General features: G+C 38.9%; 14 protein-coding genes and 2 long non-coding RNA genes across 22 annotated transcripts; 6 read left to right on the forward strand and 10 right to left on the reverse strand.

Moving 5' to 3' along the window:
* Window positions 1–4,922: 4,922 nt before the first annotated feature.
* LOC118814279 lies at window positions 4,923–19,941 on the reverse strand. Of its 3 annotated transcripts, none has more exons than XR_005007711.1 (4): window positions 17,363–19,185; window positions 14,872–15,051; window positions 14,084–14,139; window positions 4,923–4,956 (listed from the first exon to the last, which is right to left on the reverse strand). It is a non-coding gene; the product is annotated as an uncharacterized LOC118814279 (long non-coding RNA). The 3 variants fall into 3 exon arrangements; XR_005007713.1 differs by lacking the exon at window positions 4,923–4,956 and adding an exon at window positions 19,756–19,941 and having other exon boundaries at window positions 11,320–14,139; window positions 17,363–18,412; XR_005007712.1 differs by lacking the exon at window positions 4,923–4,956 and having other exon boundaries at window positions 11,320–14,139; window positions 17,363–17,434; window positions 18,256–19,185.
* LOC118814278 lies at window positions 4,949–9,960 on the forward strand. The gene is made up of 5 exons (XR_005007710.1): window positions 4,949–5,061; window positions 7,711–7,819; window positions 7,901–8,033; window positions 8,886–8,970; window positions 9,089–9,960. It is a non-coding gene; the product is annotated as an uncharacterized LOC118814278 (long non-coding RNA).
* A 27,492-nt stretch (window positions 19,942–47,433) lies between the features above and the next one.
* On the reverse strand, window positions 47,434–52,003 carry LOC118814280 (frizzled-9-like). Its single transcript, XM_036579802.1, has one exon. The coding sequence runs from the start codon at window positions 51,429–51,431 to the stop codon at window positions 49,683–49,685; it is 1,749 nt and encodes a 582-aa protein (XP_036435695.1). The 5' UTR covers window positions 51,432–52,003; the 3' UTR covers window positions 47,434–49,682.
* Window positions 52,004–79,326: 27,323 nt separating this feature from the next.
* On the reverse strand, window positions 79,327–85,142 carry fkbp6 (FKBP prolyl isomerase 6). The gene is made up of 8 exons (XM_036580885.1): window positions 85,068–85,142; window positions 83,110–83,227; window positions 82,909–82,998; window positions 82,570–82,772; window positions 80,593–80,712; window positions 80,209–80,406; window positions 79,496–79,605; window positions 79,327–79,402 (listed from the first exon to the last, which is right to left on the reverse strand). The coding sequence occupies exons 1-8, from the start codon at window positions 85,140–85,142 to the stop codon at window positions 79,327–79,329; spliced, it is 990 nt and encodes a 329-aa protein (XP_036436778.1).
* Window positions 85,143–86,920: 1,778 nt separating this feature from the next.
* Window positions 86,921–93,968, reverse strand: zgc:193711 (uncharacterized protein LOC569781 homolog). Its single transcript, XM_036579803.1, has 4 exons — window positions 93,842–93,968; window positions 89,322–89,371; window positions 88,998–89,026; window positions 86,921–87,791 (listed from the first exon to the last, which is right to left on the reverse strand). The coding sequence occupies exons 1-4, from the start codon at window positions 93,871–93,873 to the stop codon at window positions 87,453–87,455; spliced, it is 450 nt and encodes a 149-aa protein (XP_036435696.1). The 5' UTR covers window positions 93,874–93,968; the 3' UTR covers window positions 86,921–87,452.
* Window positions 93,969–96,183: 2,215 nt separating this feature from the next.
* Window positions 96,184–99,148, reverse strand: hspb2 (heat shock protein, alpha-crystallin-related, b2). The gene is made up of 2 exons (XM_036580886.1): window positions 98,915–99,148; window positions 96,184–97,111 (listed from the first exon to the last, which is right to left on the reverse strand). The coding sequence occupies exons 1-2, from the start codon at window positions 99,006–99,008 to the stop codon at window positions 96,696–96,698; spliced, it is 510 nt and encodes a 169-aa protein (XP_036436779.1). The 5' UTR covers window positions 99,009–99,148; the 3' UTR covers window positions 96,184–96,695.
* A 1,412-nt stretch (window positions 99,149–100,560) lies between these two features.
* On the forward strand, window positions 100,561–104,008 carry cryabb (crystallin, alpha B, b). The gene is made up of 3 exons (XM_036579804.1): window positions 100,561–100,894; window positions 101,662–101,784; window positions 102,284–104,008. The coding sequence occupies exons 1-3, from the start codon at window positions 100,703–100,705 to the stop codon at window positions 102,485–102,487; spliced, it is 519 nt and encodes a 172-aa protein (XP_036435697.1). The 5' UTR covers window positions 100,561–100,702; the 3' UTR covers window positions 102,488–104,008.
* Window positions 104,009–109,453: 5,445 nt separating this feature from the next.
* cunh11orf1 (chromosome unknown C11orf1 homolog) lies at window positions 109,454–111,667 on the reverse strand. Its single transcript, XM_036580888.1, has 3 exons — window positions 111,235–111,667; window positions 109,811–109,880; window positions 109,454–109,687 (listed from the first exon to the last, which is right to left on the reverse strand). The coding sequence occupies exons 1-3, from the start codon at window positions 111,463–111,465 to the stop codon at window positions 109,509–109,511; spliced, it is 480 nt and encodes a 159-aa protein (XP_036436781.1). The 5' UTR covers window positions 111,466–111,667; the 3' UTR covers window positions 109,454–109,508.
* Window positions 111,668–113,035: 1,368 nt separating this feature from the next.
* On the reverse strand, window positions 113,036–116,772 carry mia (MIA SH3 domain containing). The gene is made up of 5 exons (XM_036580889.1): window positions 116,732–116,772; window positions 115,216–115,354; window positions 114,466–114,599; window positions 113,370–113,480; window positions 113,036–113,264 (listed from the first exon to the last, which is right to left on the reverse strand). Exons 2-5 carry the CDS (start codon window positions 115,349–115,351, stop codon window positions 113,241–113,243), a joined length of 405 nt encoding a protein of 134 aa, XP_036436782.1. The 5' UTR covers window positions 115,352–115,354; window positions 116,732–116,772; the 3' UTR covers window positions 113,036–113,240.
* Window positions 116,773–118,096: 1,324 nt separating this feature from the next.
* On the forward strand, window positions 118,097–129,698 carry bicdl2 (BICD family like cargo adaptor 2). 2 transcript variants are annotated; one of them, XM_036579809.1, is made up of 10 exons: window positions 118,097–118,207; window positions 120,144–120,560; window positions 123,200–123,415; window positions 124,445–124,561; window positions 125,558–125,704; window positions 126,510–126,656; window positions 127,133–127,207; window positions 127,713–127,795; window positions 128,014–128,128; window positions 129,252–129,698. In XM_036579809.1, exons 2-10 carry the CDS (start codon window positions 120,300–120,302, stop codon window positions 129,432–129,434), a joined length of 1,344 nt encoding a protein of 447 aa, XP_036435702.1. In that variant the 5' UTR covers window positions 118,097–118,207; window positions 120,144–120,299; the 3' UTR covers window positions 129,435–129,698. The 2 variants fall into 2 exon arrangements, with proteins under 2 accessions (XP_036435702.1, XP_036435703.1); XM_036579810.1 differs by lacking the exon at window positions 126,510–126,656.
* Window positions 129,699–129,710: 12 nt separating this feature from the next.
* Window positions 129,711–139,144, reverse strand: crfb12 (cytokine receptor family member B12). Of its 3 annotated transcripts, none has more exons than XM_036579808.1 (9): window positions 139,081–139,144; window positions 138,727–138,944; window positions 136,925–137,069; window positions 135,669–135,798; window positions 134,351–134,523; window positions 133,671–133,816; window positions 132,118–132,277; window positions 130,914–131,047; window positions 129,711–130,699 (listed from the first exon to the last, which is right to left on the reverse strand). In XM_036579808.1, exons 3-9 carry the CDS (start codon window positions 136,983–136,985, stop codon window positions 130,124–130,126), a joined length of 1,380 nt encoding a protein of 459 aa, XP_036435701.1. In that variant the 5' UTR covers window positions 136,986–137,069; window positions 138,727–138,944; window positions 139,081–139,144; the 3' UTR covers window positions 129,711–130,123. The 3 variants fall into 3 exon arrangements, with proteins under 3 accessions (XP_036435701.1, XP_036435698.1, XP_036435700.1); XM_036579805.1 differs by having other exon boundaries at window positions 130,914–131,050; XM_036579807.1 differs by lacking the exon at window positions 139,081–139,144 and having other exon boundaries at window positions 130,914–131,050; window positions 138,727–138,958.
* Window positions 139,145–142,324: 3,180 nt separating this feature from the next.
* si:dkey-71l1.1 (uncharacterized protein LOC569883 homolog) lies at window positions 142,325–153,534 on the reverse strand. 2 transcript variants are annotated; one of them, XM_036580890.1, is made up of 10 exons: window positions 153,379–153,534; window positions 151,615–151,814; window positions 151,207–151,274; window positions 149,084–149,176; window positions 148,309–148,410; window positions 148,110–148,215; window positions 146,253–146,375; window positions 144,047–144,123; window positions 143,840–143,942; window positions 142,792–142,931 (listed from the first exon to the last, which is right to left on the reverse strand). In XM_036580890.1, the coding sequence occupies exons 2-10, from the start codon at window positions 151,757–151,759 to the stop codon at window positions 142,792–142,794; spliced, it is 957 nt and encodes a 318-aa protein (XP_036436783.1). In that variant the 5' UTR covers window positions 151,760–151,814; window positions 153,379–153,534. The 2 variants fall into 2 exon arrangements, with proteins under 2 accessions (XP_036436784.1, XP_036436783.1); XM_036580891.1 differs by lacking the exon at window positions 153,379–153,534 and having other exon boundaries at window positions 142,325–142,931; window positions 151,615–151,759.
* A 278-nt stretch (window positions 153,535–153,812) lies between these two features.
* ufc1 (ubiquitin-fold modifier conjugating enzyme 1) lies at window positions 153,813–156,317 on the forward strand. Its single transcript, XM_036579811.1, has 6 exons — window positions 153,813–154,156; window positions 154,436–154,503; window positions 154,591–154,654; window positions 154,737–154,813; window positions 154,905–154,995; window positions 155,872–156,317. The coding sequence occupies exons 1-6, from the start codon at window positions 154,034–154,036 to the stop codon at window positions 155,950–155,952; spliced, it is 504 nt and encodes a 167-aa protein (XP_036435704.1). The 5' UTR covers window positions 153,813–154,033; the 3' UTR covers window positions 155,953–156,317.
* A 3,037-nt stretch (window positions 156,318–159,354) lies between these two features.
* On the reverse strand, window positions 159,355–162,353 carry LOC118814287 (grass carp reovirus (GCRV)-induced gene 2p). Its single transcript, XM_036579812.1, has 2 exons — window positions 162,051–162,353; window positions 159,355–161,909 (listed from the first exon to the last, which is right to left on the reverse strand). Exon 2 carries the CDS (start codon window positions 161,885–161,887, stop codon window positions 161,240–161,242), a length of 648 nt encoding a protein of 215 aa, XP_036435705.1. The 5' UTR covers window positions 161,888–161,909; window positions 162,051–162,353; the 3' UTR covers window positions 159,355–161,239.
* Window positions 162,354–163,022: 669 nt separating this feature from the next.
* On the forward strand, window positions 163,023–169,430 carry fdxacb1 (ferredoxin-fold anticodon binding domain containing 1). Its single transcript, XM_036579813.1, has 5 exons — window positions 163,023–163,684; window positions 166,361–166,517; window positions 166,704–166,907; window positions 167,763–167,921; window positions 168,377–169,430. The coding sequence occupies exons 1-5, from the start codon at window positions 163,510–163,512 to the stop codon at window positions 169,428–169,430; spliced, it is 1,749 nt and encodes a 582-aa protein (XP_036435706.1). The 5' UTR covers window positions 163,023–163,509.
* Window positions 169,431–176,676: 7,246 nt separating this feature from the next.
* Window positions 176,677–200,316, forward strand: alg9 (ALG9 alpha-1,2-mannosyltransferase). Its single transcript, XM_036579815.1, is given in 16 exon segments — window positions 176,677–176,845; window positions 179,292–179,427; window positions 181,156–181,290; window positions 182,377–182,447; window positions 182,665–182,753; window positions 184,502–184,637; window positions 185,747–185,834; window positions 187,183–187,288; window positions 188,583–188,705; window positions 189,812–189,966; window positions 191,886–192,015; window positions 192,268–192,415; window positions 193,191–193,248; window positions 193,250–193,321; window positions 195,479–195,609; window positions 198,638–200,316. Coding segments are annotated over 16 exon segments (1,851 nt in total). The 5' UTR covers window positions 176,677–176,696; the 3' UTR covers window positions 198,762–200,316.
* Window positions 200,317–209,421: the final 9,105 nt, after the last annotated feature.

Consider the following 209,421-nt stretch of genomic DNA (forward strand, 5'->3'; position numbering starts at 1 on the left):
CTCGTTCAACATTTATGGCTTTATAACTGGAGAATTGAAACAGCTGGAATGTTTATTTTAACGGCACAAACTAGCACAAACGAATGAGACCCTTGTGGTGCGATTTGGACGTTGATAGGGGGCTGAGTGACATCACTTGTCCAACCTTTATGGCTTTATAACTGGAGAATTGAAACAGCTGGAATGTTTCTTTTAACGGCACAAACCAGCACAAACGTAGCAAAAACGAATGAGACCCTTTTGGTGCGATTTGGACATTGATGGGGGGCTGAGTGATGTCACAGGCAATAAAATGTAATGTTTAATTTCTTAAAAACGCTGCCCGCACAAACAATGATTTCTACGGCACAAACCAGCACAAACACAGTGCAAACAAATAGTAGCATTTTTATTCCATTTCTGACCACATGGGGGGCCAGCTTCACAGAGGTCCATGTCCATGGAGACTGGCCGCACCAGCGAAACAACAAATGTCCCGGGCCACTTTTAGGTAAATTTTCTGCTCATAAACGTGGGTCTGCCATTCTAATAGCACTATAATTTGCTGTTCCAGAGACTCCAGTTTCTTGCTCAGCTGCTGGAGTTGCCAGTCCTCCTTGGTTTCACACAGAAAAACATATTTTAAAAAAGCTAAAACAAGCTAAGGATAAGCTAAAAAGCTTAAAACAAAGCTGCAATGGAAGCGGACATGACATCAGATTACAGCCCAGTGGGCCAGTCTCATATCAACCCCTGATCTTTTGCCCTATGCACATTGTATCAATAATGAAAATCACTACTCTTCTACAGCACCCTGGTGCTTTGCAAGTGGAGTTACTCGTGTGACCGAAACTGAAATCTGGACCAGGAGCCGGATCAAATCCAAAGTCAGGAGCAGGAGATGAGACCAGGCTGGAACCAGGAGCTAAAGCTGTCTCTGTTTCCTTTGTAACAAAGCAGAGGTTTCAGGCCTGGGGAGCTTGTTCTCAGAAGCCAGACTTCAGACTATTTGCAGAGAGTCTAGTAGCCGTTCTTTTTTATGTGACATATAGGTGCAGGCAATTTTCAAAAGTGGGGCTAACATAAAAAACACACAAACAGGTCACAAAGTGGTATTCCTGCCAGGAATATGCAGTTAGGTAATGTGTCAGACGATCTGAATAGCTTTTAAAGACATAATGTAGTGAATTCAACACTTTTTTAAATCTAGCAACTTCTTCGAACGGCTAATTATTGTCACCCCGAAGAAAAGACAACTGCTTGCTGCTTGTGCAAGCCAGCATTTAGCTTATTAAACAAAAAATTGCTTCCTATTGGATGGAAAAAACAAGGCACACAGAAGTAAGTACACACAGATCTGCAGAAAGCCAATCAGAATGCAACCAACAAAGCCCCAATTTAAAAGATCTAGATGCCTCCTAGTCCTCCTTTACTCCCCGCGTACACATATGTACTTGGAGCATCTGAAGCTGTGTCAAGGGGACCTTGTTAGAGATCTCTAGCTTGGGAAGCTTAGTATAGCCCTCTGGTTGACGGAGGCTTAAAGCTTGTGGAGCTTGATGGAGGACTCCGGCTTGGGCAGCTTAGCTCCACCATGGGTTGAGTGATACAAGGAACAACAGACTGCAGAGCTTTTTGCCTGTTGGCTGAGTGGTGTCTTTGGGCATGAGGGAAACAGTGTCTATAGGCAGGGAATGAGCATGAGAGCAGACTAGGAAAAAACAAAACAATCAACGCAGACAAGGAAAACAGATTTAGAAGTAGAGCCAGGATGTATAAACAAAAAAAACAGGAGTACACAGAAACTAGGATAACATACTAGAATATTTTTCACAAAAACATGATACATGTTCTGGAAAGAACATGTGAAAAACACAGGCTATAAATACAAGCAGACTAACAAGACACAGATAAAGAAAATGAATGATTTCTTTTTGACAAAAGAGCAAGTATATTGTCTATAACTATTGTGTATTGCCTAAATGTCTGGAAAAACAAATCAAAATTTAATTTTTGCCCATATCGCCCAGTACCACTTGCAGTGTTTTCAGAGGATCTATTATAGAAGTTAGAAGAAAAGGCATGACTTTTCAAGTTTGACAAGAATAAGGGGTGAAGAGTTGAGTAGAGAAGTCTAATGCTGGCAGAGGGCAGTTAAGCTGATTGCATGCTACATGATTCTAGCTCCGATTTTCGAGTCACAGATAGATTTTTGGGATCTGTAAACCACCTAGCTCAGTGACAAATTGCTGCGTGCATGCACTCGTTTCAAGTGAAGCAATGTGATTTTCCCAGTCTGTAAGCTGTGAGAGTAACCTACAAGTGAATATTCACAGCAGTTTTGTCCTCCATGATGTATGGCTCCAGGGAATGGAAAGAGCACCATTTCCTGTTTAAAAAAACTTAAAAATAGATTTTTCGTTCTCATTTCTTTTTTCTAAAAATTCTCAAGCTACAGCTTGGCACATGATAAAGGCTGTTTATTAATGAAGTTTATTTCCGTGAGACAGTGTGATTTTGTCATCAGACACGCTTTGTCACGCATCACTTAAGGTGTAAGATCATGTAGTTTGTCAGTCTTGTCTGTAATCACTCTTGTAGTGTGCACACAACAGGTCCCAAGTGATCCACTTGTGTCCACTAGGCATTACTGGCAGTGCCTCCCACCCTGGAAAAGGGGAGGTTGGGCAAATTAGCGCCAACATTAACATAAGGAATTTCTGGAAGGGTAGATGTGTGCTTGAACTAAAATCTACCTTACTACAACCTGCCTTTCCCGTGCATCTTTCTCCAGTACTGCTTTATCTCCAGAGCCTTCACATGTAGGGCCCAGTCAAAAGGCTCCAACAGAGAAGAACAGAAGATCAAATGTTTGTGGGTGCAATCAAGATCTTATAGCACTGGAAAAAGAGAGGCTTCAGCTAGAAAAAGAACAGATCCAGCTTAAACGAGAGGAGCTCCAGCAGCAGGAGAGGCATCATCTGGAGCTGGTTCAGCTAAAGAAGGCTAAACTTAACATTCTGTCTAAACAGCTCACATTGGCAGAGACACAATTCAACAGGCCCATTTCAGTGCCAATTATATAGCCTTTAGAAAAAGGTGAGTTACATAATCAAGTAGAAACCATGCATAAATGTCTGTATAACACAACTATTAAACAATAATATAAATTGTAGCTGTGTAAATTATTTGTGGATTCTCTTTCCAGACAGACGCACAACTGATAAAAAGGAGCCTGCTTTGTGAAATATGGAACCTTTATATTCAGTAAATACTGCAGGCTACTTACTGGCAATAACTTCAAGCAATAACTTCAAGCAAACATCTTCTGTAGCTCCTGACCACTACAGTGGTCAGGAGGTATTTTGGCCAATTTCTCTTTTGTTTTGTTTACGTCTGTTCATGTTCTGTTCATCTTGCTTAAATAGCCCACTTTCTTTCATGTCATGTTTTAGTGTTGGTATGCAGTGTTATTTTTTCCAAACATAACTCTTTGCACATTTACTAAAAAGTCCACAGAATATTGTTCCACTAGTGCTATAAACGTGCTATTGAGGTGGCCTGGTAAACATGTTTTTTGTGGTAGAGAGCACTTTTTTCCTCTGCTGTAACTTCCAACGAAGTCATAAATATTTGTCATTCCTGGAGACTGTTGATGATCTTACTTCTTTAAGCCATTTGTTTAATAAAGATACTGTAAGATTTTGATTAAAGAAAACTTTGTTTATTGTTTTGAATTAAATCAGGCATGCCAAACTGGGGGCCTTCTAGGCCGAAGTGCTGTGGAGACTAGCATTTACTCTCATCTTACGCACTGAATTCAGTTCATGTAGGCCTTGCTAATTAACTCATGAGCTGAATCAGGTGTATTTAATAAGGTGGTGTGCTGAAGTCTGCAGTGTTTTGGCCTGCGAGGACTGGAACCTGACACATGAGACTTAGATGAAGATCAAATTACATTTTATATTTTGGGAACTTTCAGAAATACAATAACCAAAAAATAAAAAGTTTGTCCTTCTCAAAAATACATCATAAATACAACAAAAAAATTGTGTATGAATTGCTCAAGTGTGAGTACATGGGGATAATATTTTGTGCACCCCTATTTTATAGACATCATGTTAACATTTGAAAATGAACTGTCAATTTTAAGTTGATCCTTTGAATTAATAATTTAGTGACCATTAGCTGTACAATGTAATGAAGCAACCTACACATAACAGGAAGTGGAAGTATTTAAAAAAAAATTAAAAGCTAAACAACAATTGCCTTATTTTAAAATTTAAAAATGAGGTGTGGAAAAGCATGAATCACTGTTCTTCAGGCTGCAGTACAGAGCAGACAAACTGAAGTTCTTTCAAAGTGCATTTCTCCACTATGGTGAAAAGCCCCTAAAGCAGTAAGACCTTAATGTACAAACATGCTTAAATATGCTTAGATCTAAGTTAAAAATGATAGGGTGTATGTGTATGTGTGTGTGTGTGTGTGTGTGTGTATAATTAAGAAAAACTAAGGTGAAGTTAGCACACTATGCAAAGCACGTTAGTATGATGCACACACTCTATGAGCAACTGAGTAGCTAAGCAGTCAAAAACATGCAGTGTAGTCCATAAGTAAACAGAGGTATATATATGAAACAGTTGGTTTTAAAATGAATTAAATGCCATGAATGTTTTTCAGAGAAATTTAATTGTGTTAAATGTATTTTTTGTTACAATTTCTGTATAATAACACATATGTTTTTGAAATGAAACTTATATGTAACACCCCCTCAGAACTGATAACACTGAGTGCGGTTATCTTGTAAAACGGAGGGTTTGTAAAGCACTATACAGTGTACCATTTACACCATGCTGTGTACCTCACTGAGGTACTGAATTAGACTTCTCTCACATTTAATGGATTAAGTATTTTACCCAGAGTTAATTTTCAATTTCATTTTGTTTCAGAGTCCAGGGGAAAGCAACTGAGAAATCACTGCAAGCAAAATTGGATAAGTTCACCATTGTCAATGAGGAGGTGATCACAAAATATGAAAATTCTCCAATGCTCAGTCACATGCTGCAATTCCTTAAAATTGAGGTGAATAACATCTTACAGTCTTATATTATCTATTAATGTTAATGTCTATTCTTGCTGCCTATCTATGTGGGATGCTGCATCAAAGCTACTCCTTTTATTATCGGTCAGTTGTTTGTATCTCCTATTACTTCACCCATTTAGCCACCACACCAGAGGGTAGTGTAAAGAGAAAGCCATAGAATTATTTTTATAATATTTTGTCTAGTATTCATCAAAGTGATGGGGCTTTATCACACTTGGGCCATTTCGGTGTCTGACATGGTCTCAGACCGCTGAGTCACGGTTTTCTGTGCATATGTGAGCACGCCAAACAAACTCAGACCCCTCTAAACGGCCCCAAAAACAAACCAAACTGAGACCACCTCGAGTTCAGTTCATTTGTAGTTCATTTTGTGGTTCGACTGATTTGTGCACTGTGAAATCAAAACAGCCCCATTCCGCTTTTGCTTTGCTTTATGAAGACCTGAAGTCCATACATAAAGCCACAGTCTTCCAGCACTTCAGCAGGTAAAAACAGACCACCAAGCATCATTTAAAAGGTTCTACTCAGGATAAAAAGCCTGTCGGTGATCTGCAACAAGACAACAGAGCTGACATATTAAAGCGATGAGATTTTACAGTGTTAAAGGCTGATGCTGGGCACACACGCAACATGAGTTTTAAGCTGCTTTCACACTGAACACTGAATGAATAAAAATTCACCGCTGCTCTTTCAAATACACTATTTCATTGCAGATGTGGATTTTCGTCAGGTGGAGCACAGCCAAAAACAGAACCCTCCGCCGCAGACACACAGGCTCATTTTTCCAATTTTGCGCAATGCATGTTGGCCAATCGTTTCAGCGTGGCCAACAGGCGAGCAGCTGGTGGGTGTGTCCTCTCGCCACCTGAAATGTTAGATTTATCACAGAATGCTGCCCACTTTGCAAGCGCTGCGCACACCGTGAGTGGTGTGAAAGGGGTCTGAGTTTTAATGGAGTTGTGGTCTGAACAAGAAGTGATCTGAGATCTCATCAGTGCTAAAAAGGACCAGAAAGAAACCTGAGCCCTCTTCATAGTTCACATTGCGAACACAAAAAGAACTGAGATCATTTGCAGTTGGTTCCCTTTCAGGTTCACTTTAACAGAACTTTGGTTTATTTGAAAAGAACTATATGTGAAAACACACAGTCAATTATACATAGTCCATTATTTAAGAACAATTCTCAATATTTAGTGTGTGCAATATCAAACAACATTTGCTAACTGCCCAAGCCATGTACTCATGTTAAGTTCTGCATCGCTGGTTAAGTTCTATTGTTTAGGATAGTTGTAGTCCATCAGGTACTTCTAACACCACAGAAGCGCTTGTAAACACAGAGTCTTGAAAAAGTACAAAATGGCCAAAAGTTGTTTAGTTTAGGATTGTACTGTCATATGCAAAGACAGCAACGATTTGGGATTTCACTGTTTGCCAGCTGAAAAGTCAGCCCAAAGGAGTCGGGGAATTCAGAGGGGTTACCCACTACTGTGCCAACTGCATTTGCTATCTCTAGCCTATATTCTTTTTTAGAATTAACTGATTAAAATAAAAATCATATTAAGTAATACTGAGCCTTGCCTTCTGGCGATAACTGATTTCACTTCAATTTCGCGTTTTAAAATTTGAGACTGTAATGCATACATGCATTTGTGAGATCCTGTTGGCACACACTTTAGTTCTTATAGTGCACTCTTATGGGAAATTTGTAGGAAAATTGCTCTAGAGAAAATGAATGATCTATACATTTGTAAAATTAACATTAAAGGGGATTCCCTTTTATTTCTGCATAATTCATTCGTTGAGATGTAAACAAAGTCATTCAGAGTGTTTTGATGTGAAAGCGTACTGAAGAAAAACTTAACAACTTGGATTTCTTTACAATGGTGGTGATAGGAAACACGAGGTGTGATGTCTACAAAACAAGCATAGCCATTGTATTGACCAGTGAACCTACATTTGTCTTCTGAGCTTTTATATGTAATGCTCATGGTAAAATAGCAGCAAATCAGAAAACGTACATTTACCTTTATGTACCTCTCTGCCATGAATGAATTTTTAAATATATATCTTAGGCCAAAGCTATCGTAAAACAATGTCTCAGGCATTAGCCGTTTAATGAAATACATTTCTGTGAGGGAGATTTTGAAAGAATTATACTCTTTAGACATCTGGTTCCCGTCACCACCTTTGTGAACATTTTTGACACAGTAAGTTTCTCTAGAATGGAGCATTTCACATGAAACCACTCTAAATGACTTTGTTTACATATTGCTCATTAAATTATGCAGACATTTTGAAAATCTGTGGGATTCTCCTATAACATTCCTTTTAACCATATTGAGATTAATACTTTTTAGAAGTATTATTATGTCATTGTATATCAGCACTACAATATATTAATTTGTGCCACAACACTTTTCTAGCACCCAAGCTACTTGCTCAGAAACTTCATATACAGCCCTTGTTTTGTGATGGTATTTTCCTAGTTATCGCATATAACTCATAAATAATCTAGTGTCCTCGTACAGCCTTTTTTGTTCTAAAGTTACCAAAGAGATTTTGTAATGTTCTTTGTCACCTGTCCTACCTTGAAATGCATTTCAGCTAACTTTCTCTAATTTAAACAGGAAATGAAGTTGAAGACAATGCTTAAACAAAAAATTGTTGAGCTAAAAAAAACATTTTACGCATCTCTTCCTGAATCCATTAAAAGCACAATGCTGCAAGTCTATATGAGTAAGTTGCTCCTTATGATATTTCTTAAATGTATCAATTTAATTCTAACACAGAAAAATGAATAACACTGTATTGTATTAGGTGCTGCTGCCATGACTGGAACCGGCTCTATGAAGAAGAAGCAGGTTGAGCTGTTGGAATATATAGAATCATCAAAGAGTTAAATGTTCCAGAGGCAAAGAGAGAAATGATTGAACTGATGGATAGGACAATGGTTTGTATTTGTTTGATGAGGAAATAATCAGCTATGAATTAGAAATCAAATGAATTGAATCAATTTGTCTTTCACTGTCACGATTTGGTCTGATTTTTGATTTCCTAGAAAAAAAATTTCTGCCATTGTCTACAGACAAACCCCAATCATATCCAACTCACTTTCATGTACTCTAAACAACACTGGACAATATGCTTCCCACAGAAATCTAGCCTACTGTACATCCATTTTGAATTTTACATGGCATTTATTGCTACATTTACTACCTATTTTCAAATCTGAAAGTTTGCTAGTTTTAAATTTTTGATCCAAAATTTTAGACCCTTGCCATTAGTACCTACAGTGGCCCCAAATAGTATTTGGACACCTTAACCATTTAACCATTTGTAAACGTCAATGAATGTATTTAGGTTACTTTATAAAACATTTGACGAAATGATATTTGTTTCAGAGAAAAACATAAAACTGATGTTAGACTCTTTGTGTGGAGAGACTGCACTAAGAATTCTGTAAAGCACAGAGGTGTTTGTCTTGCAGTAGTGTCGCTGAGTTTAATGGGATCATGAATTCAGAAGTGTATATCTTGGATGCAGAGGTCTGCAAAAAAAAATGCCCAAGTGATCAGCCATCTTTTGAAATAAGATTTCAAAAGGAAATGTCAAAAAGAAAATGACAGTCTTGGAATGGTCTGTTCAAAATAAATGCTTCTGGGTTTGACTGGGTTTTGTTTCCTGCCACAAACTTTTTAAGTGTGGAACAAATGTCCAAATACCTCATGGGGCAATTGTATATACAATGAAATTTACAAGCAAATGTATTACCATCATCATACTAACGTGTTTCTTTCAAAAGCATTCCACTGTGGAGGAAATAAAAATTGGACTAATGGAGTCAATGGAGTATTCACTTCTTAATGCCAACACCTTGTCCTTCATGGGTAAATTATATTCAAGTGCACATTTATTTCTTACCATAAAATCAGCAAAATACATTTTACTATTTTTAGAATTTACTCATTAAATTCTACATTAAATATATATTTTTTTATGTTACAGATGTCTCCAAAGAGACAGAAGAACTGAAGAAGTTATCCACTTATGTCTGTGATTAATTATCTACTAAAGAAAAGAGTTTTTTGAAACTCCACTCGTCTTCAATTCAGTATGTTATCAGTCAGCAGATATTCGCCTGCTTTGTAGGTCTAAATCTCACTATTTAGAATGTCTTTTTAGTTGCTTTGGGGTCTCACTTCATTGTACAATTTTTAATTCTGAATCTGCGTATACCTCTCTATTAGCTATGATTTTTTTTTAATCTATGTGCTAAAAATGGCATCCACAATAACTGGAACATGTGATGAGGTGAAGTCTGATCTCAGAGCTGTCACTGTTGAGCACCAGCTGGCCTAAATCTGAATACCTTTTCAACGGCACCACAGCATTTTTGTGGATTCCTGACCATTTTCAAGTCAGAGGTTTATTTATTACGGTTTTAAACAAAACATTTTATCATAAAAATCAGAAAATGTGGCCATTACTCAGCAATGGATGTGATATCTGCCTAAAAAAACATACCCAGGTAACATTAGCTAAAAGTTAAACACACTTCCCTGTACGATTTTGCAAGTCACTCCTTTTCTTCGAAAGGCTCAAGCATGATAAGTTAGTGAAATATATTACATTCAAGGACATTTACAAGAATTAGCCAATACACTGTTATATATTTACTCACTTTCCATTTAACATTAGTCACCAATGCCAAATGTCTTTTTTGTAAGCTTGTTTGAAAACTGCAGCAGCCAGATTTGGATTCATCTGTGTGTCTTTTGTTATTTTATGTTTTGCCTTAACTGCTAATTCTTACTCTTACCAACATAATTGTACTTCTGCCAAATATGACCATCAAATCTAAGTGTAAATTTAAGTCATTTTTTGCCACTTGTTAGTTTTTGTTGCTGTATTTTGTCTATGTGTGCTCTTTCCTTGCACAATGAAAATAAGTATCTTCTAGTTATTGATAACTGCAGGATATAACTGGGTTGAAAAAAATTAAACATTTCTTCACTTTGCAACCATATGCATCGTGTTGACATTACTATGTTGTGGCTTTTAATTGCTATTTCTAACTTATCTTTTATGTTTTTTTAACTTGTTTTATTTTGGTAAACAGGGATTTATTCATGAGTGAAATGTAAATTCATTTTAAATTCAATCAATTCCAAGAAATCAAGTCCAGAATGTTAATTGTGATTTGAATGATGGAAATAAATCGAAATCATTTAATAGACTAATACATTTTCTGTGTCTGTGTCTCACTATAACCATAGCTAGACTACCACTTGAAAGTGAGGGAATTCTGCCAACTCACACACAGAACTTAAGCTGAGCGTTGAATACTTTCCTCCAAGCATGCACAGCTGAACTACTACACTGCACAAGCTGAATATGTCTCTGAAGACACACACTTGTCTATAGGAGTGGCCAGTAAAAGTGGGTGATGACTAACATAAGAAATCATTGGTAAAAACAACTTTTGAAACAATGTTTTTAGGTATATAAACCAATTTTGTTGCAGATACATATAAAAGATTCTGTACTACTTAACTGGAATAAGACATAACACTTCTTTGCAGACAGTACACAAGCATGCAGACAAGCATGCATGTGCCTATGCTCAGTGTTAACTCTAAAAATAAAGTCATAGAGGTCAGTAAAACACGTAATTTTATTTATGCATAAATGTACTTTGTATAAAGACATCATTTTTATTCCTATTTCCATGTTTATAATTATGTTCATGTTTATTAGTTCACATACTAAATTTTTTCACTCCCCCTTTGCAAGCATCTCAACTTTACGGAAGAAGACAGTTTCTTGAAGCTACTGTTTCTTTAATTAGCTGGCTTAACCAGCCAGCTAGTGATAACAGCTATTTAAACTCTTTTCCCTTTTTCAGTAGCCAGTCTTTCATTTACATGCCACTGAACAGACACTCTTATCCAAAGCAACTTACAATTTACACTGACATCAGTAAGGTGATGGTAGTGTTAGCAGTCTTGCCAAAGGACAATTGGTATAGCACAGGGTGCTTGCCCAGGCAATGGTCAAACCCCAGTCTAGAGTGAAGAGGGGTGTTACTCCCTGCACTATACCAACCACCAACTTTCATCCACAATATTGAGTTCTTTTGCTTTGTCAAGCATATTTACAAGTAGCACTGCTCTCTTCTTGCAGCCATTTTAAACAAGTTGGAAAAACAATGCAAAGACAATAAAAATGCTACTTAATATTAACATGTAAATAGATAACACATTGCGGATGAGTTTATATTATGAGAACGACAAGGTAGATCAAACAATACAAGCTGTTTTATTTGGCTAACTAGCGGAGTAACTGAATATGTTGTATGCCAGTTTTTAAACTGATCCGTGTAGTTGTCATATTGCACAGAAATTAGGTTGCAGGCAGCTTATGGCATGCTACACGCAACTAGCTGCATTAAAGTTTCACCATATAAAGTCAGCCTGAGAAATGTATGTCTGGTTTCCTTGGTCTGATAACTCGCTAAGGCAAAAAAATCAAAAAGATACAGACACACATACAGAGACAAGGCATCAGGCATCAGTTGTAAATTGTGCAATGGGCAGCAGAGAGCGCCATTTGTCCTAAAATCATAAGTATGCCATCCTGGGTTACCTGAGCAAATGACACTGACATATGGCTATTAAATTATTTTCACTATGCTGGCAAATGCAGAATAATACAACTCTTCACTGAATGTCAACAGGACTTAATCCTTTGAGCTAAACATAAAAGATTCTATGAGAATCAATTATTAATGATGGGCATACACTATGTGATATTTGCCCGATTTTAACTCCAATTTGCCCTTCATCCTTCAAACAATTTTTCAGATTTTGCAAGCCAGGAGCTCTGTCGGATGTGCCCCTTATTCACCCCCGGTTTGCATTTTTGGTGTGCTACTTGTGTGTGGGTAAGCACAGCAGAAACAGCTCTGTTTGTATCATGTGACAACAGCAATATCTAAGATTTTAGTGCTCTTCCTTATGTGTGGGATAACTTCTTTTTGCTTTATCGTCTAGTGTGCGCACCCTAACAATAAAAGACAAGAAATTCTTTAAAAGACTGTGAAATCTGTTAAAATTTTAAAAGTTGTCATGTATATTCAGTTTAGGAAGGAAAATATGTCACTTCTCTTTCTTAAGATATTCAAAGAGTCCACACATGATGGCCTTTGCTCACTACCTGGAATCTCACAGGAAATCTTTTTAAAGCAAAGCCACACATCTTCTGAGACAAGTATGACTGAATGCCAATGAACTGACATGGTAAGATCAGCTCTCAGTAATGTGTGCACAATATGCATTTGGCATATCCAAGCCAGGCCCTTCTGTGTATCTGTGGCAAAGAGGAAGCATAGCAGAGAGACTATATGACTGACACATTCCCATACAAAGTGCTCTCTTATTTCCCTGCTGCATGTGCATATGCACATTACTAAGCACCAGGAAAGTGTCAAGATATTTACCCAAAAGTGTCTACAGAGTCTCTATATACATCAATATGAAAGACATACTCAAGTATTTTTAATATAATCACTCCTATATAATATAATACCACGAATTGTCTCTTAACAAGCAGTTGCACCCAGTAACCTTAAATGATAACAGAGAAGTTAAGGCCTATTTTCAACAATATGAAACCATATGGATACTATACATTATAAGTCTGAACCTCACCCTAAATCTAGTGTACCATACACACACGTTTGTGCCCTGTTTAGCGCTGCCATGTCTCAAAGGAGTCAGAAGGATAGCCTCTAAGATGGCCTCTTCAGGAGGACTGAAAAGGATGTCATCCTAGATCATCTCTGCTTGCTAATGTGTTACTGGTGTTCAGTAACACATAATGAAACAGTAGCAACCAGTACTCTCCTGTACAAGACTAACAGCATCCTGATGATAGGCAGTTTATAGCCCTTAGACACAGACTCTGCCATCTAACACCAGCCTTAGCAAACCTGTCTCACTATCCCTCTATTCTGACATACACTCCCCACAACACTATCTACTTATATTTTATTTTTAATTACTGTACTAACCATTCAGAAATTTGTCTGTATATGCACCTCTTCTACTCAAAAACTGACAAAGTGTAAAAGCTCTCCAGTGTCTCTCATAGATTTTTATAACAAGGATGACGTTACACACCACCAAAGGTTTTGTCATTTGCTGATGTACCTCTCTTTTTCCTTCATCTAATAAGTTTGGTCAGAGAGTAGAACACTGGTTGATGCACATTATCTTATTCTGGTTACAGCCTTTAATTTATCAGCTAGAGAAGAGTCACATAAAAAATACATAGCAGTGTTGGCCAAAATTTTTTTTCAGGCCAGGTATAGACACTTCAAAGCTACCTGTGTTGTTAGGTGGGTCCAGAATTATTTTTTAAAATATAGTGTTTTATGTTTTACACTTTCTACAAATTTAATTTCAATACGTTCAACTGTAACTGATTCATAGGACAGCTAATACAGTGATTAAAGCAGTTTGCAATTCATACTGGGCCAAGTAGTAATTCACACATATTTCTGTTAGTGTAATCAAAATAATTACCCTACAAAGTTAATGTGTTACGTATTAAAAAGATTAATTTTTAAAAAGCCGTTAACCCTGTTTTCTAGTTTGACTCTTCAAAGCTTCCGTAGTCCCAGGCTGAATGCCAGCTGTATGTAAGCTCAACAACTGCAGCCCTCTCATTCAAATACAGATTTAAATGTCAAGTTCCATAGATCACCCCTTTCATGAAACCTGTTTACAGCTATGGCCATGGTGGTATCTATGGATAAATCAACAACCAGCAAATTAATAAAAACAATAGTAAAGTGGAAAGCTCCAGGGCTCCTCATAACGCTCCAATGAACCAAGAATCCACAAGCCGTATGTACTAGAACAAGAGCCAGAGGGCTACAACCGCAGAGGCATTGGAACCATTGACTGAATATATGATATATACGATATGTATACTCACTGGTTGACGCATGCGACCATTGTTGCTCTCACTGGACACACTCAGTTGAGTTCACCCTGGATTCATGTGATTTCCAAGTTCAGTTCATGTGATGAAAATAATGAAAATAAAGGTTAATATAATAATGAACAATTCTAATCATATAGAAATGTATAAGAATACAGTTAATAATTCCTTAAACAAATCCAAAATACTGTCTGGATTGCCACATCTTAAATATAGCCAGAATAGATCTACTTTTGATTAGGGCCTGAAGAATGCTACATCTGCAAACATTCAAAAGGGGCAGCTCTGAAAATAGAGTGAGAATTTGAATTTGGATTGAATATCACAAAAATACAGAATGCTAGGAAGCAAACGTTAGCCTGACAATTACAGTCTAAAATTTAATAAAAAGCCAGGAAGTACATGAATTATATTTTAATGATAGGTGAATAAAAACTATGAGGTCAAAAAACTCAAGTCCTGGGCTCCCAAAAGAACCACAGAAAAACTTATTCAAACACCCACCATCAATCAGTATAGGACCTGAAGTGTTTCAGGCAATATTCTTCCCTTTTTGGGATTTTTTTTCTTTTAAAATAAAATGCTACAGCACCAAAGTGAGATGTCTGAGTAACAGCAAAGCAGTCCGAGTGCAGTCACCAACAGAACAGAATTTATTTAACGCCCCTCACAAAAGGAACTGTTTATGCAAAAAAAAAATCTCATTTGAAAGTCTTAGAAAAGTATTTCAAAATGTTACTGAATTGCATGTGACTGAGTAAATAAAACAAGTCGCTACCCACCTGTGCAATCAGCATGCGATCTTTCATTCTCTCACTCCCTTTCTGTCCCGGCCCGTCACTCATATCAGGCATCTTCATTAGAGAGCCTTCACTGGCTGACCTCCAGGCTCCCATTTCCACTGGTCACTCAACAGAATGCCAGTTATGGCATGACACTGATCCAGCCAGCCATGCAGTGCTCTGCCAGAGGATTTGAGTAAGAGAAAGGACATGAACTTTTGCCCTTGAACGTGAAAATGCTTTGCAAGCTTGCAGATCGCCTCCCTCTGCAGTCTGTGAAATGGTGGAATGTTCCAGAATGATACTTCTCTGGCTAATTTTGCAGAACGAGTGCTAGTGTGTTTATTAGATCGGAATAAGCCCACTTCTCATCTGTGGGGAGCAATTTGTTACTTTTTCTCCATTTAAATTACAGGTGGATATATTTATCTTTTCCTGAGAACTATGAAAAGACAAAACTTATAATCAAGTCTATTTGCAAAGAAAAAGATCTGATTGACTGTCGGCATTAGGGAGGGTCTCTGTGCACACTGAGCATTTTTTGCTTGATGACAGGTGAGGGTGGCAGGAGGAAGAAGTAAAACATGATATTACTGGTTAATATTATTTTTCTGGTGCATTACTTTTTCTGGTTAATACCATAAATAAATTAATACCAATCAAATTTGGAAGATGTTTTAACAAAAATATAGCTAAAGTCATTTCATTTTCATGGAATATTACAGAAAACAAGAATCTTGTCATTTGAACACGTGATGAATCAGGCTTAAATTACCCAGAGACACCAACAAAGTACAATCATATAGGTTACGTTAATCATATTTTTTGTAGCTAACAACAGCAACGACTACACAGTAAAACATTAAAAGTTATCACTGTAAGTTAGCTGTCCCAGATCTCCTAGAAGTGACCCAGCCTACTAGCTACATGCTGCTATCTCACTTACAGCGCTGTGGATACAAGCTAACGCTAAGTTAACTTAGCTAGCTAGGTTAAATTAGCTGTTACCAAGCAAAGATAAAGAACTGAGCTAGCCTACCTAACTTACCAGGCATTACTTGAGATCCGAGCGCTTTCTCAACTCTGTCTCGTCTCAAACACCTAAAAATAACAGCGATTACCGTCGATTTTACCGCAATACAGATTAATGCTAAAACAGCGGGCTAGCCTTAGCTATCCCGACTGACCTGACTGAAAGGTTAATCTGAAGTAACGCCAAGAAAGACACGATAATTAACGCCACTGACAGCGTTAGAATATGTCATTATAAGTCTGTTAATAACACTAATATTCCTCAGAATATGAATTATAAGAATAACAATATAAAAACTGCACTATTTTGCTCACCTGTAACTGTTAATGACTCTGTAGACCGACTGTGTCGGCTCGCGCTGATTCGTTGACTTTCCGTTAAATTTTGAATTTTAAATGACAGATTGTGCACGCGGGCTGCAGCCTGGCGGCGGAATACAGCTACAATCAGGAAAAAATAGGGTTCTTTGGTAAAGATAGTAGTTCTACATAGAACCATGAACATTTGCATGCTTGAATGGTTCTTTGCGTGGTGAAATGGTTCTGGTTGATGCAGAATGTGTTGTAGATGCTTCTACACAGAACCTTTTTGAAAATGGTTCTATTTAACATCAAAAACAGCTCTTCTATTGTTGGAAGCTTGACAACGTTTTGGTGCTAAATGGAACCATCTTCTAAAAGGTTTTAAATAGAACCACACAGCACATTCTCTATTAACCTGAAGAACCATTTCACCATGCAAAGAACCATTTAAGCATGCAAATGGTCCTATTTCATAATTACAAATCAAATGTGGGAGTGACTTACGCAGAAATTTGTGTGAGTTGCAGCAATTATATTTAATGACAGTAATGGAGCATTTCACATCAAAACACTCTGAATGACATACATAATGAAATTCTAAAAAAAACTGAGTGGATTTCTCGTTTAATAACATGCATTCAGGCAGCCAATATCCAGCCTAGATTCCAGGACAAGCGTGCCTTCCAGCCCACAGATGCTGACAAGAACTGAAATTTGGCACTGAAAGACAGAATCTTTTTGTCACTCGGTAGTGTTTAAATAATACCGTCAGTACCATAAAGATTTTAAATTTCAATATCCAGCTCTAGTCCCTAATAAAACTAGCCTGACTCAGTTAGGACCAGAGTGGTGTAAACCCTCACTAATTCTGTACTAGTACTAAAACTCCATAAAATGAAAAGTCTGCATCGGTTTTACTGTATACTTTTATAAACTCTGCACTGCATACTGTAATTTTACTGTATAGACGCCTCCAGTCACTTCCGGCCTATGCGGGCAAAGTGTTGGTGGCTGGCTCTGGTGTGTGTTGGTATGTTTAGGGTGGTGAGAGAGAGAAAAGGAGAGTGTTTGGGGGGGCAGGAACAGCTGTGCAGGGGGGAGTAGATCTCACAGCTGTGGAGGAGCGTTGTGTTCTATTTGAACTAGACACTCTTACCCTGATACAGCTGGACCTCTTCTCTAGGGACCACACGACAAGACAAAGGCATTTCACAGTAAACTTATGATTCTGTGGATTCATAATAAGAAGATATCTTTTGGGAAGAGATATTGACAAAGGCACCAAAAAGCATGTTAATTCATTCATTAATTTTTATTCACATTATTCACTAATATTCATATTATTCACTAATTATGGTGAGCATAATCTCTGGGCCCTAGGCAAAATGTGTTTCATTTTACCATTTGTAATAGTTAAGCTATGTCATGTCATTAGCATTATGTCACTCTGACATTTACAAAGCTACAAAGTCAGTTGTCATAACCTGTCATTGCACCCAAAAAAGTATCATGACAACACAATATTAGAGACAAAAATCAATTTCATTTCACATGGTGTGATTTGTGTGATTTCAACGTGATTTCAGAGTTGACAAAAGCAGATGTCATCTTTGAAATAAGCCAGAATAAATGTTTGCATTGATTTGTGTCACTTGTCATGATGTACCAATGTAGGTGTCATGTAGACTTATGAAAACTACTGTACAGTAAAGTGTTACCAAAAACCTCTTAAAGACTTCTAAACAGTGCATATTTAGAAAATTTCTAAACAAAATCTGTGCATTCCACTTGTGTGCAACTATTATGTGCCATAGTCATCCCACATCAGCAGTTTGCATTCTATTATTATTCATTGAGTTTCCAATTACCTTTATAGTAACCAGCAGGTGTCACTCTTATTTAAAAATGTATGTTTTAAAAGGGGGGATTGATTTTATGCAAACAATCTGGACAGACAGGCCTACTCAGCACAGGCAACAAAAAGCCTTAGACAGCAACACAACAAATATAACAATCTAAACTTGACCATGGTGTGGGGAAAAAGCCCACCTGAAAATAACTTGCCTGACCTCTCATGAGGCTGGACCACCTGTGCTTTGTTTTCCAAGCAGGAAAGGTCAAGGCCTTGGGTATTGACCCTGTAAGCTCAACAGCAGCTGCCTTAGTCCCCACAACTTCATCCGAGATATTCCACCAATCAAGCACCCTTTTTGTCCCACCATACATTTTCAAAGAGTACATGCACAGAATATGAAATAAATCTATAAATAGAATGAGTTATTAGCTTAATATACAGAATAATTATGATATGTTTAATGGAATGAAAAAAAAAAACAAATTTACACAATTCTCCACTCACCCCAGAGGTAGTCAAGCAGCCAAGACATGTTTGGTGTCCAAAATTTGCTTAAGTTTAGCATTGGAGCTAAAAAGGTAGCATTGCTAACAAACACTAGAAGTCAATAGTCACCCAAACCTTTTCCATAAATACATCCCTAAAACTCCTCTCAACCCACTTAAAAACCACATCCAAGTCTTCATTAATGTCACGCAGTCTTGTGGATGCGGTTTCAGACACAGTATTCACATACGTCACATATCCAAACACGTCACACAGGCATATGGATGCTACAGATTATGTACACTATTTCTGTTGTTTGTATTAATAAATAACTGTTAATTTTGATTTTTCAAACTGAAAACACATATTTATAAATAAAGCAACAACAGAAATCACAGCTGAAATCTAGCATCTATATGTTTATGTGACGTGCGTGAACATAAAGGGGAGTCAGATTCCGAGCCGACTCCCCTTCACAATACTTTACAATACAGCTTTCAGATACATGGTGAAGTTTTGTTCATTTTTATAGCTCACAGTAAGTTATTTTGTGTTCTAAACCACACTAAGTCTGCACAACCTTGAGAGGGGGAGTTTTGGGGATGTATTTACAGAAAACATTTGGGTGACTATTGACTTGTAGTGTTTGTTAGCAACGTTAACCTTTTAGCTCTAGCACTAAAGTAAAGAAGCAAAATTTAACTTTATCTCGTCTACTTCTGGGGTAAGTTAAGTTGTATAAATTAGTTTTTTTTTTCCACCAATCAATAAATTAAGTTTTTTCTCCACCGATCAAGCACCTTTTTTGTCCCACCATACATTTTCAAAGAGTACATGAATATGAGCACGGAATATGAAAAGATTGTATAAATAGAAGGTGTTATTAGCTTAATATACAGAATAATTATTATACGTTTTATGGAATGAAAAAAAAAAAATTACACAATTTTCCACTCACCCCAGAGGTAGTCAAGCAGCCAAGACATGTTTGGTGTCCAAAAAGAGTTATTAGCTTAATATACAGAATAATTATTATACTTTTAATGGAATGAAAAAAATAATAGTAATATAGTCCCACACACATTCATTCAATGTGTATGCGATTATATTATTAAAAGTTGGGAAAATTACTTTTCTCTTGGTCATACTGCTTGCAAGTGTCTTGATGATTTCTTGTTTTGTCATATGAATAGGTTTCTAGACCTTACCTGTAAAGCACAGGGCTCCATCACCTACAGTTGTTACCTCTGCTGCTGCAGACGAGTGTTCGTTTCACACTTGTCTTAGAAGGCTGCCTTAACCCATGGCCCGAATAAAAACAAGGATAATCAAAAAGCAAATATTGATGTCTGGAGAGCGTGCATTCCTGCTTCGACAAATCAGCTTTTGCAAATAAGCGTCGTCGGCTCGGTCTCAGAGATCCGTTCGGCAAGGTAAACAAGTGGATCAAATCTCCGCCTTGGGCCGCATAGTTTAGATTAACGCTAGGTCTGGTTCAGGTTGGGTTCAAATGCCTCAGTACAATGTTTTTGGCCCTAACAGTTCTCTAATCAGGTGCGTCTGATAGAGACTGTGTTCTTTAGAATCACTTTTTCATCTATGGTCTTAAGCAGAACACACAAATTTCACGTCCTAGCGTGTGAGTATTTAGCATACAGTGACAGTCAGTCCTGACTGAATGTATGTTTATATTATTGTAAAGACATTCTGACCTCAAGGCTTACACTAAAAGGGCAAAAGTGTCCAGACACCCCTTCTAAATAATGTATTCAGCTACTTTACGTTGCACCTATTGCTGACACAGATGTAGACACAGCTTGTATAATCTCTGTAGAAAAGCACTCTCAGTAGAATGGGAGACTTTGGAACAGCTGCACATAAGCCTAAGGTCAGCATTATGCCCAAGGCCAAGCACTGAAACTGTTCTCTGGCGTAATGGAGCTCCATCCACTGCCTTTGTGATTAGTTGGAGAAGGTGTTTGTGATCCAGAACCAATCATCCAAGATCAGTACCTGACCTCACTAATGATCCTGTGGCTGAATGCGACCAAATCCTCACAGCAATGTTCCAGCATCTACTGTAAAGCCTTCCCAGAACTCCCTATTGCTCCATATTACTCCCTGTTAATACCCTTGATTTGAGAACAAGCGTTGGATGACATTACTGTGTTGAGAATGGTCCACCACCAAAATAATATCTGGTCAGCAGGGGTCCTATGGTTTATCTTTCCATTGATGGTGGGACTGATATTTCATACAGTAATAGACAGGCTACAGTAATTGTAAACCTTCAAGGTGCACCTAGATGGTAGGTGAACATGATAAAATGGCCCAAAAAAAACAGATAAAATGTACCTGGCAACTGCATGTATGTATAAGATTTTTTCCAATGCAAATATTTTAAATGGAAAAAAATAAAATATGAAATGAAATATTACCACAGCAAGCATCAAGTTCTTAGCCTGTGGCGTAACTATTGGGGGACAGGGAGGCAATTGCACTGGGAGCTATGGCACAGGGGGTCCTACGGTGACCGGGCCCCCTAAAATCTTTATTGGGCCCCTTATATAGACACTGACACAATTGTACACTAGTGACTCAGAAAGATCCAATTTCTTAACAACTTACATCACCAGTTAGCTTCCATCTACAACATCCAACCAGACTTAACTCCTCTTATTCATGTTACATCACATCTATGGTAATTATTTTTAAACAGATCCTTAATCTGCACCATGATATATTTATTATTGATCCTCATCTCATCATCTTACATAGGTAGGCTAATGTAAACATTTAGGTGAACGTTAGATGCTAGTAGGTTGAGTGGCATGCCTTGAGAGCATCAACTTGTAAGAGACATAACAATAGCAAGTAAACAAGCAAATTACATTGTCCTTTTTAATTCCTTGAAAGTAATTTTTGAATGTGGGGATTTTTGATGCACTGTGGCCCTTAAGATCCTAGTTATGCCACTACTCTCAGTATATGTGTACCTTCTTCCGTCCTGCTGAAGAAGCATAGCGTGTGGATGCTTGAGATAATGCATAGTATGTAAAGCGTATGGTATCACCATTTTTGTTGTTTCTTATTTTTTTAAAGAATGCAGTTTAAACTATGTTGAAATGTCATGATGAATGGAGCAATAGAAATGCTCCAAAATTACTTGGGAAAAATCTTGCTACATTAACTTCCATTCAAAGTTAAGAGTTTTTTCCTTCTGTGGTGAAGTTACCATTGTGGAGATACAATGTTTTGTTCTAACAGTGACAATATGTTCTACCTTGCTTGTAGCAGTGTAACAGGGATTTTTTCAGTAACAAGCCCTGGCAAAGTGCTCCTGCTGTTTTCCATTTCTAACATCTGAATGAAACACATTGGTCAAGCTACTACTTGTACTTGCAGTCAGTGACATATGTAGGACTTCTAGAAGGCCTAGCGTGATGCTTTCTCAAATGAAATGGGTTCCTCCTTTTGTAAATTAAAACATGATTGGTTGATTCCACTGTCAGCTCCTAATTTTATAAGTAGTTAATCTAACATGTTAGGCCTTCAGTTTAGCTCCTAAAGTCCTAACTAATGGGAGAGCTCACTTGGCTATCTACCTAGATACAATAGAGAAACAAATCCCGATTGGATCATTTTTACATTGGACTTTTTACATTTTTAACCTTTTAACCTTAATTTTAACATTTTGGCCTCCAACCGAAACTTAACAATGAAAATGTAAGTGTTGCTACAATATTGCAGTGTTAAAACATAATAAGCATGATGATTCTATTCAACAAAAATGAGCTAAAAATAGAGAAATAATTAGGCCCCCACTGCTGACCCCTACCGCAGACATGGTCCCAAAAAATTATTATGATCTTAGAAGAAAGAAAGGCAAAGAAGGTTGATTGATACACCAATGATGGTGATTTATGTCAAGCCATAATAGCCCCAAACATGAATACATACTGTGCATTTGCCTGCCAAGTTAATTGTGACACTTATGGTGCAGGGTGAGCACAAAATTGCAGTGAAGTCAACCTCTTTGTGGCAGGCTCACAAGGCATGGCAGCCTGGCCTCTATATGAGCTTCCAAGGCCGAGCGTAATCCCTGTCTTGTAAAACACCGCTTTACTCTGAATGCCATGTGACCCTCAGAGTGACTTAATCCTATTTCTGACAACACACACACACTCTGTCCCTCTCGCACATACACACTCACTGTGCGGCTTGTTATACAATACTAGAAGACCATGCTCCTCTCATGCTGGGCTGAAAGAGCATGTGAGGGAGGTGGCAGCATGTGTGTGTGTGTGTGTGTGTGTGTGTGTGTGTGTGTGTGTGCACGGGGGGCGTCTGGTAATGTGTTGTCAAAGAGAGGATTAAAACGCCACGTAGGCTGACTGCCAAGAAAAGAACCCGCTCTCTGGCCTTTTCTCTCAAGCTCTTGAGTAATGCTGGTCTACTTTGTTACTTTAAAAAAATAGTTTGGCAAAACATCAAATTTACACGTTATTCCCCTTCCCCCAAATGTAGTCCATCAGCCCAGACAGGTTTGAAGCCCCAAGTTTGCTACTTTAGTTTTTAGCACTGGAGCTACTTAAGGCTAATGAAGCCAACAGGTAATAGAACTGTGATAAGTTGATCATTTGCAAAATAATGATTGATATTCCTTTTAGCCAAATAGAATCTTCTCTTAATGCTACTTCCTCCAACAAAACTCGGAGGTGAACAAACCTGCAGTGAGAACGGCAGTGGCAGTAATTAGTCTGAATTATTAGGCTAACAGAAATGGTGAAAAAGTGTTACTGATAATTAAAATACACAATATCTTTATCATCTGAAGGATGGTGTTTTTATTTCATTCCAGACAGAATTATGCTGGCTCTAAGATAAACCGAACTTCATCTGAGTTAATGTATTTGCTATTACAGGTTTGCAGTTTGATTGAGTGCTATTAGCTTTCATTATTTGTTAGCTACATTAGCCTTGTAGCCCTAGTGCAAAACTAAAGAAGCAAACTTTAGACACTATTTCCTTAAACTGAGCACTCAAATACTGAGCATTCAAACACTGTTAATCTCCACTGCTAAACAACAATGAAAGTTTTTTTTTTCAAAAATTACTGCATACATTTCCAGAGTTGAACAACTGCAGTCAACAACATTAATTCGAGACGTTTGCAAAGCCAAGTTAACTGAAATGAAACCTACATTCTCCAGCACATTCAGCATACTTTCAGATCACTGCCATGTGATTTAGCAATTGACGGATGGCTAAAGCATTGACGTAATGGCAGAAGAATTCAAGGAGTGTAAAAAGCAGTGAAGTATGGAACTTCGGTGGTGACCTTGGACTCCCACGTCCTCCCTTCTGATAAATTTGTCTTAGAATTGTTGGATTTTTTTTTTTCAGTCCAGCAGCTGTCTGGCAACATGTGGTATGAAGAGAGAGGATCGAGCAGGGAACTCCATTTTTAGTGACAACTGCACATGCTGAGAGGACCAGCTTATGGACCGTGCCAAGAAACGCAAAATCACGTCCCTCTCTTACACCTTCCAAACGCTTTTGAGCACGTCTAGTCCCCCTCGCAGGCCTGCCAAAGCTTCTTCTCTGGCATGTATTGCTTTTGTTGAGACACAGAGCTGGACGTAGAAGAAAATATCACCTCTGTGAAATATGGATTTTTCGGCTGGTTCAGATTTCTCAAACCTGGAGCGCTTCCAAAGGGCTCCTCTTGTCCTGTGCCGGATGAGGTCAGCAGGCAGCAGGCGACACATGTGCTCCCACAAACCCCCCACCCCCCCAGCTACACGGGTTTCAAAAGCAGCTAACCAACATGGCCATGGACTGAAGTCCTTTAGTGCAGAAAGGTCTGATGGCCAGTGGAGAGATACTAATACTAACCTAATATTTTCTAACCTAGAAAAAATAAAATATGATGTTTGTGTGGGTTAATGAAGCAAAAACAATCATAACAGACATAACATTCATAATTCAACCTCTGTTTACGTGTTAAAATTAAACAGGCTGTTTTAGTGCCTTTAAGACATGTATATGTAAATGAACTTCTGATTGGCTGCCTCATTCAAGAATCAGTCTGGCTTTGAAAGACTCAGTGTGAATGGGTGGGGCTAAATTGCTTTGGGCTGAAGGGGTGATAAATGAAAATGTAATGGTTTGTATGACATCATAATTCAAAACAGGCTGTTTTTGTAGCTTAATTCCTATATATAAATGGCCTGTTCAGAAACTTGAACAAAGTTTACATACTACATTCATCTCTTTTATTTAAAACAAGTGTGAAAAATTCAGTTGTATGTGATACTGGCCTGTATTATGATTATTAGTATTAATTACTAGTATTAATTATCAATATTGTTAACCACAATAACAATAACCATTATAAGAGACTGTGTTCAGCATTTCCATCATATCAGTATGCTTTGTCTGTTTTTTTACATGTCTAACTGGTTTTCAATTCAATTAATATTTTATTTTTTTCTTTTTCTTCTAACTGGTCAGTTGGCTTAGTTGTTGCCACAATTGTTACTGAAAATAAAAAAAATGAACATAAATTGTACATAGAAATTTACAGTACTGTGCAAAAGTCATAGAACACCCTCATTTATTTAATTTACAGTCAAAAACAGCCATTAAATAGACGTTATATTTGCCCCTCACCTGATTTCTTCTATTTTTGCTAATTTGTCACATTTAAGTGTTTCAGATAATCCAACTAATTTTAATATAAGATAAAAACAACATGAGTAAACATAAAGTGCGGCTTTTAAGTGATCATGCCATTTACCGAAGATAAATATTTATTCAAAACCTATATTAACCCATGTGAAAAAGTAATTGCCCCCTAAACCTAATAACTGGTTGTGACACTTTTGACAGGAACTGCAATGAAACGATAACTTGTGATGAGTCTTTTAAATTGCTGTGCAGGAATTTTGTCCCACGCTTCTTTGCAGAATTGTGCTCATTTGGAGAGTTTTTGAGCATGAACTGCCCGTTTAAGGTCTTACCACAGCATCTCAATGGGATTCGAGTCAGGACTTTGACTCGGCCACTACAAAACCTTAATTTAGTTTTTTTGAGCCATTCAGAGCTGGACTTGCTTTTGTGCTTCAGGAGAAATTTAATGAAAGAGAACAGTATCTATGATTTTGCATCTTCTAAGTCCAAAATTCTCAGAAATTTCTTTAATTTGATTAAGTTGAGTGTAAAACCAAACAAATAGTGGACAATATCAAGTTCTATTAAAAAATAATTGGCTTTGTTTATACTTCATAATTTTAATGAATAAAACAGAACGCATTCAAATTGAGATTAATTTAAAAAAACTAACAACTGCTCAGCTAACATGGCTCTTCAGTTTCCCTGTGATATCATATGGCTAAAGGAACACAGCTCCTGCGCAGGGTCATTTTCCCCTCCAGACAGTCTAAACTAAACGTCTGATTAAATATGTGAATCTGGTGAGATGCACAAACACACTCTCCGTCCCCCCATAACAGGTCTCTCGGTTGTATTAGCCAGCTGGCCAGACAGATTGCTGAGAATACCCATGTGTCTCCTGGAATGCCGTGCTGTGGTTAGCTGTGTCTGCTTTAGCTTACTCAGCAAAGTGTGTGTATGTGTGTGTGTGTCTGTCTGTCTGTTTGTGTGTCCCTCTATCAAATCATTCCATCTGACTACCAGCAGACCCCACTTCCCCTGGCAAGAGACAACAATCACGTAGACTGGCTATAGATTCCAAGCTTATCTCTCAGGCGAAGATAGGGGCAATCAAAACTCCCCTCACATTACAGGACAGGTTTCTGATGGGATCTGCTGGTGACCCCCAGTGATATTACACAATGGACTGAAACTCAGAGCATGTATCAGAAGACAAGAGCCAGCCTTCCTGAACATAAAGAGAACAAAAACAATAGGGTTACAGTACATTCTGTCTTGGTGCTTGGCCCCCTAAAAATAGGATACATTTATATATATGTATACATCCTAATTACCTCCTTGATTCTACACTCATTGTCAATTTTATCAGGTCCTCTCGCCATATAGGCTCACTTTGTACTTCTACAACTACAGACTGTAGTCCTTCTGCTTGTCTGCATACCTTTGTTAACCCCCTTTTATCCTATTCTTCAATAGTCAGAACCTCCACAGGACCACCACAGAGCAGGTATTATTTGTGTAGTGCATCGTTTTCAGCAGTTCAGTCACTCTGACATAGTGGTGGCATGTTAGTGTGTGTTGCGCTGGTACGAGTGGATCAGACACAGCAGTGCTGCTGGAGTTTTTAAACACCTCAGTGTCACTGCTGGACTGAGAATAGTCCACCAACCAAAAAGATCCAGCCAACAGCTTCCGTGGGCAGCGTCCTGTGACCACTGATGAAAGACTAGATGAGCAACACAAACTGTGCAGCAACAGATGAGCAACTGACTTTCTTTGACCTTACATCTACAAGGTGGACCAACATGGTAGATGTGTTTAATAGAGTGGACAGTGAGTGGACACAGTACTAAAACCTCCAATAGCACTGCTGTGTCTGATCCACTCGTACCAGCACAGCACTCAATAACACACCACCACCACGTCAGTGCCAAAGCAGTGCTGAGAATGATCCACCACCCAAATACATCCCCAAACCTGCTCAAACATATCCAGCCCTTTATTAATTTCACGCAGACCTGTCGCTGTTGTTCAGGGCATTGTTTGACTTACCTTGAACTACAAAGTTGAACTATAGCAGCTACACATCATACTGTGCTCTACACTGCATCAACAAGTCTGTGAAAAGCTGGATGCAGTTTGAGTAGGTTGGGAGATATTTTGGGGATGTAATTATTAAAAAGATTTGGGTGTCTATTGACTTCTAGTGTTTGTTAGCAACATTAGCCTTGTAGCTCTAGCTCTAAACTAGAGAAGCAAAATTTGGACACCAAACTTGGTTGATCATCTACATTTGGGGTAGTCAGTGCATAAGGTCAGTGCACCTGTGCCATTTGTACCAATTTATAAACAGACTTTTACCAATTTCTATCAGTCTATACTAAGATTTTAATCAGGGGACTGTGTTAGGTTGTCACCACTTCTCAAAGAGACTCTTTTCAGAAAGATTATCTTTGCAGCTCATGACTTTTCAAAATGCCTCCCCTCCCTCAGTGCCTTTTATAGAGAAGAGTAAAGCAGTAGTCTCCTGTTTGTCTGAAGCAAGATTCAGCTCACAGAACCTATTCAAAGACTTGCTTGTCTCACAGTGCATGCTTTTCTCACTCATCTGCCCTCAGTAGGGTGCAGTCTGCAGACCACTTCCCACAAAATATCCCACCCACACACACACACAAACAAGTCACAAGCCAGAGCCCAAGCTATGAATATTGGGACGTCCTGTACTTCCCAGGACAGTGCTGTATTTCAGCTTCGTTTTAGGTACCCAGACTTTGAAAAATGGTTCGTCTGTCCCATTTTTTAGACAATTCCACATGAACATGTAATCACCTATCAGATCAATTCTTTGTAATAAAGGTAATTGGAGATAACTGGCTAGACAAAATCTAGTCAATCATGTGTCCTATCAGGACTCAGAGCAATACCAGCTTAGCTTTGCTAAACTAGCTTTTGTTTAGCAATGTAGGAGGAAGTCATATCTTGATGTTTAAAAAGGTGTATATGTTAATTTAATGTGGTCTTTTGACCTGGCAATCGAAAATTGAATTCAGGTGTTTCATTCAGTTCCATGGCAACAGGTGTATAAAATCAAGTACCTAGCCATGTAAGCTGCATTTACAAATATTTGTGAAATAATGGGTCATCCTAAAGAGCTCACTGAATTTTAGTGTGGTACTTTTATAGGATGCCACTGTTGCAAGAAATCAGCTCACAAAAGTTCTTCCTTCCTAGATATTCCACAATAAACTGTGAGTGAAGTGTCAGACCACGTAAAGTTACAGAGTGGGTCGTCAAGTGCTGAGGCGCCTAGTGCTTAAAATTCGCCAACGCTCTCCTGACTCAATAACTGCAGAGTTAAACCCTCCTCTGGCATCAAGATCAGCACAAAAACTGTGTGCCAGGAGCTTCATGGCATGGGTTTCCATGGCTGAGCAGCTGCATGCAAGCATTACATCACCAAGCACAATGCCAAGTGTCAGATGGAGTGGTGTAAAGCCACCACCACTGGACTTTCGAGCAGTGGAAACATATTCTGTGGAGTGATGAATCACGCTTCTCTATCTGGCAGTCTGATGGACAAGTCTGGGTTTGGCGAATTCCAGGAGAACGTTACCTGCCTGCCTGCCTTGTGCCAACTGTAAAATTTGGTGGAGGAGGGATAATGCTATGGGGCTGTTTTTCAAGGTTTGACCTAGACCCCTTAGTTCCAGTGAAAGGAAATCTTAATGCTTCAGCATAACAAGACATTTTGGACAATTCTACGCTTCCAACTTTGTGGGAACAGTTTGGGAGAAGGCCCTTTCCGTTCCAGCATGACTGTGCCCCATGCACAAAGCAGGGTCCATAAAGGCATGGTTGGGTGAGTTTGGTGTGGAAGAAATTGGCTGATCCGCACAGAGCCCTGACCTCAACCCCGTCAAACACCTTTCGGATAAACTAGAACAGAGATTGCGAGCCAGGCATTCTCGTCCAACATCAGTGTCTGACCTCACAAATGCTCTTCTGGATGAATGGGCAAAAATTCCCACAGACACACCCCCATTGGCAGCTATTACAGCTTCTTGAAGTGGAAGTTGTTATAGCTGCCAATGGGGGACTAACTCCATATTAATGCCTATGGATTTAGAATAGGCTGTTATAAAAAGCTCCTGTAGGTGTAATGTGTAGATGTCCCAATACTTTTGTCCATATAGTGTATATAAGGGCAGTTGCTTTCTGTTGCAGTCAACATGTGACTATAGGCTGGTTGCGACAACACAACTTTGAGTTAAGCTGATTGTAATATTCTGAGTATAAATTTAACTGCAGCATCAACTGGAAATTAACTCAATTATCAATAAGACCGAGTGGCCTGGCAAGGAGTAGTCCTATTCTAGTCGTATTCTTCTTTGTTTTGGAGGGGGACCCTGTTGAATGGGTTTTAGAAGTTTTTTCCTGACATCTTCTACTGTTCACTGTCCTCCTGAATTTAGACATTCATTTATTTGTTATTACAATGTTTTTTTATTTGCTACAATGCTGGTAGCATTGGTTAATAAGCTTAATAATGTTAATAAACTTGCCAGTAGTAGGTACATGCATAGCGCCTAGTAATTTTGCATGGTTATGCAGGCTGATTACCAACTGCTTTTCACATTTTCGGCATGTCCTAGGCATCTAGGCACAACTTTGGTTGGTGCAAAGGGCAGGTGTGCAATTTTGGCCTGACAAGTGGAAGGGACCAACATCAAGAGGCTATAGCTTTCATGTAGCAATTCAAATGTAAAATGGGTAAACAGAGTACACCTACAATTACATTTATGATATTGATATTTCATGCTTTCTATCTCCATATTAAAACACAGCATGATATTTAAAAAAAAACCTGAAATATCATAGATGTTCAGCATAGAGTTTCAGTTTAGTTTTCGTTGCCGATTACAATGTTATTTTTTCTTTCTATTGTGTCACTTAAACACTAAAATACCTCAATCAAGGTAAATATGATGATAATTAAGAAGGAAAAATTATGACTATTAGGACTATTAATAGGTGTTATGGCATATGTCAAATAAAGGATTGTAGTGCAGCAAAGAAGTGTTGAAATTAATTAGAGTTTAAAATGTAACTGAGAGCTCTATGATAATTAATATCTGACATCCCCAAAATATCCTGCATAATTTCAACAAGTGGGAGAGACATAGACAACCCCCACACACCCAGTTTGCACCAGTGGCAATGGGTAGAAAACCTCCTCTAAAAATTGGTCTTAGCTATGAACTGTTCAGAATTTAAGATCATCTTAGTGAAACAGACCCATTTGTTTGAAAAGAATGCATGCGTCTACTGTTTTCCCTATATAAAAGTGTCAGATGACAAATATGTAGTTTAATAAACGAAAGCATATTTGTATGGAATATCAAGTCGCTCTAACCGTGAGGGACTAGGCCCGAGAACCTGGCATGGCTGAAGTCCTTACTGCTGTCTTAGATTGGCGATTTGGCTTTTTGAAAACAGTAACAGCTGACTGTCTGTGTGTGTGTGTGTGTGTGTGTGTGTGTGTGTGTGTGTGTGTGTGTGTGTGTATGGGGAGGGTAATGACAGGGAAACAAGCAAGACATGGCCTCCTGTGCTCTTAATCCAGCCCTGGGTTTCCCGCTGACAGATGGGTTAACAGGAAAATGCAGGCCCAGGGCTCTGGCGCCAACCCATTTTATGGCCCACTGGGTGCACTTGTAAGCCCCCCCTAGGTTGGGAGGGGGGCTTACGAGCAGAGCTATAGAAGTGTGGCTATCAGACCGAACCACTTGACCAGTCAGAATCTGGAGTGGTGAGTGCAGGCTCATAGGACCCTCACACATGTTCACTTCTCATAAACACTTAAACAAATGGAGCCTTGTAGCCTAGCATTGTGTTCAATAGTGAGTATGCTTCACAGGCAGAATGTAAAACTGACATGTATCTGTTTTTTCAAAGTGGTATAGTTTGGTAAATAAAGATTTAACTTACACTTTTCCCCTCTTAGCCCAAATGTTTACTTCTTCACTTTAGTACTGGAGCAACGAGGCTAATGTAGCTAGCTTGTAGATCACAGATTAGCACTGTGAAACTGCATGTCTTATGTGGTTCCACTTGCTTATGCGGTTTCTGAAACTATATATGTTTCACACATAAGCACATCTATGTAAGATTACTAAACCACTTGATGCAATTTGGTTTACACAGTGCTAATTTTTGGTAATTACCCTCCTGTACTTGTTAGCAACGTTGGCCTCATAACTCCAGTGCAAAACATGTCTTAGTTGATTATTTTTGGGCTAAGGGAGAAATATGTAACATAACTTTGATGTTTTTTCACCAAATCAGTTGAAGCTTGCCTATAAACATTAGAGGGTACGTAGAGGTTATCATAGTTCAACTGAAGCTGAATATAATATGCCCTTGCTTGCCAGTATTTGACCTCAAACCTGAATGCTTGCTTCCTGTCCAACCTCCACTGTCAATCACAACAACAGCCCTTAGTAATTCGGCTCTGGTGTTGACGTTCATTTGTGCAGCATGCCAGCACCAACACATTGCACGCACATGCAGACTTCACATCATCACATGTCTAATAATCACCTTGGGTAAAGAAAAGAGCCGACACTATTTCTGGATTGCAGGGATGGAACTATTGTTTGTGAAAGCTGGCACGCAGTAACAAAGACCTCACCGCTTTCCAGTACGGAGTGAAGAGTGACGTTTTGCGCAGATCTCACTGGTGATGAATGTCACCACACCTGTTGCTCAATCAACTCCATTAAAGAGAAAAAGCTATTGGATGATGCATTGGGCAACAGCAGGTGGGCTGCTGTTGAATGCTGCGCCCTGTTCTACTGTGTATCGTTGCTTCCACAAACATGATCTGCATGAAAGGAAGCCTTACCTGTGAAACATGCAAAGCAACATCTAGATAAGCCAGAGGCATTATGGAAACAAGTGATGTTGGCTGGTGAAGCAAAATTAAACTCTTTGGCTACAATCACCAACAGTATGTTTGGCAAATAAAAGGAGCAGCATTTGATGAAAAGAACACCTTGCCAACTGTTACACATGGAGGTGGATTTACTATGCTTTGGGGTTGTGCTACAGCCAGTAGCACAGGAAACACTGCATGGCAGAATGAAGAATGGATTCCACTAAAGAGCAGCCAATATAAAATATGAAAGCCAAAGCTAAAGCCAAAATAGCTAAGCCAAAGGTCATACAGATGTAATGCAGTGGTCTGCACAATTTTTTACAATGGAGAAAAGCTCAGCTGGTAAACATTTTTTGCCTAATTGCTATTGTTTTTACTGGCTTATATACAGATTTATTCAACATTAGATTTTAAATAATTGTATTGATCTGAACAAACATTGTCCAGGCATTTTCAGACATAATCAATGAACATAGTGTTTTCACGAGCCTACATTAATAATACTTATAAGCCTTTATTAACAATTTTGATCTGTACAGAAAAACAGTTTTCCATTGTGTCTGACCTAATGCTTGATTACTGTTGGTTTAATTGAATTAAATGCCCATGTGCATGCACTTGCAGACCAATGATGCAACATATTATTCAGAGCTACAAATGGGGTTTTAATTAATTTCTTCAATGGGTAGCATTCTATTTTACAAACAAAAACACGGTACATTCTCACCATAATCAAGACAGCAGCCAGAGAGCAGACAGTAGAGTAAGATGCAGTTTGCAGTAATAATGTTATTTCTAGGAGATATTTGCAAAGTGATGCACTCCTGCCTGTAGCACAGCTCCTAACCTTTAAAGGCATGCTGCAGTGTTTTTATTTTGGTCGACACCCACGGCTACTGCGCACATACAGAGCAGCACTCATGAATGGCTCTCTCAGAGTTTTTCAAATACCACACCACTTTTCCAAGCTGGCTCTTCTCAGAGTCCAAACCTGTATGGCTCATTTTGAAAGGCTTGGGTCAAAATCCAAAGGGCTGTTTTTACTTTAAAGAAATACTCGAATGTTTTTAAACCAGTCTCTGGGTGTATGGTCAATTACCATAGACAATAATTCCAATGTGTTTCTCTATAAAGAAAAAAACAACAAATCTGCTGACTAATGCCACATTTATAATATAAGCCAACGGGCAGTTGCTCATTCAGTCAATAAACATTGAAACATGGTTTTTTACAACACATATACACTCCCCGGCCACTTTATTACAAACACTTGCCTTGTGGCGCCAACTTACTAGTGTACAGTTAGAGAATCACCCAAATAATATCTGGTCAACAGTCTTGTGGTCAGAAACTGACCAATGATAAATGGGGTAGAGGGCAGCTGATAAGTTATGAAAAAACAGATATACCATAGTCCGTAATGGTAAAAATATACAGTTAGACATTTTCTCCTGTCGGTCTCATCCTAAGACCTGTATTGATGGAGTGTAATAGTTTCGAATTCACATGATGTAGTCATATATTAAAATAATCATAAAACATGTAATTCAACAACTGTCCAATAACTACTGTTATAAGTGAGTTTTGACCCCACAAGTTTGGCCTTGAAATTGCTGTCCATGGTAACTAACTGACATTATATATGTGGCAGATTCATTTAAAAGAGGTTGAAATGTTCCTTTAAAGTTTCACTATGTAACATTTGGGGATCTGGTGGAGATGTGTAATTGCATGCAACGTGCGCAAGAACATTTTGTAACGTTGGTTGTGCTTTGGACCCCTTCCTCAAGTGGATGAACCTGATTGTGAGTGTGTTGAAAGAGTATTCAAGGAGAACTTAGTCAAAACTTGAAGGTGAAGGACGTGTCTTCTGAGGATGTACGTGAATTACCTGCTATTGGCTTCCTCATCAGTATAATGTTGATTTTGCATTTGAGCCTGTGTGACATTGATGTGTAAAGACATATGGTTAAAAAAAACTCTCCCTTTTTATCTCAGTAAGGCCATCTTTTTGGAGAGCTACAAACACAGCAGGGGGTTCTCACCCCCTACCCCCCTTTCGCACCTGATCGCTTGCCAGCAGTTCTACATTTCCCACACAGAGACCCAACAGTTGCCTAGTGAATCTGAGTTACAAGTAAAAGTATTTTATTTTAAATATTAATTAAAAATATATGAGTCGACTTCCATTCTGCCAGTAGATTGGCCACTAGGGGGCCTGCAGAAAGAGGTTAAAAGACTAGTTACCAGGCTGCCTTAAATAATAAGTTACCAGACAAGAATCTGTGTGTTACATTCTGTTAACTTAATATTTGAAGTTTAAATTCAAGGCAGTCATTACAGGTACTTACTTTTTACATTAAAACACTGTTCCACAGAGTGGAGAGCAAATTTGAATGCATGCCAGACCCTGTATGCATTAAGAATGGATGACTAATCAAGAAATTCTATTCTATCAGGCAGGTTTATAAAGGAGACCATGTTTGTGAAGGCTTAGTAAAAAGTAGTGCAATATCTTCCAATTCACAAATAATATGCCAAAGATAATACAGTAAGAATGTATACTGTCCAATCACTACCATCTAGCACAAATATTGGTATTGTAAATTTCTAAAAGGCACAATAACAGCAGTGTTTTTATTAACTGTGGTGTTTTGACCTGGGTAGATATAATCATGTATATTTGTTTCACTGAAATATACGAGCCTGATTCTCTTTGATTTGCCCCAGTCACTTATCCAAGCATTCTGCTGCCTTTGCTGTTGAATCAGCGTGAGATCAGTAATGACCAGTTCAGCAACCGGCTCTGCTGGGAACTGGCTGTGATATAATAACAATAATCGCACGCTATAGCCGGAGATATGAGAGAGCGCTCGCTTCTGTTCAAATCGCTGATGCAGTGTGGTGAGATTACGTCCACATGGGCTTGATTTAGCTTAGCCAAACACAAATAGTGCTGCTCTCGCTGGTCGGGCCCAGCTTTCTTCCCCCTGGCTCCATTTTTCCCAATTAGTCAGCAGTGTTCCTGGAGTGGGGTGTGGTGGAACCCTGAGAAACCACATCCTGTTGGTGCCGGAGATGGTGAAAGCCTGAGTGCTATCACCATCATAATCGCCTTCCTCCTCCACTGTACTCCCACTCATCTGAGTAACACCTGCAACTGATCTACTTTAGATGCTTGTCCATTGTTCTGATACAGACTGGTACACCAACACTAGGATCTCATCAACACATTAACCCCTTCAGACCTACATTAAGGCCTTTCTACTTTTGGTGATGTCATTTTGGTGATGTTTTGTCAACGTGACATCAAAAGGAAGCCTTTATGACAGATGACACCAATTGGAATAAGGTTTTGTAAGTGTTTTTGTAGGTTTAAGCCAATTATTTGACAAGCTTATGCAGTTGTTATGTAGACTTATGAACTCTACAGTAAAGTGTATATTTCTCATATTCTAAAACCGCTGCCAAATACAGAATGGTTTATATTGTCTTACACTGAGTTTGTTGCAGAAAGGCACTAAAATCTACCAAAAATGTCTTTCCAGAGGTGCAAGCTAATAACGGGGCTGATTAAGCCTAAATCATTCAGGAAGAATTCAATCCATTAACCAGTCGATAATGATATCTATGAGTGAGCGGCAGCTCATCAGTCTGCTAATGTGCTACAGATGGGAAGGTAAGCAAATCTGTTGGTGTCAGCCATCCTCTCAGACAGCCAGCAGCTGTAGGGACACCACAGCACTTGGCAGCTTCCCCAGCCATGGATTCTTAGGTGTCGCTGGCGCCTTTCTCAGGCTATGGAACGTTTTCACAAATGTCTGGCTGGTCTAGACAGGTAAAGTCCCTGGACAAGAGGTGATCTACTGAAATTTCAAGGGCACATATTGCTACACTGTTCATCTTTCGCCCATAAGAAAGGTAAAGAGAAAATTTGACATGTAAACTGTAAAGTCAAAAATAAAGTGAAAAATGCTTAGCTTGTGTTTGGAGCCACTGTGTCAAGGAATAGTGTGACAAAAAACTAATTTACACAATTTTACCCCAAATGTAGTCCATCTGTCAAGACAGGTTTGGTGTCCTAAGTTTCCTTCTTTAGCTTTGGACTGGAGCTGTGAGAACAAAAGTATGCTACAGAGTTAGAACAGCAGCAGCAATCTCAAAACATTTTCATTTTTATATAGTATGTCACACAGTGTTAGAAACTTAAAAAGCAATATTCTTATAAACTTAACAACTCAACATGGATTTGGATGTTTAATGTTAGGCATGCTGGTTGTTGCTAACTGCTGGTGTATAAGCTCCCATTACTAGCTTCATCAGCCTCGCAGCTCCAGAGTGAAACTAAAAAAGCAAAGTTTGTTCAGCCAAAATGCCTCTGCTGATTGACATTTAGGATGGAAAACTGTAAAAATAATGTCTTTTTCCCTAAATTGTGTGTAATTCAATTGTAAAGATGTAAACAAAGTCATTCAGAGTGGTTTGATGTGAAATTCTGCATTCTAGAGAAACTTACAGGGTCAGAATTGTTCACAGTGATGGTGATAAGAACCAGACATCCAAAGAGAATAATGCCTCTAAAAGCTAGTATGTGACATGATCATGTATATGCTGCCTTATGCCTTAGACATTGTTTTAAGAGAAGGTTTTGGCCTTAAATACATTTGTAAAAATCTATTCATGCTGGAGAGATGTATGTAGGGTCTTGAAAAGTACAGTAGTCCTCAAACAAAATCAAAAATTCATTTGTGTCAGAGAGGTTCATGCAGGCAAAAAGGGATTTTTTTTTACCTTTATTTTACCATTATGACCATTACATATAACAACTCAGAAGGCCCATGTAGGTTCACTGGTTGTTTTGGATAGCAAATAAAATAGCTAGAAATGTCTAGACCTTGTGACCCCTGGTTTCTACCACCGCCACACAAAGAAATGAGTCGGCAAGTTTCTCTACAATGAACCATTTTATATCAAAACACTCTGCTTTTCCCCTTTTCTGTATTTTAATACATTATACTAATGTTAAAAACGTATTCTCTATTAATATTGCTCTTTTGTTATTGCTTGCTATCCAGTGTTGACCAGAGGAAGATGGGTTCCTCTTTTGAGTCTTGGTTCCTCTCAAGGTTTCTTCATCTTGCTCATAGGGAGTTTTCCTTGCCACTGTTGCCATTGGCGATGCTCGTGGGGGCTTGGACCTGGATTTTTCTGTAAGGCTGCTTTCCAACGACACCTACTGTAAAAAGCACTATATAAATGAACCTTGACTTGACTGACTTGACTTGAATGACTTTGTTTTGTAAATTGAATTATGTATATATATTCAAAAAAATCTGTGGAATTCCCACTGATTCCCAAGTCAAAACACAGTATGGCTGATTGTAACTCAATGGTGAGAGCACGGTAATAAAAGTACAGGAGCGCAGACTCACCAATCATTTACTGTACGTCATTTGTTAAACACGAGTGGGAGCCTGGTTCTCCTCTGGCTTGTTTTGCAGATGCATGAATCAGCAGCCGCAACTGCTAAGAGAGTTCAGGGTCTAAGTGAAGTTCCTGGGTTGTGTCCTCAGAGGGAGGGAAGCAGTGCTAGCTCCAGCACACTCCACTGAGCTGCGGGGGCAGGCAAAAGAGTGCACGAACAATGCACACTTCTTCTAAGTGGAGCTGTTCCAGATGGAAAAGGAAGAAAGGGAAAAGGTCACGGAGGGCATCTGTATCTCCAGCTTGGGCCGTTAGATCTGAGGCACTGACCTTCAGTTCATGATCGAGGCTTCGGGTCAAAGTTGCTTTTGTTTCCTGATCTCAGATCAGTTACACCTACCCAAACCTGATCACAATAGAGATAAGCAAGTGTGAAGCACATTTTTAAAGTTTAAAAAGAATTCTAGAGATTTTTCAAAACAGTATAATTCAGTCCTTGAAAAGTAAACAAAGTGATTCACGGTGGTTTGAAGTGAAATGGATCATGGTAGAGAAACCTTGCCAAATCAGATTTGTTTACAGTGGTGGTGATTGGAACCAGGGAACACAATGTCTACAACACAAATACAGCCATATTATTTACTATAAAAAATAACCAGTGAACCTACAGGAGGTTTGTTTATATGTACTGTTGATAAAATAAAAAGAATAGTTTTAGAAATAAATAAAATAGTTTCTCTGGAAACTATTTTTCCTTACAACACCCTGCATGTACCATAAATGTTTTTGCTAAATACATTTGAGGCCAAAACATCATCACAAAACTATTGTAAAACAATGTCTCAGGCATCAGGCAATGTAATCAAAACCATTTCACGCTATAACTTCACAAGATGTAGCTTTTAACGTCTGGTTCCTATCACCACCAGTGTGAATATTTTTAACTCAGCAAGTTTCTCTTGAACACTGCATTTCACATCAAATCATTCTGAATATTTTTTTTTTCACATATTTATAATTTAATTATGCACAACTCTATGTGATTGCCCTTTAAAGAACCTCCTCATAATGTAAAGGTTCTATACTAACTTTTCAAGAATCATTTAAGAATCTTTATTTTTAAGAATATTCCACAGTTAGCACCAGGAAGCAGCATGAATCCTCAGCCATAGTTCTGCCCAGCCAGAACAGCAGGCACAGACAATTTGCTACAGCTTTCATGAATGTTCAGCGTCCACTTCACATTTCATTAAAACCTGATAAGAATAACAGTTTGGACTTGGGGTGCTACTATCCCACCCTGAAACAGGAGGCTCAGAGCCATATGGCCTTCGGCATTAGATAAATATTCAGCAGTTGGCTCTCAGGAACAGCAATCCACCTTTTCCTTCCCTGCGCAATTAGAGCGTCTCTGCAAACACACGGATGGTATGCTTAGTTCAGGCTTTAGAGAAATTCCCACACTGCTTCTTTGCTCTGTAAAAAGTAAACAGCTAAGCTACCAAGGTAAAAATATTGGACAACAGATTTGTGCCCTACACTGCAAAAATTAAAGGTGCCTCAAATAACCAACAAAGTTCTCAAAGTACTAAAGAAGTACCTAAAAAAACCTTCTCATATAATGAAGTTTTTGGAGGAAGCCTTGATAGTCTACAAGCTCATGCAGGAACCTGCAATTACCTCACTGGGTACCTCACATGGAACAACCATGGCTCCTCTAAGCAGCTAACTCAGGATCTGAAAATGAAGCTGATGCCTACAAAGCAGGGGAAGGGTACAAAAAGATTTCAAAGTGCTTCCCACTCACACTTTCCACTAAAATGTCATTAAGAAATGCCAGTTAAGAAGGGGAACTTTGGAAGTCAGTCAACATATGGAAGTCCAAGAAAACTCTCAGATAGAACTGCACATATGCTGGCCAGAAAGGCAAAGTAAAACCCCCCTGTGACGGCTCACCATCACAAAAGACAATGTCTGAAGTATGAAAAACGACATGTAGATGAGCCAGAGACATTATAGAAACAAAAATGGCACAAAAAACATTCCATGGGTAGATGGACGAATGGATTCCACTAAATATCAGTAAATTCTGGAAGCAATATGTGGCACAACTAGCAAAACAATGAAGCTGAAAAACACGTATATATACACACACTATACAGACAAACGTTTCGGGCACCTACATATTATACCTACAGGAGCTTTTATGACATCCCATTCTAAATCCATCAGCATATATATATATATATATATATATATATATATATATATATATATATACTTTCCCTTTTTAGTAATGATTTGTTGATATATATATTAATTTGAAATGTGTATCTACCCTTTGACTTGTGTTAAAATTTAATGATGAACAGACTATTAGAAACAGTCCAAAATAACTAAATCTCATTATATTAACTCCCATTACAAGGTAGCTTTTTTCCTTTTCTTGTAGTTACCATTTTCAAGGTTTTTTCTCGATCAGAACTGTACAATGGAGACACTACACTTTAAACATATTGTTTGAATCCTTAGAACCGCATACTGTACATTACAAGCAAAATTCTCATTTTCACTTAAGACCAATTAGCAACACAACACACATTAAAGTTCCTCATTCGTTATTGTCCTACAAAATGACCATGGAAAATGTAATTACAGTTGACTGCCAAACGACGCCGGGAGACCAAACCTTCACAGGCCTCTTGGCTGGCATTAAACTGACCGGCCTGCTCGTTTTGAGACACCTTAATTACCTTTATGAGCTTCCTCATGCGAGTAAGCGAAGCCAGCAGTCTCGCCAAGTTGGGGAGGAAAGCTATTTGAGACACTGCTAGCATGTTTAGCTGACATGCGTGCCTCATAGGTCAGGCTAAGTGACGCCAGCCAGCACCAATTCTCTGGGGGGAGGGAAGGTGGGAGCCAGGGGAACTAGCCCGCTAGCATGGCTAGCGTGAGGGGGTCTAACTAGCAGCACATGGCTCAGCTGGGGGCCTTGTGCTTTACTAGATCTGAGTGTCTCATCTCGCTAATAACAGGAGCACTGACATGACTGCCGTGGGACGGCCGGTTTACGAGGCCAGTGTTTGGCTGTAAACAAATTTTGATATAAAAACTCAGTAGGCTATCGCTAATGCTACTAATGAGGCCCTTTTCCTTTCCCATGGGCCATTTCAGGAGGGGCATGCTACCCTTTTGTCAGACTTACCAGAGAATGGATAGCAGAGTGATATAGAGTTTATGTCCTAAACAATCCAGTCACCCTTTCTAATAAATGAACTCCTATTACTGACACAACTGTTCACATAACTTATATAATCTTTGTAGAAAAAGCAATGCTAATAGAATGGAGACTCTGGAGATGCACATGACCCTGAGGTCAACATGCCAATGCTAAGTGTCAGCTAGAGGGGTATAAAGCCCCCCCAGCATTGGGCTGTGGAACTGTGTTCTCTGGAGTGATGGAGCTCCATCCAATACCTTTGGGATGAGTTGGAGTGGAACTTGCGATCTAGAACTAACTATCCAACCTCAGTACCTGACCTCACTAATGCTCTTGTGGCTGAACACAATCAAAACCTCACAGCGATGCTCCAACATCTAGTGTAAAGTCTTCTCAGAAGAGTAAAAGCTGTTACTGCAGCAAAGGGGGACAAACTCCCTATGAAAACCCTTCATTTCATGAGAAACATTGATATCTATTATATCTGATTTTAGACTTTGCTGCAAGTTTTAAATTAAAGATTCTACCAATATTATTACATTTAGTTTTAATTGGGCAAGAACACATTTTTTAATACTGTGCAGCAGCACTATGACAGAACCTAAGTGTAGTTCTTCAGAAAGGTCTAAAAATCTAACAAGTGCACACAGTGCCATTGCTATGAAGTACCAAAATCTGTTTAAGTGCTAATACTGCCCCCTTGTGGAGAATTGTCAGCTTGCTAAATGTGAGCTGAATGTGAGTGAGTGACTGAGTGAGTGAGTGACGGATTGAGTGAGTGAGTGAGAGAGAGGGTGACAACCATGAGGTGCTTTGCATCTAGAAATGATTATTATTTAGCAGTTTGTTTTCAAATGAATAGATATCCTATCTTATGCGCAGAGAACATTTGTTGGAAAATCCACCCTGCTGATGTTTTTCGTTTGCATGGTCTACAGATACTCTGATGTCATGCTGTTTTTTGTTTTACATGATATTATTAAGTAAGCTTTAGGCCTTGATTGTTTTTTGTGTATCCCTGATAATTGTAATGTTTGTAATGTCTGCGGTACAACATTAAATCCATTTTAATCATCAAATAAATTCATGCATTCATTCGTTCATGTGTTTTTTCACAGGGTTCACAGGTTTTCTGTTGTGGCAGCACGATTCATATTCAATGTGACAGGCTTGAAAAACAACCTGATTAAAAAAGGTGGTGTGCGCAGGCCAGAGGGACCTGACAGTTTGGAGAGCAACCCTGTGCGGTGTGTCTCTGACGCGCAACCGCAGCACAAAGCCGCCTCTGTGCTGCCGATCCCCAAGCCAAGGCCCAGCAAAGGCCCTTTTGTCAGGTGGAACTGTCTGGAGGTTTGAGGATTGCCTGAATCAGACAGTGGGGCTGCTCTTAACTGTCAACCAAACAAGCAAGGCCAGAGTAGATGAGGCCACATTTCAAGAAAACACTATAAAAAATACGAAATGCTTTTCCTGGAACACGCACCCCAGAGACTAATCTGGACAGTTGGACAGTTCCCAGAGCTAGTATATTCATAGCATGAACTCATTTAAAATTGGTTTAGTTTCTGCATGGTGGAGCTTTGAATTCAGGCTGGCTGGTTACTCATTGACTGGACAACTTACTCACAAATCCAACTTGCTTTCTTTTGATTTGACAGCTGAAGAGGCCAATAAGAGCTCAAGTCCATGCTTTCATTCAAGAAATAAGTTAGCACAGTACGACTGAGCACCGCTGGAGTTTAACTGGTAATACTATCTGACCTAAAACACTACTCCCATCAACACCTGTGCATTATGGCTTCTGGTATTCTGAAGTTCATTCCCTTATGCCTTATTTCCAGAATTTCAACATCTAAATAGTTCTAACATACTGTATGTGACTGATCCCATACCACCTGAAAAGACCACTTAACCACAAAGGGTTTACATGCCATTTTGATGTGAAAACATATATATCACAACAAATAAATGGCATTGGTCCATTTATCATAAAATTAATGTAAAATGTGGAGGTGCCATGTTCAAATGATGTAGAACAATAAAAATTATATTTCACATATTTGGATAGGATGTATACATGTATTTAACTTTGTTTGGAATTTTGATGCTAAGACATCACATATATTGAAATACTGGCCAATTCAATTTATTAATATAGGTGCACTTTTATTTTTTTCCAGTTACAGATTGTAGTCCATCTATTTTTTTCTGCATATAACCACCACTGAGAAGGCATTATTCGGGTGGTGGATCATTCTCAGCTTTGCAGTGACACTGGCATGGTAGCGATATGTTAGGTTACCTAATAAAGTGGCCAGTGAGTGTGTGCTGCACATAAATGTACATGTATGTACATTTTTCCAAGTAAAGAAAAAAAAAAATAAATAAAAATATATATATATATATATATATATAAACAATTTTTAGGCACAGCTACATGGTATCTACACATCGTTCATTTTATCAGGTCCACTTACCATATAGGTGCACTTTGTAGCTTCCCTTCATTTGCAATTTCAGTGCTATGATGCTACATATACTGACCCCCCCTTATACAGTTGTGTGCAAAGTTTATATGCAAAAAAAAAAAATTGAATATTAAATATATGAATATTTGCATTAAAATTGGCAGCAAATTGTCATTTATAAGTGTGTTCCCTGTACAGGATGTATTACTTTGTTTACACGTAGAAAATCATCAAGACATGTAATTTGCCTGGGGGTGCCCAAACTTTTGTATATGACTGTAGATTTTGCCCCTATACAAGTACTTTTTTCTGAAAGTTGCCATGAAGTCCAATTTAAAAAGTGCTTCTCCCATGAATCTAAATGAATGTCGAAGTCTAAGCGTTTCCAACTCCACAAGATAGGCCTCGGCAAAAAAGAACTGGCCAGAAACTGTTTACCTGTATGTTGAGTGGCAGTCTCTGTCACACCAGCCAAACAGACCTGTTGCACAAGCTCCGCTACTCCCCCCTGACCTCGAATATTATGGGATGTTACACATTAGCAGGTCTGCAAATACAAACACCAACACAGCGACTCTCACCACGGGCTTTCAAGTCCAATGTCTACAATTTATCAAAAACAAATAGTCTCTGTGTATGCGTGACCCTAAGTGAAAGCGAGTGCATGCTGGCAGGTGGGAACGCGTGGATAACGCTCACAGCTCGGACTAAAGCTTTTTTGGTTTTTTAAAAAAAAACCCTTCTGGTGGCAACAGCTTCTCAATGGGCTTTCACCACGGCCTTCATTTCCACTTCAAACGGCCAGGGAAAGGGATCCTACCCGTGGGGTAGGGGGGTAATGAGCACCACTGCTTTCTTCTTTCAGTCTATTCCTCTGGCTTTCTTTAAAAGAGGAAGGAAAGTCCCTGGTGCTTTAATGATCCACCTTTAAACAGACACATGGCTTCTCCTCCGAGCTACCGGACAATTACAACACTATTCTATCTTGTCCCGTTCTCAAGCTCACTTACAAGGCCATTAACATTCACTTTATAATAGGCCTGAACGGTAGAAGAAGAGGCTGCTTTGAGTGATGCTTTGCCTAAAATAGGATTCAAAACCTTAAACATCAAGGTGTACAATGGGCCTTTATTCTCAGGGTTCCTGATGGGCAGAATAATGAAGGCTGTTTCTGTATAAACTAAGCGATCTCTCGGCACAAACGCAGCAGTGTCGGACAACCACTCCAACCTAGAACCGGTCGTGTCAACGGCACTGATCTTGGCAGAATCTGCATGACAAATATCTCTTTGTGTGGGTTTGGGAGGCAGCAACATTTGAGATGTGACTGGAAAAGAAGACTTTTGTTCAATTCCTGTCTTATTAGCAAAGCACAGTACATCAAAACAATCTGGCTTGAGTGCTCAGAAGGATGGATGATTCTTGAGAAGCCTCAGCCTCGGCATTTATGGTAACAGGTGTCACAGGAGTGGTTTCCATTTTCCAGTCCTGCAAATTTTTCCCTGCTTTCCAGACTCCAACACACTTGACCCAGTTCACAAAGGGCTTGATAATTAGCTGATGAGTTACTAGGCATGTTTGATTGAAAAAAACAGAAATGGGAAGCCAGAGCTTGAAATTGTGCCATTTTCAATTGTGCCAAGTGGTACATTTTCAGGGAGCTGTAAGGCTAAAGCCTTCAGACGTACCACTGTTTTACTACCACTATTTTACTATTCTTAACAATACATATGAAGTCAGAAGACACATGTAGATGGTTTGAATACAAGACATGGTTTTGAATAGCAGATAAATGGTTATATTTGCACTAAAGACCTAATGACCTCTGGTTCCTGTCACCGCCACTGTAAAGAAATCTCAGCAACTAACCAATTTAGCAAATAGCAAACCACTCTGAATGACTTTGTTGAATTTTGCAGCAATTCCTGTTTAACTGAGGAAAAAAACGTAGACCAATTCTGCATTCAACTTGGTTCGGAAGTAGGAAGTTGGAGCTCAAATGTGTAACTTTAACATTGATTTGACATTTGACATAATGTATTTACAATCTCAAAACAGTGACCAATTATGCTGACTGATCTACAGCAAGTATCATTTAAAAGGCTTTCCGAATAGGAATTCCAATCTGAGGGGGCGTTTTCCTTGATTTTTCCTAGTCGGATGTGGGAAATTTCAAGTTACGACCTTCAAGACTGGAGACAACTGTCTCAGAGGTTTACTAATTTAGAAATACTTAATCATTTGATTTATTGCTTACTTTAAAGCGTGACGTATATACACCTTTAAATTATGTAGAGGATAAATAACACTAACATTAACCAGCCTAATGATGACTAAATCTGTTAACCAATCTAAACAAGTGTGCTTGAACCCTCAGAAAAAAAACAATAACGTTAATCAGCCTAATATGGCCATAACTGTTAGCTTCTACATTTAATCATACACCAATCAGGCATAACATTATGACCACCTCCTTGTTTCTACGCCCATTGTCCATTTTATCAGCTCCACTTACTATATAGGTGCACTTTGTAGTTCTACAGTTACAGACTGTAGTCCATCTGTTTCTCTGCATACTTTCTTAGCCCCCTTTTACCCTGTTCTTCAGTGGTCAGGACCCCCATGGACCCTCACAGAGCAGGTACTATTTGGGTGGGGGATAATTCCCAGCGCTGCAGTAACACTGACATGGTGGTGGTGCGTTAGTATGTGTTGCTGGAGTTTTTAAACACTGTGTCCACTCACTGTCCACTCTATTAGACACTCCTACCTTGTCAGTCCACCTTGTAGATGTGAAGTCAGAGATGATAGCTCATCTGCTGCTGCACAGTTTGTGTTGGTCATCCTCTAGTCCTTCATCAGTGGTCACAGGACGCTGCCCACAGGATGCTGTTGGCTGGATACTTTTGGTTGGAGGACTATTCTCAGTCCAGCAGTGACACTGAGGTGTTTAAAAACTCCTGTGCACTGCTGTGTCTGATCCACTCAGACCAGCGCAACACACACTAACACACCACCACCACGTCAGTGTTACTGCAGTGCTGAGAATGATCCACCACTTTAAACAGCAAAACACTCTGAAAGACTGATTACCGATTGAATTATGCAGGAGTTTCAAAACCTCTTTAAAGGTAAAATATGCAGAATGCTCTGTTATGGTTTAATGAAATATTGTGAAACATTAAGAGCAATTACTCATAGTGTGTAGGGAAAAGGCCTCATTTCTATAGGAGTTGAATCAAGTGGTTGCCTTTGATGTGTCCACAAATCATTTGTCTAGCACTGAGACAGCAACACAGCCTACAGGAAAAAAATGACTTACTGCACCTTTAAATGAGGGAAGTTTTTTGGAGCTGATCTTTCAACAGTTACTAAATTAATTACACATCTTTCGAGCAGCATAAACAGGAGTTAGCATGCCCAGACTTCACATCATTTGTACCTCTCGGCTAAGTACACGACTTAGCATAGGTTGTTTTTGACACAGGCGCCAAATGTGTATGCACGCTGCTGGTGTGTAAACTTAAAAGCTGAAAACAGTCGAGAATTAATTGAGCTTTATAGCAACTGGTACATGTGGTTTATGCACCACATAATCCAGGCTACAGTCGCCAAGACAAACAAGGCTTTTTATGGCCAAATGTAACAGTGGTTTTGGATCCAGAGACTGAATGCTGCCAAGCCATGGACGAGGTCAGTACAATTAGACATACAGCGCACGAAAAGAAAACACAATAAAAATAGATAGAATAAATATTTACATTTCGGACAAAGACCTCATCAGGAAGGTATTTTTGACGACGGTTTACATAACAGACCCCTTTTTCTGGATGCATATTCATCCTAATTTTGGACTAAACTGCACTGACAGTAGAGATTCACAGCTGCAAATCCTTTTTAGTGTAGGATCAGACTTAATCTGTGTCTGGGAAACTAGCCTAGTATGGCTAAATCCATTAGCTTTAGAGTTGACTTTTAAAGGGCCTATATCATGGAAAAAGCACATTTTTCTTGCTTTTTTTTTAATAAAAGCATTTAAAAAGTCATGTTTTCAAAACTGAAATGGAAAGTAAACTACAAAAACAGCCTCTTTTGAATCGATTGGTTTTGTGATGTCAGGAAAACCAACACATATATCTGCCTATTCAGCCTACAGCAGTTTAGCCCCACCAACTCCAGCCCCACCCACTCCAACCCCCACTGAAGATATAAGCAGTGTTTCAGCAAGGACTGCTTTTTGAACAAGGTACTACACTGCACAGCCAATCAGAGCACATATTATGAATATATCAGTCTTAAAGGCACAGTAACAAAAACAATCTGTGAGACAACTATTTTTTCGTACATTAAACTGTACAAATGTTATAAGGGACCTCAGGAAAATAAACAAATTACAAAGAAAATGTAGAATATGGGCCCTTTAAAATGAACACACCTAAAAAGCTTTAAAAAATCTATTGAAAAAAGAAAAAAAGCAAACTGAAAACTCTGTGTCCTTTTCCTGCCCTCTGTGCATCGCCACAAAAATCTATCATTTCATCCAGTGCAAACAATCGTTCTTGAGGTTAATCGTAACTCGGCATTGAATCCAGAACTTCATAAACACCTCAAAAAGCCACAGAAGTCACAGCTGCCCTTGAGGACAACCAGTGGTTCTCAAAAAAAAAAAGTGACCTAGCACATCGGTGAACCTGACCAGAGGCCTGGACAGAATCGCACCGATCACATCATTCTCGAACCCAACCTAGCCAAGGCTGTGATCAGCTGACAGCAGTCTTGTGAAATACAGAAAGAATTAAAATAAAAAAAGTGGCCCTCGGAATAACAGCTGACGTCACTTAGGAAACTGTTACGACGCCTAATAGAGACGGATACAAAATCAGCAGCCCGTAGCAAAGACGTGGCTGAAATCTGCGACGTTATGAATATGCAGCTTCACAAGCCCTGTTTTTGGTAAGTGAACCATGAAGTATGAACTTATGATTGGTATTAAATGGAAAAAAATTATGTATAATGACCTAAAATTGATCAAATGGCCAAAGTCTAACATCTACTTGACTGTGTTCCAGTTGCATTATTAACATGTGCTGGCGGGTCATTCAGTCGGATTTCAGGATCTTTCTGGAGCAACTTTCCACCCAGACTTATGAGAAATACGAACTTTTGTTTAGATTCATTGTGGTTTTGTGCTACGAGCACTCTCATCTTCTCTCTCAATCCAGCCGTGCCAAAATCCATTTCCTCTAGAAGTGCTAACAAAACAAGAATTTTGAGAAAGCATTCAAAACCCAGTTCCGCTTGAGGTAACGGATCCTTTTTACACATAACTTTCGTGCTGCATGCCTTACTTTTTCATAAGAATGTGTGCCAGGGAATACAATTTAGCAAGGACATTGCAAAAAATATATAACATTTAATTGCTCTTCTGTCCAAAAAAATATCAATGTACCATAGTTTCATACTGAAAGAAGAATTCCACTGATGTTTCAAAAAATTCTGCATAATTAATTCATTGAGAAGTAAACAAAGTCATTCAGAGTGGTTTCATGTAAAATGCGTGATTATAGTGAAACTTACCAACTCAGATTTCTTTACAGTGGTCGTGATAGAAACCAGGGGTTGCAATGTTTGCAATTTATAATAAACCATTTTATTTGCTATACAAAATGACCTGTGAACCTCTTTGTGTCTTCTGAGTTTTTATTTGTAATGTTGAAAATGGCAAAACAGTGGTAAATCTGAAAAAAAGAGTTTTCTTTAGGGGCTATTTTAGCTTACAATGCCCTGGATGTATCTCTCCACCCTGAATGCATTATAAAATATACAATGTTGGACGCCAAAACCTCCTGAAAAAGTATCAGACAGCATATTCATAACCATTTTGTGTAATAATTCTCTGTGATGGAGCTTTTAGAGGCATTAAACTCTTCAGATGTCTGGCACATATCACCACTATTTCTCTAGAAAAGGGCACTTCACATCAAAAAAAACTCGGAATGACTTTGTTTACGTCTTAATTAATTAATTATGCACAAGTAATAATAATAATAAAAGGCAGAACCCCCTTTAAATCTCCATTCTTCTCAGTATCTGTTCTTTTGTACTATACAGTACATTCAGTGACAACCTCTAGGACCTGCAACATTTAAATAGCCATAATAAATAACCTATTCAGCTTGTTAGGGTAGAACGCACAAATGTCCGTATTTACATTCCAGCTGTAACTTCCACAACATTCCTACAGTCTTTCCCTTTATTGAAATGTGTGCATGTTTCTGTTCTGGAACAGAAGCTTATACATGATGCCACTGACAGGTGTAGCAACTTCATGACCTGTAGTCCACCCTGAGCATCCCATTGAGTCATAAAGTCTGTTTTATCTAAGAACTGAAGCAGGGCCCCCTCGTGTCAGACCCGCGTGGGGCTGTCCGTGTACAGGTCCATTTTGGCCGTGTGGAGCGCTGCTGCAGCTGCCTTGTAGTGGCAGTGGGAACTGCCGCAGTTGACACTAGGACAGGGCTTCCGAGCTGTCCGCACGGACAACTTCCGAGCGCACAAGCCCTGCCAAGTCTGAAGAGTCTTGGAGCTCCATACCCACACGCCACTGGTGATGCCCACCACTAGGGACATGAATATCTTTAGCATGAATACAGCTACTGTGGGCACAGAGGAGTCCAGGGTACAGTCTTCCGTCCTGCGCCCAGGAAATGAGACGCATTTGCTCTCCAAAGCTCGGAACTTCCAGTAGTCCATGTTGAGTCTCTCGTAAAAGTAGCAAATGATCACGCAGGTGGCAGGGACTGTGTAGAGGATGGAGAAGACCCCGATCTTCACCATGAGCTTCTCCAGCTTCTCTGTGTTGGTGCCTCCTGTTTTCATGATCTTGCGGATGTGGAAGAGCGCTACAAATCCAGTGAGGATGAAAGAGGTGCCTATGATCAGATAGCAAGACAGGGGAATTAGAACAAAGCCTGTTAGAGCATTGGTGTCCATGCTGCCCACATAGCACAGTCCGGTCAACTCATCCCCTGCCACTTTGCGCATGGTGAGGATGACTATGGTCTTCATAGCAGGGATGCCCCAAGCGACCATGTGGAAGTAGCTGCTGTGGGCCTCAATGGCTTCATGTCCCCATTTCCTACCTGCTGCAAGGAACCAGGTGAGCGTGAGGATGACCCACCAGATTGAACTGGCCATGCCAAAGTAATAAAGGATGAGGAAGACTATTGTGCATCCTGTGCTCTCCAAGCCCTCTTGAATAATGTAGAGCTGCCCATTTTCCCGGTCACACGCAATGTTCTCAGCACCAGCCACAGAGCGAATGACGAAGGCCACAGAGTACACATTGTAGCACATAGAGAGGAAGATGATGGGCCGCTCAGGATACTGGAAGCGCTGGGGGTCCAGCAGGAAGGTGAGGACCGTGAAGGCAGTGGAGATGAAGCAGAGGGTGGACCAAACGACCATCCAGATGAAGGCAAAGTCCTTGTCTTGCCTGGACCAGAACACGTCCACTGTGGGGGAGCACCGTGGGGCGCATGTTTCACTCTTCTCCACATACTGGAACTTCTCCTGGTTCTCACAGGACCCAGAGTTGCTGGGCTGTCGCCCGTTCCCTGTCCCGGGCTGTCTGGGCCGGGCAGGAACAGGCAGCATGCCCTCCCCTTTCTTGGTCTCAGGCACAGTGTCATTCTCCGGAGCCTCCATGCAGAGAGCATTAGGGTCATTGTTAGTCGGCAACTTTGAACAGTCCAAGGAGTCTGGCCAGCTAAAACTGAACTGTTCCATAACGGGAGAACACTTTTGCCGCGCCTGCTCACACATAGGACGGCACGCCGGGATAGTGGTGGACACCTGATCCGTACACATGGGGACATAAAGGGAGCACAAGAAAAAGCGGAGGTGTACATGACAGCCATACTCCACCAGAGGGGTGAACTCATTGAGCTTAATACTGGCCTCTTCCTGACTTTCATATTTCATGAAGTTGGGCATGCGTGTCATGTTGTAGCCGATTCCCTGGCACATGGGGATGGTGATGGGCTCGCATTTTGCCGGCCTGCCCCGCTCACTATCATAAGCGCCAATGTCCAGTGAGGACCCAACATTCACTAGCTGGCACCACAGTAAGATCACAATCTTCACGTGATACGCCATAGTAATGCTACTGACTCAAAACATCCTGCAAAGGTCATTAGTAGGTGAGGAAGTTTGTTATATCCAGACATATGAGGCAAAAAATCTTTCTGACAGTCTTTGGCTGAAAACAGAGATGCAGTGTGGGAAGAGAGGTGCTCAAACGTTCAGTGTTCATGGCCATACCTCTGCAATTGCACTCTCACGAATGACCGTTCAATCCACAAACGAATCTCTCTTCAAAACGTGGACGCACGGCGTTTCCACACGCGTGAAATCGAGACAAAACACTGTCTCGCGCTCCGGGCGCTGAGCGGACAAAACGACAACAAACAGTGAGCCGGTCAGCGCTGAAACTTCAACCGTCCATCACTTTAAAAGCTCCTTCAAAAGCGAAACCGTAGCGCGTCCTCCAGGCGTTCCCAGCTGAAGCACTTCTGAAAGTTCACGGACAAAGTGACGCTCGTTCCGCCGCGTTTCACGGGACATTATGCGTGCTGTCCAGACTCGGTCACGCTCTCTCGATCCAGCGCGTGGCAAGACTGAAGTTTGTCTGCTCCCCTCGCCGTAGCCTCCCAAACTGGGCGGAGGAAAGGTGTCCAAAAGCCCCTCCTCGCACAGCCCAGATACTGTATGCGTACAGACACTTGCTCAGATGCACTTTGAGACAGTACAGCAGGAGTAAATACAGCTGCGGTGCGATGCAGTGACGCGGAGATGAACCTATGTAGCCTACAAAATGCTTTTTATCATAGCACTGCCAGCTGCAATACATGGAGGATCTAATATTGCATAGCTGTCATGATAAACTGGACCAGATTACAGACCTGCTTATAACACAGCAGGGGATTTGTGAATATGATATGCGTTTGCATAAAATAATAGGATAACGAATAACCTATAATATAATATAATATAATATAATATAATATAATATAAGATTTTGGACAGCTATCATAATTGGCTGCACTGGAGAACTGAATTGCTTATAATATTTTATAATATAATATACTACAACATAATACAATGTAATATAATATTTAAAAAAAAGTTTATTTTGGTCTACATTCTTTTTAATAGCATTGCCAATTGCAATAAATGTAGGCTTTAATGTTACATAGCTGTCATGATAAACTGGACCAGATTACAGAATTGCTTATAATATAGTGTGGGATGTTTGTATATTGGTATGCATATGTATAAAATAAATAGGACTTAATTGAAAAAGAATTACAATGAATAACCTATCATATAAGGTAATATAGTATTGGACAGCTATCATAATTGGCTGAACAGGAGGACTAGGTTGCTTATGATGTCTTGCGTAGCCTATTAATTTTTATGTATTTGTATGATAAAAAAATAGGCAATGCAAGACTAAAAAGAGTTTCTGTGAAATTACCAGTATAATATGACATAATATACAGCATAAAGTTTAGTTTGGCCTGTATTCTTTTTAATAGCATTGCCAATTGCAATATATCTAGATTCTAATATTCCACAGCTGTCATGATAAACTGGACCAGATTACAAAACTGCTTATAATACAGTACAGAATTTTTGTCTATGATATGAACTTGTATAAAAATAATAGGACTCAAATGAAAAGATTGTCACTGAATAACCTATAACATAATATGACAGTTATCATGATTGTCTGAAGTTGAGAACTGCCTTGCTTATAATACAGTATGGAATTTACAACTTTCAAAAACATTTTGAGGCAACATAAATCACCCAAAGTGAATAATTTTGGTTTTGCATCATCATCATCATTTGCATGCTAAAATAATGGGCATTGAATACAGTTGATGTGATGGAATAAATAATCATGAATATCCAAAAATAAGTAGCATTGCAATAAAAATATGTAATAGGAATAAAAATAAAAAATAACGCTGGACTGCTGTCATGCTTGGCTGCACTGTTTGCTTTTAACAGAGTACAGAATTTACAGACTTAATAAAACTACTGAAGCAACCAAAGGTAATGACTTTGCATTTATATCATCACGCAGTTCAACTCTTCACATGAACCTGTGACAGAATACAGGAATTATGTGCATGTTAAAGACTTTCTTTACCTCCAAAGCAGGCCAGGAGCAAGATATCCAAGAGACAAGCTCCTCCTCAAACAGTCCTCATCCAAAATTATATAAGCATCCAGTCACTTGCTCTCTAAGACCAAGAACTGAGGTGGAATACATTTGTAAATAACAGGAGACTGAGTAAAGTTATGCGACATCAGTGGAATGAATAACAATGAATAACCATTTTATTTAATATCTAAAATTACCAGTGAGCCCATACAACTTTACAGGAGAAGGAAAAAACATACTTTACTTTTAATGTAAGTCAATGGAACCAGACCTCTTTTCACATAATTCTGGGCCATTTCTTTTCATCCATTCATCATAAAAATTATGCACAACATAAAGGGCAATAGGCATTTTCAAACTGTACCAAAAACTGAAAAACTGGATTTAAAATACATTTTAGGCCAAAATCGAATCTCAAAACTATCATAAAACAATGTTCCAGACATCATACTGTATATTCATAACTATTTCATGTAATAACTTTCTGTGCAGGAACTTTTAAAGGTATTCAACCTTTTAGATGTCTGGTTCCTATCACCACCACTGTGAACAATTCTGACTCAGTAAGTTTCTCTAGAATGGAACATTTCACATCAAACCACTATAAATGACTGTTTACATCTTAACCATCTAATCATGCAGAAAGTCATCCAGTTGAGATGATTTGATCCAGTTGTTGATTACTGATTCATCACAAGTCACAGGAAATGTGCTTGTAGTTTATCGTTTTATGCCCCATTAAATATCTCTGAAGCATTTCTGGGAGATAGAGTTGCTGCTAACAGACCCCCTTTTACTGGTTTATGCTTTATATTCTCCATACCTGGATATATTCTGCCTTCATTAGTGTAGACTGAGCAAGTTAGCAGAAAGCTAACAAGCTAACAGGCTAATGCTCTGATAGTAAAAGACAAACTGAGTTCAAGCCTCCATAGAAAGATTTGCTTACAACTGAGACATAAAAAGTAAAGAATGTTACTTATATGCCTGTTACAAGCTTAAAATGTCTTTATTTAATCTAGAGCTGATATTAAAATCCAACATAATGTTGAGCTCACCTTGCTAGGCGCTACCATAACCTACCATACAAAGAGCATTAGCTTAGCACTAGTAAAAAAAAAGCATTTAATTTTCCAATAATAATAATAATTTTTACTTATTCTCACATTTCTATCATGTTAGTTCTGGCCATGAGCCACTCAAAGCATCATGGGGTGTAAGAATAAAGTGAATAACACTGCAACAAATATAATGCAGTGCATTTAGTAATATAGTGTAACATAGGCTGGATAACTAGATTGCTTATAATACAGCATTGAATTTACAGCCTTCAAAGAACTACTGAAGCAAGTTAATCATTTTGGGTTCACTTGTTAAAAAGGTCCTGTAACAGTCTTGCTTGTAAAAGAAAGAAAAAAATCTGAGCAGGCAAAAGTTGTCCAAGAGACAAGTTCCTGCTCTGACAGCCCTCATCCAAAATATTGGACACGCTCAGTCACTTGCTCTCCAAATATAGAGGGAGAAAAAATAGTATGATCAAAAATAACAAGTAAGACTGAGTTATGTGATGCCAGTGAAACGAATAACAGAAAATAACCAATAGTAACCAATGGATGGCCAACTTCATTTGTACCACATCTACAAATGTAGTCTAAAGGGAATTTTAACAGTAATATCACAAATAATGCTGGTTATACAGCTCTAATTAATCTAGCACAGTGTCAGCAACAACAAAATTTTTCAACAAAATCATTTTATATTAGGCCTAGTTATTCATGTTATTTTCTCGGAATTGTTTGTAATAATTGTCTTAGTTTATTTCCTAAATAAAAGGCTGTGTGCATTTAAAATTAATAATCTGGGAGGTCCGAGGTTGGACCAGCAGTGGCATAGAATCAGCGGTTAGGCTTTTAAAGTCACTGGACCGATATATGCTTGATATCTGGGATCTGCTGTAAATATGAATACTCCCCTCCTACAGCAGCACCACAATAGTACAGACATTCCAGTTTAAAGATTAGAAAAAAATCCTTCAGATGATGTATGTTGGAGGTGCTAGGATATCTAGAACATTGCACAGCTATGGTGGTTGGCTGAACTGAATAACTGGAATGCTCATGTGTGTAATTTACAGCCTTCATACCTGAACCACTGAGGCAACCAAAGATTATCATTTTGGGTTCATATCAACATAGAGTCAGATTCTTAAAGTGATCCTGTGAAATTCCTGCTTGTAAAAGAAAAACTGAATCATGAGCTTTTTGTAAAGATCCATTTTTCTCCACCTGACAGAACTGTACTTGACAGAACTGAAGCCATTTGGGGCATCCACAAAACCAGTCCAGAAGACTGCTGTATCCATCTAGTGGTCATAAAATAAGCAGCATGTTTAATTCTCTCTGTTGTAGTCTACTGGAAAGACCACCAAATACTACTTACTTTTGGTGTACTAAACCGCGCTGTACAAGACAACTCTTTTCTAAATGGATGGGCTTCCTTAGAAACATCTACGGAATCAAGTGGGCTCAGATTTCGGGCTCCATTTGCCGTATCTTCTTTTGTGTGGTGGTACTTATGTCATTTCCATATCAATTCCTCTCCCTTGTCCCAAACACAAACCCAAAGGTTCAGCCCAGGGTCTGTTGGAGCTTCTTTTTCGCCCCCCATTAGTACCTGCTGGCACAGGCCCCAGTGCGGGTTGAAGGTGAGGGGAGCAGCACCTGCACTACATCGCCCACCTCCACCGTCCATTCTCATGCTAAAAGCAAGTGGAGATGAGTGCCTCTAGAGTGCTTGCGCTGGGGATTCATTAGCCCTTAAACCGAGCCTTTTGCCAGCTTGCGGGAAGGCGGCAGGCCACGTCGGTCACGTTCCTGCAAAAAATGTTGGAGGATCGATTCTCTCGTTTTTCCCCTGACGGGTCAATTTCCTGCTTGAATCAATGAAATGGGATTCCGTTTACCGTCTGTTTTTGTTTTGGCTGAGAACTGTTGGAGGAGGACTTTCCAAGTCCACTACCGCAAGCCTCCGCTGGTCGGCCGTGAAAGGCCCTATTCTTCGTGCTCGGTGAATGGGACGAAAATAAAGGCAGAGAAACCACATCTACAAGGGCAATCAGTCAAAGTTACAAATGTGGGCATTAAAAGCAGGAATACAACTTTTCCATGAAGCCAGGGTGTGTGTACTTCACTCTCTTAGTGAATCGCCTCAGTGGCCTCATTAAGGATGAATGACCAAGACAGCACAGCAAGAAGAACACGAGGAGCAAGAAGGAGCAAGAAGATGAGAAATGTTCTTGTGGAGCAAATAAAAGGCATTAAAAAAATAACACGTTTCAGCTCCAAAAATAGTTGATCTGCCAAGACATGTTCGGTGTCTAAAGTCTGCATCTTTAGTTTGGCACTGAAGTTATAAGGATAATGTAGCTAACAAGCAAAACCAGCTTATACTCCAGCAATTAGCAACTGCATTCCTAAATCATCCCATTCTTGCCTCTTAGGAACAACTCTTGAGTGTACAGACTACTTTTTGTGGTGTATTAAGACAAAATGTTTGGGCATCCCAGGTGTAAACATTGGCCTTATTGTTGGGAGATCGCAATTTCAGAATGAGAGTCCAACCCTTGGCTGGGAGTGTAAGAGAACATAACTGTCCTCACACTCTCTGGATGGGGAGGTTGGCCCTTCCTCTTCCCATATTAGTCAGCGCAATGCTAGCCAACATGTTCATAAGTTAACTGATGTCACAGAATTGGCAATTAGCATTCTCCTCCAAGCATGTTGAGCTGTCCAATGACATTGAGTGCATTAGAGGCAGTGTGAAAAGATGTGGTGGTGCTTCACATGACATGGAAGAAGCTTGTGCTACCCTCCCAGCTTGGCAGCATCATGTGACCTGGCTAGTGGGTGGACCAAACTGTAAAAATGTATATATATTATTGACTAAAAGTGTTAAAAACTATAAGTAAGTCTAATCAAAAATACTTGTTATGATTGAGGCAAGTTTGTAAAGATTTAGACAGTGTGCACAGAGCGCTCTAGAGTATAAACCTCTACTGTTAGCAACATTATCCTCGTACCTCCAGTGCAAAGCTAAAGAAGCAAGCTTTAAAAATGTGGTATATAATTTGCCTTGACTGGTCCAATCTAAGCCTCCAGACCGCTTTAGGCCTGTTTAGATCATAATCATGAGTTATATATGTAAAAAAGGTATATATTAGCTATAATGGCTAAAAAAAAATCAGAAGTAACATTTTTTGCCATCTGTATTAACAAATAAGACAGTAACTGGCCATAAAACTGTAGTACAGACAAATGCAGTCATAATGTTGACATTCAAAAGTAGGTAAATCATCAGAGAGTCATGAGAAGCACCGGTTTTTCCACAAAAGACACTCTCGGGGTCAGTAGAATTTCAGCAGACTGACACTGACAGCACTATTTGTGGATGGAGTTCTGATATATGAATATTCCCAGTATAACCATTAGCCAGGAGCATGAGAGGCCTAATGCACTTGGTTCTTGCACAGCCACTCTAGCACTGGACCGCAGCACCCCGTTAGCCTCATCCAAAACTATGAGTGTGGCGCCCGATGCCAAGGAAAGCAAATACTTTATGAAAATAAATGGCCGAGCCTGTTGAGCTCAATTTGCTCCATTTAAAGTCTCCTTCTTCAACTGGACACTCCATAAAAAGTCCATTTTTCAAAAAAGGGAATCTAGCATAATATTCAAACCACTATGGCTGCAGTCAGAGTCAATGGGTTTGCAGTTTTAGGGGAAATTCCGCCATAAAATCAATTTTACATATTTTCCTCGGTGGTTCTCTACTGATGCGCCTGTTTTCAGGGTCAGTACAAAATATGTTTTAAAAATATGGGAAAAAAAAATCAATGTTGGGATGGAATTCTACTTTGAGGTTTGATCTCCATCATTTGATCCCAACTCCCTGAACAGATATGTGCTTATTTTTGAGTCCAGCCATTAGAACATTGGGCAGAAGGGGTCAGAGGACTTTTGAAGTGCACTGTGAAGATGTCTTGCAGTCTTTCAAGACCTTGTATTCCCTTGTATACTCATCGCTAGATAATAACAGAGGAGTGACTGTACCTTTGGAACAGAGGATCCATGACCCCACACTGAATAAAACATTTAACTATATTTTATAATAAATATTTTATTATAATGTATAACTTTATTTATATAGCACATTTCATCCACAAAAATGTGTCTCAAAGTGCTTTATAGTATTGGTAAATAAGGCAGTAAAACAGCCTCAACTAAGTATTTTGTGCTGTTATTACAGCTTCCATTTTCCTGGGAGACTTTTTTATAAGAAGAATTTAAGAAGCATTTAAAAAGCTTCTTGAGAACACTTCCAAAGTTCAGTCTAACAAGTTGGTTGCACTTTCTTCTTCCCACAATCCAGGTAATCTCAAACACATTCAATGATGCTGAAATCTGGTGTGGTCAGTCCATTGTTCTGAGAACACCAGCAGCTTCTTTGTTGGATAAGCACTTCTTGATCTTCTCAGCAGTGCGCATGGGGTTGTTATCTTGTTGTGTTCATCAGCAAAAAATTTTCAAGAGGACACTGCACGATGTATTAATATTTGTCCATACTTATCAGCATTCATGACGCCTTCAATCAAAAGCAAATCACCAAATCCAGACGTTGTTACACATCCATACTTGCACTGATCCTCCACAATCCTTGAATGATGGTTGCTGACATGGTTCAAAAAGCCTTTCATTGCTTCTGTTACTTCCATAGATCTCAGACTTAGGCCCAATCCCATTTCACCCCTTGCCCCTACCACTTAGCCCTTAGCCCTCCGTTTTGCACATTCGAAACGAAGTGTTGTGAGAAAAAAAAAGAAAAACTGGCAAGATGGCTGAACAAGTGACCAAAGAAACCCACAGATGTGAGTATTTTCTCCGTTAAAAAATGATGATAACCAGTGTATTATGTTAATGTTGTTTCAATGTATTGTGGTTCTTTTCTTCATAACAAGCAAAAAAAGTCACTAATAGTATGCTAATGTCTTGGTAGCTAGCTAGCTAAATTTCCCGTTCCACCTTAAATAGTCAAGCGGTACTGACATCTGAAGCGCCAGAATGGAACTGCTGCTCTATTTAAGGTGGAACGAGAAAATTCAAATAAGAGACTGGTGAATAGCTGACTTCAGCTTCGTATCACCAAAGAATTAAGGGTGGGCGATAGTAAATAACTGTCACATCCCCCTCTTTGAAAGAATATGATGTAACAAAAATGTAACTAAAGCCCAGCAGCGAGGTTGCTGAACTTTACCTTCCTCTGCTATCGCTGCCAACTGGCAGGGTCGCCTACAGAGCACCACTAGTGGCCTGTTAATGAAGTAATGTTCTTATTATTTGAGGGTCCCATTTCGTAGGGGAAATTTTCAACCACTCAGTTCCAAGGGGCAAGGCGACACTCGAAAACAAGGGGCAGGGGTAAAAATAAGAAATGGGACTGGGCCTTAGACTTATCAGTCATGAAACCTTACTATAAAACCTTTTGGTTGTGTCTGTGTATGTATATATATATATACATATAACATATAAAAACAGCAATGCTAAACTAAATGCGACTCTTTCAGCTGTTTGACACAGTTGACTCTGTGGAGACATGTTTGTTGTCCTTTGATTGGGTTTCACCAGAGAGTAACAGACAAGGAGTTGTGAGAGTCATTCATGAGCAAGTGGCACACATACTTGATGGAAAATCATATGTATGCCAACTAGGGATCATTTTCAGCTTTATTTTAGAGATGAGGGCCACAGGCCACTGACATGAACGGCTTGCATGCAATGTGCGTTCTAGCCCAGGCTTTAAAGTGAACACAAATAGAAATGTAAATGCCAGCTAATTTAGTCAAAGGAAGGTAAAATCCTGAGGATATGTGCCCTGCTATAAGCTGTCAGCTGTTATTTCTGTGCATATTCTAAAGCAGCAGAAAACACCAACACCTTTGTCTTAAAATACAGTCTTCATTTAAAATAAAGGTGGATTATTCTTAAATGGCCTATATTATGGGATACCAATTTTTTACTGTTATAAAATGAAAGAGTTTGATGTAGTATGTTGGATGGAAGATGGTCACAAAAAAACAAATTATGGCTGTTTTTGGTAATGAAACCCACACAAATTTTATAAGTGGACCGTAGGACAAATAAAATAAAAAAAATGTAAACAACCTCAACATAATATAAAGGTTCCATTACAGTTACATATTCCTGTCTGAACCATACAACCAAGCCAAGAAACATTGTTCATTTGTAAGTATATAGTCCAACACTTTACAAGCTATGGCCCAAACCTATTAACAGGTAATGTGCGCTTGGAGAATAGAGGTGATATCTGCTAAAGGTTGGAGGCCATTCTTTATTGGCTGATTAAAATAAATTGCCAAGTCTTAACCCACGTCCCCCCCAACCCGGCTTAGGTTACCAGCAAGTCATGAGGATCTAACGAGTTCTATTAATATGGTGTGGATGGCTGGAGGAATCAGGTGGCATCTCGCTGGCTTGAGTTCAGATGGAGTCACGCAGTGACCAAGTGCCAGATATGTGTCACTGCCCGGCTGGGTCAGTGGTATTTATGACGGAGGGTTGGTGTACTGTGTTGTGTATCTTCTCCAGAGCCTTCCACTATATTCCATTATCCATTCTCTCCATCACGTCCTTAAAGGAATAATCCAGTATTTTTCAACCTAATCTCAACCAGCATCTGTATCACAGCCCTGATTAGCGTGAACAGTCATTTTAACACGTCTCTGTACTTTGAAAAGAACCAAAAACCAGTCGATTTAAAACTCCCTTATCATAGTAGCCAATGGGCAGTTGCTGAATTCAGCAAATAAATTCCTGAAATATGTGACTATAAATCAGGAATTTGAACTGCTACACTTGAACAGTAGAGGTGTTCGGATGAGAGACTTGAGAAAATGTTCTGAGAATGTATGAGAGAATGTTTAAAAAAAGGAGTTTCAAAAATGATTAACAGATATAGAGAAAATGGGACTCCTAACAACCATCCAAGACTGGGGAGACCACCAAAACTGTCCCCATCAGATAAGCAGCACTTAAAGTCTTTATCTTTGAGAGAGAGGAGAAAATCTCCACTCTTGCTTAAGATCTGAAAAAATCCACAGGTGTTTCTTTGCACTGTAAGAAGACAAACGTAATATTATGGGTCTGAAAGGATGTGTACAAAGCAGCTGCTGGTGTTTTCAGAACAACAGACTGACCACAGAACCAGACAGAGTCCAGACTTCAACATTACTGAACGTGCTTGGGATTACCTGGTTCGTGAAAAGCAGAAAATGCAACCAACTTCTAAGACTGAACTGGAAAAACATCCCAGCAGATTTCTTTGAAAACCTGAAAATGAGTCTCCTGAAAAGAATGGAAGCTGTATTAAAGGAAAAGAGAGGACACACTAAATACTAACATTTTTGATGTTATATTTAGTTATTGAGATGTGTTTTGTGTTAACTATACACCAATCAGCTGTAACATGACAAACCACTTCCTTGTTTCTACACCCATTATCCCTTTGATCAGCTCCACTTACCATATAGGTGCACTTTGTAGTTTGTCTATGTAGTTTGTAGCCACTCAAGGACTTCTGAAGAAGCTAATTAACTGGAGCAGGAGTGGGAGACTGCAGGTGGAACTAGACTTTGCAGGAAGGTAGATCTGCAAGAGCAGGGTTGGTGACCACTGGACTAGAAGATGTTATGATATTTACTGTTATGATATTTACGTTTTTTCTATATTTCCTATATTTCACTTGAACTACTGTACAACACTTTGTAAAGCATTCGTTGATATGAAATGTGTTGTATAAATGCATATTGCTTGACTTTACAGGAGTGGATGTAAATGAAGCCCCAGGTGCTGCACGCGTCAGAAGAGTGGAGGCAAGTCAAAGCGACAGACAGCAGCATATCTGGCAGCAAAAATAGATGAGAGGCAGTCAGTGGGGGCCTGCTGTGATATGAGGTTATTCTATAGCTACGGTCTGGAATGCATGTATAGTACTGAGTAAACTGACAATTATGTGGCCAAGAAAATGAAAAAAGGACAAACCAAAGACTTAACTGATGTGTCCAAAGACAGTTAGTGGCCAGATAGTTTTACATACACTGTCTGTCAAGGGCTTGAGGACATCTAGCATTTCAAAATGTTTTTGATATCAATGAGCATCCTCTCTTTGGAATTTTGCAGTAACTTAACACATTAAAGACTAAATAGGTTTATCAACTTGTGATGTGAGCACTCAAAACCCTCTAAAACCCTCTTACCTGTGGTAAAATCACTATAATGAATGGCCTCAAGTGGCCTAATTCTTTTATAAAATGATGACAACATAAATATGTTGTGATAAAATATGATAAATATGATAAAATGCACAAAAAAGCTTTTCATACTTTAGTAAATGTGGTTTGATTAGAAAATACTATTGATGCCAAGCAACTATTTACTGCTGAAAGACAGCCGCTGCTAATACAGAGAGATTCACTCGAAAGAGGCCCCAAATATTCTGTAATAACTCTCGCTAGGACAAAGCAATCTGAACGAAACAATGTGCAATGTGCTCCTCAGTATATGGAGCTTCGAACAAGCCAAGAAGCCCCTGCGTCGGAGTGATGAGCTAAGCGCCGGACAGCCGTTGTGACGTTTAACCTCCGTTCACAACTTCCAGGTGCATACCCCCGTACCCCTTCATGTGTCTGGCAGAAAACAGAGATCACTTCCAGCATCGCATGTAATGCAATCGATTACACATACGTCAAGGTATGTAGCGCATTTTTTGGTTCAGATTGCTTCATCCTAACAGGAGTTACAACAGAATATTTGGGACCTCTTTCGAGTGAATCTCCCTGTACAACATCATTAGACAGCCCAGCACACTAAAAGGAGAACACTGTCAATTTCCTTACATCAGTCAACAGAAGCCTGCGTTGACTAGCATCTCACTGAAGAGATGGAGAGAGAGGACCATCCTAACCACCCAGAGAGTGCAAGGACCCCGGTCACGGATGGCTGTGGCATCACAGAGGGTCGATACGGATGCCACTTATTCGGCTGCACCACTGAAAAAACATCATACAGTAGGCCTTTTGCTACCAAAGCTTGGAGCAGGAATGAAGGGTGGACCAGCCAATTATTAAAGGAATATTTCATCAGTTTTCTCCATCTGCTGCACCTGTGGGGTACGGTCGATTACCACGGAGAATAATTTCAACACATTTCCCTGTACTTAGAAAAGAAGTGAAAAACAGACTCAGCAAACCTATTTGCTTTCATTATAATTGTGTTTTAAAGAGCTGCCCATTGTTTTCTATTATAAGCATGTTTTAAGTCAACAGTTTTTCTGTTCTTTAAAAACTTCAGAGAAATTATTGTCCATGGTAATGGACCATACACCACAGAAGCACCAGACAGGCTGAAAAATGCTGGAGTATTCCTTTAAAGCACATTTCTAAAAGTGTCAGGCAATACAAAATTGTTTTTGCCTAAACTCCAGCACCACACGCACGGTAGTTCAGAACTGCTTCAGTACTCCATCATTCAAGCACTTCTCTCCCTATCATTCAATTCCCATCCTCTGTCTCTCCATTTCACTCTCTCTGTTCCCTAATTCCTCAAGTCCAGCACATAATTCCCATTCATTTCACCATCCCTCCTTCTCTCTCTGTTCTTGCTCTGTTCCCTTCACTGGTAGTCTAGCATAAACATGAGTCTTACACACACACACACACAGAGCTCTGATTCTTGTCTTCCGTGCAGGAGAGAGAGGGAAAAAAACGTGAAAAGAAAAACACAGAGTCATTTTTGGCAAAGTCTTTCGCAGCCACACAATATCAGGCCTTGTTCTTCAAAAGTGCAGAGTAGCTTTGCGAGGAATTATGAAGTGAAATTAAACAAACACTGGCAGCCTAAAATTGTCCACGCTGAAAGCAAATGAGACAAGAAAACTCAGAGTGACCTTTACATCCTCTTCTGAGAAGGATAAAGACATCCGAGGCAAGAAAACAGAAGTTATACAAAAAGCTGAGACATCAAGACGTCTGCAAAATAAATGGAGACAAGACTAACCACCCACGACGGAATACTAGTTACAGTGTTACATACTTACCTATTATCTATTATATTAACAGTGAAACCTTAAGCAATAAACAATAGTTTTTTTCAAATGTCTATATACAAATGTGCATATATATATATATATATATATATATATATATATATCTTCTTTTTTTTTTTTACTTTTTACGGTAATTTTACACATGTCCGTGTATTCATTTAACCATTTCCAATCCAATACCTGGTTTGACTAATCAATACTTTATTTTGTTAAACCAGGTGTGAGGCTGATGATATTAAATAAATGCCCCCAGCCGTTCAGGAGAAATCTGAAACCAAACTTTGTTCATCAAAGAAGAACAAGAAAAACATTTTTTCAGTACACCGTCTTGTCTCCACAATCTTTGTCCATTTTATCATATAGGTGCACTTTGTAGTTCTACAATTACAGACTGTAGTCCATCTGTTTCTCTGCATACTTTGTTAGCCCCCTTTCACCCTGTTCTTCAATGGTCAGGACCCCCATGGACCACCACAGAGCAGGTATTATTTGGGTGGTGGATCATTCTTAGCAGTGCAGTGACACTAATGTGGTGGTGGCGTGTTAGTTGTGTGTTGCGCTGGTATGAAAGGAGCAGACACAGCAGCAAATGTCAGGATGGTACATGAACCAGGAAATTAATATTTATCTTTGAACAGATTCTTTTTTTAAACACAAATGTGAGCAAACCTGTCCTACTGATCGGCTGCACACAGACGCTTGCTTACCAGACACCCTTTTAATTTGTTCCCTTGTGAAAAGTGACACATGGTGGAGCTTTTCCCCTTAAGTTGAACATTTTTCTTATGTGTGGTGTTTTAATGAAAAATATTATGATTTTAAAATTTTTCAACCAAGCTGTGCTTGCCAGTCATGTACAGTCTAGCGTTTTTGAGTCCTGCTCAACATTGTCACTACCGAAATGGTCACTACTGAAAAATTTGGTAAAGTTTTGCTAGTGACAAAATGGAATATTTGATCTTTTATTTTAATAAACATTATTCGGGTATATCATCAGTTAAAAGTCAGAAATGGGTTTTGAACTTTGAACTGTATGATCCATATATCGCTGCTGTCCTAACAAAAACTTGTATATTCAAAGTATTTCTGGAACCCTGAACAGCATGCGTTACAAAAACAGATTTAGACCAATCACAAGCCTGTAAACATACTAGTGTACAGCCACCGTTTGAACTACATAGTAACAAGTAGCTGACTGGATTTGCCATTAACTCAAAATTGATTAATGATTATTAATTTATTATTTGATTTTTTCCTCCATTTGTGCCTTGGATAATTTATTTTCACAAACAATAAACTAGAAAATTTCATACATTTTAATTTTGGCACTTTTGCTGGTCCATTTTATCCATTCTGACTTGTCACAAACCTCAAAAAAACTAAACATAGTGATAAATATTATGTATTGTGTGAAATATATATATATTATATGCTGATACAAAAAAAAACACTATTCCAGACCTGTCATATCCTGCCCAAACATGCTTGAGACAGAGCTGATGTCTGCCAACTATCTGATCTGGCTGCAGAGGAAAACACATTTCGTTCTAACAGAGTCTCCACTATGCAACAGTTTACTTACCAGCTTGAAGATTGGTTCAACCTATAGAAGTATTAAAGACATTTTAGGTATTTACAGCCAAGCCAGCTCTCCCATTGATTAGGCCTTCAGGAGCTGGACTGGAAGCCTTAGGTTTCAGATTAACTAGCAACATAATTAGGAAGGGACAGAGGAATCAGGATTTGATTTACAATGGGTGGGACCAATTTTGTGGGGGACAAAAATGTCACTCTAGTTCTAGGTAAGTCACTGACAGCAAAAACAAGCAATAGTCCAAATAGATTTCAGTCAGTTGTTAGAAATGGAAAACAGCGGCAGCATCTCTATACAAGGACTCTTTACTTAGAGTCACCATAAAACTGGTAAAATACATAATGCAAAAGGTTTCGATACCTGAGAAAATTAGATTTAAAAAGCTGTTCATCTGGGCATAAAGTGTTTTTTTTTGCTAAGACTAACAATGAGCATAAATACAAATAACATTAATATATAGTGATTAACTAGTGATTTTATGTATATCAGTGTATTATTTGTAGTTATTATCCAATATCAGTTTGATAATCAGTGCTTCATTATGTTAAATTGGGTGTGCTTGAACAGACTGCAGGGGGCCTCAAGGAGAAATCTGGAACCAAACTTTGTTCTTCAAACTAGCTCATAAGATTTCAATGCTTTTTTTGAAAATAAGAAATTCTTATTACATACTGTACTGCTTTTGTTGTTTATTTGAATTTATTCTAATTATATATGGTGCTTTTACAAGCACCAACATGCTTACTGTCAACAGTATTAAATGTGATTAGGTGACTTTTGCACAGTAAAAAGTCTTTTAGACTTTTGCACAATAGTGTATGCTGATGAAGGGTGCAAGCTTCAGTTGGAATGTCAGACTAAATATACTTGTTTAATCTAGAAGGCCAAAATGGTTCATATGCAGCAGTGTTAGCTTAGCGCTAACACACTATTCAAAATCCCATAAGGTTACCAGCAGAAAATATCATTAAGGTTGCTTTTTTGAACATCTATGGGCTAAACTGAGTCACAGTTCGCCATTAAATGTCATGATGGTCACATTTTATTACCATATATTTCTCAACTTATGAATATTTTGGCATATCACAGTAATCCTCATAGAGAATACAGAATAAAACAATGACCTCTGGATTTTATACACTGTATTTAATTATTTATTGCTATTAAATATTAATGTTTTGTGGAGGTTTAAGTGAAACACAAAGGTATACATTCAAAACAAGCCAGGAAGTAAAGGCTGTCTAGGCTGCTCTGGGCACATAAAGGCAGTATTAGCAGTTTGTTTTCTATTTGTCCCATCCACTGGAGACCAAAGAACAGCATTTGAAGGGCATAAAGAACACAAAACAATAGAAATCAACTGGAGGCAGAATTCAGCTTTAGGTAAGAGAGTGTTTTGCAGAGAGACTTGTCCACGCTGGTGCCAGGAGATGGTCTCCACAGGCCTGTTAAAACGCTGCTGGTTGCTAGTTGTGTTCCTGGCACAGCGGCCAGAGGCAGCCGTGAGGAGTGTTTTACGGAGCCATAGAAGCAAAAACTCTCAATCTTCTGGATATGTGTGCTATGAAAGACACATTAGAGATTTTAAAAGGGTCACATTCTACATTTTTCTTGTATTTTATATTTTTCCCCCGAAGTCCACTTATAACGTTTGTGTGGGTTTATGCACCAAAAGCAGTCATAATTCATTTTTATATGACTATTTTCCAACCTAAAATTAAACAGCCTATTTGTCTTATTATGCCTTTAAAGCTGATATATGTAAATAAGCTCTCTTCTGATTGCCTGCCCTGTATTGTGCTTTGTTCAACAAGTTTGTTTAGTACAGACTGAAATCTTCAGGGACGTCAGAAAAATAAGCTTCAGGAATTAATTTTGGATGTGTGGATCCTTCAGAAGTCTGCAGTGATAGATGTGCTTCCTGACAGCCAGGAACAGCACAACATTTCATCTTCCACTCCAATACCTCGGCTACACACTGTATTTTAGAAAAACTTCAAACTAGATGTCAGTAAACATGTCATGTTGGTGACTGACAAATTTTATTTAAAAAAAAAAAAAACACGTCAAAAACTGTTACTTGCTTCTGATTTCAGGAAGTATACACAATAACCAAGAACCACTGGCAGCCTTGGTTTGGAACCACCATAGAGCATCCTAGCACCTACCCTAGGCCAGGATAAACATCAGCCAGCGGAGCAGCTCTTAGCTACCACCAACAAAGAAGCACTGTACTCTGCTAGGTGCCTCTGTTGAACCCACAAAGCCCTCCGCCCTTTCAAACACTCCCCAAGATTTGAAAAATGGCTCCTTCTATACAAGACATACACTGAACATATTTCAAGCAAAGCATTAGGAAAATCGCTCCGAGACTTGTAAGTGATTATATAGCTGTTAAGGGCCTCACAAAAACAACGATCCTACTACTTAACATGCAAAAGGGGTTTGGCAAAAATAGCAATGTTTTTATTGCAGTCCCAATGACTCCCTCAGCCATTTTTTTCTCTCCACCCTCAAAACGAGTGGGGCCCACAGGGGAGCCTTGAGGCACCACGTCAACCCCAACAGAAACTCACTCTGGGAGATAAGATGAGAGGCAAGCTATTCACAAGAAACCGTCTAGTGCATCTCAGGGATGAAAAAAAAGTCCACCTTCTTCCCCTTTAGTCCCTCACTGCCTTCTCTAAATTTAGCCAGTGTTACTCTAGACTGCAGCAAGTGTGTTTAATCAGAGGTAAAGAGAACCCTCAGAGAGAGAGAGAGAGAGAGAGAGAGAGAGAGAGAGAGAGAGAGAGAGAGAGAGAGAGAGGCATACTGTTCATATAATGCCAAAAATCTAAGAAATAATTATTATAAAACTAATATATAGTATGACGCTAAAAAAAAGCTTATGAAAGAGAGAAATCCAGAGAATAAAGCTAACACACCACAACTAATAGTATAAAGGTAAAGAAAAAAAAGATAGAAAAGCCAGAAGACAGAAATAGAAATAAATACATAGAATACAGCTAATATATAGCTAACAAGAGGCAGAGACAAAAAATACATAGAATGATGCTAAAACACAGCTAATAGTATACATCTAATAGTATATAGATGAGGAAAGCTTGAGAGAGAGAGAGAGAGAGAGAGAAATACACAGACGACAATAGCTTAAGAGAAAACGGCACACAGACGCTAATAGTGCTAATATATATATCTCATAGTATAAGGCTAAAGAGAAAACACCTTTATTAAGGCTGAAGAAGAAGAAAAAATACCGGACTCCTGCCATGAGTGACGAGGTAATGAATAGGACATTGATCTGCCAGGCCAGAGATGAGGGAGTAAATGGAAAGCTGTGTTTGCCAAAGTTATTGGTGCATGAATCATAGTTGCTGCCACACCAAACTGATTTAAGGTCTACAATTTTAAGACCTTTTTCTCTTTCTGCTCTGTCCCCTCAATCTTCTCCCTTTCCCTCTTTGCAACAACTAAACCTCACTGGACCGACGCTGGCGGTCACCCTGCAGTCGCTGGCTGGAGGGCTTGGCTGTTAAAAGTCTTAAGGCTGGCCCTTTCTGGCACGCCAAGGCCTTGTCTGAGGGAGGCCAGACGCCTGCAGGGTCCGAAGGATCTGTCAGCACCACCGGGCAGACTGAACTATAGGCAACAGCCGCCCGAGAGCCGCTCCTCAGCTCCAGAACATTCCGCAATACGTGCTAATCTGCGCGATTTCTTGGATTTCAGCACAACCAGACATCATCACTCAAATGGTTGCAAACGAGCATCTACTTAACGCTCCAGGCAAAGGTTCATACTAAACACTGAGTTTACAGACTTGAAGATACAGTTCAGTAAAAAGACTGACTTTTCCACTAATCTTACAGATATGCCAAGATATGTCTGGAGCTTCATTAGTGTTGCACTGGAGCTATGAGGCTAATGTATCTTACAAGTAATGGAAGCTGTAAGCCTGAATAATCACATTCTTACCTCAAACAGCATGGAGCTCCTAAGTAATCTCAAATAGACGCGCTTAAGTCATTTCTGACACCGTTATGAACAAAAAGAACAAAGGTACATTGTGTAGTTAAAAACCTTAGCAGCTGCCATTGTTCAGCATGAATTTTGTCTGTATATAGGTGTCATACAGTGTCAGAAACCCATTTGAATCTAATTGAGATCACTTAAAGAGGAATTCCAAATTTCTGCATAATTAAATTATTAAGATGTAAACTAAGTCAGATTGGTTTGATGCGAAATGCTCTGATTTAGAGAAAATTACAGAGTCAGAGTTGTTCACATCGGTGGTGACAGGAAGCAGACATCTGTAGCGTTTAATGCTAACGCTCCATCTCAGAAAGTTATTACATAAAACATTCTGAAGATGTTGCCTGAGACATTGGTTTGCGTAAGATAAGGCTTTGGCCTAAAACATATCTTTTAAAAGCCATTCATGGCGGAGAGTTATGTGTAGTGTGTTGTACGGCAAAATAGTCCCCCCCTCAAAAAAACGTATATTTTCAGATTTACCACTATGATACCATCATCAACATTACATCAAAAAAACTTGACATATGTAGGTAGACTTGTTGTTTTGGACAGTAAATAAAATGGCTACACATTTATTTTGTAGACATTGCAATCTGTGGTTTCTGTCACCACCACTGTAAAGAAATCTGATTTGATAAGCTTCTCTCCATTCTGAATGGCTTTGTTTACATCTGAACAACTGAATTATGCAGAAATCTTGAAAATCCAGTGGAATTACCCTTTAATATCTCCATGCGGTACGAGGCAACTGCGTGCTGAGGTATGCAGTTTGCGCAGTGCTAACTGGTGAGGTCTAAACTTCTATCACTTGTTAGCTACATTAGCCTCGTATCTCCACTGCAAAACTAAAGAAGCCACCAAACATGCTTTGGCTGATCGACCATGTTTTGCCAAACTATTCAACAGACACAAATACACACGGAGGATAAGGTGAAAAATTTCATTTCTATACCAAGTCTCTCCACCAAAGCTGTAAAATTATGCGCATGCTTCAAGTGTTGACCTGCCTGAGGTAGCATCAAGACTTGGTTGGTGGAATTCTGCCTGTGATAGCATCTAAACTGATGGGTGGCCTCACCCTAATTTTGCTTGTGTCTTGCGGCATCGTCTTATCAGGTCAACCCTTCCTCCTCTTCCTCATCAGATCTAAAACACACATACACACACATAGGCCTACACACACTGTTTTCCTCTTTAGGAACATGCTAGGGCTAGCAAAGACAGCTATGCCCATTGTGTCCAGGGCTATCTCGTGTCTCCATTTTGAGATGATATCTGCCTTGAGCTTGCATGCAGACAAACAAGTGGTGTGTCTACCACTACACAGTCTGAACAGGGCAGGCTCCAAAACATACCCTGAACAGTGAAGCTTCTTCCACTATCCAGGGCATTTGGCACGCCAGCTCAGGAAGAATCTCTTGACTGTCCATCACATTTGGGGACCCACAGCTTTTCTAGTCTGTATGCAGTAATTTGTAATGCGTTAAAAGAAGAGTGATGCTGCTAACAGGATATTATTCAAATGGAACATGCAAACTTGATGTCTATTGGCTCCTTTTACTGCTAGCCACATTAACATGTTTCATCAAGCTATTCCTTTCAACAGAAAGCTGTTTAGATTTTCCTTTCCCTTAGTTTTACAGTTTTTGCACAGGAAATTGGCAATATCTAGATGTGTTGAAAGAATAGCTTAGCAAATCATGCTAATTGATGGCTATTGGCTCCCAAGTTAGCCATATTAGCGTGTCTGGTCAAGCTATGCCTTTCTACAGAAAACCGTTTAGATCTTGCCAATTTTCTTTGCAAAAACTATGTTGGGAATAATGCCAAATCACACATATTTTATCCTCTTGTTGTGCTGTCAGCACTCTGCAGATCTTTAAGCTGTTTAAACCACTGTGTAGAGACGGTACAATAACCCCTTTTATCCCAACTCCGATACTGAAACCTGGAGTATCAGCTCATACGACTCAATATACAGATTTTTTTTAAATACTAAGCTTTATAATGAGCTACTTTTAATTGAAGAACTTCACTTAAATGTGCAGCGAGTTAGATTTAGAAAGATCCTTTAGTGTCTAATCACCTGTAACTATGAATCACTGGCTGTGTTTACATGCAAAGATTTTTGCCAATCCGATTGAATACAATCCGATTACAGGCTCAGACTGAGGTGTTTATATGCACACTCTTTTTAACAATTTGATGGAAAATCTTCGTTTATATGCAAGTAATCCGATGCAAAATGACGCGCATGCGTGGAGTAGCGCTTAGAGTAAACGTTACCATGACAGCGACAGCACGTGAGGTCCAGTCCGCGTGAGATGAGTTTCCAGTTGGCGCGCTTGTGTTTTAATTGCTTTAAAATGTCAGACTCGGGAAAACGTGCTTCACAGGTGCTTATAAAGGAAGCGGCGAGAGGAGGACGTCGTGTTCTGAGACTCATAAGATGGACGTCCCACCGCCGTCTTTTAAAGATCAGAGCATAAACTTCGTCTCTTCTGCTGACCGGTTTCTGCTCCGCCATGCTGAACGGTATAAACTTTCGCCATGACGCGATGCACATGCGCAGAATATACTTACACGTTCCGATTGGAATGTAATCGGATTCAGGCGTTTACATGGCTATTATTCTTCTATTTAACGGACTATTTACAGGATTACCCACCTCGTTCAACTGGATAGAAATTGTATTCCGAATGGCCTCAATCGGATTAGACTATTCCGATTGAAGTGTTTACATGGACGTATTCTATTCCAATTGAGCTATTATTCGGATTATTAACGGATTGTCAGGCTGCATGTAAACGTGGTTACTGAGTGCGTATACATGCGCTCAATAATCCGATCATAATCAGATTTCTGCAGTTATCTGATTATTCAAATGGTCATGTAAACACTATACTCCAATCGAGAAATCTGATTAGGAAATCCGATAAAGAGAGCTGGATTTTAGCTCAGTAATCAGATTTCTCAGTGCATGTGTACTCGCACTCTGATTTCTATCGGATTTCTCAGTCTGCGTATGCGCGAGAACAGGCGGTGGATGTCGCCAGATGGCGGCAAAACACTTTTGGAGCGGCCCTGAAACCAAACACGAAATAAAGGATTTAAATATTCTTCATCTTCTAAATGATGTACGTTCATTTTTTTCAGGTAAAGAGGAGTGATTTTTAAAAAAAACACATTAAGTTTGCAATTTGTTATGTTTACGTCACGTCTTCTTCTGTGAGTTTATTGGCTGGTTGCAAAGCAGAAGTCTGATTACTGCCTGACTCATGTAGACCCGTAGTTTCCCCATTATCTGATTACTCAATTTGCTTGTAAACGTGTTGATCAGATTACTGACAAAATCTGATTTTCTGCAGTTATCAGATTATTAAGTGCATGTAAACACACTCATTGTGCTTTCATTAGCTTAGAATGAGACCTTCACATCTACATTGGGAACAGGTCCTCTTTCAGCAGAGGCCACCATGTTTCTACAGTGGCCCAGAACAGACAAACCGAACACTGGCTCTAGACAGCGCCTTTCACATTTTTACATTAAAGTGGCTGCGTGAATTTGGTGGCGCTATAGCATAAAATTGCTTTTAAATTACAGAGTGATTTCAATGTTTAGAAATGTGATTCCAAACTTTTCAACAGTAGTGTATTATCACACGTATGATCTTTTAACACTGACTAAATGTTTGTTTCTCTATAATCTTAAAGACATTTGGATCTAAAGGGTTGTTAAATTGTGTGGACGTGGATAAAGAGGAGAAGGGGAAGGAGGTGGGGTGTGCAAGTTTGTCACGAGAATGAGGAGTGAGGGACTGGTATTTACAGGAAACTGGAGTTGTGAGGGAGCTGTTTCAGGCGTGGACTTTCCTCAAACTTGTTATGCCACAACTTCACAAAAAAGATGAAAGTTGAGAAGGCGTATCCAAATTTTTGACTGTACCACAGATTACCTCCATCGGAGCAGGCATGGGCTATAGGGTAGTGTATGAACAAGAGAGATGACGCATCCTTCTGGCCTCTGACTAACTGCAGCCAGACTGCCCCCACTGAGCCACAGTGTGCATGCATGGGTCAAGAATAATAAACTTCATTTTGTACACACATAATTATGTCGACACGTCTGGCTCGTGTAACTGTCAAGTGGATGTGCATCAGTGGAAAGGAACAAAAACAGTGTTAGCACACAGAAGGATCAACTGACCCAGACTTAGGCTACATGGCCTTGAGAAGAATGAAAAAAGAACGAAAAAATTTCCAAGTATCTTCTACCATCCGAAGAATTACAATAAAACAGGAGCAGCCACAGTTACTTCACTAAACCTCTCAGTCAACCATCAGCATTTAGTCAGCATTGTCTGGGGGTGGGGAGTGGCATAACTGTCTAAGCACTGGCACCATCATTAGGAGATTATGAGTCGGACCCTCAGCAATGCCACAGCCATCCTCGGCCAAGAGTCCAAGAGAACATATTTGGTCTTGTTCTCTCTCCTTCATCACCCAGCGCCGTGCTAGCCAACCAAGGCGTCTGTTAGCTAATATAACAGAATTGGAAGCTCTCTTCCAAGTGTGTAGAGCTGCTGTCAGAACAAAACATCAGCTGCACTTTACAACGTGCAAGCGTTTCATGATGAACAGAGCTACAGAAAAGCTCCAAAATGACTTGGTAAAAAAATATTTCTATTGACTTCCATTCAGTGTTGTGATAGTATATATGCCTTGTTATTGTTCACTTAAGTCGATTTTTACCTCAAACTTAACCATCAAAATACTAGTCACATGCAAAACTTTGGCTGCCCCTTGTCAAATTACATGTTAATTTTAAGTGAAAATAAGTAGACATTCTCTACAGCACAGCTCTACAACACAATTCTTATTGGAATAAAAAATAAAACATAAATCGAGGCCTGGGCAGAAGTTACAGGACATTTCAAATGTAAAATTCAGGTCCAAACATCATTTGACTAGGGATATTTACATTTTTGCATTCAACTGTTAGTAATTCAACTGCAACCAATTCTTAATATATCCAATCGTGACAGCTCTAAATAAGGTAGATGCCTGTACATAAATTATTGTTTGACTTACCTTTCCTGAGATTTGACAAGTCTACTTGCGAAGAGGGTTCCAGAGTAATAAGCTCTACATCAACGACTGGGAAACCCCTTTGCAGATGGAGGTGTAAAACTCATAAGCCCACTCCCTTGCACACTCGAGCACGGGTGAGACATAATGCTGCTTTGTTTGTTGTCATTTTGGGATTAATCAAGAGAATACTCAGATTTACACAATGTCCCCTTTTACCCCAGTATAGTCAACTAGTCAAGACATGTTTGGTGTCTGCTTCTTTCATCTTGCTCTGGTGCTACAAGGCTAATGAAGCTAAGAAATAATGAAAGCTTATAGCCAACAACGAGCATCAGAGTTAATTAATCTTGTTCATGTGGTTTCTGACACCATATATCCTTCTGTTAGCTATAAACATAGACAGTACAGACAAAAGTCAAGTTTCAAGATGGCAGCTACTACTATTTTTTTGACATGACTTACTTTTGTCTATAGATCATAGTTTGTTGTACATTCTATATCTACACCGATCAGGCACAACATTATGACCACCAATTGTCCATTTTATCAGGTCCACTTACTATATAGGTGCACTTTGTAGTTCTACAATTACAGACTGTAGTCCATCTGTTTCTCTGCATACTTTGTTAGCCCCCTTTTACCCTGTTCAGCACTGCAGTAACACTGACGTGGTGGTGGTGTGTTAGTGTGTGTGTAATTGTAGAACTACAAAGTTCACCTATATAGTAAGTGGAGCTGATAAAATGGACAATGAGCGTAGAAACAAGGAGGTGGTCATATGTATGTGTCCACATTATAAAGAAAGCCTGTTTGAGATTACATAAAGCTACACTATGTAAGATTTGGGGATTTGGAGACCTCTCGGTGTAATGGTCATTTAACGTTGGTTGAATCTGATGAATCTGATGACTGCGAGCATGTTGAGTATTCAGAAGAGAACTCAGTCAAAACCTGGTGAAGGACGTGTTTTCCGAGGACGTGAGTGAATGATCTGGCACTGTCATCATATCTTCATCAGTATAATGTTGATTTTGCAGTTGAGGCCTATGTGGCGTTAATATGTAAAGACATATCACATGGTCTTGAAAATCTCCAGCGAAATCCACCTCAATGCTTCCGATTTCGAAATGATTATTTAAGGCTTCACAGGGCAACTCACAGCAACACATGCACCATATTTATGTTTTTTTCTCCTGACTCAGTAAGGCTACTGCTTTCAATTTGAACACAAACATCTTACACAGTGCAGCTTTGATATGGTTTAAGGCTAAGTGTCTCATTTTTGGCATACAGCTGCACAATGATTGGTGATAAATAAACTTCCTTTACTTGTTAGCAACATTTAACTTGCAGCTCCTGTGCAAACCTAAGAAGCAAACTAGACACCAAACATGTCTTGGTTGAAAAGAGTAAAGACAAAGGGTAAAGTGAAAGAGTAAGGTAAAAGTTGCAAAGGGTGAGTTGTTTAAATCAAAAGTTCAACATTTTCAACAAATCAAAATTAAACATTTCCTTCAAGATGTCTTTCACCCATCGTAAGGTCAGAGGAGGAACCAGACTTGCCAAGGCAAACACCCTGGCATGGAATAGTTCTAGCAATGATGTGGCTAGCAATAAATGAAAGCTAATGAGGTCCAGTTACTGTGATCTCATTCGCTAAAGCTAACTGCTTCCTACTACTTTTCTATCATTATTAGCTACATTAGCTTTTCTATGCAATGTATTCTGTTAAAAGCATCTGGATGTAGCATAGAATGAACTTTCTCCTTTAAAGCTGCAAACTGGCCTACCACCACTCAAGACCCTCCATGCTCTGTAGAACTAGTCATATCATTTGAAGAACACCAAGAAAGCCCTGGGTCAGCTTGAAGCAATTACTAATGCATTACCCTGCTTTACAGCCTCTGAAACAGTGATGGTAATTGGCTCTATGATGTGATAATGCATTGCCACAGTGAATGCCCAGAGCAGTGTGTTTTTCTTGTGCTCACAGATTATTTGCATCACTGGATGGTGACTAACGGTCTTAAACTGAGAAGCTTGCCAGGAAAGCATGCAGCAGTCCAGAGAGAATGGAGACAGAGGGAGACCACACTAAACTGAAAATGAGACTGTGAGTGTGTCTATGAAAAAGAAGGCAATTTTACAAACTTAGCCAGAATACAACATGTATTGATAGCTGACACAAAATGGTTGCAGTCATTCTTGTAACTCAAACTAATGTAACATTATTATAACTTGGATAAAAGTTATAAACTCCAAAAAGTTAATACAAGAACTCAAGGATACAATCACTTCTATACCTAATGAACAGTTTCTTTGCATTTTTGCATTATTCATATTAATGTTTAATAACATTTGCCAGCTGTATGAGGTCAGTATGAAATAAAACAAAAGTATAAACTAGAAAAAAAAAAACACAGCTGCAGTTATGTGTAGTTCCCTTATAAGTTGCATGAGGATTTTTGTATAAAGACAATTTCTGGTGGACTCTCTCAGATTATGTGTTCTTTGGATGGCATTCTCTGTTCAAGTCCTGTTGCTTGTTCATTGTTTGGCCAAGCTGAAAATAAAGTGTCAATTACAAACAGATGAGTAAAGACAACAGTGAATATTAGGGCTGAACGATTCTTTGGCTTTATATCAAAATCACAATTTGAAAGACTTTGAAATCGCAAGAGCTGCAATACTGTCTTAAGCTTTAAGTGGGAAATTTAACCTTATCATGCAGAGCTTGTGAGCTGACCACATGGTATACTACATTCAGTGTTCAAGCCACAAGTCTGAAATAAATGGACGTGCAGGCGTTCTTGATGAAAAGAAAAAAAAAACAGGACCTTAATTTATACAAATAATTGCATTCAAATTGCAATTAGCTACTTTCCCCTAGTATCCACTCTCCAGTCTCTCTCACGTTGGCTGCTTTTGTGGATAACATGAATTAACTGTATCTGTATTTTCATTTATAGAAAATGGTCACATTTAAATTGCGTTGGCTCGAAAAATCGCAATTAGATATTTTCTCCAAATCGTTCAGTCCTAGTAAATATTACTGCAGTGGATATTTATGGCTGAAACCTGCAAGTAATAATAACCCAATTACTGCAAAAGCACATACAATCATAAGTTAAAATCTCTGTAGAGGATGTGTTCACTCATTTTCATAACAAAACCTCCAATCTGACCATGGGTGCCAGAACGTTTGCATACAACTGTATGTCTAATTTACTTTTTACATTAATCTAATAAATTGTTTTATGTTTCAAATATAGAGTTCTAACAGTGATTACAAACTTTTTTGTTATTTACAGTTGTATGGAAAAGTTTGGGCCCTGGTCAAATGATTTTTTTCAAAATTTTGCTTCTATTTTTATTTAAATGTGAAAATAAGATTAACACATCCTCTACTTCTGCACATTTTGATACATAATTATTACTTATATGCTGAATGTAACATTTCGAAAAAATAAAACATGACATGTGGCATGTATGAAAGTTATGGCACATTTCATGTTGTTTTATGTTATATTTTTCCAGCATGTTAAACAAAAAATAGAAAATGTTCAGCAATATTGCAGAAAAATGCCATATTTAAGTGTGTTCCCTGTAGAGGATGTGTTAACTTTTTTTCTTTTAGAAAATCAACAAAACATGTAATTTGAAACCTTTCCATACACCTGTACATTTACAATTTTTATTATATCACTTCCAAACTTTTTAAGAGTAGTATGTAGACTATGTAAACAGCCTGTATACAAGATGCTCAAGTTTAGATTAAGTTTCAAAGGATATGCCTTACTTACTGTTGTCTGGTCAGTTCAGTATTTTGCATTGTGTTTTTAGTTGCTCTTGCACTGCCCTCTAGTGACAAATGATGAGTTATGGAAAGAGGGAACATGAATGTGAAACGTTGATACTTACCTTCAGTTCTCTGACTTAATACCAGGAAACATCTTGGAGCACATATCTTTTTCTTTGTCCAGGCAGTCCTTGTAACAACTGCAAGCACACAAAACCTTCAGGCTTTTCACCTACATGGGTAACGTCAATACAACAATCCACACACAACTGAAGCACTGCTGGAGAACTTACACTGCCAGCTTTCTTAGCAAGTTGTTAATATCAGCATCAAATGGCTTCTTGGCCTGAGCCATTGTGAGGTAGTCTTGTGCCTTCTCGTAGTCATACATTTCCAAAGAGGCCTGATAACGAGAGAGAGCAACAAGACAAATACAAATGAATGCAGCTGTAGTTCTTGTATCCCATTCCATGACAAGTCATTTAAAATACAAGGGGGTTTGACCTCACCAGTCTTGGATTTGGGAGTCACTGAATCAGAAAGTATTACCAAACAATATAGCTGTGAGTTGAATAAAAAAAATATAAACCTGTATGTACAGCATCATGTATGACAATCATACATCGTCACTCTATTATTGATATTCTGCTATAGTCGTTGCTCTTATATTGGCTTTACCTTATTTTATTCATTTTGAAATGCATTGAGGCTATACTAAAAAACAATCTAAATTCTAAAAGACATTTGGATCAGTTTATCATCATCATGAAAAATGCCTGTTTTTATAAATGATGCAAAAAATAGGACAGTGATATCTTGGTAAACACACAAATTAGGCCTGTGCTGGTTACAGAATTGTGAAAGCTTTAATCAAAACTCAATCAGCTGACCGAGAACAACCCTGCTACACTTGATCCAGTGAAAAATTCTGATTATCGACAGCAAGACTGCTCTGGTTTTTGGCACATGATAAACAGCTACACAGTCATGCAAGCAACTTCCCAACCTGGCCACAGCGGAAGAGAGCTTTGGTGTTGTCTGGGCTGATCTTCAGTGCTTTCTCGCCGTACTGCAGGGCTTTCTGAGGCCTCTCCAGGCGCAGGTAGGTGAGAGAAAGGTTGAGTAAGAAGGGCAACTTTACTTCATCGATGCGTCCCTTCTCCTCTTTATCCATCAGCTCACGGTTCTGCAAGAGTGTCATGGCCTGCAGCACAAGTTCATACAACAAATTCATACACAGACATAAGATACCATGTCAGGATCAGATTGTGCCGTTTGAAAAAAATGAGAATCAGATTTCGCCACTAATCTTATTTCGTTCCCCTGTGTGTTATCAAGAGACACGTAAAGAGATTAGTGATCTGAACAAAAATAAAACTAGCGCACGCACCTGCTTGTATCGGTCTTTTGCATCTTCAAAGCGGCCCTGGTTGAAGCAGCGGTTCCCAAATGTTCTCTCTGTGTCAACCACATTCAGCAGTGTGGACAGAGGAACTGAGTTTTGCTCTCCCTGTGGAACAGTTTTGAAGGCAAAGGCAAAGGCGAATGTAACACCATAAGGTGAGTGCTGCTGCTGCACCTATACCAAAATGTCGTAGCATAATTATGCAAGACTCAGTGCCAAAAAGCCTTTTCCCTTTACTTTACAAGTAGTATTTTACTGCATTTGTGTTACACAAATAAGCAACTGATTTTTCTTTTCTTTTGCTAATAGAATGTATTGTAAATGTGCTAGTATGTTTAAAGGGGCATTCTGCCCTAAAACTAGCATTTTATGTTATTTGTCATGATATGTGATAGTCTGTAGTCCAACACTGCATCCTTCAACCTTATTGGTTTGACACAACTCAGGATTTCGTGTCTTTGTTGTGTTTTCATCCATCGGTATTCTCTCACTACAATACCCAGCATGCATCACGCAAATATGTAATACATTCATTGAGAATCTTCTCACTACAATAAAGAAATCCTGATCATGTAGCCACTGATATAGAAGCTACTGAATACAGGTGTGATATTCGGCTGCCTAGTAGTGACATTAGCTATCTTTCTTCTGCCTTAGCCAGCCAAGGGGGGGGGGGTCAAAACTTTATAAAACTTGCCCTCATCTATCTGTCCCAAAGTGACCGCAATTCATCTCACCTTCAAGATCATCAGAACTTGGTTTTCCAGGTCTTTAAACTGGGAAATCTCACTGTACACTCTTAAAAAGATGGTATTTCAAGGGTTCTTTAGTAAAGAAGATGCTTCTATGCAGAACCATAAACACTCCAAGAACTCTTTGCATTTTAAAAGGGCTCTTCAGATTTATGGAAAATGTGCTGCAGATGGTTCAACATAGAAGCTGTTGGAAAAGGTTGATACTGTAACAATGGAAGAGCCCTTTTTGGTGCTATATAGGAACTTTTTCCAGAAGCTTCTATAAAGAACCATTTGCAGCACATTCTCCATCAATCCGAAGAACACTCTGCATGATTATGGGGTTCACTGCTTCTTGAAAGGGTTCTTCAGATTGATGTAGAATGTGCTGTAAATGTATCTATATAGAACCTTTTGAAAATGGTTCTCTATAGCAGCAAAAACGGTCCTTCTATTGTTATGATATCAACCGTATTACAATAGAAGAACCCTCCATGGTGCTATATAGAACCCTTTCTTTAAAAGGTTCTATATAGAACCATACACAACACATTCTCCATCAATCTGAATAACCATTTCATTATGCAAAGAACCCTTAAATCATGAAAAGGTTCTTATGAGTGTGCATGGTTCTATTCAGCACCGTTTTCTTTATTTATGAACCCTTGAAGAACCATGTTTTTTAAGAGTGTAGAGATTATTGTGGCACCACTGTTGGATGCAGGTAAGCATGTTTACAATATTTGTAACAATCACTACATGTTTCAGTCTGGCCTGATTGTCCTTTTAATGTGTTTATTGATCCACACAGTGTGAGCATCGGGTTAAAAAGCCAATCTGGCCGTAAAGAAATCAGAATCAACCATAAAATGCATGATGTGCGCATCCCCTTACAACACTCGTGTTCATCAATGGGTCTTCTTTGGAATAGAGCAGCTTTGGCCTAAATAATGACCAGACAGTTTACTTTTACAAACTCGTTTGTGCCGACATCACAACGAGAAGATAAAATGTGTGGGATTGGGGGTTATTCCCAAAATAGAGCTGTTTTTCCAGTTCGGCAGTTTTTGCAAAGAAACAAATCTAAACAGCTTTCTACTTAATATGTGAAGTTATCGCAAATGAACAAAGAAAACATGCATGTAAATGTAAAGACTTGGTTTGTATTTCAAATACAAAAACTCAAATCAAATAAACAAAAATACATAGACAAATGACAGATTCTCACCGGACTCATTGCAAAAAAATCGTCGACTTGAGCTGTGTCAAGGAATTCGAGGACCTGTACCTCATACAGCACAGTGGCCACCGGCGGGATGAGTGGGGGGCAACCCATCTCCCCGAATGCATAATCGGGCTGGAAGAGAAAACGAGAGAACTCTCCTTTCCTCATACTCAGCAGGCCCAGCTCAAGACCACACAAAGTCACATCTGAAAGAGAAGAAAAAAAATTTCATCTTTAAAGAGAACATAGCACTATGGGTTACAGTCATTTCGACAAGTCTAATTAGTAACAATTACACACATCAGGCATCATTCCCCCTTTGGAATTCCATTCCCATCATACCTTTACCTAGCTTCACCATTCTAGGAAATTTAAGGTGAGTTGTTGAGTCAAACGGCCGATCAGAGTATTCCAGGAATCCTGAATAATGAACTGTAGATGAACAGATTACGATAGTGCTGTACATGGTTCACTCGATAATTCCACAAAACAAATAAACTTTAGCACCGTTGTTAAATTACAATACAGTCTCAGGATACTTACCAGAGACTGAAGCATCCCTTGGCACAAGTGGGCCGTCTCCCACACGTATCACTTCTTTGAGAATCCCTCCATTTCCTAAAATGTCCTGCATTTGCTGAGCAAGACGCTGGAAAGGAGTCTACGTGGAAAGCCATCTTAATATTCTTAGCACATGAAATTCAACATGTAAAAAGTCCAAGTCTGATATATCAAAATTAAACACTTAGTAGAAGTATTTATTTTTAGCATGTAAAATCTCAGAAATCTCAGTTCTGATCAATAACGATTCATGTATTTTCCCAGCTCACTGTAATGGAAAGAGGAATTTTACTATGAATTAAATTAACATGTTATAATTCTGTTTTCACAAGTAAATATTATATTTGACATGTTTAACTTTCAAAATACAGGGCGATTCAAAAAGATTCATCTGATTTCAAAATGATTTCACTTGTTAATCATTACAGAACAATGCAGTAAACTGTAAATGGTTTAAGTGAGCGTAAAGTTTATTATGTAATTTTACAAGTGCTCAATATGAACCTCCTCCAGTTGTACAGACAACATTAACGCCATAGTCAAATTCATCCTGTACTCGATTGAGCATGTCGGGAGTCACTGCACTCATGGCTCTTTCAGTGTGACTTCGGAGATCATCCAATGTTGTGGAACCAACGACGAACACTCTGAGCTGTTGGAGGTTCACTCCCCACGAAAATCATGCTGCACAGTCATGATGGATTCACTCTTATTGAAGTGGAGAACGCAAAACACTTTCTGCTCAGGGGTCGCATCTCCTCGCAGACTGAAGGGAGCCATCTTCTGGTGACAGTCAGAAACTCTACGACCCCCTCTTTCAATTGGTATGTGATTGGTTCCTAGGCGCCTCATGGTTGTAAAAATATGGTGCTTTGAATGGATGAATCTTTTGAATCACCCTATAATTTCTGTAATTGACTTCTTACTACTGAAAACAGAAAAAAACTGTTCTACTACGTAAAATGTTCATTTTCTGCTCTTACATGTAATAACTAAATCAGAAAATACAATTTTCACTAGAAAGGAAATCAAGTTAAAATTTCAGCATTGCAAAATGTAATTTTCTCACATGATTGAATTTAATTTAAATTGAAATTTAATCCATACTACTAAGAATTGTTCCTCATGTTCAAATGAACTGGAAAAAGCCACATTTCATTTTTACAAGTTTACATTTTTACTCAGTGAAGTTGCATTTCTAGATAAAACATTATAAAGTTATGTTACATTAAAATATTACGATTCACGGTATCATACGTACAGAAACATGTCATCCAACTCATCCAAACAGTACTACGCAACATCTACAACTGCTTAAAAGAACCTCAGGCACAATAATGTAAAGTACCTTTCTCTAGTAAAAAATAAAGAAAGAATATTTGTACTTTTACTCAAGTACAGTACTTTTGTACTTCATCCAGCCCTGCTTGTTGTGACTTAAAGCTAAAAGGCTAACTGAGCCAGGAGTCTAGTATGACACACCAAGTGACTCAAGTTAGCTTCTTAATCGAATTCGCCGGTCTACCTTAAATGGTGCAGCAGTTAGGCGGCATTCTGGCGCACCATTTAAGGTAGCAGCGGAATATTTAAATAAGAACCCAACTTCAGCCTCGTACATCAAGTACGTTATCGTTACCTAGCTAGCTAGTAACTAAATAAGTAGCGAACTCTTACAAATTAGCTAACCTAGCTAGGTTAGTTCACAGTGGGCCAATATCGCTTAGACTCTGACTGATGAGGACCGACTCAGCCTGCTCAGCTTTAAACCAGCCAAACCAGTTTATACCCGAGGCTTAAGTTCGCTTCCCATCGGAAGTTTCCCGTTCCACCTTAAATGGTGCAGCAGTTACGTTCTAGAGCCTCATTTAAGGTGGACCGGCAAAATTCGAATAAGAACCCGACTTCAGCTCCGCAGTTTATACGGACTACAGACTGGCTACCTGAATTCCAGCTCGACGGCGCTCCTCTGGGTCGATAAACTGCATGATTCTCGAAGAAACCCCGTTTGTCTGCATGATTCTGGGCGAAATCCGGAAACAGTGACTAACTGAGAACGAACAGTTCACGAATCAACTTGGTAAATAACTTAGTTAGCTCAGTTAACATTAGTTAGCCAGCTAACTCAGAATCCATCCGGATAGCAGCGCCTTTGAGAGTGGTTAGCCACTCATCTACCAACAGCAACGATTCTTAAACATCTCAGGGCCAAAAACTCACAAATCAAACAAAGCAGAAATGAATAAACCCACGTGTTCATACTTCATATGCCTAGTAAAATATCGTACCAGACAATCAGAGGCGATAGTCAGAGGTTAAAGGGGAACTCCACCGATTTTTCAAAACATTCTGCGTAATTAAATGGTTAAGATGTCAGCAAAGACGTCCAGAGTGGTTTGCTGTGGTCAGGTGTTCACAGTGGTGGTCCTCATCTAAAAGGTCCCTCACAGAGAGCTATTACATGAATGGTTATGAATACTGCCTGATGTTTGAGGCATTGTTTTATGATAGTTTTGTGGCGTAAAATGTACTTTAATCTATTTATTTTAATCCGGTCATGGCGGAGGGATACATGTTGGGTGTTGTGAGGCAAAAAAAAAGTCCCCAAAGAATTTTTTTTTCAGATTTATCACTATTTTACGGAGCCCCACTAGTGACATCCTGTATAAAGAAAAATAATGCGTGGCCACGACTTAGTAAGGCGTGATCTCGTTCCCACGCCTTACTAAGTCATGGCCACGACTTAATCATCTCATTCCCATTTTGCTAAAATTATTGAACATTTCTTCAATTTGGACAAGTACCACGTGCTAAACTCCTATTATATCTGCAGTTTGCAATCAGCTGCTGTTATAAAAATCAGAAGGATACTGTGATAGAGTTCTGAATTTTAATTAATAATTCTGACATCCAGAAGAGGGCACTGTGGTTCTACCACTCGCCCTCAGGCCACCGTAGGCTGTAAAACATACACATTCCCTCACACTCAGGGGCAATTTAGCATGTCCAATTGGCCTGTGGGAGGAAACCCATACATACATACATACATTATATATATATATATATATATATAAATAAATATATTTATATATATATATATATATATATATATATTATATATATATATATATATATATATAAATAATTGATTTAAATAAGAAGGAATTATCAAAATGTTTTAATGAAGTGATTTAACTTTGATATAGATGCTTAAATTGGAAGAAAAAACACCATTGAACCCTAAAAATTGTAGTTACCATTTAATAAGAAAATGTAAAGCACAATTAAAGTCTTATACAAGACAGGAAGACAGACACTGAAATCTTTATAAAATGTTTTTATTGTGTGTAAACATTGCCCAAAGCAAGACATGGTGGGGATCTTACATGATTCAAATGCTACTGTTGTTTTTTACGAAATGAACTGACCACATGCAAATCCATTCCTCTACTCCTGTTCTATTTCCTTCTACACTCTTAACAATAAAAGTCCCCAAATGGCTCCTGGTTAGCATGAACAGTTCTAGGAAACACCTTTAAAGGGCCCATATCATGAAAAACTGAACCTCCTTGCTTTTTAGGAGATAAATGAGTTTAGTATGTAAACACTGTCAAAGTTTCTACTGTACAGTTCCCAGTCCATACAGTCTATATATGGTATTTAAAGTGCAAAAACTGCCTGTTTTGGGTTTACTGTTATTGTGATGTCAAAACGAAAACATATATATATATATATATATATATATAATATAAAATATATAAATTCAGCCTATAGCAGTTTAGCTCCACCCATTCCACTGAAGTTATAAGGAGTGTTAGATCACATATACATACATATATATATATATATTTAAAGCACAGTAATATACATACATATATTTATATATTTAAAGCACAGTAATAAAAGCAGCCAGTTTAAAGCTGATAAATGGTAAAATTAATTATGAATGCTTTTGGTACATAAGACCACGCAGCTCAGGGGGAAAAATAAAATGCAAGAAAAATGTAGGACATGGGCCCATTAATTGGTATAGAACAAACAATTTGTGGAGGCCTTAATATTTACAAACATATTTTGCTATTAAAGTGGTTCTTCTATGGTATGGTCCAGAGGACCCTTTTTGGCACCTCTACTTTAAAGAGTGTGAGCCTGTCGAATGCCATTTTTTGTCAAAAGAATGACAAATCATATCAGTTATGATTCATATGGATTAACATGGATAAACAGTTGGAATTTCTTACACAAAGCAATTTAAGATACACATTAAAAAAATATGTATATTGATTTTACAAGAACTTTTTAAAAACATATATACATGTATGTTCCATTCACACCATAACAGAGCGGTGTGAGGAAGTACTCTTCTTGTGGACAGATCTAGGCTTGGCCACTGGTCTCCTGAGCTCTCCAGGTGGAATCAGAATATCTGCAGGTTCAGGTGATGAATGTGTTTTAAAGCCGCTCTTTAGAAAGTCTATGGTTGCGTACTCTGTGCTGGAGTTATTGACTGGAGCCGCTCTCTGCCTTTCTCGCCCAGTCGTGTCTTCAGACTGTAGCACCTGGACGTCGGCATAGTGTAAGTCATCAGCGTCCGTCTTCTTCTTTTTATTGACTTGAGCGTACTCAGGCTCAGCTGCCACCTGGTCGTATATGTGTGCATCTGCAGGCTAATACAAAACAAACCAGACTAAGTACAACACTAAGCACTCACTGTTAATGCAAAATTACTGATTTTCAAAAGTTGACCCAATGACTCAACGGCCCTTATTAGTCTGTCTTAGACCCTGATTTGGGGTAAACTCCGCTTAGCCATTCACAGCTATATGTAAAATTTGAAATGTGAAATTAGATTCTGAAATAAGTTAACATATATTTTATATGGCATTTGCTTTTAAATGTCAGTGCATAGTTTCTGTTAACTTTCACATACTGGGGAAAAAACAAAATATAAATGAAAAATCTTATTTTGAGTCCAGTGCAGAAGTGCATTATTATAATCAATCACAAAATCAATATGGCACCAAGTTAATCCATTAATCTCCACATGTGAAATTTAAAATGTCTTTTGGTCCATATGTTCTCTGAGCTTTTCCAAGCACAAATCTGAAGAGAATTTTTAAACTGATCAATAAAAAATGACTTTTTAATCACTAAATATATCACATTAAAAACAGATATTATAAAGTCCAAATATTTATGGGCACCATTCTATGCTGATTCGAGATATAACTTTACAAAATCAGAACAAATTCTGTTGTATTATTTCTTATCATACTAAATTTAGTTTATTCCACCCAACAATTCACTGCTTGGCCTTATAACGTAATCACCTGATCACAGTTATTTGGGCTGATCGCAGTTATTTTCTACAGTTGTTTGCTTCCACAATCATATGTTTGCCTTGCATTTTCATCAGTTGTGTTGAGGTAAATAAAAAAAAAAAAACAACGCACCTCTCGAGACACATCATGGGCCTCGGAAAAAACGTACTAACTTCTCATTGCTGCCATGGCACCTTTAAGGGGCAGCAGTGAGTAATGTTTGTTTATTTGAGCTTGAGCTGTGCCTGTGGTCAGTTGGGAGCTACTTTAGACATCATGAAGTGATGAAGCGAGAAAGCTAGTCAGCCAATTTGGCCACCCAAGGCCTGTACTTTAATAACTGCATATAATGAACAAAAATTCCAAATTGTTAAACACGGTTATTTATATGGCAAATTTCATGATCGTACATTTCATGATTTAACAAAATTTAATTCACCGTTTACAAGCGGCAACACATTAACAAAACAACACAGGAAGCAGTCGCTGTAACTGTAAGTAAAGGAAGTATCCCAATGGAGTCACAGCAGCAGCTTTGAAAAACAGATATACCTGATGGGATGGAGCAGGTGCACGAGGAGCTGACAGAAGCAAAGACAAAAACATTGTTAATGTTAATTGGAGGTTTCATTATAGTTCAGTGCATCAAGATTTTAATATGCAGCCAAAGTGTACACAGATTAAGAGCGAACAAATTATATCTAAATTATATCTTGTTATATCTAAACACCCGACACACCTGATCCAGGTAATCAGCCTCAAATAACCTGAATGACGGAACTGACTATGAAGGCCTCCAAGAACTATTTTGAGAAACTGCACCTGAGTGTATTAGCAATGCACATCTGGATCACCATCAGACACAGCTGTTCTTACCTCTCTTTGATGACCGCTTTAGACTGAGCTTCCTTGGATTTATACCCCACCTAACAAAGAAAAATAACAGAGAATTAAAACATTATGTGGAGCACCACAAGAGTTGTTTGCTTGAGAGTTTATTAATTCTTATTTTATTTATATACACAATTTAGGAGCCCTTTTTGTCCCTGTTTATAGTTATTGTTTAATTGTATTTCACTTAGCATTTATTATTGTTTTAAATAAATGAAGTTTTAATTGTGATGGGTGAGATGTCACTTCAGAAACGCCTTGCCTGCCTTTGACTTTCCAGTACTCCACTCTAAAGGCCAAAAAAAGTTAGCCAATTTTCCTGTTTAAATACACCTGATTGAACGCATCAGTTATTTATCAGGTTTAGGTGTGTTAGAGTAGGAAAATCACCAAACTGTGCTCGACTCTGCTTCTCCAGGGCCAGAGCTGGGCAGCCATGCCCTGTAAAGACTAAACTATTGCTCCTCCAGCATTCAGTTCTAACTATTATGGAAAATACCTGTGTTTTAAAGGGCTTATATCACGTAAAAGTCTGATTTTCTTTCCTTTCTAAATAAAAGAGTTTAAGGGTGTTTCACACAAATAGAGTCACACCCAGAACCGATCATTTGGGCGAGGGGCTCATTATCGCTGGTTTGCTTTCACACACAGCAATTCCACATGAAACATGGAACGATTGCACAATTCCATACGTCAGTTTTTCTGAGCACAGGTTTGCCAAATGGTAGGCACTAGCTTCCTCCGTTTGCTGCTTTCGATTATTTTCCTTGGATGCAAAGACAGCAAAGAACAGCATTTTTTGTATATGTGGCATTTTACTGTGCAGGAGCAACCCCACATTCGCTGAGGGAGGACCAGAGATTGGTTCTCTGGACTGCTCCTGGGCTCGAAAACAGCTTCCACACCTGACTACACATACCAAACTCATAAAGTAACGGTCCTGGGTCAGGGAAAAAAAAACCCAGTGTGAAAACGCTGTAAGTAGTATGCAGTAAACATTATAAAACTTTCAAAATGTGCTGTTTACTCCCTGGTCCATACAGGAAAACTAAGCTGCAAAAAACTGTTTTGAATTCTCTGTTTTTGTGACATCACCAACCAACATATTTACATCTATCCACCTATTCCACCTACAGCAGTCTAGGTTCACCCATTTAACCTAAAACATTTACCACCCCCGCCCCCCCTCAGCTTACATCAGTTTAGCCTTGATCATTCAGACTATAGCACACAAACTACAGCGCCCTACCCATTCACACTGAGTGTTTCAGGCCATGCTGTTTTTTTTAACAAGATACAAATCAGAACAAAGCTCATAAAGAGAGGTTGTAAACAGACCTCAGGGGGAAAAATATGAAAAATGTAGAAGAGGACCTTTAATATTTGAGGGCTGTTCAGTAGACTAGTTAAAGAGGAATTACACCAATTTTATAAATATCTGCATAATTCAAACATTTTGATGTAAACAATGTCATTCAGAGTGGTTTGATGTGAAATGCTGAATTGTAAAGAAATTAAAGTGGAGATATTAAAGTTGTGGTAAAAGGAACCACACAATGTCATGATGTCTAAAACACAAATATAGTCATTTTATTTACTTTCTGAAATGACCTGAAAATCTACACATCTCCTCAGTTTTTATATAGAATTCTGATAATGATACAATACTGAAAAATCCCCAAAATAAATATTTTCTCTGGGTATATTTTGCCTTAGAATGCCCTGTATGTACCTGTTCGCCATGAATGGATTTGAAAATAATATATTTAACATAAACACTTCAGCTCAAAACTCTTAGAAAACAACGAATCCGGCACCAGGGAGCGTATTCATAATCGTTTCCCATAATAACTTCATATGAGGTAGCTTTCAGAGGTCTTAAAGTCTTCAGACGTTTGGTTCCTTTGGTTCACATGATCATCTAATATCATATCAGCATTTAACAAGCCAGTGAACACATTCTTTCCATAAATCTGCATTTACAGATCACCACTATGTACACTGACTTCTGGTAACACACATATGTTCCTCTTTATACTCTTGTTTAGTACCAATAACAGAAGTGCAAAGTCTGTGCAGACAATACACCCTGTTCCAATGTTTTGTTTTTCATTAATATAACATTTGAACAGTGTGTATTGTTCCAATGTTTTGTTTTTCATTAATATAACATTTTTCCAAAATTATTTAAATGATGCAAGTTAAGTGCAAAAATAATTTTGTGTCTACTTTATAATACTTTGTAAAATAATATTTACAGTGTAGCCTCTTAGGCTACTAATATGTAAACTACTGTGCAAAAGTCAGAGAACGCCCTTCATTTATTTGATTTTTAGGTCAATTAAGGACAAATTATCACATTTTTAGGAGATATTTCTGAGGAGATTAGATATAAGATAATTCACTTGCATAAGGAGGGAAAATCAAAGGAAAATACCTAAATAAAAACAGGTGTTTCCAAAAGTGAAGTTCAAAAAATTACTAAAAGATACAGAGAAAGTGGGACGCCTAACAACCACCCGCAAGACCTGGTAGACCACCAAAACTGTCCCCTTCAGATAAACAGCACTTAAATGTCATCAAAAGGAAACAGACAAAAAAGAAAAAAAAAATGCAAAATCAAACAAAGAAGCTGCTGGTCTTCTCAGAACAATGGACTGACCACCCCAGAGTCCAGACCTCAAGATCAGTGAATGTGTTTGGGATTACTTGGAATGAAAGTAGCACTCAATGCAACCAACTTCTAATTCTAATCTGATTGTGTCCTAAAGCAGTACGTAGTCTTCCAAAGATACCAGGATGATGTACTACTCTACAGCCAGATCTTCATGGCATCCAGCATTAAAACAAAGCAGCTAGCAATGACTACTAAAAAGTGATCAGAGGGAACGAAAATGAGGCGTTTCTTAGGATCTGTTCGATCGTGCTCAGAACCTGATGTCACACCCTTGCTATGTAGTATGAAACATAGTATGGAACAATAATTCTGGCTCACTGGATACTATATAGTATACTAATGAGGAGTAACATGCTCTATATACTGGTGCAATATACTGTACACAGTATGCTCTAGGAGTTAAAAGCCAGTCCCATGAAGTGCTTCACATTTGCACAGAAGCAGAAAAAGCACTTAAATGTAGGCCTCCAGAACCAGGGTTAAAGGGGAATTAGACTGATTTTTCTAAATTTGTACATAATTAAATAGTTAAGATGTAAACAAAGTCATTCAGAGCAGTTTGATTTGAAATTTTCCATTCTAGAGAAACCTACTGGGTCAGAATTGTTCATAGTGGAGGTGATGGGAACCAGACGTCTGAATCATCTAATAATTCCAAAAGCTACGTCACAGAAATTTTCTATGTTGAATGGTTACGAATATGAGGCCTAACATCTGAGATACTGTTTTACTGAAGTTTTGTGAGGTTTTGGCCTAAAACTTATATTTTAAAAGCCATTTGTGGCAGAGAGGTACATGTAGGGTGTTGTGAGACAAAACACACAGAAAACTTATTTTTTCAGATCTACCACTATTTTAGCATGACCAACGTCACATTTTAAAAATTCAGAAGACCCGTGTTCACTGGTGGTCTTAAAAAAAGGAAATGTTTGTGTTGTAGACAGTGCGACCCCTGGTTCCTATCACCACCACTGTAAATGAAAACTAAGTTGGTAGGTTTCTCTACAATTAATCATTTCACATTAAACCACTCTGAACGACTTTGTTTACGTTTCAGTGACTGAATTTTACAGACATTTTTTAAAAATTGGTGGTATTCCCCTTTAAAGAAACACTGTGCCAACTGATTCCAATCATTAGAAAGACAGTCATACATAAGTCTCATATTAACAGCCAAGACCTGACTTACTTAGCTGGTCACTGACGGACAAACGAAGCTAATAGACCTTAATTCCCTTTTTACTTCTCTTCCAAAACAAAACTACACAAACGCGCCATCACCACTGTAACCTTTCCACTGTGCTCACCAGCGCCCTCTAGGTTGCTGGGTGTGGTTGGTACTCCTCAGGTCTCTTTCGTCGCCTTTCTAATATGAACAGACTAACGGATCAGGCTCAAAATACAATTAAAGCCCTTAGAAAGGATGACTTTTATAGGCAAAATGTTCGAGACTAAAGAGTTGATAAGCGAATATCTGACCACAAGTAAGCAGACGAAGCTGAAGTTAGCTTCTTTATTTGCCAGCGTCTTAAACTAATTTTCCGTTCCACCTTAAATGGTGCAGCAGTTCCGCTGTTACATTCTAGCGCCTGAGGCACCAGAATAGAACTGTTGCACCATTTAAGGTGGAACGGAAAATTCCAACTTCAGCCTCGTAGTAAGTTGAATGTTTACAAAGTAAAGTTATTTTCTTTCACTCAGACTAAGCACAGTTTATCACCTACTTACAACCGACGATTTGTTTACCTTAGCCAAAGTCAAGTCAGTCGTCAATCTGGGTTTAGCAACTTTAGCAACTATGAGATAGCTCGTAGAAAAGGCTACTTACTTAGCCAAGGCTTTCGTTACCCCGTTCCCCATGGCTGTACATGTTGTAAGAGGCGGACAGCAGTGGTTTATTTAGTTGCCTGCTTCATTTCCTTGTTGTGAGGTAACTGGAGCAGGTGCAGTGTCTAATGTATGCTACCTTTGTCCGCTTGCGAAACGCCTCCTACGTCCTGGTTTCCCTTGGCTGACCTTGAGGAAGGGCTAGTGAACGTTTAACTACTTCTGTTTTCCCTTGTTTAGCCATTGTTGACTTGTGTACCATACAAAATGATCTACCCTCAGATAACATGGCGGGAAAAGTACTGACCGAACATTTTGTGGTCTGATGTTTTTTCACCACTATGAGAACATGAAATAAGTCTACAGCAGAGTCCAATTCTGGTCCTGGAGATCTGCCACCCTGGAGAGCTCAGATCCAACGCACACCTGGCTCTGATATTCAAATGCCTTCATTACCTGGATCAGGTGTGATCAGGTAGATCTCCAGGACTAGAACTGCGCGCCCATTATCTAGAATAGAACTTCCTTATTTCAACAGTTTGTGATGCCCAGTAATATATTGTTAAGAGGACCCAGAGAACAGACATATTATAAATAAGACCTCGATCTTCATCTACTTCTCCAAGAGACAGTTAAGTCCAATCTTAACTAGTCATTTTCTCAGATTTCCTAAATTTAGCTTCTGAGAAACAACCTTTGGATCAAAACACTGTCTTAACACTGTTGTGTCTGACTTTTCTCTCCCTAGTTGCTGAATGATACTTGCTTAAGAAAAGAGCAAGATCTCATTCTTCATATAAAAGTCAGAGACCACCCTTATGTTTATTCAGTTACCAGTCAGGTGTAAGTTATTTGTTTTTTAGTGTCAGGACGAAAAAAGAAAATATTTACAGAAATTACACAGAAACCCCAACAACTATAATTCCTTTCAGTATTTAGTGTGTTCACTCTTTACCTTTATTACAGTTTCCATTCTTTTCAGAGGTCTTGTTTTCAGTTTTTCTGCAGGGATATTTTTCCACACCTCCAAAGTTCAGTCTTAGAAGTTGCTTGCATTTTCTACTTTTTGCAGTCTAAGTAATCTTATTTACAGATTTATACTTATCTGTCCACAAAGCCTTACTCCACATCTCAGATCTCCAGTTTCTGTGTAAACGTTCTTTTTTTTTTTCATCTGTTTCCTTTTCTCAGTGAGGACTTCTTGACAGCTACACATCCTTTCAGACGCAGAGCATTGAATTGTCTTCTACCAGGTGTTGCAGGTGGTTGTTTGAGTCCCATTTTCAGTATATTGTTTAATAATTTTTCAATCCCCAGTTTTGGAAACCTGTTTTTTTCATGTATTTTATTTTAACTTTCTCTTCCTGATGCAAGTGAATTATTTTATGTCTGATCTCCTCAGAAATACCTCCTGCAGCCATTTTAGATGCACAAAGACATTTCCTCCAGAATACCTTATATTTAAATGCTTAAACTGAGGTTATTTACAGTTAAAATGAAAAAAATAATAAATATGAAAAAGGTGGAATTTTAATTAAAAGCTAAATTAAAGAGATTCATTTTCCAAATGTTTTTTAAAAGTGTGCATTGAGCTTGTCTGTCCAATAAAAGGTGACACTGAGTTCCACAGAAACAATATCAGATATGATATTGACTATTTAGCACAGCAAAATAAGCTGTGGTCACACCAGATGGTCACCTCCCTTTTTTTTTCTCAGGGGTGGAGCAAAAATCAAACGATCATGCACCCTGATGTATTTTGAAGAGAGAAATGGTTTGGTGAACAGTTAATGCTAGTTAACTAGGGTTTTTTTGTTTGTTTTCTTTGCAACTTTGAGTGACAAGAACATTGTGTTGACTGTGGAGCAGTTCATTTATTTAGAATTTTTCATAAAGACAATTCAGATGTATGCAACAGTTGAACACCACTGCCATGTTTTTGTAACATCCTGTAAAAAATACAACTGAAAATATAAAACATGCTGTAACTTTTGCACAGGCCACATTTTATGTTTTTCCCCCAATAAGTATGCATTCAAATGTGCACAATTGTGTTCTCTGTAGAGGATGTGTTCATTTATTTTCAATTACAAAATCAACAAAACGTGTCATTTGACCAGGGGTGCCCAAACTTTGCATAAGACTGTACCACAAAGTTCAAGCACTACTAAAGCTAATTCCTTTTTCCCTTTCAAGTGAACTGCTTTTTCAGCACTTGCCTACAAGCATTCGGTGTGACTTGTGGCTTTATGCTTTACACCATTTTGGTATAAATATAGCAGTAGCATCCAAATACGTTACGTGTGCACTTACCTGGCTCACACTATTTACATATATAATTGGGTGATTGCCAGTTGTATTTGTGAGGAAAAAGTCAGCTGATTCCAATCTTTGCTGAATCCAATTGGGCATCCCTAGCTTTTTCATAGCTGCCAGCATTCTATGTAGCAAAAGCCACAAAAAAACACAACCAAGTGCAAACTATGCTTTAACCATCCACCCACTGACTCCACCCACTTCAAATCCTACAACTTAGCAAATCAAGCTCACTCTCTTTGTGGCTGGAAAAGCATGTATGTGACATCAGTGAGAGAGATCCAGCCCTCCACGCTTTTAATTTTCTTTCAGTGGTACTTTGGCAAAATCAAATCTGCAAAAAAAGACACTACCCATAATTAACAGACTGTGCCATTGAAAATGGTAACTCTCTGCCACTGCGTTGACTTTCCAAAGACAAAAGCAGCTTGAGGAAGTGAGCATGGGGATATGAAATCAGAGAAAAGGCTGGGTATTACTTTATTCCCAAAAGCTAATGTTTACTTCCTTTAGTAAAAAGATCTAAATATCTGTCCACTCTAGCTGCTCTTCCCTCCCTTCTTGTCCACTCTGATCTTGAGCTGATTGATCATTGGCTCCAGATCCTGGACCTTCCTTGGTGCCTGAATGCACAGTATGCCGTCGTGTGAGAGGGAGACTTGGAGCAGTAGTGGGTCCACACCCATGGGAAGGATGTAGGTTCGCGTGAACTCGCGGCTCACAAAGCCGTGCTGGTCCATTCTCTGCGAATGGCGTCCGGTCACCTCCAGCAGGTTGTCCACCGTGCGTACATTTAGCTCATCTGGGGTGAACTGGCAGACGTCCAGCTGAATACGGTACCAGTCATCCTCGCTGTCCACCTGAGAGAAGCCCCTCTCCAGCTGTTTGTTGATTCGGGGCCTGATGTAGTAGCCGTGGTACAAGACTGGAGCCATCAGGTCCTGAGGACTCAGTGCTGTGTGGAGAAGCAACGGGGTTAAAAGTCAAAGTAAAAGGCATTGTATTATGTAATGAAAACATCCTAATTGACAGCTTAGCCTACATTCATTTCCACCCTGCCAGCCTTCACACTGGGTGAAACATTCCACACATACTTCCAGCAGTGTATGGATAAGGAGGAGTGAAGCATTCAGACTGGTAGGCATGGCGGTCCAGAACTTATAGGATTACCAAGTAAACCATAGTGCATGCTAACTAGCATTTGCTAGCTTTCATTCTTTGCAATAAAATAAATAAATAAACACAACTCCAAACAATTCCAATATCATTGTCTGTATAAAGAAGGGCCTGCTTGCTCTTGATTAGAGAAAAGTAGAAGAGAAAAGGGAGGTCATAAAAACCATACATAAGATCCAGTCACAGGGCTCTTATATAAGCTTGCCAGCCCAAATCTGACAGAATTCGTTGGTCTGAATTCTCTAAAATGTAATTGATAAATTACAAATTAATAAAAAATTCTTTGTTAAATAATTATTTCAACAAGTTGCATTAAAATGCTAAATAAGGGGTCCTGCCCTATCAGGCAACCCTGACAAACATTTCTGACTCGTTTGAACTGCAGTGAGCTGTGCAGGGAACCAGAATCTTCTTAACCATCATCTTATGAAATGAAAACAACTTTTTGGCCAGCTTGTCTGTCACTGGGGGGATGGTCAAGGTTTTAAGCTGTGCAAAACTGTGTTATACTGAAGTGTGCCCTACATTAAGCCCAGTGAAGTCTGAAATATTTTCTTACAGCTCTGGACAGCTAGCTAGCCTGCATGCTCTCATTTATTCTTGATAATAAATGCCACTGAGAACATGCCAGCTAGCAATCTGCAGCAGTAGGAAACTGGCAGCTGTGTGTTACTGGTGTCAAGCTAGCATTTAGCATTTAGCCTGATAAACAAATATGGGTTCATAAAACAGGTGAACATGTTGGTTAGTTGAATGTCTTTTCCATTTTTGGATATTTGTTGTGTTTGATAAACATGTAATGTTGCTGTTCCTTAGTCTGTGAGCAGTGTGGACATCCAAACACTGTTTGCCTAACAGCACCGTAAAAATAGAAAGTCCTGCCCTCTCCAAGACTCCGGAAACTGCTACGTCAGGTCTAATTTCAGGTAGTATTGGCAGTGTCACTCCAAGAATCAGTTTCCATTCACACAGTGTCTGTTTTTTATCAAAAGTTGTGGGAAAAATAGTATTTGTACATAACAGAAGGCCCACGACTGAACTGTGGTTTGCTCAGTCCTGGATATGGAAACCAGTTCATGCTTAGTCTATCAGTGGATGACAGTTATTTTTGTGTGGTAGCTTTGGACTCTTTGTCATGTGCGGCATTCTAAATATAAATCAACCTAGGCCTTATATTTCACTCCAGTATAAACTGCTGTCAGTAGATTCAGTTGGCCCATGTTTTGCAGGTTCATTGGCAAGCGGACAGCTTATGTTACCCCGGTTTTTTGGTTATATATATTTGTGTTTTTAGATTGATTTAACAACGTGAAGAGAACTATTATATTAAAAATTAATCTGTTGTGCAAGTTGGGCCTTATAAAAAAAAAGTATTTGCCTTTTAATCTTATTCTTCGGTGTATGAGCAACTTTGTTGCTGTCATTATGGCATGTGAATGAAAGAACTAGCAGTGCCAGTATGTGTCAGATTCCCCTTTTGAGAAACTTATCTAACTAATGTAACCTCAACTGAAAGGCTTCCCTAAAACTACATGTTCATTTGATTGAACACATGCTGTTCTTTCTTTGAGGATTTACTTACCTTCTGCAAAGTTCTGGTCATAGATCCGAGCAGGAGTGCACATCTCATAGTTCATACTCATGGGGTAAGCGTGGGGTACGGTGCGGTCAGCCATGCTGAAGCATGGAGCGGGTATCCAAAAACCAAAGGAAGAGGAAGTAGTCCTTTCTGGCTTGACAGTTTTCAGTAGCACAACAAACAGTGGAGAGTGAGAGAGAAAAGAGAGGGCACAGCCAGGGTGAGGGCCGGAGAGACTGCGAGTTTGTGCCTGGACCTGGGTGATAAATGGGTCTAGAAATAGCTTGTGGCACTCATGCTGGTATTGCATGGCATAAGGCGGGTCAAAACTGAGTGATACAATACTGGGCACTCAGACAGCAATGTACTGGGCCTCTGTTCAGAGCGCTTGTCTTTCTCCCAAAGAAGAGTAGACTAGCACCTGTTCTATGGTTCATTAGAGTTAATGGATGAGTTGTCAACTTAGAGGCGACTGGGGGAGACAGATGCACATAGACACAGTGATGTCACAGTGATGTATCTGTTATATTAACTAACAGCAGCTCAGTGGCTAAGGATGAAGAGGTCAGGGAGTTTTTCCTGTGCTACATGATCAGGGAATTTACCCCCAAGTTTCTCCATGGGAACTGTACCTATAGTTCTTCAGTTCCAGTCCTGGGGGGGCCAGAACCCAACACAGTTTGGTCATTTCCCAGCTTAAACACCCCTTATCAACTTACCAGTTAATTCCCAATTTTATCAGTCATGTGTTGAACAGGGAAATCACCAAATTGTCCTGGACATCAGCCCTCCAGGGGTTGTAGAAGGCTAAAGCAGTGGTTCCCAGTCCTGAAGTACCCCTGGCATGCACATTTTAGTCTTTTTCCCTGCTGTCACAGACCCACTTCATCTTTGGAAGGGCTTGTTAATTAGCTGATTATTTGGATACATTGAATTAGAGCAGAGAAAACATCAAAATATACAGGGCAGAATTCTCCAGGGCCCAGTTTTGGAACTCTTGAGTTAAAGCAAGTATCATGTTATAATTATTGAATGTAGTCTTTCCACTGTCTCTCGCAAAGTGCTTGGGTAGGCCAGACTGAGTATGAAACAACTGACCCTGTTTTGAAACCGACTAGGCAAGTGGCTCTGTGCCGAGCACTTGTGCCAGTTTGACTAAACCCACCAAGGCTGCTAGGCACCAGGGGAATGTTTCTTTCGAAGCAGATTGTCTCTGTATGGTGCTCAACCCAGCAGAATGATCCTAGTGGCATTCACCAGCAGCCTCCGAACAAACTGGCCACGCACCCGGCTCTGCCAAAGACAAAAGGCCCTCAAAGGGGGTTCAGACCTCAGACTGTATTGCCATGTCAGGACATGGACGTCCTAATCTGCCCTGGCATGCAGCTGGCCTGCTGGGTTCACAGTATTTGTGCCAAAAAAGCCAAAAGACCAAAGGCTACCCTCAGCGCTGGCAGGCAAAGTTTCCAACAGGGGTTCATTGCTTGTATTCAGAGCCTGCACCGTAATCCAGCCGGTATCTGTGTGAATGAAATCACACCACCGGTTTAGATAAATACCAAGAGAGTTGTCTGGAAGAGAAGGACGAGACAGCTAGCAGAGGAGAGTGGGAGGGAGGGAACAAGTGGAGCGGGGGCAGGAAAACAGTTTACATCATTGTTCCAGAAAGATCCGCAGCTGGCTTGCCCTGGCTCTGTGGCTGCCGCTGTTGGTGTATATAAGTGGGCAGGCAGGGCACACACCAGGTTTTTCCCTGAGGTGGATAGCGCAAGCCTGAGGTCACGAGACGAAATGGACATCGCCATCCAGCATCCCTGGTTCCGCCGCTCCTTCTGGCCATCCTTCTTCCCCAGCCGGATCTTTGACCAGCACTTCGGGGAGCATATCACAGAGAGCGAGGTGTTGACCCCCTACCCCTCACTGTACTTTCCTCGACCTTCCTTCTTTCGCTGGCCTAGCTGGGTGGAGAGTGGGCTCTCAGAGGTAAGCAGATTTGATACCTTTTTTCTTCATCACACTTATAACTCTACATATAGTACAGGAAGAGCCACACTCAGCTGTTCTCTATCCTCACTGCATAAGCCTGGATAATGGTTTGGTGCATTGCTAGTGATGTTCTCCATAAATGACACAGGGACTAATAAGGAGACGTTATTTGGGAAGGTTGCTTCTCTGGACTTTAAGCTTCCTGCCAGTCATCCAAGATGCTAAACAGAGTTCTTGAGGCTGCATAGGAATGAGGGGACTTTCACTTTTTCCATCTGTTAACTCAACCTGCTATTAATATAGAAGATTGCAGCAACACTCTTTCTTAATAAAAAATAATGCATAGCCAAAACATACTGAGAAATAAGAATTGTGTGAAAAGATTTTAATGAATGGACCAATAGAAATGCTTCAAAACTGCTAGGAATAAACTTTTTTTACATTAACTCAAGAACATTTTTCCTTTTCCTGTAAAGTTATGATTTTGGAGACAAGGTTTTGTCCTAGGAGTTGACGTAATGTTCTACTGTTACTAGCCAGTTATTAACAATGTCCCTGTTGTGTTCCAAACATTTTCTCATGATGATTTTGCATAGCTGTCTGAGGTTACTCTGAACTGAATTGTATTGATCTTTATTAATATGAGCTTTCCATTGGGAAAAATGTTAGGAAATGTTAAGAAAACCAATTCTATTGGTTCTATTCAAATCTATTCAATTCTAAATATGCAAGTGATTAAATCACATTGTACCTTCTTGTTTTAGATGAAAATGGAAAAGGACCGTTTTACCATCAGTTTGGATGTAAAACATTTCGCACCTGAGGAGCTGGCAGTTAAGATTGTGGGTGATTACATTGAGGTTCATGCTAAACATGAGGACCGTCAGGTAAATCCCAACACCAGTGGTTTGCAACTCAGGCCCTAAAGAGCCCATATCCTACACATTTTACTATTTTTCTACTGTAATACACCCACTTCAACTTAGGGCTTATCAATTCACTATATAAGATCAGTTTAGTAGTAAGTATGTTAGAGTGAGGATAACACTAAAATGTACAGGGCAGTACTCCAGCATTTGGAGCCAGTGCCCTACATCAACATGACAAGCAGGTCACTTATGAGGGAGAAATTTGCTATCATGAAGAATGTAATCTTTATTACAGACATTGACCTGTTACAAATATAAGCAAACATAGCATTAAGAGTCTTGCCCAAGAACTCTTATTGATATAGCATGTGTTTTTGCCCAAGCATGGAACTGAACCCTAGCTTGACTCACTGCTATGCTACACTAATACCCATTAAAGCACACAGCTGAAGTGTTGAGCACTGCAAGATCATATTTCAGTCTGTTTAATGCCCATAATGTGCCTTCTGCCCTCCAGGATGACCACGGGTCCATCTCACGAGAGTTCCTCCGAAAATACCGACTCCCTACCGGGGTCGACCCAGCCAGCATCACCTCCTCGCTCTCCTCAGATGGCATCCTGACGGTGACGGCCCCTCGCAAGACCTCCGATGCTCCGGAGCGCCCCATTCCTATCACTCGGGAGGACAAGCCCGCTCTGTCTGGCCCACAAAAAAAGTAAAGCTGCTAGATCTTGTGCAAGTCTGTCAACCCCAGTCTCCCTTCCACTGTGCTCCCCTGCACTTTGCCTCCACCTTCACATCATGCTTTGGGGAAGAACAAGATTCAAGCCCTTGCTAGCATTTACCTGGGCTCTGACAAGTCTGGAGTTCTGGCCTTTCCAGAGGCTAATCGCAATCAAAGGACATGTTATTTTGCTAATTAGTGATAATTAGTGCCTTGTCTAATTTGGTTGGTAGATCTACACAGTTTCTCCAGAGATACATCATTACACCACAGGAGTATTGTTTGTGTCCCTCGGCTGCTGGTCATAAAACACATGGCTCCACCAAACCAAATGGCGCTAAACAACAGGGCTCTTTGTCTCTCACAGCTGATCAATGCCAAACAATGGCTACACGGAGTTGAGAATTGTGAGGGTTTGAGTGTAGGCAGACTGGACCTTTGGGCATTTGTTGTGCTGATATGGTGCAAAGACATCAGAGAAAGAATAGTGTGATGGAATTTCTGACACCATAATCTTGTATCTCAAAGAAGTGAGAAGTAAGATTCCTGTAGTTTCACTGTTCTTGTGCTTCAACCACACAAAATGGGAGGTGGTACTGAGATTTGCTTTGTGATTTGATGTTTCCTGTTCATGAAGGACTTGGGACCAGACTACATTCGGAGATCAGGTGCAGGTAGCGAGGGAAGAGGGGAAACGCTATGAAAAAAGTGACCTCTGTCTGTTGTTTGTTTCTATATGTTTCTGGAGGCACGTCTGTATGTGACGTTTTGGTGTGATGTTATGTGGTTTCTGGAAACATGCTGTTATGACTGAGTGCGTCAAAGACGATACAGTTAGGTACAGTGGAACGAGAATTGGGGCACACAAAAAACATCTGATCTACTGGGTGGTGGTCTTTGGGGCTTCCAGACTAAATCAAAGGTACAGTTGACTGAGAGGTGTTAGGATTTCTTAAAGACTGTGTCTACTCACTTTTTAATGTGCTTCTAAAAGTATAAAACTGAGCTTGAGAGAATGAGAGAGTAAGTTCAAGTGTGTGTGTCTATATTCTATATAGAGGTAAAAGGTTATGTTGTTTACCATCTATCTGTTGGTCACCATCCATGTTCACAGCAACGCCTCACAAAAGCACTACTGACAAAGCTGCTAAACATAATAATGTCATTTTGTGACAAGAAACACTGACACTTTTGATACATTCTGACCACTAGGAGGCACAAGTGAAGGGGGGCACACACGTGGGCATTTCATGCACTTGGGCTTGACCTTGCTATTTACACTGTTTTGGGATCAGCTCTTTCTTCCCAGTCTTTTGAATCACAGTAAGAACAGACTATGCAACAGGTCTCAGATCAGTGTAAAGGCCCGAGTCCCTGAGTTCCAAATGTCTCTGCTGTTTGTGTTCACTGCTTCAACATTCCTCATGATTCTCAGCAACGTGTAAACACGACAGCTCCATATGTGTGTAATGATGGTTACAAACTCTAATAAATTCTGTGATCATTCAAAGGCAAAGAGGGAGTTGGTGTCTTTCTAGTTGCATAATCCATATCTCTAGTTTGGGTGTTCATATCAAATGGTTAAAACAAGTTAAAGTTTAAAGATTTCCTGCACTCAAAAACATGGTTTTTGAATGGTTAACTCTTCCTGAATGGCTCATTATGATTATATAGATTTATGTTAAATGTGTTACCATAGCACCAAGGTCACATTTTTCCATCCAAAACACAGACCTTCTCATCTTGAAAAAAGCGACTAGTACATCAAGAATGAGCTTTAACTGATCAGAGTCCAATGTACAAAATTATGCTAATGAGAGGATTATGATGTGCCAACCGGAAACTTGCAGTTACAGAGAGCAATCACTAAGATAGCTGACTTCATGTGTGAGATGTTAGGACAGTGCAGTGAGCTAAAATGAATAAAAGATGCTGATATTAAAAATTATGACAATGTCAAATTGATATTTACCTCTATCTAAACACCATGTCAGATATGGGGTAGAACTGTCTTAGTGGCAGGCAGCAGTAGCTTAGCATGCTACAGCTTCACTCATTGTCCTTGTTACTGAAGTTTCAGTGATGTAACTTTTGAGGATAAAGACAGGGCAGTTATGGTTTGTTTTTGGGCAGTTAGCTGTACTAATCTTGTTTCATTATATGGACCTTGATAGTACCAAAGGCTAATGCTAGCTTACTGAGCAGGCCAAAAAAATAGCTTCACAGCACAGACTCAATTCTGGTTCACTAAAGCTTCACTGATGCAACTTTTGAGGATAAAGACTCAGATCTGAGGCAGTAAAGAGAAGTTAGCTATGTTAATCTTGTTATGTTCTTGGTAGCATCAGAGGCTAGCATTAGCTTAGTGACCAGAGTAAAACTGTTGCACCCCACATCATAGGTCTGATAAGTTTAGAGCCCATGTGTCACGAGGCCCACAGTCAAGCCCGTGGCACAGTCCTATTCGGTCCACAAAATTATTTTAATTTTCTGTAAATATTAGCCCATTTCACTGCAGTTCCCAGCATGCACTGCAACATAATGTGTGCTCCCACCCCCTCCCCAACAACGATCTATAGGACTGCACCACAAAAACAAAACAAACGAAAAAAGATGCCAGGTGTCTAGTTCAAGTGAATGGGCAGTTTAAACCTACTGTACGCTGGGGACATTTAAAGAGTTTTAACAGTTATCTGCAGCTAATGTAGTCTATTGTTTTATACAGAACAATTTGTTTTTATTTAAATTTATTTTTGAATTGTTCAAGTATTAAGTGCCTATTTTTGCCATTGTAGTATTGGCATATTTTGAACAAATAATGGTCAGTTGGGGGTCATGGCAAAATGGTAAGTAAAAATGAAAACACAGCTGCAGCTGACCCAAGGATTTGTTGAGATTTTTAATATGGCCCTTTTAGTGGTTAAGTTTGACAGCCCTTGTTTAGAGGATAAAAACTCAAATCTGAGTGAGTCAAGTTGAGTGACTGATGTTGGTAGTGATAGAAAGAAGACAGTTGAACACATGGGAAAAACATAAAATATAAAATGTACCAAAATGTTTGCACAGGGCAAATTTAGCAAACAAACAACAATTGTGGATTAAAATGTGCTTAACGTATTTTCATGTCAAGTTGACCAGGGGTGTCCAAACGTTTGCATATGACTGTACAGCAATTTTCATTTTAGTTGAAAATCAGTGTAAAGCTGAAAAATGAGGATAAATTAAAACAACCATAGCCATATGCGAGTCTAAACAAATCTGTTTTTAAAAAAAAAAACTATCAAGCTTGCATTCCTAATATTGTCTGAGATGCTGTTCCAGAGTTTAGAAACTATACACAGGAAAATCATCAGTGTAGAATTTGTAGTGTTAATTGTTATTCACTGGCATTTGGAGTACAAAACAACACTAGAAGTGTTAAATTGCCCAAAGCAGAGAGTGGGACCAAATATTCTGCAAGGTATTGTTCAAATGAACAATCTGGGTGTTAGTTTAACACTTCTGATTGTATGAGGAAATGATCCTCCACCAAGTGAGCTGTATGAGATCTTAAAAGGTTGCAGTAAACCTGCCTCAGCTAAGCATAGTGGTCTGGATGGGCTATAAAGCTTCAACAGAAATGCTGGAGTTAGGCCATTAAGAGGCAAGACCTTGTGGTAACAATGAATTTTTATTTTTCATTGTCCTTCTCGTCCCAGCCATGCTACGTTTAAAATGACACCAGCAGACAAGACGGTGGGTGACAAGCACAAAAAGAAATAAATGCAAATAAATGAAATACAGACAGTATTCAGTGCAGTATTCAAGTATTCATACAATAAAACTATGCAAACCTTCAATGCAGATGTTTACACCACAATAAGGAATTAATTGAAAACAAATGTATGTATTAAGCCCTACCGGAGCTGGAATTGTTTAACCAGAGGTAGTCTGGTAATGTAATTTGAAGGAATTGGGTCAGATCAAGGTCCATTTAACTGTTAGCCTTGTCTAAGAAAAAAGAAAAAATGAATTAAAAAGGAGGCATCGTTATTATTATTATTATTATCACTGAGGAAGATCAGAGATTTATAGATGAGAATTCATTCCAGAATTATTATCAGGCCTGTAAAAACTACAGACATGGCAGATTCATGCTTAATTAAAGTATGAATTTATAAGGCTTTATAGTTTATTGTAGTAGTTTGACTTTAATTCTGTAAAATAATCTGACATAATATCCAATGCTTCGTTTTGCATGTTTTTTATATTGATAAACTCTCTCACAATGCAAAACAACATTAAAACTAACCACATAACAGCCCTCATGATCAATAAGCAGATCACACAAAGGAACTATCAAGACATTAACCACTGGGAAAAGGACGAAAACTCTCAACAGGAAAGGAAACGTCATCGTGTTCAGACTTTGTAAACACTGTCATGCCATTCACGCTTGGGTGAAGTTCACCCAGGCTGAAACCATGGCATGCTACCAGTGTTTTCACAGTGCAATACAATAGAACAAACAAAGATATCAAATGAATAGCAGGTCCTGGAAATCAGTCATGCAAGCACAAGAGCTAAAATCCCTGAATTAATTGCTGGAAGTGCTTACAGAACAGATTCAGTAGATCTAGTATTTATGTGCTATACTGATTTTAGAACAATTTCAGTTCTTTAGGAAATTATATAATGTATCTAATTTGATTATTTTGACGATTTTATCGATTGAGTTGGACGATTATTTTGGTATTTCTTGTTTGTAATGTTAAAAAATAGAAGAAATATTTTATTTTGGCCAAAATAATGTTGAATAGTTTATAGTACATTATAATCGACTGTATGGTTAAAAATTGAAAAGCATTGCCAAATTTTACACCCTTATTATTTGCTATATATGCCTGGGTATTGAGGCCAATGGATCTGATAATGTTTCAAAATTTGATGCTGTATCAGTGTCTCGTTTGCAACCATATTGTACTGGGCAAAGGTCAGAGAACCACCCTTCATTTATTAAATTTCATCAGACCTGCCTTTAACAAGTTACATTACAAGTAATTTATATTTCAAGAGGAGATTAGATATAAGAGAATCCACTGGCATATGGAAGATCGAAGTCAAAGGAAAATAAGTGAATTACCAAAAAAAAATAAATAAATTAAAATATACAGACAAATTGGGCCTTCTGTGCAAGACTTGATAGACCACCAGAACTTTCCCCATCAGATAAAGAGCACTTAAAGCTTTCATCTTTGAGAGAGAGGAGAAAATTAAGCTCCACTCTTGATTCAGATCTGAAAAATCCACAGGTGTTTCTGTCCATCCTTCCACTGTAAGAAGGCAACTCAGATTTCCAAAGGATGTGTAGCTGTTAAGAAGCCATTACTGAGACAAAGAATTAGACAAAAAGTAAGAACATCTGCAAAGAAGCTGCTGGTGTTCTCATAACAATGGACTGACCACGCCGAAGTCCAGACCTTAATATCACTGAAAGTGTTTGGGATTACTTGGATTGTTAAATGCAGAAAATGCAACCAACTTCGAAGACTGAACTTTGGAAGTATGGAAAAATATCCCTGCAGATTTCCTTAAAAAACTGGAAACAAGACTCCTGACAACAATGGAAGCTGTAATGAAGGCTGGACACACTAAATACTGAAATTAGAGATGGACTGATCAGTGTTTTTGGAGCAAATACTAATCGTTGATCACCTTTTAGCATGATTAGCCGATAGCTGATGGCCCATATCTATCGTAAGTGATTCTGGAGAACGATTGTTATTATTTGAACTCAACAGCAAAATACACCCATCCTTTCAGTGCTCCTTCAGAAGCTCCGCCCCCCAGATTCAGGGACACACACTGCTAAGGCAAACAATACTTTTTTAGATCTTCTTTAGCATAAAACCCTTCACAAGCATTATATGGACAAAAACCGTGATATTACACAAGAGCGAACAACAACACAGCAAATAGTGTAACTATGTTAAGTAGGTGGTGGGTTAGCAAACTGTCACTACAATTGCTACTATGATGCTAACCAGCTGGGATTAACTGTCACAAACATTAACAAACAGGACAAAACACTACTGACCTACTGATTCTGTGAAACAGCAAAAATGAGTTAACATAACCCACCTGTCAAGTAGAAACAGAGCACCTTCCTCATCCCTTTTCCTGTTCCACTTTAAATGGCGCAGCAGTTACATTCTGGCGCCTCAGGCTAGCATAACCATTAAAATAACCGGAGCCTTTGCAACCGGCACAGCTAACAGGACAACACAATCCTCCTGCTTCATGGATGGATAAAAAAGGGCTGACATACAATCACTTTTGTAGTTCTGCATCCTATTTTTATTTTCAGCCCTGCCAAAGCCGCAGGTCATGAAGCCAGTGCAGTGTAAGCCAAGCCAAGATAAGATTAGTGCATGGATGCCAATGTGCTAATAGAATAGAATACTCAAAGCTTTGACAACAAACCGTGATAATTACAGCTCTACACGTTCACACAGCAAGGTTACAGCAAAGTAGGAGCCAAATAGGTAATTAAACCTAATTAAATAATCATATATTTTAGGAAAAACCTTTTTCATTAGTGAAATAGATACGGCAAAGCTAAAGTTGTTTTCCTATTCGGCAACTTCTTGTTTGAATTCTTCCGTTCCACCTTAAATGGTGCAGCAGTTATATTCTAGCAAAATATGACTCATATATTTACATCATTGATCAGCTCTCAGGATCGGGTTCATGTTCAAGAAATATCCAATTGCATATTTGGGCTAAAAATCGGCCGTTACCGCTACATTACTGATCGATCCTTTCATCTCTGACTTACATATATATATATATATATATATATATATATATATATATATATATATATATATATATATATATACACACAGTTGTTAAGGCTTCTGTGTAATTTTCTGTTTAATGTGTGTTCATACCTTATATTTATGTGCAATACAATACACACACACACACACACACACACACACACACACTTAAAAGAATGAAAAGAAAGAGCTGTTTTATAAGTCACTAGCTCCTTCTTCCTTCAGCGGGAGCTCTGGACTGGGTGCAGCTGAGCTACTATTTGGCCCATGCCGGCTGAAGTCCAGTCTGTAGCAGGAGTTTGGCACACTCTTGGTGTGGGGAGGGTCCAGTTCAGGCTGATGACCAGGGAAGCTTCTGGGCTCTCTCTTCACAGCTGAAAGAGTACAGACAGTCTATTTCTAAACAATGACACACTATTCCATAAACCTGGTGTACATGTCAAACAATCAGACAGATACAAGAAATTGGGATTATAAAGGTAACATAAGAGGCTCACTGCTGTAAACTGGCCGTTTGTCTTCCTTGTAGTAGGCAGAGGAGTATGTAGTCTCAAAGTAGTGAGAGAACTGGAATTACAATCATGTGACATAAATAAATTATAAATTTTAACAAATTGATAAATAAATGCAAGAACTTGTATACTATAGTATACTATATGCACTCATTGGCCACTTTATAGGTTACTACCTTGTATCTACACTCATTGTCCATTTTATTAGGTCCAGGTATATATATATATATATATATATATATATATATATATATATATATATATATATTAATCATTGAATTCAGATGTTTTATTCAGTCTCATTGCTACAGGTATATAAAATCAAATGCCTTTACAAACATTTGTGATTCATTCTAAAGAGCTCACTGAATTCTTTAGTGGTATAAAGCTTTTTAAAGCCTCCAAATTATTTGAAACCTGTGAAGTTGTACAGTGATATCATATTATAAAAAATGTAACAGATTGTACCTTAAATTGTGCAGACGTGTGTTCTCTGATGTGTTAACTTACTTTTACATAGAAAATCAACAAAACGTAATTTGACCAGGGGCGCCCAAACGTTTGCATACAACTGTGTGTATATTCAGACAGACATTCGCATAGTAGCTCCATTTTATTGGTGTACATTTAGACTGTAGCCCATCTGTTATACAGAATTTGTGTATAGCCCCCCCATAGCTCCTCATAGTGGTCAGTTTCTGAGCTCAAAGCCACTCTTGGCTGGATATGTTGGATAATGGACCTCTCTCATCAGTAACACAAACACACACCACCACATCAGTGTCACTGCTGTGCTGAGAACGATCCACTACCCAAATAATACCTGGTCAACAGCGGCTCTGTGGTCAGAAACTGACCAGTGAATGGGGTAGAGTGACTGATACTGTTGGACCTATAAGTGGAACTATAAAGGAGGTGCTAGGGCTGGGCGGTTAACTAAATTTTATTTTCAGTCTTGATTTTGACTGATGCTCTCATTTTGTCTTGTTATTATAAATCCAGCGCACAACTTTCCTCTATAGCAGCGCGCTTTCGCCCTCCCTAAAAGCCCAAACTTTTCTCATTTATTTTGGTCTTATTTATTTGTTATATATACATATTTCTATATGTATGTGTATATATATATATATATATATATATATATATATACACTTTTTTTTTTTTTTCATTTATTTATCTTTTGTACATTTGTTTTTCAGGTTTAAACTTGTATTTGAACTGTATTAAAAGAATAAATGCATAATGGTTCCAAAGTCTGTGAGTAATCGTGTTATATAATCGTGATTCTGATTGTTGCCTTAAACGAGCAGCGCATAAAGAGCCCATAAACCCCATAATAAAGTGACCGGTGAGTGGAAACACAAGGTGAGTTTCTAACGAAGTGCACGCAAACACGCAGCAATACTAGCCTGCGACGGCAGGGGGCGCCGTAATTCTCTGGCACGACGAGTGTCGAACCTCTTCTCGGCCCAGTTTCCGATGAGGGTAGCGGGGGAATACGCGTCCTCGGTCGTGGAGCAGCGCCACCCGTACTGACGGAACTTGGCTTCGTCGGTGAAATCGCGCCAAACCTCACTCTGCCCGGAAGCCCGGAGCGTGTAGTGGAAGGGTGGGCTGCTCTGCATCCGGGCAAAGTCCATACTGACCACAGCGGAGCGGTCCAGAGCGACTCGGTGCCTTTACGGTACTTCTGACTTAAATGGACGCGTTTTTAAGTCTATCCTCGCGCGCCTGCCTCTCGAGAGCGGTTCATCACGGACTCCTCTTTGTTGTCAGTTATTTCTATGGCGACAAGAGGACATGGCTGTGTTCTGTATCAAGCCGTGCTGAAGCAGTGTTCCAATTCCCACCGGTACACCTGACTCCCACTATAGTGTGCTTAGACTTTCCGTTGTGTGCCGGAGAGTAGTAGCGGTCTGTGAAGCGGTGAGAAGATGGCAGCGTGTCTGTGATTATTTAATATGTAAACAGGTTTTTTTAACTGTAACTAATGCTAGTGTTGAATAAATGGCCCCATTTGTGTCAGTGCATGTACAATAACTTTCTAGCTAATATGATTTGTTCACTAACCATTAAGTTTGGCCTGAGTGAGTTAAAGGGGAACTCCATCGATTTTTCAAAAAATCTACCTAATTAAGTGGTTGAAATGTAAACAGAGTCATTCAGAGTGGTTTGATGTGAAATGCTCTGTTCTAGAGAAGATTACGGAGTCAGAACTGTTCACAGTGGTGGTGATGGGAACCAGACATCTGAAGAGTTTAACGCCTTAAAATGTATTTTAATCCATTTATTTTAATCCATTCATGGAGGAGGGATACACGCAGGGCATTGTCAGGCAAAATAGTCCCCAAAAGGAAACTTTTTTTTTTTAGATTTCTGACAATTTTACCATCATCAACATTACATATAAAAACTCAGAAGGTTCACTGGTGCTTTTGGATAGTAAATAAAATGGCTATATTTGTGTTGAAGACATAGTGACCCCTGGTTCATATCACCACCACTGTACAGAAATATAAGTATGTAAATTTCTCTACAAAGAACCGTTTCACATCAAAACACTCTGGGTGACTCTTTTTACATCTCAATGACTGAATTATTCAGAAATTTTGAAAAATGAGTGAAATTCCCCTTTAATGCTAGTTGCTAGGTTGTGGTCAAAAAGGTCATATACCTGCATAGTAAACTGAACATATTTATTAGAGATTTTAAGGAGAATCAGTAAACAAGCGAGCAAATGTGTGAACTATTCAAAAAGACAGCATATTCAACATGTTTGTCATGAAAAAAACCTGTGTATCTCCATTTTTTACTTTTTGGCATAATTTAAATGTTCAACTTACCTTTTGCATTGTGTTAAATGTTGAAGAGACCAATAGAAATGATCTAAAATGAATTAATTAAGAACTTTTTTTTCATTCTCCTGTAAATGTACTATTTTGGAGGTTTTGCTCCATCACCAACGATATGTTGGTTTTGCTAGTGACCATCTATACGAGTCTATGCTGGTCTGTCTAGCAAGGACAACACTGAACAGATCCAGTTATGGAGAAGGCTGAGAAACATTAGTTGGTTTATTAACATTAACTCTACCTTTAGAGGACTCTATTCACATTTAAATGCAATAGCTGAAAGATACAAAAAACAATCAGGAGCCTTTTAATAGCAGCTCAAGTTTATTGAACACTAAACAGTATAAGAACACTATTTTTTACCTACTTTCTGTGCTAAGCTGTTTCATTTGTTTATTTTATGTGAGTCTGTGAGTGAATGCATTCTTGCTGACCAAATGGCCTGTATGATGGGTTGCATTGCTTGCTAGAAGACCTACAGCAGATCATGTAAAGTGCAAGTGAAGGATGCAGCCATGTTCACTGGTTCACGGGTGAATCTCGCCTTGAATGGTGTCGGAGTCTCAGTGACAGTAGAAATCCCATTTCTGCAGTAATAAAAGCCATATTGCATTTTCATGTAAGTATTAGCATATCATTTTTGTGCAGCGTTCAAAACATAGTGAAAGTACTGAAAAGCTTTCAACACTCACATCCGTTGGGACCACAACTTCAGCAGGCATTAAAGCATGGGTCTCTTCAACAACGCTGCTGGGGAAGTGGCCTAGCCGGGCCTCCTGCTCACTGTAGTAGGACCCCTGGACCTGTACCCAGAAACATCCTCGATCAAAAGGGACACATCTTGCATGGGCTGCCATCAAGCACTCATAAACACATTAAAAGGGAATGTCTACAACATAAATACAGCCATTTTATTTACTTTCACAAAATGACAACCTACACATGAGTTTTTATGCGATGTTGATAACAGTAAAATAGTGGTCAAACCAGAATACATGCATTTTCTTTGGAGACTATTTTGCCTTAAAACAGGCATGTCAAACTGGTGACCTTACGGGCCAAACTGCTGCGGAGATTAGTGTTTACCCTCATTTAACGTTCTGAATTCAGTTCATGAAGGCCTTGCTAATTAACTGATGAGCTGAATCAGGTGTGTTTGATGAGGCAGTGAGCTGAAGTCTGCAGTGTTTTGGCCCACGAGGACTGGAGCCTGACACATGTGCCTTACAAAGTCCTGCATGTCCCTCTCTCTGCCATTAACGGCTTTTTAAAAATATGTTTTAGGCCAAAACTTTATCTCAGAACTATCGTAAAACAATGTTTTGGGGATCAGGCATTTAATGTAATAACTTTCTGTGAAGTAGCAGAGACATTAAAGACTTCAGACGTCTGGTTCCTATCACCACCACTGCAAATAATTCGTACTTGGTAAGTTTTTCTAGAACACAGCATTTCACATCAGACCACTCTGAATGACTTTGTTTACATCTTATCCATTTAATTATGTAGAAATTTTGTCACTACTGTGTTGAGAATTGTCCACCACCCAAATAATATCTAGTCAGTGGTGGTCTCATCATGGTCCCTTTCTGAAGACAGAAGGGGCAGATGGAGGCTGAGCTACAGTCAGTAATTGGCTACAAAGTGCACACATTTGGTGGGTGTACCTGATGTAATGGCAGCTATAATCAGTCTTTAATCAGGTCGCTTTGGCCTGATTAAAACACCGTAAATAAGTTTCTGTAAAGAAAAAGAGCATCCTCCCTCAGCTGGTGTTATGATACTCACACTGCCTGCCCAAAAGAGGTTTCCCTGGTCCTTCAGCATGGCATACACATAGACGAGCTGGCCTTGGCGGATAGGAATGAAGCGACAATCTTGGGGATAGTAATCCTGGAGGGCTCTAGCAATGAGGATAGGATCTGAAGACAAAGGCGTATATTAGGTATGAAGCAGTAGTTCAGTGAACAGTCTGATTTCTATGTTCTCCTGCTATCACACGATGCTACCAAGCTGGTGAAGGCCAGCACATGCTTCCTCACATGAAGCGCCAGCACATCTCAGCTCAGCACACTTGGAGGAGAACACTAACTGCCAGTTCTGTTATGGTAATGCTATGTTGATGGTGGGACAAAGGGAGGACCATTTGACCCACCCAGAGAGAACAAGGACAATTATGCTCTCTTGGACTTTCAGCCCTGGTTGGCTGTGGCTAATCGGTGGGACATAAGCTTCCAGTGCTGGTTAGCTACTTTAGCATTGTAGATCAAGTGTAAAAAAAAAATAAAGGAAGAAAAACTTATATCAGACGTATTGGCTGATGGACATTTGTAGTAAAGGGAAATCAGATTTTTTCTGAACTAACGCTTTAATACACCAGCATGGTGGGTTATGCTGTAAGGAAATGTAACATTAGTTTTACTTACAAACAAAAACATTAATGTATAATACAACATAGCATTTCTGTCCTTATAAACAACGTTTCCATACATAATGCCTTTAAAAACCTTTGTACAGTGAATATACACTGTTACTCACGGCTGCATTCTGCATCGGCGCACAGCTTCTTGTCAGAAAGTTTGGGCATCTGCCTGCCAGCTTGCACGTCTAATGGCAGCAGGCCACACAGCACCAGGATCAGCGGCCAGTTAGCGTAGCGTCCCTCCATTGCCATGATCTGCAGTTCAATTCAGTTTGAAAGGTCTGGCTGAGTGAAGTCTGCAGGCGGAGGAGGGGCTTTAGTTGTGGCCCTGCCCCCACTTCTCTCCCACAGTGTGGACTAATGGCCAAGTTCTTCTGAAAAAAAATGATTCCCTAGTAGGGCAGCAGGAGTAGGAGGCCTGATCCATTTTGATTATGCTTGAAGTGCCAATACTGTACATTTAGTTAGTATTCTGTTGTTTCCCCTCTCAAGTGACACTTACAATCGTTTGGTTTTAGGTACCAAAAACAGTCCTAATTTAAGTTTGGACTAAAACTTATCCCCACATCTTTCACGGTCTGCAGTAACAACCGTTCATATCACTTCAGCTTTTATGGGTGGTTTAACTGCTGTAGGCTGAATGAGTGGGCATATATAAATGTGGGCATTTACACATTTTACACTAATTCACAATAAAGATTAAATTAAAATGGGCTGCTTTTTGCAGCTTAGCTTAAACATCGTTGCTGTCTAAAACAAAATCTTCACTTATTTATTTTTACATCATTTGACCACAGCAACTGTCATTTATAGTCTGTGAAAAATTCATATTACTTGGAATAAAATATTGTTACATTGACTTGCATTAAATGTAAAGAACGTTTTTGTCTTAAAGACACATGCTTTGATCTTGTTGTTGTTGTTTGTTTGTTTTTTTTGTGGACAATATGTGGACTGGAAAGAAAAAACTTTCAAAAAACACCCGTCTGATGAACAATCTTAAAAGGTAGACGTAAATTTTCCAAGATTTTTAAAGTGCTTTAGACTGGATACATTTTTTGCTAGCTGGCTAATTCTACAAATAAATGATCCCTTTAACAAAGAAAAAAAAAGTTTGGGGACCAACTGAGGTTAGCACTATATAGCTAATGCTAGCTAGCAATTCATGCATTCATTAGCCTTCAGTCGGAGTAGGTAGGATTTGTGGATCATTTTAGGGTTTCCCAAAGGTTGTGTCATGTGTCTGTGCAATGCATGCTGGGTATTGTAGTGAGAGAACACTAATGGACTGAAACAGAAAAAAATATATGAAATAATTCATTTCTATCACACTGATAAGCCCTTGGGTGCAATGATGCACTACAGAATACTATATGACACAATAAATAACATATGAAATGTTAGTTGTAGACCAGAATGCTCCTTTAACTCCCATAGTTATTGAATCATATGGAAAACAAGGCACTGCATTGATGTGTTCGGGCAGTTTTTGTTGTGGCTATTTGGTCACACCTGGGATTGACTGTATGTTATGTCACACAATAAATCTTTTTTATCTGTCTCTTATCTTATCTACCTCTGTTTACAACGCCATGTTTCCAGCATGTCGTCATATGAAAGTATCTTCCTTACCGGTCATTTTAACTATTGAAGTTTGCTCCGGAGGAGTGAGCTTGAGTCCAGCATTTGGAGCAACATCACTAGTCTTATTCAGTTCCTTTTGGAGGGAAAATATGTGAGGCGGAAAACAGGAAGTGGCAAGGTGAGTTGCACAGACTGCTGCTTGTGTGGACGAGCTTGACCTTTGCTGACCCAACACCAACTCACACTCATGCTACTGTTTCCAGAGGAAGCTACAAGGCTACGTTGGCTACGTCTACACCTAGTTACAGAGTCTGGAGACCATGCCAGGGGTTGAACAAGCCATCTTCTCACAGAGCAGAAAATCAACAAACAGGCTGAGCTCCTCAAGGGAGCTACTGTGGTTTCTCTGGACACGTTTTAGTTGAGTCTACTTATGAATGACATCGCCAGTGATGCTAAGAAATGTAACAAATGACTCTGAATCTTTGAGCACGGATTAAAGTTTCTTTGAAACTGTAGTATTTGGCGGTTATTTCCAGAAATGTCTCTGTTTAAGCTACAGAAGAATTTTGCCACAACCACAAGGTGGCAGAAATGAGCATGTTTGCCTGCCCTATGGAAAAAAGACATTAGGATTTACTAATTAATAGATAAACCTTGCTTTGTATTGGAAATTGGCTTAATGGTTAACATTAGACACCACTAGTTTCCTCCTTTGGATCCCTTCAGGAAACCAGAAAATCAAACATATCTGGGAAGAATCTGTAGTCCCAGTACACCTGATACACCATTAGGATCCTTGACACTGTGATATCAACCCATAAAGAAAGGCTTTTGTAATAAAGCTTAAATTAGCTTCTTTGACAATTTTACATTCCACCTTAAATTCTGGCATTTGTATTGTACATTCTGTAGGCGCCAGAATGTGGCTGCTGCACCATTTAAGGTGGAACGGAAAAATAAAAATTTAATAAGAAGCTGGAATAAGTTGTGTTCTGTTATTGTTGTGTTTTTTGTTGTTGTTGTTGTTGTTGTTGTCTTTTGTTTTTTTTTACCATAGGTCAGTTCTTTCTTCACATCTAAAGAATATGCTCACCTGACAGTCACATACATTTGATTCTCTGGCTCAAATGTTGCCAGTTTTTGGCAGCAGACTAATGCACAGCTTTTTGTTGTGTATGTAATAAAAACATACAGGCAGAAAATGTCAATCCAGCTCTACTGTGGTTGATTTCGGCCAAGAACTTGGGTAAGAACCAAGAATAATGGGGCCATTCATGGTTTTACAGTGTGGTTTTCTCAAGCGACCTCACCTGAAAGGCTTTTGTATTACCTTCGTCACCTGTGTGAAGCACCTTCCCACCACATTTGCATGAAATCTTTCGACCCCTCCCATCTGCTGAGGTCATCAGTGGTGGGTGTAGCACGGCCATTAACTGCTGAACATTGGCTCACAGGCTCCAAGGAAACCAGCAGTGCTTCCCTGGTGCCATTCATGCTGGGAGCCAAGCAGGAACTTCCCAGGTAAGAAAAACAAGGCTGAGTTGGCAGTAGATCTGTTTTTTTCCAAGTATCAAACTACAACATTTGATGAAATTATAGAATTTGACTGCAGATGTTACACCTTGATCATGAACATGTGTACCAATATGTGTCCAGTACTGGTAAGGCTAACACCTTAGAAGTTATTGTAGAATATTAAGCTACAACTAGTTCACCTGATAAGGACAAATTGTTTTGTATTCTGGCTTAAATGTTTGATTTGAACAAGAAGCTGAACAAACTTTGCTGCACTTTAGCCAAACAGGTGCTGGTTTAAAGCACAACTAGTTCATGATAGCTGCCATAGCTTGCTTCCTTGATCAACAGGAGAAGAGGGAACTAGCCTGGACTCATCCTGGACTTTTACAGGTGTTACATTGGCCAGCTGAGAAATGGCCGTTTAGCCTAGCCCTTAACAGGTTCATTAGCAGTGACTTTAGATTGAGCAAGCCCAGTCATGCACGATCACAGGAACAGAAAACCAGTCTGGCAGACATGCAGGGGTGTAGCTGGTCACTGAGGAGACTTAAATGACTCGTGGAATGTGGGAAACACTACAGCTCTTGTTATTTTGGTCCCTTCCACAAAAGGAGCTCACAGACAACAATAGAAATGCTCTGAGGCTGAAGTATATTATCTTTCTTGGCCTGTTTTCTGGGTTAGCTTTTTCAGGACAGCGTAGATCTGAGAAATCTGAGCCAATTAGCTACCAGTACACTTCAGTTTGTTCACAGTTATGTGTAGCATCTCTTTGACTTGCCAGTAGCATCTCATTTCAGGCACTTTGCCTGTTTATATTCATGTACAGTCTAATTGCCATACAGCTGCTAAATTTAACCTAAGATATGTGGATTATATTTTGGATTGTAGATTGAAGGTGCAGCATATGGATGTGTTCAAATGTTGTGATCAACCCTCAAGATTCCTAATAGTCGTCGTCGTCTTCTTCTTCTTCTTCTTCTTCTTCTTCTTCTTCTTCTTCTTCTTCTTCTTCTTTGTACCTTTTAGGGGCTTTTTTGCCCCTGACACTTGGTTAATACCTGACCCTGGTTAATGTATATGGCAAATAAAATTGATTGATTTAGAGGCTGCCAGTATCAGTTAGCTGATAATATTGGCTGATACTGATGACCCATGGATTTATCATTTTTGACAGTGATAATTAATTTGTTTTCCTCCTGTATAACTTTACTCAGTTGTTGGCTTAAACCATTCTATATACTGCCAAAAAAGTTGATAGTGGAACTCTTTTGGTGCTATATAGAACCATTTTTATTTTCTAAGGTATTTCAAAGAACCATATACAACACTTTCTCCATCTTTACTCATTTAGATGGTTCTTTGGGCTGTCGTGGTCTTGTATCGTTGCTGTCCAGAGAACATGTATCCCCAAAACAGTAAATTCACAAGAAAAGACAACTTTCTTAACTTTAATACAAGTTTTATTTCAGGTGAATCCAGGTGATTTTGGATTCATCATGATATTTTCACACAATGTAAAGAAGAGCTGCTGTATTCAAATAATGCAGAAAATGTAAAATTAACAAAAATGGAGACACAAGGTTTTTTTGGACAGCCACGCTAATAATCATTGCCTTTTCTAAAGAATCCTCGAAGAACCACCTATTTTAAAGGTGTGTGTCATAACAATACAGGCTGAGCTGGTACATTTTGACAAAACAAAACCCCATCATGGCTAAAATAAGAAAAATAAAATTTGCTATAAAAGTTTGCTGTAAAATGTACCCAAACCTAACGTCTATAATGTAAATCTAAAACTGCATAGGCCAAATTTTAGCCCCTTAAAATTGATATCGATATGAGCCACAAACTTTTCCTGTCACTCTGGTCATATTCTGCTGTGTTCTGGGCTGACTGCCTTCTTACTTCTGTTTTTTGCTCGCTTTCATATGTTCAGATTTTGACCTGCTAACCTAATTCAGATACAAGATGAGGGCCTCACTCTTTGCCCCTGAAAGCTGAGGATGGGATTACATCTGATAACCGGATGACCAGAAACAGCGAGGAAGGCCTTGGGGGTACCAAACCAGCGTGAAACAAACACAAAGCACGAATGATTTCAACCAGGAAAGAGAGCCTCCCCTCTCCCAGCCTGGAGGACTCTTTCTTCCCCTTCTCCTCATCAACACCCTCCAGGCATCGCATCATGGGCCGAGGCGTCAGGCCAAATGACTTATTGGCCTCCCCCGAGGGCGACAGCAGCACCACCATGCTGGAGAAGGACCTGATCCTGGCGGCTGAAGTGGGCCAGGCCCTGCTGGAGAGGAACGAGGTGCTAGAAGCTCAGCTGGAGCAGATGAGGAGAGACATGGAGGTTAGGAAAGGTTTTCTGAATCTTAAACACAGACAGAAAAAAAGGCATTAAAAAAGTCATAAACATAGATTTAGACTAATTAGAGAGCCTGTAAACAACAATCAGTACCCAGACACTGCAAAAGCTGCATAGCAACAAGTAGCTGATGGGTTGTCAGCCCATTATAACATTATCTTATTTTACTAGTGTATTTTTACAAGCTGTTCGTTTTTATTGTTCCTGTTCCTTTTTAATTCATTTTTTCTGTAAATACAACTGAAAAGCATATCGCTGTTGTCGGAGAAAGACATTGTATCTCCATTATTTGAAAATACCTGTTTCCCTTTACATTGTATGTAAATTTCATGATGAATGTACTAAAAGAAATGACCCATAATTACTTGGGGCAGGGGGGTCTTGTTCCATTGACTTATATTAAAAGTAAAGTAGGTTTATTCCCTATCCTGTAAAGTTATTCATTTTGGAGATTTTTCTTCCGACAACAGTGATATGTATTCTAAGCATTTTTGGTAGCATTTTTTAAGGCACTGCTGTTTTGCTTCTGCATATCATCGCTGGAAAAAAACAAAGAAAAAATGTATCTCCAGTATTTTTTAAATTATTTTTCTACATCATTTGAACACAGCAGCTGTCCTTTACATTGTATGAAACTTTCATGATGAATGGACTAAAAGAAATGCCATGAAATTAACTGGAATGAACTCCCTGTACAGTAACTTCCATTAAAAGTTATGAATGTTCTTTTCCTTTTCCTGTCAGTGGGGGACAGTAACGATATTGTCCATTCCAACCTCTGAAAAACAGAATTTTGTGACAGGAATATAAAGAAAATGTCTTAAAGCATCATATGTTATCCTTTATTTATTGTACCGGGAGAAACCTATCATTTTGCTGCCTCACTCTGTCCAGGCTTTTATCTTGTCCAAGGACTCAGTCTTGAGTTTTGAACCCACAACCTTCTTGTTGCTGGCTCATGTTTTTGCCATATTGCACCACCTTAATCAGCAGCATGTTTAGCTTCACTGGAAACCATGGTCAGCTCTGTTTTGCATTCATATGAATTGGGTCTGTGAGTGGGACCGCAGCTTTGCAAATAGAAATGTAATGGCATTGGCCTGCTGGATTTCCTGCTCATTAGAGTGGTTGATGAGCAGGAATAGATGGATTAATGAAGTATCAGTACAGTGAAGTAGCAACACTGATGTTTCCCTTTGTAAAAATAGTAATAGACATATGTATTTATATGTAAATAGAAATATGATGTAATGTGATTTGTTTTAATGAAATTAAATTTATATTTAATACAGAAAAAGTGAAAAAAACTGTAAATGAACATGTTGGACAGAAATGTATATGCACATTAGCAGGTATATAGAGAGTGCATAGGTCTCATTTAACATCTGTAATATCTTGAAACATCTGTTATTTCTTCAGGAGTGCAACCTTTATTATTCTAAAGTAATTATTCCAGACTAATGCAAAAAAAAATCATGTATAAGGTCTTTATTTAGAAACTTTCACTGTACAAATCTGTAAGATTTCCCATTTTTGTGTGTGCAAGAAACATTTGGTGTTAGTTTTGGGATACTAGCCTATGTATAACTTGCTATTGCCCATCCCAATGATCACAGGTAGGAAATTTGGTGTCTCTGACACAATCACATGGGTGAGAACGGCATGCAGTTACACCCATCCCATCAAGCCATGCTGCTAGATAATTTGAAGGATCATTAGGCTTTAGATAATTGGTTGCTCATACCAGCTACACTGCCTGTGAAAAGGTCGCCTAGTGTTTCAGAATGATTTTAATACAAATAAGCATGCTTTCCAGGTGTCCGTAACTTATATAGACGACTAACATAAATAGACTACATAGAGAAAATACATGGAGAAAATATTAATATTTGTGACACGTTGTGATTAGATTACATAATTAGAATCCACACATTTATCCCCCGTGTTCTGATGTGAGCACTCCTCAGCACTCAAACCTTTTACATGCTTAAGCCACCTTTTGGGCTAAAACAGTTTCAAAAGGAAAGTTCTGAACAATGCTAGAACACTGGTGCTAGAACTGACTGGTGCTCGAACACCTTTAGAAGTCAGTGAGCTGTTTCTGTCGTCAGTTAGGAGCTACTATATATCAACAGCAAGGGAGCAAAATATCTAATCAGCTAATATGGCCACTTTAGGCCCGTGCCTTAATAGTTGTATACAATAAACAAAAAAGACAGTCAATTTGTTAATTGCAGTTATTTATGTGGCAGATAATGTCATAATTTAGGCCCAATAATTGGTCTAAATCTGTCCTTTTTTTTATCATAAGTATACATATGCCATTGTTCAGTGTTCTACAACTACTGGTTATACCTATGATATACTGAGAAAAGCATATCGTGACGTGAATTTATCACAATAACAATAGTACATCATCATATTGCACACCCCTACTGCCATTATTTAGACGAAAACCTGCTCTGCACACCTAAACGCTTTGATTAACATGAAGCTGAGTCTTACAGAATATAATAATTAGTAAACTGAAAACATAGACAAAGAAGGCAAAATAGCCCCAAATGTTTGACAAAGTCTGTAGTATAGCAATAAAACTGTATGTGTGCATGTGTGCGTGCTTTCAGGCCTTACAGCAGGAGAAACACACGTTACAGCGCCACTTAGAGGTGCGAGAACTGGAGGCAGGGCAGAAGGAGGCAGAGCTCCAGGCTGACATCACATCTCTACGTGAGCAGCTGGAACAGAAGCACAGTCATGGCCGCGATCGGCGCCGTGAGGAGAGCGAGCAGCTGGCCCAGCTGTCTGCTCACAACCAGAAACTGGTGGAGCAGCTAGCAGAGGTGACCACATGACCAGAAGAGTGTTTGTAGCCAGTGAGGGTGTAAGGCAACTTTTTCAGATTAGGTCATAAGCAGCTCACCAGTCAGTCCATGTTTTCTCTCTCCCAGCATACCTGAACCAAACGGTTAAAGTGATAGTTTAACCAAAAATCAAATTTGCAGTTTTCCCCTGTCCTCAGATGTAGTTCAGCCAAGACATGTTTGGTATCTGAAGTTTAATTCTTTAGTTTTGCACTGGAGCTATGAGGCTAATGTAGTACACGTAATGGACGCTTACAAACACCATTGTGTAAAGTGCAAGCCTAAATTATCACACACTTTCCTTTTTACCCTGTTGATTTGTTAAATAATGACACATAGACTTGCTTATATGATTTCTGGCACTGTTGACATTGTTATCTATAATAAGAAACAAAAGTTGTCAAGCGTAAAAAAACAGTAGCAGCGTCTTGGTGCTGTATTTTCATCCATTTGTGTAGAAAACAGTGTGTCATTCAGTGTCAGAAGCCCCATAAGCAAGTCTGTTTGAGATTACTGAGCTACTCAGGGCAATAGTGTATGACCGTTTAGGCATGCAGTTTGCATAGTGTCATAACTATAATCTGCTAGTACTTGTTAGCCACATTAGCCTTGTAGCTCCAGTGTAGAACTAAAGAAGCAAACTGCAGACACCATACAAACATGGCTGATCAACTACATTTGGGGCAAGATGAAAAGTGTCCACATTTTCTGCCAAACTATCACTTTAAGAACATTTAATATGACTGCATTAAGAAATGCTGCTCTAAAATATTAGGCAGGTGGACACAAGAATATATCTCTGTGGAAAACTACATTCCACTGCTGTGAGTGAATGACTCTAATGGTTTTGTAACACCTTGCTGTGCAGCACACAGTAAGTGTATAGCTGGAATGCAGAAAAGCAGGTTTGGTTATTTCCTCCTAAAGAATGAAGGTCTAAAGTCAGTTGCTGAAAACATTTGTAGCGAGGCATGTTTCCTTTATTTTTGTTCTCATTCTCTGTCTCAGGCGGTGTCTTTGGAGCACTCTTTGCGTCTTGAGCTGCGCTCTTTAAAAGAGGAGATGGAGGACACAAGTTTCAGCCGGTCATTAAACTCAGCTCGGTTGGACAGCCTGCAAGCAGAGGTATATAAACAAAACCATAATCAAATGGTGTCTAATCCTGGGACCAGAAAGGTTTTCCTGTAAGAAATCACCGATAGTGCATGGTTTAACCGAGGATATATGTACACCCCACAATAAAAATGTTTCTGTTGCAACATGCATAGTACTTTGGGCCTGTTTTCCAGACCCAGATTAAGCCTAATCCTGGTCTAAATGGCCAAATTTATGGTAAAACACCAATGAGCATGCAATTTAATCCAAGACTAGCCTTAATTAATGTCCGTGAAATAAGTCCATAGTGCTGTACAACTAAAGGACAATCAGAACAGTAGTATAAAGAGCATTATGCCAACTATACCTCAACAAACATGTTTTCTAATGCGTAATTAAAAACATAATACATGATTGTTTGCTAATATTGACATAATATTTAAAATAAGGACTGAACCTTTTTGGTGTTTAATGGATGTACAGTTGCATAAAATATGGTTCTAAACCCCCTAAAACTACCTGGACATCTGCGTGAATGGCTCCTAAAAAGTGCATTAAGTACATCAAACAAACAGTAATTGTGCATAAATTCTCTGTAGAGGGTGTTAATTTATTTTCAGTAAAAAAGAAAATCAAATAAACACATTATTTTGACCGAGGTGGCCAAACTTTTGCATATGACTATACTACAGGTTTTTATTGTATTAAAAAATTAATTTATTATTTCCAAAATATACATTTTTAACAAAAAAAAACAACAACATTTTTGCCCTGGCGTCAAGCTAGTGGTTTTCATCAGCCAACAAGATCTCTGATTGAGAGAATGCCATCATCAGGTGTCATTGCAGAGTTACATTTGTGTCATTTCATAGTTCTGCTGTGTTCACTGTTATTGCAAAGTGTGGAAAATGGTGAATATAGGAAAGACTCTTTCTGTAGGTGTAACCAAACTGTTGACTGGAGCTGGTATGTGTGCTAAATAAGACGGTGGTCCCGCTCACACAGTTGTACCTTCTTGTTGAGCAGAACAGAGTTCTACAGGAACGCTTTTCAAATATGGACCAGCGGCTGAAGTCAACGCAGGAGGACAATGAGAGGCTGAGGACTGAGAGGGAAGGACTCCGAGAGAGAGTCCTCGAACTGCAGACCAACCTGAAAGAAAAGGAGACAGAGGTACGGAAGACAGGGAGACAGAGAGAGAGAGAGAGAAAGAGAGAGAGAGAGAGCAAGAGAAAAAGGAAAAGGCAATACTGTTAGTAGGGGAGCCATCCGTCCCTGATAACACGAGATCAGCTTATACTGAAAAATAGAATGCTGCATCCCTTAATGCAGTTTCATGCGGTCACAGTTGTGAGAATCAAAGTAGAAGAAGCGACAGAGTAGAATCGCTCAGTTCCTTTTACCTTAGATTGTGCTATTAGTCAGATATCTGAAGATATTCCTGACTATCATGAACTAATAGAGAAAAATTAGTAATCTAAATAGGCTGTAGAACTCGTCCTAATCAATTCAGTGCAAATGCTGATTCGTGTACACATGATTTATTTTAAAATTCATTCATTCATACATATGATAGAGTTTACATTCTATAAGTATAGTACGTCAGCAACTGGCATGTCTCTGCTGTCGGAACAAAACCTCATCTCCATTTTGTCGTTTTTCAGATTTTGACATCATTTGAAAATACCTGTTGTCCTTTACATTGCGTGAAAATCTTATGATGAATGGAACAAAAGAAATGGCCCAAAATTACTTGGAAAAAATTCTGGTTCCATTGACTTGCATTAAAAGTAAAGTATGGTTTTTCCTTCTCCTGTAAAGTTACCATTTTGGAGATACAAGGTTCTGTTCTGACGGCAGCGATATGCACCATTTCAAAGTCACCTCCTCAGAGTATAATTCTCCCCAGCATGAAAAGGAAAGGGAAGGCTTGGTTTTGTATGTAACCTCAGGCTCACCGTCTGCGGTTCTTTCACAGCTGGAACAGGAACACAGTGTGGTGTTCCAGCTGCGCACCATGAATCGGAGCCTCCAGCAGAGGGTGCAGGCTCTGGGGGAGGAGGCCAGCCTCGGAGAGACCACCTGCTTCCCTCTGTCCCTCCAGAATGAACTCCAGCAGTCCCAGGTAGTGCCTGTAGGAGAGTGTATCTAAAGTGGCATCTAAAGTTCACTCACCATGCGTTTTAGTAGAAATCCCTGCTTTGTCATTCCATTCACTAGATATTTAGAGCTCCACCTACCTAATAGGTCCACTATATTGGTTTTCAGATACAGATTGTAGCCCAGACTGACTAACAAACTGAACATCTGGAGCTACATGGTAGGGTTACTAACAGAATGAGAAGTATTTATTGGTCTTTCTAAAGGTGGCATTGATGTGACTCTGCAGTTTAGGTGTTTTTAGTGGCTTTATTTACCCATCAATGGCAAAATAGCTAATGTTTAAAATCAGTGAAATATTCCTTTAAGTGTCTCTTTCTCATGCAGACCCAGCTCTCTCTCTGTTTATGCTGAGTAAATATTGGTGGTTATAATTCATAAAATGCAGCATCTTGCTTGAGATTATTACATTTAGTCATTGTATGCAATTTGTTTCAACAGGCTAAAGAAACTATCTTGGCCCACTCTGCTATCTTACAAGAGAAAGAGGAGGAGATTCAGAGGCTGAGTAAAGAGGTTTGTTCCACATTTATAATGCTAATTATTTAAAATGTGGGTCATGTTGAACTAGGGCTGGGCAATATGACACTATATATCTATATCTATATCTATATATATATCTATATCTATATCTATATCTATATATATATATATATATATAGATAGATAGATAATATACTATTGTTATTGTGCGAAGTTATGTCACAATACAATATGCTTTTCTGAACATATCATGTATATCAGTCAGCACTTGTAGAACACTGACCAACTGCATGTTTCATTATAAACAGCAAAATTAGTCCCGTTTAGCTGGATTTAGTGCTAAATATTGAATAGAAAATGCATTTTTTAAATGTAGCACTACTGGTTCTGATAAAATAAATGTGACATATCGTTTATTCTGAAAATGTGTTAAAATATTGCGATATTATATATGTGCCATACCTCCCACCTTTGTGTTGAACTGTTATGTCATGTTCAACTGAGTACTACGTCCAAAGCTCCTTATGTTTTTTAATAGCTGGAGACCAGCCAAGCTGAATTAGAAACACTGACAGAAGAATTGAAGCCATTCCGCAGTTCTCCTGGCAAACCAACGTACAGGTAAGAGATGACCTCAGAGAAATCGTGCTAGGGGGTGTGGCATCACATTACATGCATTTTTGTATTTTTCGCATTCCTGTTTTCAAATAGCACTGATCAAGATTAAGTTCTTTTGAACTGGCCCAATGAATAAGACGCTGTTATGTGGGGTGTGATAATGACGGTCTGAAGGATTGTTGCCCAATGCTCCGTGTTGTTTTGCTTTGTTGCCAACACAGTGCTCTGGAGGAAGAGATCATTCTGGCTCGACAGGAACGAGACTCCCTCAACCAGCAGCTCCTGAACACCATCAAACACAAGGTGGCACTGTCTCAGGAGGTGGAGTCATGGCAGGTCGGTGAACTGTTGTTTTCTTCGGCAATGTTTGTGTGTGAGATGTTCCAAGAACTTCAACCAATACAATGCCTTGTCTATCCCATAGTAAACTTTCAAAAAGTTCATGCACAGTTTTATGCCTTTTTTGTGAGTTTGAGTGATGTTGCTTATGGTGAAAATACTGATTTGCATTATTAGCTTATTTTAACTTTTAGCTTATTTAAAATAGTTGTTTGTTTAGTTTATGTCCCACAATGTGTTCAATCCTGTTACCATAATCTGCAGGAGAAATGACACATTTATCACATTCCTGGGATTAATTGAGGCAGAATATTTTTTGGGTCAGCTGATCTATTTTTTTCTATAATAATTTGTTAAGAACACATCACTGTCAGCGTTGTGGAGAAAGCAGTACAGCAGTACGTGTGGTTTGTGTGGTTTTGAAGGGTAAAATAAGATTATTATTTTGTCATAAAGTCACAGTCACTGAATGTGGGCTGTAGGCTGTCTATCTAGCAGCACCTTTAACTTGCTTGTTGCTTTGAATACTTTTGTTTTGTTTACATTTTCACTGGTATTACTGTTGCCAAACTACTCCTACTACTATTCCTGAAGATGATGGTGGTGGTGGTAATAATAATAATAATAATAATAATAATAATACCATCAAATTAATTTACATATGATTATGTAAATAATATAATCACAACGATAATTTAATTAATGAGCCACAGTGACATTTGTTTTTTGCCATAGTTTATTAAAATGAAGTAAAACCACTAGGACATAAGAGGCTTTCCTTTCAATTTTAAATATGATGTATTTCAGTATTGTACTTACACAATACATTCTGTAAAACGTAGATGCAAGATTCACTTTGAGGAGCTTCTTGCTTTAGGTAAGGGGTGTCTTGCCCTGACAGTGGTAGTAGTTTTTGAAGATTTGTGTTATAAGAGCAAAACTGCTAATGTTCTTAATTGAGGTATTTTCCCCCTTTTCTGGTAATGAGGTGTTTTTTTTGTTTTTTTTTATATAGAGTGTGTGCATTCTTCAAAACTTCATGGTGGGACAAAACAGGTTCACACTTTGTGGAAAGTCTCATACTAATGTCTTTTTTTACTTCTCATTGTCATTTCTCCAGGAGGACATGCGGCTAGTGATCTGTCAACAGGTGCAGCTCCAAGAGCAAGAGAGGCAAAGAGAGAAGGAGAAGGAAAAAACGCAATCGCCATTCCAAAGAGGCAGTCGCACAAGCAAATCCCTTCGTTTATCAAGAGAGGAGGGGAAGAAAAGCTTTTTCTCCTCTTTTTTTGGTGGGGAATAAACATTTAGATGGAAAGAGAAAAGAGTAAAGTACATGAAACTGCTGTAAGAGCATTTTCCTACAATTTTTTGTTATTATTATTATTATTATTATTATTATTATGTTGTTGTTGTTGTTGTTGTTGTTGTTCAGGAGTGTAAATAAGACAAACATAGACTAAATATGGTATATTTTCTCATGGAATTTATAATATGCTCATTCAATTGCTTATATTGCATCTGTCACATAAATGTTTAATATCAAAACAACACTGACAGTTGTGAACTCATTGTATGTGTCTTTAATCATAGTTCAGAGATATAGTGGTATATATATGATATCTTACCAGCACAATCTGATGACACGATTATTTCTAACAATAAGAGGTAGTAGTTAGTCAAATCATTTTGACACTTCATAGTATCCAACATAAAGGTTACACATATATACATTTATTTTTATGATATTGAAGGCAGGGGGGGCAAACATTTAGTATCATGTCCAGTAATCTGCACCAGTAATGAAAATTCCACACATATCTTTCCACACAGACTGCTGAGGTATTTTACTGAAGTCATTTCTTTGTTTTGCTGCACTGAGATGAAATTGCACCATACTATAGTCTTCACATTTATTCATGACCTTGAATCTGCCTTCATTGTACATCTGTTTAATTATTCATAACACTGTGGCCTTAACTGGACATTCAGCTACATCAAACATGGGTCAGGCCTGGGCTCGTAACTACTTCCTAAAAAGTGATCACTGTATGCAGAATCCATCTCCTCTTCAGACAGTTCTGATGTCTCTAAACTGCAGCTAGGGGAGTAGGACAGAAGCTGCCTCTCCGTCTTTGAGTTTTCTTCATCATCCAAGTCTTGGTGTGAGATTTTTATGTCGGCTTTATCAAAACTAGTCCTTGATAGGCTTGAAAAAGTAGGGCTCCACTGCATCAAAAAGACAGAAGTTGGACCTTCCTCCACTATCAGGTGATCTTCAGTCTCTTCCATGTTCACAGCTGAACTATAGAAATCAAGCTTGCGAGGCAGCATCTCATCTTCCGCGTCCACTTTTCCGGGAAAGTTAGCATCCTCTGGCTCATCCTCTGACCCCCGCCTGATCGCTATTGGAAATCGTTCTCTCTCAAAGTAGCCCTGTTGTGGATTCTCATCCACTTCTTCATGTGCAGCCTCAGCTGTGAAATCGGTATTTGTAATTGAGATTGGAGGAGCATGGAGTACCTCAGGTTTCAGTGTTAGGACCGCGTCAGTTCCAACTATGATGCGCTGTAAATCATGACAGAAGAAATACATTTGTTTTTTAAATTGCTAAACTTGGTTATCAGACCATGCACTGCTTTAATTTATAGCTGCAGATGTGTTTTTATATGCAAAACATCTTGAGTTTTAGCAATCATTTTCATTAGCATTATGGTAAATGGCTATCATGTAGCAACAGATACCCAGTTCATTCATTCTGGAAGTAGTTAAGTCAACACACCAGAGCTTTTGGAATGTAGCTGTTCCCAATTTTCCTCATGAAGCAGCTTTTGGTGCTTAGAACAATCCCGGTGGTAATGATTAGCAATAGGAGAACACCTACACCTACAACCACACCGCTGATGTGAGGGACGCCTTCTGGTGAATGAGAGAAATGTAAAAGATCATTTAAGGAATAGATGGAATACAACATACAGTGGTGCTTGAATCTTGAATCTATTTTCTGTTTCTGCTTAAATGTGTCCTAAAACTTTGTCAGATTTTCACACAAGTCCTAATAGTAGATTAAAGAGAACCAAATGAAATGAGACAAAAATATTAGACATGGTCATTTATTTATTGAGGAAAATTATCCAATATTATGTATCTGTGAGTGGCAAAAGTATGTGAACCTTTAGGATTAGCAGATAATTTGAAGGTGAAATTAGAGTGAGGTGTTTGCAATCAATGGGACGGCAATCAGGTGTGAGTGACCACCTGTTTTATTTAAAGAACAGGGATCCATCACAGTCTGATCTTCACAACACACATTTGTGGAAGTGTATCATGGCACGAACAAAGAAGACTTCTGAGGACCTCAGAAGAAGAGTTGTTGAGGCTCATCAGGCTGGAAAAGGTTACAAAACCACCTCTAAAGAGTTTGGATTCCACAATTCCACAGTCAGACAGACTGTGTACAAATGGAGGAAATTCAAGACCCTTGTTACGCTCACCCGGAGTGGTCGACCAACAAAGATCACACCAAGCGCAAAGCATGTAATAGCCCACGAGGTCACAAAGGAACCCTGGGTAACTTCTGAGCAACTAAAGGCCTGTCTGACAGAGGCTAATGTTAAGTCCATTGTCAGGAGAACACTGGTCAATGGTGTGCATAGCAGGGTTGTAAGGAGAAAGCCACTGCTCTCCAAAAAGATGTAACTGGTATATTCCTTTTACTTCTTTGGTATCATCATAATCTTGTAGATTAGCACCATGGTTATTAACTAGATTTGTGATTGTTGTTAGACATGAAGTCATTTTGACCCAAAATTCCTACCCTAGCACCTCTTATTTTCTCCAATGCATCATATGCTTTACCACACCTGTAGTGTGCCATTGCTGGCCATTTCAAGACCAGTACTGGGTTCTTTAAACAATGAATGGGAATATAATTAAGTTAGTCTTATCATTGGTGGAGAGAAAAAATGTCTGCTTATTGTTGGTACCTCTGTGGCTTTCATCATGGAGTAAAATGCACTTAGTGGCATTGAGGTTTTTGTGCTCGGTCATCTGAGTATAGAAGGCAGAAGCATTTATGCAGTAGTTGTAGCCAGCTGGCAGATGGAGGAAGTTCAAGGATCCTGTACTTATGCTCTTTCCAATGTGCTTTGAAAAATGGAAAAAGGCACCTTTTGTTAATGAGTACATTTCACAATATTTAAGTTTAATAAAAGTTAAATATGCAAATAAAGCAACAGTTTGGTGAAATGTAGTTGACCAGCCAAGACATCAATGCTATCCAAAGTTTGTCTCTTTAGTTTTACAGTGGAGCTATGAGGCTAATGTTGCTAACAAGTAATGGAACCAATTAGCATCTGGCAAATTGCATACTTCAATCCAATCATCACACTTTTTCCTCAAACCATGAAGAGTTGTTAAACAATCTAAAAGAGACTTGCTTATGTGGTTTCTGACACTGTATGACAATGTTAGTTATAAAAATGGACGAACGTACAGGCTTGAAGTTGGCTGCTACACTATGCAACCTATTTTTGTCCACTTTTGTAGATAAGAGTCAGTTTGTGACCTAAAGCTCAAGCACAGCTGGGTTATGCAGCAGGACAATGATCCAAAACACAAGCAAGTCCAGCTCTGAATGGCTCAGAAGAAACTAAACTAAGGTTTTGTAGTGGCTCAGTCAAAGTTCTGAATTGAAATCCTTTGAGATGTTGTGGCAAGGCCTTAAATGGGCAGCTCACCCTTGAAAACCCTCCAATGTAGCCGAATTAAAACAATTCTACAAAGAAGAGTGGACCAAAATTGTGGACCAAGAATGTAAAAGACTCATCACAAATTATCGCAAATGTTTGTTTGCAATTGTTACTGCCAAGGGTGGCACAACCAGGTATTAGGTTTAGGGGGGCAATTACTTTTTCACATGGGTGAAACAGGTTTTGAATAAACCTTTATCTTCAGTAAATGGCATGATCATTCAAAAGCTGCATTTTGTGTTTACTGATGTATTTTATTAAAATTATTTGGATGATCTGAAACATTTAAATGTGACAAATTAGCAAAAGCAGAAGAAATCAGATGGGGGCAAATACTTTTTCACAGCACTGTACATTGGCCTCACATCTCCAGTGCAAAACTAAAGTGTGTTTGTTTTTTGCCCAGCTGTCACTTTGAAACTGCAGGACCACTGAAACTGCTACAAGCATTAGTAAGCGAGCACAAAGCCGTTTCAATTAAAGTCAGTTAAACCAGTGTTTCTCCACCCTGGTCCTGGAGGCCCACTGCCCTGCACTTTTCCATGATTTACCTGCTCCCAACACATTCAATACAACTAACCAGCTCATTAGCAACCTATTACTGAGTTAAAGTGGCAGGAAAAGCATGAAAATGTGCAGGGCAGTGAGCCTCCATGACCGGGGCTGAGAAACTCTGAGTTAAACCACACTGGTGCACCAGTCCCTGTTTTATGGCACACTGAAGTGTTCTAAGAATTGGATCATCATACTACATCACATATCCATGAAATCAATGGATGCTGTCTCACCTGGACTCTGTGATCAGAAGTCAATCGAAAGAGGTCAACAGAAAACCTCAAGGACACATCCCTGACTAATTGGACCAAGTGGCTGAGGTTAATCTGGACAGAATGCCGGTAAGGGAAGATCTTCATATTTGGTGGACTCAGTTGAGCTGTTGGAACAAGCCATGGTAAAGAACTGAGTAAAACCTCCTAAAGGTCTAGCATTTCTTCATATGTTACATTAAAAAAGTGCAGAACACAACAACCCAAGGTTCTCTACCAGTGAGTATCGGCCAGACGCAGTATTCCTCCTTTAAAAACTACCTAGCCTTTTGATTTAAGCACTTTGCTTAAGATGAGCATTAAAAAAGACATATACAACATATTCAAACTACTCAAACACTCTGCCAATACCAATACTCATGAGTATGAAATCTCTGGTAACATCCTTCTAAAAAATCACAATTTTATGGTCTGTTGTGAGAACGCTGACTAATCCCTGGCATTCCACAAGTATCCTGTGGGTGATTCATGAATCAAGTGATTCATGTGATCTATTAAGCCTGAATCTTTAACCACGACCACATCAAGGGTCTTTAACACATTAAAAGGCACAATATGTCACAACACATTGTCGGTATGGTCATTTGTATTGTGCAGCCTTGTGTCATATATTCTGGTGTAGTAGAAACATTTGAACTAACTGTTTTTATATAGCTGGAATGTGTGTTTCAGAAGTGTCCAGTTTGACCTCTCCTCCTTCCATTCTGCCATGACCCTCACAATGTAGTCTGTGAAAAGCTGGTCAAGCTCCAAGTAGCACTGCGTTGAGGTGATATTTGTACAATTTGCAGGTCCATTCCAGACCGGCTTTGAACTACACAAACGAGATTAGCATTAGTGTGATATGACAGTTGAATCTGTTACTTTAATATCAAGCCAAAACTCACTTTTAAAAGAGAGGTATACATTTAACTGAACTCATATTCAAACTCCATCAGGATGGCTGAAAATGTTGACCAGTTCTAATGTTTATGTGAATAGTGATTGCAGTAGTTTGCATGTCTGATGATTATGGGGCAGTATGCTCATGTAGCCATTTTGCCCCTTTGCTAAAGAGGCTTCTTGCCCCCCAAAAATCTCTTTCCCCTCAAACCTGCTGACCCCTTTATTATATAATAATGTGCAAAAATCTTTGACCACCCTTTATGTATTTAATTTCCAGTCAAACCAGCCATAAAGTGCAAGTTCAGTTTTCATGGTCAGAAAAAATCAGGAAATTGAACCATTTAACAGCAAATTATAGGGAAGTCTCAACAACTAAATAGATTATCAGTCTTTTTCCACCATTTGCCTTTATTACAGCTTCCATTGTTTTCAGGAGTGTTGCTCTCAGTTTTATAAAGAAGTCTGAGGGATGTTTTTCCACATCCAAAGTTCAGTTTTAGAAGTTGGTTGCATTTTTTTCTGCGTATTCAATAATGTAGAAGTATGGGCTCTGGGGTGGACAGTCCATTGTTCTGGGAACATAATAAGCTTGGTTAGCTTTTCTGTCTGTTTCTTTTTCTCAGTGAGGGCTTCTTGACAGCTACACGTCCTTTCAGACTCAGCGTTGCGTTGTCTTCTCAGGAACACCTATGGATGTTTTCAAATCTAAAGCAAGAGTGGAAAGTGGAGTATTTCAAAGATGAAGTGCTGTTTATCTGATGGGGATAGTTTTGGTGGTCTACCAGGTCTTGTGCAGCTTCTAATTTCCTTAGAAATATGAATAACCTGAAAAATGAATAACACTTACTGGAAATGAGATAAAGGGTGGTCTCTGACTTTTGCACAGTGCTGTATATTAAAAAAATATAACAAAACATGTATATATACAAATGAATATAAACGTGCAGATTAATATTATCCAATGATAAAGAATGAGGTCACCTGACCCCCAGGAATAATCCCATAAATCCAAATGACATTTCTTCCCCCCATGTTTAGCCTAGATTTCTAGAAATAAAAAGAGACTCGACTTACAAATGCTTAATTTCTGTGAACTCAACGGAATATCTGGTTCCAATAGGGTTCCCTGGTCCAGGAAGCCAGTGGACGGAGGTGTGGAAGTCCAACAAGACCACACTCAGGTTGAGTGGGGGAAGGAGAACGCCTGTCACACCAAAAATACTTCAGTTATCAATGCCAATGAAAAGAAAACAGTGTGTCATGCTAACTAAAATTCTAAATGAGCATAAAGGGTTTGTTTGTGCGTTCAATGGAATAAATCTCAGTGTTTTCTGATTCTTAAGAAGGTGCGTAAGCGATAAGCCGGGTATCTGGCACGGTGTGACAAACTGATGAGTCAGATAAGTAAACTGTAGTATGATCAGTATAGTATACGGTTTGCATTTTTGTGGCATACAGTCTCGTTGCCTCGGGACATCTTCTGTGCCTGTTTGTTGACACAAGAGAGGACAGGTGGGGTGTGAAGCAGTTTCCAAATTAATGTAAGCCAAAAAATGTCAAAAGCATGCAAGAAACAAAGTTGCATATGTAGTTTCTGAGACTGTATGACTAAGTTAGCTATAAAAATAGACAAAAATACAATGCGTGACTCAAAACAGGAGTAGCAGCCATCATTTTTTGTCCAAGGGGGCGTTTCTGCATTTTTTTCTATTCTTTCAGCTAACAGAGAGATTGTTCTTGGTGAAATTTCACAGTTTAAAAAAAAACTTCTGAAAAAGCTTGAAATTCAGGTGTTACTGCTGCCCAGACAGCAAGAGGATAGAGGCCTACTGTTGGCCCGCTAACGGCAAAGCTGGCGGCCCACTGGCTTTTTGCTGTGTTTTCTGGGCAGCCCACTGGTGGATAAACAGGGTGTTAGACAAAATGCCTCTCTTCATCACTTACTATCCACTCACAGCCCAATTTACTTATTTTTCTTCATTTCTTTCTTTCATTATCCTTTGTAAATTAGTTTAATCATTTTAACAGTAATACCACAAACAAAGCCGGTTATATAGCTGTAACCAGTCTAGCAACAACAAAATCATTATACATTAGGCTTAGTCATTATTTTTTTTTCTCTCAGTTGTTTGTAATAAATTGTCTTTTTCAAAATAAAAGTCTCTGTGCATTTAACATCTGTTTGAGGAGATTTAAAAACTAGTTAGACCTTGCATGCAGGACATTAATCTGGGTGGTCAGAGGGTGGACCAGCAGTGGCATACAGTCACCAATACATGCTTGCTGTCTGGGTGGGGCTAAAATGTCTTTTTTTTCTCGCCTGTCATTACCTTCAGATGACAGCAGATAATTCAGGAGCAGTGTCAAAACAGAGGCTGGCAGGCACGTCATGGTACGGAACTTCCATCAAGCCTTTGAAGACCCTTTTAAAGGGGTTGGCAGAGTGGTGGGCTCCTATGTTTAGCTTATTCTTTACTGTAACACATAGAAATTGCACATTTAATTAGCTTTTAATCTGCTGGAAACAGTTCAGTCAAACCATAGATCTATCTATCTATATATATATATCAGTCTATCTGTCTATCTCTTCCTTCTTCTATCATCTACCTTGTTCTCAGAGGCACCAGTTTAGGCCTGGAGAAAATGCAAATATTAGCATTCACTTTGTTACCTGCTTTTCATTGTTGCTAACACAGCCATTCTTATTAGGGACGTAACAGTATTTTCAGGTTCGATATTCGATTTTGTGATACTGTGATCAAGATTGGATTTCGTTTTTAAAATTTTTCTGTCTAAAATGTCTTCAGTCTATAGCACTCTAATACACTCTAATACAGTGTTTCTCAGTCCTGGTCCTGGGGGGCCAAAGTTCTGCAATTTTTAGTGTTTTCCCTGCCCCCAACACACCTGATCTAACTAATCAACTCATTAACAGCCCATTATTGAGTTAAAACGGGTGTTTTAAAGCAGGATAAGCACTAAAGTGAGCAGGCAATGGGCCTCCGGGGTTGAGAAACACTGCTCTGACACACTCTAATACAGCTCTATGCACTACACTGATATGCTCGTATAGGCAACAGTCAGTGCGTGAATGAGACGCTTGTGCATTCTTCATACATTCTTTGTATAAATGCATTCTCGGAAACAAATGTGCCCGCATGGTTCTTCAAGCCATGCCATTGGGTTCCTTAGAAGCTTTCGATGGATAGAACCATTTTTGTAAATGATACATATGAGCGTGAACAACCATTTTAAAGGTTAAAGAACCTCCAAATAGTCTTCAGAAGTTTCTGTCATTTTAGTAATAAAGATTCTGAAATGGTTCTTGGATGTACGGTTTTTTTGTTTGTCCATTTATTTAACACTTATTTACTGTAATCAATTACTGAATTCTGATCGTGGTTCTCAGACGCACCAATTAGGCCTGGAGAGAATGACTAATGCTAATATTATTAACACTTGATTAGGGGTGTAACAATTTTTTCAGGATTAAAGATTTAAGATTTGGTATTTGATATTTTTTGTGTTAAAAATCTCTTGATTCCACAGAACTATACCTATATACACAGACAGGTTTGGCTCAAAAAATACAACTTTTATTTATAAAAAGCAAAGTAGCTTCTGCAAAAGACGTAAAATAAAAATGCAGTATGAACGTAGATGTTATGTGCTCAAATGCGTAGTTTTGATAGTATCACAGATTTCCACGAAAGATGAAGGCTGTACTGGCGAGCCAGTTTTGGCACAGTTTTGAAATGATTTGATAGGCACAAAAAAGATCACTCTTCTTGTTTGCCTTCATGGCTGTCAGTATAAGCTCCTCCTGTGTGCAAGATCTCTGTTACAATACAGTGAAATAACTGGTGCCCAAAAAAGCATAAAAGCAATAAAGGAGTATAACAGGATAAAAGCATACGATCAACATAAAACCTCATCACATATTTTCACATATTTGAGTAGCACGCCCAGGCAGGTAGCTTCAAGGGTGAAAACAGAAGCCTGGCGTTGAGGATTTTATTACACACCTCAAAGGACGAGGCATGCTCTTAAAACATGCAATGATTTCAAATATTATCTTAGACAAGAGTGACGTTTCCAGCGTCTGAATTGGAGTAACTGAGTTTGCACTCACCAGTCTGTCCCCAGCCTTCTTCTCAATGAAGCCTCAGAAAGAATAGCACCCCAGAAAGGAGCAAGCGCGAATGACACTGAAGTGAGCAGCCTGTCAAATTTGCCTGAAAGCCTACCCGGAGGAGGCGTGACAGATTGAATACGGACTTATTTGGAAGGGGGAAGTGTGGCAACATTCCTCCCTCATTTATCCTTTGGTCAGCAAACCTGCGCACCAATCTGCAATACATGTAAAAAAAAAAAAAACAATTATAAGCTGTAATTAAAATCTTTATTCGCCTTTAACGAAGATGTCAACAGTAGGGGCACCGGGGATCTCTGTGAGTCAGTCAGGTCACACAAACAAAAGACCTACCTGCGTGTTCTCTTCAGCCTTGGCACATCTCCTGAAAACACAACAGGGAAACAGGAACTTCCTGTCAGTTTGGGTGCGAGCTCACCTGGTCGCATTGTCACGCACCTACACATATGCATAGTGGTTTGCTTTCATCGTCACCCACATGACTGAATCCTGAATTCTAAGTTTAGAAATGTTCTTTGTTTTTACCACTGCAATCGTTAGCGTCAAAGAGAGCAGGACTGAAGAGTTTCATTCCAAAATGCTGTATGTCCTTTGGTAACAATTTCGAACATATTAGTTGACGTATAAAGGAAAACACATTTTTATTTGTCTAATAAAGGTGGCATTAATCATAATATAGCATTGAGATTTGGTGTATGGGTAAAGCCGACTCCCAACTATGTATATCAAGAAAAAAAAGTGGTCTATAAAACATTTTGGACCAAAACCCTTCCCTTTTTCGCCAGTTCTCTGGAGCCTTTCAGAGTATGGTTCATAAAGAACCATTTCAATAAATGAGATATGTGAGTGTGAGTAACCTTTTTTAAGTTTAAAGACCATCAACTTAATATAAAGGTTCTATATCAGTTAAAGGTTTTTCCTTTTTGAAAAAGCTGGTTCTTCAAGGGTTTCTTGGTGAAGGCAATGACTGTATTTTGGACCATGAGTTCCATATAGAACCACTTCATGCTTAAAATTTTCACTGCATGGTGAAATAGTTCTTCAGATTGATGGTGAATGTGCTGTATGTGGTTCTATAAAGAACATTTTTGGAAATGGTTCTTTATAGCACCGAGAAGGGTTCTTCTATTCTTACAAGCTTGACATCATAACAGTAGCAGAACCCTTTTTGGTGCCATATGAAACCTTTTTTAAAAAGTTTCTATATAGAACCATATACAGCACATTCTCCATCAGTCTGAAGAACCATTTCACCATGCAAAGAACCATTCAAGCATGAAATGGTTCTATGTGAAACTCAAGGTTCTAAACAGAGCTATTGTTTTTACGAAAGAACACCTAAAGAACCATCTTTTTAAGCGTGCAGACCACTGAAGTCACATTGTCATTCTGTAGTTGTCGCCTTTCCCATATTAGAAACTTAGAGTCTAAGCTGGATTTCTCTATGATAAAAACTTAATAGGATTTTTGGAAAATTGCCGCCATCACGGTACGCGGTTGACAAAGTAGTTCTATATTTTTTCCTGCATAGATTTTTCCTCTGAATTCTACTGGATCCTCTGAACTACAAGATAGTCAAAGAGTCTAAAGAAGAATTTTGCTACATACTCAAAAAAGATGGTTCTTCAAGGGGTTTTTACTAAAGAAAATGGTTGAACACTCAAAGAACCCTTTGCAGGATTAAAGTGTTTGTTGCATCTTGAAAGCGTTGCTCAGATTGATGGACAATGTGCTGTAGATGGTTCTGTTTTGAAAAGGGTTCTATATAACAGCAAAAAGGGTTCTGCTATTGTTACAAGTTCATACAGTAAAAATACCTCTTTCAGGCTATATAGAACCCTTTTCAAAAAGGTACAGAAAATCTACAGCAAATTCTCCATCAATCTGAAGAAACCTTTAAAGAACCTTTTAATTATGCAAAGGGTTCTTTGAGTGTTCATGGTTCTGTGTAGAACCATTTTCTTTAGTAAAGCCCTTGAAAAAACATCTTTTTGAGAGTGTACATGTGAGCTAACACTGTTGGACAGGAAATGACCTCATAAGACATGCAAGTACACCAAAAAACCCATAATAAACAAGCAAGCAAAGTTGATTAGTAGACTTACTTTTACATCATTTCAGTGTAAAGGAGTGTTAGCTTGCTATTAGCACAGATGTGACAACCTTGCAATTCAGTGTATTTGTTTGATAATTCCATTCATTTCTCAAATCTGACACACTGTATCTAGTGTTGTGTCATGAATGAATCCACAAAGGCAGATTTAACTAACTATTGATCTAAATTAGAGTAATAGATGAGAGTAGTTATAACTAAGCGATGCCCGCTCAGTGTGCAGGGTCCATGCTGCGTCAGGGTTCTGTTGGAATGGTTCTTCTTTTCACTTTTACCAGCTGTGAGCTGGAAGTTTGAGACCCCTGCCTGTTTGTCTCCCTGTACAGCACTTTGTGAATGTGTGTTAACAAGGACGCAGTGGCACCGATGTAAAGCACCATTACCATGAAGCACCAACAGTGCTAATGGCACCCCATTATGGAGAGTCTTTATCCTGCTAAACATGAGTGAGTGAGTGAGTTACAAGCCTGGTTTATGGGGGTCTTGCATTTAAAAAGTTTATATATGAATAAAGTTTTATAGGAATCGTAAGAACCATCAGAAGCACTTCAAGCAGGATTGAATCTCAGGATAGAAATAAATATTTTAAGTTTATTCATTTAAAATAAAATTTCAGTTGAACAAGCACATCACAAAGTAGCGCCACACTTTGGGACAGGCTGGTTATGGTGAAATGGTCAAGTGATGCAAACGTTAGCCAACAGCAGCACTTCAAAAAGTGCTGGTTAAAATATACAGCATAAATAAATAAATTAATAAATAAATAAATAAATAAATAAATAGATCAGTGCATGTTACATTTCATTCATATGGCTATCCGGATTTCTTTGATATGAAGATTTCCTGATTTTTCAATATTCTGCCTCAGAACCAACCTGTACCTCCTCATTTCTCATAATTCTTATTGTTCGAGGAATTGCAGCGAGCTGACTGAATCAATATTCCTTTCTAAAACTAAGAAGTGACCTTCAAGACTGTCTTAATATAAAGCCAGTTGTACACCATGTTCTTCAGAATAAACTGGCACGATTGGCCATAAAACCCAACAGAGAAAGACATGAACGAAAAAATAATCAAGTTATTCATGATTCACCAGAGAAGAGTGGAAAGCTGCCATCTCTCAACTTCAACTTTAACTTCTTTATCACTTTTGTTGCCTGAAGCCTGATTTATGACTTGTTAACTTTACCATATACTATAATCGTCTAAATGCTACTATTCATCTTAGTTGTCATTGCTGAGTTTTCATTAATTACATACACTGACCCTCTTAGTTCTTTGTACATTTTAAATGTACAGTGCAGAATAATCGCAAGTCAAAGGACCATAAGATCCTATAATATTGATTCCAGAACATAAACAGGTTATTTGCGTGTAAATATTCCTTCATAGCATAGCATAGATAAACATAAAGACTTAACAGAATGTGTTTGGATCAAGCTTATTTCTTATTTCTTATTTCTATATTTAGTCCAAGACCAAATGTGGAACCTTCTTCTTTTGGTCCAGATCTAGTTCAAAACTACCAAAGCTACATGGGAAAAATATGCATGTATTATGTGGTTCTTCTTGTTCCCCCAAAAGGTCCATAAATATTCTCTTAGTGTGTTTCAGAAAGTCACTGTTCAGTGTGTTTCAGGGTCACTGAACTCAAGAAGTCTTCAAGGTGTGAGTGACAAAACTGTCAATCATAATCAAGGTCAGCACCAACATGGAAGTGTTTGGATTGCTGCTGTTTCTCCACTGGGAATGGAAACGTTCCTTCTGTTCCCGCATGCCAAGAAAAGATATAGAAGTCCAGAAGGGCCAATAGGGCTTAGATTTAGCAATAATCTGTGATGCGCCCATGTCTCTGGACAGACCTGAGAGGGGGTTTCTGGAGGAACGTTCTGACACAGCACAGGAGCGTCCACGTGGTCAGATGCTGTTATTTAGCCCACGTTCACCCCCAGGCCCACCTGCAGCTTGTCTCCTCGATGGTTGACGAAGGCGCCCATGATTAAGGTAGCAGGAAGCGGACAGAGGCGCTTTTCAAGAACGCCTCCAATGATGCACCGGCTGTCCAACATACCTGAGAGCAATACGTCACACATAAATGAGTTCTAAATGCACTCTATCTAAGCTCATGTTGCATGTTTGGACATGCTTTACAGGAAACTGGCAAAAATCCCATTCAAACCTAGTGAGAAATTAAAATTAAAACTAATAAACACACAATTAGGATTGTATATGTAACCATTCAAAATAATGGTGATTGTTTCACCCTGACTCTATAAACTCTTTAGAGACCTTTGTGTGGCTTATCATTGTTTTGTTGAGATATAAGGATATCCTCAAACTAAGGGTGGGCAATGTGACAATATATTTTATTGTTTATCATTTACCATTACTGTGATAAAATTATGTCACAATATGCTTTTCTGAGCATATCATAGATATCATCAGTACTTACTAAACCAGTGAGCATAATTAGGCCTGCTTATTTGAATTTAACATTGCAGTTTGCAAAACTTTTAATAAAAATCACTATAGTTGTAGGTTTATTATTATTTTTATTATAGCAGTTTTTATAAGTGGCACTACAGGTTCTATTTTGTCTGTTCCAACTTACTAACGAATTTTGAAAAACTAAACATGGTAATGTATATCGTGTACTGTGAAAATGACTTGAAGTATCATGATACAATATTTTTGCTATCTCGCCCGCCCCTACCTCAAACCATTACCAAGTACCTAAATCAAGGAAACCCTCCAGCCGTTACATAGTAGTTTCAATTATGAATTGAATAGAACTGTAGTTTTTTTGACAAAAAATACAGTTACAGTTTTTCATTAGGCTGAATGGGATTTTTGCCATTTTTGGCAGTGTTCTGTAAAGCTTGTCCAATCTTGAAACATTAGGTACAACAAAATTCATCTCAGGTGGAGCGTAGATCTGTCAGTTCAAGTTCTGTTCATTAAGATGCCGGAGACTCTTACCTCTGAAGATCATATTGGCTTCAGGTAATTCCATTTGGTAACCGAAGGAGAATGTGGTCTCCTGGGTTCTGGTGCTGGCCTCAAACTCCACTCCGACCTGGATCTGGGAGGAATAATTTGGACGACTATAACAGTACTACCCTATACAGGTACAGTTTTATATACTATACAATTCACAGCCATAAAAACAGTCAGACATTTCCATACCTGCTTGTTGGCTCTATGATAATAGCTTGCATGGGCACCTCCTTTACCTGCATTTACTGTGGCCACCCAGTTGGGCCCTGGAATAAAACAAGAAGAGATCTCTTAGTGAACTGGTTTCCAGCCCTGGTCCTGGAGTACCCACTTTAAGTTTTCCTGCTGCGACACACCCATTTCAAATCATGAAGGTCATAAACTGCTTAGCTAGATCAGTTGTGCTGGAAGAAGGGCAAACAAGAAATAATGCAGGAAAGGGAGTAATCCAGGGCCAGGGCTGGGAACCACACCTATAACCACCTGAAGGGGTATATTAAAGGGGAATTCCACCACTTTTACAAAGTTTTAGAATAATTCAGTTGTTGAAATGTAAATAGATTAATTCAGAGTATTTTGATACAAAATGGTGTATTATGAAGACATTTGTTGACTCTAATTTCTTTACAGTAGCAGCGATAGGAACCAGGGGTCGCAAAGTAGGCATTTTATTTACAACCCAAAATGACCAGCGGCCATGTGTCTTCTGAGTTTTTATATGTAGTGCTGCTAATAAAATGGTTGTAAATCTGGAAAAAAAAGCATTTTCTTTTTGTACTATTTTGCCTTGCAAAGCATTTACCTGCATAAACCTCTCCTTCATTAATGTGTTTTAGAAAATCTATCTTAAGGCCAAAAGCTTGTCTCAAAACTATTGTGAAACAATGTCTCAGCCACCAGACAATAGATCTGTTACATGCTTTGTTGATTTTCTAAATGAAAATAAGTCAACACATTCTCTAAGGAGAACAAATGTAAATATGGCATTTTTCTGCAAATGTTAGTACACAATTTTTGAGTTTTCATGATAATTACTGTTATTATTGTTGAGTCATATCATATCTGAAAAAATATATAAAATGTGCCAGAGCTTTTGCACAGTCCACATTTAGTTTTTTTTCCCCAACATACAAAATTTAACAAATAAACAGTAATCATACATGAAATGTAGGCTCTCTTAGAGCAGTTCACTTTAATGCAAAAAAAAAAATTGTTTTCTTTTTGTTAATGCAAAAAAAAAAATACAATATAGACATTTAAATATAATTTTAAATATAACAAATATTGTTGATTATTTGCAAAAATGTCATTTATATGTAGCTTATTGACTGTTCTGGCAAAATTTTTGCTACTTTGGGGCAGTCATGGGCTGGAGATTAGGGAACCAGCCTTGTGACCAGAAGGTCGCCGGTTTGATCCCCAGACAAGCCAACAGTATGTGACCGAAGTGCCCTTAAGCAAGACACCTAACCCACAACTGCTCCCTGGGTGCTGTGGATAGGGCTGCCCACTGCTTCAGGCAAGTGTGCTCGCTGCCCCTAGTGTGTATGTGGTGTTTCACTGCACGGATGGGTTAAATGCAGATGTGAAATTTCCCTGCTGTGGGATTAATTAAGGGTAACTTAACTTAAAACATTTCACTTTTCAATCGTATGGAACTCAAAATGAACAGTCCTGGACACGCTCTACAAGTGTAGGGGCCACTGCATCTGAGACTAAGAAAATCAAAGAGAACACAGCAGTGAGTAGCATTCACTGGGCTTCACGTGTGTGAGAACTGAGAATGAGTGACTACCTCTGTGTGCTGTATACTCAGAGGCTTTTTCAAATGAAGCTTTAAAACTTCCCTGCTGGACCAGCATGGAATGGATGCTGATCTATTCAGTTTTTTTCAGCAAAGCCAACAGTTTACACCAAAACCTAGAGACTAAAAATAGTGAAAATGTATCTAAACCTGTCGAATTGAGCTTGTTTGCAGCTTTTTTCTCTTCAGCCTGTCATCCAGCTCCGGGTAGCTGCCAAACAAGAACAGCTATCTCGTTAAGTGAGTCAGAAAATGTATCTGTTCGGTTAATCCTGTGGGCTGTGGAAGCTTTTGTGGTCTTTTGTGTGGGCAGCGAGTTGCAAAAAGTTGGAAAACGTCATTTTACCAGGGGTGTACAAACTTCTGCATATGACTGTAATAACTTCCAGTGAAGAAGCTTTACAGGCATTAAAGTCTTCAGACTTCTGGTTTCTATCAGTGAAGAATTTTATATCTGTAAGTTTTTCTAGAATGAAGCATTTTACTTTAAACCACTTTGAATGACTTTGTTTACATTTTGACAATTTATCTATACAAATAAAGATAAGATGTTAAAATACAGCTTGCATACAGTTTGATCTGCTCCCTTACCTGAGTACTGGCCAGCTAGGGTGAGGATACCACCTTCTTCAGCTCGTCCTCGGTGGTACACCAACTCCCCCCCAAGAACCAGCTGTGGAGAGACACTCTGGAGGAAGTGCGCCACCATGATAACTGTCCCACAAGAAACAAGGGCGTATTCATATTTCAGAGAACAACCCAGATGACAATAAGAATTATTATAATTTATCGGGTTCTTTCATGTCTCAAAGCATCTTAATTATTAAGCAGAACTGCTTACAGAGTGACTGAACTGAGCTGAACCATTAAATTGGTACAAACACTTATAATAATATATAATAATATATAATAATAATAATATTTCAATAATATTTTGTTTAAAGTCAGCTATTTAATGTTCATTTTACAGTACAATTTTGAACCTGCTGGGACAAACTTTCAAAATTCATAATTTAAAAAACTAATTGATTTTTACTGAATTAATACATTTTTAATTTTTTCAATGTAAATCCATGACGTGTCCTGCCAGGCCTCAGGTGATTTACTGTGGAAGATCCCTATTAAAACAATCAGAAAGAGATCTTTAATCACAACTGCAGGAAAATTCACTTAACCCTAACCCTGATTTTCCAGATTAGATGGCAAAAGCTTGTTTCTGAACAGCACAGAGTGTAAAACTCTCAGCCAAAAAGGTAAAAACAAACCATCAATCAAATCAGAGTGGAATGTGGGGTCAGCCACTGAAAAATCTGAAAAATCTATACAGACTGAATGTCAGTGTTTCTTGGCGTCAGTGTTGACGAGAATAACAAAAGCACTCCCCTGACAAACTAGGTTGTCAGCTACTATTGTGTTAAGAGCTTACTTGAACAACTTTTTGTCTACAATCACAGGTACAGTTTGACTGAAAACATCATTCACTTCCTTATCATAGTCATTTGAGCACGAATTTACTGCTGATTTATTTTGCCAAGCAATAGAGCGCCTAAGGAAATATGGCTAAATTCCCCAAAACTTAGTTCAAAGTAAGAAATCATCTATATTTTTGTCCCTAAAGTGCACTTGTATGTGGTTTTATCTACCACATGATTATTTTTTGATAGTTTTACAACCTCTCTTTATCACTTATAATTAAACAGGCTGTTTTTGTTACTGTGCCTTTAAGACTGACATATGTAAATGAGATCTCTTCTGATTTGCTTTTTCAAAAAGCAGCCAGGATGAAATATACGGAACAAACTATTTGGCTGAAATCCTCAAGTACGTTGGAAAAATAAACTTCAGCCGCTCCTTTCGAAAGGATGGATCCTTTTGTAGGGCTGCAATGATACACTTACCTTTCTGACGTCACAACCATGATAAATTCAAAATAGGCCGTTTTTGCAGCTTCAGTTTCATATATGAACCAGGAAATATACGGTACATTTTAATTGTTTACTAGTTACTTCAAAATTGAACATGGTATAATCCAGTTTATATTATGGAAAAACAACTTTTTCACATAAAAAGTTTTGATTATTGAATGTAAACATTTTTAAAGTTTCAAAATGTGCTGTTCACTCACAGTCCACACAGTCCATGTGTGGAAACCAAGTTGCACAGACAGCCTATTTTGAATTAATCGGTTTTATGAGGTGCATTTACATTCACACTGAAGTTGTAAGTGTTTCAGCCTGACCTGCTTTTTTTTTCAGCCTGAGCTCATTTACATACATCAGATGTAAAGGCACAATGACAGAGGAGTTAGAAAACAGTCATATAAAATGAACTGCTGTTGCTGGCACCCACACAAACTCTTTAACACAAAGAGCAAAGGGAAAAAAGGTTGTTTTTTTTTCATGGTTTGAACTCTTTCAATGATGGACTGGAGAGTAACTTGAGTCTTACCTGATTCTCTAAGAATGTCGGGGTTGGCCATAGTGACAGCTGCTGTAAAGTCACTGCCCCTGTACTCCGTCTCAAACTGCCACGTGACAAACTGGGACTGCTGAGTCTGGAAAAGAATGTGCAGACACTAGCAACAGTAACTGCAGGATTTAATTACATTTGCCCTAAAACAGATTACATACGTTTCAAAGGCACTAACCTGAAATACTGCTTTGGCTCTTATTCTCTCACTCAGGTGGAACAGAGAGTGCGCGTTCAGGCTGCCAGAAGAGTCCATTTCCCCAATGAGCATAGGTGAGCTCTGTGAGAGATGGCATTTATTGTGATGTGAGAAATCTAATTTACATAATACCCCCCTTGCCCCAAATGTAGCCAGTCAGCTAAGACATGTCTGGTATCTGAACTTTGCTTCTTTAGTTTTGCACGGAAGACTAAGTAGCTAAAAAGTAATGGAAGCCCACATATATATAAATAAAACAACTAATTTGCATGTCATTTTATGATGTTTTTATACATATATATATATAGCCAGAGAGAGAGAGAGAGAGAGAAAGAGAGAGAGAGAGAGAGAGAAGAGAGAGAGAGAGAGAGAGAGAGAGAGAGAGAGAGAGAGAGAGAGAGATGAAATATGCATTAAAATATGCAGCAAAATGCCATAATGACACAAACATGTCATTTAAGCAGGGGTGCTCAAACTTTTGCTTAAGATTGCATACTGTTTTTTCTTTAAGCCTGGATTTTTGCCTGTCCATTTATAATTGTCATGGTATAAGCTCCTAGCTACATTACCTGTTAGCTACGTTAGCCTCGTAGCTCTAGTGCTCAACTAAAGAAGCAAACTTCAGACACCAAACATGTCCAGGCTGTCCTCAACTACATTGCTGGTAAGGTGAAAATTGTGTGAATTTGTTTTTTTTTGTGCATAACTGTTCCTTTAAGCAATGAAGAAGAGGGCAATAAAGAAAGAGACTCACTGTTTCTTTACTGTCAGTGTCTGACTGCAGGTACTCAACGTGGAAGCGGTAATTTGATGGTGCAACAGCACTGAGGTGAAACGTATGGCTGACCTATATGAAAAAAAGACAACACATGACAACATAAATGGACACCATAAAGGCTTACAAAAGCTTTGATGCCAAAAATGTATAGTAAATTTGAGATCATTTGAACTGTTAGATTCTAAGAAAGTTGGGGCAGTAGGTGAAATTACAATAAACAGAAAGCAGTGAAATACCATTTATAGTAAATTCTGTTTGAACTTATTTTAGTTGAAAACAGTAGAAAACCCAATATTTGACAATTACATCATGAATTTTGTTTTTTTGTTTTGTTTAGTTTAATTTTTTGTTTGATTTGTTACATGGGCGGCACGGTGGTGCGGTGGGTAGTGCTGTCGCCGCACAGCAGGGTTTGATTCCCCGGCCGGGTGACCAGGGTCCTTTCTGTGTGGAGTTTGCATGTTCTTCCTGTGTCCGCATGAGTTTCCAAAGACATGCAGTCAGACCAATTGGACATGCTAAATTGCCCCCGAGTGTGAGTGAATGTGTATGTCTATCTGCCCTGCGATGGACTGGCGACCTGTCCAGGGTGTATCCTGCTTTCTGCCCGTTGACAGCTGGGATAGGCTCCAGCAGCCCACTGCGACCCAGAAGGAGAAGTAGCTTAGAAGATGTGTGTGTGATTTGTTACACTCATTCCAAATTGGATACATGCAACACATTCCATCAACACTGGGGCTGGAGCATGTTTACCACTGCGTTACATCACCTTTCCTTTAAACAACATTTAATCGTTTGGGGACTGAGGACATCAATTGATCCCATTTTGAAATCTGAATTTTTGGCCTTTCTTGCCGAATCTTCAGCTGCGCAACCATACAGGGCCTTGATTGTGGTATTTTGCACTTCATAATGTGCCACACATTTTCAATGAGAGACAGTTCTGGAAGTGGGCAGGAGTGTTTAGCACCCACACTCTCTGATTACACACTTGGCATTGTCAAAAGAGCATGGACGTCCCTGAAAAACATGTTGCCTGAAAAGCAGCATACGTTGCTCCAAAATGTGTATATATTTTGGATTGGTCATTATGCCTTTGCAGATTTGCGAGTTAGACATTAATACACCGCCAGACTACGAAAGACGCTGGCTTTTGAACTTTACACTGGTAACAATCTGAACGGTGCTTTTTTCTTGGCCCAGAGAACATCCATTATTTCCATATGTTCAAGAGCAGAGAAGCCGACAGAGTTTCTGGACGCTACTGACATATGGCTTCCTCTGTGAATAGTACAGTCTTAACATTAACTTGCATTTGTGAATTCAGTGACCAAGTGTCTACTGACATGGTTTGTCAAAGTATTCTTGAGCCTATAAAGTGATATCCTTCACAGAAGCATGCCAGTTTTTAATGTAGTGCCATTTGAGGGGTTGAGGGGATTTGAGGGGGTCGCAAGCATTCAGTTGTGGTTTTCGGCATTGCCCTTTATGCACATAAGAGAGAGAATCTTGATATTATTCCTCATAGCAGATGAAATCACTCACTGAGGAACATTTTTCTTGAACTGTTGGATTATTCAGTGACAAATTTCTTTGGGCAAAGTGGCGAGCCTCGACCCATCCTTGCTCATGAAGGACTGGGCATTTCCTGGATGCTCCTTTCATATCCATGCATAAGCGCATCAACTGTTTAAGATGTTTTAAGACATTTCCCAGCATTACTAGTCTTAAATTTTTTGGAACGTGTTGCAGGCATCAATTTTATGTGTTCACTGTGTAGATCTTTACCAACAAATGAAGTCGATAAGATAAAACATTAAGTATGTAGTCTTTGTACTGCTTAAATACAGGTCAAAGTGGATTCACTGCTTTCTATTTTCATTTGCATTTCACATACTGTACCAACTTTTTTGGAATTGAGGATTGTATGTTCTGTTCACCATCTTCTAATGATGCCTTCAACAAAACATTTTAATAGCATTATAGCAGTAGTAATGCCATATGTGAGATAAAAGGAAACGTTACTGTTTTAATTTATATATTTATACAAAGTTGAGAATCAAAATTAGTTTGTAGTTGTGAAAAATGCAAGACCAAACCTTGAAAAAGCTGCTGAGTGTTTTGTTTACGATCATTTTTACTCCTTCAATCTGCTGTGGAAACACATCTAAACAGACACAGACAGTTTGTGGATATGAATAATATTATATGGTCAGTTGATCTATAAAGTACTTTTTAGATTCAGGTTAACACAATGTAAAGAATTAAGAGGATAGTTAAAAGTGATAGTTTGAAAAATCACATTTACACAAATTCACCCATTTATACATTTTTGTTCCAAAAACAAACAAGCAAGCTCCAGACTCCAAACATGTCTTGGCTGATTGACTATATTTGGGGTAAGCTGATGTAAATTAGACTTTCTTTATACTGTTATACGAATATATAGATTATAATGCTCCAGTCAAAAATGATCATTTCACATGGAACTTTTTTCTTTTCATCACCTTTGCAGTTACGGTGGAGGCCATCGAAACTGCCTGGGTTTGGGAGCCGTCCATCCCTCTTGTCCCAGCGCGAGAGGGGCCTGTCCTGGGGGAAGGGGGAGTTCTGACGCCCTGGGCGAGATGACAAGGCCAGCACACTGCCCATGAGAACCAGAAAGCCAAAGTAGAGGGGCTTTTCCAACCTGATCTGGCCAACTTAACTGCAAAAAAATTCCAGTCTGTAACACATGCATGCATCAGATAGTGTTCATTTGTATACATTAAGCACTGGGACCGGATATCTTTATTGTACTGTTTTCAATACCAAATACCTAAGCAGTCAGTCTTAGCATCCATGAGCCAACAGGCATGCTTATCTTAAAGGGGAACTCCACCAACTTCTCAAATTTTCTGCACAATTCAATTGTTGAGATGTAAACAGTCATTCAGAGTTGATATGACACTTATTTCTTTACAGTGAATACAGTGTTGATAGGAACCAGTGGTTACAATGTCTACAACACAAATATAGACATTTATTCTCCAAAACAGCAAGTGACCTTACACGTGTCTTCTGAGTTTCTTTCTATGCAATGTTGATAATGCTAAAATAGTCGTAAATCTACAAACACAATTTATCTTTGGGAACTACTTTTCCTTATGACTCTCTGCATGTATCTCTCCTCCATCAATCGGTTTTAAAAATTAGTTTTAGGCCTATCATTAAAGGTGCAGTGTGTAAGATTTAGGCAAGACTAATGCTTTCTTTAGTATATTATCACCTGTAACTACGTGATGAAATGTGTTTTCATCAGCTTAGAATGAGCCCTTCAGTTCTACATAAGGAGTGGGTCCTCTACTGACAGAAGCCGGCATGTTGCACCGCCATGTTTCTACAGTGGTCCAGAACGGATAAACCAAATACTGGCTCTGGAGAACGGCTTTCACGTTTTTATACTGATGTGGCTGCTTTGGTAGCAGTATAGCACCAGTTGGAAGATGTAAGAAGACGAATCAGTGCTTGCTGCCAGTGCTGGTTAACCATTTTGAGTTGTGAGAAGTTTGAGAACAAAATTTAGACAAATGGAGGATCATACTTATTTAGCACAAGAAAAAGCAAGGCAGGGTGAATCCTCGTCATCAAATAAGTGAAAACATGAAGAAGCAAAATGTAATAGGGGCAGGCAACAGCAGAAAAGCTTTACGGTAGGTTCTACTACACGCTTGAAAAGGAAGGAGTGAGGAAAGGGTTTCTAACTGGTTGCAATCTGCAGCCTAACCACTAGATGCCACTCAATCTTACACATTGCACCTTTAAATGATGTCTCAGGCATCATTCAGTGTATTCATGACCATTTCATGTAATAACTTCCTGTGAGGTAGCTTTTTAGATGTCTGGTTCCTATCACCACCACTGTGAACAATTGTTCACCCTGTAATTTTCTCTGAAACAGGGCATTTCACATCAAACCACTCTGAATGACTATGTTCACGTTTTAATCATTTAATTATGCAGCATTTTTGAAAAACCGGCGGAATGACTCTTTAAAGTGCCCCCATTACACCTGAATCCATCCTATACACACATAATGCACACTTTAAAGGAGTGGCCTTAAGAAAACATTACTACTGAATGACAACGATAACTACGAATAAAAAATGAGCCTTTGGACTATAATGTATGAACTGTCAACACATCCATGAAACCCTGACACTACCATTCCCTGATAATAGCTCGAAGGTCGGTGCTCATGCACTCTGAACTGGAATAATGCAATTACTCACTCTGTATCACCCCGAGCTGGATCACCACTGTCTGAAACATCAATATAGGGAGCATTTATTACGCTTACAACGCCAGTGAAGCCCAGATCAGCCCATCAACTGACGCAAAGTGAATCAGTTTTGAAAGGATGCTGAGAGATGACAGCTTTGTGATATGCAACGGTGCAGCCAGCTGTTCCGTCCGGACAGCGTACAGAATGGCTGCATCTCAAATTGCTCCCTAACCCCTACTTAGTGCACTAGACGAGCTGTGAAATTTTGACTTCTTCACCCAAACAGTGCACTCTAAGTCCAGTGCGAAATTGGCTGAATCCCAAGTGGCTCTGATTAAACGTATCATTCACTGTTTGGGTGTATGAGACACTATTTAAGACATAGTGCACTACGTAGGACTCAGGGTGCCATTTGGGATCCAGCCAGTACAGTGGGGAAACAACCGCTGAACATGGTTCCGTTTGGGCCGGAGAAATGCGCTTGAACAAAGTCTGCCAGTTTTCTGTGGTAGCCGTGATCCTAAAATATCTCAGTATGTCGTCGAAAGTCGTTTTCTGTTTTCCTAGTTTAAAAATTCCCACTTTTTAACACGACTGCTTCGATTTAAAGTGCACTCTGACGTCAGTGGGTGACGTGACGTAGCCAAGCTAGTGCTAGCAACATGGCAGATGAAGCAACAAGGAAAGTAGTTTCGGAAATACCGCTATTAAAAACCAATTCTGGACCCAGAGACAAAGAGCTATGGGTTCAGAGGCTTCGAGAGGAATATCTGGCCCTTATCAAAGTAAGGACACGTTCAAAAACTGTACTCTGTTTCGTTAAATTGAGTTGAATTTGTTGGTTTTTGATAGCTAGGTGGCTAACGCTACCCATACGTGTCATTTAATGTCTGGCTATTCATAGACAAATCTTAGTAAATAACCCTAAAATGTGATTAAGTCTGAAGACCTAATCGGCATCATCATTCCCAGGCAGTGTCTTTTTTGTATATGTAAGTGTTCATTTCAGAGCTTTGGTATTTAGTCATTCTGTGAACCGAAACTCCATGTTTTGTCCTTTGCAGTATGTTGAGAATAATAAGGCAGCTGACAACGACTGGTTCCGTCTAGAGTCCAACAAAGAGGGAACGAGGTAAGCTAAGATGGATTGTTCAGAATTTATGCTTGTCCATTTAAAGCTAGTAGTCTGATCCTTAATCATCTTTATCCAAACGCTTAGGTGGTTTGGAAAGTGCTGGTACATCCATGAGCTTCTCAAGTATGAATTTGACATTGAATTTGATGTAAGTATTTAAAAAAACATTTTAAAATCATAACTCATATAGGCCTTATTTGGTAATATTCTTCTGTAACATATCATTGCAGATTCCTGTCACATATCCAGCCACAGCACCTGAAGTGGCAATTCCTGAACTAGATGGGAAAACGGCGAAAATGTACAGGTTGGTTTGACATGGCTTCTTTTTCAATTTTCAACATATAAAGGAAAAAAAAGACCAGTATTTTACCTCTTTTATTTCTTTGTCTTAAAAGGGGTGGTAAAATCTGCTTGACGGATCACTTCAAACCACTTTGGGCCAGAAATGTGCCAAAGTTTGGTTTGGCTCATCTTATGGCACTAGGGGTAAGTAATACCTCTGCATTTAAGGCGTAGTTTAACCAAACGTGCTAACATAGCTAACAACGAATAGACTTTAGTAGTCACCAATTAGCATGATGTTATTTGTTTACACTAATGAGCCAAAACATTATGACCATAAATGAAGCGAATAACGTTGATTATCTCCACAACTGCACATATACAATCACTGAGAACCTACATCTACACTCGTTGTCCATTGTATCAGCTCCATTTACCACGTAGGAGCACTTTGTAGTTCTACAATTACAGACTGTAGTCCATTTGTTTCTCTGCACCCTTTGTTAGCCCCCATTCACCCTGTTCTTCAGTGGTCAGGACCCCCGCAGGAGCACCCCAGAGCGGGTATTATTTGGGTGGTGGATTATTCTCAGCACTGCAGTGACACTGACGTGGTGGTGCCGTGTTGGTGTGTGTTACGCTAATTCGAGTGGATGATCCACCACCCAAAATAGTTTTTTACTTTTATATCACGTGCCACCTACCTAAACACTGTTGCAGACCAGGTACACTTCATCATGGCAGTGGTATTCCCCAATGTCGGTGGCCTCAGCAGGCGCCCTGCCACACTGCGCACATTATTCAGGAATCGTCCTGGGGTAATTTTCTTTTACACAGGTGCTACTTTGTGATTTTATTTCAGGATCATCAGCTTTTAGTTTTAAAAAGACCATGTGCGGCACAAACACCTGGGTCCTTAGAAAATACCACCCGCTAATAACTCGCACATCCTTATTTTATTGCGGGCTGGATGTGAGAGATTTATTACTTAAGAAATATGTTCTAATTTGTTACAGATTATTTGAGTTAAGAACCACTAACTTTCATTGTAAAAATATCCTGTTATCTCTTTTTCCTCAGCTTGGACCTTGGCTTGCTGTGGAGATACCTGACCTCATCTCTAAGGGCTTAATACAACACAAAGACCAGCAGAGCAGTTGAAAAGGGATCCCACACTTTGCCTAAAACAGAAAAAACAGTGTTCTTAACATGCTAACCCTAAACCACCTAAGGATAGTCTTAAAGGCATTTCCTCTTTCTGTTGACAAGGACTCTTGTGTAAATGATGTGTTCGGCCATGCCCCCCACACATACTGTATGGCATACTGTGTGGTTGGTCTGAGCATATAAGGCTTGTAGGAGCAGTTGTGGAATATAATTTGTCATCAGTAAAGAATCTGTGTGTCCGATTATGGGACCATTATAGTTTAAGAACTTGTCTGTTGAAAATGTAAAGCATCTATTAATTTATATGTGTCATTATCATCTCTAAAGTGCTGACAACAGATTAAACAGAACTAATTGTGTTGGTCTCTTTGAATATTTAGGTAACTCGCTATCTTAGAAATGACTGAAATTGCACTGTGGCTTGTGCCTGTTTGATGTTGGTATATGGCATGAAATCAAGCACAGAATGACTAAAAACCTTTGGAGAGGATATTTGTTGGTATATTTTTTACTAAAAAAATCTGGAACCTATCTTGTGTGGGTTCCCTTAGAGGCTGTTTTATTCCTTTCCCCCACTTACAGGCTGCAATGTGAGCTGTCAAGACAGAAAGACTAGACCTGAGCAAAACACTGGAAAGCTTGTGATGTGAACATATCCTGAAAAGCTCCACAGAGGCCTTGAACGCTACTGCAGCACCACTTGCAGGCAGTACTGTGAACTGTCAAGGCAGAAAAACTGGACCTGAGCAAAAAGCTGGAAGGTTTGTAAAGTGAATGTGTGCATGGAGCGTATGTTACTTTACTGTTCTGCATGACTCACTGGGACTTGGAATTCTCTTCCTAGCAGCAGAGCCCATCTCTGTACTGACTGAATTAAGTTCAATTGAGATGGAGCATGTCCCCGGTGTAGAACATGCTAGGAGGTCTAATAAATTGCCAGCAATCTGGAGCATAATAAAGAGGTAAACAACTGCAGTTTGAGTTTTGACCAAAGGTCTGAGCCATATTATAACTTTACCCTTTAGACAATTCAGTTGCTCAGACTTTTCCCAGCAGTGTTTCCGAGAAAGGGAGAGATCCGTGTTGGCTAGAGGCCAATACTGATCACATAGAGCTTCAGCTTTTTAAACCTTACACTGTGTTCACAAGGGGAATTCACTTTTGTTGCTTCCAAAGGCTGTTCATAAATAGTTTTACAGACATGGTAATGACACTCAAATATTTTGGTAAAAATGTACCCAGTTTTACATTTACCTCAAATGTGGTCAATCTGCCAAGACATATTTTGTGTCTGAGGTTCGCTTCTTTAGTTTTGCACTTGAGCTACAATGCTAATGTGGCTAGCATAATGGAGTCTTTTACCATACCAGTTAGCATCATGCAGACTATGTACCTAAATCATCACACAGTAGCATTAAACCATTACGTTATTAAACATTGGGCTGTTAAATAATCTCAAATAGAACTACTTAGTCTCAAACAGTCCAGACTTGCTCATACAAATCCTATAAATAATTAGCATACCACGCTAACTGGTGTTACATGTTAGCCCTGTAGATAGGGCTAGGATTTCTCTGAATTGTCCAGGTTTTCGGTTGCCTGTTCAGGACATAAGTAATTCCACTCCTGGACGCACAATGTCCAGAATTTCAAGCATTTTCATGTTTCTTGTGAAGTTTAAACAGGTTCTTTTTATCCAGTCAAATCATTTGTATACAAAGAATGGGTTTGATTACTCTGCTAGAAAAACTAGCATAGACCAGCATATGATGTGTTTTGGGTGCTGGTATGCTGGTCAGCAGCAAAACCAGCCTATGTTGCGTTTTGACGCCAGTGTGCTGACGGACCAGCTTGACCATGCTGGGTTGACCAGCTAAACCAGAGTAGACCAGCTTTTTTCAGTAGGGTAGTTCAGAGTACCCTCAATGTAGGGACAATTGTTTGGCCAAAGTGCACCATTGAAGGCATGTTTAAGCAAAAGGCAGCACTTTAATGTGATAACTGAGAAGATTAGGTTCTTTAGCTGAACTTACATCTTAGACTGCATTGTGACCACAGCTATCTGTCCACTGAATTTATTCAAAAATCTTACTTACAGCCTCAGGGCAAAGGTAAAGAGGCAAGCATTGCACAGCAAAGTGGCTGCAAAAAAGGAAAACTGTGTAGATTTGACATTACAATGAGCTCATCTTCATTTAGAATGGCTACATTTGTCTTCAGTGTGCGGGAGGTGCGAGAGTGGTGCTTGCTTGTACGCAAGTGAGAATATAACAAATCCCCTGTCATATGCAGTCATCAAAACTGGAACCTTACAAGGATGAGCAAGCTGACCATACTGCAGATCTAAAAATGGAATACTCCACCTCCACTCAACTCCCACAGTCTTCAAAACGTGTCTCAAACAATATAAAATGGGTGTGACATTGGTGGACTCTCCATGAAGACGTCTTCTTCATCATCTGCCCCATTGCAAACAGATCATCTTGACTACACAACTTGAATGTGGCCTTCTGGTCTTCCTACATTCTACCACAGTGGCAGCATTTTGAATGTCAGAACTTATAACATCATGCTATGATGCACATTGTCATGCTGGTCCAAATTTTAAACCAGCAATACCAAAAGAACAACATTAACGTCTAGCAGAAGAGGCCCCCGCCCATCCTCTTCTTCCCCAAATTAAAAACTCTTTAAATCTGCATAATTCAAGGGACATATTTATCATAAACGTGGTGAATTTACCCAAAAGGTAACGGGTTTGCGTGTATGTGATTTGAATGTAATCCTGCAGGTAATCACCCTGTTTTATAATGTACCTGTGCCTGATTACTGTCTTTATTTACTGTAACTGTAAAGAACTAGTTACATTTTTTTATTATCCTGATTACATAACGCCATTACATGTATTTTGTTACTACCCAATCCTGTGTAACACTGTTAATGTCCAGTAATAATTTGCATTTATTTGGTTGAAAACCAAAATATTGCCAAACTGCAGCGTCCATTTTACTCTCTACCAGAGAGTAGATCTCATCTGCCGGAGTTTTGTCCTGTCATTTACATATTACCCAGAATTTTTTGCCAGACTTAAAATGTGTTATAATCTTTGCAAGTGGTTTGAAGTGTGTATATGTGCAGTTAATTAATCAGTGATATTTTTGTGACACGATAATTTGTGTAATATTAGCACTTATTTAAATTGCTGCGATAATTGTGAAAAATATTCATTATCAACCATAGACTGCTGATTAACCTTAATTTAATCAAATTTCTCACTCTTTGGATGCTTATGTTACACAGATGAGGTGAAGTACTAATCAGTACCAAGTTCAGCAACAGCTCCATATAGTGTTCTAGCACTATTGTACATATCAAGGCAATATACAGGCATTTTCTCAAATTCATATTTATTTCAGAAACCCAAAATCAAATAGATAAAAATACGTTCTGGCTAACAAGTGGCAGCATGTAAAGCATGAGGTTGAACAACATCAACATGTGGCACTTTTTAAGATTGTCATTTCTTCATGGCAAGATTAAGATGTTGTTGCTGTCATATGAAAAACCTTTTTTTCAATTTTAGATTTTATTTTTGACACCATTTGAAAACCTCATGATGAATGGACCAACATGAATGGTCCATAATGATTTTGAATAAAATCTTTTCATAAATACCGTCATTTTCCTTCCCCTATAAACACATTTGGAGATAAGGTTTTGTTACAACAGTGACATATGAGTATATATCAAGGCATCATATCATATATATCATATGAGTATATATGAGTTTTTATCAAGGCAGTTTTCCCACAGAGTTTTCCTGAGAAAATAATGATATTGAATAGCACAATACATTATAAATCATTGTCATGCATATTGTGTAACCTGAAGATAATACTGAGGTCATTTGATTCTTCAGCAACAGGTAAACATTTCGAATTACAGCACATTAGGTGAATAAATTCAAGCCAATATTTCCGATCCAGCCAGCACTGCTATGCCCTCAGGCAAAGCACTTAGTCCAGTTGGGATTCAAAGGTGCTGCAATACGGCTGACCCTGTGTTCTACCCTCCTTTTTGTCTAAATATCTTCAGCACACTTAGTTGAATTTATTAGAGACATCTATCTTTTATCTACATTATTAGCCATTTTATCAGCTACATCTACTACATAGGTGCACTTTGTAGCTGTGTAATTACTGAATGTAGCCCCCCTTTTCTACAGCCACCCTCTACTTCTTGGGATTTTAAATATCTCATTGTCACTGGTGGATTGAGAATAGTCGGCCAACACCAAAATATCCAGTCATCCACGGTCCTGTGGTCAGAAACTGATCACCGATGGATGTAGGGCTTAAGGATAACTAACACCAATTGCACATGGAAAAAAAGATCTATAATAAGAGCTACAGTATCTACAAGGTGTACCAACAAGGTCACTGCAGTGCTGAGAATTGTCCACTTAAATAATATCTGGTCAGCAGTGGTCCTGTGGTGGTCCTTGGTTCTATTTATAGAGCAGAGAGGGGCTGATTAACTGTGCGCCAACAGATGGGCTACAGTTAGTAACTGTAAACTTATGCATTGTCAGAAAACGTTTCTGTATAATTCAATCACTGCGATGCATACAAAGTCATTCAAAGTGGTTTGATATAAAATGTACCAATACAAAGAAATTTGCTTTTTGGGTTAGAAATACTTTTTCGGCCTAAACTTTATCTCAGATCTATCATAAAACAGTGTGTCAGGCATCATACATCATAAATATTTCATGTAATAATTTTCTGTGAGAGAGTTTTTGTTTTAGGACAACCGGTTCCTATCACCACCATTTTGAACAAATCTGATGTGGTAAGCTTCTCTAGTACAGAGCGGTTTCACATCAAACCCCTCTGAATGACTTTGTTTACATCTTAATGAGCGAGCTATGCAAAGATTTTGAAAGATGGATGGAATTCCCCTTTAAATGAGTGTTAAAGGTGTCACTCCAGTGACAGCGTTTGTATCCTGAAAGGTACGGTTCTTTTTTGAGACTGTAAGGTGCTACAAAGTGCTCCTTCATGGTAGGTTTTTCTGAGAATATGGCCAATGTAGGACCAAGGTAGATGCATCTAATAAATTTAAAACTTGATTTATGAGCACCTCTTTTCAAACAAGCGATTGTCAGCAAAAGCAAAGTAAGGCCTATGCACCTGTGCCCAGCGGCCAACCGGTAAAGCGAGCCTAATCCTTAATCTTTAATCCTCTAATCCATCTTGGCATGTGTTTTCTAAATGGCTTCCTATCCCCTGCGCTTGCACTTGTGCTGGGTCATAAGGGTGCAGATAGTGTCCCCGCAGCCCCAACAGGTTTGTGTGCTATGCGCCGGGACTACTTTACACTTGCATAAGTGACATGTTCCTGGTGTGGCCGGGCCTTGCTGGGGTTGGCTCTGGGCGAGCAGCTGCTTGAGGTCAGCCAGAATGGTGGTGCTGGGTGCCAAAGCAATGTCTACAACTCCAACGCGCTTTGGATCCCATACGCAGTCTTCCTCCAGGCCACTGGGCACGGCCTTCATGCCACAGTTGGGAGGCACCCAGGCGGTGTCGTAGCCTTGGCTGTGCCAGGTCTTCTGGAGAGGGTGGTTATCCTTGTCGATTCGTTTGATTTTCCCACAGTCCACACTCAGCTTGAGCACCACCCTGTCAGTGACGGGCGAGTTCAGCGGGTAACGCTCCGCTTTCTTCTGGTTGCGACTCACATACACCCCAGGTCCCAGCATGCCGTCAGCAGACTGTCGGAAGCCGTTTTGGATGATGGAGCGTGCCGTTTGGACCTTGGTTCCATGGTACATGGTGTAGCGCTTGCCCGATTTGGGCTCTTGTTCGGCCCTCAGGTGTCGGTCCTCATCATATTGTACGCTCCAGCCAAAGAAGGTGATAGAAGACATCTTCTTCTTCTGTTTTCCCTGTCTATAATACACAAGCAGAACAAAAGTAAATCACACAGGAAAGTTGATACTGTAGATACACTGATAATACTGTTTTTGATATAGATAAAGACCTGAGGTATGACTCAAAAAGTGAATGATATAAAAGAGAAGCAAAACTAACCTGTTGGTTAAGTGATCCTCCGTTTGAGAAATAGAACGAGCGAATGTGTAGAATACTTTCGTTTTCGTTTCTTGTGAACTAACTTAGGGGAGTTTCCCTTCCCTTCCTGCCCTCTAACTAGAACTATTTTGTAAATAATAATGCTATATTCTCTATTAAGACAATATATTTAGCTTATTCTATTAGCGATTGTGGTATAAATAATATCGCCATATAACTACTTTTAATCTTTTTTTTGTTTTATTTTCGTCCCTCGTTCACGCCTGTCAGTCAAAGGTGAAGGGCACGCCCACCCCGTGGAAGCTATTATTTCATTTGTCCTAGGCTGAATCTCCCTACTTTGTAGTTTACTATGTGAGTTATGAAATTTTGGCTTCTTCACCCAAATAGTGCACTATACGCCCACTATAGATGTGTACACAGGTGTCCGATTCGCAGAAGGCTATGATTTAGACATTTTAGGCGCTGTCTGGGTGCAGAAGACCTTATTTTAAAGGTCTATATAGAGCACTACGTAGGGAGTACGGAGTCATTTGAGATTCAGCCTGAGAATCTGTTATATACGTGGTGTCACTTTCGTGTCTCTGGTTTATAAAATAGAATCGGTATGTAAAAATAAAAGTTTGTCTAATGTTAAGAAACGATGGGCTTTTGGGCTTCCTTTATTTATTTAAAGGCGTACATATTTATTAGAGGTCCTGCCTGCGGCGTACTTCTGCCACGGTTTCCCTCCGGACTACTTTAACTGTTGCTCCTCAACCTTGCTTTCCAAAATTACAAGCGGGCCAAATGAAAGAGTAGCCTTGGGAAGTAAATATTAATATTAATATTAATTTGGACATAGTTTAGTTCGTGTGTGTGCCGCTTGAGGTCTCTTTAAATCACACAGGAACGGAACTTAGCCTTGAGGTAACTCAGAAAGTCTCACATCTAACGTTACATCCTGCGCGGTCGCGGTCTCTCTCTCTCTCTCTCTCTGTCTCTCTCTCTCTCTCTCTCTCTCTCTGTCTCTCTCCCTCTCTCTCTCTCTCTCTCTCTCTCTCTCTCTCTCCCCCTCTCTCCCGGCTTATTACGCAACTGAACTGCAGGGGAGCTCAACCGGTGGCCCAAAGAAAAGACAGCCTCTCTTTCTTTCCGTAATGTTTTTTCAGTCTATATTTGCCCTCAGATGTCGCAGAAGAACTTGAGTAAACAGTGCCGAAAGCTTCAGGCCACCTACTGGTAAAAACAGACGAAACTGCAGGAGTGTATTTCAGCGACGGACCGCAGCATCAGTCGGTCAGTCAGCGAGGCGATGCTGCTGCTGCTGTTCTTCTGATGTTACAGCGTTGAAGCTCGAGTACACGAAGCGGAGAAGAAGTCCAGCTCTGGTCGAGATGGTGGGCAAAGTTTGACACTACTGCCAAAGCAGGACAACGAAGGAAACGTGCCAGCTAGCCAGCCAACCAGCCAACCAGCCATGTCCATAACCCGAGAGGTGCTCCTGGTGGGAGAAGGAAACTTCTCCTTCGCAGCAGCGCTGAGCGAGAGCCTGGCGCCCGGCGTCCGAGTTACAGGCACCTGTTTGCAGCCTGAGGCCGAAGCCCTTTCTCGGGAAAACGCCGAGAAGAACATCCAGCATCTCCGAGACCGGGGTATGTTTATCCATAACAGTGAGAACGATACAGTTCTGAACGTCCAGAACGCGGCTTTCTCTGCTCGAATTCACCGTTCCACCTTAAATGTGCAGCGCCTGAATGGACCTGATGAACCATTTAAGGTGGAACGGAAAATTCGAATAAGAGGCTGCCTTCAGCTTTGTACTCACAGAGCAGTTGAGTAAAATGTGAACAGGTAATATGATCGTATGTTATCGTGATACTGCATTACTTTTCTGAGCATTCATGAACATCATAAGTTTGCCTTCTTTGATTCAGTCTAATTTTAGTTTTTCACTGTAAAAAAAATACCTACAAAGTTTTTAAAATCATAAATCAGCTGTTTTGCAATACTCAAAAGATTTGACAACATCGGGACATTTTATTGTTACTGTGATAAATTATGTCACAGTACACTTTTCTGAGTATAAAGTATAAAATTATAAAAAACAACAACAACCAGTGTAATTGCATAAACTACATAGTTTGATTAGCTGATTCCATGCCAGCCTTGATTTAAATGCAAAATGTCATTGGGCCTCATTTAGCAATATCTTCCTAGGTTTCTTCCTAAACCTGACCTTGAAAAAGATCCTAAGAAAACAGATTCATGACGTGTTGTTAAACCACAGGATTTATGCTGGAGTGTGTGTAGATTCTGTTCTTACCTAAGAAGAAATCCTAAATAAGAAAACACTGGTGAATGTCAGAATCTTTGTGAAAACTGTGTAAGTGGGTTTTAAGAAGAAATTTCTTTTGAAGAAGAGGTGGTGAATGAGGCCATTGTACTTGTGTTTTTACTACTGTTTTGTGTGTGCATTTTAGGCATGATCGCAAAATTTAGCTGACGATTAACTGCCACCACTGAATAATCACATTAATGTCATAACAATTACATAACATCTAACCAGTAATATAATAATTAATCATTTAATTGTCTAACGTGATAAAAGTTGGTTTATGAGGAGCCAGCCGTCTTCCTATTTCCCCCGTTATATCGAAAACATGACTGCAAAACACAAGATGGTGCCCGCCAGCGAGTCCTCAGTGAATGGAGGTGAATGAAGCGAAAATGGCTAAAAACAAAAAGTTAAAATAGTTTCTAATCACTCACCCAGAGCTTTCCTTCAATTTTAGAAAGTAGAAGCTTGTATTTCACCAAAAACAAAGCAGACTTTACCTGTATGTTTCCTTGTTTGTACAGCAAATGGGTTTTAGGCAGCAGAACGCTGGCATTACTGCTACTGAGTGCTGATTGGTTGGCGAGCGGGGCAGCTCATTGGCTGTTCGCGCTGACATACATCATGAACGTACGTGAGGCGCCGTTTTAAACAGCAGTGTTAAAATGTTTTATTTTGTCCTGTGTTCAGGAAATGATTGTATTCTTTCATATTAAAATTGTTTACACATTCATAAACTATGATTTTGCTCAAATACTCCATCTTAATTTATTTTGGACTCGCACAGGAGCGCCCTCTAGCGTTTAAGAAACCCGGAAGACATTACAGAGTGGTAATTCTCCTCTCTGCAATTCTCTGGAGTAGCTTCCAACTGATGACAGAAACAGCTCAAGCTCAAATAAACAAACATTACTCACTGCTGCCCTCTATATGCGTTGTAGCACCGGTCAGAAGGACAGAAAAAACATGTCTAGTTAAATTCTCTTTGTTAACAGAATTTAAACATATAATTGTGACAGCAAACAAGTATGGAGCATGACTGCAGTCAGCTCAAATAATTGTGATCAGGCAAATATATGATAATAGTGACTGGCTGAGTGCATTTTCATTAGTTCCAGTTTCATTAGTTCCGATTTGTTCGCAAACTCAGAAAAAACTAAATAGCATGGTACATATTATGTATTGTGAAAATATATGCCAGTTTTGTAATGTAATATTCTTGCCCTATCACCCACCTTTAATTAGTAGGCATTTCGATCTATTAATACGTTTTAAAGATAAATGGTATATAAAACCATTATCCTTATTAAAAAGCAGCCCAATTAGATTTCTTGTCTGGTTAGATATTGATATATATGTATTAATACCTAATGTCAGTCCTCCTCTCAGGATGCTACAGTATTATGGCAATGTTTTGAACAATCGTACACATAGTGTGTTTAGGCAGGGTTCCTCTGAATGATGCCCTATTCTCTTAATGTGTGATCTGGTCATTTTTTATTCCTACATTTGAAATTATGTTCCTTGGCTTGATAGGCTTATGTGTTGACTCTGTTTTGCATTTGAGCCAGTCATTCTTCCCACTCATGAGGTGTCATAAACCAATGAATTTGCAGACCAGTGGTCTAGGCATCGTACTTCCGTAGTGGGTTGCTACAAAATGGCAAAAGGGGTAAAAAGCTTCCTTAAAATCCCTCTCATAGTTTGTGTTTATAAATATGTATTCAAATTGCATTTATAAGCTCATGTGTCAACTTTATTTTGCATTTGAGCCAGTCGTCCTGCCTACTCATGCGGTGTCATAACCCAATGGATTTGCATGCTTGTGACCATGTTGGTATATTTACACAGTTGGTTGCTATGAAGCAGCCACGGGGATAAAAAGCCTTCTCAAACTTCCAGTTGCAGTTTGTGGGAGGCCCATTAAGGTGTCTTAACAAAGGACCAAACCATAAACCTAATAATATGTATGTGGTTTTGTGTCTTTTCACAGGCTCTACTGTCCTTTTTGGGGTGGACTGCACATGCTTAAAGGAGCATGAGGTCATTCAGCATCATCTTTATGACTGCATCATCTTCAATTTTCCTCACTGTGGCCGTAAAAGCGGCGTCAAGAAGAACCGTACCCTCCTGGCCAAGTTCTTTGCGAGGTAAGCAAGGCCCTCTGGAGACCCCTGAGGATTGTTTGGCCGTTATGTAAGCCTTGCAGTGTTACACAAGAGTCATAATGAGGGGCTGAAACACTGTTTAGCCGTTCTCACAGTGTCAGCGCAACCCTCGCTTGTGAATGATGCTCTCTGCCTGTGTAAAGAGCGCTCTCTGCTTGTGTTTTCTAGCTGTGCCGAAGTGCTTAAGGACAATGGAGAAGTGCACGTGGCTTTGTGCAACGGACAAGGCGGCACTCCATACGACAACCCCATGAGAGAGTGGCACAATAGCTGGCAGGCAGTTGCCATGGCAGCAGAGGCAGGACTCATCCTCAGTGAAATTCACCCATTTGATCGTGACAAATATCAAGGTTACAGATGCACAGGTTACAGGTAAGGAGATGTTTTTATTAAGGCATACTAAAAGACTTCCATTGTAACCAGCAAGATTTGTTTAAAGCACTTGTAACACACATCTATACAGAATAATGGTTTCTGCTGTATCTTAAACCTCGTATTGTACAAAACCTTGTATCTCCGAAATGTTAACTTTATAGAAGAAGGGCAAACTGTTACTAATGTCTACCTTAACATGAATATATTATAATTAGGGCTGGCCCAAACAGCATTTTGCAAGCTATTTCCAAACGAACACTAGACAGCTTCACAAAATCACTTTTAAAACCAGTAATATTTACTTTATAATAAACTATAATACTAAGTATGTTTGTTACTGCAGTTCAGAATATATTCAGTAGGTGACAGTGCATTAGCAGATTATCATGTAGATGCTCAGGGTGTAACAAATTGGAATGATCATTTTATGTAGTAATCACAGTTTTAGTTTATTTTTTTACTCATGTTATTTGGTTAGTTTGCAGTGCGGGATTGGTGAGCATTTGGAACTTCAGGCCCATCAAAATGCAGACCACCCTAGAAGAGGCTGGGGAGAACTTCACCCCCTCCTCACCTCTAAACTAAACCAGCTTTGAGTTAGTTTATTGTTAACATCTCTATTAACATATGTTAACAATAACTCTTCTGTCTAAAGGCCTTTGCTGAAATGTTATGTGGGTTAGGCTGCAGTTTTTGTGGCGAAGATGAAACAAGACAAAGCCTCTGAATATTAAATAGAGAAACTGAGTATTCCAATTATTCAGACTAGCCCCGCTTATAATGTAGCAAGATTTTATTTATTTGACATGATGATTTGGCAGCCGTGTTTGCATGCTTGAAATTTCTCTGCAGGAGTCAAGACAAAGGTTTTCATGTAGAAGGGGCACTGAACCACGTTTTTACCCGGAGTCTGCCATACACCATGCCAGAGAAGCTGAAAATGGTCACAACAATTGGAAAGGAGGCCGTGAGCTTTGAGGTTCCAGAAGAACTGAGTGAATATGTGAACAGGTAGGCAAAATAAACTATCAATACATATCATATTTAGATGGCATACAACAACATTTGCCTCATTAATACATAGCCAAATGATCTTAGGTGTCCTTAATTCTGGAGATGTACGTCACTTAAATCTACATTTGTTCATAATTGCATTATCTTTGCTGCTGACAGTGTTTCCAGTATTTTCAACTGGCAGTTCTACTGATTTTCTGCAAGACTTAAATAATTGAGAATTTTATAGAGATTTGTAGATAAAGATTACCATTAATGGATGTTTCCTTCACCTACATCGTTAAAAATCTTAAAAAATAAAAACTTTTTTGCCTAAAATAGATTGAATACCTTGGATTGATCATACAAATATCTTCTTTTCCATCCAGTCCTCACCCATGCAACAAAAAATTAATATGACTTCCTAATAAAAGTTGTAATTAGGTCATGCTGTTCATTCTTCTCTTCATCAGGGATTTCCTCAGCCAACAGTCACACCATCCTGTAAAAATCGTGCTGGAGCAGCTGCTTAGAGAGATTAAATCCTCATGGCCCGTGTGCACAGTTATTGGCAACTTCCCAGAGTTGCTTACCTGCTCCCCAGAGAAACTCCGGTCTTGTGGCTTGAACTTGACCCCTTCTGATGTCTACTGGATCAAGCCCATTGAAACCCACCCTCTTAACCAATGCGAGGACAGCATGAAAGACTGTGAGCCCATGGGGGATCAACAGAGCTCTGGTGGGAGCTATGCTCTGCGACCATCTCTGTTACTGCATGTGCAGGAGATCATGCAGAATGAGGACTTTAGCCCTGGAACTCTTCATGCATTGAGTGGCCTGGTTTTCCAGAGAGTCCCCATATCCTGTAACCGTTACCCTGCCTACCATCAGCTTCTCCTAGTCGGTGTGTTACCCTCCAAATCTCAGCCCCTGCAGTGCCTCAGAGACTGCATGGAAGCTCTACTCTCACCTTACAATGTGTCCTTCAAGGAGGAGCACCTTGGAGAGGAGCATCAAATCTGGGTGTACTCCCAAGATGTCCAGAACTTTGGCAGGATGACGTCTGTCCCTGTCCCAGGATCCGACTTCCAGGGTTCTCTCCAACTTTGCGTGTTATTGCTGAATATAGACCACTTGGCCACCCTGATCTTTTCCATCCCTGACTGGAGACTGCTGTGGAGCGCTGACCCCCGCTTCCTTGCACATTTCGAACCACGGCCTATTGGTCCCTTCCGGCCCTTCTCGCTGTACCCACCAAGCTATTCTCATGACATCAGCTTCTGGATGGAACCGGACAGCTTCGATGAGCTTGATTTCCATGCTGTGGTGCGGGTGGCCACAGGTGGCGCGGTCAAGAATGTGAAACTGGTGGACCGCTTCCGTCACCCGCACATGGGCCATGCCAGTCTGTGCTACCGGCTGGATTACCAGTCGCCCGACCGCGCCCTGTCCCACAGCCAGGTACTGGGCCTGCAGAACCAGCTTCGCAGACTGTTGCCTCTTCGTTTGCAAGTGACCCTCAGGTAAAAACCCATAAGGAGGTGATCCAACAGTATGGTGTTTACAACTAAAAATGACATGAACATTGCAGAAAAATCACCGACACTGGCTGCTTTAAACATGTAAACCACGGATTCTCAGCTCCAGTCTTGGAGATCCAGTGCCCTGCACAGTTTCAAGTATTCCTTGACCCAACACATCTTATCATCTGATCCAACTCACTGACTGTTTATCAAGCCCTTTTAATTGTCTCATGGGTCGAGACGTGATCTCGTATTGATAATGTCTGAGGACAACCATGAGAGGTTTTTGGTTAATTAAGGGTTGGATGTTAAAAGAGCACAGACTAGAGGAATTTGGGGGTGGATTTAAGACGTAGCATATACTTGCTTACGGCAGATTTTGTCACAATCCAGCACAAAAATTCAAGAAGTAGCCCCTAAATGAGTATTCTTATTTAAAGATCATGTCCGGCCCTATGAGACAAGCTTGCATTAGTTGTGTTGGGGTACAAAATACTTGCAGATGTGCAGGGCCGGGGGTCCCTTGAACTGGAATGTAAACTATGTTTTATAGGATCCTAATGGAATCTCCAGGTGAAGTGAGACTGAAGACTGTGAATATATAAAATAAGGATTCTGACTTTTTATACCCCCAGTAATTGTTCTGCTCACTTATCTCTACAACGAAAATGTACTCAGGACTGTAACGTTGTGGCATTATTTCATTTTTGTGCAACTACCAAAACCTTCATAGCTGGTCCATTAATACATGCCGAAGGCTGTCAGTGAACGAGGAGAAACGCTGTCTTTGAAAGTTATCTCTTTGTGCCCTTTCTGTAAGTTTGCTAAGAGCAAGCTCCATTTTAGAACTATTAATACAAGTTACCATATTCAAAATTCATTAAAACAGCATTAGATAACAAACCAGATGGCCACTAAGATTCTGGGTTTGTATTCTTGCCTCTAGCTGTGTTTCCATCTAAGTATTCATTGTGCAGCAGTGATTCTAAACAAATAATAAAATAATAAAGGACAAAAATTGTGTCCATTAAAAAAGATGGAAATATACTTACCGAATAAACATACTGAATAACATAATTACAAATAGAGTCAAGTTATATAATTGTTTACGATAAATGGCCATTTCCAAAGCCAGTATATGGGCCAGCGCATTTTGCCTTTGTCTTTGTAAAACAAAGGAGAAATTAGGGCTTTCTCAATATCATTAACTGATTAACTTAATATTAAAGTATATCCCTACCCTCTGTAGTAGAAGTGTTTTAACAGATGTAATGTGATCGATGTGATTGACCTAAAGAGCTGTTGAAAATGCATGAACAATGCAATTATTTTTGGACAGTTAGATTATTAGTATTAATTAAGTCAGTAAGATGTAAACAAAGTCATTCAGAATGGTTTGGTGTGAAATGCTCTATTCAAGTAAAACTTCAGAAATGTTCACAGTGGTGTGAATAGGAACCAGACGTCTGAAGGGTTTAATGACTCTAAAACCTACATCACACAACGTATTTACACAGAATGGTAGTGACTAGGTTGCCTGATGACTGAGGCATTGTTTTACGATAGTGTTGAGATACACTTTTAATGTAAAGCATATTTTTAAAATACATTGAAGGAAGATTTTCAGATTTCCACTATTTTACCATTATCAACATTACACTTCTCTGGTTTACAGGTGGCTTTGGAGAGTAAATAAAATGGCTCGATTTGCATTGTTGACATTGTGACCCCTGGTTCCTGTCACCACAACTGTAAAGAAATCTGAGTTGAGAATTTCTCTATAGTACACCATTGCATATCAAACCATTCTGAATGACTGTTTACATCTCATCAACTGAATTATGCAGACATTTAAAAAAACTGGTTGAACTCACCTTCAAATTGAATTGGATATTTTAGTGTCAACATGGCAATTTCTTACAAAATGCTAATGGTGTCTAATTTCATGTATGATGTAAGAAATGAGATAATTGAATAAAATAAAACATGTCTCAAAATGATATTAATAAGTACAATAAGTGAGGACATCTACCAAAAACTTAAAGAGAGTTTGAGAAGAAATTAATTGAACAGTAAAAGAAAGTAAGTATTGGAAAATCTGACATCTCGCTGTTGGCACACAAAAGAAGCTGCTGGTAGAACAGTGAACTGACCACCCCAGGGTCCAGACCTCAACAAAAGTGAGTGTGTTTGGGTTTACTTGGAGTGTGAGAAGCAGAAAATAGAACCAGCTTCTGTGACTGAACTTTGGAGGTGTGGAAAAATATCCCTGCAGATTTCTTTGAGAAAATGGAAGCAAGTCTTCTGTAAAGAATGGAAGCTGTAACAAAGGCAAATGTGGACACAGCAAAATGTTATAAGTTGAACACTCAGTAGAAAAATGAATAACTTGTACATAATGGCTGTTTTGACTGGAATTAAATGAAGGGTGGTCTCTGACTTTTGCACAGTACTGTACTCTGCTGACATCACAACCAATGTAAGCAGCAAAGAGGTAATAATGAGGCGATGCCTATGCACTGAACCAGATAAACACAATGTAAAATCTTAATTAATGTACCTTTAAGTTACTGTTAGTAACTCTTGCTTTCTTTGAAGAGTTTATCTGGATGCTAATGATGCATGATCAGGCATGTTTATGCCAATGACTTATAGACTATATTTCATATCAAGAAGAGACTTTCAGTGAACAGTAATAAGAATCTTATTTCGTATGGTTTGGTTTCATTTATTCATGTATACAATCCCATACGTTTACAGTGAATATGCTGCTATATAAAATGATGGATTTTGCCTTTAGAATGGTCATGTTTGAACTTGAATGACTGTTTTTGATTTTAAGTGGATTTTAATGATTACGGTTTTTGAAAGGGATTGGTACTGCTTAAGGTTTTGTGCAGTTGTGTGTGCAAATGTTTAAAAATAGCTGCTTCTTGGGAAAAAGTACATTTTCAGTGAATTGCCTGGGTCTGCTTGAGCCCATAAAATGGGACTTCTCTGAAATCCAGATTAAACTTTATCCTTTGTTCCCAAACCATTTGAGAGTCAAAAGCCTCAGTGTTCATGCTTTCTACATATTTTGGTAACAAAAGACTTTCACCCCTTGTTGTTCTCATCTGGACTGTTCTGTTTTTTTCCATCACTTAACCCCTTAAAATATCCTTCATAATACACACGAAGGCTTATTAATCAGTAACTACAGGGAATCTACATGATCTACTTCAATGCAAACTGGTTGAGCTGTTATTAGGTAATAGAAGTGTGTAATAAAACATTGGGCCTGCTGGCGGGCCCTGGCCATGTAAGGGGTTAATATGAAAGGCTCAAGAGTAGAGCCAGTTTCTCAGGGAATTAAAGGAACAGTCCAACTGTTTTTCATAAATTTTCATTTTAAAGGGCACATATCATGGGAAAACTGAGTTTTCCTCTGTTTTCTGAAATAAGAGAATTTAATGTAGTATGTAAATGTTAAAATTTCCAAATGTACCCTTCACTTCATAGCTGATACAGTCCATATATAGAAACTAACCTGCAAAAACAGCCTATTTTGAATTGAAATCATGGAAGCTAAAACATTTACGTATGTTCAACCTATAGCAGTTTCACACTTAAGTTATAAGGAGTGTTGCTTTTTGAAAACAGCCTGTTTAATTCTAAGGGATAAACAGAGATTGGAAATGGTGATATAAAAAGTATTATGACTGTACTGGTACATAAACCTACACCGATCAGGCATAACATTATGACTGCTGTGTCTGATCCACTCATACCAGCACAACACACACTAACACTCCACCACCACGTCAGTGTTACTGCAGTGCTGAGAATGATCCACCACCCAAATAGTACCTGCTCTGTGAGGGTCCATGGGGGTCCTGACCACTGAAGAACAGGGTAAAAGGGGACTAACAAAGTATGCAGAGAAACAGATGGACTACAGTCTGTAACTGTAGAACTACAAAGTTCACCTATATAGTAAGTGGAGCTGATAAAATGGACAATGAGCGTAGAAACAAGGAGGTGGTCATAATGTTAAGCCTGATCGGTGTATATAAACATTATAAGGGAAAAAAATAAAACACTACAAAAATGTAGGATATGGGCCCTTTAAAACCAATTTAGTTCATAGTTTTAAAGTAAGATACTTCCAAATGACATAAAACTGCATCCATTTCGAGTACAAAATCTTGTACAGTCATAAAAGCAGTTGCATTACATCCTCAGATTATTTTGTGAATTATGAATGAGTAGAGGTGGACAATGTGATGGTGTTTTGTAGCATTGTGATATATTGCGCCACACTTTTTTTTTCTAAGCATATCACGTATATCATTAGTACTCAAACACTCCACAGCTGCATGTTTATTTACAAAGGGAGCAGAATTAGTCCTGTTTATCTGGATTTACTGTAGCACGGTATGTAAAATGTTGAACGAAAATCAATGTACTCATAGTTGCTGGGTGTAAATGTAGTTTAATTGTATCTTCTGAGGCTTTTTCTGTTGTTTTTCTTCTTAACAAAATAAAATATAGTGATGTGTGTCATGTATCATGGAAACAACCACCCCTATGAATGAGCATTGAAACATTCACCAACCTTTTTTTAGAAAACTAAAAATATTTTCCTTATTAGCCTGTTCCTGCACCCGAGAGGGAAGAAAATAATGGGATAACGTGTGGAAAGGCATCACTACCAACAACATTTAAACTATAGCAATAAGCCATTTACTGCAATTTATAACATGAATAAATGCATTCTGTTCATCACGTTTTACCATATCGTAGAAATAACAGCACAACTGTAAAAGAATATTGCATTCCTGCATTTGTGGCATATTAAAGTAGACCTGTTTTGGTCTGTGTTTAGTATCTTACTTTAGAAGCCCATATTTCTAAAAAAAAATAGCCAAAATGACTTAAATAAACTCTTTTCAGTCTTTTCCCAAAGCAATAGTTTGGCAAGAAATCATATTTACCTTTTTCCTCACACTTTCAATAAGATTTCTGATGATTTAGATGTGCAGTATGCATGATGCTAATAGGTGTACAAGTTTCCATTAGCTGATGTAGCTCCAGTGCAGAACTAAAGCCAACTTTGGACAGCATGTCTTGGCTGAGTATTTGGGGTATGAGGTAAACAATGGCAAGAGATCATAGTGTTATATATGGAGATGCATCCTGAAGATCGTTTTTTCTCATTTCTGAAATTCTGGATGCTCTAAAAATTACCACAGATTTTACAGGATAAATCACATCACCATGAGACATAGCAATAGTACCTAAGGGGTTGGGGATTAGCTAGGGGTCAGTTCAACCAAAGTTAACACATCCTCTACAGAAAACCTAAAAACAGCATTTTAGTGCCCAATTTCTGTTTATTTGCTGATTTTCACATATTGCAAACATTTAAAAAATTGTAAAAATGTAACCCTGATAGCAAGAGGATAGTGGTCCACTGTAGGCCCGGTGATGACAAAGCTGGTGGTCCACTGGCGTTTTGCTCAGCGTTTTCCGGGCGGCCCACCGGTGGTTAAGCAGAGTATTAGACAAAATTGAGAGAGCCACTGAGAGAGCAAGACATGTACAATCGATCTACATAATCTGATATCAATCAACCAATAAGAATATTAAGACATTGTGACATCATTGATTAACAGGCCCTTTATTATCATAAGGACAAGGAAATACAGGAATAAATATAGAAATGAATAAATATAGAAATGAATAGTTATTTAAATAAATAAATAAAAAATGTTAATAAAGAAACATAAATAACAAAATAAATAAATAAACTAAATAGACATAAGTAAATGCAGACATATTCATTTATGTCAGGTTTTATTTATTAATATATTAATTTCTATGTATATTTATTTTTAGATTTATCATCATTACTCTTTGCCATTCTAATTCATATATTAATTTACTGAGCCATTTATTTTTTAGTTTATGTATTTTTCATTTTGGCAGCTCTGGTCTGCCATACATATCAAGCCAGTGGACAGATATATGCTTGCTGTCTTGTTAACTTTTGCTCAGGCCACATTTATGTTTTACACCTCCCCAATATGTTGAATTCAGTCAATAAACAGTAATTGTGCATTTAAATGTGCAGAAGTGTGTTCTCTGTGGAAAACAGTGTTGACTTATTCTCACTTAGAAAATCAACAAAACATGTACCCTGCTGAAAAAACCCAGAGAAACCATTAAGTGTTTCTGTTGGTTCCTAAGTTTTGTAATGTGTTTTGGCTTTTTTAATGGGTTGATATCACAATGTAATGAATAGTGTTCTTGAAAACTACTGTCAATGCACATTGTAGTAAACAAAAATATCCCAAAACCAATTTGTAGCGTCTTACAGAAATTTTCCTCATAACATTGCCATATCCTCTGAAATTTGGAGGACTAAAAAATAAATAAATAAATAAATAAATAAAAATATGTAGAAACAAATAAATGACCAAATGTATGTATTAATTTTTTTCTTTATATATTTAATTATTTATTTGTTCATTTATCTATTTATACCTGTGTCATTTTTGGTCCTTTTTACTGAATTAGGAGGTCATTAAGGAGCCTAAATATAAATATTGCTACATGCAAGCAAAAGCTAACACTGCAGCGCACTGAATTAACGTTATGAGACTGGCAACCTAAATACCTCACACAACCAGCAAGCTTTGTCAGATGTGACAGTTTTTTTTTATGTGAGGTGCTTTATCAAGCATATTATTTCATTCTAAACTGTATTTCAAACGTTAAAGTGTATAAAACAATTTTATTTTGTATTTTTTTATGTATAAAAAGCATTTTTGTCCATTTTTTTTAAAATATTTCTTTTCTGTTTGGAAAAATAACCAACACTACATATAAAAACTTACTCTCAATCACTGGCAAGTTGCCATATGTGCGTTTTAGACGTCACGACTAATGTTTTTTTATCACCACCACTGTAAAGAAATATGAGTTTCTCTACAATTAACCATTTCCACCAAACCACTCGGAACAACTTTGTTTACATCCCAACAACTGAATAATACGGAAATTCGGAGGGATTCCCCTTTAACGGAAATACATATCTGCGCTGCTGCTCAAACAACAGGTCATGATAAACAGGCGGTTAGATGATCTAGATAGGTTAGATGTCAGGTTTCCACCCGTGTGACACCTCGACTAATCAAGTTGCCCCAACCAAACATGGCTCACGGCCGTAAAACGAAAGTGTAACGTTAGCTGCACAGGACGCCGCCATGATTTTCCAGTAGTAAACATGGCGACGAAGGGGGTCCGTCAGCGCAACAGACGGGGGAGCAAACAGGACGCCAACAACGTCAACAGCAGCTCAGCCGGCGGCGAAAACCGAGCGGCGAAGGACGAAAAGGCAGCTGACGATGGAAAATCCAGCGAAACACGGAACGAGTGAGTAACGGAGGGAGCCGGTTAGCCGCTGAAATGCCGTGTTGTTTTGCTGAGTGACAGCTCAGCGCAGCTCAGCTCAGCGCTAGTAGCTGCTGTGGCGAAGAAGCCTAACGTAACGATGCGACCTGCAGAGTTCAAACTCCACTAAATACACATTCCTCCTCGAAACTGGCTCAGTGGAAAACCGAGTACACATCAGATTTATTCGGTCGTCTGGTGTTTCCTCTTGAGGGATTTAGCTGACTTTGCTAGCGAGCGACGTGTAACATCAGTTTCATTCATTCATTCTCACGACGCTGAAGTCAGCTTCCTATTCGCCGGCAGGTTCTTGTTCGAATTTTGCCGTTCCACCTTAAATGGCGCAGCAGTTACATTCTGGTACCTCAGGCCAGAATGTAACTGCTGCACCATTTAAGGTGGAACGTGAAAATTCGAAGTAGCAGCTGGCGAATAGGAAGCCAACTTCATTCTCGTCGTTCTCTCTCTTATCATGGAGCTTCTTAGCCAGCTGGGTTATTTAAGCCTGCTTGGAGTTACTTAGGTACTGTGTGTCCGGCTGCTGGACATGTCTTCACTGTCTTCACTGCCTAATTACTTCGTTCTCAACCTCAGTTTGCCCCCTTAGTGTTCACATTTCCATTCAAAGGAACATGAATTATTGTATCTCTTGTAGCCACATGTTGACGTGTTCACATTCACACAACATTGATTTTGGCTTCATTCAAAATCACGTCATTGGCCTCCTGGCTAAATATATAAGCTTTAAAGGTTTTCTGGTTCCTTTGGTATATCAGGACCTGTGACTGGTTTTAGATGTATTTATTGTGATCTAAAGGTGTCCTATAGAAAATGAAACCTGGTCTTTAATGGTGACCATTAAGTCATTTCCGATTAGAAAGCAAAATCATCTGGTTTTAATCTTAATGGTTCAAATGGGTCTGCCCTGCGAATGACTGGCGCCCTGTCCAGGGTGTATCCTGCCTTCCGCCCAGTGACAGCTGGGATGGGCTCCAGCACCCCACCGTGACCCAGAAGGATAAGCGGTTTAGATGATGTCTGTATGTGTGTGTGTGTGGTTCAAATGGTCAGGAAGCTAACAGGTGCATGTACATGGAATATGTCGTGGTGAAATTGGTGCTTATGTAAATGGACAATACAGAATATAAATAGTAAACAAATAAATACTAAGTGATTCAGAAAGATTCATCCGATTTCAAAATGATTTATTTCACTTGTAAATCATTACAGAACAATACAGTTAATTGTAAATGGTTTAACTGAGCACGAAGTTTATTATGTAATTTTATAAGTGCTCAGTATGAACCTCCTCCAGCTGTACGGACAACATCAACACCTTAGTCAAATTCATCCCATACTTGATTTAGCATGTCGGGTGTCACTGTACTCACGGCTCTTTCAGTGTGATTTTGGAGATCATCCAGTGTTGGAGGTTCACTGCCGACGAAAACCACATTGCATAGTTATGACGGATTCACTCTTATTGAAGTGGAGAACACAAAACGCTGTTTGCTCAGGGGTCGCCATCTCCTCGCAGACTGAAGGGAACCCTCTTCCGTTGATAGAAACTGTATGACCCCCTCTTTCAATTGGATTGTGATTGGTTCCTAGGCACCTCAAGGTTGTAAAAATATGGCGCTTTGAAATCAGATGAATCTTTTTGAATCACCCTGTACCATACACAGCCACAAAGTATATGACAATGTTTATCCTCAGAATGTTCAGCTACGCAAATCAGTTAGGATAATATCTAAACAGTCTTTCAGAGTGATTTGATGTGAAATGCTCCATTCTGGAGAAACTTGCAGTCAGAATTGTTCACAGTGGTGGTGGTAGGAACCAGACATCTGAAGAGGTAAGAATGTCTCTTAAAGTGTGTTCACAGAAAATGATTACATAGAATGGTTATGGATATGTTGTCTGATCCCTGAGACAATGTGTTACAGTAGCATTAAGAATTTTTGGCCCTAAAATGTACTTTTTACAGTTTATTCATGGCAGAGAGGTATACTCAGGGAGTTATAAAGCCTGGTTCCTGGTTCCTGTCACCACCACTCTAAAGAAATGTAAGTCAGCAAGTTTCTCTACAATGAACCATTTAAAATCAAATCACTCTGACAGAAAGCTTGAAAAATTGGTGCACTTCCCTTTTGATGGACTGATTATAGGTTGTTGCTGTCTGTTTCGCATACCATAATACCAGTGTAACATATACAAGTATGTGGGTCAACGTTAATGCAAGTTACACACGAATGAAAGGCATGATTTCAATAGCAGTATAGGTAGCAGTTGTATTTGGTAGCAGTGCTGTTTTGACAAAGTGGCATAACCTTATTCACCCTCCTTGCACTGTCCCCCACTGGCTGCTTCTTAGATCTTTCCCAGATAAGCACATCACCCCCTATGCCCCACCCCTCTACCATTTCAGGTCGTCTGGTAAAGCAGGGCAGGTGTGGGCCCCGGAAGGCTCCACAGCCTTCAAGTGCCTGGTGTCTGCCCGCTTCTGCGCTGCCCTACTCAGCAACATCTCAGATTGCGATGAAACCTTCAATTATTGGGAGCCGGTGAGTTGAACCAATTGTATGAGAGTGTTCAGTGCTGAAAAATCCTTTGATGAAACTTCTTTTGTTTCTGTTTTATTTTGATGGTCCCCCAGTAGCTTATCTACAAATGTGCACATTGTTGAACCATATGGTAAAACTCATCTGAATATCAGTAGTGTTAGAATTGAGATTTAGGATTAGCGTTAGGGCCAGGGTTAGGTCTAGGTTTTGGTTCTAGGTTGAGGTTAGGTTTAGAGTGAGTGTTAGATTTAGGGTTAGGGAAAAAGTTATGGTGAATTTAATAGATATTTAGTTTCACTATATGGCCAAACGTATGTGGACATGCTCCCTGTTTATTGAGTTCAGGTGTTCCAACCACACCCATTGCTCAGAGGTTTATAAAACCAAGCACATAGCCATGCAAACTCCACAGACAAACATTGCCAGTAGAATGGTTCATACTGAAGAACTCCGTGACTTCAAATATGGCGCTTTCATGCCATGACAGAGAATGCCATCTTTGCTGCAAGTTAGTTTGGGAAATTTCTGCCCTGACCGTCAGTGCTATTATTGTGAAATGGAAGCATCTAAGAGCAACAACAGCTCAGCCACAAAGAGATAGACCATGCAAACGCACAGAACGGGGCTGCTGAGTGTTAAAGCGCGTAGCATGTAAAAAAAAAACAAAAAAAAAACAAAAAAAAAAACAACACCTTCTGACTCAATAACTGCAGAGTTCCAAACCTCCTCTGGCGTTAACATCAGCACAACTGTGCGCTGGGAGCTTGATGGCAGGGTTTCCATGGCCAAGCAGCTGAACGCAAGCCTTACATAACCAAGCACAAAGCCAAACGTCGTATAGAGTGGTGTAAAGCGTGCCGCCACTGGACTCTGGAGCAGTGAAAATGTGGAATTAAAATTAAATTCAGTGGGCTGATGAATCATGCTTGTCTGTCTGGCAGTCTGATGGATGAGTCTGGGTTTGATGAATGCCAGGAGAACATTATCTGCCTGACTGCACTGTGCCAACTGTAAAGTTTGGTGGAGGAAGGATAATGCTATGGGCTTGTTTTTCAGGGGTTGGCCTTTTCTGTTCCAGCATGACTGTGCCCCTGTGCACAAACCATAACCTCATTGAACAACTTTGGCATGAACTAGAATGGAGATTGTGAGCCAGGCCCTCTCATCCAGCATCAGTGTCTGACCTTACAAATGCTCCTTGGGATGAATGGGCAAAAACTCCCACAGACACCCTCAAATCTTGTAGAAAGCTTCCCAGAAGACTGGAAGCTGTTATAGCTGCAAAGGAGGGCCCGACTCCATATTAATGCCTATGGATTTAGAATGAGATGTCATAAAAGCTCCTGTAGGTGTCCCAATACTTTTGTCCATATAGTGTAGGTGTGATGGTCAGGTATCCACATACTTTAGACCAGAGGTGCCCAATCCTGGTCCTGGAGATCTGCCACCCTGGAGAGTTCAGATCCAACACACATGGCTCTAACATTCAGATGCCCCTAAATGCCTTGATTACTTGGATCAGGTGTGTTAGATTTGAGTTGGAGCTAAACTCTACAGGGTGGTAGATCTCCAGGACCAAGACTGAGCACCCCTGCTTTAGGCTGTATAGTGTATATATCCGTTAAAGCCAATGTGAGCATTTACAAAGCATCTACAGTGGACCACAATAAAAGTGTTACCCTTATATTTTATAAGTGATTAATTAGCACTTCTTTCCTTGTTCTTTAGACACACTACCTACTTTATGGAAAAGGGATGCAGACGTGGGAGTATTCCCCAGCCTATGCCATTCGCTCCTATGCTTACTTGTGGCTCCATGCCCTCCCTGCTTGCTTTCATGCCAAGATACTGCAGACCAACAAGGTAATAGAATTAGCCTCCATCTGTATTTTTAGGCATCTGTGAAAATTATATTTAAAAAGCTATTTTATTGGCAGTATGTGTTGCAAGAAGTAATTATTTTAGATGTCAATGTTTATTTAACCATTTCCAAACCCCTCTTTGTTGTAGCCCACTACTAATTGTAGTTATTATCCAATACCTGGTTTGGCTATTTAATGCTTCATTGTGTTACATCACTAGCTCACAATATTTATGTTTATTTGTAATTATTGTAATGATATATGGTGTGTGATGTTGAAACAAAACGCTGCATCTCAGCTTTTGTCTTTTTTCTTCAGGAATTTAAAAATGGCAGGTGTCCTTGTTCAGTGGACCAATTGAAATATTCCAAAATTACTTGGAAAAAAATCTTGTTCCATTAACATCCATTTACAGTTAAGAACATTTTACAAGGCTTTGCTCAGACAGTGACAACATAGTTATAGCATCAAATTCCAGTGTTGAAGTGTTTTTACAGAATATTTTGTTGTAATCTACTTGATTACATTTATATCATCAGATCTCCCTTAACACATCAAAGCACAGTTTTACATGCATTATAAAACTCTTCTTAAACAGAACCTAGACTCTCTGGAACTGCGTTAAACTGGTTATCTACGTGTTTAAACGAAACACAATATTTTGGTAGTCTAAATGAACATGTGTCAAAAAAATGATATTCCCTGTGGTGTACCACAAGGCTCTTTACTTGGCCCACTTCTATTTTTTTTCCACTATGCCAGATTATTATTATTATTATTATTATTATTATTATTAACAATAATAATAATAATAGAATAGGCTCCTTCCATGACTGAGGAAAAAAACAAAAAGCTTCTTCACTTTAGCATTCTATTTGCTCTTACTATTTTGCTTACTTTTGCTGGCAGTTTATTTTTTACATTACTTTAATTGTGTTTAACTTATTATTTCACATTTTTACACATTTTAAATTGTCGTGTTTTTTTTTACCTATTTAATTTTCTTTTTTCTTTTTCTTTTTTATCCAGCTATTTCCTGTTTGGCGTAACCCATTCACTGTGATGTTCTCTCCTGTTGTCTTTGCAGGTCCTTGTGTTTTACTTTCTCCGCTGCGTGTTAGCATTCACTTGTTGCGTCTGTGAGCTCTACTTCTACAAGTGAGTGCATTGCACAGATTATTTCCACTAGATTATGATTGGGATCAATGTAGAGGTGGGGGGTACTGGTAGGATGATGTCTCATAATATGAATTTTACTGCAATGAGCCTAAAAATTGTGAGCAACAACCAGCCCCTCCCCCAGACAACCATTAAAACGTCACTCTGGTAGATGATAAGGATGCTGTAAAGAGCTGTGATTGTGTGCTAATTGCAGGGCAGTATGCAAGAAGTTTGGACTACATGTCGGCCGCCTCATGCTTGCCTTCCTGGTCCTCAGTGCAGGGATGTTCTGCTCTTCTGCAGGTATGTACATCAGCAAGTAATATACATAGGACACAAAAATTTGCAAATATTATCACAGATAATGTTACAGACTTAAAATCCGATAACATAATACATAAATAATGTAAGCCTAAATAAGCTAATCAAAAAAAATTATATATATTAAGCAGGCCATGAGGGATTCCATAAATCACAGTATGAAAAGAAAATGTAGTGTGACATCCAATTCGCATTGACGTTAAACTTAACCTTGAATAAAAGAAATATTACATTACACAAATTCACAGTGTTGACCTCTCAAACTTCGAGTACCTGACATGAACCTTAAACAAGACAGTTGTATGCAAAAGTTTGGTCCCCTGGTCAGATGACATTTTGTTGAGATTTGACATTGAGTCAAAGTAAGTTATCATATCGTCTACAGAGAACACTCTTCTGTACATTTTAGTGCACAAGGTTTATTTGCTGAATTTAATACATTGGAAAAAAAATAAAACATAAATTGTGGCCTGTGCAACTTCATAGCACATTGAATATTTTATGTTTTATTTTTTTTAATATGTTGAACTCAGGGAATGAATAGATATTGTGCACTCAGTAAAACAGCGGTGTCCAAAGTCTGGCCCCAGGGCCAAATGCGGCCTGGGGACAGATTTTATTCGGCCCTCTGGCCAGTACGCTGCAGTTCTTACTTCCACCTGATGGCGGCAGTGCTGTAAAATCACAGTGTAACGTGTTACACTGTGGTAACAAGATTAGCAAAAGTTTAACAGCCTTTCTTCTCTGAATAGACCTGCAGCTTCGTTTACTGACCCACATTTAGTCCAGACTGCAGCCATAGACCTCAAACTAACACTGAGAATCTGAGATTTTGATAGAAATTTAACTTTTCCTTCAAGAGTCAAATGAGCCTCATATTTCAAAAGACTGTAATGAATTTAGTATTAACAGACATGAAACACAGCATGAACATTAAATATTCAGGAGTGAAACTAAAGCACTTTTTTTAGAGCAAATTCAGTGAAGTAAATATTAACCCTTTAAGACTGAACAATACAGACTCTTATGCTGTTTAATCTGCTCTTTTTTTTAAAAGTGATTTCTGAATGAAAATGTAAAGATCATGATCTAACAAAACTGAAAATGTATAGATTTTTATCTATTTTTATCTAGTCTAAACAAATAAGCACTTGAATAGGAAAATAATTTATACTTTACACATGTTTTGCTGTTACTCTTGAATAATTTAATAATTTGTTATAAGCACTGATGGATCCAAATCCAATCCAACAACAAAAGCAGCCTTGTACATCTTGTATACGGTGATAGGAAACAGGGCATCTATGCGCTATTTTTTTTTAAATTAGTATTTTGAATAATTTGTAAATAATATTTTGGCCCTCTGATATTTTTACACTGTGCGATTTGGCCCTCTTTACAAAAGGTTTGGACACCCCTGCAGTAAGATGTGCTATTTCAGTGTGTTCTCTGTAGAGGATGTATTCACTTATTTTCACAAAATCAACAAAACATGTCATTTGACCAGAGTTGTTCAAACTTTTGCATATAAGTGTACATCAGTTGGGTCCTAATATTAAACCGAATAAAGTATATTCATCACATAGGGTAATTATCAGTCTGTAAGAGTAAAATGCAGTATGTTGGTGGTGCCATCTACCATGCAGGACATAAAAGTTACATGCTCAAAAGACATGATATGATCATTCATGCACTCAAAGTCTGTGTGTGTGTTCATGTTGCGTCCACAGCTTTCCTGCCCAGCACTTTCTGCATGTACAGCACAGTGGTTGCTATGACCGGCTGGTTCCTAGGGCGACCCAGTTTGGCTATACTGGGTGTAGCAGCAGGGGCCATTGTGGGCTGGCCCTTCAGTGCTCTGCTGGGGTAGGTACAAGCCTGGAGGGAAAATACCATATTTTTATTATGTTATTACATATTGTGATAGACAATATTTATAAATTACACTAGTGAATCAGCTTAAAGACTGACCTGCATTATTTTTACCACAATAATTTTCTTTTGAATGGTTTGATTCTCGGAACATTCAAAAAAACGAAAGCTGAGGTTGGCCAAGATGCTCACTGCACATATATGTACGATATCAGTCCTACAAAGGCCAATATTACAGTAATGCTTCACAAACAATATATTGTGCAGCCCTAAAGCGGCTATATATGAGTAGATTTGTCAACTGAAGATTGATTCGATGCAGGTGCTGAGGTCAGCGATTAGTTTCTATGGATGCATTAGTATGGGAATTCTGAACTGATATTACAGTAATGCTTCACAAACTATATATTGTGCAGCCCTAAAGCGGCTATATATGAGTAGATTTGTCAACTGAAGATTGATTCGATGCAGGTGCTGAGGTCAGCGATTAGTTTCTATGGATGCATTAGTATGGGAATTCTGAACTGATACTAAAATATGATATTTGTCATGCACATATCTACTGAAGCAGATGTTGACACATATATATTCATAAAATGTAGAATGTAGGACTAGATCTACCTGGATTAGCGGTAACAGTTATTTGTAGAAAGTTTCACTTGCACTAAAATGACTAAAATGCTGCTATTTTTTGGTGCAGAAGCCCTAAACATTCTGCTCTTCCGCAGTACAATATATACATGCTGAAATATCAGTTAGAAATACCATCAAGTCTAAATAACTGCCTGATGCCGATACCGATAAAAAATGATCTGCTGATACCGATATGATTCCGATATCACTGTGCATCCTTATTTCCAGTACAGGATTCATTTATATCCTGACAAATGAAACAGCATTGTGCTGTTTTGGCCTTTGCTTACTGGCAGTAAGCATACAGTATTAAAATGTCTCCTTAATGTGGAGAAATGTCTCCTAAAATTTTATCATGAAACCAAATAGAGGAGTTTTTATACAAAATAATAGAATGAATGTGCTATTCTGGCATGGAACTTTCCCCTGGACACTATGAGATTTCAGCAGTGCCCTTTTGTGTTTTGCAGGATACCCATTGCTTTCGACCTTCTCTTGCTGAAGAAGAAGTGGAAAAGTTTCATTACGTGGACACTTGTAGCCCTGGCGCTCTTTCTGGCAAGTGGAGATGTTTAACTCTTCCATCTTTGACAAATGCTCAGTTAACAGTTGAGGGGCTAATTTTGAGGTTGAGGTTTGTCTTTGAGGTTTAACTCAGAGAGTGAGTAGCAGGTAGAAATGCCAATCCATAATTTCAAAGCTTCACACTGTTGTAAGGTAGTTTTCCTACATCATAATTAACCTTTGAATGACGATAGACCCAAATAAGACCAAAGAGGACAAGAAGTTGTATTTCAGATCGCAGGAAGATGGAGGGTAATTAAATAACATATCTTCAAAGCACAAAGTATCAGAATAAAGAGACTCAACAAAAGTTTGTTATTTATCTTCAGCCTTGACCAAAAGTACACACATGTGGTAATAAAGCAGCGTCCATGCTATCACACCAAAAATGTTTTGCACACGTCTTGGCTACTCATTTTAAATGGAGCCGTTGTTTGCCGCCCTCTGTTTGTGGAATGACCTGTCACAAGTTTAAATTTGTTAAACTTTGACCTCTCATTGCACTGACCTTCAAACGCACAGATAATGACTGTAGGCCAATATTTTGTCTTTTTGTTGCTGTAGAATATCAAAAACGTAAGTCATTTGGCCAGCAAATGTTAAGGTTTCACAGAATTTGGAAATCCTACAGATAAAGCATCCATAGTGTTTGATTAAATTTTAGAAAAAGAAACACATGCAGGATGCGGTGCAATTTTGAACAACCACCAAGTTTAATGTGCTGGAAATACTGCTTTTGTTAAGTAGAATATATGTTATATTTATTTACTTGAGAGGTCAACATTGTGAGATTTGTGAAATGTTGTTCAAATAAGAGTGCCACGCTGTTGTTAAATAAGAAAAAAAAATATGGTATTATTTAAGTTTGTTTCAGCACTGTAAGTGAGGAATATCACCACCTGTAAGGCATTAATAAATCTGTGGGATAACATATTTGACAAATCACATTTGACAACTGACAATCATATATATCAGTCAGTAAAACTCTGCGTACCTAAAACCAGGGGTGGGCAGTATGACGGTATTTTGTCATTATCATGATAAATTGTCACAATACGCTTTTCTGAGCATTTTGTGGGTTGTCTGTACTTAAAGAACATTGACTAACTATGTGTTTCATTACAAAGTGAGTATAATTAGGCCTTTTTGATTGGAGTACAGTACAATTAGTAAAACTTTGAGTAAAATCATTGTAGCTTCATAATTTTCATAATTTTCAATTATACATTTTTATTATTTATATTAGTGACAACATTTTTAGTTACAGTTGGGCTCTTGGTGGAATTAATACAATAATTTGCTCTCTTCACTGTTTTGTGATGATGTGTTTTTTTTCTTATAGGTCCCTGTAGTTGTAGTGGACAGTTATTACTACGGAAAGCTGGTGGTGGCACCTCTTAATATAATACTGTACAACGTCTTCACTCCTCATGGGCCAGATCTCTATGGTAATGCCACAGCATATCAAACCTGTCCCATCCATATTGTATTGTAAGACAACCTGAGTAAACACAAAATGCAGTTTTAAATCATCATTTTATTTATCAGTTATCAAACACCAACTGGCCCCGTGTGAAAAAGTCATCCAGTTAACCACATTTAGTTGATAATTATCAATTAAACTAGACACACCCAGGCTTGATTACTGCCAGTCCTGTCAAATCTAAACATCTTTTAAATAGAACCTTTCCAGTAATGTGAAGTAGGCTAAAATGGCTCAACAAGCAGCACGCTATGCCACGATCAAAAGGAATTCCTGAAGAGATAAGATAAGAAAGTTATTGAAATTTATCAGTCTGGAAGGAGTTACAAAGCCATTTCTAAGGCTCTGGGACTCCTGTGAACTACAGTGGGAGCCATTATCTCCAAAAGGAGTAACTTGGTACAGTGGTAAATCTTCCCAGAAGTGACTGACCCATGAAAATTTTTTCCAAAAGCACAGTGACAATCATCCAGGAAGTCACAAAAGAACCTAGATGAACATCTAAGGAGCTGCATGCCTCGGTTTCCTCAGATAAGGAAACTCTTCATGATTCCACCAGTAGAAAGAGACTGGGCAAAAATGACATCCATGTGAGAGTTTCAAGGCAAAAACCACTGATAACCAAGAAGAACATAAAGCCTCGTCTCATGTAGTGTGATGGTGTGGGGATGCTTCACTGCTTCTGAGCCTGGGCAAATTGCTGTAAATGATGGAACTAAAAAAAATCTTCCAGGAGAATGTTCGTTCATCAGTCTGTAATCTGGAGTGCAAGCAAAATTTTGCTGCGCAGCAACACTATAATCTGAAACATGGCCTGTCAAGTGCACCTCTGAATGGCTCAAAAGAAGGTTTTGGAGTGGCCTATTCAAAATCCTGAACTGAACCCATTTGAGATCCTGTGGCAGGACCATAAACAGACAGTTAATGCTCAAAAGCCCTCCAGTGTGGCTGAGTTAAAGCAATTCTGCAAAGAAAAGTGGGCCAAAATTCCTCCAGAGCAATGTGAAAGATTCCAGTAATAGGAGGCCTTTGGTTGCAGTTGTTGCTTCTAAAGGTGGCACAACCAGTTATTAAGAGTAAGATAGCAATTTTTTTTTTTATTTTTAAATGGTTGATAGAGGTGTTAAAAAATAGAGAAAGGGGGAAAATACTTTTCACTGCAATGTATAACTTCTTTTTTTTTTTTCATTCATGTCATATGTCTTACCAGATGATAACATACTATGCTGAAGCTTGATTTTTCTTCTCGTTTCTTGCAGGCACTGAACCTTGGCACTACTACTTTGTGAATGGTTTCCTAAACTTTAACATTGTGTTTGTGTTGGCCTTGTTTTCGCTTCCTCTCACGGCTCTAATGGAGGCTCTGCTTCAGAGGTTTAATGGTAAGTGAGGTGTGTGGGTGTGTGTGCTTGTGTGAGTGAGAGAGAGTGAGGATGGGCACCTTTTCAGTATCTGAATAGTTACTTCAAGTATTTTAATAGTACCAAGTAGTTTGATTAGCACTCGCATTGTCAAACATCATTTCAGTGCAACCATCAATGACCACTAACAGCACTGAAACACCATGAAAATGTCTAAAAAACATTTCTAGCTGTCACAAAGAGTAAATAAATAACAGCTAAGAGAACAAACAATAACGACCACGATTTTAGCTCATGATTAATTTTCCTAAATAACTGCAATTAACACATATTTTATTTATTTATTTTTTTTGAAAGACAATTGTGTCAAAGTACACATCTCAAGTGGCCAAACTGGCTGATTAGCTGTCTTGCGTCCTAGCTGTTGATTCTAGCTCCTAGCTGAAGACAGACAGCTCAAGCTTCAAAATATAAAAAAAAAAACTCACTGCTGCCCTCTATATCTGTTATAGCACCAATCAGAAGTTAGAACATATGGATAACTTTTCATAAGACCCATGTCTCAATAAATGCATTATGTATTTTCTTTTATGTACTTGAATTTACCTTAACCCAACTGATAAAAACATACTCATTCCCATTCTGTATTTTGCCATGTGAAAGCTTACATGTGTCAAAAACAGTTGCAGCAAGCTTAAATAATTGTGATCATAGAGGTTATGTAATGATTGTGACAGATTTGTTTGTGAATTATTTTTGCCAAAATTCCTTTTTATACTATTGTCTATTCTAAACTCAACATCAGTTGGTATTGTCGTGCTGTGACTTTCTGCTCCTGTCAATATTTTTGCGATTTCAAACCAGACCGTGACATTTGCCCCACATAATAAAAGACCTAGCACTGCCTCCTATTAAAGACCATTTAAACAAGCGTTGACTAGTTCCGGTCGTGGGCGGCTAAAGTCCAGCACAATTTGGTGGTTCTCCTACTCAAATACACCTGAATCAAGTTAGCAGCTAATTGCTAGGTTGGGTAAGTGTGTTCAAAGCAAGAAAATGACCAAACTATGCTGGACCCTCCAGGACCACTGATTTAAACTCTAAATCCCATTTTTCCCTCTCTGCAGTGCAGAACCTTGGCCGTCCCTATTGGCTCACACTGTCACCCATGTACCTCTGGATGCTGGTTTTCTTCACTCGTCCCCACAAGGAGGAGCGCTTCCTGTTTCCTATCTACCCCCTCATCTGTCTGTGTGGGGCCGTGGCACTCTCCTCTCTCCAGGTAACACAGCACAGCACAGTCATGCAGAGCGTTCACATGTTCCTCATAAGCTTGTGAATTACAGTTTTCTACAAGGAAATTGCTCTCAGTTGGCTGAGATAATGTCACAAACAAGTGGAAGTCTCCATACAAGCTGGAGGTTTCCCAAGTTTATGAGCTGTGCTGTATCACCACTCAGAAAATTCTTTGATGCCACATGAACACAGTAGACCAAGCAGTCTGTACGATCAGAATTGGGATTTTTGCTGCAAACATGCAAACAGCAATCAGCCAGTTTATTATTTTTATTTTGGCTGTGTTGCAGTGTTTTGGATAAATAATGTGAGCTAATAAAATGTATTTAAATGCTTTCGCTACGCTGTATTTAAATGCTGCTGCTATACATATACCAAAATATCACAGCATAATTATGCGTGACTCATTATGCTAAATAACTTTTGAACTTTTGATGTAACTCCCTATTTGATTTGTTATTCAGATAGGCAGCTGACTTTGGCATTTTGAGTTCTTAAATGAAATTTGGCTCATTAAACATCAAATAATGTTATTTATATTGCGAGGGTGAGCTTTGGGTTTTAAAAAAAATCAAACAGAAAAATCTCTTATTAGGTTCTGATATGACGACACTGATTCATAAACAGGTTTGGGCACCCCTGGGCAGATTCTGTGTTTTGTTCATTTTCTGAGTGAAAATAAATGGAAATAACACATCTTCCACAGAAAACACATCTGCATATTTTTATACACAATTACTGTTTATTTGTTGAATTGACTATATTGGGGGGAGGGGGATAAAATGTAAAATGTGGGCTATGCAAAAGCTTTCTTTTTAATTTTTTTCAGTAAAGAAATAAATAAATGAATGAATGAATGAATGAAGCTGTGTTCACTTGTTTTCACTTAAATCAACAAAACATGTAGTGATACGGCGGTTTTGGATGTGACTGTGTCATATATATGTATAGTGTATATATATATATATATATATATATATATATATATATATATATATATATATATATATATATATATATATATATGTGGTAAAATTGGCCAATACATATAGAACCTTTTTTTTGCACCATTTTAGAAACACATGCTATGCTTTATAAATGGACCTCTAGAAACAGATCAAAATACTTGGAATGAAATCTTATTACATTTACATAAAGCAAAGCTAAAAATTTTCCTTTTTTCCTATTAAGTTGCAAGGATTTGTTGTGACAGTATATTGTGTAAATCTACCTTACTATACAAAAGAAGCAGCAAATAAAAAAACGGTGTGATCACTTGGAATAAAGTGCATTTTTACCAGTTAAAACATGGTGTAACTATATATTCTATACATCTATTCCATATATAACACTATAATATATAATAGAATATAAACAGTAGATATAACTACAGTAAACCATAACAAAAATGTTTAATTTTTAAACGATGTATTGATACGTTGGTTAGAAGAACACAGGTTTGCTTCATGACTATTTGCTGCACTCCAGTCATTGTATGGATTTGTTCAATTCCATCGGCAGCACCTGATTTAATTTAATGAAGGATTGATTAGATAAAGCAGGTACTGGATGGGAACTATAAATACTGGCCTTCTATGAGGAGAGCTTTGAAAATGGTTACACATATTTTTACATATTTTCTCAGATACTTCAAATGTTTGCACAATACTGTGGATGTACGTAACCTGCAAGTGATAAGTTTATCAGTAGCCAGTGACCACTTAAACCCAAACAATTGGTAGTTTTCTAGTTTATGAGTTGAAAGGGACAATTTGAACCCACCATAAGCAAATCTGCACATAATGCTATTAAAATTCTTTGTTTAAAGTTTTGTAATTGCTAGCATCTTCTGAGCTTTATGGTTTGCCTGATGTACAGTTTGTCCTCCTGTGTTTGTCCCTACAGAAGTGCTATCACTTCATGTTCCAGCGCTATCGTCTGGAGCACTACACCATTTCCTCCAACTGGCTGGCTCTGGGCTCCGTGATTCTCTTCGCTGTGCTCTCTCTCTCGCGCTCGGTGGCTCTCTTCCGAGGTGACCACAGAATTGTGCATACACTTGTGCTGTGTTCATAAAGACCATGCGAAATAACTTAAAGCAGTTTAGAGAACTTTTCCTTTAACCCCCTTAAATAAAGGTTAAGATGAGCATCTGCAAACATCTGCATAATAAAAATAAAGTGTCATCCAATAATAAATGCATCCTCAAACATTCAGGATTGTTTTATTATGTTGTATGTTGAATTCTTTCTTGGCCTAATGTTTGCGATGTGTGTAATTGTTGCAGGTTATCATGCTCCTCTGGACTTGTATCCTGAGTTTCACCGCATAGCCAAAGACCCAGCCATCCACACAGTGCCCGAGGGCAGGCCGGTCAGTGTGTGTGTGGGGAAGGAGTGGTACCGCTTCCCCAGCAGCTTCCTGCTGCCCAACAAGTCAGTAAGGCCAATCGTATTAAAATTATTTCAGTGTTATTTAACTTTGATTCTCTCAGTTCTACTGAAATGCTGTTCAGGGCATTTCAGTAGAACTGTATTGGCTGTGTTAGGCTTAATTCAGTTTTTATCTAGGGATGCCCATGTCATCTAGGGATGTCAGCCTCAGACAGATGTTTAAATTTGACCAATTTTTCAAACTGATATTTGATGACATATTTATTGTATTCCAGAAAAGCAGAATGTTTAGGTGACACCATTTTATTCCATTTATTGCAATCTCACAGAAATAAATGTTTTATTTTTCCATGATGCTAGTCCAGGAGTTTAGCCCAATTCAAATTTTTTTTCCAAACATTTATGTATCAGTTTGCTTACATTTTTTGTTTGCATTTTCTTTATCCATTTATTTTAAATATGTTTTTGCTTTGTTTTAAAGTGAATTTAAAATTTAAAATTTAGATTAATCATGAGTAACTTTATTCAGTGCCTGCCCCACATTTTCATGTCACCACTGAAAAGCATAGTGTTTTAGTCCATAGGCGGAGCCTTATTTTGAGCACTGAATTTTAGAGCAGGAAGTGAGACGCTCATGTCTCTCATGGCCACATGGTGAGCAGTTACATCCATTGTTTTGAAGTAAATGTGTCCCAAAGTCTGAAAATCAGTGTGTAGCATCAAGGTTTTTTTAAAAAAGTTGATCTGAACTTCACCACTACTTTTTTCCCTGTTCAACTCTAACCTGCTTGTTATTACTTGTTTGTCCGTCCCACAGCTGGCAACTACAGTTCATCCAGTCAGAGTTCCGAGGGCAGCTGCCCAAGCCCTATGCCTCGGGGACCTGATGCCACACAGATCCTGCCCACAGACATGAATGACCAGAATCTGGAAGAACCTTCCAGATATGTGAGTGACCCTCTTCTCCCAACCCACTTACAGCTCCACCCATCTTCAACACACATTTTATTCGGTGTCGTACAAGCAGCATTCTAGATGGAATCACTGTTTTCAGTAATATGAAACTAAGTTTGTTGTAGACACATGTATAAAAGGATTCTATTATAACGCTACTGCTCTACAACCTGAAAAGGTTTAGAAATGTTAGATGTGTTCATGATGAACAGAACTGTAGATTATTCCATTATCCCATTATCAGTGTTGGTGATGATCAAATCAGGCAGACAATAATTCCTGTAAACAGATCATAACAGCATAGTATTTATCTTTTAGCAACTTCTTGTCATTTCCAAAATGTTGAGTACAATTAAAATGGCTTTGTTTATAATATTTCAACATATACAGTGTATTATCGTCAGTTATTAATATCCCAAGCTTTTGAACGGCAGTACATGAGAGTGAGTGCAGTGTTGCTCGTTAGATCCATCAGTTCAAGTCACCAGTATACTGATCAGATGGCCCTTAAAGCTTCACCAGATGTAAGTACTTAGCTTGTGCGAATGGCTGTGTTCTAGAGCTGTATCCACTTACACAATCACACACAATCTTCATAATCAGTGCATTAATATGGGCCACCTCCATAAGAGCAGTTGCTTGAGGAACTGGCTATTGCAAGATTGGTTGAGGTGACAGCTGTGTTTATCTGTGGCAGAGGGGCTTTGAGAAATCTTCTCTGTGTGACGAGGGTTAGAATACAAGGCAGTGTAAGAACAGCACTAAAATATAAGGAAACACAAGACACCATAAGGTTACTTCATATTGCAGTAATGCAAGACATGCTGTTATCTGTAAAAATGGACAACGTTCAGGCTTCAGGATGTTTACTGCTTCTGTTTTCATTGCATAAACAAGTCTATTTGAGATTACTTAACAGCTCAACATGGTTTAAGGCAAGAGTGTCGTGATTTAGGCCTGGTATTTTGGGGGTCCCATGTTGGCTGTTATCTCACTCGCTAATTTGGTTATGCAGTTTTCCAAACATTATTTGAGATCTTACACATCTTCTTTTGTCTTTGGTTTGAGAAATGAGCAACAATTCACTCTTTCCTCCAAACTCTTGAGAAATTCATACATTACAAATATGCTACGGCATACTGAGAAGTTTTTCAGAGGTGCCGTGGGCATAGCTACAGTTGCCAGGCTATGAAGGACAAATTGGGTGAACCAATTTACAGTAATAACACCCTGAGGCGGCCCAGTGCTGCATCTCTAGTTATTTAAGAATATCAAAGACAGAAGCGTGACATTTGGTGGTGAAGCAGGCTAAACTGTGACTTTTCCCTGAATTTGTATTAGAAAGTCTATTCTTCCCAAGTGGACAGTATGACATCATAAGTTTATTTTCAGGGACACCAGAGAGATTTGATTTTGAAGCATTCAGGGGGTCCAAGATGTTAGTTAGGGGGTCTCAGACCACCTATGTTTCACGTCTTGCATTTGTAACTGCCTTAGATTTTTCAAAGAACTACTCGTATCATAGTACAGGGTCTTATGAGTACTTTCATGTTCCACAGATTTGATACATTTTATTTCTATTCATGAAATAATAATGAGATTGTGAGATTATGAGAAGGTTGTGTGTGGTATTATTTAAGCTTGTCACAATAACAAAATAATCACCTGATCACATTTACTTGAGCTGATCACAATTATTTAAGATGACTACAATTATTTTCTCACGCTGTTAGCTTTCACAATCTTATGGTTAAGTTGCTACAAACAGAATGTGATTTGGGTGCTTTTTCATTTTTCATTGAGGCAGATTCTCACTTATTGTGAAAGCCTTAGGAGAACATGAAAAGTTCCAACTGGTGCTAAATCACCTTTAGAGGGCACCAGTGAGTAATGTTTGTTTATCTGACCTCAAGCAGTGTCTGTCATCAGTTGGGAACTATTGACAGCACAGAAGTAAGATGGTTAGTCTGGCAATTTGGCCACTTTAGGCTTGTGCTTACACATTTATATTCAGTGAAAAAAAAAGATCTTTGTTAATCACAATTATTTAACTGATTTGCCAATTAATCGTCAGTTATTATTATTATTGCAAGTCTGGCTGCATGTCACTAGTTGTATGAACTGTCCATGTGACATTCTCTCCCCTTGTAGGTGGATCTGAAGCACTGTCACTATCTGGTGGACTTGGCGACAGACACGGAAGCTCCGCGAGAGCCACGCTACGCAGCTAACAAAGACGAGTGGAGCATCATCGCGGAAAAACCTTTTCTGGATGCTTCAAAGTAAGTTTTTTAAGAGAGTATACATGAGAGTGGATGTGATGATGATACCTATAGCTATGCTCATTTTTATTGCCATTATTGTCCAGAAGTGGGTAAAGAGGAAAAAGAACATATTCAGATAAAAGCTTATTTAGATGCTCAAAAACAAATTATATCCCCTTTTTCTCACTGTGTTTTCCTTTGCAGTACAGTAGAACTTGATTGTGCAGAGGGATGCAGTGATAACATAAGCAGAGTGGCAGGATTTAATTTCAATTTAAGCCAAAATAAGTAAATACAAAGAATAAAAATTAGTAGTATAGGACAGATGTTTTGCAGATGCATTGGAGTGCAAACAAAAATGATTGTTTAAATTGTATTTAAATTAGGGCTGTCAAAGTTAATGCCTTAATAAAGTGTTAATGCGATAAATTATTAGCACCACTCATTTTTTTAAATGATTTTAACACATTATATTAGTTTGACCCTTTGAACCATCTGTAGCAGTGCAGGCCGAAGCCCAGCTGCTTGTGCACTGTATGTTTCTATGGTGGAATCCATTATTGTAGCCCTCACATTCAATCCCAGCTTTTAAATCACTTTTAAAGCATTATACTAGACAACACTGGACGGTCCTTGCGTGAGACCTATGGATAAATCAACAAGCAGCAAACTAACAAAAGCAACAGCAAAATGTATGCTGTTCCCCTCGAGAGCCTTTGTTGCACTTATTTTGTCTTATTTTGTCTTGTCATAAAGCTATAACCGTATACTGCTTTTTAAATGTTTCTTTAGGGTCAAATCTGAGCATATATGACATCATTAATTAGACTACACAAAATAATGTGGTTTATCATGATTATTTCTTCATTATTTTAATCATTTGACAGCCCTACTTTAAACATGTAATTGAACAAAGGTAAATCTTTATTCTCAGTGACTGTTAATATCTGACCGTGTTTGCAGGCTGCTCTGCCACATCTATCTATCTATCTCACCTCATTAAAATGCTCATGTGTCTCTGAATATCACACACAGGTGTGTTAGATTAGGCATAGAATTAAATCCTGCTGAAGACCCCCCCACCACTAATCCATTAATACCCTCCTTTATGAAACGAACACCTGTAATTCCTCGGCTTGTCCTACTGAGGGTGCCATAGACCAGTATTAAAGTCCCATGACATCATCGCTTATGATCGTCTGAGGATCTTAGGCAGTTCTTCCAGCTGGGCATCTGCTCAACACTGCTCAAGGACCTGTCCTCTGGAAACGTCTTTCACCTCGCTTATGAATTCCTAGTAATTACCGCTGTAACAGAGTCCATTACAGCAGTGATGATTGCAGTAATGGAGAATCAAAAGCCCCCCTGCAGATCCAGTCAGACTGTATTACAGATCCAAAGCAATTGGTCTCAATTAACGGCTGCTGAAATTTGCATGCTCCGAGTGCCCTTGTTTGCAGAGCCTGCTCAAACTGCATCAGCTCCCTGACAGGATCAGTTCCATCTAGCCTCCATGAACTCTCATTACATGGAGACAGATCAGTTTTTTCCCCATTGTAGTGCTTCCTAGTCCAGGCCCTGCACTGTTTGGTGTTTCCCTGCTTTAACTATGCCTGCAACTAACAGTTATCTGTGCAATGATTTAATCTATTGACTATTACTCAGTTAACAACTTTGTGCAACTAGTGATTTCTTTAATGGTTAATGAAACAATAGAAATCATAGCACATGATTGCAATCTGTCAGAATAAAAATTATAAAGCATTATAGAGCAAATTTGTTTAAAAAAAAATGACGTTAGCCTTTTCCCTGTAATTGTTGTAAGTGGAATTTCCATTCAAAGTGAATTTTCAAAAAGTCGGTTGAAGACGCGAATTCTTTGATGTTTCCATCAGCTACTGTTATGCACGATTTCCTGAAGATAACATTATACGCTTGCGACGTGTGGCACGAGACAAGAGTCGCACTCAGCATGTGGGGAAGGATTTGGATGTTTATTAGCTCTGGCTAAAATAGTTTTGATAGCCCCCTCTCAACTGTACATGGCTGAAGTTCAGAGACACAAGGCAGAGCAGGTTAGTGACCCATTTCATGGGGCTAAAGTAACTGTCTCAAATTCACACCCGCCCACTTTACCCCTGGAAACATCGGTCCAGATGTAGCATTAATAATTTCCATCTCCTTATCATTATGTGGAGTGCAAGAACATTTGTTCCTGCTATGTCATCACTTACTCGAAAAAGCCATTTCCATTTCACCTTTATGGATAAACCAATTTTTCAACTCACCTAATTGTTGCAGCCCTAGCTCTAACACAGGGGTTGTCAAGTTGTGGGGACCCACTTTCTAAAGACTCCCAACGGACACACACAAGTATGGCACACAACCCAAACATTTGGGTTTGTTGTAGAAAGATGAATCTGTGTACTAGAGCATAGATTCGCTACTCAAGTCCTGGCACCCATTGACCTGCACAGTTTCAACTCTTTCCTGCATCAACATAACTCATCCAACTCATCAGCTACTGAATAAAACCTTTTGAGATGAATCAGGTGTGTTGTGGCAGGGAATAGTTGAAACTGTGCAGGTCAGTGGGTCCTTGGACTTTATTAGGGAACTCCTGCTCTATAGGCAGGAAAACACCAATCCAACATTCTCCAAGGTATGGTTGGTGTGCCATACCAGTTTGTGATTGCTAGAAGTCCTTGATGTTCTGGCCCATCCACACTGTTCTAGATTGTCATCTGGTCCATTTGACATTCTAGAACAGTATTCTAGAACATGATAAAACAAACGGCTAACATGAGAATGTTGGTGTTTGTTGGGGTATTTTGGGTCAGTGTGCCGTGGCCGTAACACACCTGATCCAACTAATGAGCTAATTGACTTGAAAACTGAAAAGTCCTTCCTAGAGCAAGGCGTACAGGAGTGGACAACGTGGAGGACAGGAGTACTCTAGGGCTGAGATTGGGAGCCCCTGGTTGTTGGGATCTTTTTGAAACAGTATATGTCTTTATCTCTCTTCCTGTATGTTTCTCTTCCATAGATCGTCCAGGTTCTTCAGGGCATTCTTCGTTCCATTCCTGTCCGAGCACCACACTACCTACAGCAGATACGTCATCCTCAAGCCCCGGCGGGTGAAACATGGCAGAAGAAGAACGCAACCCTGATGCTTCATTCGTTTTTTTCTTTCACCATTGCATCCCTTCTTTACTTGTTCTGTTTTTACACACTAAGCCTCTGACGAACTGTGTGTGAGAGCAAGTGCGCAAGAGTAAGAGAGAAATATTGCAGTATCTGTTTGTATTATGACTAATTTGACTGTTCCCATCCATTGTAACCACCCAGGCCACCTGTCAGTTGCAGCACGGCAGCTTAAGCCATTTGCCCGTCGCTGGCCCTCATGTAGCCCCATGCATTCCATGGCTTTTCTGTGGCCCCTTATTTTGCTATGTCCCACATAGTGCATTACTACAGACATAGACTGCTCTCCAGCCTCTTTGTACCTTTATAACAGAAGATGCTCTGTTCAGCAACCCCTTTAAGGACCACAAGTCCCTTCTTTGTCAACGTCCTGTGTATATGTCTTCATGCTCTCTCGACCTGGTTTTGGACAATGAACTTCACTCAGCCCCAGGTCACAGTTACTGTCATCCATTGTCTTGTTGCGATGTGGAGTATACATGGGTTCTATTGATTGCTTGTCTTGTGTGTATGGCCCAGGTTCTCCCCCTTTTGCAGCTTCTTCAGCAGAAGAAGTGGCACTAAAAACTCTGTCTGGGTTCTCCAGTTGCTCTGTCTGTGAAAATACATAAACTGGTAGGATGGGTGGTGGACCAGGGCATGTTACTTGAGTGTTCATGTGTGGTCATGTCCTCAAAACAGTCATCTCAGTGTTAACTATTTGATGGAGTCAAATAAAAAGTGTGGAAAAGAGACCCTTCCTGGCCTGGGTGACTAGAATATGCGTAGTAAAAATGTGTGGAGATCTCAGACTAGCTTTGGTCTTTTCCTTACGACGGTTAAAATACAAAGGATATAAATCTGGTTCTGGATTAGTATGAACAGAATTCCTAACACAACATTATTAAGTACATTCAGTTCATCCAGCGTGCTAGCATGGCTAACAACAAGGAAAAACCAGTGGGAGCCAGTTAGCATGAGAAGTTGCTTAACACTAACCAGAAACTATTTGGTTACATTCATTTAGTTCTGATGTAGCGTAAAGGGATAGCTAAGAGTGCTTTATTTAAAAGAAGAGCTCACCCAGTGTGCTAGCATGGCTAACAATGAAAGAAAAACAGTGGAAACTATACTTTAAAAGAATGGTTCACTCAGTGTACCTGCATGGCTAACCGTGAAAGCACACCAAGTGGAAGCTATTCTTTTACAAGAATAGTTCACTTATCATGCTAACGTGGCTATCAACGAAAGAAACCCAGTGGAAGCTACTTTTTATAGGAATAGTTCAACCAGCATGCCGTTACGGCCAACAGTGAAAGAAAATGAGTGGGACCTGTACCTTAAGAGAATAGCTCAGCCAGCATGCTAGCATGGCTAACAATGAGGGGAAAAAAACAGTGGGATCCAGTTAGCATGAGGTAACTTTCGTAACTCTTACTAGTTCCTGTCAAGTTACATTTATAATTGGTAGTATTCGAATTTTGGGTTTAGTGCTGGATTAGCATAAACTGCTTTACTTAAAAGAATAGTACACTCAGCTTGATAGCTTGGCTAACAACAAATGAAAACCAGTGGGAGCCTGTTAGCATTAGGTAACTTTCTTAATGCTAACTAGCCCTTATTAGGTTACATTCATTATTAGCAGTATTAGCATGTTTGAGTTTTGTAATACTTCAAGTTTCAATGAATTTTCAGTTCCCATGAGTAACTTGAGCTTCGTGAGAAACCTGAACCTGCATCTACATCACTGGACTTTTCCCTCAGGTTCTCGTTGCTGGTTCTATAGGAAAGAATGGTCTAATGATTCTGGACTGTCACGAAGTCACAAGGGTACCATTTATTCTTCCTGTTGTGCGAAACCTGCACAGAATTAAGGGTGGGTGTATGTAAACATGCACAGACCTTTCTGGGAGTGACTGAGTAAGTGTGTGTGTGTTTGGCCTGTGGGATTATTAAGCTGTACACAGTGACGACACGTTAAGCCCCCGTGACACTACAGAGAACTCTGATCCTTTTTAAATCCTGGCATTGACGCTATAGCTGGTGACGCAGAAGCCCCTTTGAAACATAGATGAGAATTTTTTCCAGCCCTGCTCCCTGCTTGTTATTATTGCGAGCTTAATTTACAACTGTCTTCAGCAGAGAGGCACTCTCCAAATAAGTGCACATACCAGCAGTTGTTTTACGACACCAGTGAGGTCAAATGTTTAATTTAATGCACCTCTGTATAATGTCTATGGAGTTATATAATTACTTACAGTGTAATATATAAATACATTGTCTATTCGTTTTCTTGATATCGTGCAACACTTTGGGTGTAAATCCCAGGAGAAAAGTGTGTGGCACAAAGTGTTGCAATTGGTGGCGAGATGAATTCCAGATGTTTACTCACATACTTTTCCAACATACGGTATTGATATGACTGATATGAGTGTTCTGTCAGGCCAGGGCCTTCAGAGCTTATCTTAAAGGTGCAGCGTCTAGTATGGTTGTGTTAAAATGGCATCAGGAGATCATAATAAATCTGTTGGAATCGTTCAGTGAGCCGATCACCTCCGCAGTAGAGTTGCACAAAATGAATAAAATACTATAGTATTGCAATAATATTGCTACTCAGTGCTGTCTTTGAAAATCTGGAGGCGCTAATCAACATCCTACTTGTGGGCCCCCTCCACCCACCACAGTCCTATAATTTTGTGTACGAGGAAGAAAAAGAGTAAATGCTTATTTATTTTCATTCAAAACAGTAATTAACTAAAAAATGTGGAAACAACTAAATTGTTGTAATTGTATGTAAATAAATAAGTAAAAAAAAAAACATTTTTCTGCCATTATCATGACTGGTACAAGCAATAAGTAATAATAATAAAAACAATCAATCAAAATATTGACTTAATATCTCAAAATAATGACTTATGGTGATATATTGACTTCATTTGTTGAAACATTGAATTAATATCTTAAATAAATGTTTTTCGTTGTTGAATTATTGACTTAATATCTCAAAATCACTTATTCCTTTGAATTATTGATTAATATTTCCAACTCATGACATTTTTGTTGAAATATTGACATAATATCTCAAATTAATGATAGATTTTCTCAAAATATGAACAAAATTTTGAAATAATGACTAATTTTGTCAAAATGTTGATTTAGTACTTTGAAATAATTATTTACTTCCCAAGATTTTAAGTTATGTCATAATAATGAGGTATTACATTTCAAGAAAGTATTATTACAAGATGTAAGATCATTTTTTTCACCTAGTGGGTCATAATTATGAGAAAATAAGTCACTATTTCAAATACTGTGTCAAAAAATTGATATATAGCTTCCAGAAACAGACAAAGGAGAAGTCATATGCGACATTTTTCTGCTCTACTAGGCAAGGATGGGCATCCATTTGATAGTGATACACTTTGCACTATGTTATCACATATATCAGTATAAAAATATATGCACATTATAAAACTATAAAAAAGTGACATTAGATTGACCTGCATTATTTTAAATAATGCAAAAAATTGACTTTTGTTGGAGTGCACCTTGATTTATCAAACCTCCTTCCTTCAGGAAAACTCTTCTGTGATTGGTTAAGAAGCTTACAGCACACAGTAAAAATCACTGTGATTGGTTAGATGACTCATTTGCATATTGTAGCCTTCTATGATAGTATAGTATTGCAAAGGCCAATATTGGTGTTAACGAACAATATATTGTGCAGCCCTATTCTTGCACTAGTTCACAAAGAGGATTTTTAGATGTTTCTTTATAGGATCGTCTCTTGGAACATTAGCAGAAGTTATGAAAATTAACAAACAGTTGCAAAAACAACTTTGCCATTTGAAGGGAGCTCTTCCACCCTCTACATCTATAAGGTTGCACAAAGTAGTCATTGCATGTCATCGAGTGAGGTCAACATTCTAAGTCATTAGTAGGTCAACGGTCCTCTGTTTGGCCAGGCCTCAGAGATGAGGCGGTTTAAGTGCATTGTGTCGGCCGTTTGTGCGCTTGTCCTCAAAGGATCAACCACCTGGCTCTGTCTGTCGGCATGCGTCAGCACAACCCCAGGAATTACTCAGGCTCTTAAAACTATAAGCTGGTTGTTGTATTGTTTGTATTATATGGGATGCTGGGTGCCTTTCTTTGACCCTTGTAATTTGACTCACCGTACCAAAGTGATTCGGCCAGTGTGCTGCCTGGTTAGCTTTGGATAAGGGCTGTTTTAAGCCCAGAGCACACCGACCTAAGGGGTGCCTGTGTGTTATTGTTGGGTCTCTAGAATGCATTGCCTCTCATGCTGTTCTAGAATGTTCTGTCCCTCACACTGTTCTAGAATGTTCTCCTCTACTCTAGTGTTCTAAAACATTCTCCCCTATTTATGTCGTTCTAGATGGTCTCCCCCATTTACACTATTCTAACCACCCATTTCAATGCTGGTTTTAACATGCCCTAGTCCAGTTTCTCTGTGGGGGAGTCATGACATTATCTCAAGGGCTGTTCTACAACTGTATTAGCTAAAGCAAATTTAAGCCAGGTGTACACTTTATGATTTTAGCCCGCTTTAAACCTGATTTGGTTGGACCCAACTCAATTTCATGGTCAGGCCAAATTTCAGATACATTTGACGTGCAGTGTAAAGAGGGTAGCAGTACCCGATTAATTGCAAACTAGCCCCGACTGAGCAGTCGGACAATCGGATGGATTTCTGGCGTCAGAAATTTTGGTCATTTGTCTTGCAGTTTAGGTCTTGAGTTACAGACACGATTACATTGGTTTTTAAATTTTATTTGTAAAATAGGCTGTAGAGAGATTGTATTTGCCTAACCATATATATCACGGCCAGTTTTTTGTTTCAGTGCACATTGTGACACAAGTTAGCAAAGCTGCTGCAGCATGTTTTCTCAAAGGCTGAATCTCAAACGGCACCCCCTTCCTAAATAGTGCACTATGTAAGTTATGAAATTCTAGCTTCTGCACCTAAAGAGTGCACTATTTGTCCTGTATGGAATAGTGCACACATGGCTGAATCCCAAATGGCTATTTATTAGACATTATGCAATATGTGGGTGCAGGAGCCAGTATTTTAATTCCTATGTAGTGCACTATGTAAAGAACAGGGAGCCATGTGAGATCCAGCCAGTATTTTGCTCGGTACTCGGGCGTGCTCCATGTTTATACTGACAGCTTTATTGGAAATTGTCCATAGCTTGCTAGTTAGCATGTTAAAGGCAACATGGCTAAGGATAACAAAAAGAAAGGCAAAGTTAATAGACTGATAAAGCAATTATTCATGAATTGCATGTACATTATGATCAAACTTATCAAAAGCAATTTTAAGCAATAATGGTTCTTTATTGGCATGATGTCTGCTGGTACCAATACATTTGTGGAACCTTAATATCAATCGATTTTATCAGCTAACCAATCAGGAGCATGTTATTGGGCACTGACTCTGTTGAACTGGGAACATTTTCTTGCACCTAAATTTGAACCATACTGGGACCGCAAGACTGACTGCAGATCAGTGTGGAAAGGCGTTGGTGTGTCATAATGCGCTTTCCAAAAAAGATCCAATGAAAGAGGACACAGCGACCTGAATAATGGATGCTGATGTGTTTTAATTGAGCACAAATTAGCAAATGAATGGCTGACAGATGGCCCACACACATTTTGATCACGCAGCAGACTATTTTCCCGTTTTTTAAATGGATCAGTGATGCATTCGCTCTCGGGATCTCATGAGTTCACTTGCTGAAAGAGCTGCTTCAACCAGTTTTATAGTTATACCAGTATAGTCATAGTCAACCAGTTCAGTTTATGTGCATACAGAATTTAAATGAAAGAATTTGGTCAGTTACACTTTTTTCTTGGCTTCTTTACATGTGAAAAGTACATTTTAACTGTAAATAATCTTCAGAAATAGGGTGCTGCTCATGTACATATCCCTCTCTGCACCAAAAGTATCTGGACATTTGGCTTTGCAGCTATTGTTTAGGCTTGTGTATTTGCAGCAGTGGCGTACATCACAATAGTACTGGACTTTTACTCACTGACTTTGGTGGTAACAGAATTAAAACCTCTCTTAGACCCTAAAAAAGGGTTCGGGGGGTCCACATATCAGTTCCTGACTCATTGTTAGATGTCTTCACTGTCGGGACAAAACCTTGTATCTCTGTTTTTGTTGTTGTTAATTTTTTTTTACATAATTTGAAATTGCCAGCTGCCCTTTATATTGGGTCAGAATGTCATCATGAATGGACTACTAGAAATTATCTAGAATTACTTCAAATGAATAATTTCCCCATTAACTTACATTAAATGTTAAGAATATTTTTCCTTCTCCTGTAAAGTTACCATTTTAGAGCTGCATGTTTCGTTGCAAAGACAGCTTAATTAGTCCTGATTAACTGGATTTAGTGCAGTTTAGTATATAAAACATAATTGAAACAAAAATAATTGTGTTCATAGTTTTTGATAATGTTATTAAATATAGCACTGAGATCCTTATTGTGTGCTCTGAAAATGTCTCAAAATATCATGATGTTATATCGTTGATATATTGTCCACCCCATTTATAGTACACTCTTTAAAAAATCTAAGATTCTGTGGAGCCATAGAATACCACAGAAGAACCACTTTTGATTCCCTAAAACAGTGGTTCTCAAACCTGTCCTCAGGGAGCCCCAGACGTTCCTCATTTGCACTATTCTAATGTATTGAAAGTTAGTTGGATCAAAAATCTGGTTCTCTGAGGACTGCTTTGAGAACCACTGCCCTAAAGAACCATTTTTGTAATGACATGTATGAGTGTGAAGAACCTCCACACAGTGTAATCGCTCTGTAACAGTTTTTCCTTGAACCACACAGCAAAGGAGAAGTAAAAAAAAACTCAGTATTTTATTCCAAGTAACTTTGGACCATTTCTATGGATCATGAAATGTTCAGATTGTAAAGAACAGCTGGTGTTTTCAATCATGTAGAAAAAAATTGTAGGCAAAAAAGAGATTTTTTTTTTGTCCTGACATTAAATATCATGGAATAATATGCCAGTACAAGGAACGTAGACCCTTACGATGTAGGCAAGAGGAGAAAGAATCAGAAACAAGCAAAATAGGCCAAGCAGGCGTGCCAAAACCAGCTGTGCATCTCAGATGAAACTGAAAAGAAGTGAACAACTGAAGAATCCTTTCAGTGTGAAGGGAAAAGAGCAATGTTTCTCTCAGATCAGAAACTCGACTATGAGCAGAGATGTTATCTCAGTCTGTTCAGTCTGGGTGGATGGAACAGAGATTTACCCTTGAAATTGAACCAAAACTCAAAGCAGGTTGCTTCTTCTGTGAAAACGCATTGTCACATCTCAGATCCAACCACAACAGCGGGGGCGTACAGGCCTGGTATCACTAGCAAAAATACACCTAAAACAATCTGCAGGGTGTAGAATCCATCTGCTGCAGGGTGGGGCTAACCTGCTGTACGCTGAATATGCGAGGATATGTAAATTACTTGGTTTTCATGAACAGTTCTTTTGAAGTAGGGCTGCTTTTGCAACTTAATTTCCATAAATGAACTGTATTGAAGTATTTCTTCAGTAGCAGTAGAATGAATACATTGTTACTTAGTTACATGTACTAAAGTGAAATTTAGACTAATGGATTTGTGCTTTCCTGAGTAATTTTGAATGCTAATACCTCTACTTACTCAAATGTAGTACTGACGAAAGGAATTTACTTTTTATTCAGGTACATTTTATTAATTATCACATAATTGCTAATTATTTAATGTAATTTCATTGTTACATTACATCATATTTGAAACTGTTATGAATACACTGATACCCAAAACATCGTTTTATGTAGGGACGCATCGATACCGATACTAGTATCAGATTTCAGCCCGATGCCGCACTCATACTTGACCTCTTAAAAAAAAAAAACAATACCAACATCTGATACAGTGTGACATAAGCCTAGTGAATGCTGCCACGCTAATGAACGACTCAAGCTGGCAGTGAAGGAGGGTGTGCTCACAGCTCACACAGAGTTACCTACTCCATGGTGGTTGGACACAAAGCTGTTGGTCACTTTAAACATTCTGCCTTGGCGTATTCCCTCCAGGAATACAATGTGTGATTTTAGACCGCTTTGAAACACATACAACCATAACTGCTTCCCCAATACGGGTGGAGACACGTAGGCTAACAAAACAAAGGTGAAAAACTTGACCTTTGGTACCAAAGTCTATATATGCCGACTTTACTCTGATGGCTGAATGGAATAGCAAGGTATATACATTAATATGTTTATGTTTGTTATATTTTTAAGAGCTTTTAAACACAAGTTATAGCAGTTTAAAACAGTGCCTCATGTACGTCCATAACGTCTGAGCGTGAACAGCCAATGAGCTGCTCCGCTCGCCAACCAATCTGCACTCACTAGCAGTAATGCCAGCATTCTGCTGCCCAAAAACCTAAAATTAAAGGAAAGCTCTGGGCGAGTGATTAGAAACTATGTTAAGCTTTCATTTTTAGCCGTTGAGCTCCATTTAGCCCCATTCATTGAGGACGTGTGGGTGCCCTCTGCTGTTTTGCAGTCCTGTTTTTGATATAACGTGGAGAAATAGGAAGTGGCCAGGCTCCTCATAAACAGGCTATGGCTACATTTCATGTAGCATGGACGGAGCATTTCTGTACAGTGTGAATCACCAAAGAACACTGGGCCTCATTCACCAATACCTTCCTTGGTTTTTTCTTAAATTGGTTCTTGAGAAACGTCCTAAGAAAACGTCTACATCAGTAGAACACTTGACGTGTTCTTAAACTGCAGAATTGTTCACACCTTTGTGCTCTTCAGTGTTTGTAGATTCTGTTCTTACCTAAGAACAAATCCCAAATAAGAAAACACTGGTGAATGTCAGAATCTTCGACAAAAATTGCATAAGGGGGTTTTAAGAAGAAATTTGTTCTTGATACCAAGTGATAACAATGCTAACAATGTTTCTAAAATCACACAGTGTGTATCTGGCTTTCGAGGACATTCAACTACAGCTCAACCAGACAACCAGACTTCAACAACACAAAATGTGAGCTCCTCAGATTAGCCTCGGATGTGATTTCTGCAGTCACTATGCCACAGAGACTGTTGTTGAAAGAGACAGATGACGATCAAAACTATGAAACATACTTTACTACAGCTGGAAGTGCTTTTTTGACATGGAATAAAACTGTCTCTCCTCTACTGTAACACTGATCCAAGGTAACTAATGTAGCAGAACTACCCTGCTGAAAACCATTAAAAGTTTCTATAGGTTCCTGGTGGTGTCCACTAGTCAGAAATGGTATTTTGTGTTGTCCTGATGGGTTGATATCACAGTGTAAAGGATTCTATGGTTTAACAGATGTTCTGGGACTGATTCCAGATGCATCTGATGGTTTCGTCATGGGATTTAAAGGTGTTCTACAGAAAACTATTGGTCTCTAGTGGTAACCAATCAGCCAATTCCCATTCCCAGAAAGCAAAACCATCAGGTTTCAACCCTGATGGTTCTAATAGTCTTTTTTAGCAGAGTAACTAATGCACATCATTTAAAATCAGTAAGACTTTAATGATTTAACTGTTCAGGTAAACCTTACTCCTTTACAATAACAACTACTTAATTCTAAGTGGTAGTAATTCATTATGGTATCAGACTTGGTGTTGACGAGTACTAAAAAACATGTACTCATACTTAGTCTGGAAAAAATAGCATCAATGCATCACTAGTTTTATGTCTTGAGAGTGTTTCCATGTTGGCCTAAAACGAAAGGTACATGCTGAATGCTGTGAGACAAATTAATCCCTAAAGAAAACGACTATTTACCATTAGATTAACCACTATTTTGTCATTATCAGCATTATATGTAAGTACTCAGAAGATATGCGTATGTTCTGTTGGTTTGGGATAGTAAATAAAATATATTCACTTTTTAGACTATGCCACCCGGGTTCCTTTCACCACCACTGTAAATAAATCTGATTTAATAGATTTTTTTACACTAAACTATTTTGCATCAAACCACTCTTAATGACTTGGTTCCCTGCTGAGAAAAACAGCACAGACCAGCATGCATCCTATGTTGGTCTAAAACGGTTAATGCTGGTCAACCAGTATACCAGCATCAAAACACAACATATGTTGGTCTATGTTGTTTTTTCCAACAGGGTTTGCAGGTTAACCACTTAATTATGGACATTTTGCAGTTGCCCTTTTGGCAGTTTATGGCCTGGTATTTCTGTGCTCCTCGACTCTTTTACCTGGGCTATTATTTCACACAATTAACTTAATGAGCCCCTGATGGGACGTGGTGTATTTTTTTTTGGTAGAAATCTGGGGAGCACCAGATACTCTATGATGGGCACCTAATACTATCAGGTGAGCACCAGATACTCTGTGATGAGCACCTGATACTATCAGGTGAGCACCACATACTATGTGGTGAGCACCCGATATTATCAAATGAGCACCAGATACTATGTGGTGAGCACGCGATACTATCAGGTGAGCACAGGATACTATACGGTGAGCACCTGATATTATCAAATGAGCACCAGATGCTATGTGGTGAGCACCCGATACTATGTGGTGAGCACCCGATACTATGTGGTG

Source organism: Colossoma macropomum, unplaced genomic scaffold (genome assembly GCF_904425465.1).
Source record: "Colossoma macropomum unplaced genomic scaffold, Colossoma_macropomum, whole genome shotgun sequence".
NCBI classification, from domain to species: domain Eukaryota; kingdom Metazoa; phylum Chordata; class Actinopteri; order Characiformes; family Serrasalmidae; genus Colossoma; species Colossoma macropomum.

What these genes read in the sequence shown, in the direction of transcription:
- cryabb (XM_036579804.1), top strand. Translation starts at nt 100,703, where the DNA reads ATGGACATCGCCATCCAGCATCCCTGGTTCCGCCGCTCCTTCTGGCCA. An exon ending in TGGAGAGTGGGCTCTCAGAG is followed by an intron (nt 100,895 to 101,661) that starts GTAAGCAGATTT and finishes TTCTTGTTTTAG; the next exon opens with ATGAAAATGGAAAAGGACCG. An exon ending in CTAAACATGAGGACCGTCAG is followed by an intron (nt 101,785 to 102,283) that starts GTAAATCCCAAC and finishes TCTGCCCTCCAG; the next exon opens with GATGACCACGGGTCCATCTC.
- fdxacb1 (XM_036579813.1), top strand. Translation starts at nt 163,510, where the DNA reads ATGTCCATAACCCGAGAGGTGCTCCTGGTGGGAGAAGGAAACTTCTCC. An exon ending in CCAGCATCTCCGAGACCGGG is followed by an intron (nt 163,685 to 166,360) that starts GTATGTTTATCC and finishes GTCTTTTCACAG; the next exon opens with GCTCTACTGTCCTTTTTGGG. An exon ending in CTGGCCAAGTTCTTTGCGAG is followed by an intron (nt 166,518 to 166,703) that starts GTAAGCAAGGCC and finishes TGTGTTTTCTAG; the next exon opens with CTGTGCCGAAGTGCTTAAGG.
- bicdl2 (XM_036579809.1), top strand. Translation starts at nt 120,300, where the DNA reads ATGATTTCAACCAGGAAAGAGAGCCTCCCCTCTCCCAGCCTGGAGGAC. An exon ending in AGATGAGGAGAGACATGGAG is followed by an intron (nt 120,561 to 123,199) that starts GTTAGGAAAGGT and finishes GCGTGCTTTCAG; the next exon opens with GCCTTACAGCAGGAGAAACA. An exon ending in AGGAGGTGGAGTCATGGCAG is followed by an intron (nt 128,129 to 129,251) that starts GTCGGTGAACTG and finishes TCATTTCTCCAG; the next exon opens with GAGGACATGCGGCTAGTGAT.
- LOC118814287 (XM_036579812.1), bottom strand. Translation starts at nt 161,887, where the DNA reads ATGTCTTCTATCACCTTCTTTGGCTGGAGCGTACAATATGATGAGGAC.
- cunh11orf1 (XM_036580888.1), bottom strand. Translation starts at nt 111,465, where the DNA reads ATGGACTTTGCCCGGATGCAGAGCAGCCCACCCTTCCACTACACGCTC. An exon ending in GGCGCCCCCTGCCGTCGCAG is followed by an intron (nt 109,881 to 111,234) that starts GCTAGTATTGCT and finishes TTGTAATTCCAG; the next exon opens with TTCTCTCACTACTTTGAGAC. An exon ending in CAAACGGCCAGTTTACAGCA is followed by an intron (nt 109,688 to 109,810) that starts GTGAGCCTCTTA and finishes GTACTCTTTCAG; the next exon opens with CTGTGAAGAGAGAGCCCAGA.
- crfb12 (XM_036579805.1), bottom strand. Translation starts at nt 136,985, where the DNA reads ATGACGTGCCTGCCAGCCTCTGTTTTGACACTGCTCCTGAATTATCTG. An exon ending in TTCACAGAAATTAAGCATTT is followed by an intron (nt 134,524 to 135,668) that starts GTAAGTCGAGTC and finishes TCGTTTGTGTAG; the next exon opens with TTCAAAGCCGGTCTGGAATG. An exon ending in ATTCCAGCTATATAAAAACA is followed by an intron (nt 133,817 to 134,350) that starts GTTAGTTCAAAT and finishes TTGTTCCAACAG; the next exon opens with CTCAACTGAGTCCACCAAAT.
- ufc1 (XM_036579811.1), top strand. Translation starts at nt 154,034, where the DNA reads ATGGCAGATGAAGCAACAAGGAAAGTAGTTTCGGAAATACCGCTATTA. An exon ending in TCCAACAAAGAGGGAACGAG is followed by an intron (nt 154,504 to 154,590) that starts GTAAGCTAAGAT and finishes CCAAACGCTTAG; the next exon opens with GTGGTTTGGAAAGTGCTGGT. An exon ending in CTCATCTTATGGCACTAGGG is followed by an intron (nt 154,996 to 155,871) that starts GTAAGTAATACC and finishes CTTTTTCCTCAG; the next exon opens with CTTGGACCTTGGCTTGCTGT.
- si:dkey-71l1.1 (XM_036580891.1), bottom strand. Translation starts at nt 151,759, where the DNA reads ATGGGCAGTGTGCTGGCCTTGTCATCTCGCCCAGGGCGTCAGAACTCC. An exon ending in CGACATTCTTAGAGAATCAG is followed by an intron (nt 146,376 to 148,109) that starts GTAAGACTCAAG and finishes CTTGTGGGACAG; the next exon opens with TTATCATGGTGGCGCACTTC. An exon ending in CCTAGCTGGCCAGTACTCAG is followed by an intron (nt 144,124 to 146,252) that starts GTAAGGGAGCAG and finishes GTTTTATTCCAG; the next exon opens with GGCCCAACTGGGTGGCCACA.
- LOC118814280 (XM_036579802.1), bottom strand. Translation starts at nt 51,431, where the DNA reads ATGGCGTATCACGTGAAGATTGTGATCTTACTGTGGTGCCAGCTAGTG.
- zgc:193711 (XM_036579803.1), bottom strand. Translation starts at nt 93,873, where the DNA reads ATGGGGAACGGGGTAACGAAAGCCTTGGCTAA. An exon ending in GTAACGAAAGCCTTGGCTAA is followed by an intron (nt 89,372 to 93,841) that starts GTAAGTAGCCTT and finishes TTTCTTTGTTAG; the next exon opens with GTGGGGTATAAATCCAAGGA. An exon ending in AAAGCGGTCATCAAAGAGAG is followed by an intron (nt 89,027 to 89,321) that starts GTAAGAACAGCT and finishes TGCTTCTGTCAG; the next exon opens with CTCCTCGTGCACCTGCTCCA.
- mia (XM_036580889.1), bottom strand. Translation starts at nt 115,351, where the DNA reads ATGGCAATGGAGGGACGCTACGCTAACTGGCCGCTGATCCTGGTGCTG. An exon ending in CGCCGATGCAGAATGCAGCC is followed by an intron (nt 114,600 to 115,215) that starts GTGAGTAACAGT and finishes CTTTGTCTTCAG; the next exon opens with ATCCTATCCTCATTGCTAGA. An exon ending in AAGTTGTGGTCCCAACGGAT is followed by an intron (nt 113,265 to 113,369) that starts GTGAGTGTTGAA and finishes TTATTACTGCAG; the next exon opens with AAATGGGATTTCTACTGTCA.
- hspb2 (XM_036580886.1), bottom strand. Translation starts at nt 99,008, where the DNA reads ATGGCTGACCGCACCGTACCCCACGCTTACCCCATGAGTATGAACTAT. An exon ending in TGACCAGAACTTTGCAGAAG is followed by an intron (nt 97,112 to 98,914) that starts GTAAGTAAATCC and finishes TTCTCCACACAG; the next exon opens with CACTGAGTCCTCAGGACCTG.
- fkbp6 (XM_036580885.1), bottom strand. Translation starts at nt 85,142, where the DNA reads ATGCAGACAAACGGGGTTTCTTCGAGAATCATGCAGTTTATCGACCCA. An exon ending in GCCGTCGAGCTGGAATTCAG is followed by an intron (nt 83,228 to 85,067) that starts GTAGCCAGTCTG and finishes CTTTCCACGTAG; the next exon opens with ACTCCTTTCCAGCGTCTTGC. An exon ending in ATTTTTTTGCAATGAGTCCG is followed by an intron (nt 80,713 to 82,569) that starts GTGAGAATCTGT and finishes ACTGTTCCACAG; the next exon opens with GGAGAGCAAAACTCAGTTCC.